The sequence below is a fragment of the Takifugu flavidus genome, chromosome 10 (genome assembly GCF_003711565.1).
Source record: "Takifugu flavidus isolate HTHZ2018 chromosome 10, ASM371156v2, whole genome shotgun sequence".
Lineage (NCBI taxonomy): Eukaryota > Metazoa > Chordata > Actinopteri > Tetraodontiformes > Tetraodontidae > Takifugu > Takifugu flavidus.
In genome coordinates, this window is record NC_079529.1 from 7,232,848 (window position 1) to 7,491,672 (window position 258,825).

The 258,825-nt window shown below is 48.3% G+C and overlaps 5 protein-coding genes across 8 annotated transcripts; 3 read left to right on the forward strand and 2 right to left on the reverse strand.

The window, feature by feature from the left end:
- The first annotated feature begins 36,247 nt into the window (after nucleotides 1-36,247).
- Nucleotides 36,248-56,386, forward strand: has2 (hyaluronan synthase 2). The gene is made up of 4 exons (XM_057045315.1): nucleotides 36,248-36,898; nucleotides 50,552-51,178; nucleotides 52,947-53,048; nucleotides 53,133-56,386. The coding sequence occupies exons 2-4, from the start codon at nucleotides 50,552-50,554 to the stop codon at nucleotides 54,060-54,062; spliced, it is 1,659 nt and encodes a 552-aa protein (XP_056901295.1). The 5' UTR covers nucleotides 36,248-36,898; the 3' UTR covers nucleotides 54,063-56,386.
- Nucleotides 39,377-43,325, reverse strand: LOC130532594 (uncharacterized). Its single transcript, XM_057045316.1, has 2 exons — nucleotides 40,075-43,325; nucleotides 39,377-39,945 (listed from the first exon to the last, which is right to left on the reverse strand). Exon 1 carries the CDS (start codon nucleotides 42,231-42,233, stop codon nucleotides 40,779-40,781), a length of 1,455 nt encoding a protein of 484 aa, XP_056901296.1. The 5' UTR covers nucleotides 42,234-43,325; the 3' UTR covers nucleotides 39,377-39,945; nucleotides 40,075-40,778.
- Nucleotides 56,387-76,073: 19,687 nt separating the features above from the next.
- On the forward strand, nucleotides 76,074-180,915 carry znf407 (zinc finger protein 407). Of its 2 annotated transcripts, XR_008952314.1 has the most exons (11): nucleotides 76,074-76,175; nucleotides 77,572-78,235; nucleotides 78,364-80,454; nucleotides 85,113-85,227; nucleotides 123,763-123,837; nucleotides 141,776-141,942; nucleotides 147,157-147,240; nucleotides 148,060-148,180; nucleotides 152,761-152,939; nucleotides 178,627-178,876; nucleotides 179,434-179,570. XR_008952314.1 is itself a non-coding variant. In XM_057044922.1 (10 exons), exons 2-10 carry the CDS (start codon nucleotides 77,632-77,634, stop codon nucleotides 180,297-180,299), a joined length of 4,302 nt encoding a protein of 1,433 aa, XP_056900902.1. In that variant the 5' UTR covers nucleotides 76,074-76,175; nucleotides 77,572-77,631; the 3' UTR covers nucleotides 180,300-180,915. The 2 variants fall into 2 exon arrangements, 1 of the variants encoding a protein (XP_056900902.1); XM_057044922.1 differs by lacking the exon at nucleotides 178,627-178,876 and having other exon boundaries at nucleotides 179,434-180,915.
- Nucleotides 180,916-208,776: 27,861 nt separating this feature from the next.
- LOC130532230 (prostaglandin reductase 3-like) lies at nucleotides 208,777-211,432 on the reverse strand. Its single transcript, XM_057044704.1, has 2 exons — nucleotides 211,149-211,432; nucleotides 208,777-209,809 (listed from the first exon to the last, which is right to left on the reverse strand). The coding sequence occupies exons 1-2, from the start codon at nucleotides 211,430-211,432 to the stop codon at nucleotides 208,879-208,881; spliced, it is 1,215 nt and encodes a 404-aa protein (XP_056900684.1). The 3' UTR covers nucleotides 208,777-208,878.
- On the forward strand, nucleotides 210,761-242,206 carry LOC130532229 (teashirt homolog 1-like). Of its 3 annotated transcripts, none has more exons than XM_057044702.1 (3): nucleotides 210,761-211,017; nucleotides 212,859-213,403; nucleotides 237,268-242,206. In XM_057044702.1, exons 2-3 carry the CDS (start codon nucleotides 213,364-213,366, stop codon nucleotides 240,780-240,782), a joined length of 3,555 nt encoding a protein of 1,184 aa, XP_056900682.1. In that variant the 5' UTR covers nucleotides 210,761-211,017; nucleotides 212,859-213,363; the 3' UTR covers nucleotides 240,783-242,206. The 3 variants fall into 3 exon arrangements, with proteins under 3 accessions (XP_056900682.1, XP_056900683.1, XP_056900681.1); XM_057044703.1 differs by lacking the exon at nucleotides 210,761-211,017 and adding an exon at nucleotides 211,623-211,762; XM_057044701.1 differs by lacking the exon at nucleotides 210,761-211,017 and adding an exon at nucleotides 212,276-212,624.
- Nucleotides 242,207-258,825: the final 16,619 nt, after the last annotated feature.

The following is a 258,825-nucleotide window of genomic DNA, read 5'->3' on the forward strand; positions in this document are numbered from 1 at the left end:
TATGAACTCCAGAGATACCTGCTTTAAGATGTTGGGACTTGTCAAAGCTGGGAGAGGAACAGAGAACCACAGCAGTTGTCCTACTGATATCCAGTTCTGATTATACAGCCCCCCTTTGTTCTTCCAGTCAATCATTGGTGCCTGCACATCCCCCTGTTCCTCCACCCTTTTTTTTCCATTTTCCCCCGTGTCACACGTTGTTTTCCAGCTGTGCTCCTGAAACTGATTTGACTGCATGTTATGTAAAACCGGAACAGTAGCTTGAGTTCCAAGAATCGCAACCTGCAACTCACTAAATTATGGCCACTGTCAAGCATTGGAATAAACCAAATTAGTTGGAGACTCAAAATACCCTTTCGTGGCGCACCCCCACCCCTCCCCCAGTGACTGCTGTGAGAGGCTGCCTCATCTGCTGTGGCTCTGATTAAGAAAACACGGTATCAAAAGGAATAATTAAACTTCTGCTGTCTGAAGTCTGAACCTGGACCAACTTTTCCCAACTTTCCCCTTTCCCTGTGAATATTTCAACATCCTTTCATTTCTTTTTCCTTTCATGGCCTCCCTCTGTCTCCATGAATTATATAAGCCAAGGTTAACACTATATGGTAACACAGGAGGTAGCTTGTGCCCCCTCAAGCAACGTAGCTTTTCGATGTCTCTAACTCAATACAGGCAGCCCCCAAGATCGACAGAGTGATAAGGCTGAATGAACTAGGTCATATTTAGGGTGTAGTGATGTTACATTATAGCTTCCACATACACGTTTTTTGTTATTCTTCGGGAAGGCTCTTGCGGATCTGCGTGGACAAACCATGATTTGACAGCTTGATATGAAGGAGAAAACTCAAAGAACAGATAGCCAGATGTAAAAGAGACATTTTATACTGTGTATCCAACAGCCAAGCCCGTCTGAGTAAGTTCCGCAACAGAAGGTCACCTGTGGATCGCTGGACCAAAAGAAAGGACAGATATTAGACTATAGACATCATAGGCCGTTGGGGATGTGTTGATTTGGGTATTTGTGGAGCACATTGGTCAGCTTTATTGGCAGTTTCCACATTCTTCTTTCTTTAATATGTTTACGGAGTCCCCATGTCTAGATTCATTCACAAAAACCACGCCCTCTGGCTAAGAACGGTTGTGACCACACAATGATGCTAGCGAAAGCTACTGATAATCTACTGTGATATAACAGCTGTTGCGAGGATTCGTATGAATCTGGTGGCAGCTAGTTATGACCAAAGGATGAAACGATTAATGGTTTTGAACAAATCCCCATTGCATGAAGTTGCAATTTAGGATGTGATTCGATCATTCAGTTTGACAGAAAAGGACCGATAGCATTTACATATATGTGGGTGTGTGTGCATGTGTGTGTAACCCGGTCTGTGGCAATGAATTTATTTTATTTTTTTGAGTTTTAGTACAAGCTGTAAAACATTACAAACGCCCTCTTTTCAAAACCCGGATGCTTTTGGATGAAAACGAGTAATGGCTGCAATTTGCAAACCACATTTAAACCTGTGTCGGCTTAACATTTTGGACTTTTCTGAAACCATAAACCAAACTAGGTCGATGGATCACCAGCGTTTCATTTTGCTCCCAGCAAATGTTTGAGGTATGAAGAATAAACCCGTTACGCACACATAGTAAAGCACACCCTGTGAACTGCTGACAGGATGATGGAAACACTCTCAGTAACAGCATTATCCATTATAAATGGTTTTGTCTGTAGTCTAACAATGACATAATTATAGTGATCCTGGCAATAATGACCACACTGCTGGCTCAACACTGTTGTGTCTACGTGTCTCATTGTAGCACATTTAAATTTTGTGCTACTCTCTCTGGCAATTGCCTCCCATTTGTCTCCTTCTCAGTTACCTCAATAGTGTCCAACTCACATTCAGATCCACTTGGATCTAAGATTCTGGTGGAGTTTGAGAGCAGTGTTGATTTGTACGAACGTGGTTCTTGTTACTGAGAAGTGTAGGGATAATCGATTTCACCACGGGCAGCAGGAGGTAATACATCCCAAATGGCATTGTGTTAAGCAAGGTTACACTTTTCAGGTGTAATTTTGATTAATAAAAGATGTGGAGATTAGGATTATTTTCCTTAATTAAACTTTTCATTTATCTTGTCTTTAGATGGAAATATGAGAAATGTGAAAAAAAATTCCATTTGAAATTTTCTGTGTACTATTAGATTAGAGCTGCTACATGCATAGATTCAGTAACATACACTATTTTAATTCTCTAACCTGGTTGAACAATCATATTAGGGAAGTATCTGTGACTGATTTCCATTTTTCATGGTTTCATTGGCGGCAAAGAACAACTAAGAGTGCCAGACATCATGCTAAGAAGTGCTTATAAAGCGAGTATTATGTAACATCACGTCAGCAGATTGTGGTCAGGCAGGGGGTCTCGTGTCCGGAGTCTTGAGAGGGTTAATGTGAGGGGCAGAGTTTGGAGAATTGGGTCATTTCATGGTGGAGACCAGGCTTGACTGCAGGATTTTTGGGGTTCTTGGAATTTACAACAGATGTACGCTTGATTTTGCTTAAAAAAAACTGCAGTGAGCTGTTGTTGAGAAGGATGATCCTTCAATAATTCCACTAACATTTTGACTTACACGTGAAACATCCCGACTAACTTTTACTGTGGAGCCGTCAGCTTCGTGTTTGTCAAAACATGAGTAAACTTTCTAAACTTGCAGGTTGTACGTATTTACTGCTGTTGCAAGGTTTGAGTACAGAGAACGTCATCAGGCAAACAGCAGTAAATACATATGACTTGCAAGTTTAGACGCTGTGTCGAAGTTTATGGGGGATTTTTAGACCATTTACACTTCTTCTATACACCCAGATATCTCAACCAAATAACCACATTGTAAGTAAAAAAAACCATGAGAAAAACCACATAAATGTAAATGTTAAAGCACTTGACATTTTTGCAGATGCAGAAAGGCCAGACTTGTCTTCTCTGGTCTAAGGAAACACGCAGTTCAAGGGTCCTGCCCTGGAATCACAGAAACATTGCATCCAAAGTGCCAAATTAAACCGACTACATCTGTTTCCTCGGTCCCAGACTTGTTTTATATCTCAGGCAGGTTCCTAATCTCCTATTCAGACTGTTATTTTAGGCCATTTGCCAGGCAGAGAGAACTATTATAAACTAGTTTCCAAACAAGAAGAGGGTGTGATCTCACTTACTGTTCTGAAGAGTTCTAAACATTCCTTGCAAACCCGGTAACAAGTGGATTTTTTTTTATATTTATAATACATTATGAGCGAGTGCTATTAGCCTCTGTGTTTAATCCTACATTGATTAACGAGCTGACTATGTTTCTGCAGAAGAAAAGAGATGATCATAAACCACAAGGATGCTCTTAGAGGTAGATTACTTTTCAAAGAAAGGTCTAAAAAAAACTGGGACTCTAAAGGGACTCTAAAGCAACAAAAGGCAATTAGATGCAAATGAAAAGAGATAAAGCCAACCCAAAACTGTGTCCCGGCATCTTTACGGCTACACCTTTATCCTCTGAGAGGCGGGTCGGCCCAGGCCAAACAGCTTAAAGCTCTTTATCATCAGCTACCCTTCCCATCAACGTTTGGCCGCTCGCTCTCACTGCTCGCCTCACAGCTGGCCCCAATGATGACACTGTTTATCCTTCAGGCCACCCTTCCTCTACAACCACAGTTGTTTTATCATAACTTTGTTTGACAAACCATTTGTGTTTTTCTAGGGTCTGCACGGTCGTTCTCCCGAGGGGACATGAACTGCACCAGATCATGAGGGCAATGCATCAGACATGTGATGAGAATACACTCCAAACTGAAGCACGGTAACAATAGCAACTCGCTAACATCCGTCAAAATGACACTATCATCCGCAAATATGACAAGTCATTAAGCAGGATTTAAAGCCATCCCTTTGTCATGAGCCAGGATTTCCAGATGGGAGCGCTGATTTTTTTTTTTCCTGGCAAAGGTAAAAGTAGACACACTCTGCGAGTCTTTAACCCCTGGATGACCTCCTTAAACCATCTTGTCTGCTGCTGCTGCCACCCTGCCCTACATCTCCAGAAGGAGGTCAACAGAGACTGTCCACTGTTCATCTGACTCTGCACACACCCTAAAGTCTGTGTGTTCACTGTCTTCAGGAGAAAAGCACCTCATCTTGTCTACTCTTTTAATCACATAAAAAAAATAATATATTATTATTATGTTTCAGAAGAATGACCAGTTCTTTAAGTGAGTCTGGCACATTCTTTGACAACTTGGTTGTCTTGCAGGGCGTGGCGCTACTGCTTCCACGACCTAGCCCAAATGCATGTGTGTGTGTTGGTGTGTGTGTGTGTTGCTGTCTGGCCAGCATATGTCGAGGTCTGGCGGAGATATCCTCTTCCTGCTGGACAACTGTGAGAAAGTGTAGAGGGCTGGAGGAGAGAACGTAGTTCTCAAGCTGAGGGCCAAGTTTGTCCAGCTTGTGTGTCATGCTGGCGTTGATGGATGGCGGTGAAGGACAGGAGGTTTTGGACCTCGGTTAGATAACTCCCCTCAAATAAAGGAAGGAAGGGAAGCTGGTGGTGAGACCTGATGGTTCTTGATTATTTTGAGGTGTGGTTAAAAATGGACAAGTCTCCTGAGAACCACAGCATTTCAAGCTAGGAAGAAAACATGTCTCTTATGTTTCGAAGGTCTGGCGTGTAAGACCTTTCATAAGTAAAATTAGGAAATTTTTGCCTATCATAGCATTTGCAGGATTTGCAGTATTGTGGCCTGGAAACACACGTCAATGTGTGGAAATCTGTTTATGATCTGTACTTTACAAGATTCTTTTAAACTATGCAAATATTTGATATTTCAAACATGATATATTGCACCTTGTTGGGATTATGGAAGCAAGTGAGCTTTAAATAATGGGATGTCGCACAAATGTGCTTGTGCATGTGGCTGCATGGCACGTTGAGGACGCCAAGTGAAACTGGAACCTTAAATGAATTGCAGCTAGTTGCAAATTGATATCACCATGGAGACACGGGCTGATTGATGATGGTGTGGATATTCAACCAAAAAAAGGTGGCTATCATAAATAAAAGGATTTTTTTCCTTAAGTTTTACCAGGAATATAATATCCTTTTGGGAATATGTGCTGCTGTTACTACCGATGATGTGAAGGATGAGTTATGGACATAAGCATTACCTGAAATGATTGTCACCCCTTTTCCATGAGAATGACTCTGCTGGAAATGGTATCATTTCCCCCTTTTCATCTCATTTCTGAATACATTGTTTTGTAAATCGTTTACACAGGAACAAGATTCCTGTAGTTTCCATGCCGAGCCACTAGTTGGTAATGTGTTTGGTCAGATCTTCCCCCGAGGCTGAGGACTTTGGAGAAAACCCTATTTCAGTGTAAAGGAACAGCCCAAACATGAAGGAAGTTTAGGATTATAACCTGAAAATCGTTTATAAAACTCATATATCTCATATTTATTGTCAGTTCTATTAGCTAACTGCTAAAAAAGCTAACACTAAATGTATTTGCAAATCAGACTTACTTTGAGTAGTGTTTATTTGATGCATATGTGAAGTACGTTTATATGCCCCCACGACCTTCTGTCCTTGGTTCAAGTAAAGAGACACAAAACAGCGATTAACAGACTCGGTTGGTTGAATTCGGGGAGGCTTTTCTCTGCCTCCATGAGGCTGTCTCTAAGCATCCTCAGTGATGAAAGGATGCGGTGTGAGTCAGGATACTGTGGATATAATCACGCCAGGGACGCTTCTACAACAACACACAGCACACCGCTCAAGGTCAATCAGATCAGGCTCCCACAGGGGGCCTCTCCTCCTCACAGTCCGGGCCAGGAGAGATGGAAGCATATTGAGTTGGATTGTTACGGGATGAAGCCGGCTGCATTATAAAGTGAATTAACTCCGACAGGGACAGCTGGTACCAGATAAAACAGCTTTCTGGAATTCTCTGTGCTGTTCCAGATGATGAACACTTTAAACAAAGTTTTCCTCCTTCCAACGCCGATCGTCAGTTCAGACAGATTCTTGAACGCATCATGATTGACATGAAGTTCTTATGAAAATGCTGGTAAAGCAAAAATGGAGCGCTGAATCATGCGTCACATTTCACAGGTGCTTTCTCTTTGTCTTTCTCATTTTTGACACAAATAATGATGGATCTTCTGCTGCATTTTCCTCCCAATGGGGGAAAGAACCCACAAAATGTGTCCATCATACGGTGTCTGCAGTGTGGAGAAACAGACACAGTGTGGACTCTCCTGCAAAATCGATCAAGTCAATCCCCAGAATGCAAACATATCTACGTGGACACGTGTGTTTCAGAAGCAAGGTAGCAGTGAGGCTGTTTTAGATGCATGTTGGGCCCTTTATCATGTCTTGTCATAAGTAATATGCAATATTCCAATGATACAGCATGTGATCATTTGACAGGCTGTGAATAAATCTATCTAATATGGATGAACGCATCATTTCTGCAATATTGCCTTCAATCAGTGACCTCGAAAGGTCTTTATGGGTTAATGTATAGAACTGTTTCTATAGTCCTTAATGGAAGAAACTCTGCGAAAAACTGAGGGTGATGAAAAGATATGTTCAAACCTGAGGATTTAGCCAGAATTGTGAGCTCAGAACGTCAAAGGTTACTGGACTTGAAAGAAGCAAACGCCCATAAATCACCTCTTTGTCCTTGGAAACACACACACACACACACACACACACACACACACACACACACACACACACACAAAGAGCTGTTGTGATCTTCGGGGATTGTCCCAAGGTAACTTGACCAACCAATCAACAGAACGAGGTATCAATCTGTAAACTACACAACCACATTTGCCAGCCATCCCCACACACAAAGAACTGTGTGTGTGTGTGTGTGTGTGTGTGTGCGCGCGTGTATGTGTGATACTGTTTTCCATATTTGTTGGCAAACCCGAGCACATGTGGACCTCACAAATCTTTGTTTTTATTGTTTATGATAACGTGTTTCTCATTGTGGAAATGGCTGTAAATAAATCAGTTCGATGTTTGTGTGTGTGTGTTTATACCGGAGGGCCCGTATGTGTGTCATACCCCACCCGGAGGAGAAGGAATCCACTTTTTCCATGAATGAAACATGACAGCTGACAGTGACAGCATGCATGCACACAAATTCAATACTTCCTATAAGAAATTCACACACACACACACACGCACACACACACATGCTCGTACTTCAATATTTGTGAGGACTTTAACTGACATAATCCTTTCCTAAGCCCCTGACCTAACCTCAACTCCACCCAATTCTAACCTTAAAACGAGGTCTAAAACCTCAAACAGCCTTTGAAGTTGTGAGGACCCGCCAAAGTGTCCTCATTATGCAGGTAAAATATGGATTTTGGTTCCGAACATACAAACACAGAGATTATTGCACAGCTGTTTTTGATTGTTGTTTTGGAACCATAGCAAACAGGCAACACACCCACCCAGAGAGACAAACCTGACCTTTGGCCTTTGCCTCACAGCTTCAGCTGGTGCTTCACTCTGGGTTTCGCGTTGTTCTTCAACGTGGCGCGGATGTGTCCGAAAACCGCATTTCTTTAATGCTGTGACGCAGAAGCATGTAAAACAACGGGCCGCATTCTAAAGTTCCCCAAGTTCCCCTCAAGTGTTTGTTGGGTTCCGGTGCTTTCATGGGTCCCCTTAAATGAACAGAGATGTATGGATGTAACTGGGCGACCTCGCGGCGCCATATGGGCTAACACAACCAGTCTGATGTCGCTGCGGTGAAACAGCACTCCCAGTTTATCAAAGAAGTTGGGTTTTATGGATATCTGTACAGATAAATAATATTCAAGATGCATAAAATGAATTGGAATAAAAATGACGGTTGTGTTTGTTCTTTGCTTTGTCTTCTTTAATCCTTGTTTTGTTCTCTGTGGGTATTTCCAAATGTTTTCACATGATCTTGTTGACAACTGTAGATGGTTTCCATTAATGCCATGACTAATGTTTTTTTTTTTAGCGCAGAAAACAGCGAACTGCAATTTAAATGTCCATAATGGCGTAATCGGAAGGCAGCCTAACAGCTACGAGCTGCGGGTGAACGTCGCTAATCTGCAGCAGCTCCCACACTCGCGTTTATATGCGTCATATAAGCAAAGCGGCATCTGGCAGGACCCTACGCACCGTATGAGGGTGCGAATGTGACTTAGTGGGTTAATTTGTATTTTGTGGCTTCAAATGCCACATGGACTTTTAAGATATCACCATCCTGTCGACGATTATCACCATGTTGGAATGTTTAACACGCCCCACAGCCACATGCTATACATTTGTGTAGCATATGTTTGGATAAATTTAACCCACAAACAGAAGAGCTCCGTTGGTGCAAGACAAACCCCCCCACACTGTTCTTTCATAACCTGAATTTAATTTTACATCACACGTAAATCAAACAATTAATCCTGCCATAAATCAACTGACAGATGATTTACTGTCACTCGGAGACAATAAACGCAGTCAGAGTGATTGTTGCTGAGCCCCACATTTCACAGGTTTTCTATTTGAGCACTTAGGCTGTCAAAACTAACATTTTTATTAAAATGAGCTTCACATTTCCATCACCAAAACTAAAATCGACTGCACGTCTGCAGCTGGCTGCAGCGATTCAAGACAGTGTGTCCAAAGTTGAGGTGAAATTCAATCCTAAAAGGATTTTGTAGCAGCTACAGGACATTCTACTTTAAATCTGCTGAACAGATGGCATCACATGCTCATATTTTAAGGTTGGATGGTGCAGCGCTTAATTCCTTCCTTCTTTTTGTCGACTCTATCGCCGTTAGCGTCCATCGCGGTGCAGCAGAGACTGCCGACAGGCTCGCTGATGATTTATGGCTCAAGTGTGGACAAACAGCTCCAACATAAAAGCTGAGAGAGACAGTAACAGTTATCGTCCCGCTGTGGGTGAACAAGGCTCCGAGGCCCTAAGCTGAGGCTGTAAACCAGGTGAGTAAAGGTCACGACTGTGAAAAGCGCGGGCCAGATAACGTGACGTGGCAGACGAGCTGGGCGAGGAGCGCTTTATGCAGCCGGGCGTCGTGGAACAGGCAGCATTTTCACTTTAATATTATTAAATTATACTGACAACCTTCGAAAATCCCCCAAGCAACTGGTGATGGCCACCAGGTGTGGACAGATTTATCCAGCTCTCACAGAGAGCTCTGTTTATTCACCAAGAACACGGAAAAAAAGCTGTTTACATTTAATATTTAACATTTAATAATTAGCTGGGCGATTCAGTCATGATAGGAAAAAGATGCTGTAGATGGAGTGTTACTGATGGATGACATATAGGTGTGTTTGCGTTGGTTTTAGAGAAACGACGGAGCCTTTCAGGTTTCCTGTCTCCCCTCCTGACGTCTCAAGGACAGTGTGACATCCATGCGACTCTGCATGTGTGGTATAATTACGTAAGACTGGTCTTTACGTCATGTCTGCAGTCGGAGCGCTCCACTGAGAAGCTTTGGCTTAGATTTGCATTTCGCTTTGAAGCCGCCATTTGACCGTCTCTTCCCACAAGTGTCGTTGTTTGTGTGTCCAGGTGTTGTGGGAGGAGAAGACAGTGACAGGAAATACTTCCTGATAGCAAGAACCAAAAGGTGTTGACTGACTGACCCACCTCGTCTTGGGCTGCCTCTGAAGCTTGACCACTGACCTGTTTGTTGCCCCGGAGAGCATACGATCGCCCAGCCGGGTGGACGTCCTGGACGGCCACTGGCAGGCCGACGGATGACGTTTGCAGACTGTCAATCAGGGGAGAGGGTATTTGGATGATGTGGGGGCAGGGGAGGTTGCAGGGGGGCAGGGTGGGAGAGGAAGGCTGTCAACAAGGCTGAAATAACATGATCACCCACTTAGTTTCCTCCTGATATCTGATACCCACCACGCCTCACAGCTTAAGGAAGCACGCAGGAGACTTTATCTACAAGATTACCAATCAGGTCGCGCTAAAAATGGTTAACTATGGAAAACCCGTATTGTTGGATTGTACTCTCTTTCCTAAAAAAATCAGGGTAATCCTGATTAGTCCTTATCATCTTTTGTGGATTATTTCTCTTGTGCCTTCTCAGGCTATGAGGCTCGTGTCAACCGCACCGTTTAGGCAAAATTGCAGAACACTCGACCAAACCTTTACGAATTAACAAATAAATGGAGCCCTGACGAGGCTAAATAAAGGCCCTGTCTTTCCTGTGATGGATTATGGAGCTCAGTAGTCTATAATCCATCATCTCCGTGGGAGACGTTTTCCTTCAGGGCCAAGATGAAGTCGCAACAACAGGCCTCCCAAAGCAAGAAAACAAACCCTGATATCAGTCCTGCAAAAGCAATTTGTATGAAATTAGTTCGAATTAGTTCATATTAAAAGTAGCTCCAGCTAAAGAGTTGCCATTATAGCATAATTAGCCTGATAGTTTATGTAATCTAGCAGGATAATCAGGGGTGAGACATGAGAATCTGGGACGTTTCGTGGTTTGTTAATCTGTCACATTTGTAAATTGCGTGTGTGCGGTGGAGAGGAAGAAAAAAGGAGGAGAAAAGTGTAATTAAAGGGTGCCGAGCTCAGCAAATGAAAACAAAAGGAGACAGATGCTATTATTCCTGAAGCAAACCCCTTGTTTGATCTAACGTAAGCGCTGCTAGCTTGAATTACACTGTTATCCTTTCATTTTAAGTGAAGCTGCTTTAATTCGATTTAGGAAACGTCCTCCATGTCCAAATACAACCGCAAACGTCACGGCGAGTGAAAAGCAGCTCGCAAACAAAACAACTATCAGTGGCGGAGGACTCTCGCCCCGAATCATAACAATCCCGCCGAGCCGATATGTTGAAATCGCCTCAAATCGATTTGGCAGCGCGCTCTTCCTTCTGAACAGCAGCCAGTAGTTTTACAGGCTGGATTGGCTTCCGTCTCGTCTGCAGAGTGAAGACACAAATTGAACAGCTTGAATTTTCTCACCGCCGCTTTCGCCCGAACGAGAAAAGATCCCATTCCCCCACGCAGGAGAGTCCCGCTTCGATTGGTCGGTGTCTGCGCGCCTCCAGGCCGCCGCCAATGACAACAGCTCCTGGTGAAAAGCAGAGGAGGCGCTGGGCGGCTCTGTGGTCTGCGGTTTCATTGTGAAATCAAGATAGCGGACTCTGATCCAGAGAGCTCCTCAGAGTGATCGCAGCATTATTCAGTTTCTGATTTTTATCAGACCTGTTGATAAGTGCGGCTACTCCTCTTTTGCTCCTTTCTCTCAAGCCCTTTTCCCCTCTATAAAAAAGGCGCTTTGTTGCCTTCTCTCTTGCATAGATACATGCTATCTTTTCTGAAGCTGACACGCGTAGAGCCCTCTGTCTCCGTCCTCTGTGATAGACCAAGGTGTGACGGGAGGCTGAGCAGCGCTCCGCTTCAGTCCCCGCTGATAAGATTGCGCAGCGTCGCGGTTGAGCTTGGCGCTCTCAGGGCCATTTGCATCCCCACGTGCGGATTTCCTTTATCAGTTGTCAGAAATTAAGAGCGACACAGGCTCCTTTCATTTTCCCAGACTGTGTGAGGAGCGCGGGAGGTTAAATTCGGGCATCTGAATGCGTTTAGAGCAGGGGTGGGCAAATCCAGTCATCGAGGGATCCTAGCCAGACTCTCTGTCCTACAGGTAAACACGTTCACCTGAGGTTCCATTTACCTGGTGAAAGCGGTTTCTCCCTGGTAGGATGCAAAACCTGGCTGGATTCCAGTCTTCATGGATTGGACTTGCCCATCAGAGGAGGTCAAATCCATTCCTCGAGGGTTGAATTCAAGCCTGGATTTGCATCCTACCAGGCAGGAAATGCTTTCACCAAGGTAAATGGAACCCCAGGTGAAAGTGTTTACCTGTAGGACAGAAAGTCTGGCTTGGATACGGCCCTCGAGGACTGGATTTGCCCACCCCTGGTTTAGAGTCATGAGAGCGTTTGTGTGCGCACTCCTGTGGAGGCTCGCCGACCTTATGTGACTTCTTGCTTTGCTTTGAGGCTAACGGCCTAATGAACGGACCATTGTGCACCAAGCTCTCGCCGATGAAATCAAATGTCGATTTTTCGAATAGACTGAAACCCAGATTCACTTACTGTGAGTCGTGCAGATGCTAATAAGGAAAATCAATTGTGTGAGAGACTTTTTGATCACGGTGAGAAAGCAGCCAGTTGGTGACAGGTTAGGCTCGACTTGGACATGTGCTGCCAACACATTGCAAGGTTGGGATCTCAGGGTGGGTTTCCATAGTTCCTGTTCCACCAACATTTCCAGGAATTTATTTACCTGGATTTCTTTAATTGCTTCCAAAGATCAAAACGCAAAACGATGGAATAACGGCTGCAAAGGCTGCGTTCGTCAGCACAAAGCCAAGCCCTCCCGATAATTCCCATAAGCTCTACCCCTCTTCCAGCTTTTATTTTTTTTGGGTTTTTATTCTCTGGGTAACTTTTATTACACATGTTGCCGTGGGAAAGAGGTGAGGATTTTTGGCATTTTCAGAAGTATTTCCTTGTGTTTTTGATGACACGTATCGCATATCAGAGGTTAGAACCCACTCTTTCTTCTAACTGGACATGTGTTGGACATGGTTCTTTAACACCCCATAAAACCTCCTTCACTGCACCCTTTGACCGTTAACACTGAGCATTTTCAGCATTGTGGTCGGTGGCGATGCTACAAAATGGACCACAACTTTCCTGTAGATCCCTGATCGTTCGGGACGCCGTCTGCGCCGTTCTTGCCGACAGACCGACACATTTGCATCGAGACCAAATGTCTCATTAGGCAAGCCTGTTTATGCAGTTCTCCTTTGGAAGAACGCCACCAGCCAAAGCCTGGCGTGACGGTTTAATCAGCATCGTCGTGCACGGAGCCGTGCGGATCCACAGCTCCCCGAAGGCGACTGAAGAGACGGGACTGAAGACCACGGTGATAAAACATTGTCAAGAAATTGCGGTGAATAACACTCTCGATTTGGCTGATCAGTCTGGCTCTGAGCAGCCAACTGGGTGGTTAATGGCTCAGAAATTACACGCAGGAGCGTCGCCACATCTTTCTTCCAGGATGAGAGCGGGATGCCAGAACTTTGTCAGAGAATGATAAAATATTAGCTACTGTAGCTGCTACCGTCTCAGCCGTTGTCTGTACTTACTGTACATCCATTTAAGGAAGCAGCCATGTGGAGGTCGGAGGAAAAAGCTCAGCTTGGAAGCTGGTTTTCGAGCCAAAATCACCACACAGTCAGATTCATTATTCAAACGTTGCGATCCTGATCTGACATCATCGCCCATCTTTTTAGTTCAATATGGATTCTATAAAAGAAGATACATTCATCGTGGAATTTGAACTCTAGTCGTTTTTATCCCGCTAACGGGGAAATACCCTCACGTCATAATCTTAAAAACACATCACATGTATCACAGGGGAACATGTGAGAAGCTGGAGCCAAGAAAGAAAGCAAGATGTGTTTTTTATAGGAGGAATCAATTCATCTCTCTGCTTCTCCTCAGCTGAAGCCTTTAGGCCCTGGACAGCTTCTAGATGTCTGCAGATGCATTTTGTGGAATTCAATCAAGTTCCTCCTTGTCGACTCTAATCCACAGTGTCTCCGTGGAAACCGGTGCGCGAACGTCGACCTCTGCCTCACCCGCCCCGATGGGAATCGCGTATTTGACCCTGTTCACACGTCCGTGTATTACAGCACTTATCATTACTGAAATATGTGCTCAGCGTCACGGCCGAGGACTTCTGTCTTCTCTCTGCGGTCTGCTAATGACGCTTTTCCGAAAGGTGGCGTGAAACAAAGATGATGTCCAGACGGAAGATGGATGCACCACAGACTTGCTGAAAAGGTGTTTTTAAACTTCCACACTGTCTCCTCTTGTCTCACCCGTCTGATTACCCTGATGTCTATCACCTGCATCTGGTCCCTCACCTGTGTTGCATTGTCTCTCACCCCCCCTCGGAAACATTGTGCTCATATATACGCCTTCTGGCTCGCCGCCATCTTCCCAGTCATTGTCGATATTGTTGTCTGTTCTGGAAACTTGAGATCTGTTTCCTGAGGCCAAGCTCATGATGTTAGCATTAGCAACCTCAAAATATTCCAGAGATCCAAATATTTAGTCCATCTGTGCTGTCAGGTTTAAGGACAGCAAAATGATGGCCTGTATTTAAGCTAGTTTAGAATATTGTGTAAATTCATGAAACATTTGTCTGTCCGACATCAAAACCAATGAAAAATGCCCTCATTGCTCTTGGGTCACATACAGTGAAGACCTGAATGCTTCTGACATCTGACGAGATGATTTAAAATATTGATAATGAGCAGAAACAGCTGCAAACGTACCAACTGGAAAAGTAAATGTTATACGTATGATTGTTGGGGGGGTGCACACTCATGTTTTTACTCAATTTAGTAGCTTAAAGTCCCAGAGACACTTCAGCAATGGGTATAACCCCCCCCCCCCCCCAGGTGACGCTCCTGTTGGACATGGAAACGGTTTCAGCACTGCACAGAGTTTCTATTAATTCTTTTTTGATTTTGGAAATGAGATGTTTTGATTTCCTTCTGGCTGAGAGGAAATAAAATGGGTTCAATCAGCGGCTGTCAAGAGTGTTGAGGGCAAAGGAGGGGCAGCTATAGGCTTTATACAACGCGCTAAAGTTAACGCGTTTCCAGGAACACCAGGGCCGGACCAAAAGGATGGGGGGGGGGGGGGGGGGGGGGGGGGCGGCAAAGCGATGAAAGTGGATGGGAGAGGAGACGAGATGAAAGGGCAGAGGGATGGACAGAGGGACGTGTGGAGGTAGAGGGAAAGCAGGAACTGAGGCCGAGGGGGTGAAAAATAGTAAATTGAAAGGGGAAACCTTAAAACAGGAGATCACAGGAGAGGATGTGGCCTCAAATATGGGGCAAAAGTCACAAAGTAAAACCCAAAGTCTCACGTTTATTAGATGGTTAAACAGTTTTCCTGGAAAACCACATACAGCGTGTCATTATTGCATTACATCATATCTAATGTCAATTGTTTGTGTGCTTAGCCAAGTTTTGGTTAAAGTTTAGCCTTTGTAGATTTATAGGAAAAGTCTCAACCATCCTTCCCCCGAAACCTCGGCGCTCAATCAAATGTGGTTATAGGTTTTATAATATGTACATAATACAGTATACCAACATGTTCAGGAGCAGGATTCCCACAAACACGGTGATCTCTCTTAATATGTTCAAGAGTCTTATTTCAGTTAAGCTATGAGGATGCAGATACTCATAAAAGGTGTTTTAAGTGCAGAGGGGTCATGTTTAAAGCAACACTTCTAAGATCTATGGTGGCACACTGACCTGTGGAAGGTGATTTTATTGAATGATGGACCCATTAAAGACACATAAACCAGCAGGAAGATATACACCTGCGGGGGGGCTGAAAAAGCTCAAGAGGATTGAGTTTTAACGGTGATTTCTGTGCATTTAAACGGAGCTTTGCTCATTAATCATGTTACTGAGAAACAGATAAAACACAAGCTGACCAAGCTGACACTGAAAACCTGTGCTCATGTGTCGCGCATGTGAGTTCCATCAGAATCTTTCTAAGAACCACCGATCGAGGAACTCTCACCAACGCTCACGGCCGACGACCAAACAGTGGCTGCGCGCCAGAAATCCGCCCATTAAACTCTTCTTAACTGCATCCACTTAACCTCAGAACAGCTGAAACCCAGCTGATGTGCAGCTAAACTTCTTTCAGATGAAATCAGCCAGCTAGTTGGACCGGGCTGAGGACTTTCCCCCTCTGCTGATCACTCAAGCATTTCCCCCGTCATAATTGCACTTTACATTTACATTAATTGTGGCCCGTTTTGTTGCCAGTAATGACGTGGTGATATAAGTGACATTTAAAACATAACATCGGTTCTAACAGTTCATTAGCCCGGTAAGAGCAGCGGCCTCAGCATCACCCAGCTTTTCCATGACTTCATAAATAATTGGCGCGCACACGCACGTGGCCGACTTAAGGTAAAGCAAATGTTGGTGAGTGTGAGCTGTGGGGAAGCCCCGTTAGCCGAGGAGAGCAGGTTTCTTAGAGGGGGGTACTGGTCTTTGATTGATCCCCAGCACCCCCCAGAATGAAAGTGACCGTCACATGTCAACTCATCCAGGACGCAGCGGTCACGATGATTAAATGAGGCGCGGTTTTTCAACACACGGTCCAAGTGCGGCGTCTGGAGAGCGTCGGCAGAGAGGACCGGACACGACAGGCTGCATGATTGATGATGACGGGAGGGCGAAACCATCGTCTATTGTTCCTGTTCTCCACTCCCCCTTGGACATGAAACCTCGCAGCCCTTGTGTCTCCCGCCAGGACGCGGTCCTCCGGCGCGCACGCCTCATGCTGGTTTGATGGCTTGCATCTGTGCTCCCATCCATCTCGTTCTCGTGATCTGTAATCTCAGCTCCACTGCGTCCCTGTTGATGAAGCGATTTAAACACTTTCCTCAATTTCTGCCGCTGAGACGCTTCAGTCTCGAGCGTCTCGCTCACGAGTGACGGTTCAGCTGCTTCGGTTTGGACGGTTCGCGCTGCAGCGGTCTGTCATATCAACACATCACCAGGCTGCACGGCCCGTCTAACCCCTCAGCCGCTCCCGTACGCGCACACACTGGAAAATGTCTATTTCAACGCGCCCGCCTGCCAAACGCAGCTCCGCTGACTGGGAGCGTAAAATAAGGCAGATTAATGATGTGTGGGCTGTGATTCCAGCTCCTGCGGCTCTACCACCAGCTGCTGCACCCAGGCAGATGAGGCCTGCGTGGTTGCAGGTTAAACTCCAGTTTGGGAAAGAACCTGAATGCAGCGCCAATACAAATACAACAGGCGACGTGTGTGAAGCGGGCAGAGCGCTATAAAAAGAGGGATTTGCTTCCCTCTTTTGTCATGATTGAATCATATAGCAGCAGGGTTAAGAGAATGCTTTTGAAAAAAACTTTTGAGGACTAACGAGAACCATGGCTCCAAGTGGTCCAAACCTGGGCCTGAGCCTCTCTCCATCCACCACTAAATCAAATCCATCTCCAGCTTTAGCTGCTGGCTTTGCCTAATAAGCGAGTTCTGGTCCCAGTTGTCCCAGATCTAAAAAGCCTAATCCTCAGGTTTGGTAGTCTCAGGTTTTCTTGCTCCACATTCTCCACTTAGCAGAACCTACGTAGAATCGATCCAAATTTACCGCTCCGTCCAATCCAAACAAGGCCCGGGCCAGGGTGCACTTTATAAGCTGATGTCAGCTAGCAACGAGGACAGATGGGACTCTGTGGTTCGGGCATCTGAGTGCGCACGTGCCCGGGCGTGTAAATTTTGAACGCATGTGTCATTCGGAACGGATCTCTGTCGGTCGTCAGTTTCTGGAGAGGAAGCTTTGATGCGGCCCCATGGGAAACATTAGCCGAAGCGGCGGCGGCGCTAGCAGAATGGCATCATGGAGCGAGGCGACAGCAGGACAAAAGCACCTTTCTGGCTGGCCGACGCGCTCAGTGACAGGTTTTTCCATCAATGTCCTGATGTTTAAGTATCGACTTAATGGAAAATCTGCTTAAACTGTCAGTGATTAGCTCCCAGAGATTATCGCTGGAGCTCCGGTAGCTTTCCGGTCAGGTTCTCTGGTCAGCAGCACGGAGCCTTGTGTCATATTTGGCCACGGCCAGCAGCTGCTTTAAGCTTGCTGTGCACGAACTGGTGAGAGGCAGGGAGCTGGCACATGGTTCCAAGCATCTGGACCTCTGCAGAGGACAAAGATGACACCAGATATAGGGCAACAGAGTGTATTTACCAAGTGATTAATTCACCAAAAATGTGGACAAACAAAACACGGTCCCGCAGCGGAGAGAGAGGCAGGGCGGGGCGACGTTTATAGATCCAGCCCGCCGTCACACAGCTGCCTTCGGTTTGTCCTCAGACCTGAACGCAGAAAGAAAACCACATCTGCTCGCGGTAGAAATGTGAACAATGAACAGCAAAGACACGTTTAAAGAAAAGAACTGCCTCAATCCAGCGTGCACACGCCCACATCTCATGACTTTAACACATTTTCTGTCTGCAGACTCAATACCAGAAGCACTCTCTTCATCTACTTTCAGTTTTTTTTCCTTCTTGTCTCTCCTTTTCCTGTAAACTCTCATTTTACAACCATCCTCTCATCCCCTCCATCCAATTCCCATTTCCCAGTCATCTTTCACTGATTGGGACACACACATGCATGCAGTTAGAGACATTTTCACAGAAATTAAAGGGCCACACCCCGGTGGAGTCATGCCTTGATGAATTGTGAGGTTTACGCCCTTATTTTCTCTGGCTTGTGTTCAAATTGGACACAGTGGGCAACCAGCAATTTTCCCTTTAACTGATATTGATGAGGGTGATTTGACACTTGCAGCCACGCACACAAACACAAAACAGAGACTGACACACACAGAAACAATGAGATTTACAGTCAGATGGATTATTTAATTCACCACATTACTCTCAGACTCATTGGTACATGTTTTTCTTTCTGTTTTAGTGCGTATAAACCATCTTTTCCACCCTGCTTGAACAACAAAATGTGTAAAAAAACAGTACAGAACCCCATTTTTCATTTCAAGCAGGTTCAAATTACACATATTACACATATTGCAAGTAAGTAACTAATCTAAAACGAAAGTGATGCACACGCCCCCAATTTTTTTTTTAGTTTGTATCGATATTTATAAAAGAAAATCGATACCAAATGAGTAGCTTGTGAGTATCGATATATCGATACCACGGGATCGATCCGCCCATCCTTATTACAAAGCCCTGTCTAACATCAGGAGCCTGCGTCATTTGAGCAAGTGTGCGGGCAGGTTCCACCAACCCCCCTGAAAGTGTTGCCTTAAAGGTTAGGGAGCTGATCCGAACCTGCTGCTCTGCTGCTTGTTTGCTTTGAGAGCCGGGGATTTTCCCCAGCAAGTTAATTAGACCAAGCAATGATGTCATAAGTGAAATTTGGGTCAGCTTCGTCAAGACGGCTGGTACTGGAGTGAGCAATTTCCACAAAGTTTAGCTAAGTAATTGCAGCATTTGACTGGTTTGGTGGACGGTCCTGCTTCAAGGCGCCCGGTAACAACCTATAATTCAGAGCGTTTAAGTTCACCTGCTCCCTCCCCTCACGCCTAATGTACATTTTAAGTCAGCACGTTGACATAAGTGCTATTTACAATAAGTCATTAGCTGAACTGAACTTCCCTCTCCCCCTAAACAGCCCCATGCACCAGTGCGTTGCTGCAGCAACACAGACACGGGATGTCTTAATGTAATGTATTTATACCTAAATCACAATGCCGGCTTTCTTTCTGAAGGAAGACACACATGCACACACACTCACACACACATACACGTGCACATGCTACCCCAATATGTTCCTCATTGCAACAGGAAAAGTGACACATCACAGACCTTCTATCTCCACGCACAGCAGAATCTCCTCTCAAACCGGACTTCTTTTGAGTTTCCACACATGGGCACGCACATGAGACGAATCCCGTCCCCGATCCTGTTCCCATGTGCGCTGCGGCTTCATAAGATTCTGCTCTAACAATGCAAAACTACAAAGCAGCATATTCTGGCTTGATGATAAGCGTGTGTGGCAGATTCGGGCTTTTCCCACTACCCTCTTATGGAAACGGGAACCTACGAACCCCACCAGGGAGAGAAAAATGTATACATTACCCCCAAAGGAGAGACCCTCAGGAGTAATTAATAATTCATTGGGTGTGCAGCAGAAAAGGATGCGGGGAGGAAAGAAGATGTGACGTTGCTGTTTTTTGCCCTGGCTATCAAACTGGAAACAGCCTGGTTGTGATTTCACAACACAAAAGGTAGCCTGTCCGTTGCTCCGCCGTAAAGCAACGCTGCACCGTGGAGACGCGTCGATGACATAATGGCACTGCTGGAGCAGTGGGAGAGAGGCACTCCGGGATTAGGATGGGAAAATGGAAGCAAACCAGCGATAAATTTGAAAATAATACCCCCCTTTTAACCGGACAAGGCGCAATAAAGCCACCAGCATCTGGCTTTCGTCTGCAGTGGGAAAGGGTACAGACGTACCTCATACTTGGTCACGTGACCAAACAAGCAGTCACGGTTCATCGCGCTTAGCAGCTGGGACGTGACAACCAGGTGAAATGTGCAAATCTGAGCAAGAGGAGGTAGCTTTTGGGTCAATGTGGAGGTGCTGCAAGGGGAGGAAATATAATTCTTTTTGATGTGGACGTTATTTTAATGCCTCTTAATGTAACGCAATGTACAGCAGTCAATTAACGACCCATATAAACGACAACTCATCAGTTTTTGTGCCTGTCTAGAGTCTTTTAGCCTCATAGCTGCAGTGAAAAGCTGTGTGAGACCTTCTGCAGGTTCTTCCATAAATGAAAGTGCTGTTGCTTTCAGAATAAGGTGCACGTGACTCTGCTTCTTTGTAATGACTATTGGTCCAGAATATAAACAGGACACCTTATCCCATCACTTTATCCAATGCTCGTGTAAATACTTTGGTGGTCGTCATCAATTATATCTGGACAGAATACAGCGTGTAACCACAACAACTTCTGACTCGTTTCAACCTCTGAAGCCAAAGTGAATAAGCTCAGGGTGTCCTGGGACTCCGGGGCCATTAACACTTGCTGGAACCCCCCTCGCATGCTTGGCCAAAACGCAACCACGTGCAAACCGATCATTACTCTCCCAGTGTCTGACAATGAACTCATACGCATGCTACACTTTTCGGTAGCGTTAGCACCAAAGCAGCTAAAAAGGTTGGTGTTGGTGGTCGTCTCTCGTTAGCGGAGCCGTGCATTAGGTGCAGATATGGGAGTGAGCGACATCTCCGCCATCGCCGCAAAGACAAATGAGGCGTTAAAAACACAAAAAGCCCGTCATGTTTCTAGGACTTCTGCTGTCCTTGAGCTGAGCATCGCCAGATTTAGCCAGAGGAAGAAGCTGCTTACTTTCACTGCTGACCTCCAGCATGTCTGACATGGGAAAATGCATCATCGACGCCAACGCACCATTTCTGTTTTGGCAACCGTGTCTGCTGCGGGAAGATGCTCATGCGATTGGTTTGCTAATAGAGTCGCGTGTCCCAAATTAGCAGAACGAGTTCCTCGATTACACCCCGAAAGGGGAAACGGGGGAGTTTTAATGGCGAAATGGCTTGAAAGATACTCTGCGGTGGTCAGGTCTTCCTTTGAAAAATAAACACAGGCTGGGCCGTTTATTTTCACTACGCCAGAGGAGAAGGGACGGAGAGAGTGAGAGAGGAAGAGAGAGAGAAAAGGAGAAGAGAAAGTGGCTTATTTATACCGTGGAAAAATAGGTTTGTTTTAACTCTGCTGTGTTAGCCCGTGGGGGGGTGCAGGAGAAAAAGGAAGGTGGACAGAACCATGAGAAGGAGTAACACAAGAAGGCAGATGTGAAACTTAAAGAAAACTCAGGGAGGAGAGAGAAAAAGAGGCTTGCGAGGAGCATATGTTCATGCTTAGCGTTGGGAAATCGGAGGATGAAACGTCAAATCCCACGAGGACCACCCCTGTGTCGCAGCCAAGCCTCTTATCCTCAGCACCCCCCTAGTTTCTGTCTGTTACAACACACACCCCCAGGGGTGAGTTACTATTACTATGAGGACAATCAATGCATTCGCGTTACCGACGCCACTGGCCAGAGCGTCCCCGCCTCAGTGTGGGGAATATTAACGATACCGGTGCTGGGAGACGTGAAGGTAACGGTCAGGCTTAGATTTGACCCCCGACCTGCGATCGGGAGCAGACGGTGCTGACCGAAAGAACGCGCTCACAAGTGGCTGAAATGTGTTTCCTCAGCCTTCACGGAGGGAAACTCCGACAAGATCCGCCTCCGTGTCAGGAGGCTACCGTGAAATCAAACAAGACAACAACTGTTGCTGTTTACCTCCCGTCATCCGTATCGCAGCGACTCAATATAAAATCCCTGTGGGCGCTGGGGAGCATATGGAGGCCATACATGGACGGTGGGTGAATACTGGACATGGGTTTTGTTAGGAGGGAAACTCTTCGCTGTCGGGTCAGCTTTCTGTTCAAGCTTCTGGATTTGCTTTTCTTGATCCTTTGATATCTACGGTAACAGAGAGAGAGGTGGATGGAAGAGTTGAAGAGAAAATCGTATAGCGGTATCTCAAACACATGCAAGCTTTAGGAATGCAAGCATGTGCGCTCTCATCTTTTCATTGGTCTCAGATATGAAGCTACGATCTACGTCCAGGATAGCGGACAAGTTGGAGACATCATGGTAACCTCTAAGTTTATGCTAATCCTTGAAGAACGCTGCTGCTAACGTGGGGAATTTTGCTGTATCTCGTGCCAATGATTCCACTTTATCAGCTCAACTCAGCAGCGACCGCCTGCATTATCACCTCCAAGTCTTCAAAACAGCTTGTTGCATAGTAGCCAACTTCCATTCTGATAAAGTTAGCATCATCTTAGCTCGCATCAGCCAGCACCGACACAACACAATGCCATTTACTGAAGTGCAGCAGCTGATAAGGCACTATAAGGAGCAAAGCGCATAGGTATCAGCCAATCACATTCAGATATATCAATACGCATGTTCAGCAGATGATAATTCCCCAAGCTGCGGCTCCAATGATTTACCGAGCCGTTTTACAGGCTGCGAAGGCCCGAAGTTAAATTTTATGCACTGAACGCCAAGTTAAATCAAGGTAGGACAAGTGTCAGCCGGTGCTCCAACCAGGCTGTGACCTTGTCTGGAGGCTGCTACAAGATATATGGCGTGTGGTTGAGATGTTGCCTGCGCAGTACTTGAACTGGTACTTCGCTTGAAAGTATTCCTCTGGGTTTCGTAAAATAAAGCAGAAGTTAAATAAAGTTGTGGAACTGTAAAAAGTTGATTTCTTACGGCCCCAGAGTGTGATTTGTTCATTTTCATGCGCTCTCGTTACAAGACCCAGATATCCAGGCACCTCCGAGCCAAATTACCCTGACATATGCATGTATGTAATGTACTGCAAAACGCTGCCTCGGATTTAATCAGCGTGCACGGCGCTGCAAGTGACAGTGTCCAGGATCATTGACTTAAACTGCTGTCATCTTAAATAGGACCGATAGGTTGCTAATGTACAGCTTAGTGAGATGATCCAGAGGCCCTCAGGAGATGCAAGGAGCAGATCTTTAATCTCAATCAAGCTGAGAAGTGAACAACAGCGCACGGCTCCTTTAGCACAATGCTGTTCACGTGCACTTTTGTGTGTTTTTAAGTCTCTCTTTCAGTGAGAAATTGATTTCCACTCTTAACTAATCTTCACAGTCTTTTTATGAATAATGTCTATTAGCTCAAAGAAAATGAAACTGTGACGTGGTGGAGACAAAGTCAAATTTGGGAACTGTCAAAAACAAAGCCATCAACCTTGCAGCCCAGTGCGGCCTGTTCACGCCCAGTAGGCGTTTGAACCATTTTGCTCTCGTTGCTGTTGCATGATGGGAAACTAGATGTGACTCGGGTCAGCTGACTCAGATGAGCTCCGGTTTTTAGAAGATCTATGCCGCTAATCAGCGGATATAAAGCCCAAGCATTCTGTCTGAATTACACTGAATCAAACCATTTACAATTTTAATTCAAGGCACTTCTCTTTGTGCACGTGTGCTGTGCCCGATTTCATGCATTGTTGCTGCTCACGTGTCAGGAGGTCACATGATCCCCGATGATTGGATAATTTCTGTCAAAGCTATTAAAATGTAGGACCAGATTTCCTCCATGTTTTTGTTTGACTTGACCAGTTCCTAGCACCAGTTCGCTTACACTGGTGTTGCTCTTGGAATGTCCGGTTCAATCATTCCGTCAAATGATGCCAGATTCCACTGAGCCGCGCCAAAAATCTTTGTAAGTCTGGATCAAACCTCAATTGGAGCTTGTTTAATTTAACCAAATCCGGCTTGTGGGTGATCGCCTGCAGGGCAGGTTGATGTCCATCTTTATTATGATGAAGCATCAGCTGGTGCCTTAAATACTTTAATGTCCAAATTTAATCTCATTAAATGCCGCAATACAATAACCAGATTTGGTAAGTCCCCTCCATTTTAATCCCTTTTGAAATGAAATGGGCAGCGCATCAATTATCACCTGAAAAGAGACAAATATAATTACCAGGTCTTCTCCTGATTTCATTTTGGAGCCCCACGTTCCGCAGCCCCGCCAGCACCAGCCGCAGGCGCGTCCCTGCTGATGTAATTAGCTATGCAAAGTTTGTTTGTGGGAGTCCCGCTGTTATTCAGCAAAAGGACAAAGCTTTCAGAAACACCACCCAGCTCGTTGCAATGGTTTCAAGAGATCTCTGGGTGGCTCCTGTAAACTCATCTCCAAAGATTGCAACTGGCCCTGGGTTACGCTATGCTAATCAAGGCCGCGGTGAGAATGCAGCTGGTAGCAGTTAGCAGCTAACTCAAGAAGGAGCCACAACTGTAAACTTAAACCCTGAAGAAACAACTCTCGTTCAGGATTCAAGCAGAAAGTAAAGGGCAACGGAAGATGTAGAAAACAGCAAACTCAAGTCAGACGCAGGAAGAAAAGTCAGGATGGAGACAAACAGGTCAGGAAGAAGTGGTGTGAAAGATCAGATAACTGGGAAGGAAAATATCTGGGAGACAGAAGTTAAAGATCAGCAGGTTAGCGTCTGGGTTAGGGGGGAGGGGCTGGTCAAAGAAGCCCCGGGGTTATTTATCACTTCAAGCAGCCGTCCATCTCTCTCCGGACAGCTGTGGCTCTTCCAGGCTGACCTCTGGATGAAATAAACCTGCACTTCAGTAGTGTGGAACAGAGACTCGGCGCTTTATCTCCACCAGACCTGCTGGGAAGGAACGAGAAAAGACTGACAGGCCTTCTCTTTAATGGCTGTGACAGGACCGTAAAGCCTTTCAACTTGAAAGGTGAGAAACTGCAATTTAAACACCATCCCCATTAGCAGATATGCATTCTTGTGTGCACGACTCTGGCCGCAACACGGTGGCTCCTCTTTGAGCTTATCACCAACTTGGCAGGTATCCTGACGAACACCTGGTCAGAATGACAGCACTAAATGTTCCCTTTGTTGTGGGAAGTGACGCATGTGGAAGATGAGCTGATAGGCCTCTCTGCGGGTGTGCTGTGCCCCCTGTGGTCGGGTATGGGAGGGCTGGAGCTCACAGGAGAGCAACCTCTTGAAGATAAATGAATTTCGGTGACAGTCCTGCTCAGAATACCTGTAGAAGTCATCTTATTACACCGTCCACATTGACAGATCTGGCGAGGCTCTTATCCCTTTACTGGGAGGGAGCTCAACCAACGGAAGCCAGAGAAACCAAAATGGATGGCTGGGAAACGCAATACTGATGGCTGGTTCCTAATAAAACGGAGGAACCTGATTGCCAAAAAGAGAACTAAAACGCCCGTGAAGTCCCCGTGGATGGAGAAATGGTTCCAAAACAGTGTCCAAAGGACAATAATTGCCAGTAATTCAATGTGTAATGCGGTCCAAATATAAATGTGTTATAGGAACTGAAATCACATTCGAAATGAGAGCCCAGAGACAACGAACAGCCCTTTCAGATTCTTTTTCCTCCGTTTTGCTGGAGGGTCAGAGCTGAACGGCGCCCTTTCATTTTCGCAGCTCTTTCATATTTTCCTTTCCAGCTGGTTTTGCAAACAGAGAGCAATAGTCAAAGGTCAAGTGTGACCATCAAACCTTTTGAGCTCAAGTTTATGTGATAGGCTGGATCCCATAAGTTACCCTGGTGACATTGTAACAACCCGGCCAACATATCAAGTTTAGGGTGAAATGACCTGCAAATGAAGAATAAAATGTCCATAATCCCCAATAAAACCGAACCCTTTTGCAATTCAAATCAGCAAGATAATTAACTGTTTTCTTGCTTTCATCTCACGTTAATTTATGGTGTTGTGTTCGATGACGCCACGCTAGAATAAATATAGCCAGAAAATAGTATAATGGCTCCAACAACCTCTTATCATAGAGAACATGGCTGTCATCGTAGCATCGCCTGTGTTTCTGGGACGCTAACATCAGCTAATGAAGGCTGATTCATTGGGGCAGATTTCAGCCTCCACACCTCACGCTCAGTGGATTAAGGGAGTAACCAAACATATCGAGCTGGAGAAGCTCAGATGCTCCCTGACTGGCTCCATGGGGAGATCCTACAGAGCCTGAGAAACGTTAATGAGCGGTGTAGCTCGTCTCTCAGGTCTGGAATCAAAACCACATCATTATTATGGTCTGTCCTGATGTTGGTCTTTTTGCTCAGGTGTCCTGTGGCTGTGAAACATGCACACACTGACATGTGTGTGTTGAGGTCGTCCACATGGCCACACGGTCATTTTTCTGGCAGCATTAGCAGCGCCGGTGCGACCCTCGAGGTGACATGTGCTCCCCTGAGAGCTACTTGACATCTCATGAAGGCAAAGTATTGGATGTTATTAATGTTTCCTAATAAATACACAAAGAAGCTACTAAGGGGAGGTCCACAGCAGAGGTGCAGGTTGTCTACAGGCTCTGAATTCACCAGCCGAACACAAAGATCTTACCTTGTACCCTGTAGCCTGTGTTGCCTGGGCGACAAAGTCAGTCCTATCTGTTTCAGTTCCATTTAAAAGATTCACACCTGGGTAATAGCTGGTGTACAAAGGCCTTAGATTCAGTTTATTCTCATTCATCCCTTATCTAAAATGTTAATTGCCTGCAACTTTGTTACACACTCACACACCTACTGAGTGCTGATATAAATCAGTTAATCAAGCAGCAGGAATTTGTCACATGCAAATGCTGTAAAAAATCTGTGCACATTATCTGTCGTATTCAGCAGGCAGTTATCAGGTAGGACAATTATGTAAATGTCATCGTCATTTAAATGGCAATTGCTTTTTCCTGCACGGGGCAATTAAAGCCCACGTGCAGCATCTGCCCTGCGCTAACAGCAATAAGCGACTGGTAATGGGGCAAACAGACAGGAAGCAAGTCTGCTTCCTGTGGTATGAGAGGTTTGTTCAGTCAGCACAGAGATTTATGTCTTCTGCTGGTCTCATCTGAGGTGAGTGCAGCCCCTTAATGAGGCTGAGCTACAGTTCAGTCAGCTCCGTTATCAGTCGCCCACCACCCACCAGCCCGACTGTCAAAGAGCCCCACTTCAATCTTCACCTCCAGCAGTTGAACTTTTATTACACTGTATTTGACTTATTTCTTGCTTTGTTGTCTGGAACATCAACAATGAAGCCTCCAGGTTGTGCCTGATGAAAACAAACTCAAATGGGGGACGAAGGAAAAAAAATCTAGACAGAGAAATGAGTCAGCAGGTAGGAGGTTTTGACCTTCCTGTAATCCAATTATGAAGGTAACAAGCAGCCATTTTAACTCAGATGGAAGCACATGAAAGGCCATCGTGTCTTCTGACACTCACAGTCATCATTTTAAGTCATAATTCTAATGGAGTTCTTGCAGTATATGTTACAGGAAGCAGCAGAGGTCAGTGCCTGGTTCTCTTTAACATCCCCTCTGTTGTGCTCATTTAAGATTGGGATTTCAGGGCAGTGTCTGGAAGTGCTTTCCTCTAACCTTTAAGCCTCCGATGCAACACTGGACTCAAAGCCCAGCGAGCATTTGCGCCTGCAGAGGCGCGACGGACCTATCTGCTGCGACCTGAGGGCCGTTTCAGTGAGTGTTTGCAGATTTCCTGAACGGTTGAGGCTGGATCCAAAGATCTATGAAAAGGAATCACAACTGCTTTCCCCCAAAGAGTCGGAGGTATTTACGTAATCAGCCGCACAACATTTTCCCATGTTAGAGTTGGACAACGTGGTAACAGAAACAAGGCTGCGCAGAAACACAAATTGAGCAATAGCTGGTGCTGAAGCCGCAGGATTTGTTATGATTCTGATCGTGGCTCCATCAATCAGGGTTCTGCAGCCGCGCTAACTCGGAGCTGTCATTTAGCGCGCAGATAAAAGTGACATGCACCCCTTGAGTGGGACCATTAATATGATAATGGCAGCTCTTTGAAGCAGAGGAGGGTCGAGCAGAAGCAGTAAAGAACTCCCGACCCACTTCCTCCTTCACACATGTCCAGCAGACGGACCGACTGACAGTCGAGGGCCTTTAACACTGAATTTACCTTTCATCTCCTTTAACGTCACTCAGTTGTTCTACTTTATTCTTCCTATTTAAAATGTTTTGCTGTTTTCATACATTATATACTGTATTTTCGTGACCATAAGGCGCACCGTATTAAATGGTGCAGTCTCAGTTATGGGTGCTATTTCTGTATTTAACACATCCATAAGGCGCACGGGATTATAGGGCACGGGCATGATACATGAATTATCAGCACACCCTCATTTCTTGAAAGACATGTAGGAGTTAATAACATTGGGTGCAATCAATGACTCCATGTGCCTCTCAAACCTCAGAAATGCTTTGGTCTGATTAAAACTGGACTTCAAAAAGGGCAGGTCGACATGTTAAGTCAACTGAAATCCCACCGTGTTTGGATGAGCTCATCTGCGTCAGACCAAACACAACCAAGCTGAAAGGGCGCGGAGGTCGGTTGGTCGTTAAAGCCCCATCCCCAACTGTGGAGATGACGACGTGCTGTTAAAACAGGAGTTGGCTCCATGCCTCTATAAATGTGACTTTACAACAACCGTTGTGGGCAAATACATACACTCGGCATCATGCAACCGTTCACATCCAACACCACCTATTCATCATGGCTTTGCTACCAGGAACCAAGGCCTCGTTGTTTAAAAGGCATCATTTTACATATCTATAAAGTCGAGAGCATCTCCTTATGGGCCTCCATGATGCATTCACTGACATATGGACCCTGGGACTTTGCAGTGGCCTTTGAACGGGCTAACCTACATTGTTAGTCCATCTGAAATTCTTGGTGTGTCGGACCCGAGAAATCGTCTCTCGGTGGACATTAAGGTGGGACCCTCATCACAAAGCCATCAATCAGCCTGATGCTTCAATTCCCCTGTTGCCGTGGATGCGCTCAATATTATTACTCATCCCACCAGCTTGCATTTGGGTGGAATTTACAAAATATCACATCACCACAGCAACGGGGGAACACACATTTTTTAAAATCCCATTGAAAGTTGTTATTGAAGGGTTTGACTGATGGAATCAGGTGAGTTGTGTTATCGCCTGAATTCCATTTTGTACACGTGTGTGACCATGTGTGTATAAGAGACCCCCCCACACACGCACCTTTTCTTTTCTAAATCTGTCTCTCAGTCAATAGATTGAGGCAAAAAGGCTTAAATTTAATCAGACCAGGTTAAAGGAACGCTTAAAAGTAATTACAGCTTGGACCCTGCCGGTAAAAACAAAGGACGGGGTCGCGGGTGGTGGGGGCTAAAGTTTAATGGGTCAGGTGAGGGTCAGGGAAAAGGTTGAGATGCCTGAAGGGCGCATTGCTGCCATTGTTGTGCTTCTGAAAGAGCGGCTTAAGTCTGTTTCATTGCAAATGTGTCACAACTTGCATGTGTAGTCAACGTGTCAGGCTAATGAGAGACAACCGAAAGATGTTTCTCTGGATGGACCAGAATTTAGCGCTTCCTCCACATATCATTTTCCCTGTCAAGATCAAGGAGAACCATTTTTGAGGATTCGCCTGGAGGAGATTAATCAACGGTGGAAGCAAAGGGATCCAGCGCAAACATCCCTTGACAGTGAGAACCTCGGGCAGCATCTCTGGGAGAGTCCACCTTACCTGTCAATCATATCTGACGCACATGGACGATTGAGAATTTCTTGGCTGATAATCCTGTAATCTGTCTGTGCTGCCATGTTGCAAACATATGGATGTGATGTCTGCTCATTGTTCTGTCGGGGAGGGGGGGCACTGATGATTGAGTGCATGAGAACTGTAATTCTCAGGGGCTGCGGCCTGAAGTCTGCCCGACCTCAAAAACCAGCCATGGAGAGTCTGGGATGTCAGGGTGAGTTGGGGGGGTGTGTGCACTTAAGTATTACGGTGGGGTTTTATTTCACCGTGCAGCAACGGTGTGGGGAAATAAGGCGAGAGGGAAATCGAAGGAAGGTTGTGAGTGGAAAGACAAAGAATTTAGAAACCTAACCTAGCCTGGTGGTCTCCTTTTCCTAATCACCATGGTAACAGTGCCATGAGAGGGGGGTGCTCGCACTCAGGCCTGCGTGCACACTCACCACTGAGCTAATTAAGACAAGTATCTTGCCCCCCTCCACATGAAACAGTCTCCCCTGCTTGGCCTGGTGGAAACTCTGAGCCTGTGTGAGGAAGGTGGGAAGAGGAAGAGGAGGAGGGAGCTTTCCTTTTCAGGTTCAAAGGTTATTTCTGTCCTCCGACCAGTCCACCTCAAGAGAAGGAAGAGATGAAGGGTCGCAAGTGTGCCGTTTCTCAGCAGTCCAGCAGGAAAGTAGGCCATCGTTAGTTGTTCAACCATTAAAATGGTCTTTCCCTCAGCAGCACCAGGAGTTTCAGCTCTTATTCCTATTTATTCCCAGAGGAAAATCAACCCATGTCTACACTCACGAAAGCCTTTTGTTTAGTGTTTTATGACTTTGGTTGATTTGTATCAAGACTATATTCCGAATGTACAGGACCTTCCAGAATGCTTTTATTCTCAGAGTCATTTTTTCCTCCATTTGACATAATGGTGTGGGGGTTTGTCAGCTCACTGCTGAAGAAAGTGCAGCAGTAAATCCATCCTGCACTCTCATTGACAGTTTAATCCTAATCTTTTGAAACTGATTTTACGACTGTTTTCACAGCGTCTGTAGCGGCGGGAATGATCGTCAATATTTCCTTCAAAAGGTTCTGTTGGAGCTGAGAAATTGCTTTTTTTCCCCACATGGGGCTGAATAATTAATGCCTATGCATACAGTCTGACAATTCCCTCTGCAGGGGGGCATGGGTTAAGCCCTCAGAGGCAGGAGCTCGGACATCTGGAGGGGGTTTGAATTAGAACCGCTGCTCCTACACGTCTAAAAACGGTTCAGGCATCTGATTTGGACGCCTCCCCTTGGAAGTCTTCCAGGCACATCCAATTGGGAGGGGACCCCGGGGTAGACCCAGGACGTGATGGAGGGATTATGCATCCCATCTGGTATGGGAAAGCCTTGGGATCCCCTTGGAAGCTCTGGAAAATGTTGGTGGAGGAGAGGGAGGTCTGGAAATCTGGGCTTAGCCTGCTGCCACCATTACCTGCCCTCAGAAAAGCTGATGGATGAATGGATGGATGGATGGATGGATGGATGGATGGATGGATGGATGGATGGTGGGTGGGTGGGTGGATGGATGGATGGATGGATGATGGATGGATGGATGGATGGATGGGTGGATGGATGGATGGATGGATGGATGATGGGTGGGTGGGTGGGTGGGTGGATGGATGGATGGATGGATGGATGGATGGATGGCTGGATGGATGGATGGATGGGTGGTGGGTGGATGGATGGATGGTGGGTGGGTGGGTGGGTGGATGGATGGATGGATGGCTGGCTGGATGGATGGCTGGGTGGGTGGGTGGGTGGGTGGGTGGTGGCTGGCTGGCTGGATGGATGGCTGGATGGGTGGGTGGGTGGGTGGCTGGCTGGCTGGGTGGGTGGGTGGGTGGGTGGGTGGCTGGATGGATGGGTGGATGGATGGGTGGGTGGGTGGCTGGCTGGCTGGCTGGATGGCTGGATGGATGGATGGATGGCTGGATGGCTGGGTGGGTGGGTGGCTGGATGGCTGGCTGGCTGGCTGGATGGCTGGATGGATGGCTGGATGGATGGATGGGTGGGTGGGTGGATGGCTGGATGGATGGATGGATGATGGATGGATGGATGGCTGGCTGGATGGATGGCTGGATGGCTGGATGGATGGCTGGGTGGGTGGGTGGCTGGCTGGATGGATGGATGATGGATGGATGGATGGATGGATGGATGGATGATGGATGGATGGAAGTCCTTCTAAATATGTTGGTTGAGGAAGGATGCTGGACTCAGCAGAGCCATGTTTACATGGGAGAAAGTTGCTGCTTGACCTTTGCCCTCACAGAACTCTCCCTTACAAACGAGTGATTATATTTAGTGTAAGCAACTTTTCTCCCATTTACAGGGGGAGCCCCCCCCAGAGAGATGTGAGGAAATCATGGACTAGAGGTTGCAACATAGTTAAGAACAGGAACACGTGGTACCAATTTTACCTAAACTCCTGGAGTAGCACTGTTTATGTCAGGAGAGAGGATGGAAACCACACCAACACAGACTCCTCTGTCCTTTTTTCCTTAAGCGTGTGTGTTTGTGTTGCACACACATGACTGCGTCACGCCCAATTCATTTTACGCGCCCGTGCCTATGACATAATCGCTCATAAAACGTGATGTCATCGTCCAATCAGCGCGCTGCTTTCCGTGGTTTCGGACGGAGCTGCCTGGAGAGTCCCTTTCACGCCCTGGAACCCTAAAGCGCTCTTGACGGGTGACTGCGGTTAGATGACGTGGCTCTCGTGGACCAAAATAACCAAAACGAGCCAACATTTAGCTTTCTTGACACAAAACGCCACCGCAACACTGCACAACAACAATAACCTGGCTTAAAGTCCAGTTTTAAGAGGTTTGATTTTTATAGTACTTGTAATTTCTTGTTGTACTTGTACCAGATTAAAAGATTTGTCGGATGGCTGGACTGAAAAACATGAGCTGTGTTTGGATGATACGTGCGGTCTTGTAACCTGAGGGGAACTGACGTGCATGTACGCACCATCTGAGGCGAGGAGACAGCCAGTGACAGGCTTTTCAGCACCGTCACACACCTGCAGCCCCTGTTCTGCACAATAAAGTGACGAAGGAGCCAGCACATATCTGAACAGGTGATCGACGACTCTCCCTGTTATTCCATTTTAATGTCCACTGTGTAAACAGGACAGTGGAGTGTTTACACAGCAGGGATGTCATAGGGGGAAACCACAGGGGGTCCCTGCCGTTGAGCCGCTTCATTACGGGAGTTTACATGCGCATCTAAATCCGACTACACTTCTCACTCGATGCATAATTTATGCAGCTGGACTGGCTGTCTCCGAAGCAGTTTGCAGTGGTCAGATTATGGGGGGAGTGAAGCCCCCCCCCCACCCCCACCCCCCACCAGGAGGCGATTTGCACTGTTTTACTTTGTTCTGTGTGACTCGGTTGGCTTTGTTGTTCTTGGGCCACACCGGTTGACCTTTGATGTCACACCCCAACGGGCCAGCGAAGTAGCAGCCACAGCTAAATCAACAGCAGCGATGGATGAGGTGAGGCGTCAGTAAACCCACCCGTGATTCGATGGCGCGGCGTTCCATAATGCTGCACCACGTTTCGCCAGCGTCCTACCTGTTGCTACCACACACGGCACACACGCAGGTCGCGGAGGCCGGCTTGGCGTCCACATGCTGTCGCAAATTTGGAGCATTTAGGAGAAAAGAGATCAAGAGATAATCTTGTAAAAAAAACATTAGCATGTATGCTTGTTTTAAGGTAACATCCAGGACAAACAATGCTAAAAATGAAGCCAGTTGAGGGTTGGAGCAGAAAGCCTGGAGATGTTTAAAGACTCTCCTTCACCCCTCAGCTGTCAGCCTAGTTCTGCATCTTCAGCCAGCCTTCTCTGATCCCCTGTCTTCAGGTCCAACTTCACCACCAACCACTGTCTAGACCAGGGGTGGGCAAACATTTTGATTCGTGGGCCACAATGGGTTCTAACATTTGACAAAGGGGCCGGACCAGGAGCAGATGGATGGATGGAGTGCTTTGGTAACCTCACCTCATTGGAGAAAAAATACACATCTTGGGATATGGAGAAAACATGTGCTTTAATTTCAAATGAAAATGAAGAGAAGCATTACAACAAAATATCTGACTTTGGAATGAGTCTTAAAACACTTAAAATCAAATGAATAAAATGTGCCTTTTAAAAAAAATTAATAACCATTTCTATTTTAAAGCACTGAAAGTTCTGTTATCCTTCAGGATATCACCATCACTCTCCTCCTGACTGTCTTTTTTCTAGTGGGAAAACACCAGAATTGCAGTGAAAATTTAACATTAACAAGGTTTATTCATTTAATTTTTCAAGTTTGGCGGGCCGGATTAAAACGTTTAATGGGCCGCGTGTGGCCCCCGGGCCTTAGTTTGCCCATGCCTGGTCTAGACTCTGGGGGTCAGAGGTTTCCTGGGTTTCCCTCTTAGTGCAAAGACTCATGCTGGGGGCCTGATTCTGTTCTAATAAAATCATCCTTTCGGTGTTTCATGGTAGCGGTCTGGGAGGACTGTCTGAAGAAGACTGTTCTTGAGAGTTTTAGATGTTGCTAATCACAGTAATTAGACTTTTTCCCTAGTCCAGAATGTCAACGTCAAACGAACGTCAGACGGCCTGACGTTTATCGTGAACTTGCCCCCGTCGACCCAAACAGCGTGTTCCCTGATTAGTTGCTGTTATTTCCTGCATGTGTGATTGTGTGTATTTCCACATGTGTAACATCTCTATCATCTATGCACGTGGGGAAGGTGCTCCTTTCCCGTGCGTTTCTTTTTGAACTCGTGCTGATTGACTGCTTATCTTGAAATAACATCACTTTCTGGTAATGAGAAAAAGAATCAGGATCTAACGGTGTTGACAAAGTCAGAGCCTGCAGGGTGACCTTTGCCCGCCTCTTTAAAATGATCAGATTCCTCGTGTTCAAACTTTCCCATGATGCCAGGCTCTCCTGAGCTGCATTAACTCTACGCCTTCATCCAGGAAGCCTTTGACTGTGCACGTGATTGTGCGTTTCCCTCTTTAAATAAATACCAGGCTGAATGAGCGTTTTACAACAGTTAAAAGGCAGAGGGTCGAGGTCTAATTTGGCCCCAAACACTGGACAATGGCCTCTGTGACAATGATGCGGTTCTCTGAGTGGTACCGATAGGTTCACCGGAGCTTGGGAACTGCGTGTTTTTACAACAGCCTGTGTAAACAACACAGTTCTAAAGGGGGGTTGTGCCACAGGTTCCATTTCCTTATTTAATACGCGCTCACGCTAAGGAAATAAGGACTTATTTTATTAGGATTAACACAAAAGCTGCAGTTCACATTAGTTTAGATCACTGGAATAAACCCAAAGAGTAGATTGAAAGTTATCATCTCCTCAAGTAATTATTCTCAGTTACAACCTTCATAATCCAACGTTTTAGGATGACCTGTGGCAGAAGCTAACGCTCTTTATATGGACATGGATGTTAGCCACACCGGCTTCCCAGAAACCCAAGAAACACGCTCTTTGACAACATAATTTGCAAAATCTTTGAATATTTTCCTGCCCCACAAAAATGCAACTGGTCCCTTAGGTTGAGATTAGCGGAATGATTCAAAATGAATCAACATTTCTCTTCCTAGAAGAGTTCCGGACGGCTGTGCATCACGCTTTGACTCATCCGCGGAAGGAGCAACAGGAGTCCTGATTCTGCTTGAATATTCCCTCCTGATTACCTTCCGGAGGAGCTACTGTACTCCATCAGCCCCCCTCCACACACAGCCTCTCCGTTCTGCGACGCACAGCACTACCTGCTGGCCAGAGTTGGGAACTGCACCCTTCTGAATCAATGAAATGACTGAAATTCCATAACATCCAGCAACCACGTGCATATGTGCGCGGCTAATACAGATGTTTGGACCCAGCCTTCCCTGTCAGAACGTCTCGGTTAATAATGTAATGTAATTACGCGCGTCACTGTCATATAACATTAGCTGACAGCTCTAATGATTCATTTCAGATTCTGTGAAAACATTTCGACTTGGAAGCTATCACACTGCGCAGGGATGCGATCGAGACGAGATTTGTAGCTCTTGAGCCTGCTCTTAATTTCAGACGAGCACGCACACACACACACACACACACACACACACGCACACACGCACACGCACACACACACACACACACACACTTTCTCGCTCTCTCTCTGCCTCTTTCTCTCTCTCTCCCTCAGGAGTTTGATGGAGTTTGGATGAGTCACCCCCTCCCCTCCTTTCCGTCGCTCCTCCTCATGTCCCCCAAACCATCCCCTCTTATTAAAACAACACGCCAATATGTTGCCCGGTAAAAGGGGTTTGGGAGCCGCAGCAGCCGTAAAGGAGGCTCCACGCACACTCGTCTGGAAGGCATTAGGTTTTTGGCCACTTCTCTGCTCTATGCAACCTGGATGCTTGAGAGAACTAATGCTTCTGCCCACACGCCCCTCAAGACAGCAAATTCTGAAGATCAGTCATGATCAGATTTCTATTTTTATTGCTGGCAACTTTTGAGGTTGTAACGACTGACGGTGCCACAGCTGATGGCTTTTTTGGTAACTAAATTTCAGTTAAGCCGCCCAAAGTAAATGAGGAGAATATTTATCTTTTTTCCAACACATCTTAATTTATTCTTTTTGTATAAGAATACCAGCAGCGCTGACTGACACGGTCTAGTTCCGAGCTTCTAATAACTAATAAACTGAACTGAGGATTTTTTTTTTCATCGTCCAGCAAACAGAGGAACCTGCGCCGGTCTGATTTCATTTTCCTAATGACGATCGACTCCAGCGGATTCATGAAACACATCACTACAAAAGCATCCCCAGAAGCTGCTTTCTCGACACTCTTTCCCCCTGTGGAGCAGCTCCAGAGCCGCCGGAGCTGACCGCATCCTTTCCCAAGGACGAACGAGAGGAGGGCAACAGCTGCTTCAAGGTAGGCGGTCGGTGACCATTTGGTCCGGCGAGCGCGCAGCCGGCTGACAGGCAGCAATAAATGCAACCTTCGACCTGATTAAATTAACTCCTAACGTTGATACGCTGCTGCTCGCAGTCATTCTCTGCACGAATAATTAATTGCTATATCATTCACGCCATTTCTGAGGAAAAGGGTTGAAGTTTGTCTCTTTACACACTTTAACCAGCGGTGCGTAAAGCGCGCAGATCCATGAGAGGCAGCCGGATGGTGGAGGGCAACAAATCTGAGCGCAGGTTTAGAAGTTTTGCGACATCCATCTACTGTAAAAAACTACTGGCTCACGAAAATAAGCCCAGCTGATGACGTCGCTCGTCCCGACGTCATCAGCTGGGCTTCGGGGGCCAATGGGGGCGCTGCCTTTGGACACGTTAGAATCGCCTCGTGGTGGAAGCGCGTAATTTGATTCCATTACTGGGATGAAGAGATTGCGTGGACGGTTTCCACGCAGATAGCTACGTTGTCACACAGGCCGCGCACATGCAAACGGCTGTGTTGAAATGCTCTGGTAATCCGCCCTGTCAGTTTTTGGCTGGCTCCAACCCACGCTAAACATTTGCAGATCTGTGAGTTTGGACATGCAGTGATTGCTGCCATTCCTCCATAAAAGTACAAACCAAAGGGAGAAAAAAAAAGAAAATCATTGCAAAAGTTGCAAAGAATGCTGTAATGCTGCCTCAAAGTGTCCGTGCCAACCTGAGTTTAAACACTCGTGTGCATATTTCATTAGTTTTACCATAAAAGAACAGAAAAGTGATTCTTTCTGCTGCTTTCGTTTGGTGACCCAGTGGTCTAGTTTACTGCAGACTCAGTGCTGCAGGATGTTCCTCCACTCAGTGGTTTACTGCATAACAGAGGAAGGGCATTCCAGACTGGTCTCCATTAGGGCTCGCAACCCTCACGTGCCGCCACTGCTCCCAGCATGAGCTCCTCAGCTTCTGAGCCTCCAGGCTGACACGGTGCAACCATTTAATCTTGGAGAGCGTTTTTCTGTCCGCCTGCATTTGTTAACTTGCAACGATCTGCTGCTTTCAGCCAGGAAAAATGGAAACTTGGATGTCAGTGAAGTCTTCACTTAGCTTCCAGCCACCTCTTAATGATGAGAACGTCTCACAGAGGTAGCGGGCAGAGCCATTTATGCCGTAAAGTAGCCCAGAAGCCGCTAACCTGATGTGCTTTAGCGACCTTCAGTCAGTGCGTCTGTCACTGAGGTTGGCTCTGGGTTTGGTCTCAGTTTATCTTTCAGCTGTTTTTGACAGAGATAAAACAGAGTGGCAACTATTTTAGAAAGCTGTAATCAGATAGGAGAACGTGCCGGACGGATGGGTGACAAGGTCAAGCCTTCACAATGACAACAACATCAACAACAACAGTTACAGTATCTCGGTGTCTTGAGAAACGTGATCCTGAGAAGCATTTGAAGGGAAGACGAAGGTCCGTGCAGCTGCAGTACCAGACAGGAGCAGAGCCGGCCACAGTGGCTCCAGTCCAGTGCCTCTGCTGGCAGACGGCCACCACCCCTCCACCCCTTTCCTCTTCACACTCCCTTCCGACCCACTTCTCTCCTCTCACTGATATTCCCCACCTGATTCTAAGAGTCCATAGATCAGAGAGCGGAGGATAGAGTGAAGGAACCCCCCCCCTCGTCCCGCTACATTGTCGGTTCCAGTCGTGCAGCAGCGCGTGGAACGGTGGGTGGCGCTGTTCCCGTGACCTCTCGGTGTGTTTAGAGCACATTTTTTGTCCTAGGCGAGCGAGCCCACAGCGTGAATTTAAATACAGACATGAAACATGTGCGCAGGACAGATGCTTCGTATCTGTTCCTCAAACGTCTGATGTTTCTGGTCGACACAGAAATAGTGGTTGGGGGAAGTTGGCAGTTGGTTCTGCAGCCTTCTGGAATCATCTTCGGCTTCAATGCTTTTAAGATGCATCCTACACATGCGTGTGCTGCATGTGCATTTCCCACCCAAGGGTGCACGTCTCCTTTTTCGCATGTCTGCTCTCATACCTTTGAGACCTGAGGTGAACATGACTTCAGCACATCTGGTTTTACATGAACGTCTCATCGGTGACCTGTAGCTCAGTATTGATCCCGTTCGGCACGGTTATCTCTTGTGTGCTGCTCTTCCTGTTCTATTCACCACTTGTTCTTCTGAGCAGCATACCGGGTTGATGTGGGAGAGAGTTTCTGTGACTGATGTAGTGCTTTCTGAATTTAATGGCCACTGCTTGTGCAGCGTGCACAAACTATGCAATGTTCACATGTGCCTTGTTTTATTTTAATAGCCCAACACAATACTGTCCTGCGAGTTGCGTGGAGGAATATCTGCAGCAGACACACATACTTGCATGTAGGCTTGTAAGTGTGAGGATGAAGTTTTGATCACCCGCGCTGTTCGTTCACTAGACTCAGAGTAACCACGCAAACAACTGGAGTCCTTTGCAAAGGGGGAGCCGAGCAGCAGTTCAAGCTTCCTCTGTCAACTCCGTCCGTCTGCTGCTCGCTCACCTCTTTTATTGGTGCAAACAGAATGGGTGTCTAAACAGGATCTCATAATTCATTGTCTTCTGACATCTTTACAAACTTCTCTAATCCTGACCAACAGGATACGTCTGAGTGCTGAGCTTGATAGTAAGCAGCTTCAGCACTTTTACGACACTCTCATGTTCTTCCTTTCCTATCAACATTCCTCAAACACTCAAAGTCTACATACATTAGCATTTAAAGATAATACTAATAACAACAATAACAATAATCCTTCTCACATTTCCCTCCTGTTTATCGTTAAATGCGTCTAGATTTTCATCATCAGTATTACATCTTTACATTTTCATGAAATTTCAATGCATTACGTCATTTTCCTAGAAACACATTTCTTACACTCAGAATTCAACATGTGTACAGCTTAAGACATCTTGAACATTTCTTTTACATCTTGTATTACATTGATCCATTCTTCTTCCGATTCCTCTTCATCGTCGTCCAGTAGAGATTGTTCTTCCACCTGCAGCAAAGTACTAGTAACAACTGATCCCACGAGCCGGCCAATGCAACCCCGGACAAGAGGTACTCCTCCCTCCTGTCGGAAGTTCCAAAGGCCAAAACTCACGAGTCCTGCCGTCACAGCACTCACCACAATTAGGAAGAACAACTTCATTTCCTTTTAGAGCCTCTTCACAGGTTCCGACGGGGTTCAGCCGTTGCTGGACCTATACAGGCCGTCAGCCGTTTACGGACAGTCCGCCACTGCTCCCTCGCCTTCACCTGGAAGAATTTTCTGTCTCTTACAATGGGAAAGGTGTATCCACGACAGTTTCCCGTCCACTCGAACTGCAGTCTTTGTGGTCAGCTGTACTTGATAAGGACCTTCCCATCTAGGCGTGTTCCACCTCTTCCGCACAAACTTCTTCACCCACACGTAGTCGCCCGGTTGAATGGGTTCCTGGGGGGTGGAATCTGTGGAAGACACAGGACTAGGCAGAACATTTACTGTATTCACACATCGGTTAAGTAACACTTTTTTCAGATAATCTGCTATTGTTTCCTCAACATGTTCTAACTCATTTGTTGTTGCAAAGTATGGTAGGCAATAAGGCCGCCCATATAATGCTTCAAAGGGTGTGATGCCTGTTTTCTTGTGTGGTGTTATGTGCATCCATAATTTCACCAGGTCGAGACAAAACATCCAGTTCTTTCCTGTCTCGTCCATACATTTCTTCAGTCTGTTCTTAATAGTACCATTGACTCTTTCAACCAACCCTGCACTCTGAGGGTGGTATGCGCAGTGATTCTTCAAATCAATGCCCAAAGTTACTCCTACAGTTTTCACTATCTCATTTACAAAATGGCTTCCATTGTCGCTCCAGATGACCTTCGGAATGCCAAACCTGGGAATGATCTTCTACATAAAACTTTTGCTACTGTCAGTGCATCTGCTTTTGCCGTGGGGAAAATTTCCACCCACCTAGTAAATCCATCTAACACTACTAGACAATATTGTTTACCTTCACATGGTGTTAGCTGAATAAAATCTAGAAAAACTGTGTGAAATGGATGATTTGGCAATGGTGTAGTGCCTGCAGGGGCCTTAAGGGCTCCCTGTGGGCTGTGTTTTACACAAATAACACATTGTGAACAAAAATTTTTTAAGTAGGTATGAAATCCTATAGTGTAATAATGTTCATTAACCATCTGTACCATCCCTCCTGTTGAGACATGGCATGGCCCATGGCTCACTAATGCTGCCCATTTATGCATATTCCGGGGAAGGATTGGCTTGTTTCCTATGGTTAATAGTCCTTTATCATCCAGTTTGGCTCCTCGCTTCTTCCACGTGGCCTTTTCTTTTCCTGGAGCACTTTGTTGCATTTCTTTTAGAATATCATTATCTGCAGGTTCTAAGGTAAATGATTCCTCACTATCAAGAAGTGTGTTGTTATTTGCTGCAGCCTTTGCGGCTCTGTCAGCAAAGGCATTGCCTTGTGAGACTGCGTCTGTGTTGTTAGTATGTGCAGTGCATTTACATACAGCTATTTTACGTGGCTGCTGTACTGCTGCCAATAACTTTTTTAACAGTTCTGCATGCATGACCGGTTTGCCGGTCGACGTTTTCATCCCTCTCAAATTCCATTGTTGAGCAAACACAAACAACGTGGAAAATGCATATTGACTATCTGTATATATGGTAACATCTTGTCCTTTGCTTAGTTCACAGGCACGTGTGAGTGCGACGAGTTCTGCAGCTTGAGCAGAATAGGAGGAGGGAAGTGATTTCGCCTCCACCACCTCGGTTGCTGTGACTACTGCATAGGCAGTTCTAGTGCGTCCACAGTCATCCTTTCTCGATGATCCATCCACAAAGAGTATCCGTCCTGTAGTCAACGCGACATCACTAAGATCTGGTCGCGGCAGGACCGTAATGGAGACCTCATCCAGGCAGTTGTGCTGGTGTCCCTCTTCTGCGGTGGGTAGCAGCGTCGCTGGGTTTAAGGTCGTGCAGCGACGAATCGTCAGATTCGGCTGAGACAGCAACACTGCCATGCAGGAAAGATGACGTGCGGGCGACAGGAATGCTATCTTACTTTGTAGCAGCAGTATTGACACTGCATGTGGAACTAGCAAAGTTAGCTCATGATATAGCACCACTCCTGCGGAGGCTTTTACTGCCTCAGATGCTGCCACCACTGCTTTAACGCATGGTGGGAGTGCACAAGCTACGGGATCTAGCTTGTGGGAGTAGTAGGCCACTGGCTGCCTCTTATCTCCGTGCTTCTGCAATAAAACTGAAGTCATAAAGTCACCCTTGCAATCCACGACCTGCTCAAAAGGCTTCTGATAGTCTGGCAGCTTTAACACTCCAGCACTTACAAGGGCCTGCTTTATGTACACAAATGCTTCTTCAGCTTCAGGGGTCCATGTTAACACATCAGTGTTTACACATCATTGCTAAGGGATTATCATACATCAATGCTTGTAAAGGGGCAGTTATTTTCGCATAATCTAAGATCCATGATCTGCAAAAATTCACTAGTCCTAAGAATGACATCATCTGCTTCTTTGTTTTTGGTTTTGGGGCTTCAAGTACTGCTGTTTTCCTCGACTCAAGAATAGCTCTTCCATTATGTGTCAAAACATGACCCAGATAAACCACTTCCTGCTTCACCAGTTGCAGTTTGCTTTTGCTTAATTTATGGCCCTGAGAGGCTAGCCAGTGTAGCAATGCTAGCGTGTCTGACCAACAATCTGCCTCTGTTTTTGACGCCATGAGGATGTCATCCACGTAGACGAGGATTTGACTTCCACACGCAGGTTTAAACTTAGCTAATGATGACATCATTACCTGAGAAAAGATTGTGGGACTCTCACAGTAGCCCTGAGGTAACCTTGTCCAGGTATACCTCCGCCCTTGAAACGTAAATGCAAACCAAAACTGGCTGTCTGGATGTACTGGTACAGAGAAAAATGCATTGGATACATCTATCACCGTGTACCACTGATGTTCAGGGTTTAAGTCATTCAGCAGGGTGTATGGATCTGCGACTAAGGGAGACCTAGGGACCACTGCAGCGTTTACAGCTTGCAGGTCCTGCACCATCCGCCAGCCGGTAGATGGTGGTGACTTCCTTACTGGAAATAGGGGTGTATTTACAGGGACTCAGGACACTCTCTGATGACTCCTGCTTTAAGCAGTGAGTTAAATATCGGAACAATACCCTCCTGTGCATCAGTCTTAAGGGGATATTGTCTCTGAAATGGTCTATAATCTGATTTAGGGATTATTTTTACAGGTTCTGATCCTTTTATAAGACCTACATCTGCAGGTCCTTCCGACCATAATTCAGGGGGAAGCTCTTTCAGCTTCTCCTCTTCCTCCTGCGTGAGGAAGATGTTTCTTCTCATGAACTCTGGTCTGTGAGGTGCGTTGCTGGATGAGTCAGCAACCATGTTTTAAGGGGAATACGCCACACCTGGAACTGATCATTAAAATCAACCTCACCCTTAGGCCTATAGGGCAGGCTACTCCAGTGTTTTACGTCACATCCCAAGTCTTGCCATCTTTTCTTAAGCGGTTTAGCAATAGAAACATGTGGTACAGAACCTGACACTTTGAATAGCGCTGCTGCTTCGGCGGAAAGGCTTCCTGCCGTGCAGACAGCTGTTTGACCACACACATATAGGTGCATAATTACAATCATTTGTGGATCTTTGAGTTTAGCAAACTGCTCTGCATAGCTTGATGTGCCGTGTGAGTCTGATTTACAGATCTCACCAATGCGCTCCACATGCATGGTTACATGCAGGTCAGTTTGATTGTGGAGCTGGGCTTCAGGCTGTAAGTATGACAGAGCTTTACCATATAACATAGTGATTGGGTCAGAAAATGGAGGGGGCTGTTTTTCAGGAATGTTGAGTGACCAGTATTTACTGCACGTCTCTCCTTCTCTTACCCACAAATCAACCATTCTATCTACAGACCACATCCCTTCAGCTGTGGTACGAATCATCAACTGAAGCTGAGAGATAAGATCTCTTCCTAATAGATTTACGGGACATGTGGTGGAGATCACGAAAGGGGCTTTAAGTGTGATTCCACTTACAGGGTCACAACATCTACAGGAACTGACATTCTTTCTTTAGTTACGAGACCATTTGCTGATCTCACAAAAATCTGTGTAGAAGTTGGCTTTAGAGCTATTGGATCTCTAATTACTGATTTACCTGCACCCGTGTCTACTAAAAATGTTAAAGAATTGCCTAACACGGTCAGTTGTATTTCTGGTTTGCCTTCAGCAAACAGGAAGATGGTTTCTAAGTCTAAAACATCTTCTAGGTCTTCTTTTTCAAATTGGTCAAATTTTGTGCCCTGATTTGTTTTAATTTTTGTGACATCTTTTTCCAGTTCTAGTCATTGTTGAGGTGGATTAGAACCTTGCTGCTGTCCTCTGTTATATCTCTGGTCACGTTGTTTCTTTCTGCAATCACGTTCCCAGTGTCCAAAATTTTTACAATAATGACACTGATCTTTTTCACTGAAATTGCCTCCTCCTCCCCTTCCGCCTCGGCCTCGCCCACGCCCTCGGCCTCGGCTTGGGAGAGGTTGGCATTGAAAAACATGCCTGTTGATTGATTCTTACTCTTTTGGCATTGTCTTTCAGCATGCATAGCATGTTGTTCATAGCGGCCTAGGTTACAAATTCCGAAATCAACTAATTGTCTCTCTACCCAGGTTTTTATCTCTGATTTTGATCCCCCATGTATAGCTTGCTTTAACTGCTGTTGGTAGGGACCTTCTGGATCTTCCGCATACGGAATTCCACTATTTTTTCGGAACACATCTTTCATTCTCATGCTATAGTCTTCAAAACTTTCGTCAGTCTTTTGTCTTGTGGCCGTAATGGCGCTGTAGTCAGCTCGTCTGGTAAAAGTAGTTCGCATGCGCTCGTACAGTCTGTCAAGTCTGTCATTTAGTTCTTGGCTGTCAGGCTGCCATGGTTGTTGAGTGGCTGGATCCACTGGGATCCAATCTCCTCTAACAGTGCCCCATTTCTTGCCATTAACGCACATGAGGACTTGCTGGGTTTCAGTACCGTTAGTATGATAACTTCTTAGTAACTGTCTTATGTCTTGGATGCACAACTCTACGTCCATTTGGGGCAAGGTTATGTCATCACAAGCTTTTTTACAGTCTTCTGGAGTCCAGGTTCTATACACCAAGATAGTAGGATCTTGACCCTGCACACCGGCTTGTGGATTTGCAACCTGGATCAATGGGTACATCTGCACAGTGTTGTCCTGCATGTGGTAATTTCTGTACTGGGCTCCCGATAGAGAGGGGCCCAAAAAAAGGATTAGTGTTTGAAGCAAGGGGGGCTACAGCTCCGGGCGGGTCCAATGGGACCGCCTGAGGGGGAGCTAGTGGAACAGGAGGTGGAGGAACATACGGGGGAGGCACATTTATCAATTGACTCCTGCATCCTGTTTCGTTGTCCTCCGCCCTCACGTACGCACTCAGCAATGGGTATAAGAAGTTCTCATTTTTCTCTTCTTTCTCTCTTTTCCGTTTCTCTTTTTCTTGATTTTGTTTTTCTCTCTCTATATTTTGATTCAGTGAGCCAGAGGTGACATTGTGTCAACCCCACATTTACTTTTGGATGTTTCTTTCCATATTCTATTAAATCTTCTTTTAATTTTATAATATTGCCTGGCCTGTCTAAGTTACCATCCCAGTTGAACTTAGTCATCCACAGCTGCACATATGAGCATGAACCTGGATATTTGTCTTCCATGTGTTTACATGATGCTGGGATTTCGAATTCAGCACCTTTTGTGGAATGTTGGTTGCCCATGTTTGCACTTTATTTATCAGTTTTTATGTATTTGAATGGAGACGCCTGATCTCCCGACTGAACAACCCTCAATCCCTACAGGATATCTAGTTCAGTCCCTCCGCCGTGGCCTTATAACCCCTCTTTTTTAATCAGGAGAGTATACACCAAGCTTCTACCTGAGAGGCGGGTGTATCTTGCCTCTGCTTCTCTCCTGATGGCCAGGCAGGCAATACCGCGGTATATTCCGTGTAGCGCTTTTCGTGTCTTATACTCACTCCGTTGCCTCTATGGTTTCTCTCTGAGTTGTTTTGGTGCCTTCTTCCCGTCACTGGAGATGGTCGCCCTGGGAGGGACGAAGACCGGCCTTCCGTCAACTCGTGATGAAAGGTCTTTCGATTCGGACGTCTTTTTGACTCCGGCTGCGCAGACTTCGGCGTTCGGTCGTCCCACGGCGCTCCTCTCCAGGTCTTGGGATCCGGCTCGAAGGACCAAATTTTGTGAGGATGAAGTTTTGATCACCCGCGCTGTTCGTTCACTAGACTCAGAGTAACCACGCAAACAACTGGAGTCCTTTGCAAAGGGGGAGCCGAGCAGCAGTTCAAGCTTCCTCTGTCAACTCCGTCCGTCTGCTGCTCGCTCACCTCTTTTATTGGTGCAAACAGAATGGGTGTCTAAACAGGATCTCATAATTCATTGTCTTCTGACATCTTTACAAACTTCTCTAATCCTGACCAACAGGATACGTCTGAGTGCTGAGCTTGATAGTAAGCAGCTTCAGCACTTTTACGACACTCTCATGTTCTTCCTTTCCTATCAACATTCCTCAAACACTCAAAGTCTACATACAATAGCATTTAAAGATAATACTAATAACAACAATAACAATAATCCTTCTCACATAAGCATGCTGGCAAAGCTCCAACATGTTTAGCGCTCCCACATGGCTAGCATTAAGGCGCAAAATCAGGACGTCACCAAAATAAAAACAACATGACAGCTACAGTGTCTGGTACCGCACTAGCTAACCGCCTTTACAGCAACAAAACCCTCGCGTGAGACCACACCACCTGTCAGGGGAAAGCACTGACGCTTTCTGCCGGGCATGGCGATGGCACAAAAACTTTTAACATCAAGAGGTTTTGGTTTAACAAAAAAAAAAGCTCTTGGGTCTTGGATGTTCGGCGCGTTCGAGGTGTAAATTGTGACGTTTGATTTGCTTCAGTTCCACGACTGAAACTGTCCAGATGTGCAGCGTAATTAGAGGTCTTTTAGCCATCATGCTAAGTTTGACTGTGAGAAAAAAGGCACTTCAGCATGGTTACTTGACCCCAATGACCTTTTACAAATCCACTCAGCACACTTTGGATAAAAAACACTCTCAGTGGGATTCGTTCCACGTTCCACTTTCATTGCTGGATCTCAGAAATGTAAAAATGCTAACACGCAGCCACCCTATAGAGTTAACAGAATGTTGCTAAATCATTTGTGAGATAAAAGCTGCTTCATTATAATCGGCAATTTGTGTAACTGCACCTCAGGTCTTTTATTGCTTCAGTGGATTTAGGGAAATGGAAGCACATGATTGAATATTAAATTGAACTTTTCAACTGTCTTTGCAGCCGGTGTTGGGGGAAAAAAAGCATCGTAACATACTTAAGTCATTTAAAACACAACTAAATCTTATTTTGTGGTGTTTTCTGCATCAGAATTACAAGCAGTCTGTTTTCCCCAGAGCGTCTGATTGTCCCGGTCTGGCCCGTCCATTAGTCTTCTGTTCACAGCTGCTTGTTCCTGGTCAGGGTCAGTGAGTTGCTGGATCTTATCACAGGAGACATCCGGTGAGAGGCGGGAATACAACCGGGACAGAGTACCAGTCCATCACAGCCACACACGGACTGCAGAGAGGCTCCAGACGGCATAATGAGCTTGTCTTTTGACAGGCGGATGCGGAGACCCCACATTTAGAGGTCCTGGCCGTGCCTCCTCTGGTGTGGTCTGAAATCATCACTTCTCCTTCTGCCTCTGACAGGATGTTAGCATTGTTCATAGCAAACCTGCATTTTGAGCACCTTTGTCTGAGCAATTTGGTGACCTAATCACATCCCCACGCCACCCATCACCGCTGTAATGTGACGGGGTTAAAGTTTGTCTTTAACACCTTATTTTATCTCTGCATTTATTCCAGTTCATCACAGCATCCCTGAGATGCAGCATGCGGGAATTTCACTCAAGAGACTCCTCCTGATGTCATAGGGAGCCCGATAACGCAATGAGGTCACTGCAGGGTTTCTCTCTGTCCCACACCCATATGCGCAGACACACACACACACACACAAAGTAAACCGAATGGCGGGTGATAGTGGTGGGGCTCCATCGCATTTCCCAAGAAAATAAACAGAAAACTCGGCCGATAACATCTGCATGTTGCAGTGACGCCACCAGCTTGCTCTTGTGATGACATACTATCCACATACCTGCTTCTCCAAGGGACACACACCAGCTTGTGCGTCATAGGTCGTCTTCGTTATCTCGAGCGTGATGAGTCCTAGTAATTAATTCTGGGTCCGTCGCGCTCGATCTCGCTCCCACCCATGACACCACGTCTGAGCTGTATCTTTTAGCACTTAATTCCCAACGATGACAGCGTCTGAAACGGCCCAGACGGCCCAGAAGGAGAAAGCGAAGGGCTCTTCATGTCTGCAGACCTGCTGTCTGGGGTTGTATTTTTAAAAACAAAGAATTAAACCAATAAAGGTACTTAAGTCCAGACTCAAACAAGCTAAGCAAATACAGCAGAGGCTCTGAGCGTTCCTCTGCAGGGTAGGAACGGTAAAGCCCACATGGGTATCAGCGGTGTCAGCCCGCACTGTGGCCTGTTGTGGAGGTGCATTCAAAGATTTATGACAACTTCCTGTCCTGATTGCGAGGCGGGTCTCCGCAGCAAACATACACAGAGCTTCAACTATTACGATGGCACCGTTGTGGTGGAACACCTCCTTTTCTCCTTTGCGGGAGAAAAATTTGCTCTACACTACCTTATATAGCTGTGAGACGTGCACGTTGATACATACAAATGGGTGGAATGTGAAACTCTTGGCCCAATAAAAATGTGCGTTTTTACAGACTCGATCCCTCTTCCTCCCTCTCATTCTCATAATGAGCTTTTATATGCTGCATATGAGCGTCTGTGCGCTGGTGTATCGGGGGTCTTGTAAATGGGCGGCTGACGTTAAAAGCTTCGACACGTGCCAGAAGAGGTTTGCTGCACTGGTCCGCAAGCCTCAAATGAATGAGACCTTCAGCCAGAGTCAAGGGGCGTCTTGTTCGGAGCGCTGCCCGTGACCCCTGGCTCACCGCGTCAACGCTCGCCTGTCCTCCAGAAGCCGTCGTATCTCCGTCCTCTGATTTGACCCGCTTTTCCCCTTCTGCTGTCTGTTGCACCTCTTTCTCTTTAATCCCCCCTCTCTGCATCACCACCTCCCTCCCACCATTTGTCATGCATTTAGGTGTGGCGTGAAAAACACTTGCCAGATGACAAACACTGCTGGACTCTGTCTGCGCCATTTGCTCGTCTTTTGGCAAAAGTTCGGCCCCGAATGGACTCGCTGAGCCTGAACGTACACGTTAAAAGTGTGTCAACAGGTGGCAGCCCCCTGACTCAGTGCCCTGAGGGGTGCCCTTTGACCTCCCGTATGCCACGCTCCCTCTGCCATAATTCCTTGACTTTATTTAATTCAGTAAATTGTTTTCTTGTCGTATTTTGCATGGGCTGTAACCGGGGGGAAGAGGCACACGTGCAGCTTTAGAGAATCTGAGAAGCTCTTGTATTCCTCTTCCCACGGAGATGCAAACAGATGACATCACAGGGTGGTCCGCTCCGCGTTGAGCCGAGCTGAGCCACGCTGAGTGGGTCCCTGATGGTCTGCCAAACAGATGGCGGTAGCAAAGTAATGAGGACTGGATCTTTAGTGAAAGTTTTTTCTCCCCCCCCCTTGTTTTATAAAAGAGTGCCACTCACAGTTTAAGCTCAAAAGCACGGGCCGTGTTTTCATGTAGAAATGCCTCCGTCAGAGGCCCAGATATTGGATACACGCCTGATTATATTTTTTAAAATCCTTTGCAATCGAGAGAAAAATACAAGTCCCCCCTGCACAGGTATTAAGAGGGCTTGGATGGCCGGTATAAGCAGCATTTGTTGGTTAATTAGGTCAAGAAATCTTGTAACGTGCGCCCACCCACACTAATGGAGGGCTGGAACAATCGGCTTCTCAGATCTGTCTGACATTTAGACAGATTTTGGGGAGGTTGGAGAGAGTAGCAGGGGGGGACAGGAAGACGGAAAAAAAGTGGGGTGAGAAACTTTACTGCCGTCTCTACCTCGGCTTGATGTAATTAGGCATGATTGTCGAACAGCCCCAAACTCGTGAATAAGCACTTTGATGCTTTTGTGCTGCCGTTTTTGAGGTTTTCTTTCAGCCCCTCTAAGGATTTCATAGACTTGCAGATTCTTTGGTATTGTCCCCTGTCAACGTGGAGCTGGAGGGCAATTTGTTGCAATGCATTTGTGGGAAAATGTGCAACTTTGTACTTTGAAGTAAACATCCAAATGTTCCCGGAACCCAAAATCACAGTCAATCAAAACATTTAGAATCACTATAAATAGTTGCTTTATGATGACTCCTTGTGTCATTCCTACATTTTATATACAACCTCCTGCAGCATTTTGATGCATTTATAGCTATGATGTGTACTTGAATTGTTTTATGCTTATTCTCCCCATAGATGAGGTATCAGAGGATTCTCACCTACCTGAGGATATTTGGGACCACTATGTTTGGCATCTCTCTCCTGGTGGGCATCTCCACCGCCTACATCATGGGCTACCAGTTCTTCACCACCGCTGGCCATCACCTCTCCTTCGGCCTTTATGGCGCCATCCTGGTCATCCACCTCCTCATCCAGAGCCTCTTTGCACTCCTAGAACACAGAAACATGCGGCGGTCTTTAGAGACACCGATCAAACTGAACAAATCCCTGGCGCTGTGCATCGCGGCGTATCAGGAGGACCCAAACTACCTGAGGAAGTGCCTGGTGTCAGTAAAGAGGCTGACGTACCCGGGCATCAAGGTCATCATGGTGATCGATGGCAACACAGAGGACGACAACTACATGATGGATATCTTTAAAGAGGTGATGGGGCGCGACAAAGTAGCGTCGTACGTGTGGCGGAGCAACTTTCACCACCGCGCCCCCGAGGAGACGGATGAGAGCTACGCCGAGAGCATCCAGCACATCTACAAGCTGGTGCTGAACAACAAGTGTATGTGCATCATGCAGAAGTGGGGAGGCAAGAGGGAGGTCATGTACACACCCTTTAAGGCACTGGGGAAGAGCGTGGACTACGTGCAGGTCAGTCAAAACCTTAGTTCAGCACTTTAAGACCACTTTAAATCCAAACGCAGAATCACAGTCGAGCCGTCAGAGAGGTTCAGGTCATTTGGACAGACAGGAACTGGCAAACATTTCTCCATGGCTACCACAAAGGTTGCTCGACAAACACTGGCAGCTGTGGCTAACTAAATACCCAGTCCATGTCTTAAATACAATATATGTGGAAAAAACACATGCAATATTAAAAAAAAGGTCATTTTCTGCACAGATTTTAATGCATCTTTTACCCTACCCTGTAACTGCAGCACTAAATAAAACGGTAACATGACAGGCATCAAACGCAGGCAGTAAAACTGTGAAAATGGAGAGAATTATTAAAGCCAGAAGTGGGACTAATTACTGAGCTCAGCCAGATTTCCCATCGCCACTAGTCTGAATGCAAACTGGAATAAAAGAAAGACATGAAAAGAGGCAGCGTTGGATAATGGCTAATATATTCAGTGCTATACACCCGCGTGAACACACATAGTAAGACACTGCTGACAAGGATTTGAGTGAAGATAGAGGGGAAAGGGAAGAGAAAAAGAGACGGAGATGGCCAAAGTGGGGTGGGCAGTGGGGGTTCTGCCAAGCCAAACATGGGGTCCACAAAGAGCCTTTTGTGTTTCTTTGAGATGGACGGTGGCTGTATGCAGTTTGGAAGCGTAGCGTGAAGACAGGCGGCAGTAGCTGATGTCTAATTGTAAAAACAGATCTGTTTCACAGAGCTGAGCGTTACATCATCGACATGCGTTCAAGATCCAGCACACTGAAAGGCTGCCTGACTCTGGCTCCGCTCTGAATGTGTCCCTATGTGAAAAATACTTAAATTGTATCTTTAGACAAGCCAGCTTCTGAGGGGCTTTGGCTGGCTCCTACGCCCCAATAATGCTAACATTGTGTGGTGGTTTATCTAGCAGTATAAATGGGAACACAGAGACACCTGTTTTTACCCTGCAGTCAGGAAATGTTGCTTGAAAAAAAGGTCAACCCAAAATCATAATTCTTTCCTGCAAGTGCAAATGATCTCATGCGGAAGAATAATGGACCGTGCACACAGATGATCTCTGCAGTTGGAGACGTATTCTGCCTTCTTCAGTATTTCAGCTTTTAAAGACCTTTTTTTTGTTAGGGTTACAGACTTGTATTGAGCATGCTAATCAATAAAGTACCGGTACCTCATTCCTTACGTGGCATATCAAACCATCAGCAGGCGTCAGCAGGTGGAATGAAAGAACGAACTCTGTCAGCACTCCAGGACCTCCACTGTGTGGGGGAAGCAGCAACTGTGATGCATATTTTCACCATTAACAGATGTGCTTTGATCTGTTTCTATTTCTATTGTTTCTTTGAGATCCTGCTGATTCGAAACCTGCTCTTTTGATAAGGGACTGTCCACTAAATTGAATGCTTATGTATTCTTAAATAGTTGAAACATTCTCTTTCATTCAAGCTCTTTGTATTTACTGCCAAAAACTACTTCAAAACAAGATGAAAGACGGTAAAGGTGCTGAAGTGATTACACCACAGGTGATCCGTGACACAAACTTGGAAATATACTCTAAAATCGATTTAATCCATAAGTGCTACATTCTGTTTTCCAGTTGTGCCTGATGTCGTGGCCTTATTCTAGACTAAGGCCACCATCTATGCGATGGTTCCTCACCTCAACCCCCCCCCATACCAAATTTCTAAACTTTTGTTCACACGTTCTGGACTATTAATAATATTTGATGCTTTTACTCAGGTGTGTGACTCTGACACCATGTTGGACCCGGCATCTTCAGTGGAGATGGTGAAGGTTCTGGAAGAAGACCACATGGTCGGGGGTGTTGGTGGAGATGTTCAGGTTAGTTTCAATTCAAACACGATGTCACCCAACTGCTCATCATGGATGCTTCATTAGGCGCTTCTTCTTGCTCGTGCTCTGCAGATCTTAAACAAATACGAGTCGTGGATCTCCTTCCTGAGCAGCGTCCGCTACTGGATGGCCTTCAACATAGAACGGGCCTGCCAGTCCTACTTTGGCTGTGTGCAGTGCATCAGTGGGCCGTTGGGAATGTACCGGAACTCTCTCCTGAATGAGTTCCTCGAAGACTGGTATAATCAGACATTTATGGGATCCCACTGTAGTTTTGGGGACGACCGCCATCTCACAAACAGAGTCCTCAGTCTTGGGTACGCAACTAAATACACGGCACGATCCAAGTGCCTCACCGAGACGCCGATCACGTACCTGCGCTGGCTCAACCAACAGACTCGGTGGAGTAAGTCGTACTTCAGAGAGTGGCTCTACAACTCCATGTGGTTCCACAAACACCATCTGTGGATGACTTATGAGGCCGTGATCACGGGCTTCTTCCCATTTTTCCTCATTGCTACTGCAATCCAACTCTTCTACCAAGGAAGGCTCTGGAATATTTTGTTGTTTCTACTCATTGTGCAGGCGGTCGCACTGATCAAGTCGTCATTTGCCAGCTGCCTCAGAGGTAACATAGTCATGATATTCATGTCCTTTTACTCAGTACTGTACATGTCAAGCCTGTTGCCGGCCAAAATGTTTGCAATAGCAACCATCAACAAGTCTGGATGGGGAACATCTGGGAGAAAAACAATTGTGGTGAACTTCATCGGTCTGATTCCTATCTCAGTTTGGTTCACCATCCTCTTTTTTGGGATTATCTACACAATAGTCCAGCAGACTAGAAAACCCTTTCCCGAAACAGAAAAGATCGTTCTTATCGTGGGGGCAGTTGTCTATGCCAGTTACTGGGTCATCCTGTTGACGTTGTACACAGTGCTCATCAACAAGTGTGGAAAGAGAAAGAAGGAATCACACTATGACATGGTGCTGGACGTGTAACTCAGGCTGCGGTCATCACATACCACTGAAGTCATTTTTGGTCGTTTTCACTCTCAGAATGTCGTTGAGATGCTCTGGAGGGAGAATGGTTCAACTTAAACAGCTAGCTAGTTGGCTAAGGTAGATTACTTTTTATATTCATGTAAAGGTCAACTACTGTAAGCTAATAATCCAAAAAGAAATGTGCATTTGGTAGCAAAAGTGCAATTACATCTATGCAGTCAGAGCTACCTCTTCTCCCTATCTTTTTCACTGGGTGTCAGCATTTGAGCCGAGTATAAAACCTCCATCCATCGGCATTTAACTTGACAAGGAAGCCTATTTTCCCTCCAGGGCATCATGGTGTCTGCAGAAACTTACCACTGCCACAGCCAAAGAAAACCATCTCTGCATTGCCCAGATTTCAAATGAAATCACGCCTGCCCCACCATCTCAGCTGTTGACGGCTTTAGATCCTTTCAAATGACATTACAGAAAAAACAATTAAATCCATCACTGACACGAGAACCTGCGTCAAGGTCAGTGTTCAGATGTTGGGGGTTGGAGGGTAAAGGTTCTTGGGGCAATGCGCTGATGTAATGACGATGTCCACAGCCACAGTATTGCTTTACCAAGAGTGAAATGTCACGAAATGGACTTTAAAATGGAAAGCTGCTCTCTTTCTTTTGCTGCATGCGCGTCTAATGGGAGGGATCCGAAAAGTTTGAAGACTTCTTTGTCTGGGAAACACAATTGTTTTTAGCATAAAAATATCTTCTGTTAATCCTGCAGATGGACATTTTAGTGCTATTTCTGTTGAAAATGAAAATACGTTTAGTAACAAATACTACAGATGCATCATATCCAAATGTTTCGGTCTCTCCCATACGACATGGATGCATTATTTTTTTCTTTCAATGTTTACAAAGTGAAGAATCTCAAACTGATCACTGATTGGTCCGTTTAGCTCCACCGGAACAGGTGACCAGGTGAACATGTGACCAGAAGAGAGCCGGTGTATCATTGCTGCTGTGATATTTTATTCTGACAGACAATGCCTTTAAAAAAAAAAAGTGTGTGTTTCATAAACGATGCGAATGTTGTTTCCTCCAAGATGAATGATAATCCCTCGGCAGACATGGCTGGGTGTGTTCTGATCCAAAGACCTGCCCTCCATGCGCCTTTGCTCTCCGCCTCTCTTCACATACTGTACTGAGGGCACTGCGGCAACAGCTCTCAGCTCCCCTGCACAGGCTCAAACAGCCTGCAGCGGGAGGCATAAATGTGAGAACAGACTTTAGTGTACAAAAGTACTATCTGATAACAGGAATGTGAAAAAAAAGTGTTCTTATTGGAAAGGAGAAGCATTTTGCGATAGAACGAGTTCTGTGTTTGTTATAGATGACCGGGAAGAGACATGAGTTTAATTCTTATGCACTTTTATGTCTCTCCTGTTGTCCGGCATGATGCTTGACCTGATCAAGATGAAATACCTCAGTGGTTCCCTTTGAATTGCAACGAGGCGTCAGGATTCTGGTTACAGACTGATGCATTTGTAAGGCCTCTGTTAATTTATCATGTTATCTCTGATTATAAAAGTGTTCTTTTTATATGCAGTTCCATATTCAGTCAAAGCTGGAGCTCCCTGCCTTGTTGTCCTTTTGCTGTAGCCGTTTACTTATTGTCTACTTTGTATTTCAGTGCATTTTATATATAGACATTTTTATTCTATTTTTGCTTACAGTTACCAAAGATTCTTTATTTTCACTAAAGTTTTTTTTAATAAGAAAAATGGGAAAATGTCTTTGTTGTGCTTAAACTGTTCTGACAACGACTTTTGTATCTGACCAAACAATGTGAAAATATGAGCTAGGTTTTTTTTAATTATTATTTGCAATAACAACAATAAAAATGCAATTTGTAGAGGTAAGTTATTGATTTCAAGAGATGAACCTGTGTTTTTATACTTTGAGCAGAGATGAGGAACCAGCATATTTATATTCAGTCTGTGCTTAGTAACATGTCGTCCGGAGTGTCGTCTGGTATTTAAAATCCCACGTGTACGTTTACGCTACAAAATCAACCAACAGAGTGTCCATATGTTCCCAGAATTGCTAAATCACGGATTACTTTGCAGCACCGATGTGTAGTCGGACTTCCTAGTTTCAGTTTTTCAAACATTTAAAAACAATTTGCACAAGAAAAAAATGGAATCATCTGCATACGTTGAAGCTTTGATCCTTTGATGCCACCAATAGTTGTACCATGAGTTTGTTTTCATGTCAAAAACAGTGTTATTATAAAGCACTTTTGTCTTTGTGCCAAATAAAAAACAATTGTTTTCATTTGCTGGTGTTGTCTTTGGGTCATTTGATCAGAACGTTACTTTGCCGTGGAACCCGCGTGAGATATCCCACCATCCTTCCCGTGGCCTCCCGATCTGAGGGACAGTTGTCAGGCACAAGTGTTGCAACCTAGCTCAGGCAGCATCAGGAACCAGAGAGGACAATTTGTGCTAATGTTGAACTCTTGTTAAACTCTGGCATTAAATCTTTGATAACGATCTGAATTACACTGTCAGAAATCTGTCAGTGTCCCTCATATGGCCCTGTTATTGAAAACAGACTCCTGCAGTTAGCATTCTGCAACTGGTCAAACACCCAAAAAATGTCCTGGTTTTCATTTGTGTCGATTATTGCATGGATTAGTAGGTCTGGAGACAAGCTCTATATGCCAATATAAACAGCAACCTGCCGGTAAGCAGCCTTGCTGCTGCGGTTTCACTCTGTTGTGCTCTGGAGCTCCAGGTTTTTTTTAAAAATATTGACAACAATGAGTCACACTGTTGCACTGGAAACATACACACAATCCATCCAATGCAAAACAAAAGGGACAAATTATAATTAGAACATTCTATTCAAATTTTATCAGGCTACGAAGTATATTGGTTGCATTATCTATCGCACAACCCAAGAGCAACAAATACACATAAGACCGGAAAAAAGGAAGTGTGGGGGTTTTGGACAAGAAGCAGATTTTTTTGGTGGGGAAGTCTTTGCCAGTAAGTACTTTTTGACCATTCAGAAAGACCAGCTGGACCACACTGCAAGGACAGGAAATAGGTGCAGGATGGGAGCCAACATAGCCCAAAGAGAACTCAAGACTGCTTATTTAAACGTTTCATTTTACATCTGAGTCACCTGTGCCCACCAGCAGAAAATTCTCCCAAATGTGCTGCCACCAGCACGCTGTCCCTCACTGGTGTGTCCAAACGGCACCCAGCAGATGACTATAATCCAGTAGTTACATTCATGTTAAGTTGCACTTGGAAGCACCATCAGGAGCTGCAGGAGCAGTTGCTTTGCATATGTGGCGGCAGGGCGGGGGCTCAAAGCGGTTCTTGGTACACATGAACAATGCTTTACTATACTGTGCAATAGTAAACCTTTACAGCTATTGTAATGTTTACAGGAAAATCTTAGAGGGCTATCTTGTGTTCAAGAAGCAGGCTTGTCTTGCAATAAAGTGGATGTTTTGTTGAGTGTTTACAGGCACTTTAAGGCAGAGAAAATCTCAAGAGCCCTGCATTAAATTAATTGTTTCCATAATTACAGCCTAAATATGGAGAAACACTCCAACTGTAGCTACCAGAGGAGACTCAAATGTTTCAATATTGATAAGAACATAATTCACATTAAGGTGAAAGAAAATGTAATGGAATCAATGTGCCATTATTGTAGAATGTTTTTATATCATACTATTAAATTAACACTACAAACTTTAAAGTCTAAATCTGTGACACAATAATATGCTTCATTAGGACAGACTCCGCTCCAAAGCCTTCATATTTGCCCATCTTGGCTGAGTTAAAGATCTAAAGTTTACGACTGCCTTGTGGTCATACTCTGCATAATGGGTGTTTTATTAGTTGGATCACAAGCCCCGGACAGTTGCAATGTTGCATCTGAAGGATTTAATAGGTACTTTTTGCAATAACCATGTGATCTAGTCAAACTCTGAGGCTTTACAGGCGACGCTAAAGTTTGCGACTCTTAAGTTTGCGACTCTTGTGCAAATCAGTCCATGGCACAGAAACGAGCCTGGAAGAAAAATCTGCTAGTTAGGATGCAAATTCGTGAGGTCATTTTTCTTCCAGGACAAAATATTAAACAAAAACACTGTCTGCTCTTGGCTTGTAGCAGCACTTTTTTTCATATAATTGTTCCATTGCATCTGTGTGCTTCTTTGTTCCACTACAATAACGGCATCAGCTTTTGATTACTGGCATACGTGGTCCTCTGTAACAACCTAGTAACTCAGAGACTGCCAGTGCAGGAACAAACCTGTAAAACACAAGGTCCAATTAAGATTTGCGATGAAATAATTGAGTAAATTTGTCTGCACAGCGTGTTTTCGGTATGTTTGCATTGCTTAGGAAAGGAACACAGTGGTCAACAACATGTAGGCTAAATCCTGCACTGAACACGAGTAATGGAGCCTTTAAATGAAGAAAGGTGCCGATAGATGAAAAATGTGCCGCGGCGTCCAGCGCCGTGCGTGTGCGCGCTCTCGTCTGACGGAAAACCCAAAAGCCACGGCACAAATTCTCTGATGTTGAATCTGTACACACAGATCTCTCATGAGTCTACTGGATGGCTTAAATTAAGATCAGGGTCGGTTTCTCCATCAGAGCTGGGCCACATGTTTGCAAGGGAATGAAGGGACCGAACCCTGGCCAGCAACTGATCCTTCAAAGTCAGAACCGCTGTTTCTTGTTTTCCTTACTGATAAACATTTGTTCATACTTCTCTTCTGCTCAAACTACAGCTGCTCAGAATATAGATATAGTTATAGTTCGGACGGGCGGGCGGACGGACGGACGGACAGACAGACAGACAGACAGACAGACAGACAGACGTGAAAATAGGATATGAACTTGGTCCAGGGCTGATAAATAAAGATGTCAGGGTGGGGCCATTTTACTACCTGATATATCCCACACCCCAGAGCCTTGGGGAGTTTGTCGTCAAGACTCTATTTTTTTATTTTTTTTCAAAAGGAGAAAAAAAGTGAGAATAATTCAAAGCATCCTCCCCCCTCCCCTCTTAAACTCTTGCTTCCTTTCGCACAAGGGTTACGCCTCATCCCGCCAGTTTTTCGGCTCTTGCCTCTCGTTTTGTTCCTCCCTCGTCCTTCACCTCATTCCCTAGAATCCTTCCTTGCTCCTCCTCCTAGTCTTTCTTTTTTTTTCCTTACCTTTCTCTTCCCTTTCCTCTCCTCTGAGCCCTCTAACTACATAATGAGGCTCATTTAGGCGGGTTAATTGTTTTAAAAACTCCCATGTGTTCCCAGAGAGGGGGGTTAAAAACAGTCATTGATGGTGGTCAAACGTTCCTCTTTTTCCACGACACATTTAGCACGTAAGATAAGATATTGCTTTAAAGGTATTAAAGGACTTCCAACAAGCTGTGGGGAATTTTATTTTAAGGTAGGTTAAGAGTGATGTCTGTAGCCCCACAAACAACCACCCACTGCACATCGGACACCATCTTACAGAGAGTTACTGTCTTCCTATACATCTGAAGCATCTATAAATAACTTACTGCAGAATCTGCATCCCTGGAATCTTGTGGCGGTGTTGCAGATAAGCTGATGTAACTGGCATTCTAACATATGACAATCATTAATGATAGTAATGATCAGAGGAGCTCCTGCTTGTCACAACTGGTCTTCCACCTCAGAGACGTGGATAATACCCAGCTGTTGTGCATGTTTTTAAAATGTCTGTGGACTGTTTTGATGGGCCGTCAGTGAGATTCGAGCCAGGTGTTCTCTGAGGACAATTGGGGGTTCCATGTTTTATCTGAGGAGCTGTGATTTATCTTCACATTTGTGAAAGGAGGGCAACGTGAAATCCAAGACAGGAAAGTTTTTCATGCTCTTCAGACTTCAGAAGGTTCAGAAACAATCTGCAAAGTTTAAAAGAAAATTCAAAATCCTTGGTTTCTTACTGGGATGGATCTGGAAGTGTGTTGGAAGGACCGGATGAGAGGGGTGAACTTGAGGAACCCCAAAAACATCCCTGAACCGAACGGACAAAGATGCCATTGAGGCAAAGCTGGACGGATCAGAGCAACACGGGACTTTTACACAGGAGACAAAGGCCGGTTTCTCATATGTTGATTGCTTGGAGGAAGTGGCTTTTTTAGACCTTAACCACAGTCATGAATCTAATTTGGTGCCCTAATGGAAACATGACATTAGCACAAATGTCTCAAAAGAGGGTTTCATTTTGAGAGCCAAACAAGTGTATTGTATTGTGTGTGTATATATATATATATAATATTGTGTATTGTATTGTATGATATATTATTATATTGAAGTCCCAGTTCTCACCCCCAGCAGAGTGATATATCTGCTGTACTGGCACAGGTAGCAACAAGCAACCTGGTGCCAGACTGAGATGCAGGATGTTTCATTTTAGTTTTGCAGTAATCCCTGTAACACTCTTGTAGACCTATTTTTAAGGTGGTATTGTTTAAGATCAGGAGATAACTGGTACAGTAGTTGTGGTGAGTGGCCACCATGCCTGTGCTAATGGGGAGGCTCTAAGTGAGGACTCAGATAATGGCAATATGTTCTCTCTGAATGATGGTTATTCTGGTTATTCTGGGTTTGGCGCTCATCTGAAGGCAACATGAACCTGGGGGGTCATGAGATGAGTGTTTGGGATTGCCTCTAATTTGATGTCAAGGTGTCAGCAGATAGTTAAACAATTTGAAGTGAAATATCGAGATAAAATAATAAGTGAAAGCCGAAGCATCCCCAATTAAAATGTTTGTGTACGCCGTTGGTGCAAATATTACTGTTAAGCAAAGACCAGACTGGAACATTAACTAATTACCTCATCCGACATCATGTTCTAGAGTGTTCTCTGTGTCATCCTGCGAAAATGTGAAGAGAGGATGAGATTCCCAAAGGGATGGGAGTAAGGGAGGGGGGGTGATGGGAAGACAGGGAGATGATGTGTTACTGCCGGAGAGGAGTTTGCAGCTGTGTCTGTGTGTGTGTCTGTGTGTGTGTCTGTGTGTGTGTTCAAATGTAATGGTTGCAACTGAAAACTAGAGTTTTATGGAACCCGTTGCCACTTTCTGTGACAATAAATGTTGGTGATGGTGCAGGTGAGCTGTGGTGGGAGATTCCTGGTGGTGAGCGATGGTGTGCGGGTGTCTGATGAGCACTTTTTGATGTTCTTACCATGTGAAGATGGTTCTCACCCAGGCCCACGTGCATTTTTACATGAACGAGAGAAAGTGAAATAAGATTGGCATCAACCTCCTGAAGGTTTGGTCCATAGCTGCTCTTTAGCAACATATGGGTTGGGCATGTTTGACATGCAATGTTGTGGCGTTCAGAAATAACAAAAGCAGCATTTCCTTCCATCTTGAAGGAGATTTGATGTATTTCTGTTCCACTGAGGCTCAAACTGCTGAGACGGACAAGTTCAAACAGTGTTTTATGTCATTTGCAGGAGTCTGTGTCTGTTTATTGAGGATTATGCAAGAACTCTATGACTGGTTTTCTAAGAAATTGATGGACACTGATGGAAAATAAAGCCAGGGAAGAAATTAAGATAGTCCTTGTCCAAAGATCTCCCATTAAATGTATTAAATCTAAAAGTGTTTCCCGCCTATTCCCATTTCTGTAGCAGAAAATATGTGGGCTTATGCTGTAGAAGGTCCAGGTTCTCCTTATGGGCACTTGTTTATTCATTGTGTTGTTCTTGACAACAGTTTAGAGACTTTACAAACACGCAGGCCTAGAAAATAAATCTTTAGCCACATGGAGCGGTGGGTGGTGATGGGAATATTTGTTGTTCGACAATAATAAAAGTAATGTGTTTTCACTTTCTTTTCTCGAGGACGGTTCTGGTGGTAATTCAATAATTGGACTTTCTCTGCAAACACAACCATGAGGTAGAAAGCAGTGACAGAGAGAAACGGGGGTGGGCTCTTTTGTATGTCTGAGCATCAGAACTCCCTCAGGAATAAACAACAAAACCATTATTATGGCAATAACCAACGCGGAGTGCCTGGAAAGCCATGAGAAGAAGGGAGCACATGTTGACAACAGACAGTTCCAATAAAACTACAAGGAACAGATTCTGCTTTATTTACAGGAGAGACAGGAGGCACTGGCCCAAGCTGAGCTTCCCTTTACAAAGACACGCAAGTTCCCGGTTGTTTCAGGCAATCACCAGCAAATTGATGAGGTATAAAAATTTAAGATCTTTAGATAAAGCAGAAGTTACCAACAGATGTCACGTGAACCATCGCGTGGCGTCCGTCAGGATCAAAGACAGGTGAGTGACTTTGACCGGCAGCTGGACTTCAACAGTCAGGAGGTCACAGACGTGGTGAAGAGGCAACGCCAGCTGCGTCTTGTGAGCAGAATTTATGCCCAACACGTCAGCGCACGTGAACCTTAACCTAAATGCCATTGAAGTATTTAATCTAATTGTGACTTGTTAGCTGTTCTTTGATATACAGTAGATCAGAACTGTACAGTCTAAATGTTCCTCTTAGCATAAATCCTGGAATTATACGGACGGATAGGGTGTGGCTAGCGTCACAAATGGTCATATCCTAAAGGTTGGGGTATTTTCTTCCAATGTGAACACCCATGTTGGGCCCTCCAGAGCTATCTCTCAACCCTCTCTGGGCCGGAGGACTTTTCATCTCACAAATCAAATTTCGTCATTTTTTCCCCCGTCACAGCGAACAGCTGGTTTTAATATTCGCACAAATAGAAGTCACAAGGATCAACATTGAAACGATGCATTCCAAACGGAAGCCCCCCATTCGCCAGGCGCGGATCAAACCGAGGTTATCCGAGCAGGAGGACGTGACGAAAGCCTGATTGTCACATGAGCGTCAATCTGAAGGTTTCGAACTTTGGGCTGGATTCGGACAAATGAGTCAGAGTAATCAGAAAGCTGTGCAGCTTTGGTGGTGCGACAGAACATCACCGATGACTCAGCCTGTCTCTGCCTCTATCTCCCTCAATGTTGTTTAGTTCTGCACAGACGTTGCAGGTTAGCATAATTTTCTCCCCTCAAACTGAATCCAATTTTACCCCAACACAGCAGCAGGGGCTTATTTACAAACTTGGCACGTCAATAGATGCATTTTTATTTTCATTTCTGCCAAGAGTGATAGTGAAGTTACAGCCAGGAGTTGACAGGATTACCTCAGACACCAGGGAAACAGGTAGCCAAAATCAACCGCCAACCACAACTACAACAACATTTAACACAGCACATATTTGGGGTTTCTTTGAGGACATAAGTCTGAGTCCATCAACCATGGTAGAAAGATAAACTGATAACTGAGCTGATAAACTCCTGTTATTAGATCAGATATGCCATGATGGGAAATTCCCAAGAATAACAGACTGCTTTTGGAACACGGCGGTGAGTACAAGAGCATCCGTGCAAATCCATTACCGACCGCTATCAGCGGATTGTCTGACGGCATCACTTCATCAGGTAATAAAACATGTTTACAGGAAGTGGCAGAAGGGGTTTTTTCATTCCATAAACTGCTAGAAATCATTTCAGATGAAAATGTGGTTTCTTTTTTTGCACAGGGAATGCATGCACACTCGTCCTCCATCTGAAAGCATGGATAATGTGAGTTAGCTGATGCTCCGCTTTGGTTTTGGTGGATTTGCACCTACATCAGAGCCCAGAGTTGCAGCAGAGCACATGAAAAGAGACAAAAGAGGTGAAGCTGTTTCGGTTAAGCCCTTCTGCTGCGAGCGTCCCTGAAAACAGCCGCAAATGCTCCAGCTGTGGATGAGGTAATTGTGCCCCGGTGACAGGCTGGAATGAGGGCGTCTTTTGCAGGTGGAAGAGCGGAGAAGTCAAAGGCGATGGGGTGAAATTCCAAATTGTGTCAGGAAAGAAAAATTCAACTTACAGTATATTTTATGGGAGGTAAAGTACCGCTGGTTCTTTTCTCTTTTAAGGTAAAGAGCTCTTTCTGAGGAGATTAATAACCATTTTATTAAGATCTGAATGGGACAAGCGGTACGTCAGCATCCAGAATAAAAAAGAGAAATCAGGCAAATGTGTCTTTGAATGCTGAAACTGCACTATTTTGCATCACATCTGTCTCACATCTGAAGAATTAGGTTAACCAAATGGCTCCTACAGATGGCAAAATCTAATTTCATTTCATGCTTCTCATAAACATCAACCCAAAAACAACAAGGGCTCGAACCCTCGTTGTCATGGCACTCATGGGTGAGAATGTGGACCCTGTCATGGCTCAGGTTGGGATGAAGGGAGCGACATATTCATTCGCATCTCCTAGCATTTAGCGTTGGGCCCTACCACTACTATGACGAGGTTTGGCCAAAACACCAACACCCTCACAGAACCCACAGGTGCATCACAGCAGGCTCCTGTCACGCTACACACAGTGGTCCATGGGGCGTGGTACATCACCTGTGACACAATGTGTATGTTTGCCTGGCTCAATTCATGACAGATTCCTTGTGATCTATAATTAATTAGCGACAGACCGACTCTGACTGACAACATTGCTGCTCCCTTCCAAGAAAAGCTTTGCCTGATTAATGTGATTTGGCCTCATTTTGGTGGAAATAGACATGCTGCAACGGCTGAAATAGCTAATCTGCTCATACTTTCCCATCGTCCGGTCCCTCCGTATCGCACATGTGCCGCACCTGCCTCCATACTCATTAACGCTATCCTCACTTTGGGCCAGGAAAGCGAGTCATTATTGGTTCTGAAAGCCTGTTTGACGACAGAATGATGGTGGGAGCGCAATTTCCGACAAACATTGCAAATGCTTTATCTTTTTTAATTATCAGGAGGTAGCGATCGCAGTCATATAGTAGAAGAAGAAGAATGTGTCATTGTAGCGAGTTTTTTTAATCTGCATGGATAAAATCCAGCTCGGGATTAGCTTAAAACAAAGGCTGCATGCTGGAGTCTGTAAAGCTGACGTTCGCACCGCAACACGCCCAGTCTTTGTTCTCGGCCTATTGGTTTTAATTCTCTCAGAAATCAGATGAGCTCACATGAATCATGGGGTCATGTCACTGGGAGTCATGTCGAGTTTTCTCAACCTGGCAACCGACGGCATTTTCATTCACGGTTAATTGTGGGGTTGTAGCGACTCTCCTCTGCCTTAGCTGACTCTGTGGTGCGCCGTGTCGTCTTGGCTCCCCTTTTGAATGGGGTTTAAGGAAATGAGTCAGAAACACATGGCCGGCAGAATAAAGAAGTAGATCGTTGACTCTTCAGTCAAAAAAAAAAAAAGCTAATTCCAAATAGACATGTTGGAAAAGATGTTTATTCAGATACTCCCAAAATGTAAGAAAGAAGTAACAACATGAAATAAGGTTTGACCAACAGATGTGTCTCTTTATTTCTTGACGGGAAGATTAAGAGGAAATTCTCAGGGCCAAAGTACAGGGAAAAGACCTCATTCCCATGGACGGCCAAGCCTCGTTTGGTTTCCCACTGCACACTGGGGGCTCGTGGAGGCTCGTCAATAAACGCATGTGCGCCTGAGAGCGCGTGTGTGTCGTTTCAAAACTGAAACTGAGGAAAAAAAGTCATGTAAGCACTTACGCAGTGTACAGAAGTGGAGCCGGGCCGCCTGAGAACGCACTTTCCAGCTGTTTGCTGCATCACACAGCCAAGTTGCGAAGTGCTGCAGGATCCTGCGTCTGTATTGATTAAACCGAACGTTTAATATACGCACGCAGGCGTGCACACATGTGCACACACCTAGGGCGGGCAGTCAGCTGGATGTTCATGTAGTGTTGCCAGGGGAACAGCGGCTGCATTCTGCAATCCAGATGTTTCATGGACGCTGGGGGAAGCTCCTAGTTCCTAAAGGACAGGAGAATTACGCTCAAGTGCATGCACATGGGTGTGTGTGTGTGCGCGCGTGTGTGTGTGTGTGCATTTATCTGAAACTGCCTGTGCCATTTAAACAACTCTGGGTGGAGCTCGACAGACTTTATCATCTGTGTTTCTTAGAAGTTTGAAAAGTTTGTCAGCTGTAGCTCCACCAACGTGTGTGACATCAGAAAATACATTTTTCGACCCACCCCGCCCAGTTCGGGACATTTTCTTCTCTCTCTGGACAACCAGGATGATACAAATGGCGACCCACCCACCCACACACACACACACACACACACACACACATACTGGAAAACTATAATATTTGTCAAGAGTCCAGCAAAGGGTGAACTTGTCTCAGTGATATTTATTGCCTGGAAATCTCTGTGCTCACTTCAGCCTCTTCATCCGTCAGTCACGTACTGATGATGGCCGCCGGTGCTCGGAGGTTACCGTAAAGAACAGCGTCATTTGGATGTTGGGACCATAATCGGTGTCATGACTTTACTGTTCCCTGTAAAACTATTGTCTGGTCTTCATCTGTCCCGCTCTTACGGCTCACCAGAGATCTCCCACATCTCTGCGAAGGCTACTGAACCGAGCTTTACACACACACACACACACAACACACACACACACACACACACACACACACACACACACACACACACACACACTGAAACAGATCCTGCCTAGCGCGTTTATATCTGTCATAAAATTCTATGCCAAGTCAGTGTGTTGGGGTCAGAGAGCTGGCCTGTCAAATTATCCTCTTTATGACACTTCTAGTTTATCAGACGCGGTGGACAAAAATTGGAAATGACTGCAGTCATTCTGTGGAGATTATTCCGTTTTGGAGGCTGGAGCGCAACAGGAAAGACTGCAATGTGCAAATGTGTTCGGCAGATATAATGGTGAATGCTATCTGTCTTTGCAGTTGGTAGAGGAAATGGGAGGACTGGGCAGGTCCAGTCGGACAATTTAACCCAAACGATACGGAACGAGGGATCAACTGATGAGATTGACTCAAAATGGAAAAACTAAATAAACACGCAACTTCTCACCCTGGTTCGTCTCTAGTTCGACGGGGATTTGCAGACCAAAGTAGCTGCAATCGTGCAACTAATAGCCCACCAGATGACAGAGCTGCATCATCCGACATCTGCTGAGCTGCATCTGACCTTTCTCCGTATGTTCGACCTCTCGGCTTCTTAAAAATTTCATTACAGAGTTCAAATTTTCTTGAAATTTTCAAATGTATCATGTGCATGATGATTCACGCTCTATGAACAATCCTTTAAGTTCACTATATATTAGTATGTACTGAGACTCCCCCTCCCCTCACACACACACACACACACACATTCCTGAAAAGATGAGCTCATTCTAGAGGGAAGGAGTCTTTTCTTTTTGGCCTATTCTCAGGTCCTCTGAGGTAAACTGATAGTGGGAGAACTGGGACTAGAACAGTTGAAGAAAGAGCTCCCATCAGTGGAACTGATGACATTTAAGATTTCTGGGGATGAATTCAGTATTTCCGGACACTGGCCAGCAGCTGATGTTGGGTTGGCCGTTTCTCACTGTATATCTCTTCTACTCCACAAAACATGTAAATTAATAAAAGTATATCTTAATCCCGGCGCTCTGGTGCACCTCCTGGTGCATCAGAAGCCTCAATTTGTGCTCACGGATCCCCTGAAAACGATCCCGACGACAGATGGCCACCCAAGCGTCTAATAAACGAGATAAGGACCGAAAAAAGACTTGCAGGACGGGACTAATTTTACAGTTTGTGATATAATCTTGGTCAGTTCTTCTGGGACAGCAGCTGTCAGTGGAGATGTCTGGTTCTCCTCCGTCTGATGGCTCCGGCTCCTCCATCTGTGCCAAAAGCCCCAGTTTAACAGTAGTTTCGTGCTCTTGCTTCCTCCGCTACCTTTAGGTTGAAAAGCTCGTTATTTATTGCGAGACACGGAGTTTGGGACATTTATTAGTGGAATGTTACATGAAAAGAACGTTTATAGAAGGAGCGCCTGATGATTTGGGAGCGCCGTTTGTCTTTTGAGCGTTTTAAACGTTGCGTGACGGTGGAGAAGTGCAGCGATATTTAAGATCTCGGCGGCACCCCGCTGGGAAACCGACACAGATAAAGCTGCCTTTTGATCACGCCGCCAGCGTTCGAAACATAACTTCAGCTCAGCTCTCTGACTTTGAGGAACTTTGCTTCTCATCTCTCTTTTTTTTTTTTGTATTTCGCATGTTCATTTAAATGCAGGCTGACAACAAAGGCAAAACATTTAAGAGCATAAGAACAGCGGCGTCTGCGGGGGAGTGGATACACATCACCCTCCTGCCTCTGGATTTAAGTGTGAGAGGTGGGAAATAGTGATCCGTGAGCCTTCTGGGGGTTTGAGAAACATACTGAAACCTCTTCCAGTCGATCTCTGGGCAAAACTTCAAATAGTTGAGACTTATTCTGTCAGGGCTGGGAGTCTAAGTCCTGACAGATCCTTATCTATCACTGTGGATAAACCCACAGCGGAAAAAAGGCCCAGATCTCTCCAATCATTCCGTAAAACGTCTTTCCATCCATTTTGGATTAATTACAGCTGAAACAGAAAACTACAGGTTGGTGCACTGTAATTCTAGTTGTAGCGAGCTTAATCTATGTTTTATAAATAATATACCACAAATTAAAGTGGATTCAGTGGGATCGGCTGTGTTTCCCTCTTCTTTTGTCTTGCCCACATACAAATGTTGGAGTAAGCTCGAGTGCAGGAGCCAACTTTCCCAAAAGCTCCATATCCTTAGTCGTCTCTCCGCAGAACAAAAGCCTGAAAGAGATCAAGGAATTAAATCTGTTTGGGAAAATCACCCCTGCTCTCTCTCACCCTACTGGGCTCCAAAATGGTGCCTATTCAAGTGTTCCACTGTTAGAAATCATTCATTACTTCTTCCGTATTTACATTCTTGATGTTTGCAGTCCTTTTGGGTGGTGACATTTAGAGGTTTGCAACTCCCGGCCAGCTTTGGGGCTATTTTAGACTGAGAGCTCTGAACTTGAGCTGATACAAACACTTTCAAAGACTCAAACTCTAACAATATATCCCATCCTGTAGACATAAAGGCCTCTGGGAAGGTTTTTATTTCATTCAGTCATTTTAAATCTGGACTTGGACCTCATTTTGCCTTCAATAATTCCTGTTGGCATAATAACAGTAATACAGTTGTTGTCTGGACATCCACAACCCACAAGTAATCCCAGCCCATCCCAGGAACGCTCTGATGGATTGAGCTCTGGTGAGAACGTTTGAGTACACAGAACTCATTGTCACACTGGAGAAACCAGTTGGAGACACACCAGTGAATTAGTGATGGACAGTGTAGCTGGAGCCTCCTGTGTTTAACTGACAGCAGCCGTACCTGGAGCTTGGGGGAGTCATCAGGCCCTCTACGTCAGCTCAAAGCCCTCTGGACACTCTCCTCTGACCTCTGCCATCAAGGAAACAATTTCATCCAGAGAAATGCCAATCAAGTGATATTTAATCTTTTAATCTATTTTCTGTAATACCTTCAAGAAAGCTACGCCTGCAGATTCCAGAAGATCATCAGCACCAAAAGTGCCACGTCCAGAGTCTCTCAAACTACTTTTCTTCCCCATTCTGCTGCCCAAATTTATCTTCAGCTGGTTATTTTGATGTTAGATATTGTGAAGGTCAGCAGGTGTGTCTAGTTAGATTGCTTTGATGTTCAGTAAGATGAATACCAGCTCTCTGTCTGTTTGCTAACAGTAATGCTACTGCAGCAATCAGTTCCTTCAGCTTTGGGACAAATCAGGAAACAATTAGCCTGTCCTGCTCAGCCCAAAGAAAACATTTTGTACATCTGTAAGTCCTATATGTCATGTCCTCTTGTATACTCTTGTTTTAAACTGAGGTGTAAGAACAACAACGCATTGTTTAACAGACACCGACTGCTAAATATCTCTTGGCTAATTACCACAACAACTGATCCAGGCCAAGAAACGCTGCACATTAAACCTATGCATGTGCTGCAAAGTGGATTTAAATACGCGGTGTCTGTTTCTTTTCGATGTGTAAAGCACTAAGCTAAGCTAAGCTATCCAAATAGGTCATCGAAGGAGGTATCGGGTTTCTCATCAGAAAGTGAAAACTGGTGTGAAGTGTGTGTGCACAAATTTATGACAGTCTACAGCAAGGCCATAAAGCTTGTTTAGAGACTTCAGGATCATTCCCATATAAGATGTTTACACACACACATACACACACACACACACACACACACACACACACACACACACACACACACACACAAATGCATATACAGTGACTCACAGTCTCTCGGTTTGATGTAGCTGTTTCTGGCACAAAGCTCTCCAAACATCAGCTGGTGAGGGTCCCCCTGAACACACACCCTCTCTGAGAGCCAACTATTAATGTTAATCACGTGTGTGTTTGTGTGTGTGAACGTGCATGTCAGGGGTGAGTCCCGTTCTACAGTGTGTTTTTTACTCTGCGAAATGCGTGTGTCAGGGCAGGGCCTCTGTGGGTTCAGCCCTAACACCAAGCAGACGTCATGACCATAATCGCCTTCGCACACGTGCACGCGTGCACACACACACCTTCATGCAATGACGTGAACCTGCACAAAGCATCACTGTCCAGACACCAGAGACTCCAAGGCTGTGAATTTCTTGTGGATCCTCCATGTTGTTGTCGGTTGATCGCTTCTCAGCCAGGTTTCATCCCTTTCTAGGGACAGTGCAGCACACGTTCTGTGGAGGGAAGTGAGGAAAGACCAAGATCAGGGATACAAGGAATGACTTTCCTCCTCAGGAGGGGTTCAGAGTAGAGCCGCTGTTACTGCGCATCAGGAGGATCCAGATGAGGTGGCTTGGACATCTGATTAGGATGCCCTCTGGACACCTCCCTGGTGAGGTTTAGTGGGCTATGTCTCACCAAAAGGAGATCCCAAGGAAGAATCCGGACTCGAGAGGCTGTGTCTCCCAGCTAGGATGAGAGCTCCTCTGGATCCTCCCTGAAGGGCTGGACAAAGTGTAGAGCAAGAGGACAATCTGCTTAGGATACTGGATGGATGGATGGATGGATGGATGATGGATGGATGGATGGATGGATGGATGGATGGATGGATGGATGGATGGATGGATGGATGGACGGACGGACGGACGGACGGACAGACGGACACGTTATGTCAACAGTCAGTTAATGTGCATGATTTGAACATGCAGACCATGAAGTTACATTCAAAGTCCACCTATTAGGACCCGAGCTGGAATCAAATCCAGAGCCTCCTCATTATGAGTTGTGAGGGAACGTGCACACACCCACACCCCTTCGTGCAATGATGTAAACCTACACAATAAAAATGGAGCCTGGCGACTGTATCCAGGCTCATCATGAGAGTTCTTGTGCAATGCTGAAGGTCTGCAGCCACTAAAGGCTGCTCCTGCTCACTCACTACTCACACAGCACGACAGGTGACAACAGCTTGTTATGCATGTTAAGTATTAGTATTCTGTCAAGTGGCTCCTTATTGCTATAAAAAAACACATTTGTGTTGTGGCTGGAAGGTTATCTGAGGTCCAACAGGGAGAGATTTCATAGAAACCACTCTTGGGGTAATTCAGACTCTTTGGGTGGGCGGACAGGCTTGTAAATCACGGCTGTTTGACTGGTGTTGTACACAGCCCCTCTCATAAGTCTCAACCTCAAACATGTTTATTTGAGCGGCAGCAGTCATAACGCGCTGACTTATGCTCACTGTACATCCGGATTTTGCCAACAGCAGCCTCTTCTGTGCAAACTATTTACTTCAAGTATGAGAATTCTGGCCCGCAAGGACACATTTTTGGCCTTTAAAAGTCTACTGAATGATCCACAAATGTTCCATTATTACACAAATGTGGGAATAGAACTAAAGTGGAATAACAATTAATTTATGTTTTCTACCTCTGTGACAGCGTCGGGCTTTATTTACCTGCCACAAGACGAGGGTAAAGTAGGAATATATAGCGTGTGTTTTGTTTAAGTGCCACCTGTCCAGTTTATGCCAGAAGAAACAGACACCAGATTAAATCAGACTACAGAAAGGCAGCAGGAGATGTTTAGACAATAAAGGACAATAAAGACCGTCGAGCTCCACCCAAAGTTGTTTCAATGGCACAGGCAGTTTCAGATAAATGCAGACACACACACACACACACACACACACACACACACACACACACACACACACACACAAACATGTACGCACAACTAAACTCCCAAGGTGATGCCTCCGATTCTGCCTATTGCAGTGAGGTCACAATTCTAGGAAAGGAGGGAGGGATGTGGTTGTCTGGTGTGTGTGTGTGTGTGTGTGTGTGTGGTGTGTGTGTGTGTGGGGGGGGGGGGGGTTGTGTGTGTGTGTCAGAGAGAGACAGAGCAGAGAGAAAGTTTGTCCCGCAGCTGTGCGTCTTGCGTTGTGTTGTGGTGCTTGCTGCCAGAAAACCAAGGAGATCCCACAATGAACTTATCATCTGACTGTTTCAACTCGGACACTCCCAGAGAATAACGAGCCCCGAGAAGCCAGACGCTGGCCCCTCTGGTGGCGGTGGCAGCAGGCGCTGCAGTTTGATCCCACACACTTCTTAACACACTTACCTGGGAGCCTGAGAAAGCAGGCAGCTTCCTTTATAGTACAGAAAACCTGATCCGTGCACTGGTTCCAGGTCTGCAGAGGGAAACATCAGAACCTGAGTGTTGGGGATTAAGAAAGCTAGTTTGAAGGAATGCTACCACACATACCATCCACCTGGGATGCAGGTTGGCTAGAATGAACAGGGCAAGATCATAAATGAGCAGAGGACAGGATAAAACAGAGCACTTCAAGATGCTATCCCAATGTTGCATGTAAATCACACTGCTCAGCTCCTTTAAAGGCTCTTCGTGGTGGATCTAATGTAAAACGATGCAGGTCACTGAAACGTGATCCAAAGCTCCTTTGATGCATGAATCTGTGTTTTAAACCTGTCAAGCTAAACCCACTAAACTCCAATCAGACCTTCATTCGCCATCTAAATGGTCTGTGTATTTACTCGGTGATGCATTTGTGGCTGCTGGGAAATTGTGCCGTTTTGATAGCAGCCGGTACAACAAGGGATTTCATCCCAGTTTGTGCACAGGCACACCTCACGACCAGAACCGCCACAACAATCAACTGTGGTCGGGAGGCGGGGCTGCATTCGCTGTCGTGTTGGCAGGATTTTTCCAAGGCAATTCAATGGTTGCCTAAAAATGGCTCAGTAAGTCTACTGTAAAGGCTGTCTGTGCCTATTTAAGTCCCATTTATGGCTGCGTCTGTAAATTCAGATAAAACAGGTCCTTACTTGGTAACACTGTCTCTGTAATTGTGATTGTGTATTTTTTTCCTCCTTTTTTTCTTTCTTCCTTCATTTCTATTCCCCGAAACACAATAAACACCATTGCAGCATTATCACTTTCTGGCAGGACTGAGCTTCTGGCAAAGTGTTGCTTTTTTGTGCGTGTGTGTGCGTGTGTCACGCCATAGCAACGTCACACACACACACACACACACACACACCACACACACACACACACACACACACACACACACACACACACACACACACACCAGCTGTAGTGGAAGAGTGCCATATCGGAATATAGATTTAATAAATGTGAGAACTGCCCCCTCTCGCGGTTAACTGCGTGACTACATCAAGTTTTGCAGGATGTGTGTGCGCCAGTTGTGCTTTGAAGCTCTTCTCCCTCATTTTATTTCCACTTTACTCATTGTGTTTGAAGCTGTCCAACCTGGATGGCAGTGTTTAATTGATTCAGACACATTCATTGCTGCAAATGTCTGCAATTTCTCCGGCTTTTCATGCCCTTAGTCAAGCAGGATAAAGCAACGCGGTGCCTTATTTCGGACAAGGCTTCATCCGGTGCTGTGAAAGAATTCACATTTGGCATGTCGCTGTAGCTCTAACAAACATTGTCCAGTTCAGAAAAGCGATAAGCACCGCCTGCCTGCAAGGAGACCAGAACAACATTTGGCTCTTTGCTACCTTTAAAGAAAGAAAGTTTTGATATGGTCAGATTGTGCTTCCCAGTCATCTGTTTTGCGGTATCGGTAGGGGGTGACTCAATATTGGTAGCTTTGATGATAGTTACTATTGTGAATGGAATTCAGGTGGAGTTTTGGCTGATGCTACTGGGTTATATTTTTAAGCAGGAGTCTTACTTGTCTGCCTGCCATGGGTCTAAAATTATACTTGGTCCATTTCAGGATCAAGGGTATAGAAATAGTGTGGATCAGTGATGGATCCGGTGTGTATTCCCAACCTCCTGCCCAGGCGTCTGCTGGGATAGGTGTCCAGAGCACCTTTGTAGTGTTGATGGATGAACCATTCCGTTTTCAGCCCAGTATGCTCCGTTCAGCTCGGTTCTGAATCTCAGTAAGTCACCAACCATCCATTCTACAGAGTACTGTCTGATAAGGGAAGGCCTGTGCTGCAAATGTTCAGTCTAGGTACATTCCTGAAACCACATACTGTATATCATGGTCTTCTGTTGCAGCTTTGTAGATTCGACACATCTGGGTTAATCTGGGATGCAGGTTTTATTCATTTGCATGTTACCGGAGTTTAACGAAAGGCTGATTAGGGGGAGTTGTGCCCTACTGCCCAGAAGAAACAAATTCTGTTCAAGATTTCTGTTGGAGCTAAATCTGAAAGTCCTTCTCTTCCTCATTGCTCAGGCTTTAGTCACCTGTGTGATAGCAGGATGCAGATGTTCTGCATTATCCCCACTGATTAACTTTAAATCATCCAATCTCCAGAAATGCCTTAAACTTTAGGGCATTTCTTTCCACTCTGACACTTTAAGGCTAAAAAGGTCCAAGTGAAAATAATGCTGGCGTCACTTATGGCTTTTCTTTTCAATTTTGTCTCTTCAGTATTTTGCTTTGAATTTTGTGCATAATGCTCCATTGTCCTACGACATTAGGCAATAATATTAATATTATAAAATCAAAATTTGTTGATCTAATTGGTAACATCTGTGAATTCAACAAACTTGTGGATGCATTTTTTAATGAAAAGCCCCTTCAAACGCTGCCAAACACAGAGAAATGACTTATCAGGAAAAAAACTGAAAACATCTGTGTGGATTTTTTTTTATTATGGCAGCCGTAGAGGGTTTTTTTTTTCTTTTTTACAATGAGTGTGTGTGTGTGTGTGTGTGTGTGTGTGTGTAAGAGGGCGCCATCAATTTAACTGGGCATACCTGTAGTTCTTTTCTTGGTTATGGACATGTTTTCTGACATTCATTTATTATGTTGAAATACAAATGAAGAAGGCTGTATAAATTATCAGTGCAGAAATTAATAGAAAAAAAAACATACTGGGTAAAAAAACGTATTCTGAACAAGATGGGGGTGGAAGCAGAGTCAAACAAAGGCAGAATTTTAATAGACAAGAAATGGAAAAATGAATAATGATTCTAATGAAAAATTGGGGAAAGTGGAGGTGTGTGTCCGTGTGTCATACTTTTGACTGTGATAAATTAAAGAAAATAATTGCAAAGTACACTGTGTGTTCATTGCAGGCGGTATCATTTATCACCTCCTGACCCGTCGCACCACTTAATCAATTAATGACCATGCCTTAATCCATCTTCAGTCTTGCTACAAAGCAAACAGTCTAGGTACATGTCAAATGGAAACGGTCATTCATCACAGACTGGGATTTTAACACTAAAATATCGTCTCGATCTAGACTTAATACTGATGCCTCAGATTGCGGCATTATTAAACATTTCTTATCCTCATATAGAAAAAGTCACGTGGATTTACGTTAAAATTCAAGTCATTCTAACCATTTTCGTGCCCCTTCCTTAACTTTTCCATTGAAATACATTTTCGACCACATCCCGTAGAATAACGGACCCAAATGGACCCAAAATTTCGTTTTTCCCACCGACCACAGCATGTCACGTGACCAAATCAGCTGATGCAGAGGGAAGTAGAGTCGGCGCGCGGGCAGCAATCGTTCCGCCTTCTGCTATGACGCATGGCTCGCGCTACGGTACGCCATTTGTGTCCAGCAGCAAAAAGCGCGGATAGTGGGAATTATCGTTTAACAAAAGGTAAGAACAACTTTGGCGATCCTTAAACGCCTTAGTATTGCCTCGATTATCTCTGGGGATATAACATATTAGTATTTGGATTGATTTCAAGTACATATCAGGCATTTTGCAATACAATGTCAACGGTCGGTGTTAGCCTCCTTTTTGGGCCTCTGTGCCGCCGTCGTTTTCCTTGTCACGGAGCCTTCCTAGGCCCGCCCACGTCGCGATTTGATTGGTGGACGCCGCTGATGTGGTGTTTTAATTGGACACGCGTTCAGTAGTTTAAAGTTAGAAAACATGTTAGCATGTTAGCATGGGAGACAGCAACATTAGCTATAACTTAATACGTGCCAGCAGTTGTTAAACAACGTGGAATAAAGGAAGTGATTTGCTTTGGTTTCTACACAGCACTTGTAATTTTTATCGAGCTAACTTATCGCTACTCTGAAGCTCGATTTGGATGAATATTTATAGTTACAGCTAATCGAAACCGATTGAGAAGCCTATTTGAGCAGCCTGTTATCTAAAGTTACCAAAACTAAAGCATTAGGGAAGACGTTTTGCGTAATTTAACCTTTTATTAATCCAAGGCACATATTGATTAGCAAGCAACAGACATGCACAAGATTCTATCAAACTTGTAACACTAAGATCAATGTGTCAGCATATGAATTAAACAAGCACAGTGCAGGCAAATACTTCATATTTGCCCAATCGAATCACTGGCACAGTGGATCAAAACTTTAAATGTGCCGGGCCTGCAAAGAAAAACCTAAACCATCATGAAAAGAGGGGACATGACAGGAAAATAAATTATATTTACACAGTAATAAATACATTAATAGTGATATCGTACGTTGCAAAACAAAGGTGAATTCATATGAAAAGTAAACTGTAAACTAATGCATATTGTGCGTGGAGAGAGGACAAAATCCAAGCAAAAATTCAAAACATCACACGTGTATATAAACTACACTAAAATACGTGTTATTTAAAGATTTATTTTTTTTTTTTTTAAATTTGATTACAAACTTCTCTCATATTGTCGGCAAATTGTTAATCACACCTGTGCACCTCAACAGCCCTGAAACGGTTTATTCCTCTGACATGTTTTCTGAACAATATTCCAGGTTTGCATCGCCTTAAGACTACTTTTCAAACATAATTCTGCAGCTACCTACATACAAACTCTAATTAAACATATTATACTGTAGTAAGAACTACATCGCATCTTACTGCCCACTAGATGGCGACATTTACCTTTTTAAAATATATAACTTTGTTGTTTTCTTTTTTCTTTCGAACATGTATGACTTTAAAGAAACTTTATAATGACTCTAGTGCAGCATATTTATCACTGAGTTTTCTTTTAGGCAAATAATAAAAATTCCCTTTCTTTTTTTAATCCTCCCAGGGAGTTTGAGCCAGCAACAACAACCAATTACACTGTTAAAGAAATAAAACGGTCCTTGGTATGGACAAAACTCTGAGGTCAGGTAAGGTTGCTCTTGAGGACCAGAAGCAGGAAGTTGACACCATTAATAACCAACAGCCACGCGATGTGGAAATGGAGCAGTCGGCAACTGACTCACCGAGCCGGACCGCCAAACCTGACAGAACAGACGTAGAACTCACGGTGAGCTTGGAACCAGACTCTGTCGCCGAAACTGTCTGTACAGTTTGTGGCTTCTCTGCCAAATGTCCAAGGTCACTAAAGATTCACTTTGCAAGAAGGCACGGGAACAGATCAAAGAATGCCCCCAACAATGCAAAAGCCAGTGTAAAATTGACTGAGACGAGTTCTGTTGATGTCAACCAAGAAGCAGGTGTCGAGACAGCGAGTGAAAGTAAACAAAGCCAGAATTCTGATGAACTGAGGGGGTCATCCGATGAGAGTGGCAACGCAAAGAGTCTAGAAAAAAATCAAGAAGAAACAACTCAAGCGAGGAGAGTGAGCAAGCGAACCCCTAAACCAAAGATAATCTATTCCTGCAACTACTGCGGCCAAGAGTTTTGGGGCAAGTCCCATCTAGATTTGCATGTCCAGAGATCACATGCCAAAGACACGCCATATACATGTGAGTATATGTTCATTGTTTTTCATATGTGACATCAGAATACTGATCAATCATTTTTTCAAGCTGCACATTTTGTCTTCTGCTGGGAAGCAGAACTGAGAACATTTGTCTTAAATATTTTCTTCCAGTTGACAAAGATGAAGACATGGACTCAGAGGACCCGAAGGATTCTGGCACGACGGCGAAGACCACTCCGACCCGAGTTGTGACCAAGCATGAACCGTCCAGGCCCCAGCTGAAGTGCCCACACTGCGATTTTACAGTGGGTGCAGTCGCTCTGCTGGAGAACCACGCTCGGGCCAAACACTTGGACCAGCAGTGGTTCCGCTGCAAACTGTGCAATTTCTTCTCGGCAACATCGACCTGGATGGAGGCTCACCTGTCTTCAGGCTGCCATAAGCAGCAAGAGAAAGGGGAAAGGAGCCCGGAGTTATCGGCCTTCGAGTTCTATGTCGAGAGCACAACACAAGAAAACCGTAAGCAAGCTGCTGACGTGGTGGAGGTGGAGGTGGAGGGAGACATGGCGGCCTCACTGAAGAGAGACCTGGACACGGATGAGACGGCGGACGCTCCGCTTGATGAGGATCAAGAGCTTGAACCTCCCAAAAAGAAAAGAGGAAGACCAAAGCTCGGATCCACCACTACTTGTGGTTACTGTGGCCTGGTGGTGTCTAACGCCACCAACCTCAGTGTCCACGTCCGCCGCAAACACAGTAAAGAGTACGGCTACAGCTGCACGCTGTGCAACTACAGCTGCGTGACCAAAGGAGACATGGATCGCCACTGTATCACCAAGAAGCACGTGACGCGCATGCAAGAGTGCGCAAACAAGACCCTCGTTAGCAATCACACGAGCGGATCCAAGGAGGAGGCCGCGGAGACGCAGCTCCAGGAACCCCAAATGGATCAGGAGTCTGATGTGGCCACGCCCGCTGAATGCAGCGAGGACGAGCTGGCTCAGGTGGACGCCAACCAGAGCCAAAGCAACGTCAACGCCTGCAGCCACTGCGATTTTGTGGCTCAGTCACTCCCGTCGCTCCAACTCCACGTCAAGAGGAAACACACCAGAGACTTTGAGTACGTCTGCCTGGCCTGTAGCTACTACGCCGTCACGGCCAGGGAGATGTCTCGCCACGTCAACACCGAAAAGCACAAACAGAAGGGCCACAAATACCTGGAGCAGTTTGGAAGTGAGGGGCAGAGGCCCACGGCGCCTCCATCAAAGATGAAAGAGGCAGAATCGGGAGCCCCGGGAGCCGCGGACGAGCCCCAACCTGGTCCTGACGCCCAAGCGGCAGAAAGCGAAGCTACGTCTGACATCGTGGTTCTGTTGGGCGGCGCGGACGAGACGCAGGCCGAGAATCTCGCCTCGGCGAGCGCCGCGGATCCGGATCCGCCGATCTCCGAACCCCGACGGACCCCGGCCGAGTCGCCGGCGGAGAGTTCTGCGGAGCACGCCGAGGAAGACGCCGAGGAAGACGCCGATCAGGACGATGCTGATGAAGATGGGATGAATTCAGAGGCTAAAGGTGGCGGCCCGCACCCGGACGCACAGCTGTGCAGAGCGCCGCCCTTTGACGGCTGCATCGTGCCCATGAAGTCCTTCGCCGTGCAGGAGAAGATGCTGCAGGAAGGTCTGGCGTTGGAGGGGGAGGCTGCTGTGATCTGCCTGACTGGCGGAGCCCCAGTCCCCACCAGCTCTCCGTACGTCCGAAAACTCAAGCAGCCTAAAGCAAAGGTGAGGGAGGAGGCTAAAACGGGCAGCTCTCACATACGCTGCGAGGACTGCGGCTTCATGGCCGACGGCATCAGCGGCCTCAACGTCCACATTTCGATGAAGCACCCTTCAAAGGAGAAGCACTTCCACTGCCTGGTGTGCGGAAAGTCCTTCTACACCGAGAGCAACCTGCACCAGCACCTGGCCAGCGCCGCACACCTCCGGAACGAGCAGAACAGCGTGGAGGAGCTGCCCGAGGGGGGCGCCACTTTCAAGTGCGTGAAGTGCACGGACCGCTTCGAGACGGAGCAGGACCTGTTCGTCCACATCAAGGAGAAGCACGAGGAGCTTCTGAGGGAGGTGAACAAGTACGTGCTGGAGGACACGGAGCAGATCAACCGGGAGCGGGAGGAGAACCAGGGCAGCGTCTGCAAATACTGCGGCAAAGTGTGCAAGAGCAGCAACTCCATGGCCTTTCTGGCGCACATTCGCACGCACACGGGTACGTGTTTCACAAGCGGCTCGTCACATTTTGAGAAAATAGCACTCATACAGCGAATAAGGTGCCACATTTACAATATTCACTGTGTTGTGGACCAACATGAGCCCCGTTTCTATCCCCCGTCAGCAGATTCCCAGCTTAATCCTCACGTTAATGATCAGTAGCAGGCCCAGGATTTGGCGCCCTCCTTTGAGCTTAAGCTAATGTTTAGGCTGCTATCTACTGCAGCCAGGTAGTAGCTGTTTCAGTGGATGTGAAGGTAAAGACTGATTGAGCTTCAGACCAGCAGGAGAGACGCTAATGGACCACAGATTGGGATTCCCTGAACAGCGCTTGGTCAGAGACATGTGCGACTCATAATTGATGTGTCCATTACCAGGACTCACTTGTAATTATAGTCAATAAGTCTCTGTAAATGTGTTAAAGCTTCGGCTAAAAGCATTGGAAGTCCAAAGAGAGGTGGGCTAATAATTTAAAATAATCAATGCAGACGTATTCAAAGCCTTTAATTTCCCTTGTGTCCGCGTCTCCATGTTTGTGTATATGTGTGTGAGCGCCGGTGTGGCTGCTGAACGCGTGTACATGTCAGCCTTCATGGGCTGCTGATTACGCTCAATCCATTAAGATTTATCTTGTCATTTATAATGCAAAGCAGGGCGGCGCTGGCCAGGGCTGCAGCGCCCAGCAGGTTAGGACGCAGGGCGCTCCATTATTCTCCCCTGACCGCACCTATTAATTGCTTTTAAAATCAACTTAATGCAGGAAGGAGATGCGAGAGCGCCATCGATAACTGCCCTTCTCTGTCTCCTCTGGTTCAGCCCACTTTCTGCCTAAACTTTAATGGCTCTTAAACTGAAGTCTAAGCTGTGTGTTTACCGGATACGTACACAGTGGTGTGTGTGTGTGTGTAAGTGTGTGAGTGAGTGAGAGAGGTTTCCCTTCAGATTTAGGGAGCGTGGAGGATCTAGCCTGCTGTCTAACTGCATAAAGATACCTGCAATAAGTGGAAAGGTACTGAAGTGTCCCAGATAACAGATTGGTCTGAAAAGCAGAGCGATAAATTGTTCCTATTTGTTAAGTTGCAGAGGCTGATAAATCAATTTAGTTGTCCTTATTTTTAGTATGCCACTCACCTTGGGTGATGGAAGTCAAATTGGAGGTTAAATTCCTGATGATTAACGTTGAGCCAGCACTTTATTAATAACGATTAGTATATATGTATTCATAATTCTATCCTGCGACATAATTCTGGAGTTTTGAGGCCACTTACTTAATGTTACTTAAGGAAATGAAAGCTGTGACACTGAGGTCCCAACAGATAGCTTTAAGTCAAGGGCACATTCTGAGGTTTCCGATGATGAATCCTTTTTCAGGTTTTCCGGCTGTTTTGAGTTATGTTCTTGTTTATGAGTCTACCTCCGTGCCTTCACTTACGCTCTTCTTATTTGTGGAAAGTCCATATTTTTCATCATTTTGACAACATATGCCAGTTGTTATCATCGCTACCTTCCCTCATTACGCTGGATTATTTACCTTTTACACGGCGGTCGTTTATTCTGGGAGTTTGTTTGTGGGGCCGCGGGGCTGCGCGGTGGGTCAGTTTCTGGGCCGGGAGCACGTCCGGATCCTTTTAATTAAGACCTAGATTTTATTGCTTGATTAATCAGTGAAATCAGCAGATGTAGTGGGGAGGCTGCACACAGATTTGTCACTTTGTCTCTTAAAGGAACGTGCTTGTGTTTAGCCAAATGAGGCTACAGCTGGAATTTGCATTTGGAGGTAAATGGTTCACTTTTTCATGGCTGTCTGACCTCAGACAGAACCGCCGGAAAACGGAGCCACATGCCGTGCATACGTGCACCTTTAAACACGCATTGTGTTTTTGTAAAGATAAATCGCGGTCCTCGCGTTCTCGTGAAAATGTCACGAATCTCTGCCAAAGTGCCGTCCCAATCCCCAGTTCACGACCTGCCACGCACGCTCCGAGTTTCCCGGTAGTGCTCCCGCTCTGCCCATTTTTATCAAGAATGCATCAGGACGTCACTCGTGTGGACTGGGGACTGCCAGGCATCCCATGATGCATTTCACCACAGCCAGCAGGAGCAGCAATGGTGGAAAGTTTGTACTTAAATGTATGACTGTCCAAGTCTGGACTGCAGAAGTTCAGCAGAACGAGCCTGCGTTCTGTGGAGTCTTTGGAACAGGCCCCGAGATGGCGAGAGTGTCTGCACCTGGCTGTGGGCGGCACCAGCTGTGCAGCCCACCTCCCACCATCTGCAGCCGCCACGCCCCTGCATTCACCACCGCTCTGCACCTCTGCATGGAGGAAGTTTAGCCCCAATTGATCCAAAATGCACAACAGCGTCGCCATGCCGACAACAGATTGTAAAAATGGAGAATATCAGGATTAAAAATCATTTAAAGTATTTCAGTAAGAGGTGGTGCCTTGTTCTTTTTCTGTGTGTGACCATTAATGGCAGGACCAGCACAGCGCTGCGGAGCTTATTCGAGGCTTGAGACATCGCACGTGCACGGGCGGGCGCGCGCGCGCACGCACGGGGGAAACGTTGCACGAGGTTGACGTCTCCTCTCAGGAAATGAATTAGTCATTCCCCGTCACATCTGAAACGTGCGGGAGCCACGTCGCCCCTGTGTGGATGGCAATATTAATTTAACATGACACCACATTGATGGTCAATTTCAGTTTCACGGCGGCTGTTTAAGTGGAGTGGTGGAGTATTAATGTGATAAGATGGGAGAACTGAGGGACGTTACATCTCTCTCTTCTCTGCCATGTCTCGTACTCAGCCAGCCATCTGGACAAATCGACTCCACGCACACACGCTCGCTTCTCACCTTAACTTCCGCTGGTGTGTGTGTGCGTGCGCGCGTGTGTGTGAGACGGAGCGATGGCATCTCCTTGTGTTTGTCCGCGGGGTGATTATGTCTCGTGAATGGAATGCAGGTGTCTGCATACGCGCGCAGGTGCTGCCAGGTGGGTTTTCTGTCGAGACGCAGGTGTGACTCTTGCAGCGAGTGGATGTCGGTCTTCTCGGGTGTTGATTGTCCCGCGTGATTTCTGTGCGCGTGAAAGAGTCTGCACATTTTGGTGTGAAGTGTCTAAGTACATATAGGGGTTTTTATCTATTTTGTTTCTTCTTTGCCTTGTGTGTGTATGTGGGGGGGTGTGTATACTGTAGGGAAATGAACAGGCCCTCTCCTCCGTTGCCCGTGCTCAGATCCCCCCCCCCCACACCCCCCACCCCCCGTGCCCCCTGTGTTTACAGGCCTTGTTAGCGCCGGCTTGCCTTTCAATCTTCGTTACCAGCTTAAAATTCGATGTGTCGTTCTTCCTGCTCACAGCAAGTGAACCGTGGATGAACGAATTAGTAATCTACACAAAGTGCTTAATCAAATCAGCAGCTGTCCCTGGAATAAATATTGTAGAGCGTCTTGGGATATTTGCTGCGAGAGAGGCCAGGCTTTGCTCAAAAAGGCGTATGTGCCTGAGATATCAGATTATATCCAGCAGTCACTTAGTTTGCAGTGTGGAAGCCTGAGACTCCGGCTCAGCCTGACAATCACAATATGCATTTTGTTTGTGCGTTTGTTCATTTAAAAATAGTCTGCGTGAGTGGTTAACTGGAAAAACAGCAGCGAAATAAGGGAAGTGAAATTATTTTCCTTAAAGATGCACTTATCCACTTTATTAAAGCCAGTGACTCGAATGAATCAATATTCTGCTGAGGAGCTTTGACAGGAATCTCCAATTTTTTCCCAAGCAAAGCATCAAGCTGCTCTCCTTCCTGCTTTGAAGTCAGTACTTTAAAGTCTATACTTCGCCACCGCTGGCTGTGGTGAAATGCACTGAGAGATACTTGGCCATCCCGAGACCAAACAAGTCACGTCTGATGCAATAGCGGGAAGCGAGTACACACCCAGAAAGTTGGCGGCCTGCCTACTTGGAACTGGAGCAGCACTTGGGGAGCAACTGATGACTTTACACAAGTATGTGAGCAGTATAGACAAGCACGCCGCGGTTTTCAGCTGATATCCGCTGCAAAGTAACTGAATCAAAGCGTCTGTGTTACTCCTGTGTGTGTGTGTGTGTGTGTGTGTACAGTTCTGTTGGAATCAGCCATCTCCTGCTCTGAAACGACTGATCGCAATAAGAAGCTCTGACACTCTCACAAGCCACCTCAGCCTCCGGACTTATTAATGACGATAATTAGGGAGAAGCCTCCCCATGACGCCCGCCAGAGTGATTAGAGCTTTAATGATGGAATGGGAGGGAGTGAGCACACACAGAATTGATTTACGTAGTTGCCCTGACCTTTGGAATCCAATTTACGCATCCACAGGCAAAGAAGGAGCAGGTAGGAGACGAGGGAGAGTGACAAGGATGGATAGAGAGCGAACGCAGGAGTGTGACTGTAGTTTTTATGGGGATGAAGTAAAGGCCTCTTGTTTTTTATAACACTGAAGTGGGCCGACGTCCTCGCCCAGAACTAATAACGCAGCGCATGGGCGACAGTGAGAAACGACGTGTGACGTAAAATCCCATTTCTGCTCAGCATTTATTCACTCATGTTTTATTAAGAGTGCCACACATTTCCTTCAGAGGTAATATTGAGTCTCCGTGCTTGATTTTGCTCCAGGATCCAAGCCCTTCATGTGCAAGATCTGCAACTTCGCCACAGCTCAGCTGGGAGACGCCAGGAACCACGTGAAGCGGCACCTCGGGATGAGAGAGTATAAATGTGACATCTGCGGGTAAGTTTGGCCTTTAGCAACATAAAAGTAAAGCAGGATTTCTGCACATTTGCACCAATCTGCAAATGAAAAAAAAAAGCTTTGCGCATCTTTTGTCTCCTGAATCGTTCAGTTTTGCGGGGAAAAGCAAACCCAGGCGGCAGCCAGTGGTGCAGGCTTACAGTTGTTTTCCGACTACCCCCTACACGTCAGCCCATATGTCGTGTTGGGCTTGCTGCGTTCCCGCGGCACCCCCGTCTCAGCGCCTTGCCATGTTCAAATGGACGCGTTAAGCTGTTCAACACGCGGCCCGGGAATCGAATAAATTGTGGGATTTCCAGCTTTGTGCCATCGAGCTTCTGCGGCTACGCGCCTGCTAAGATGAAGACATATGCGGGGTTATTAGTCGCTCCCTCTGTGTAATACCGCACAAAGTGTTTCATTTAGTTCATTCCTGGGCCCGTCCAGGGCTTCCGACGCCGACCTTGGCGGACGTGTTTATTTGCTCCAGCTGATGTGAGCAAACAAGTGTTGGTTTAAACACAGCTTCTTCTGAGGAAAGCCTCATGATTCAAAGCCACCCCCCCAGCTGAAAAGCCCCCCCCCCCAACGCGCCATTTGACCAAGCACCTCGCTTTACTTCCACGCACCCGCATGCATATGTATACATAAGGAGTATCCTCTGATGATCTGTTTAAACGGGAGCGCTAAATACAGCCCCTGGTTTCACAAATCATCCAGATAGAGGAGCCGTGTGCTGCCAGTGCCAGCCGCTGGTGACAAATCGACCCGGCGTGCAGTCCAGACTGATCACCGGGCCATCCATCCTCTTGACTAAAGACAGGCAAACACAAAGAAAGCCCCAGAAATATCTTCATTAGGACCACACTCACACATACATGCACGTAACTTCCCCATCCTCAGCCAACAGATTTTTATTATCTGATGCTTCTCTAAAGAAAGCCGCACGGTGGCAACAGTTTACAAGTAATCTGAGATTATCATCTAAAGACGGACGGGACCGCCCGACGGCGTGTCCTGCTGCACCCCCGCTGTCATCGGCTGTAGCGTTTCCCTCACCTCGGCTCTGACACCGAACAAATGGACGCGCTGCACCTTGGCTGTCCGCCTCACTTTAGCTTTAGCTCACCGCTCCCGTCGTCCACTCGGGGAGCCGATGGGGGCTTGTTGATTGTTAAAGATCATATTGTTGTGGCATTTAATTAAGAAATGCAAATGCAAGGCCGGGACAGATTGGAACCCTTGACCACACTGCCAGTCAAAGAGGAGAGGGCTGGTTAGCACCCCGCTCATCATCGCTAGCATTTTATAGGCTTTCTGTCTGGGCTCCACCACATCTTCCTGCTACGTCCGGCCATCTGCTTGTCGACGCCGGTCTTTCTGCCTCTGCCTATGTTTCTTTGCCGAAGTGAGATGATCTGTCTTAATTTGCCTATAAAAACCGGGACAGCGCATCAAGAAAAACACCAGTTGGTTTCTGACATCCAACATAATATTTCTCAGATTTAATTGGTTAAAAAAAAAAAAAACACCAGCATGTAAGATGGCTTGTATTTCCTCCTGGCATGTTTTGTCCACGGTGAGGCTCGGCCACTTAATGAGCCTCCTCCTCCTCTCCTTCATCATCTCGCAGAAAGGCCGTGGATTCAGCACTTCCACCCTCCCGCTTTCGTCCTCCCCAAAGATGCGGTGGACATCTATTGCTGTTGTAGGTGTTAAATTATGCATAAACAGTGTAAATGCTTTGAGGCATTGGTTTAATATCTCAAACGCAGGCCTTAGAAGTATTAACACCATCATGGACATTGTCCTCATGTGGACCACTGCTTTATGATTATGGGTCATAAGATGCCCAGCCTCACTTCAGGAATTTGAACAAAACAAAACCAAAAACTGTTTCTTCCACGCGAAGCAAAAAGTTTCCAGTGTGCTGAGGCTGCTTTGTGCTCTCGCTTCCTTCCTCCTTCCCGATGTTTCTTGATTTATTGGAGTATATATAGTCGTGATTCCACATGGCGTGTTGTGCGCGTGTGATTTGACTGTTAACAGGATGGGGCTGGCTCATGTCAGGGTTTTTATGCCCCCCTCTCTTGTGAGATTGTCTGGTCTTTTCCCAGAATAGCCCATCAGTTCCGCCCTGCGTGGCTCATCCGCTGTAATGTGCCTTAATGCCCGGGCCTGTATGAGCAGTGTGAGGGTTGGCAGTGACAGTGGTGGAGCATCTTAACTTGCTGCTTATCCAGAGAAAGCCGTCACTTAACTCAGCCCCTCCATTGTCTGTCCACACCCCTCTTCTTCTCCCCCCGATGTGATTCTCTATAATCCTCAAGCAGATCCTGGTTAGAACTCCCTGAGAACTATTTTTATGTTTTTTTTCTTTTTTCTCTCCCATTTAAACATTAATGGTTGTAGCAGATGAAGAGAGGGATCCCTGTGAGGATGATTATAATGTCACTCCACTGATCTTCCGCCGCCCGGAAAATAATTGTACATCATTGCTTCATAACGTGTCAGAAGGACACGTTGGTGGCGTGCAATTAAAACCGCAGAATATAATACACCAAATTACTGCCTGTCAGCTCCCCGAACAACACACTCGGTATTTGAGTTACACTTAATCATCATGTACATTAGCGATTTCGCTAAGATCCTTCCAACCCGCCCCGCGCCACCCCCCTCGGCTCCTCTGGAAAGGGTGTGAAACAGGCTGGGAGAGACAACCGCTCCGGGGGAAGCTCCACGTTTACGTTAGACCTTTCCAATGCTCGTAATGTCTCAAATCATTTAGCCGTCCACGAGCACCATGTGTTGGCAAGCACTGAAGGCTGGAATTCTGAATTCATTAGCACACAACAGATGTAAACACTGCATATTTTCCCTTAGAAGATTCTGACCCAATCAGCCCCGTTTGCATATTTCATTAGTGCTTTTATCCGAAGCCCGCATGTGTGCATTTGCTGACATGTAAAACTACTGTGAAATAGAGCAAAATGTCAAACGGAATCATCCCAAATGGCTCCTCTGTCTTTCTCTGGAGTTGGTTTGAGTTTTGCCATCCATACAATTGCTAACCTTTACGGGAATCCTTCGCCCTCGCCGCTCCGGACACCTCGCAGTTTGCGCCCGGGAACACGCTCCCCGTCAGTCAGCTCTGTCCCCCCCACCCCCTCCGCCAAAATAAACACATATTGCTCTGACGAGTTTAACTGAATTTAGTGCGCCATTATCGGAAATGAAATAAGTAACGCTAAAGGTCATTTGGAAAATAATGCAGAAAGGCTGGTCTGGAAAGGTTAAGTATGGGAGTGAGACGCCCTGACGATAACGAGGGCTGCCTATTGCTCGGAGAGCCGGGCATCCCGCTTTGACTCGGCACTCTGCGATCGCTCTTTATGACCGAGACAGCTTTACAGCCCGTTACCCCCCATAACACGATAAAGCGCAGCATAATGGATTGGATGTGTTTAGTAGCCTTGGGCTGATGTTTGTAAAATTAATGTTTTTCGCAATAGAAATACGCTTGTGCGCTCGCACACAGGCACACACAGAAAAAAAGGCAAGAGCTGCAAAAGAGAGGAGAGAGAAATCAATTTTCGACAGCGTCCATGTATCAGTATAAATCCAGCAGTGTACACTTTTACACTTTTTATACTTGTTTCTGAGCTGGGCCGCCCAACTTTATTTGCTCATAACGGACGTGTCCTTGCAGATGTCTCCACGCTGAAAAGTTGACGGCAAACGTTCGGCTTCAGCGGACGAGTTTGGACTGTAGACCAGACCTGTACACAGGCCATAAATGATACTGGGACAGATGTACTCAGCACAATTACTTGATGCAGCCATCGTTAGCTTCCTGGGTTCATCTGGAACCTTTTGCGAAGAGGACTTTGCACGGGACCCCACTCAGCAGCTCAGGGAGGCCTTGGTCAGCAGACCAGTCTGGGGTTTATTAACAGTCTCATATTCTTTAGTGAGCCGTGGGGGCCTTGGAATCAGGAGGACAGGCGCAAACAAAACAAAGATTCGGACCAAATGCTAAATGGCAGCATCGGTGGCTAAGCTAGGGAGCAAGCACAGCACATACTCTCACGGCGGTTAGTCGTTCTGTGGCAGTTTTCCTAAAACCTCGACCTCCGTCTCAGCACTTCTCAGCAGGCATCGTGATTTTATTAAATTGCCCCTTGCAGGACGAACACGAGGGGTCGTGATTTGATTTAAGTAGCACCTCCCCGCTACATTTACAAGATCAACATCAGCCAACACACAGGTATAGGTGTGCACTCATAAACAGAAACCAGAATTACACACTCCACATTACAAAGTGTTTTATTAAAAAAAAGGAGGCAGAGTTGCTGAACAATCTACTTTTTAAAGCTAATTGTGTCATGGGTAGATTGTAAGAGCAAAAAAACAGGGGGAGGTTAATAAGTGATTAACAACAGCAATTAAAAGATGAAGATAAAGTCAGATGAGGGGAAAAAAGTCTGGATGGGTTGTAATTAAAATATCGGTCCTGTCAGTGTCATCCATTGTGCACTTTTTTTTAGAGCGGGGCGGAGGCATGAATGGCGTGTAATTCTCCGTGCCCAAAGTGTCTGATTAATCTACCCGTGGATGGAGCTGGGGGAGGGGGGGGGGGGGGGGGGGGTGTGAGGGCTGTAACTCAAGTTAAAGTGTTGGGCCTGTGTCATTGCAGGTTCACAGTCATGCATCTCTGTGTTGACACCCATCAGGGCAGGGGATATTTGGCAGTCAGGAGTAATTTAGCTTAATTAATGGCGTGCATATTTGATGGAGGAATAAAATATCCAGGCTCAGCAAAGTGGAAAAGGGGAGAGATTTAGTGGGAGTTAAAGGTGGAGGGGAGAGTAATTTGTGCGTACAGTTAGTGGCTCCTCCAGAGAGAGAGGGAGAGTTGTTGGAGGGCGATCAGAGGGGTGAGGGGGGGGGGTTGGGAGGATGAGAGATGGATGGTTGACACAGAGCTTTACTGATGTGCGGAGGGGAATGACCGTCCCTCCATTGAGAGGGCCATCAGGATGACAAGACTTTATTTAATTGATATCTCCACTCGGAGTCCTTCCGCAGCACAAACACACATTACGCCGCTTCGTGAACTTGTAGCGGCGCCGCCGGCTGCCAGAGGCCATCTTAATATTCATGAGGGGGCTTTTAAGGATGTTCTGCAACACCGTCCCTGCGCCCGAAAGCGCCCCCGCCGCCGACTTCACCTTCCACGCACGGGGCCCCTCCCAGACGATCCCGCGGCCTGACGAGAAGCTGTCACGCTGCTCTTGATCTCCCCTGGCACTTTTTAATTGACTTCCCGTTGGTATAGATTATTTTCATGGCGAGTCTGCCACGGAGATGTTTGATACCGTCCCGGAGACTGGCACCTGGGAGCGCGCCACTCACGGAGGATGACGCCGCTGTCCTCCCCCCCCCCCCCCAGTGATGGCCAGACTTATCGGGGAAACAGGAGAGGTAAAATGCAATCAGTCAATGCCATCATTGTAATTGAGCTGACGTACCTGCTGTGAGTGCCGGGGAAATGTTGGCTGGCTGGGGGGGGGTGGGGGGGTTCTTTTTCGTCTGACTGAAGCTGTTAGTGGCATTAGACTGATATACTGGGCAGCTGTTGGCCGCCTGGTGAAACCTCGGACGTCAACCGGTGCGAAATGATGGATTTTCTGGAGTTTGTGATTTTGAAGACTGTTTATTGTCGTATTAATCACAAGATGGCCGTCCAGAGTCCACCTGCTTCCTGAGAAGAAGAAGCAGACAGTTTCTGTATTGTGATCATAATCTGAGGTGTGTTAAGAAGCTACATTTGGAGACAGACCTCATACATTAGCATCCTCATACCCACCAAATGTACGGTGTGTTTACTCTTTCGAGCAGCGGGATCTCTAATCTCATATGTGCTGAGCAGAGGAACTCCTTCCTTCATGAGCGGCCACCTTTCCCTCTGTAGCTGTAGATTTTGCGGTACATTCCACTCTTGGGTGGGTTTAATTTTCGTCTCATTCTCTCTACTCCATCATTTCGTGGCCTCCTTCAGGCTTAATATCACAAGATCAAGATGATTCCCAGATTTATGAAGTGATATTGACCGTTGTCTACGTGGAACAGATAATAAGCCGTGATGAATGGGCGGCATTAGTGATGAAATTACATCAACCTTAACAGGCCATTGTATTAACACACCTAGCCCATCTCCACCCCCCCCACTGCCCGTTTAATTGATTAATTGCTGACGTGGATGGATGAGGGGTTGTGGGTCCTGAATCGGTGGCTGATTGCTAGTCAACCATAAACAGGAGCCGGCACAGTGGGCCCTCAAGGGCAATATTCATGCTCCCCAACCTTCTGGTGATTCCTTATACAGCTCTGACAACAGGAAAAATATTCAGCCATAAAAAGGCTGCTATCACCGGGCTGACATATAAAGCCCTCTGTCACTCTCTCTCCGCCCCCCCCAACCCTCCGTTCCTCAGCACACCCATCGGACTCTGAAATCAGCCCTCCTCCTCTGCATGTATGGCTGCAGTCCCCCAGGTAGCCCCGGCTTTAAATATGAGCGAATAATGGCGGAGTGAGTGATGCCGACTGTGTCCTTGACTGGGATCCTGTGTGCACTATATCCACATCTCACTGTCCCCCGACCCCCGCGGGACGAATAAACCACCCCTGCAGGAAAAAAAGTTCCAACGCTTGTTGACGGCATCCTCTGGATGGATGCGAGCGAGGCAATAAGGTCTTTGTGTGTGTACGCCGGCGCGGAGGGGGGGCAGAGGATGTTTACACCGCTGTGCGTTTAATGAGAGGGGCCGTGTCCACTTTCATGTGTTTGCGTTTCAGATGTGCTGCAGCGGAGTTATTAAATTGTTGGATGGCGCCTCGCATTTGTGTCTCGCTGTTGTTTTGCGCCGCTGTTTAGCTTTACTTATGAAAGAGGTTGGGATTCAGCTCTGGCTGCAGCTGAAGTCATTATCGGTGCAGTCCTCGCACGGCCGCGCTAATGCGCCCGACAGGGGCAGATGGGGTAATTTTTTAAAGATGGCGGGTGGTGGTGGTGGTGGTGGTGGTGGTGGGGAGTGTCTGGCAGCCCGTGAGCGTCGGACCTGCAGGATAGAGGAGTGGATGGGTGCCCGGGAAAATGAAAGACCCCGCTGTCCGCCCTGTTTTTTGCGGCCCTCCCCGACGCTGCGCCACGTTAACCCCCGCGCTGCTGAGGCGCTCCAGACTGAGGTGCAGGTCCGAACCCCAGCAGCCGGCCATGAAAACGCTGACACATCGATTACCCCGCAGGGAGTGGTGGGGGGGAGCAAACATGTTGAACTTGATGAGGAAGAGCGTGCCATGTGAAGAGGAAACATTTATTCATGTATTCTGTTTATTCAGCAAAACAAACAGGGGTCGGTATTATGCGGCAACTCTGATAACTCTGTTGTCATTTACAGTTAAATTTCAAATTAGGGGGTTCAGTTTGCTCACTTTTATGGTCATTTCAAAGCCTGCCTGCTGCCTACCAAGCCCCCCCTCCAGCAAAATGCGATTACTTGGACTTTTACACAAGCTTCAAATAGGAGGAAACGAAATAATTTCGTGGAGCCCAGAGCTCAAAATCTCGCGGGTGGTCCTGAGCTGCGGTGCTTCTATGGGCCGTTAGATGGCGCCATTCAACTTGCTAGAAAGCCAGACACGCAGACTGTTCTGGCTCTCATGCAGTGCGTGAGGCTCTCTTGCGTGAATGAAATGCAATTAATATTGTATTCATTCTGGTTAACGGATTTTGATCAGTTCTTTGACTTTTGAACATTTATCTCAATTGATATTTGTTACGCAACCACAACATGCACTAGGCATAATTATGTACTGCAGGTTCATGGCCGGGCTGGAACAGATAATGAAATGAAACTTTGTTTATGGTTTATATCATATTATCCACCCCCTTCCCCACCACCACCACCACCACCAAAAAAAAGTTCAGTTAATTACATATTTGGCAGACTGGAATGGTTCATTTAAATGTACAGTTGTGGATGGAACGGTTCTGTCTTTGGTGAGGTGGTAGAGTAACAAAGTGGATGTGAGCGTAGCTGTAAATGAGCGGAGCTGGGGTAGATGTAGCGTTGAGACAGTCGTCCCTGCCGGTGCTGCTTTAACTAGGACGAGTCTCTCTATACAGGTGTACCTCAGGGCCCGATCAGCAGGTCTCAGGAGAGGACCCCGTACACCGCCGTCTAACCAGGCCTGTTACGAGGGGGCTGGTTCTGGCCTGGCTGGATGGGTGTGAGGCTGCTGTCACGTTGGGAGGTGGGTAGCGGAGAGGTGGAGGGGGGCTGACATGCCGAGAGGGCAATTACAGCAAGGACAAAGACTACACACTGATAAGTCCCCACAGCAGCCTAATGAAGAGAGCAGGTTAGCCTGTTAAGTGGACTGGGGAAAGGAGTGCACTCTCATGGCGTGTTTGTTTGCGTGCGAGCGTGTTTGTGTGTGTTTAACCTACCCGAGGAGGATACATTTTCCGAGGTCATGTTGCTACCACGCTCGCTAACCCCTCTGACTGATGCCTTCCTAAGCTGCAGCTCTTTCCCCCACCGCAGAGCAAAAGCAAACAGCGACATGAAACTGGAAACCAGCACATCTTGGGGGAATACTATTCCTGTATTTGTGCACAGCGAGAAAGAAAATCCCAATGCACACTATTAATAAAATGAAACCTTTAAAATATCATGCCTGAGGTGGGTAATTGTTGCACATTAGTAGATCTACAATTTGTTTTTACTGCGCCATTTAATGATTTTTTTTTTCTTTTTTAATAATATCCCGATTAAAAATTCAGCACATTCTAACCTGCATTTTCTGTCTTCCGTGAAATGAATTGATGAGCCTGTAGGTCAGCTGTGGAAAACACATTTGGCCCAAGATACAGTTTAAAAAAAATAAAAAAATACAGCGGGAAATGAAAAACCAAGCATTTCCGTTAAAGGATTTGCGGCTTCGCTCGTTTACATTTTGGGGCTACAGTAAATGTGATTAAAGCTCCATTCTGTTATCAGGCTCCAAATCCTGGATATAGCAACAACTCTTTTCTTCCCCCTCTTCTTTCCTTCCAAACTTTGCCTCCTTTTTTTATTTGAGGTGGTAAAGGAGCTGTTTTTGACCTGATACTGCTGTGTTGGCACATGTCGGCGATCTGATAAGAGAAGCTCTGGAGCAGCGCTTATTCAAATCAGCGCATGTTCACAGCGAATGGGAGCAGGTAAAGGCAGCCGGATACAAGGCGATAACCTTTCTGTGGAGCTAAAGAGGAGACTTTTACACACTCCTCTGCACTCCTTGAGAGGTGTTTCTGCAGAATTGGCTTCATTCGCGTTTTAACTTCATAACCAAACACAAAATAATTGAAGATGAGACTGTTCAGGTTCCTATTTTTTAAGGAAAAGATTGAATTACATTGGCTGCCATTGCATTGGTGTTGGTCACCCGTTGCATTTGTATGAAAGTGATTTTTTTTTAGCGTTTCTTACATGTGACAAATTAAAGAGAGGGAAAAAGTGACTCCTGAAGGGTTTTGGAAAATCTAACCGTGCTCTCAGACGCGAGCACCTTCGTGAGCGTTTGTCAGATCCGTGTCGATGGCACAGCTCTAAACGGTGCCTCAATTTCACTCAATAACCCTCATCTGCGGGGATCAGCGGTGCAGGGATGTAAAAGAAAGCTCCTGCTCGTCGAGGGTGGCGCGCCTCAGTCTCGGGGGGATGGGGAGGGTCGCAGCATATGTTCCGTGCACTCAGTGCAGAACTCAGTGGTGGTGAAAGAGTGCGGTGAGATGCATCCTGCAAGGGCAAGTGTGTTAATGCGTTTGACTCTGACTGAGCTCAGCCCGCCTCTCCGCTAAAAAGCGTCGCCCACATTGATCGTGTTTTGATGAAACATATTAGCAACAAAAACTGAGAAGGGCCGGGGTAATTGCTGCAGCCGCCGGCGCCGCGTGGAAACGCAGAAATGCTTGGCTTTAATTTATCACTTTAGGTTTTAACTACAGGTTTAATGCATCCTCTTTTTTTAATGTTTATTTAAATGAAGAGAGGAAAAAGTGTGTCTGTGTGTGTCTGTGTGTGTGTGTGTGTGTGTGTGTGTGTGTGTGTGTGTGTGTGTGTGTTCTACAGAGAAGGATTTTTGATGCAGCCCTTGTTCCAGAATGTATAAAAAAAGAATTGAAAATAAATGAAGACTTAGAATTTTATCTGCCAAAATAATTTTGTCAGTCACTTCATCTTTTTTTCTGTTGATATGACTCAATACACTACACACACACACACACACACACACACACACACACACACACACACACACACGATTCTGCTGTAATTTGTCGTGCAACAGACTATTGTGAATCCTCTTATGGTCGGGGGTCTCACGTGCCGCCCCCTCCCTAAATGATCTCCCCTCTGTCTCCCACTAACACGCCGCACCGAGCGAACGCGACTGCCAAACGCCACCTCTCACCCTCAGCAACCAAAGGCCACTAATGTAATATATTAGTCACACATGGTCGTGTGTGGGTGAACAATTATTCTAAAAAGTTTGCGCGGCGTGCCGAGGTGACAAAGGGAATATGGCCACGGATTACTGCGGACACGTCTGACGGCTGCTCCGTGACGCTGATAGGCCAAACGGTGGTGGGAACCCGCCACGTTTAATCACGCACACGCCGCCTGCTTTCATGAGAGCACGCGGCCATTGTGACACTTCTAATAAGGGGAGGTGACAGGGAAAGTTTTTGCGTTCGCGGCAAAAATGGGGGGAAGGATGTCTTGTATTTTTTCTCCTTTTTTATTTTTTGCAGCTTGTGTGTGTTTTGTTTTTGCTGGGATATAAGGGACGAATTTCACTATCTGAGACTGGATCTGTGGTGAAAGAATGTCAGCATTAATAAAAGGCTCTGGGGACAAGGTCACACAGGTCTCTGTACTGCAGAGCACCCCGAGTCCGTTTGTGGTTTTTGAGAGAGGCGAAACACGCTGAGACGTCTGGCCGTGCATAAGGTAGCCGACTGGGGCTTTTACCCATCAATGTCTCATCTCCCAAATCTAATTTATGATTCTTCAGCCCTTTTTTATTCAAAGACAATCCTGGCGCTGGAAAAAAAAAAGGCGTGATGCTTTGAGGATATAATTAAAGATATCGTTCAAAGAACAACTTTTTGCATATTTGAATTATTACCGTCGTTAAAAACCACACAAAATATGGAAATATGATTGCCGGAAGCACATAAATCAATGATCAGCAAGGCCTCAGAGCCCAATAAATACGGGGAGTTAAATACTTTAAAATGCAAATCACATCTTAACATTTGCATATGGGTGAATTTAAAGGAAGTGTGCCTCCTTAAGACCCTCTGAGGTAGAAATGGTTGGAGCTGGAGGAGGGGGGGGTTGTTTTTTTTCCCCTCCACATTGTCATTGGTCAAGATGTTGGATGGCTCTAAATGATAGCAGCTGAAGTGGCTGACAGACACGGCTGCATCTCTTTTGCGGATCCAGAAAGTGCCTTAAGTGATCTGAATAATTAGGAGTTAATTATTCTTCATCCATCTAAATCAGAAAGGGACAGATATGGGGATGGAATTTATAATTTTAGCCCGGCGTCCTATCTTGTTCTAATGTGGTAAACTAAAGTGACTGTGAATAATACCTACTGACCTTCGAATAATTACGCCACGTCTGGCAATTTGCTTGCTGTTGCTAATTGAGGGTATTGATTCAGTAAGATTCATATTAAAAATACATATGTTTTATGGCTGCTTTTTTTTTTTTTTACCCTGGTTCTCTTTTAATGTATTATTAATTCTGATTTTATTTTTTTTTAACAATAATTAGCAGACAGGATGTGCCTCACCTCGGGGTTGGAGCGCTTTCTTTGTCGTCCTCCCAGCCTCTGTTGCAGGTACTTTGCTGAAGTTTTGCTGAATCTAAATGAGTTTTATTGTCGATTATCAGCTTTTGTTCCCAAAGTTCCCCCCAAACTGCCAGTATAGCTAAAAAAAAGCTACAATGCTTTATTATTAATATAATTTTATCAGACAGCGAGTAAATGCCTGTTAGCATCACCGCTACCCTTTTTAAAGACCCCCTCGACTGTGTTGGATCAGCAGACAGGCAGGGTTTTAGTCTTTTAACGCTCCTGCTGAGGCTAAAAAGGAGAGGACGGAAAGAGAAAAATCAATTGCCCCTGCAGAATTGGGGATTTTCCCTTGGTCCTGTAGCGTGTGTTTTGTACCGCAGACGGTGGCATTCACACATGGTGGCGTGTGTGAATGCAGGTGCCGACTACCTCAGAGGACAGAACTCTCTCCAGCCTTCCTGCCTGTGATAATTTAAGCCCCTTTTTGCCCAACAGAGCTTCACTGGCAGCCTCGTAATAACCCCAGATAGGGATCGATGGCCCCGGATTTAGGCACTTACCCCTGCTAAAACTGGTAAACCCGTTTGTCTGTCCTGACCAGCGTGGCGTCCCTTGTTTAAGCAGACACTTAAGAGCAGAATCCCCTGAATTAAGATAATGTGACTGCCAGTGTGTGATGATCAGGCTCAGATGAAACGACGAGCAGCTTTAGCTCTTTTATTAGCTCTCTGTTTAAGGGGCCATACATGTTTTGACGGAGTCCAACTCCCTTTACTTTATTTCTGTCATGCCGATTAGTGTGGCAGGGAACGCTCCGCTCTGCCGCCACCCTCCCCACTGTGGTGTGTCCATGTGTGTGTGAGAGGGAGAGTGTGTGTTAAACATGCCAGCGCTAAACGAGATGGACCAAAGTGTGATGGCCCTGCTGCTCCTCGTACTCAAGCCTACATGAATGCCTCAACATAAATTCTTGGTGAAGGACTCAATGGATGCTGTGAAATCATATTTGCTGTACAGCTAATGGCATGGGACTGGTTCTGCTACAGTGTTCCTCAGAGCAAGAAAACACATCATTTGGCTTTAATGCACACTGACCATTTACACATTACCATGCACAGACGCAAATCTGAGGCTCTCCTGATTTGAATTCTTCTTGTTGTTTTTTTTTTTGGGGGGAGGGGGGATCCTGATCTGAAATGTGTCCAAAACTGGGATTTTTCTTCATATGTTATATCAGTATTTTCAGTTTTCTACTACTGATTGGGTTATGGTGTTTTCCCTTTCGAGTCAGAAGCAATTTGAGCCACCCACAGAGCTGCACGGGAGCCAGCATGCAGCACACGAGCAGGAGAGGACGACGGAGCGGGGATGAGGGAACACAAAGGAATGGCGAGAGAAAAGAGGCATTTTCAGTCAGAAAATTGACCTATTAATAGAGCTCAAACTCTCCCGTCATGTTTAACATTAGCTCCTGCTCTCATGCATCATATAGGCATCCCCGTCTCTCTCTTCTTGCATCTGCGTGTTAAACCACAAAGGGCCGTCCGTCCGGGCGAGCCACTCTGCCATGGGTGCCGCGGGCGGCTGCTGCTGCTGGTAATTAGGCGTCACAACACTTAGGCCGGGTGTCTCGCACGGCGCTGAATTCCTCCTGACGTGACAGAGGGATGGAAGAGTTATTCAGTTCTGCGGTTTCTTCTGCTCTGCTGGTCATCTGTCCTCTTCGGGGCCCATCAGACTAAACAGCTCACCCGTTGCTCACACGCCCACCCACACAAAAAGGCACACATGCACACACACCCGCTGACCCACCTCCCCTACCAACCCATCCAAGCACCCCGAGGCAGAAGTGAGAGGCAGTGCGTTAGGAAAGAGAGCTATCAGAGCCCTTAAGGGGTTAGCAGAGGGTAAAGTGTGTGGCTGTGTGTGTGTGTTTGTGTGTGTGTGGTCCAAGTAAATCCCCTGCATCACTAACCATACAGACAATATAGATCAATGTGAGGTGAAGGCACATATATTTTACTAATTACTGCAATAATTAAAAGGGTCTGTAGTGATTAAAATAAAATCAGTAGGCGGTCAATTTTTGGCTAAATGGATATGGACACAGTGGACTAATCCTGTTTCTGCTTTGTTGCTCCCTTGTCATGAAATCATTTGCGAGAACGGCATCAGGGTGGCGGAGTTATGTGCTGTCTGGATCGGTCAGCGCAGGGCGACGGAAGCGTTGACCGTCTGAAGCGCGCCTGTTGGCTGGAAACCCACAGTGGGCTTCACTTGCACTCGCAAACGCCGCGATTGAACAATGATTCACAGGGGACTGAGATGGAGGCAGAGATAAAGCAGGAGAGGTGGTGGTGGTGTGGGCCGGGGGGGTGGGGGTGGGGGTGGGGGTGGGGGTGGGGGTGGGGTGGTTGCCAAGACTGGAAGAAATGTGCTGTGGCAGTAAATTCGGAGTTTGTGTGGCGTGCTGAGCATAACGCAGGACTACAGGAGGGAGAGACGTGCTGCTTTCATGTCCCTAAGCCATGTTCACGTTCACTGAAGACTTCTGTTTTTACACAGGTAGGCAGTTTGGGGACTATCTCAGTAAGGAAGAAGAGGGGGATAAAAAAGTAGACATGGGAGAAATCAAAGGATGTTCCCCGCTTTTAATAATGTAGCAAATATTCTAAATTCTAAAAATAAAACCTCCTCTACATCCTTCCTGCTAATCTGAGCAGTAATTTATTCCAACCCAAGGCCATATTAGTATGCTAGCCAAGGGCAAAACGGTTACGACAGGACCAAGTTCCCTCGCAAAACTTAGACACATAAAATGAGAGTGAAAAGATCAGACGGCAACATGCAGACCTCCGGAGTTCAGGCTCGACTGGAGCTGGACGGCAACAATGGATTTTAATTCAACTTGAGAAACAACCTGGCTTAATTTTGGGTATTTATTAGCATGGGAGCTACAGTAATACACCCAATATTAGCACAACAGCACGAGTCGAAGTAGCTGAACCAAAAAAATCTCATTAATCAAAGGAGAAACAAATAGTAAATCAATGGTTGGTTCCTTTTTTAAAGTTATCCAATAGCCTGTGAGGCTTCACTCCTGTGTGTTTGTCTCCGCCCGGTTATATCGAGGCCATTTTATGACACGCCGTTGAGCAATGGGACGTTGTACCAACCATCAACCAGACACTTCATTATGGGCGCAGTGAGAACAAATACATTGTGTAGGATAATGATGGCAGCGGTTCATATTGTTCATTATACGTCTGGGTGTCACACGGCGTTTAGAATTTATGCCTGCGCGCGTGTGTCTTTGTTTATGTCATTTTACATCATGTTTCAACAAATTAACGTCTGAACCGCCGGGAAGAAAAAATACCGTCATTTGCCACCGGTGACAAACGATAAATTTTGGATAATGATTGCCTCTATTGGCTCCTGCTTTTATAAATGTGAGGTAATGAATTTTCTTTGCGAGCAAAGAAAGTAAACAGAGATATTATGTCAGGCTGCTTGAATGGGCCGACTGGATGCATGACCGACCGTCACCTGATGATAAATTCAGGGGGAAAACGCTTCATTTTTTTCCCTCCCTTTTCCCGCAGATAAATGCAGGAAAGCTCCGTGTGCTTCTCATTTATTCCCGGGACTCTGTTGGAGGTGGAACTGGTGGGAGACGGGCGGTGTGTGTTGAGTGAGTCAGACGGGTCGAGGCCTCGGGCGGGTTGGCTGGGTTTGACCCGCGGGCCTGTCGGAGGATTTGAGGCATTGGACTGAGTCGACGGCTGCCACACACACGTCATGCCTCCCCTCCCTGATGAGCCCTGCGGTTACGCAATCAACACCATTATCGCTGGGAAATGTATATATTTAATTTGTGAAACGGAGACAGTTTTGCTTGATTTATGGTGCAAGGCAGGGTTTAATTAACTGAAAAATGCATTTTACCCTGTGACTTAATTATTAGCTAATTAATGGCTGGGTGTTCACGCTTTCCTCTGCTGAGGCATGTTTCTGAGTTCGCCTGACACTGGAATTTGTTCTGGGATTCATTTGTGTGAGGTCGTGCTGCTCCTGAGTGTGTGGCCTCTGAGATGGAGAACCGTGAACGGCCTTTGGAAAAGAACCACGCAGGGCAGGGGGGCCGCGAGCGTCAAATATTGGTGTAAATGTCTGTTGCTGTACGATTAACAGCGCTTTAGATTATTTTATTATAACTGGTCCAAAGTTGGTCTGAAGAGCTGATGGTTTTAAACTAAATGGATTCATGTTTTTATATTCTATCTGTTTACAATCGTTCACTTATGTCACAAAGTTAAGTGCAACCAGTGTGAAGTCGGTCTGGAGCCCTCGGTGTTAAATGATGTGTCTTTAACCTTGGAGACATAACTGCGGCTTTTTAATGTGGCAAACCTGAGAACTCACAGATGTAGAGCCGCACGCGCGTTAATACTCACTCACCCAGCGACACGTGCGCTCACAAATTACTGCCTTCACTTTAGGCTCTTCCCCGAGAAAAAAGGACAACAGCTGGCTTGTTTCGCACACAGAACGTATTCATATCTTCTCAGGTAGCCTTGGGAAGCACAATTTGCCGACGGTGTAAGCCAACCAACGCTTGGGTCGCGGTCAGAGATGGCGAATAAACGTTTCAATGTTGCAGCTGTCTGTGTTTTAACCCTCGCCGTCGGAGGCTCGGAATAGGAGCGTTTACGTCCGTTTTTGGTTAAAATGTTGCCCGAGCTGATCAAAAAAGCTGGTGTTTAATGTTGCGGACAGCCGCCGTTAGGAAATGATTGGGAATGTATGAGATTTGAACGCATAAGACAGAGAGGGGAGGTATGGCTGCGGCTGGAGAGCGAACAGCTCAACTTCCAGCTCCCATTCTTTCAGTCTGCCTGGCTGCCACCCCCCCCCCCGCCCCGAGTGTCTGCGTCTGGTAACGGTAAGCGTTTTAAACTATTAGGGCTGCTGCGAAAAAGGCCCGTTTGAGTGCTGAGCTGTCAGTCTGCAACGAGGCAATTGGGGGTGGTGGGGGCTGTCATGGCTGTCACTCAATGGGAGGATGAGAACTGTTTGGCCCTAATGGATTCCTCCAGGCGGACGGCTTACATGGCGGCTGGAAGTAAAATCGATGCCTTGTCATGAGCGAGTGAGGCATCATCAAACGGCCAGGTGGACGGGGAGGAAAGGAAGGGGAGGCCTGGCTGGGTAGTTACATCTATATCTCAGCCTGTGTACACCGTGTGCACGCCGTTTGGAAAAGGAAAGAAGAGATAGACAGATGCTTGGCTCAGCTTTACACGCCCATTGGGGCCTCCGCTATGATTGTGAGCATGAAAGGGGGCTCTGACCTCCATCATCTCTGTTGCTTTTATTTTCCGGTTCTCTTGGAATCAGACACAGATACTCGCGGGCAACATCCACACACACACACACACACACACACAGATAAACCTGATGCTGCGAAGACAGGGGTGCGTGGCCTTGACAAAAGTCAAACATCATCTCATTGACAAAATCGCTTTTTATAGAAGAGTTTTCTGTTCAGCGATTCCAGGTTTTGACCAGAACCTGCAGAGAAGCCGGCGGGAAGATCGCAGAAGAAGACAGAAACGGTTTAACGGTTGAAGGCAGGATTTCAAGAGCGTTTTTCCTGAAATATTTATGGTGGCAAGCGCGGCTGGGAAAATGTTGACAGTGGGAGAGGAATGTGAGCAGACTGCAGGACAGACGAGACCACGATCTGCTGCTTCCAGATCCGAAACGTGCTCTACAGATCTGAGCCCACCTGATTAACAAAGCCTGCATCAATCATACAAACAACACAACCTCTGCATGTGACTTCCAAGAAGTTGCTCTTTCAACCAAACTGAGACTCAAAGGCAGCGCTTGATGGTAAATCTAACTTTTTAAAATACAGTGTTTCGTCTTTTACCCCCCTCAGGCCTCTGGGGACATGGTGGGTCCCCCCCAGCCCAGCCCGGGTCCCTGGGGAAAGGTCCCACTCCTTTGATTGGCATGTAGCGCTGGTGCAGATTGTTCCAAGCTGACTGTGGTGCAGCTGCTGATCCTGAGCAGGGATGTTCAGCACAGGCCAGCCAGCCTCGCCGGCACTGCCCACAAATTTGACTTTGAGTTTAAAGTATAAATCTGTCCCGGGGCATTATTTGACTTTATCTTCAAATCCTACCAAAACACCAAAACAAAGACAGCACTCGAGCGTTTACTGCATAAGCCTGTGAATAGTCTGAGAGCTGTTATTGTCCAGAATGATCAAAAACACATTAGAGAGGCAGACTGATGCGCTGGATCACAACAAACATGGCTTAAGCAAAAGTCCTCTTATGTAACTCAAACCCAAATCTTCTAACTGCATCATTTACTCCTCTTAACAGCATCTGCTAAAACAGAACCACGTTGTTTTGGGAGCAACTTCTTAAAGACTAGCTGAGGAAGATGGACCCATTTTTCTGCCTGGCTATAGAAAAACAACTAAATTTGATGCTCTTGTTTCCTGTGTTTGATATCTTTCTATTTGTGCTGAACTTTTCTTGAGATTTGCTATTTTTGTTTGCGCCGTGCCGCCGGTCTCGGGTTTGGAAATGGAGCGGAGACACTCTGAATACTCCCCTTGTTAGCCTTTGGAAACAGGGATTTCTTCTCTTTATTGCTGAACACATGAAAGAGCTGGTGTTGATTAAGGAGGCCTTTTAAGCTGTGAAAACCCTAAATGTGCTGTGTCCTTAGTAAGATGAAAAGAGTCCAAGTTAGCCTGAGTTGTTTCGTACCTTAACTCCTTCAGTGGGAGAACCTTTGGGAGGATGCCTGAGAGAGAAAAAGACAAACTAGAAGCCCTTATTCTCTATGCTAATTTCTCCACATTTTACTTGTAATTATGCCCCAGCATCCTCCTTTCTTTCTCTTTCCTCTCCCCGCACCCTCCGCGCTTGTCTCTTATTGCTGATGAAACATTTTCCTTCGTGCTCAGTTTTCATCATTTTCAAACGGTAGCCGCAGCTTTTGGACCTTACCCTTCTGTTCGTCAAAGCCTATTTGATTATTTCCATCCTCACAGGAGTAGTTCCTCCCAGATGAAACAAAATACTTCTACACGTTTCTTACTCTTACTGCGTTTATGGAGCGTCTCGGCTTGCTAGCGACGTGCTACAAATTTGATTCAAAGCCCTCAGGCTTTTTTTTTTTTTTTTTTTTTGAGGGAACGTGTCCCTTTTCTCCTTCAAATGTGTCTCAACGCTGCAGCTGCCCGTATTTATTTTATCTCAGCAGAGTGGGTCACCCCTGCACGGCGGCCGTCAGCGCAGCACAGTCAAATAGCTGTGTCTCAAGCCTACCTTTGGCATGATTTATGGGTTGGTGTGACGCCTGACTCTCAGAAGGACCGCCATTGTCCTGCTACAGCTCTCAACTCCTGTCGTATAGGCGCTTTGTCTGCTCTGAGGCAAACCAGACCCCCGCCTTTAAAAAGAATCAAATTATTTCATCATGTTGGAAATGAAAAGGCTGTAATTACTCCTAATTAGACCCTGACTTTTTTCTCCTTTTTTCTATACCTCCTCTCTTTCCTCACTTCAGAGTTTTGGAGGTGGGTTTTTTTTTTTCCCGGGGGGTTGGCGATTGCTCTGAATCAGAGCTGTTAGAGTGGAAAGTAGGAAACAATTTTCTGTTCAGTTTGAAATTGATTAATTTGGGCTTTTGACAGCTTTCCTGGCTTTGATATTCAGTGAGAGGGGAGGTCTGAAGTGGTGTGATGACACTGTAATGTTTGCTTTAAAGCCCTACCTTAATGGGGCCGGCTCCACAATGTCATGATATTTCACAAACCGGAGGAAAAATGAGAAGTAAAACACACCATTTGTGGACTGTTAAAGCATGTGTCTGTGTTTTGTGGAGGCGTGAGTGTCTACATGTGGGGAGCCTTGGTGGACCATCCACCTCATTGTGTGGGTTAGAGAGGATGTCTGTTCAGCCGTGTAGGGTTTCCCTTCCAATAACACCTCTCCACCCTGGAGAGCACCAACCTAATGGTCGGCTATCACGGAAAATCGTTTTCTACCTGTCAACTATTTACATGTATCTTTACCGCACAAGTCTCGCCGTTTTAGCGACAATTTGCTAAGCAAATCCACATGCCAATTTATCTATCAGGAGGGGAGGCCGTTGGTGTGGGTCTGGAGAAAGTCGGGGGGCCGGGGGAGCATTGAGAGAAGCAAATATTTTCTCTGGCTCGGGACGGCACTGTAAAAACACACTCCCGATGCTGATGTGTATTAGAAGTGAGCCAGGCAAATATTAGCACTGCTTTACAGTGGCAGAGTGGTGGTGCAGCTCTGAAATGATGAGAGGCTTTACTGTGCATCTGCGCCCTCTATGTCTGTTATACTACTTTCTTAACTCAAGCATACCATAATAAGGACCTCCGAAATAACACTTCTGCCACTGGGGATTGTTTACACGAGTAAAAAAAGCCTTAGATCCGCCTATTTTCCTATACTGTGTGGCCTACGTGACGTCCACGGTCCTTTTCGTGTGTAACAAACACTGGAATTTGCAAATCTTTGCACACACTCTTTCTGTATTTCACACACACACACACACACACACAACACACACACACACACACACACACACACACACACACACACACACACCACACACAAGTTACCCATCAGCCCACCTACCGCTCTCAGACCAATCCTAGCATTTACTCAGCCGGACATTAGCTTGTTCAGGTTGGCATGAGTGCTCAAGGGCACAACAACAACAGCGGCGGCAGCGGCGGCAGCGCTTAACTCCGCCCACATTTTTCTGCACAAGTCAAACACTTGTGAGACGGAGCATAAAGGAAAGGACCACAAAAGGGTGGGGGCGGTCCAACGGAACCACGATGTGTTTTGTTTGTCAGTGGCGGAGTGCAAGGGAATGTGACAGAGTGCTGGAGGAGGTTTCCAAATCCATTTCCTGCTCTTGTCCTTCCACATCAGCCACTGATGACGGATCTGCTGGTTCTTATTGTGCTGCTCCACGGAGGGGCAGAGGATGTTGACGGGGGAGAGGGGCGGGCTTTAGATGGTGCACACATGCCCAAAATGATGCGTCTCCTTTGATCTGCTCCAGTGTGAGCCACATGAACAGCTTCGCCACCAGGCACTCGCGCTCACACACACACACACACACACTGACAGCCCTGCAGTTCGGCCCTGTGCACTTATAGAGCCCCGCTCACCCTACGTGTGTTTGCGTGCGTGTGTGTGTGTGTGTGTGTGTGCGTGTGTGTGTGTGTGTGTGTGCGCGTGTGTTTGACTTATTCGGACATCTTGCCTTTTCTGTCCATGTGTTTTTTTATTTTCCAGTTACATTTGTGGACTCAGTGTGATAGGAACCAGTGTTGGAGGTACCGTGCTTATTAGGTTTCTTATCTCAGCTAATTATCCATTAAATTAACCACATGCACACATTTACACCAACACATGGACCCACACTCTCATTACTGGATCATTAGCAACTGGCCCATTATGAATTAGCATTTCCACACTGCCTAACACAAATACATCTGAATATATCCATTCTAATTTCCTCAATTGATTGGTTTTGCTTTTCATGGTGCTGCGTCTGTCATGTGTATCTTCACCTGCTTTGAAGGCAGCCGTGTTCCTCGTCTTCTGATTGGGTATCGCTCACTGTCTCTGTCCATTTAAAATGTTTATTTTTAGTTTGGTTTGGGGAATTTCGGCATTTCATTGTTATCCTTTTAGCGCGTTTTGCTGCTTTCACTCCGCCCTCTTGCCTGGCGTGCGCAGAGGACGCTCAGAGCGCTGCGTGTCACATCAGGTGCATCAGGATGCCCATTGGCTAGCAGCCGCCGACCAGGGCCGTCCTGGCCAATAGGCTGTCGGCAGGCTGACCTTTTTGCTGGCGCCCTGACCCTGATGGAAGGTGAAGTGTGTGGCTGGTAGCAGTCAGCACTGGCACAGCAGGACGAGGAGGAAGGAGAGGAGGAGGAGGCAGAAGGCAAACGAGCAGGCCAGGGGGGTAGAGATTGTCTTGGCCAGTGTCTCCTGTTCCCGTCCTCCTCTTTTCTTTCAGCTCTCCATCGGCTGAAGTCATGACAGCCTTTCTTTACCAGTTTGCAATGTGCTTCTCATGCAATGACTCTTTTCTAGAGTCAGAAGCGGAAGGGTGAAGCACATGAGCTCCTGCCCATGCGGATTTGTCACCTTCCTCATGTTTGTGTTTCTATTTTCCAAGTTTTCTTTTTTTTTTTCCTTAAAAAAGGCTATTTGCCTCGTTCCCCCATGGCCTACGCTGTCATTTCAGAGGTGTTTAGGAACAATCTCTCTTCCCGAACGAGAAAACAAAAATCAGAGGATGCTTGAAAATGCTGTGAAATGCTGTGAAATGCAGTAATGAATATTTTAGACATAAAGGACCACTCTTCCAGCCTGCATTTGCCTGGCTCAGTCCTCCAAACAGCCCTTTTAAAGTCAAGTGATGGGGGTTAAGTTAATTATGCACATTAGGAGCTCCCTCTCTCGCTTGCCCAAACACCGGCTGTGTTTTTGCACGAGTGTGTTTGTGCGCGGCGCTCACGGTGGACCGTGGCGGTGGCTTGGGATGCCGAAAGTCTTCCTTTAATTAAACACAGATGCATGGAAGGCAGAGACTGTCTGTCACACACACTTTAAACCGCAGCTGCATGCATACAGATATGTGTGCGCACGTACACACACACACACACGCACAATTGAAGAAGATGAAAGAGTATGAGACTTGGTGTGTGTCTGTATGAAAGGAGACAGCCTTCTAGCCTTCTTCTCTCTGTGCTCTGCAAAATGATAAATAACTTAATATAGACTAAGCCTTTCTTTAAAAGGTTATATATATACACACAAACAAATATATGTGTGTATAAAAACCTATATATATATGACAGTAGATTAATTTAAAAAAAATCTAAACTGACTGAATAAATGACTAAGATCCACAAAAAAGTCTGCCAAATATTTTCACATGCGTCATTTACATTTAAAGAAAAAGGAAAGTGCACCAAAAAATTAAAAATGTAATGCTTAAAAGCGGGATTGAAAATATTTATCAGCATCGATTGGAAACACGTGCGCGCTCACGCCTCCTCTCTGTGTCACGGCCACTGTTTTACAGCATCAAAGGCGGCTTTTATGAATTTAAATTTCCGCGACATCCCGTTGTTACTCTTGATCTGAAAAACGGCTCCTGTCAATTTCCATGATTTGCGGCGCGCTCATCTTCCCTTCCATCTAATTAATTAGCATGCACCTACCACTTTTTGCACATTTGATCGAGGCTTTTGCCATCCTCGAAAAGCCTTAAATCTAAAACGTTTTTTTTCCCTCTTTGTCTCTGAGTTGCTTTTGTGCTGCAGAAACAGCCTCATTTTTCATTAGCCGATTGCCCCATTATTTCATTTCTAGTGATAAAATGACAAGAGATTACTCACGAGAAATACTAAATACAGAGGCGGACCGATGGGATCTCAGCTCATATGTAATGCTGCTGCGCCGGGGCTGAAGGCTTCATATTTCCTATTTCTCTCTCTATTTTATATATATTGGGCAGAGTTGTAGATACAAAGTGTGTTTGTGTGTGTTTGTCTGGGTGTGGGTTCCAATCTGATCAGACACCACTGGTCACTAGACCCTGTTTCATTTTTCATTATTTTTCTTAACCACACTTATTTTTTACAGGGGAAAATCTTGAAAAAAAAATGACAGAAATGTCAGAATTGGAGGAAAAATAACTTATTCCACACTCAAGGAATACATGAACCCAAGGCTGTAATGGCAAACTGGAAATATATAGGACGTAATATAACAATAACCATGCCATATCTTTATCTAAGATGATTCATATTTTATTTCAAAAGGGTTCCTACGTTGGTCACATTTTTCAGTGGTGGATAATAGAAAATGTAAAGATACGGGGGGTGAAATATGAGTTGGTTTGGGGAGGTAAGAATGAGAAAAGATTAGCTTGAGATTAGAATAAGAAAGATGGAAAAGGGAGGAAGAGGAGGGCAAAGAGTCGCGCGTGTGTGTCTGAGCCCGAGAGTGTGTGAAAGAGAAAGGAGAAGAGGGATGACTGCACACACTCCAACCTTATTTTGCTTCCCACCTCCTGACACGCCGGCCGAGCTTGGACGTTCCTGACCGACCTGCTCGGTTCCCCTCACACCTGCCCACACGGATCTCTCCACTTTCTGACCCATCACATCCCGCCCAGACCCCACCTCTGCACAGGCGCTTCCTCTTTCCTCCAAATGTTCCCAACGGAGACAGAAGGCGGAGCGGCGCCGCGCGCTGAGTTCCGTGCTTTGCAAATGCAAACGCATGTTTGCTTTGAGATACGGACGTGCTTGTTTTTGCATGTTGATTTGCCTGCGTGTATCAGATCGTCCACCTTGAGTCAGACTGTTTATTCATCCACTCAGTTGGTTGTCTCGGATTTCACAGTCGCTTCAAGCGTTTAGAGGCCGCCTTATTGCCCCCCAGGTCTTTTAATTAAGCAAGTTACCCACAAAGGAAGGTTGTTTTGGCTGTTGCCCCTGTCCTGAGACAGATCCTAGGGGTCACCCAGGCCTTACCATCCCCACATGGATGGATGAAGGGGCCTTCAGACCTTTTCCTTTGGTGCAAGACGGATATTTGAATTCAGGTATTTGAATGCAGCGAATTTCGTTTAATAGGACACGTCTACGTTTACAGTGTCCTTAAAAGGAAAGCAGCTTTTACCTAATTCACCTCATCAGAGTTCTGGCTTCAGAAGTCAGTGGAAAAGTTGCCCCAGTTGCACTTCTGCTCCACTCGACACTAATTTGGATCAGCCATCTTTAAAAATAAGCTAAAACCCAGAGTCGTGTGTTGGTAGAAAAGCCCTGTGTTGTTTCTATCATCCCTTCATGACGCGGCCTCTCACAGTCGCCGTTTTGATGGCATCTGCTTTGCTTTAGAGCAGAGCCGAGCGATTCGCCCTGACGGACGTGGTCCACCCATCACGCAGGGCTAATTTACTTTGAGTCCTCACCCGTTGCAGGATGGCCCTGACGCACTGCTGTTGTTTTGTTTGGGCCGACTCAGAAGGCACCAGAATAAGGTATGACGAATAACGGTCAGACAGAGCCGTCGTTGGTGGAGACATCTGGCGGCTGCTGCGACCGTGTCTGCGACTGTGAATCACCACAACTGAAATGAGCAGTTTTTCCGAGAGTTCACTCTGAACGCTTCTGTCATGTGAGCCACGTCCCTGTTGGGAAAGGGCGGAATTGTGGAAAGCTTTAAAAACACAGGAGACATCTTCAGCAGATGTTTGGTTTTACTGGACACTCATTCTGAATATCTACTGGTGCAGTTTCTGTTTCTCTATGGGTTTTTATGGTCTTCAGACTGAGATTTTAGTCCTTTTTCAGTCATTTGAATCTAAATACTGTTGTGTAATCTAACTGCACAGTAAAAGTCTTAGAGTTTGTTCAATTTTTAAACATTACCCTGCCCCAAAATGATAATAGTTCTTTTTTTTTGTTGAATTAAATACAATTAGAATATAGCTCTATCCTTGTAACTCAGTTTTTTTTTCATTTTTATTCATTCACAGAATCATTTTGTCTTTTTTCCCCACAGTGAATATATTTTCTTTTGATCATTTCTGTTGATTCTGGCGTAATGAACATTTGTTCTGTTTTAATCTCAGTTTTAATTAAGGTGAACCAAAGGCCGGAGCCCTCCGTACCCCTGTCTCCTGTAAGAACCTCTTTCAGCTTCAGAAATGAAGACTCTGAAGCTGCTGGCCCACTTTGACTCACAGGCAGAACTGTAGCTTCCTGTAAACTCTGTACAGATGTTCAATTGTTGGTCTCGTTAACATCTGTCAGTCCACGCTCAGGAAGCCCTCCGTCTAATTAGATCCCCGCGTCTGTCATCTGCTTCATAACGAAGAATAATGATTTCTTCTCATTTCTGTGCGGTGCCATTTGATTTCTGCGCCACACAAATCTTCATATTTTAACCAGGGCTGTCAAATGTGTTCTTTTTTGTTTGTTTGTCTTACATGCACAGCCAATTACAGCAGTGGCAGCAGACCTGCAGATGCGCTGGGTGGCTGGCTGGCCGTGTGAGCGTCCGTCTCCGCCGCTCTCTCGGCGCCTGACTGGCTCGCCTCTCTGAAACTTGCGAAATCTGATTTCCATTGAGAGCATGTTGTAGCAGACCCCAGCCCACGGTATGCATATCGCCCCATTGTTTGTGACAGTTGGTCGTACCTGCGCCGGAGGGAGGGAGCGCCGAGCCGACATCCGACTTTGCATTGGAGCGGGTGAGCTCGGGGTCAGGAGCACATCTGGCTCCCTGGGAGGTTGGCGCGCCGCGTGTCATCGCCGAGTTTCAGGTTCCACCCGGACACACACCCACCTCCACGCTCACAGCTCACTTGTTGCTGCGCAGCGATCGTCAGCGTGTGCAAAGCAGCAGCCGACACGCCGGTGCACTCCTACACAAACAAACAAACACACCTGCTGCTCCTGACAATCGGCAGAAGGAGGGAAGACGAGAAAAACAAACAGTTTAATTTACATGACAGTCGCCTGCTTTACATTAGCAGGCCGCAGCAGTGATGGAGCGCAGCTCTGCTGGAAGCAGCAGGTAATGAAAAGCGATCGTCCTGTTTGCTGTTTGGAGTCGGTACAGGAAGGGGAAGCTCGTATAGCTGGAACTCATCCCATGCAGCGTCTTCCACGTCTCACAGGCGGAGCTGTGCTGTGTGGCGTCCTTCTCTGACTCTTATTGCAGAGCAGACATAAGTGCATTTTCCGGTATCTTCTGCTTTGTTTCCCTAAAACTACAGAACGGGAGGCGCATTTGCATTTTTATGCAAAAGACACCAGGTGGACTTGAACCGATGTGTAAATTGTACTGTTGAGCGTTTATGCTGAGGGATTTCTGGATGCGGGCGACACAAGATGAGGCGTGTGTTGTGTGTACGTGTGTCAGATTGCCAGTTTAGGTTTGTGAAAACATTGTGTGTGTGTGTGTGTATGGGTGCGTGCATGTGCTGGCTCCAGCGGTCTGCTCCTCATGTAAGACGAGAGCATTTTCCCACAACAGATCAATAGGTGAATAGACCATAGCTAAGATTTCTGTTTCTGATCTCTCGCTGCCTCCTCCTCCTCCTCCCTTTTCTTCAACCAAGCGTCATTCTTGACGCAGTTCCCCATAAAGTGGCAGACTTGCTTCTGTGAGTAGAGCGGTGGTGATAGAGAAGGGGCCAAGGAAGAACTCATTCCATTATGCTCCTGATCCGGTTTAAAGGGCAGATGTAGGAGCTTTAATTTAAGAGGAGTCCTGGGCCTAACTCCAACACGCATCACCTCCAAACATGGCGTGTAACAGCCACCTCCATTACATCCTCTACTCCATACCGACACCACTTCCCTTCAAACCACTGTCCTGTTTCTGTCAGATCCCCGGTCCGTCCCTCGTCCACTAAATGTCTCATGTCAGGTCCTGCAGTGGCTTTCTTTGGTTCTGGAGTGTGCCTGGACCAAAAGTAATCACAAATGGCAGCATCACCTGCTTTTCCGCCAGCACAAATGAGCTCCGTTCATCCTGTTGGTGTTTAAGCCGCTCATACATCATCTGGATTCTTGAACGCACTTCTTCCGCTGGTATAAAACGTTGTCACACGTGGATACACTCCCCCCACTCCCCCACTCCTCACCCAGTTCATGTTTACTTGCTGCAAATTATCCTAAAGGGACGCAGCCACAGATGATTTATGGTGCCAGATATGATTAGCCCCCATGTATTTTTACACAGTGGACATTTTTGTGCGCGTGTGTTGGGGGGCGTGTGTGCATGTTAAAGCATTCATTAGCGGGTACGAGCAGCACACTCCTTGCTCGACAAAACGATAGCGTTGTGTTTAATCCCTGTGTGTGTGTGGTGGCAGCAGCATTTTGGCAGGAGGATCCAACCTTCTCTGAGCGAAAGTGAAAATATTATGTGAGTGGTCTGACATTTTCTGGTAAATTAAAGTGGACTGACTGGCTGACAGCCAGACTCGGCGTTTCTACTCCAGCGTGTTTGGCTGTTTAGGCCGTTCTGTTGTGTTGTGGATCGTTAGCAGTTCATTGACATTGTTGTAATGGGAAATAAGTAGAGGAAGTAGCCTTTGTTTACAGGACGGGCCCCGTAAGTCTTGTCTGTCTGTAATGGTGGGCGGTAATTTGAGTCAGATGACAGGCGCGTGCATGATATTCTTAAAATGATGCGCACAGATAGAAATGTTTGGTTCCGTGCGTGTCTTGAGCACGAGCTGCTGGTGTGTTCGGGGGCTGCTGGTACGTCCGCACACCTTTATGCCTCGGGGAGGTCGAACACGCACGGCTCAAGGTTAGCCAGCTCAGACCGGCTGGCAAATAATTGTCAATAAAATTGATCTTCTCTTCTATTTTGCCACCCGTCCCTCCTCCCCTGGACACTGTCTTCGCTCTCTCACTCTTCTCTCCTTTGACTCTGTCCTTTTCTTTTCATCTTGAGCCAGATAAGTCTGCCTCTACTGCCAAGAGCAGCGAGTATCACTGTCCCCAGCACCACCCCCCCCCCCCAGCCCGCCGCCTCCTCCTCCCTCCTCTTCGTATGTTCTTCTCACAGTGCACCGAAGCCACGTCGCAATTTCTCAGGGAGTTTTGATGCCTGGATGTCTCCTGTCCGGGCCCATCTCGTCTCCGCCGCAGCGCGGCTCTATGCGAGCTGAACTTCGCTGCCTCGCTGCAGGTCAGCCTTCACGGCCGATTAGTGTCGAAGCGCCACTTTGGTCACAAGTTGTCGGGAGTGCTTATCGTGAAGATCAACAGCGATCAGTCTCGCTGCCGCGCTCCCTCTCTCTACATCTACTCCCTCCTTCTCTCTCCTTTCTGTTTTCTGCCCTATCCCCTTTTGGCATTACCCCCCCCCCCATGTTTTCTGCTCAAATCAGCATAGTTCCATCTACATCTTATCATTGTCATTCTTCTTTTCTCCCCACCTTCACCCCCTCCGTGCTGTGTCTCATGCACGACATAACAGCCTAAAAATATTTTCCTTGTGAACTCCTCATTTGCATTAACAGCACACGAGGTCATCCGGGATGGGAAATTATGGGATTATGAGAACGTTCTGGATCTGACTCAGTCACATGTGACCTGACCTGAGCAACGTTTTCATGTTGAGTCCGTCAGAGGGTGAAGAGTTATTGTTGTTGTTGTCTGCTACATATGGAGACGGAGATCTCGGCCATTCCAAGAGAACGGAGCGATGAAGGAATGATGGAGGACGACACACCTCCAAACATCTCTTATTTGTTCTCTTCGCAGCGCCGAGGCGTGTTTGTCCAGGTCAGGAGGTGCAGATCCACTCACCGCGTTCCCCATCATCCCCTGCTTGGCTCGGCGTCGCCGCGCCGTCAGGCCTTGTCTGAACGCGGCGGCGAGTCATGTTCGGCCTGTCAGTGTGGCTGCCAGTGTCAGTGTCTGGAGCTGCCGGTTCCTCTGACAGTGCTGGGGGGGGCGCTGGTCCTAGCAGAGTGCAGCCGTCACCCTGTGACACGCTCAGTGTCACCGATCCCCCTCCGCGTGGTGACACGGCACCCGCCCCCCTCGCCACTCTAACGCGCCGTCTCCCCCCCAGCCAATGGCCTTTTCGCTGCCACTCTGCAGTCACTCAGTGAGTGACTGAGTGCCTCACTGAGGGGCTTTTAGTAAGAGCTGACCTACATGTGTTTTTGAAAGCAGACACGAGTATTTCGGAGCGAGAACGATGCTAGTCAGCGCCTTTACTTTGCTGTAAATTACAGACAGGGAGACAAACTCAAATGCAAATAAATATGTGTGTGATTTAATCTGGCCTTGGCGAGCGCGCAGCAGTGACAAATGGAGGCTCACTGTGAAACCCCCTCATCCAAGAGACAGTATTAGTTTTTGCTTTAATTACCAGCAGCCGTAATGTTTCCTATCCATAACTGTCGGCCCGCTAGAATGCCGCCTGGCAGAGGGGTGAGGGCCTTGTCTCTTCTCTCAGTGGGCCTCCTGTCCTCCCCCAACCCCCAATTCATCTCCCCCCTCTCCCTCCCTGCCTGCATCTTTCATTTCAATATTTCAATATTTATGCCTCATCTAAAAAGTTCAAAGTCACGGAGCAGCACCAACTTTCTCCAACCTACCTTCTAACTATGCACGACCCTGCCTAGTAGACAGCAGAGGAGCCACATCTGATGGCCCCTCACGGCAGCATTGGCAGAGGGAGATTAGATTAGATTAGTCTAATTTAAAATTTTCTTCAGATTAATTTGATTTTGTCGAAAAATGATTAGTTTCTTGAGAAAGCACACCCGGCCTAATTGGACATATTTAATATTCAGGATGAATCCGACGTGTCCATCTGACCGACACCATCGGCTAACATTAGGTTACAAGCCGTGTAGCACCTCTGGGACGATGCTAACTCCAACGAGTTCGCGCTGCCCACGTGTAAACCCACGTCACTAAAGTTCTCTGTCTGGCTCTGACCGTCTCATTAGGACATTTTGAGCCGGTTTTAATTAATAATATTGCCTGACAAGTCCGTCCTTTGCCGTAAAGATCTTTGACAGCTGCCGTCTGGTAACAGATTAGCCTAATTACAGCCTCTCTGAGTTTAGATCACAACGTCACGTACTCAGCCTGTCGCTCTAATAGCCATTACAGCCGCTACTCGCCTCTCCCCTACTGTTAATGTACAGTTGTAAAGAAAGGGGAAAAAAAGCCAAAAGGAAAAGGTCGCCCTCATTTACATGCAAGCCTTCGTTACAATATGCGAATATGCTAAGGACGGGAGCTGGTGCTGTGCATGTGTAGGTGATGAATGGCCGGCGTGCCGCAGAATGGGCCGAGATGGAACACCGTCACCCTCATCTGCATACCCGTGCCTTATTTACTTATTTATTTCTTTATTCCTACATTTACTTTGGAGTGCTCCCTTTCCGTCATGCGTGTCGCATCCACAGTGGACCTTTGCAGCCTTCAGCCTCCTCCCACAAGCACGCGCAGGCTTCAGCGAGATAAGGAGCATCTAACAACGCATCAGCGGGAGCTTTTATGGGATGATGAGAAGCGTGTTGCTAGTTTGTTTGCCACGACATACGTTTCGTTTTGGAGTCAAAGCACGAGTAAAGGTAGAAATTGGCTATTTATTAAGCAGCGTTTCAACCTGTGGAGCAGCAGAGAGCATCAGCAGTAGGAGGGAGGCCAGCTCCCGTTTGAGTGAAACCTAGCAGGGAGCGTTTTCTTTTTTTTTTCTGTCCCTTTTGCAATGGGAGGGTGCACTCGGCAGGGTGGAGGGCGAGGATCCTCAGAGAAACTCTACTCTTCACTCTTCTGCGTGGCTGGGGCGGCAGATGGTGCACGTCAAGACAACGGCAGCGATCGCCGAACAAAGACATCCTCTGTGTGTGCGCGCCCGCGTGCCAGAGCGCACTCTCAGAGAGGTGCAGGAGAGTGCTAGCTTTGAGTAGGAGGCAACGGCGTCTACATCATAAAACCGCTGAACGGTAAATTGTGTAAATTCTGCCTCAGTGTTGTGTTTAGTTTTCGCACAGTTGACACCTCGGCGCTCAGAAACTTCTGTGACACTTGCAGCTCAACTTTCCACACCTTCTCGTGCCAGCTTCGCCACCCTCCATTAGCGGTTATCGTTATTTGAGGCTAATAAACCATCTTTGGTCGAATCGCTGAATATTAGATTAGTATCACAGCGGTTTCTCCTGCTCCTGCGGAGTGTGACCTTAGCCGCCCTTCACACAGGCGCGAGGATAATGAGAGTGGTAGCTGGCCGACAGACAGGCCTGACACCCCAGCTACGCCCTTCACTCAGCTCGCTGAGGGAAAAACGTCAATACGGAGGCCTTATGTTTTATGGATTCTCTTCTTTTGCAAACCTATAGTGGGAGAAACGCAACTACTGGCTGTCATGTTTCCTCAACTCGTCTTAATGTGCGAGACGGACTGCTCACCAAAACAACGGTGGGAATTAAAGGCTCTTGTTGCTCTTTTTTTCACTCCTCTACATCTGAACCTTTGGCTCTGCACATTCTGACCACTCAGGGCTGAGTTCTGTGACCTGGAGATCCCTGATATACTGGAACTGAAAAGCTCTGGACGTATGTTCCATTTTCTAAATTATATTTTAGAACATCGGACACTTTGACTTTCATTCCGGGCGTGAGGTCTATTCACAAACATACTATCCAAATTAAACACTTCCTTATTTTTGTCTCTGCCTTGAACCATCCTCATCTTTTTGACTCTTAAAAAAAGGAAATACATTTAATTTGTTCTCAGAGGACAGTCGGAGTGTAATCAAACTGAATTAATCATCTTTGTTTTTTGAGGGAGGTGGGAGTCTCGGGGATACTGTTAGTTTTAATCCCCAGGAGTTCCGGGGGGATGGGGGGGGCTCACTGTTGTAAACTAACAGCCCGAGCGGAGCCCTGTTTAATCTGCCCAGTGGGGGCCGGAGAGAGAGGTCGAATGGGTGGGGTTTTGGCACAGTTCGGCGTCCCTGATGGGACGGAGGAGCGATGGCTGCAGTCTTTCCCCTCAATTACCTCCAGACTCCTGAACCGAGGACGCGGCCCAGCTGGTTTCTTTGTAAAATAAAGTCTGAGTTGATGCCAGTGGTCAGCCCAAAGAAATTAGCTACCTAAGATTAACTGCCTGATTGGAAATTAAGTGCCCAGCTTTCTTTTTTTCATCTTTAATACCTGAAGCAGACTTTTTTTTTGTTCCAGGCTAGCGATGAGCTTTATTTAACAGCGTTAATATCAACGTGCTCGTGCTGAAAGCAGCTTTATTTTGTTCCTAATTAGCCTTTTGCTTCCTGCTCCATACAGCGTGTTTTCTAGCTGCATTGGGCCATTTCGAAAGTGTTTCTGACCTGCCAAAAAGGCAATTCTGCCTGAAGTAAATGTTTAAACTGTAAATGTTTAACGCTAATGATATGTATTAATCACTAAAAATGAAAGCTATCAGCGGTGTGCTAATAAAACATTTCAGCTGCACTCTTGACCCCGAGTGAAGCGCTATATCGGCTTTAAACATTACCACATGGGTAATGGTCATGTTTCACTCTCTTGTAATATTAACTTAAATATCAGCTTTATGTTATGGGATATATAATTTGTTCAAGGCTAGATTTAGTGCCAAACAAGCTCTATTATATTAAAAGCATAAAGAAAAGAGGCCCTTTTTCTTGAGGTTTTACCTTGACACCCTTCACCTCTTCGCTTAACAGTCTTCTCCTCCACATACACACACCTGAGGAGACCTTATAAACATAAGGAAACCTGCATTACAAATTACCGCACATCACAGAAATTGTGCAGCAAGCTTTTTAAAATACCAGCGCTGCCAGCGAGGCGCTTTGTAATTTATCCCTTCACGGCTGTTAGCGGCGCGGCGCAACGCTTGATTTATTTGGTTTAAGAGAAGTTTTGTTTAGAGAGATAATGAGCAGGACTTCTCTTTAATGATTTAACACGGCGCAGTGGAAAGGAGAAGGGGGGAAGAAAGCACATATATTTTTCATATCTTTAACTGCACTGCAGAGAGGAAACGGAGGAATGAGAAACAGATACATTAGCAAGAGGAGCTAACAGTCTCTAACAACCCACACTTTTGATGCATTTTGTTTTCTTGTGCAGAATCAGACTTTTTGCCTCCCTCGTAACACAACTGCATTTCAGTATTTTATGTATTTCATTTAAAGGCTGTCTCAGGATGTGTGCTGTCCTTGTAGCATATCGCGGACAGCCCCCCCCCCCCCCCCCCCTTATTTTTTTAAACGTATAAAAATGATTAATTCCACCGCTGATTCCTTGTCCTTACTTTTTCCACGCGTCTCTTTTCATCTCTCCACCCGCCACAATATTATTCTTTCCTGTTCAGCATTTTCTACTCTTCTCTCCCCTCACTTAGAATTTAAATCCCAAATTAAAACAGTTAATTAGAAAATATAATGATGCTGAGTAGCATAATTTGCAAACAGGGCAATGACGCTCAGAGCTGGGGGCTCTGTAACACCCAAACTGCCATCAGCGCATAACGATGATGATATCAATAATAGATTACTTCATCAATCTCCGTTCGCTTGAAGATGGAAACGCGCTGTTGGGATGGGACTGAATTTTTAGTTTTCATTATTCTAATTCTTTCCTTTCCCTTCTCCCTCCCGTTCTGCTAGCATGAAAATGCCTGTTTCATCTCACATTAGGGTGTGCTCTGCATAAGTGCAGGTGGAACTTGCTCTCCCTCTAAATGATCCTTTAATGGAACGGTGTGCACTGGAGCTGGGAACTCTATGGGGCGCTGCCACCATCGATGAGAACTTTGCCTCAATCAATCCGTCAAGCCCCATCACCTGCCTCAGCAGATGATCCAAAAACCCCTTTGGAGAAGCAAAGTGGGCTTTTTATGTACCTCCTGGAAGACTAAAGGAGGTAGACACGCGTGCATGCGCCCAGAAGAGGAAGCCTCCTAAGTGAGAGGTGTCTGTTCCGTTGAGGGGCCTGATGTTGATGGTTGACAGCGACGCGCTCGGCCTCTCTTATTTTTATCAAGATCATCTCAGAATAGATCAAGTGCCTCCTTCGCTCTGGCGCTGGCATGAAAACAAAATCAATTCGCATTTATTTCTTTATTTTTTTGTCTGATATCTGTTACATTACGGGGTGATTCCACAAAACCCCTCCTGGTTCCGTCCATCCAGCAGGGCCCGGATCCCCCACGCTTCCCTCCGGGGCTCAGATTCACTCCTCACCCTGATTTTTTTCCTACCCTTTTATTTCCATTCTTTTCCTTCCCCGGCTGCCATTGAATCAGTCAGTTTGACCCTGTGTTTTGCCCCGTCTTTATTTTGTGACGCTTCCGTAGCGGCTGCAGCATCGGCACCATCCCTCCTGCCTCGCTCCCTCTTCCTGATGGCTGCCTGTCTGTCTCCCTGTCTGGAGAAGCAGCCGCTGCATCTGTCAATAAACGTCTTATCTTTCCACGTCTTGTTCCTGTCTGTTTATCTGTCTGTCTGACATGTCGGCAGCTGTCTCGGCGCTCCGGGGTTGCTGTCAGCCAAGTCTTGGTTTCTCTTCTTCTGTCAGTTCACCTGGCTGTCAGAGACTCTCAGATTAGACGTGTCAACTTACCTCCTGGTTTTCCTGTTCTCCGGAAGAGCGTTATAAAAGTCAACAAGCAGAAAATGTGCTGTTTTCTCTGTAGGGTAAATTAATTATGGCACCATCATGTGTTCTTTTGTATGTTTATATATAGAACACGTGCAAACGTGTCTCCTATCAATAGATTTGTGACTAATGAGCTGATGTCTTTCAATAAATAAGATGCCAGAAACACTAGTTGATAGTTTAATCCTGTTGTTTTTGCGAGATTATGATGGTGCAAAACCCCCCTGAAGGAAGCCAACTAAAGGGATGGTTGCAGAAGAGGGAGAAAAGTGGAAGGTGATTCGTGAGAGAGGCAAAAGATGGATGACGGGCGGCGATATCGACACGAGAAGCAGAAGATGGCAGCGGAGGGGGGGGGGGGGGCGGGGGGCGCCGAGACGGCAGCGGAGACGGAGGGAGGAGGGCGAAGAGGGGAGCTACCTGCTGCTGATGGCAGTCAGAGTCAGTGAGGGATGGAGGGCGATCCAGCTGTGACATTAAAGCAGCAGGTGGAGGCCATCATTAGTAGAGGCACGGCAGCCTGGATGAGCGCACACACGCTCATTTCTTCCAGGCCCAGTGGACCACCGGAGAGCGCATGTGTGCACTCCTCCTCAGAAGAGCTGAGGTGCGGTGTCAAACTTTTTAACTCGTCCCCCGCCTCCCTCCTGCGTGTCTGGCGGGGTCCTTTTTGTTCCACAGGCCTCTGCAGCACAGCGAGCTGTTACCCGCGTTTCTCTCCTAACGGGCCTTCGTTTACCTCCAACCAGAACTTTTATCAGCATTCAGCAGAATTGCTCTCCTCTGATGTTGCGTTCGTGTTCTGGGGCTTCTCAAGGTTAAGAGTACTTTCAAGCAAAAGTTTGTAATGTCTGACCCTGCTGTATCCCAGCATGCCTCGTGCACAGCTCTGGGGAACGGGCGTGCCGGTTTTGGTGGGTGCTGAGCCTCACCGCGTCTAAGCCGAGCGTTGCTCTGGGCCTTTTCTTAGATCTTTCTTCCCTTCTGAACCTGTAGACGGGCCTATCCAGGAACACCATCAGGCAAATGAAGTTGTTTGTATCAAATATTGACATGTTATCTCTTCATCATCAGGCGGAGGGAGGGAGGGGAGAGAGGAAGATTGTAACTGTGGGTAATTGAGCCGTGTCTCCCCTGCTTATCGGTAAAGCTCCGGCACGTCACGGACCTAACGAGCTGTGGCGCGCCGATTAGTTTGAAGGGAAAGTCGAACGCGAAACACCAGAGCCTCCCTCTTTCTCTTTCCTTTTTTCATATCTGCAATGGATATTATGAGCCTCCCTGGAGGGCAGAGGCACAGCCTTATTAGTTCAATTCATGGGGGGAAGAGAATTGATATGGATGAATGGCATATTAAAGTATCCCTTTGTTACAATAACCATCAAGGCTGATGGTTCGGGCTGATGATGCAGCCCAAGGCAGCAGGACGACAAGCTGAGGCCTTGACCTGGATAGCAAAGGATGCACACACACCAAGGGCAGGGGGCTGATTACACACCGTCTTAAACAAATGGATTTGCCCCTGTAACATTTAGATATGGGACGTTCTGTGCGTCGGTATGTGTGCATACGTTGGAGAGATTAGATCCTCGCCCGTGCACGTGTGCGCGCGCGTGCCTTTTATCTCGGCGTGATCGGCCAGTTTTGGCCGTGCTGGAACCTCAAAGTGCGAATAGCTGATTGCGGACGTGCTGTCATCACCATTTGTGTGCATAATGGTTGTTCACATTTCTCCATTTCACGGCTATTTGTGGCTGCTGCCGCGCACGCGTCCAAATTGCAAAAACAAAAGCGCGCGTGCGTGCACGCGCATCCTGTGCCAGGTGTTTCCGCAGGGCATTACCCATCTTGCACCCCTGCCACTCTGAGAATAACCCAGTGAAAACGGACGAGATGAGAATCTCACAACATGCCATTTTGATTTGTACCCCTCGCTATCAAAGAATGCTAATTAAAATCATATTTTGCATATGTCTTGTCTTTCATGCGCATATGCAAATTGCCTCTGTTGCCTTTCAGCACTCTGTAATTAGGTTTATGAAGGACAGCTGTAATACATAATTAACAGGAATGTTTGCAAGCTCTTTTTCTCCACACGTCTAAACACTGCGACTTAAACAGGCGCGTGTGAAGTGCTCCAAAGCCACCCTACATTTGACTAAAATAAATTATTTCTCTTTCACTTAATTATGCCATTTATTTATAGATGATGCCATCCGTCCGCTGCTTTCAGGGGGCAGGATTTCGATCTTGCCAGAGTGGCGTGGCGGCGCCAGCTCGTCTAGTTTAAGGCGGCGTCGTGATGGATGGAGTTTGGGATGATTGAGAAAATGTGAATTGATAATAGCGAGGCAAAGCTGTGGAGCACGTTTGAATATTTATACGGTGGTCTTAGTCAGCCTCGGCCCCGGGGGCCTCGGTGACAGACGGGACTCTGGGGGCCGTGATGGAGGATGGAGGACATGTAGTATGTGCTTGTGTGTGCGCATCCAGATGGCTGACAAAGTGATATAAATGGTGAAATAACAATGCTTTCACTTAATGAAAGACCCACTCTTTAAGCCAGGGTGGAATGTGCCAACAGAAAGCTGGAGAGCAAACAAAATAATAACGTCCGCAAAAAAGGAAAGAAGCGGAGACACGACCGACCGCACGAGCGTTGGTTCGCGTCCCTCAGTCCCCTTTCATGTAGCTCCATCCTCGACTCTCAGATGTGGTCATTGTCTCTGAGATGCACAATAATGGGAAGTGATGGGTGCTAAATGAAAAGGCCAGGGGATGAAACCACTGGTGAAGCCGCCTGGATGTCAGACTAGTTAGTTCTGTCATCCCTTCATTATGTTTTCACATGCTGTTTAGGAGACGCGGTAAACCCGCAGCCCGGGACACGATCGGGACGCCGTGGTCGCCTCGGAGTCACAGCAGCCTGATGCACTTTGAGCGTGCCTGCAACGGCGCGTGTGTCTCGCATTCATGATGATATTTTTAATCCGGTATTCTCCTATAAATTCTAGGTTTCTCATTTTACCGCTAAAAGTTTTTGCTGCCCTTTAGTTGCAAAGTTTCCTTATGAATTGGTCTGTTTTCACAGAAACCCTTTGAACTGTGGGCATAAATTCTGAAAGGGTAGGACCTTAGGTGTAAAAAGAAAAAAAACACACCTAAAAGGCATGAATAAACCAAACTCGCTCTCCCTCACCTTCATCCTGTAGCATTTAAGGGCACGGCTACTTAAAATAAACCCAATGCTAATAAAACTTGCAGCTCTCGTGGCGGTCTGACATCACTCTCTGATTAACCCGGATCCTTTTGTCTGTTTCATAGATGGGCGTTTGTGATGAAGAAGCACCTCAGCACCCACCTGCTGGGAAAACACGGGATTGGACAGCGCAAGGAGAGGTAAGTCGTGAGTTTTTATGTGCTATCTGGGCTGAATTCAAGCGCATTTTTGAAAAGCACAATTAGAACAAGTCTCCTGTCGTGGACAAATAGAGCAATTAATTTCCAGATTTCATAGAAGGACTTGGACAACCCCCGCGGAGGCCTGCAAGCCTTTCAGCAAAAAAAAACCTCCTCGCTAATTACTGTAAATTTAAGTGAGTTAAATATAACTCGCTATCCCTCCGTTCCCTAATGAGTTAAATGGCTTTCACTCACTCCATCTGTCTGTCTCGTGCTCACGTCTCTTTTGTCTGTCAAACTTTATCTGGCTCCCTCCCTCATCTTACTTTTGGCTCTCCCTCTCGAATTAAGGATGAATGATGTTTCTTTTACCATTTTTTTTTGTCAGCGTATGGGAGTGTGTGTTTTCTGTGTATGTGTAATGTCTCCCGCTTGGCCCTGTCTATCAGAGGCAGAGCCCTGCTGTCAGAGAGTGTGTGTGTGTGTGTGTGTGTGTGTGTGTGTGTGTGTGTGTGAGAAACAGAAAGATGAGGAGATGAAGTTGTGAAGCCCCCTCTGCCTCTACCCTGACAAGCCAAAACGAGACGTTAAACACCTCTCAATCTGTCAACCGAGCTGCTAAAATAGAAACAGACCCGCTTTTTCATTACTACACAACCAAATTGATACTTTTGACAACGCGCCGTATTAGATATGACAAGTGGCTTCAGAGATGGAAGCAGGCAGCCCGAGCTGACGACTCTCCATCAGTCAGACGTCATGGGCTAAATTCTGACTGTCAGCTGTTCATCTGGGTTAGATGGAAACGAATCCTCGTATCCTCAACTGCATCAGGTTTCTGTTTGGCCTCCATTGGAGACAGCGACCTGACAGCGACCTGCCCGGCCCATTCGTGACCTGTCAGTTTAGCCAACAGAGTTTCATGATTGGTGATACATTTTTGATGTCCTCTCCCGAGGCCAACACCCAGCGGTAGCTCTAATCTAAACATAGGCTAGATGTCCTATACTTCTGGAATATAGAAGCTGCTTTTTGTAGCAGAAAACAGTTGGAAAAAGAAATGGCGATCAAGGCCGCAGCAGGATTAAACCCAAAGAATGTGTTATTTACTACTGAAGCCCATTTGGAATGAAATTCTTACATGTTCTGAATATAAACTCAAAATCCTCCCATTTGTCATATCATCATTACACCTTTGTTCTGTCTCATGATGAGTTTTTTCTTTTCCTTTAAATGATGAGCAGCTAGCATCCATCTGTCAGAGAAGCCAATCACAGACCGAGATCAAACCCAACTCTTTCTGCTTTTATTGCCTGTCACGTGTTCCTCCCTGTTACTTTAGCACCTTTACTCCTCTCCAAAGTCTTCTGAAGGCGTTGATATAAATCTGAAATGCAAAGGGGGGGTTCGGCAAAGCTGACGACAAAATTAACTCCCTTTTTTCCCATTTTTTTAAATGAATTGAACACTTGGCAAAACATTCCTGTGTTTTACTGCTTCTCAAAGATCTTTTAAGCCAAGTAGGTTTGTAATAGAACTCCAAGGTGACACCATGGGCAGAGTCACTCGTGCACAGTCATACCGGCCCCAGATGAGTGTGTGTTGTGGACAGAAGGAACTGTCGTGCACAGGAAGCACATTGTCGTTGTCGGTTTCTCTGCAAAAAATTCAAGATGCCGTTTGAATGAAGTAAGCGGACTACGCTTGCCTACTGCAGTCTTTGCACACGCGTGCACGCTGGCGCACGCACGGATGCGTGGAGGAAGGACGGCCACAAGGTTTGTTCTATTTAAACCTGTAAAACACGGCGTCATCATTTTTCTGACAGTCCTGCAGACAGAATTTATCTCATCATTAATTAACCATCATATTTCCAACACAGTGCAGCTTAATTAGCACAAGGTCATTGGGGAAGGCTTATTAAGTGGAACAAATTTGGGAAAGTGTAAGAAAGGAGGCAGAGGACAGAGGAGATGGAGGAGGAAGAAAGAAGAGAGGGGGAGATGACAAAGAGATAGACAGATAAAAGAAAAGAAAGAGCCGGTGTATGTGTGTGTGTGTGTGTGTGTGTGTGTGTGTGTGATGTGAAAACGCTGGCTCAAAGATTGATAACTGCATCGTTTCAAAGCCCAAAACTGGCGACCAGGATGGAAGAAAGGATGAAGAGAGACAGGAAAGCGATGAGGAAGAGTGTACATGTGTGTTGGGGTGGGTGGGTCTGAAGCTGCAACTGGGGACCGGGGGTGGGGGGGTTCAGCAGTAGGGGTTGTCAGGGGGAGCCAATTGCAAACATATGTTGGCTGGCAGCGAGTGGAGAGATGGATTGCAGTGGGACACTGTCAGAGAGGCAGTTTTATCACCATCTCTGCGGCCCTGTTCACCTGGTATTTTTAGAACACTGGGGAGATCTGTTAGTCAAAGGAGGGGGAGGTGGAACCGGGGGGGTGGAAGAGACCCGAGTAGCCGTCGGTAATGCCAGGCTTCACTTTTGCCAAATCTATCTGGGGGCCTCAAACAGGTGATTGTCTGTGAGGAGAGTCGAGTCCCAGTAGTTTATGGTTTCAGAAGGCTGATGGTTGTGCTGACTCGGGACCAGTTTTCTATTTGGTTCAGCCGTCCAAAACTTGATCCAAATGGGGAGGGGGGCCCGTTTGCTTTTTTCTAAGTGGAATGAATCAATGAGCAGCATTGGCTTAGCACTCAGCAGCAAATCCCTTAAAGAATAACACATTTGAAAACAAAATCATCGGCTATTTAGCTAAAAAACAAGGGGTTGGATAGTGAGTCTGTGCACACTGCACCAGTCACAGGAGATGAAGCGCCTCCTTTTAGATTCAGATGTGCAAATTTTCACGTCACATGGAGTTTACATCCAGCTTACCATGCACATATTCATGATTGGAGGAAAAAGACAGACAAATAAAGGAGGTTTAGCACAAACAATCAGTTTATGTAAGTTCATTTTATACATGGAGGAAATCAGACATGTTTCATCTGTGTTTTGATGTCACTGAGCACTGGGACGGTGTGGTAGGCAGTGATAGTCAGACTCTAAATGAGACTAATTCAGCCACGTATGCAGTTTTAAACCCAGTGGGTTCCATAAAGAATGAAAGTGTGAGGGAGCGATGGGTGAGACAACAGAGTCCAACAGTGTGACAGGTTGTGTGTGGGTGAGAGAGCGCGAGAGAGAGAGAGCTGAACTATTATAAACTGACACAACTGGGTCTTCTCCTCAGTCACACCACCACTCCTCACTGCAGGCACTCTGCGAAGATGAGGGCTTTTTGTCCTTTTGTTTGCCCAGCAGCGCACACTTTTACGTAGAAGGGTATATATAGTCTGAGGGGTGGGGTGACAGCCGTGTGTGTTTTCCTCTAAAGGTTACTCTTTGCTGAATCTCCTAATAAAAAAACAAACATGCAATTTCCTGTATTTAATGGACGAATAAGTGGGAATCAACCTGTGGAAAACAGTTGCATAGTCTCCAGAATCCATACGGATGTTCCCAGGATCAGTAAGGAAGCTTTTTGTGCCATTGCTCGAAACATATTACAACCATTAATCATTTCCTGTATATTATTCCACTAATTGCAACGCGTAACTAAAGGCAAACCTCTTGGCTGTGATGTTATTGCGCAGACATAACAACCATTTTCACCTGGTTAGATTTTTATTTCACTTCTTTACACTTGAGTGGGAGGGGCTTGAGAGCATGATTGACAGCAATGACCTCGCTGTAATTTCTTGTAATGAGTTCTTTGAAAGCAGGGCTCCAAAAGACAACCGTCCCGTCTGGCATACCTGTTTTCATAGGTAATTGTTAAAACACGTGCCATTTTTCTTGCTTGTAATAATAAACTCTTCCTGCTAATACACTCTTCACTCTTGAAAGCAGAGTGCTGACAAGCCAGAAGAAAGATATATTTGTTTAAGTCAAGCGGGTGGTGGAGGAGCGAAAAAAAGCACGATACAAGCAGCTTTAGCGAGCGTTTTCAGTCTTTTGGAGATGCCTAATTGCTAAAGCCTGCACACAATTGTGCAGCGCAGTTGCTCTGTAGGATTAGTTGAAGTCTCAGCCAAGCTAAATACATCAGAATGAAACAAAACAGGTGAAAAGGCACCATCACAGATCCAGAAATAGCGAGCACGATGCTTAAAGAGGAGGCGTGATGACTCACAGAATGCAGACAAGCGTCCCTTATTGTGAGGCTGCAGAGGAGAATGTTTGTTTTCTTAAATCAAGCTTCCACTTCTGTCAGAAATACATGAGTGTTTTGGGAGCATCGGTTTTGGGTGCGTTGTGGTCGTGCACATCAAATCAGACCTGATGTCACACGTTGATTTGGTGAATGCGTTCACACGCCTCACATCGCCACGGTCGGACACGTCGCCGTGCTGGGGGCTGAGCGTGGCTGAGCAGTCATCTGGCTCCGCAGCGCTGGACGCTGGGCTCGCCGCCGCTTCCCAGCACGCTGCACGCTGCGGCCATATTGCCCCGGAACAGAGGAGCGGGACTGTCCGCGCTTGGCGGGTGGAGCAGGGGCGGAAGAGCCCTGCCTGGAGCCAGCGTGATGGCAATATGGAGCACATGGAGCAGGCAGGGGTCAAGTCACAGACAAACCACGAGTGTGTGTGTGTGTGTGTGGGGGGGGGGGGGGGGGGAAGAGAGAGAGAGAAAAGCAAGCAGTTGATATAGGGAGATGGGAGAGATAAAGACAACCCCTAATTCATTAGAATAAATCCTTTCCCTTAATTATTGATAATGAATCTGCTCTTTAATCTTTCTCTTTCTTCCTCCCCTTATCTGCCTATGTCAGCACTTTGTCTCTGGTTTGGTGTTGGGTGGTATGAGGCCTAGTTTTCAGCCACCCAAGGGCAGCAGTCAATAACATCCCACTCTGCTGCGGCGGCGAGGAGCGATGCGTTGAGCAGCGCAGAAAAAGCAGTTGGAAAATATTCCCTGCGTGAGGTGCACTCTTCTTTTCACCTCACATCAAAGAGCAAAATCAAAGCGTTGCTTGATTACATTGTAAAGGCTGAATTAATGTCGAGTGAAGCCACGGCAACGGCAAAAGTAAGCGTTTGCTTGTTAAAAGCGGGATATAGCAGTGATCAATGCCGCACAGCAGCAATAACAACAGGCCAATTTGTGTTGGCGCTCTTCACCTCCCAGCGGTCCGTGCGCTGTCCTGGTGGGGTTCTGCTAATGTCTCAGCTTGCTCACGTTTGTATTTCCCGAATGCTTATTTGAGCAGGAGCCGGCGGACATCGGCCCCTGTTTACCCTGCTCAATATTTCATGGCGAATGAACACTCGCCGAATGAGGGATCGCGTTAATATTGCTGTTAAAATTAAGCGATAATTAAAATTTGTTAGTTTAAAAGCCATCGCAGTCTATAAAAGTTTGATTACTGGAAAATTAGCTGCATTAAGTTTTTATGGGTTGGCCCGTGCTATCACTTGGGAGCAATTTTTATGTACTTGTCATGGGCATATGGTGCAGCATTGTGAGTGTGTTTGTGTTTGGGGGAAGGGGGGGGGGGGTGGTGTGTGTTGTAAGGGTAAGCATGTTGGTTCGTGGAAAAGCTGACGTGCGTTAAGGCTTAACACCCTTGTGGTCGAACCCGTATTCAGTTAAAGTGCTTTGGCAACGGTGACAGAAAATTGGCGCTTGCGTCTAGAGTCTAGAGTTCAGAGGTCACGCGTAAGCTGACCCAATCTGTGGCCGCTCCACGGTCCTGCCTCTTGATACTGGGTGTAGCAGGGACCTCTTCTCGCTAATGATAGCGGTAGTTGCCATTTAATAGCTCATCCCATCATTGGAAGCCAGTCGGTGTGTGAGAGCACCACGACCTTGACCCGTGCAATAAGGCTTTGTCTTCTAGCAGCAAAGCGCCGGCGGTCCCCCCGTCTGCTGAAGTTATTCTCTCCCCGGCGATGATGTCACCCACCCAGAGAGACCCAACTGGCATTACTCAGTTGGAAAAGAAGGAGAAATGCTAACAGTTCACCTCCGTATTCATTTCACATCCCATGGCACCAACCCAGGCAGCTACACGGCGACACAATTGTGCGGCAAACTGTTGACAGTGGTTGGACATTATGCACAGTGGGACTGTGGAAAAAACTGGGCTGTTGCCAGCCTGTTTTTCTTTTCTATTGAAACATCAGACTGTCATGGCAGAAATGGATGTTGCCAGGCATCACTAATGAGCCAATTAATCAATGAATTAGCTCAGCAGCGATTAAATTAATGCGGGCTGGACGGGCAAGCAGCAGTCGTGGATATATCCTGGGGAAGGTGATTAACACACAGAACAGGCAGCAATCAACAAGACTACTATTAAGTTGGACAATTCTTCCTGAACTTTTCCTCTTTTGCGCTAAATATGGAGCCGTTTTAATTCATTTTATTTTATGCGGAGTCAAGGAACATTATTATCTTTTCCCGCGTGGCTGCTCTGCATCGCCAACACGCTGTGAAGCTTGAGAGGTTGAGGACTTTATTTTCTTCAGCAATAACTTCTGCCAGTCATTAAGGACCGTCTCCTGAAACAAATAGCACACAGGGGCAATAACTTTGCACTCTAACACCACAGTTTTGCTCCATATGTAAGGAGAATGATAGCGTCGCCTTGGCCCACTCACCTAGCAAGTTAAATATTAAAATAAGCATTACCCAGACAAAACACCTCTGCTGAGATCGAGCGCATGAGCGAAGAGGTTACTTATTCTTTATTCCTGTACTCGACCAGTGGTGTATGAATCATTCATCGGGATTTTTGGGAGTTTGGAAACTTGACTGCTGAGATAGAGGTTTATGTATTAAGGTTTCGGGCCGCGCTGTCCTAAAAGATGTCCGGCCTCCTCGGTGGAGAGTCCACTTAGTGGCTGCGTGTGCTGTGTGTAGTTCATGTGTGTGTAGTTCATGTGTATAGTTCATCTGTGTTTAGTTCATGTGTGTAGTTCATGTGTATAGTTCATGTGTGTGTAGTTCATGTGTGTGTAGTTCATGTGTGTAGTTCATGTGTGTAGTTCATGTGTGTGTAGTTCATGTGTATAGTTTATCTGTGTTTAGTTCATGTGTGTGTAGTTCATGATGACGTCTGCCAGTTTTAGCCAGTGTGGTGTGTCCGTCCATCTCCGCTGCCCATTATCACCGTATGTCAGGGTCCATGCATCCTCAAAGTGGTGGGTGGGGGTGGGGGTGGGCGGCCGGTGAATGCTGGGGAGGCTCCCTTGATTATGTGACATCCTCCGGAAGACCTCTGGAGTTGTTTCCTCCATTACTTAGAGAGCGAGAGAGAAAAAAGAGGCCTTTTCACTATTGAGACTGTCACTCTCAATTTGGACTAATGGTAAGCATGCACAAGGCCTCCTGGATATTTCCCCCCACTTGCACTCAGTCTCCCCCCACCGCCATCACCATCACCATCACCACGCTGCCTGCCCTCCCCTCCCCTCCCCTCCCCTCCCCCCGCAGCAGCACATCGCCGCGGTGACAGTTTGATTAGATCATCAATCGTGGCCGTTAACAGCGGTTTTCCTGAGCACCTGGACCGGCAGGTCACAGCTGGCTCTGAGCTACCGCTGTCCTCCTGACCCAGAGCTGTGTACGACCCAGTCCACGTGCGCGTACACACAATTACACGTGCAGTCCCATCGCTTCGGTGGCCCGTCCCTGCCGGTTGTGCAGAATTAATTAAACAGGTGCTCCCGCTTCTGTGCTACAGCAAAGTCCCATTTTTGTCTCTGGGTTCATTTTGTTATTTTTTTTACCAAATATTTTGTTATTTTTTCCGTTCTGTGTTCCCTCTTCTTCAGGATGCGTCTGAAGGCCTTTAGACCCACCTTGTTATTCTCTTTCCAACACAGGACGCTGCTGATGAATGTTTTGTTCCTCCTATTGTATGTGACAAGCCATTTTCTAGATCGTGAAGCCAATGACAAGCGGAAGCACGGCGGTTTGTGCACGTAACATGACTGCTAAATGACATGAAACAGGCAGCAGTTGTGTATCTATATCTGCGCCCTTTTCTATCGGCTCCTCTGCGCTCTGCAGATAGTCGTGTGTAGCACTTATGGCTCTTCATCTGTTACGCCACACACACGCTTTTTATGGCGGATTTGAGACAGTGCACAAACACACACGCGCACGCACGTACCGGTAAATTCAGCCGCGTCCACGCTTTGTCTTCGGCGGCTGTATCCTTCTGGTAAAGCAGTTAAATTTATGTGCTAACAATAATGGGACAAAGTGTGTGTCTCATTGTGATTCCTCAGGTATTCCATGATTAAATAAATGTCCCTGGTCTTTTCATAAAGCTTGTTTATGGCAGCGTGGCACCATATGCTGCATCCACCCAAACCACCCACCCACCTACCCATTTCTCTCTCTCCCTCTTCAGTTCCCCCTCTTTCTCTTTGTCTCTCTCCCGCCGTCTCTCTCCCCGCTCCTCTACGACCAGACGCGGTCTTTAAAGTGTGGCGGAGCACCTAAAGTTGGGGATTATCGTGTGGAGGCCATTACAGAGTGATGATGATTTCTATCTGCACCGTTCAGGTTCTACTTAGTAAATTGCGTGTTCCGTAATGGCGCCACAATAAGAATGATTCTGTGTTATCCGTGGCTGCGCCGCCGCTTCCTTTCTCCTGCTAAGTAGATGTTTAGGTGTGACTTATTTGCTGTATTCTGTGGAGCGTTTAAGTGTCTTCCTGCTCTGGTTTTACCCTTAAAGGGAGTGAGACTTTAAGATATTTACTTGAAACATCTGGGCTCTAAAGTGCAGCTATCAACCAGCTGAAAAAGCAGAATCGCCCACGTACGAAAACACGTCTTTGTCTCGCTAATGTGAGGAACGACGCTGCGTTCCTCCGCGGCTGGACACGTTGACTGGGCGAATATAGCGGGATAACTGCAGGAGTTGAAACTGGTAATTAATTCTCTAAAGCAGTGTCCTCCTGTCTTTGTTTGTGTGTGTGAGAGAGAGGACATAGAGGAACAAAAAAAAAAAATACATGGACGGTTCCTGCAAAGCAAGTTAGAAAAGCAATTAACTTCTCCAGCCAGGACACGGCGGTTCACACACGATAGTTCATTATATTATCTTGTTTGCTTGTTTCCTGGATTTGTATCTTGGTCGAGGGCCAGAGACGTCCAGACTTTATGTGCTCCAGACTTTTGTTGTTATTATTAATAGCCGTTTTGCGCTGACCCCCCAATGCTAATATGCTCAACAATGGCCCAAATTACCTGAGTGATGAGGACAGAGGAGGCGGTCCTGTCCCCCCTGTCCAGCCCATGCTACAGAATAGCTGGTACTCACCCCCCCCCCCACCACCACCACCACCGCTACCACCCAATGACCAAGATTAATGAAACCTCCGCCGTTTTTAATTAGCATGGCTGCAGTCATCAATTACATCTGCCCCACCCCAAATACAAATATTGTTATATTTGGAGGGGTGGGGGGTTCTTGATTTATTTCGTTGTGGTGGTCCAAGGAATGAGATGAATGGCCTCTCATCATGGTCATTTGCAGGGGATCGGGAGGAGGGTACAGGAGAGGGGAGGACATGGACAGGGCCAGCTCTGGAGAGCCGGGTCTACAGGGAAACACCAGTCTGGGTCTCAGCGGGCCAGAGCAGGGTTCTGAGTCCAGCTGTCAGGAACCTTAATTAGACTCCTGTAGAACCAAAGCTACACGGATATCAGTTTTCCTCCAACCGTAATGGCGAAACACGGGGCGTTCGACACCAGCCATCGCCCTTGAACACCCACTAAAATATACACAATGTGTCATGAAACTCTCGGCTCACTAAATTCTCATCTAAGGGCCCAAATTGATGATTTTTTTAACCTCAGAGTCTGTTTTTCATGGTTTCTTGAAAGTGTTTTAGAGCGTAATAGGAGAAAGAGGCCTGGTTTGTAAATACAGGCGAACTGTCGGACTCGTATCCTCAAGATAACACTTTTCTACCAAAAAAGGTGAGAGAAAAGTCTGAAATTAGTTATTTTTTGCTAAAACTGGGCCATTATTCAGTATAACCTCATAAGTATAATACGGCATTCTTCGCTTCAAACAGCATGGAGACAACCGTGTTAATATCGCTTTGAAATGCGGCGCATTTCTCCATCTAAGATATGCAAATGAGCTGGAATTTTTGGCACAGTGGAGAAAACTCATGACGGCTGTAATGGCTGGTCATCCATTGAGTACTTTTTTTCCCTCCTGGATTACGAGCGCTGCCTCTTTGCTGTCAACAGAAGCCTTTTCACACATCCCCCAGCTCCTTCCACTCTTCTTATTTGTTGTTCTTGTGCCGACAAATTTGCATGATGCTTCTGTTAAGTTCTGTTGCCGAGTCGTCCTTTTGAAGCGCTCACGCCGCACTCGAACGTTTCGCCAAATCCCAGAACGGCGCCTCTTGATAGTTCCAGAAACACGGGAAATTAGCACGCTAAACATAAGGCCAACATTTTATTCTTGTCAGATTTGACGTGAGCGAGCATTGTGGCAGCTCGTGCACTGTGCGAGGGCGCTTAATCCACAAAGCTAGCTGTTGAAAATGAGACAGCATTAGCAAAATACTGAGCTACGACTTAATGCATTTGTCCTTGTGAGGAGGAGGAGTGGAACCAGTGCCAGATCCTCGCCTTTGTGCTGCTCTGCATCTCAGTTTAGTGTCAGACTGGACTGCAGCTCCTTCTGATACCACACAGCATGTAAAGTTGGAGGCAAGCTGCAAACTCTCTCGCCCGCTCCCATCTCCCTGCTGAGCTTCGCTTAAAGGAAGTGTTTACATTTTTCACACGAGTGGTCTCGTTTGAGTTTAATTATGAGGACAAATAAATTCTGCACCTCAACTTAAAATGAAACAGAAGCAAAAATATCAAATGTGCTCGTGAGGCGCAGCTCCTGCCTCCACTTCCTTACAAGGATTTGTCCTGATAATAACACACAGACTGGAAGATGTGCAGATCATTTCTATGCTATACTGCAACAGTGAGCTAACGGTGCACACGCACACACACACACACACACACACGAACACATACCACAGATTTTATATCGTTACTGCCGTGGCTATTGCCTGCCCACTGACTCCAGAGAGATGGGTGGGAAACATCTTGAATATTTTATGAAGCTCTGGAACCCCACCTCTGTCTTCCCCACCCAGCGATCTACTGGACACACACACACACACACACACACACACACACACAACACACACACACACACATGGAAAGAGAGAGGGAAGAAACAGAAAATAATGTTTTAAATGCAATCATTGTCAGGCCCAAACAATGTCATTTATCAAGGGAGCATTTGGGACTGTATAATAAGTTTCACATTATTAATACAATTTTTCATCCTCTGTCAAGCCTATCTGATTTATGGCACACATGTGATCTAAGGTGATCATTGAATTACAATTTCAGTAATAAGAGGAAGAGAGTGGACCAGGTCTTTTACTTCTGCCCAATGGAGCACGCCGTCTCACACACCCACACGGACACGCGCACATGCACGGGATTCTGGATAAACACCCTCCAGTTGGAGTAAATAGCAATTACACACACACACACACATGCTAAAATCTTCCCTGGTCTGTCTGAGCTGGAACTTTAGGCGGCCGCGCTGCCCAGCAAATGTGCTAAATATCTGCGCGCTACACTTGTAAACCAGTTTCCTAATTTCACTGAGAAAAGCAGGAGATGGGAGAAAAACAAATGAACCCAGGGCCCCCGTTAATTAGATAAGGGACAAAGCTCATTATTCTAAAATGATATTGGGGCCCAGAGAGTAAATATGAGTGGCCTGTTAGAGGCTCGGTAATGGGACGGAGATGCACGTCGTTAAAGGGCCGGATGATTTACAGCCAGAGCCGCTCTGATGTATAGACTGTACCTTTTATTAAGTGGCTGTTGTTACAGCCCCCGACTCAGTCATTTCCCTCAGCGTGTAATCAAAATCCATATCCAGACACCCCACCGCTCCGAACACGGATTACTCCAGATGGGAAACAAATTACAAGAACGGCGGCATTCCCTACTCGCAGCAGCCGTCTCGGCTCACATCCAGCAGTGGTGTTCAGAGATGTTCGAGATTTTCAAAAAAGCTAAAAGAAAAGACAACAAATAAACAAATGACGGTATGAAATAATTTTGAGGTAATTAAATAACAGTCACACCCCAATCACGCATCCAGCTCGCACTTTTAGCAATCTGGCTCCACTTGATGGGATTAGCCTGTTGTTGAGGGCCCCGTGATCGGCATCATACATCATCCTGTTTGATTTCTCTTTAGAGTGAATTTAGGGGAGCGGCTAATTGGATTGGGGGAGTCTAGCCCCAGTTAAAGATGGTAAACAGCAGCGCAGACTTGTCCCCCCTGCGTTCTCAGCCCCACGGGCTCCGAAAGAAAACACCACCCCTCCTCGGAACCGCCGCAATTTATGACACATTTTCTCTGTATTCTTAAAAGATAATTAGGTTTATCACCCATTTTCCCCCTCCCTCCTCTGCCAAATCTCTTCCCTTCTCTTTTGTGTACCTGAGAGCGCACGGCTACAACATGAAAACATAAATATTTCTGCAGCACAGCGGCGCTGGCAGGTGAGCCTAATGAAATTCTAGGAGTGTAATTTGATTTACGAGGTGCTAATGCGGCCTGATATTAGAGAGAAAAAGCACTGATATGGCCGCCTTGTGCTGTATTTAAGGCCTATCAGGAGCCTGATAAAGAGCATCCTGTCCTCAGCACCACTGCTGAGTTATTGTTGCTGATATTCATATTGATAGTAATTTTTCCCGACGCAATTTAGAGCCGGTCATATATAAATACGGAGATAATCGTTAATTTTCTCGCCGGCTCAAATTTCCGCGCTTTTAATTTAGGAATTGCAGGAGACGGTTTGGCCTGCGGATGGATATCGGGGTGTGTCCGAAGGAGAGGCCACGCGGGGTCGCACGCTCGAGTGTGTGTTCGCCGCTTTTTCTTCAAGATGTTTTTATTTATCTTGAATAACCTTTGGAATGAAGTGAACCTGGAATCAGACGTGTGTGTGGGTCCGGATATCGGCATCCAAGTGTTTGTGCCCGCACCTCTCAAAGTGTGTTTGGGACTGTTGAGCTATGGCCCATAATAAAAGCAGGCAATAACGGGGCCATCACAGAGGGACCTGGCCTCTGTGCCCGGCTGCTCCCCCTCCTCCCAGCCACCTCCCCCTCCCCGTGGCCTCCCTCCACCCCCCTAAGTTATGAGCTGAATAACAAGGCAACAATATTAAGATAACATTTCCTGATTGTTTGTCAGGCAGGAGGCTTCTTCACCCCGCTTTCATCACGTCCACCGTCTTCATTAAATTGACAATTTGTATTTGCCCTACAGCAGGATAAACAGGAGCTTATCTGATGGGCCTGCTCTTTTATTATTTATTTCATTATCTTCTTCTTCTTTGCTTCTCCTCCCCCTCTTTCTCCCGGGATTCAAGGTAAACATAAATCATCAGCATCTCTGTTGTGTGCTCTTGTTTATGTTACAGTCGTATGTGGCGGCGGCGGCGGCGGCCGTCTCAGAGGAGGCACATGTACCCTCCTCTGCACACACATGTGGCCTCTTCCTGGAGGTTTTAGTTGTTCTTCTGTGTGATGTGCCCGGGCTCTCCTGCGGGCCTCGCCGTGATAGAGCTCGATGGATGTTTCGCTTCAAAATGCCCCGCTGCTGGGATCTGCTCCTCTGAGATGCCGCTCCTCTCGCCGCGGCAGAGTCCGCTTCCGCGTTCCGCCTTCGGGAAACCGATCGGAGCGCCTGCGGGCTGCATCGACTGCGGCGCTCTTTAAATAGTTTCTCCTAAAGTGGGTGAGTGATGATGTTGCCCGCATCGATATCTTCACCCGGGCAGCGGCCTGTCGTCAGCTGACATTGTGCCGGCAAACGAAAAATAACGAAGCCAGTGTCCTTACTTAGGAAGCGCTTGTCCCAGAAATTGAATCTTTTCACAATTTTTTACCCAGAACCCCTGCTGCCCCCCCACCCCCCCTTCTAATCAGGTTTCAATTGACTGCCACTAAAGGAAGAGCCTCTCCTCAGACACATGTATAGGTCCGAACCCAGTCAGCAGCCATTTAGGGCTTACTCAGTCTTCCTCCCAATATGTTGGAGAGCTCAAGGCCAAATGATTTAATCTTCATTCAGCTAATTTAGTCTGGATTTAAGCTGCCGGGTTGTCGAAGTGCAGAGTGATGGAGTCTGAAAACAGGATGAGAACGAAAGAGAGAGGGAGGGGGCAATCGGAAGGATTGAGGGAGGGAAACAAAGAGCAAAGAGAGATGGAGCGATAGAGAGAGAAAGGCAACGGCGAGGGAGGGTTGGGGGCTGAAGATGATGATCCATCCTGACCCTAGTGAATGCTGTCATGTTCCTCCCTCTAGGTAATCTCTCTCACTCACTCGCTATTTTGCATGTGAAAATGCTCTCCTGACAGTTGCATATCAGATAAATTTTTCTCTCTTTTCTCCCCCACCCCTTTTTTCCCTTCACCAAATAAACAACAGTCTTCACTTTGAAGTTGTCTGTTTGTGTCAGTTTGGCTCGAGGCGAGAGTCGGCCTCTCTCTCTCTCTCTCTCTCTCAGTCTCTCCCTCCCTCTCTCTATCGCTCTTTGTGTTGCTGCGCGCTGGTGGATTATTTCCTCTCACTGACCAACTGAAATCCTGGTTTCCCCAAAAGCCCAAAAGATGTGTTATATCAAACAAAGAAAATCTCCTTATATACATTTAATGAGTGTGAAGTTTCAGAGCAACCCCCCCCCCCAAAAAAAAAAACATGTCTGAGAATAAATATTACATCTAGTAAACTGTGAAAATGGCACATTTAAATCTATTTTCATACATGCACAAACTATGCCAATAACATAATTAAAGTCTGCAACCGCCAGGCAACAAGCACGTCATCGCCACTTGGGGGCGATAGTGAGTGCGTTTGGTCAGGACTCGGGTCTTCTTTCATACACACTCCAACCCTAGTTAGAGGTACAGTAAGTCTCTCCTCAGGGATTTATATCACAATTAAGGCCAGTGTGGCCTGTGATGTTCTGACAGTAGCCCTATATGCCTGAACTGATGACAGGATCACACCACAGTATAGATATGGTAATGAGTGACAGTATAGACACGGCGCCATGGCGCTTTCTGAGCAGACAGGCAAGAGGCCCACCTGAGTCTTTGAATAATTCTGCACGGGGTGTCAATCATGCCGCCCCGCTCGGTGATCAGAGGGAGCGGAAAGAGGGAGGAGGAAGTGGCGAGGGAGGAGATGAAGAGGTGCAGCGGAAGGAGAAGTGGTGATGTAATGACGGCAAGGAGAACCTGCTCACAATTAGAGTTTTATCCCCACTGTGGTGTCAGCTAAGCAGGGCAGCCACCGAGAAATGAGTGTGACTTTAAGAGTTGGGGTGAGGGAGGGAGTCCCTGGCGTACAGTTCCAATATATACGCTCACAGATTGGGAAATCAAATGAGAAATGAGGTAAAACAATCACAGCCTCATCGCTCAGTTATTTTGCCTCCTTTTTAAGTGTCAGTAAATAATCTTGTTTGGATGGATGAATCACTGCTGTGATCCTTTATATCCCCTTGTTATATGTCACTCTCTTTAGGCACCGCTTAGTTTAGCCTAGCCTAGCTTAGCTTAGCACATCATTGATGGGCTGTCGTAGCTGCACAGCGGCAGTGCTGAGCCACCATCTTTGCTAACATCAGCGAGAATAAAAATACTTGACATTTGGCATTACAGTTGAGCCAATTCAAAGCAGTATGTTATATAAAGGTTGTTCTCTGTGTACTCATGAGAGAAGTTCATTTTTTACTAACAGGATTCCTCCACCCTCTATTGTGGCTGTAGTCTTCTGCTCCTGCCATCATAAATGCTCAGAATTCTCCTCTTTGCATGTCATATTTAAAAATGTTTGGCAGCATTCATGAATTAGTTGTTTTCTACATTGCTAGTCTTTCCTTCCCGTCCTCCATCTCATGCACACACATCTCTCCCCAGCTCTTCTCTCTCCAGCCTAGCTTGGTGGGTTTTGCATGGTGCCTGGCTGTTTAGAGGCAGTATGCATATGTATGGGTGAGGCGGTGGATCGTGACGGGATCTGACATGCGGGGACAAGATCAAAGCGCTCCATCTGATCCCATAAAAACAGACGCAAACCCTCCTCTCATCCTTACAAAACCCCTACTGGTAGTCAACTCTGCCAGCCAGAACTCCTCCATCTTCTTTCCTTCTCTCCTCGTTTTTCCTCCATCGCTGCACGCCGCGTGCCCACGTCAAGGCCTGCCTGACTTTGCGATTACGCCTCATGACAAACAACGGCCCGTTTAGTTCATAAAGCAGGAGTGTTGTGCATAATGCTTACAATAAAAGATAGCATCTCTTCACTCATCTTGTTTAGCTCTCCCGCAGTGGCTCAGGCGACGGGCTGTTCTATAAATACCGTCGGGAGGGTGGAGGGAAAATGCAGATGCATACGTACATCTGCTGGTCAAATAAGTCCCAAATCTCTTCCAAGTCGTTTCCCGAGCACGGGACGCAAAGAAAAGCCGTTTAAATTTGCATTTTAAGCTCACAGCCAGGTGATAAAGGCACCATTTTCAAGCTGCTTCATCCGCTCTGATAAGTGAACATAAAATGTCCTCTCAGTGCGGCCTGACATCCGTATCACATTCAGATTCATCTCCATGGAACATATAGATTGATATGGTAGCCAAGACATGCTTTCCTTTCCCTCTCCCCCTCTTTAATTCCCTCCTTTTTCTCTTTTTGACTCCCTCCCTTCCCACCGCTCTTCCAGTAAGGAAGATGTACGAGTTTGAATTATTGATTCAGACACATGCTACATGCTGCTTGGAGTCATTATTTGTTCAGGTGAGTGTCATGCTGCACACTAGGAAACTGATACCGTGGGGATTAAGCGACACAATCAGAATTTAAAGACAGCCACCCTGCCTAAAATAACACGGCCCTCACTGCAAGACAAATGCCTCCCAAAACCTGACTTCATTTGTTTATGACTCGCGCATTCGTCATCCTGCGCCTAAATTACAGCACAGGGCTAAAGATTAATTCCAGCACAGACTTTCTCCATTGTTTTCACGTGAAGCCCCACGACGCTGCCGATGAATAAAGGTGTAGACATCCTACACGTTGATTTAAAAAAGAGCACAACGCTGCTCTTACTGAGCCGTAGGCGTCATCTCGCTGAACAGACAGATGTCTAAAGTATATACGGAGAAGCCTTTTGCTAACAACCAACATCACATGTGTTAAATCATCCTTTCAGCTGGATTGATGCTGACTGTCTGCCACGTGTTAATTACTCTGTGCGAGCAGAAATTAGAGCACCGCGTTTGCGGAGGGAGTAAAAAGGAGCCTGGCTCTGAGGAGAGCAGCAGCTAAGCTGTTGCTAACTGTTCATTTACCCCGGCTAAGTGGTCAGGGAAGCCGGACAGGTGAACTCTATTCTCTTTACCGGCCCTGGGGTGGCTGTGTGTGTCTGTGTGCGTCTGTCTGTGTCTGTGTGTGTGTTGTAAAGCAGCGTAACAGAATTTCTGTAGTCCTCTGGGCCCTGGTGCAAAGCAGAGAATAAATGGTGGAGGTGGCAGGCCAGGACAGAAAAATCAATGCCTGCTTATACAGACATGACACACCAGCAGCAAACTGCAGTGTGTGTGTGTGTGTGTGTGTGTGTGTGTGTGTGTGTGTATTTGGGGCAGATGTACAGCGGGCAGTCATGTGTCTCAGTGTAAGAACCCACCAGCCTCTATTTTCCTTCTCACGCCGTTGATTTGTCTTGTGTTTTACGTCAGCTTTGGGATCTGTAAATAACTCTGGGCCCCCCCCCAACACCTCTCTTCTTCTCTTCCTCCAGGAAGTACGAGTGTGACTTGTGCGAGCGCACCTTCAGTGAAAAATGGGCTCTGAACAACCACAAGAAACTGCACAACGGGGAGAAACCGTACAAGTGTGCCTGGCCGTCCTGCCACTACTCCTTCCTCAACCTGTCCGCCATGAAGGACCACTACAGGACCCATACTGGTGAGACCCCCCACGGCCGCCCCATTACCGTCGCACCCCTCTGCAAGCACTCGACAGCAGCTCCAAACAGAAGTTCATGAGATTTGCCACGAAAAACACAGGCAGACATTGTTTTCACGAGTGAAAGACAGAAGGTCATTTATCAGGGAACGCTATAATTGGATCAGACAAAATGTACTTTTCCATTCCGTCATGGCCGTAAACAGTTTAACAAATAAAGTTTGTGTTAGCTGTGAAAATCTCACATTAATTATGAAGCCTCACAGCTTTGTTTGGGAGGGAAAATACACACACGTTCCGGGCCAATAATCACCAGGACTTGTCCATCTGCACAGATTTTCAACATCCAGAGAAAGTTGAGAACTAAATCTTGGCACCCTCGCAGGCACACATTGCATTAAAGCCTTACGTCCTGATCCCGATAGAACTGTCGCAAGAGTAGGCACTTTGTTTTTTTAATTTATTGGAATTACAGACAAACGAAGCCAAAGAAACAGCAGGAAATAAAAAAAAAAAGCTGTTTGGATTTCATTTTTTCTAGACAGAACTAGCTGCTGCGTGTTTCCCTAAACTCCATCTGTGGTTTGCAGACCCAGCTGGTCAACAAGTGAGTGTTCGTCAAATCCATCTGATGCTCAGATGGGATTTTTCCACATTAGAGGAACATAATCAAAGGCTGGAGACATCAGGTCTAGGCTACGCGCTCGGCCGTCCACCTTTAATCTGTCCGTCAACAACCCGGGCCGAGCCGAACACGAAGCTTGGCTTCCAGGAGAATTTGTTGTCCGCTCTCTCTTCCGCGGTGGAAACCAGCAGCAGCTTGTTCCGATTCTATTCTTCCATTTCTGTACGTTGAGCTCAGCAGCATGTGGGACTGCGCTGACTCATTCTTTACTTTTTTAAAAACTTTGGACAGACAGATGGCGGGGTGGGCGGTGGGAGGATACTGCCTTGAATAATAGCCCCTCCATAAGAGCTGGACTCAGCCGCTCTGGAAGCATCTTTATGCCGCCGTTGCTCCTCAGCCTCGGTAATGTCCCACACGCCGCTTCTTGATGCCCTTTTAAGTCAATGACAGAAGCGGCAGCCAGGGGCCTGACACTCTGACTGAACGCTTGCAGGAGAGCCCTCCATCCGTCAAGGCTGCCCGCCGCGCACGGAGGTGCGCGCGCGTGCGCTGGGGGAGAGCGCGGGGCTTGCTGGATGTTATTTTAAAGGTGTTTTAACAGTGATGTAACATCAAGGCGCCTGTGACATAATTAGACCTTTTATTTTCATTTGTTTGCAGCACCTCATCATTTCCCGTCAGGTGACTGCCATCAGAGTGTCACCCCCGTCAACCTGGCGTGGGGCGGGGCGGGGTGGGGTGCGAGTGTGTGTGTCTCTCGTTTCGCAGGTTTGGCAAGAAAAAGGAACAGAGTTGGAAGAGTGCGAGGGGAGCGATGGGGACGGATCCAAGCATGGAAATGAAACAGAGGGTGACGGAGTGTGAGCGCATGACTAGAGGAGGCTTTACATTAGACGTGAAGGAACCTCATTTTAGGAGCACCGAGACCTGACTTGATTAGCAACACCCAAAACAACTAACCTGATTTACTCCGCGTGACCCCCCCCCCCCCCCTCCCCCCGACGCTCCGTGCCCGTTGTAATTGGTGTTGGGTTCAACGTTTAGCTGCGACTATACAATCATTGCAATCACATTCCAGCGGCTAACCTGACACGCTGAAATATTATCTGCATGCGTGTGATCCGTTTAAAGGTTATAAATCGACCCCTTCACGGCACCAAGATGCTACGCTAATAAAATAAGTAGGCGATTTTAAAGTTGAACCAATCTGTTCTGGGAACAAAGCAGTTAGTAATGGGGATGTGAGCTGCAGTGTGTTTCTGTGTGTGTGTGAGTGTGTGTGTGTGTGTGTGTGTGTGTGTGTGGTATTACGGGCTCAGAGGACAATGACTAACAGAGGAGTGTGTTCTGGAACTGAGAGTAATGATAAACACATCTAGCTCATTTGTTGCAGCTTTCTGCAGTTCGCTTGCCGAATAAAACCTCAAAGCGCCATCCTGCCACAGAGAACTTCACCTAAAAGGCACGAAGAAGAATTTGAATAAGATGTTCTTTGTCGAGCCTTTTTTTTTTTTAAAAAAAAGGGCCCGATCTAAAAATAAAAGGGGGGAAAAAAGGAGTGAAACGTACTAATCCATCATAACACTGAGGCTGCTGTGATCTCATGCTGGAATAACGATGGCGACGCTCACACAGGTTGGGTGAAAGAAAGGGAAAAACACGTATTTAAAAAAGAATTTTTACCAGGTCCCTGCTTGAAACTGTTGAATTTCATCATACTGCAGACCCCGCCCCCCCCCCTCCCACACACACACACCGCTGCCAGTACGACTAAACACACACACACTCCAAAAGCAGCATCACCTCCACTCTCTGTCTCCTGGAGTCTTTGTTTGTCTCTGATTTGTGTGTTTTTTATGATAATCGCCCCCCCCTTCTCGGACCTGTCGTGCACTGGGGGGTGTTGAGGGGTGTTCAGTGGCCGTCAGCTGCCAGGGTCATTTGTACCAGCTGATGAATGAGCGGCTCAAATAAATAAATAAGTGCACTACATTTGACCCAGCCAGCTTTTCCCAGGCTCTCGGCTGTTTGGTTTGCTGGGGCGGGTGTGTGTTGTGGTGGGGGGGGGCAACACAGCGACAGGGCCGCAATTGATTCCTCATCGCTTCGGTTTGTCGCTTAATCTGGCGATATGCTGATAAATCTTCCCACTTTGTCAATTAATTTCCCTGAAAAATGAGAGCCAAAATGGCGAGCACATCAATACAGCAGCCGATTCCGTGTCAAAAAAATTAAGCGGTAAAATTAATTGCCCTCCTATTCGCTCCTGCTAAAACATAACTAATGAGGGAGGCAATTATAGCTGCATGCAGTCGCCTCCGGGGTTATTTAAAACACACACACACACACATATGCATGCACATATATTCACATGTGCATAAAAAGGTTGTATATTTTGACTTTAAAGTCGTATTGTCTCACAGGAAGTGTGGCAGAATGAAGTGCATCATGGGAACAATCGAGAAACAATCAGCTAAGATTCATGGAAAATGGATGCTTTCTTATGCAAGTTTGCACAGAAGTTTGCGACCTTTATCCAGATTTATATTTTTGTGAACGGGCGTGTCCCGCCCGCGGGGACTTTAACCTCCTGGGCCCTTTCTGAGACCAGGCTCCCCGTCTCCCCCCTGGTGGTTTTTGGGTTAGTGGTGCATAAAGATGAAATTTAAAGGAAGGCTTGAGGTGGCGTCCAGTAAAAGGCGGCGGTAGCTGGTGAAACGGTGGAAGGTTGTGTTGACAGCGTGTCACTCTTGCGTCCCCCCACCTCGCCGTCCCCGCCCCGGGGCCCTCGGAGGGCTCACCGCCACAGAGCTGCAGATGAAAAGCACACATGTAATTTATCGCCAATGTTTCCTCCTCAAGAATAATTGTGGCGACCGCGACTGGGCCCGGGGATCGATGGCTATGGATTTTCCTGCGGTGGGGTCTTGTATCGCCGGGCATAATGAGAGGTGGGAGGAGAGCGAAGGGGAGGAGTGGAACGTTTTTTTTTTTTCCTGACGCAAGGAAAATGTCTGACCGGAGTTTAGACACACGTGAATGAGGGATGGTTTGAGCTCACGCCTGGAGGTCGTCGGGTTGGAGTCAAGCGCCAAAGTTTAAACCAAAAAAAAAAAAAAAGAGCCATAAAATACTTTTAATCAAACGATGTAACACTGACATTTATTATTTCCTCTCAATTGACAGAAAAAGGCCACAAACACAGATTTGTGGTTTAGTGGCGTCTTTTGTGGTATATTAAAACCCCAAGCGATATAATCTTCTGCTATTTGACTCTCCCACTCGTAAACACGAGCACACAGGAGCAGATGAAACATCATACTGGCATGCTCACAGTGCGGCAATATACCAGCGTATATTGGATTGTAACCTCTATGTCCTCATACAGGCTCTATTAAATCAGCAGAATAAATCTTCAGTCGGCGGCAGGACATAAACTTTTGCGCAATGATGCAGAATTTCACAGTCACGTTGTGATCTCATCTTCCCCTTTTAATTTCACAGCTCCAGCCAGATTTTTCAGGTGACGGATTCGAGCTCTCTTCAACTAAAAAACGGCGTTCCTTTAAAGGCCGCTCGCACTGAACGCTGACCCGTGCGTGAAGGCCGTTCCTCTCCTCTCTAAGTGGCACTGCATTAAAACTCTTCTCACACTCGAGTGGCTCTAAACGGGTGGAACAGAAGAAACTCCGGGCAGCTTTGTCTCTGCGGACCCGGTGGAAGCTGCTCTCCGTGCGGGAGAAGAGCGCCGCCGCGTCCCAGCTGGGAGGGATCGGCCAAATGTGTGTTGTCAGTGTGTGGCGGGAGTCCAGCATCAGCATTTAGATGCCGCAAACGCGCGCGAGCGTCCGCTGCCAGCGTTGTGTGGCGGCTGCCTGCATCCGTACACGCTCATTTGCTCATTTGCGGGCACATCTGCGTCCGTCTTGCGCCCGTGTGTGCGTCTCCCCAAGCGAGCCTTATCGCAGACATTGATGCGCGCGTGTGTGTGCGTGTGTGTGGTTGCGTGCAAGTGGCAGAGAGACAGAGTGAAAAAGAGAGAGAGACCATCATGCTGTTAATGACAGAGCCAGATGCAGAGAGGAGGAGGAGGAGGAGTGTTAAAAAAAAAGCTCTCCATGTTCCCCATCTGGAAGGCATCGCCCCCAAATGAAGTTGTACAAAACCATCCCATTGATAATAAAGCTAATTTTTATGGCTCTGACAAGTATGTAATTATGTTCAGCGGTGCTTTTCAGATTTTATCACAGTCAATAAACCACACTGACAATTTCCCGTCCCCCATTTGACATATTTACACGGATCCATCTGATTGGAGGAATTAGTTAGCTGCGAGAGCACTGATGGATGTACGCTAGTGATCTGTGACTTCTGCTCGCCTCATCTGTTAGCCAACTAGACCCGCCGCTCATCTGCTCGCTCCGTCGTCGCCTTTTCTCGGTGTTCTGCCTTTTCCCATCCATCCCAGTGCAGCATTTCCCCCTCCCCAGTTCTTTGAATCCATATAAATGCTATAGGTTCCTTTTCTCCCCCTCACTAGTTCTATTTTTTCTTTGCTCTCATTCTGTTTTCTCTCTGTTTTCCAGGTGAAAAGTCTTACCTGTGTGACATGTGTGGATTTGCAGGAGGAACCAGACATGCCCTCACCAAGCACAGACGGCAACACACAGGTGAGATGCAGTCCCTGATGTAAACCAGTCACACACACACACACACACACACACACACACACACACACACAGGCTGACAGTGATTGGCACATGGTCGCATGGTGCAGCCACTCTTTTCTTCTTGTTCTTGGTAGTTTTAACAACTGATCCCTCTCTCTCTCTTTCACACACACACACACACACACACACACACACACCCCAGTGTGACATGCTGCTGTCGGTGATAGGCATGTGTACCATTATGCCCGACTGAATCTGAGATTTTTAATTTCGGTTATCATTTCACCATGTCATTCTGTCACTTAGGGAAATTGCATTTTTTTTTCAGATAGGCTGTCAATAACAAGTATTTTTTTCCTTCTTTCCGTCCTTTTTTCCTCCCTGAAATCGCGGCGCTGAGACAATTCTGTTCTTAACTGTTGCCTGGCAGGCGACCAAGGATCAAGTATCCTGTTATAAATATTCATCCAGCCTTTTCATTATACATTTTATTTGCTCTTCTGGGTTCTTTTTTGCCATTTTTTCCCTGAAAACCTTGCATTTCCCGCCTTTCCCATCTGTGTTGATGTGACACGATATGAGTACGAGTTTAAAAATGGAGCATGACACCGTATTTATATGAGGGAAAAAACGCACCGGAACACAGCGTGCAGGAATTAAAGTATTTCAACTTGGAGTCCGGTTTCCTGTTTATTCAGAGTAAAATGCTCCAATTGTTCAACATGGGATGTCCAATCTGTATGTAAACAAAGTGTAATACGTGATTGGGAGCATGTGTTTTATCTTTGGAGATGAATAAATTCTTTCTCTCTCACACAGGTGAGCGACCGTTCAAGTGTAAGTTCTGCAACTTCGCCTCCACCACGCAGTCCCACCTGTCCCGGCACAAGCGCGTCCACACCGGGGAGAAACCTTACCGCTGCCCCTGGTGCGACTACAGGTAACGGCCCGCCCATCTGGAGCCGCCGTGGTGGCACTGATTATCAGAGAGTTGATGGCTGGTGGGGGGGGGGGGTATAACTGCTTGAATGTGATTGTGAGATAGCAGGTGGCCTGTGTTGGGTGGTGTGGAGGGGGGGCGGTGGCGTTAATGCTTGGATGCATGGAGTGCTTGTGTGTGGGTGGGAGAGATGGAGGGCAGTCGAGTCTAATCTCCACAGCATGGCTCCATCTCATCACTCTGCCTTCATCAACAGGCCTGGCTAGATATCTCACCACACACACACACACCACACACACACACTCAATGTCACTGTCACTGGCAGGTCCCTGTCATTAAAACACCATCATACCACATCAGTAATTACACAGGAAATTGTCAGTGAAATTGAAAAAGTTTTGCCTGCCTGGCACTGCACAGCTCTCCCCACCCTCCCGCCCCCTCTCTCTTTCTCTCTCTCTCTCCATCTTTCTCTCTCGCCCGTCCTCTGCCTCCTCATCAGGTGGCGGCAGAAGGGTGTGAAAGAGAATGGTCTCGAACCCATCATTGATTTCAGACGTACTCTTCATTTGTTTTTTCCCCTCTGTGACAAAGTCATTTTGGCAGCTTGTTACACCTGCTCTGCTCCACACGTTTCAGCTCTTTTGTAGGCAGTTACACTTACAAAGCGTGAAAATCTGTAGTCAAGCTGTTATTTAGTAGATATTAAAGGATTATTGAACGTTGCGTGCAGTTTTCATGAAATATCTCTTATCTGCAGTGATTATTGGCTGTGGTTCTACACAGATGGAAAAAGAAAAGGGCCGTGGGAGCATTTCCACGTAATTTACGTTTTGTCTTGTTCTGCAAAATATTCTCCATTACGCAGTATTTTTGCTTTATGTTATTGCTAAAAAAGTGCATAAAGGCTAAACAAAAGCAAAAGTTAATGAACTTTTACTCTCACAGTAGAACGTTGCTCAAGCTGGAGCTTTTAATTTGCTTTTAAATGCTCAGTTTCCCAACGTTCCTTCATCGTGCAGCCAGGAATTGTTGGGTTTTTACCAGCAGGGGCCTAAAATGACCCTCAACAGAGCGAAACCTCAAAGGAAAAGAGGTGAAGCTCCCAATTTCAGTTTCTCACAATAAAAGTACTTTGAGGCGACTTCAGAAGTACTGGTGGAACATTCCCACATGTATGTCAGGAGCAGGTCTGCTGGAGCTCGCAGGTCTCTAAATCCCTCTAAAATGTTGCTGGGTCATTGAATATTCCAAAATTGGATAATTACACAAACTCCCACAATGGTTGGAGTTGCTATCAGAGTGATACTCTGCTCCAAATGAGCCAAACGCTCCTGCTCCCATTGTTCCAGTGCTGGTTCTCACTGATCTTTACAGATAGTAGCTAATGAAACAGCAAATTAGAAGTCCAATTAACATTTCGGTCACCCCAGAGATCCCAACAGGACCAGGGGGCAGGCAAAGGGGACGGGCAAGATGAAGGAGGAGAAGGGAGGTTGGGGAAATGCCACCCTGGCTCAATAATCTGAAGACGAGGATTTAAATAGCAGGACTTCACGAGGGGCCTCGCCGCCGGCCGGCTTTTACGCCCTGGATTCATATTTAAACCCCCGATGATAAAAGGCTGCCAGATGATTTAGCGCATTTGATCCATAAGACGGTCTCATTAAGTACATATAACGTAGTTGTAAAGATATATTTAGGTGTGAGGTGATTGGCAGCTGTTGCTCATGGAACATGTTTATATCTGGTTTACTGGCTGGTGATTTACCGGCTAAACCAGGCTTATTAAATGTTATAGATGGCATCTACGCTTCTCTTTGCACAATGAGATCACCATCAAGGCAGCTTCTTAAATGCATGTATGTAAATGAGCAGGGAGGGAATGATCTATCAAATGCCACTCATCTCCAATTCAGACAGAGATGGATAATAGAGAGGGGATAATTATAGACGGAGTTAAATATTATAATATAATATTGCTCTGGGAATCCAGGGTTGTCAGTTAATGATGTCTATTTCACTATTCTCCAGCTATTCATGGGAAACTTTAGTGTTTAAGGAATAATTTGTTCACAATGAGGTGCATTTTCTTCCCTCATTAAAGTCAAGAAGCCATTCTATAAGAGCTAATTGATACACAGCCTTTAACTCGGCTCATATTAGCTCTTCTCCGAGGCTGTTGTTGTTTATGGAACGCTCCGATATTCAAGTTTCTGCCTACCTGTTTGGGTGTGAGGCGGCACAGGCTTTGACGACAGCACGCTCGCCCTCGGTGTCGCCAAAGTTCACCATCTTGAAAAGTGAAGCCGGAGACGAGCGGGTGAGGTGGCCATTTAATGATGCTAACCGGGTCTCCTCGACGGAATCAGCCCCGAATGGCGGCCACCCTCCCAACTCTCAACGCACACAAAGGAACACATTTAAATCTCCTCTAATGAAGCACCTCTCAATTACACCTCTCCCATTACCATACACTTGTTTGGAAGGAGGAATATGGAAATGGCTAAAATGAAGGGGAGAGAGAGGGAGCACGAGGGAGTGAAGGGGTGAGGCATCCGCTGAGCATTAGCGCGGCTGATTCCCGTGGTGAGTGCACGGTTGGGGGAGGAAGTTGAAACATTGTCGGACTAATTAATACAGTGTATAGTAGGAGGGCTGGTGTGGGCTTTCACTAACTGTGACACCTGCTGACTCCTAAACGCACGTTGTGTTGTTTTAATATGACAATTACGGCATTACCATATCTGAGAGATAGCACGGGCCCCCTAGGAATCCACCCGCGCTCTCTTTACAGCCTTTTAGCTCCGCTTCAAATTTTATCTATTTATGCCGCGACTTTCGAATAAGAAATCAGTTCACTTTTAGCATTCTGCATTTTTTAGTGGCCCGATTTAGCTTGATTCGTTTGCATGTGACAATTAAAAGTCTCCCTTTTTTTTCCCATTCTACAGATGAACAGTCAACAGATGTGCTCCGTGAACCTGTTATATTTTTGCCAGTGATGGCTGATAAAGAAATCACAACCACGTGGGCCAATTAGCGAGATAAATGATTGATAATTTTTAGAACGTGTAAATATTCGGGGTTGTGTACATATCCACATGCGGTGAAGAAGAAATCTGCCTAATTTAGAAGGCACAGAACAGATAACACCTGCAAGACTGTAAACCTGCGGGTCTGGTGACAGAAAGCCGCGGCAGCTCGTTTGTTCGTAATTAGCGGTGAGGTTGTGGATTCTGAGCTCGGTGCCTTTTCGGTCTGGACTTTTCTCCTTCTTCCAGCTTGATTTCCCAGCAGCGCCCCTAACTGCGGCCCCCAGCTGCCGCGCTGCTCCTCAGGGGGTTCGGAGCAGAGGTCAGATTTCCCTGCTCGGCTGTATATATGTTTGTTGCCGTCTACTTTTTCAGATTAATCTGCTTTGCACAAAACAGCATTTTGTCTGTTTTGGGGAGGAGCCCTCATCGTTCTCCTACTCCTGTAGTCATACAGAATAAATACAACCCAGAGAGTGCCAGATCCTTTTTTATAGGAGCCCAGTGGAGCCGGACTGTGGCCCCATGATGGAGAGAGGTGTCCCTGCAAAAGTGAAAACAAATTCTCTCCTTGGCTGGTGTGAGCTATGGTACCGTGAGGCTTTATTGTCCTGGCCAAGGTGATAAGGGAGAGTAATTGCGTATTATACTGTCCGAGAATGTCAGGTCCAAACTGAGCATGAGTGCCCCATCCATCAACACATGATGGTGTGTTAATGTGTGTGTTTGAAACTGGGTTCTGCACTGCCCATTTCCCTCCGTGCTGCATTCTGTTTATGCTCCAGCCGTAACACAGAGGTGTTTGCTGATGTGTCTGTATATTCGCACCCCGACAATCACAGCAGAGATTTAAAAATAGTTGCTTTCCCAGCTGTTATGGCTACTGTGCATACGTACCGCGTGTGCATGTTTGTGTGTCTGCAGGCAGGTACAGATAGAGCCTGGAAGCAGGTCGGGCAACATCATTAATCAGTCCGGTGTGTGACATCATTACATGCTACACCCAGAGTAACTCCATCTCTGGACTGCCCTATCTGACCAATCGCACCCACTCGCACACACACACACACACACACACACACACACACACAGGACGTGGACCTTTCATACGGCTGCAGCAGATGCATAATTCATAACAGATGTCCTCAGACTTATCTCAGATGTTTTACATTGAGCATCATGCTCCTACTTCCAGAAACATTACACCACAAGCCCAACCATGGGAAGGAAAATATCTAATTATGCGTGTGAGCATGACAGACTATCAAAAATGTGGAGTGTGTAAATATTTGTTGTTTTGGTAAAAGCGGCCTTTAGCCGCTTGGTGGGTCTTGGCCTGTTTCGCAGAGGCGTATTTATGGAACAAACATTTTCCAACTCTGTCCAAACATGGCTGCTCCCTGAGCTCCAGAGAGCCCTGTGTGTGTGTGTGTGTGTGTGTGTGTGTGTGTTGTGTGTGTGTGTGTGTGTGCGTGTGCGTGCGTGCACGAGTGCATTGCTAGTCATTGCAAGATCTTCACGCCACTTTCTTTGCTTTTGTCACAGATCAAACTGTGCTGAGAACATCCGGAAGCACATCCTCCACACAGGCAAACACGAGGGTGTGAAGATGTACAACTGTCCGAAATGCACCTTTGGCACCAACTCTCCCATGGAGTTCCGCAACCACCTGAAGGAAAACCACGCGGATATTGAGAATCCAGATCTGGCCTACCTCCACGCAGGTAAAACGTGTCTTCAAGTCACACCGGCGCCACTCATGAACTTTGTCAAGAGTGTGGTGATGTAAAGAGAATATTTTATCTTCTGTGTCTGAGTAGAGCCCCGTGGCCTTAAAACAACTCCAGACTTGTCATTTTAACCTTGGCAGGGACAGAAATGAATGAAAATGTGCTTAAATCAAATGTTCTATTAGCATGAATATAGCTAAATGACAGCATGACTCCCAAGATCCCACTTCAGAGTTATCAATGAAGGTCTTTTCCTTTGAGTGAAGAGCCTGAACTCAACACCAGCACCTCTGTGGGTTTGTTCACTAACAGGCTAGCAAAACACTCCTGATTATGTTTCTAGGACACCGTCACTACCTTTTTTCTGTTTTGGTTTTAACGTTATTTTAAAATTCTTTTCTGCCTCACGGAGGCACTATAGAAAACCCTCCCAACTGCTTTGCCTGAGGGCACTTTGGTGGTAGTTGCGAGGATCACATTCCCTCTATTCCTCTGCTCTTTTGTGTAGTTTGGTCCAAATGACGCTCCGTTACTGCTTTAGATATGTCGTTTTTGTCCCTGGACCGAGACCTGCTATTCAGCACTGATGGGGGGCAGCCAGCCACAAAGAGGCAGAGCTCAGATTGTTGGTCCATCCATCCCCGCCAATCACTCAGGCCACAGAGACAGATGAAATCTTGTCCCTCCTCTATTGGTTCCTTTGTATCGCGGTGTTCTTCCTTTGTCCTTCAAGGCCACCAAATCCAATCGGCGGAGTGCTCGTCCTTCAGAGGAGCAGAGAAGATAGCCTTTATCCTGTTATGCCTTTGACCTTAAATAAAAGCAGCAGAGTTGTACGGAAAGGCTTCACGTGGAAAAGAGCAGCGGGGACATTACTGCGCAATGTTCTGGTGGCTCAGTGCTTTATTTCCTATTGAAAGTATCTTTGTGCTGACTCCAAGAAGTGTATTTCCCAAACAGATTTATTATTGAGTTAATTCTTATGTTTCATATCCAAGGACCAATCTCTGACCTCTGCAGCCACCCTTCCAGGCCTCTCCTCCCTGGAGCCTCTCACCTTAAGCCAGTGCAGGCACTTTTGCTTCTTCTTGCCCTTTAACCTCTTGATTTTCCTCACCTGTTTTTGTCCTCATGCACCGGCTGACCTTTGGCAAATAACAGCGTTACGGATTCATTTTCTTGCTTTATTTCCAGTAATGTGTTGAGACTGAAAACACAAGTTAAACTAAGTAGAGAAAGAAGTGTGTGATTGTGTGTGTGAGTCTGTGTTTAGTGTGTGCAGCCTCGATTGTGTGAATCGGTCACAAGTCCTCCTCTGTCAGGCCTGATTTTTTTTTTTAAAAGTCTGTTTTTAAGGTGTGTTGTGAACATAAAGTAGATTTTCTGTGCACTGCATCCGCTCTCATAGTTCTACTTTGCGGTTAGATTATATAAACATGCAACAGCGGGAACCCAGAAAAGTCTGCCGCCCTTTTGACGTAATTAAGACGGAAGCAATCAAATTATCGGTGGTTTGGAGAAGGCATTGAAAGTACACTTGTGATCTCTCTTTCTTTCAAAAGAGAAAGAGGAGAGGTTGGGGGCGGCGGTGGAAAGAGCAGTGTTTCATCTAAGTAGACAGAACGAGACCAAAAGGAGAGACAGGGGGAAAAAAGATTAGGAAGGTAGATGTTGAATTAACCTGCTTGTGATTGCTCTCTGTCAGAGTGGCACCGGGGCCAGCAGCGAGAGCAAAATCATCCGTGATGGGCCTTCCCGCAGTTCCCCCTTTGAAAGACACAGATCAAACGCACCCCAGTCACGGCCCCTTTGCAGCTGCTTGCGCCGCGATTGATTGACACCCGAACGTCTCCGCCGCAGCTCTCCGTATCACGCTCCTGCTCCCCCTGCTCGCTCCCCCCATCCTCCCTCTTTATTCAGCGTCGCGCTTGGAATTAAAGCCCTTCTCAAGGATGAAAGCAGAGGTCCTTTGCAAACGAAGAAAGAGAGGGAATTAGACCCGGCGAGTAATGGAGGAGAATGATGATTAGAGTTGGAGGCAGAAGTGGAGGAAGGCTGAGGGGAAAATATTGCTGATAGGACACATTTTAATAAAACGATAATGGCAATTGTCTTCCTCATGCGATCTGCAGCGAGATATGTCAGAAAGAGGCGGCGGCGCCTTCTGCGATCTAGGTATAGATAGCAGTGCTGCAGAGGTGGAGCCACAGGTACCGGGGAGCTGAGCAACTTTGCTAAATTATCCCACAACTACAACTTTTTTTGCAGTTAAAATGTTAGAAATGCTCCGTGACAGGAGAGGCCCGGGATAATCGCCTAATCTTTCTCTGTCTTTGCTGTTTCCCTAACAAAGAGTGAGCTGGAAAGTGCTTAGGAGGTGAGGAGAACACAGCGCACACACACACACACACGCACACACACATGCACACACATGCACACACACACACACGCGCGCACACACACATGCACACACATGCAGATGAGGTGATGTCGCCATCCGCTTTGTCTCAGCATCTTCACCCCACTATACTTAATTGTGAAATATTTCCTTAATTTTCAGGCGAGGTCATAATTGCACATCCTTGGGGCGAAGGGATCAAATGCTTTGTAATTAGCTAACTGGGCCAGAGTACTTGGATGTGCTGTTTAGTGCCTAAAAAGCTTTAAAAATAAAGAAATAAATTTCTTGGAGGCGTTGTTGCTGCTTAATGCAGATTCTATTTTCCTTAATAATGCATGATGGATGGCAGCCGTAGAGGGCTGGAGGAGATGTGGCCTTGTAAGTGATGATCTTAATACACACTTACAACCACGGGCAAATTCATTTGTTTGCATTTTTCTTACTTTATTAAAGAAATCTGTAAACAAATATGGCTTTGGATGGCTTTTACTTAAGTTATGCATCTCCGCGCCTCCCCTCCCTCCCGCTTTCACCTTCTGTTCTTCACATAATGAAACATTACTCTCCCGAGTTTCACTCGCGTGTTGCATTACAGTGGTGTGTTCTGATGAAGGGGGGGGGGGGGGGGGAGACAGGTGTGTATGTCATGCAAATGTGTCCTGGTATCCCAGCGCACATGACATTGTGTCGACGTTGTGAAAGAAGCCACAGACACCGGTGATAAAATCAACATCTGCTTCTAATAACAACGTGTTATATGTGACACTTGGTGGGGAAAATATGTGAGAAAAAAAAACAAAAGCACCACAGTTCTTTGAGGAGAAAAAACACCTATAGGACATCAAGTCGTCAGCGCCGCTGATGAACCCGCGTCTCTGTGTCGCCTCCCATATGTTGCCGTTACATGATGGGCCTTAATGAAAGGAAAAAAAGCCGTTCTGTTCAGTACGATGTGAAGTGTGATTAACGTGCTCTGATGGTGCCGTGAGCATCCTGCTGCTGACCCACTCCTCCTGGTCAGGTGCAGCTTTCAAACTAAGGCTTTGGCGTTGGACGGCGTGCTTTCGGCGCCCGTGTTGTTGTTGTTCCGACCTCTTCGTGTCTGTTTTTCTTCCCAGACCTGACAGAATAACTGGCAACCCTGCATGTACGGACTTGAAAACTGTCCCAGGCCGGCGTCAGGGTGTTAATTGGCGAATTCCCTCCTGAAGGACCTGTCGGGACAGCGGCTCACGTTGGGATCACATCTCTGGGTCTTTAGTAGTTACTGAGCGCTTCCCTCCTTTTTTCTATCCACGTGGATACAGTGAGTTTTTTAGTTAAAGTCGCATATTTGAGAAGCAGCTGTTCAATGCCAGCGTGTCCTTGGGGACGTGAAAATGGGGGGGGGGAGTGGGTGGTTAAGTGGTTTCGGTGAGCGAGACACTGTTGGTTGCATGTAAACCAAACGCGGGGCCGGTCGGAGCTGAGCAGGCAGCCGTTTCCGGAATAATGTCCTGCTCCGACGAGCGTGAAAGCTCCTCCAACTGGCTGCGTTCATCACACTTCTTCCTTCGTTCTCCCACCTAGAGGTGGGTTTCATCCCAAAAACCCAACAAAGAGGAAGGAAACGTGTCTGTTTACCCAGACGCGCAGAGGTCCCACACTGTTGACACCCCCTGTGAGTGATGCATGCTGGGGATGCACGCGGGCAGGCCCGTCCTTCCTGTACGGGACGGCGAATATGGGCCCAGACAGGCCGCCGGCTCCCATAAAGACTCATCCATTATTCAGCTCTGGTTGAGTCTTCCTGCAGCGGGGACATTTCCAGCATCAACCTGCAGGCTGTGCTGTTGAAAGAAGATTTTAAAGTTGAAAAGAATCCGGAGTGGACATGGCCAATGTGTTTCATCCCATTCTGTGCCCTCATTGGCTGCAGCACACTTCTGAGATCGCGCCTTGACCTTTGCTGCTGTTCCGGTTCCAAGGACACCTTTGTCTTTCTAGTGTCTGCGTGTTGTCTGATTTGTGACTCTACCAACGTCTCCGCATTGCTAATTACCAGCAGGCTCAACTTTCCCAACTAAACAACCAATTATCGGCGCTTAAGCCCAACCCAGTCCCATGTTTCCTGATACAGTGTCCTATTAGGGCCCCTTATTTCTCCCCAAGCATAATTGAATCCCCTGGCTGCTCATCAGTGGGCTAATTTAAGCCAATGTGCAGAGTTGGTAATCAGAGGGGCTGCCTATTAGACTATCAGACCCCAATTAAGTGCCCTCTTATTGCCAACATAACAAGCCACCATCACCGCTGCTGTTATTGTATTTCAGCCTGCATTGGCCGGTTTTGTTTGGGTAAATCTGCGTTTCCTTAAGAAAAAACAGAAATTTAAGAAAGAGGCAGAATAAACTCCAACTCCAGTTTGCAGAAGTTTATTTTGGGATTGATTAAATTCCTTTTCGCGCCAAAAGCATCTCATCAGTTTCCCATCTACCTCACGATGGAGGGGGATTTCCCTCCCTCCTGGAGCGCTCGTATCTCCGACATCTAGGTAGGAAATTCAGGGCCGAGGAAATTTCTCAAATTGAAAAACCCAAACATCTGTCTCATTGCTGCCAAAATGTGATGAGGCTTAGCGCCGCTTTAACTTGACAAATAGAGTTGAAACGGGGGGGTAGTTCAAAGATGAACGCCTTCACCGCCTGCGCCTCCTTCTGTCCCCGCATGTACAGAATCTTTCACTTTCTTCCTCTTTTTTCCCTCCTCGCTCCCTCTGTCCTGTCTGCTACAGCTGAGGGAACCAGAGTGGGAAGAGGCCCTACTTTAGTGTGTGTGTGTGTGTGTGTGTGTGTGTATGAGTGTTTGTGCATGTATGTACAGGAGGTGTGTGTCAGTATGGGGTAAGAAACAGGGCGGTGGCGGTGGAGGCGTGTGTGTCGGCCCAATTAAAGGGCGAGCAAAGCCACTCACGAGGAGATTAAACGTAAAACGGTAAATTAGCGCTCAAAAAGGGGGCGTGGCAAACGTGCACGTACGCACAGGCCATGAAATCTCTTCTGACACCTGCAGGGGGGAAACGCCAGAGTGAAAGGAGGATGGGGGGGGGGCACTTTTGTGTTTCTGAAACAGGGCTCTGCAGTATGGTTTTGATGAGACGAGGCTCTGGACAGGCCGCCTTAAAATTCCAGAACACCGTTTGGGAAGCTGCTGAGCTCCACGGGCTCCCACTGCATGAGGAGCTGCAGGATCTGTTTTATTTTGTTAATTTACCCACTTTGTTGTCCCCAGTCTCTGCCAGACACGTAGAATTTAGGAGCCAAAGGGCCCACTTTGGGATTGTGTGAATTCCAGTTTTCCACTGTAATGTCAGTGTGTCGGATTCAAATCACTCATTCGCTGTCCTGGATATAGATATTTTTGAAGTTGTCCCCTTTTTACCGAAAAGCTTTGATGTTTTCCTCAGATTTTTATGTCACATTAAGAAACCAGGAGCAGAAACAACAAAGAAGAAACCGTTTGCACATTTTTCAGCGAATTTCAGAGCCGGAAACAATCCCAATTATCCGTAATAAATTCCATAATTTCACTTTAATCACCCAAAGAGCTGATTTGCATTCCTCAGAGTAAGCTTTTGTTCTGTCATAGATCACAGAACACATCAATAATGGTGGTTTAAAAGCAGCGGCGCATCATTCCTGCCCTCTCTTTAAGTGAAAACCCCAGGATTGGCGAGGCTGCTCCTTCTCTTGTATCTGTCAGCGCGTCTTCCTGCCCGGCTCCTCTTTCTTCTGCTGCCATGTGTTTGTGTCTGTGCGTCTCATGTGCTGAGAGGGAGCGCTGTGACTCCGGGCCGGCGGCTCCCTCTGTCTCTCTGTCTGTTCGCCAGCCTGTCTGCTGTCTGTCTCCTGCTCTTGTTTGACTGCTATCAGACAAGCGTGTTGTTCAGGAGAGTGTGTGTACATGTCATCTGTCAGCGTCTCCGACTTCTAACGCAACAATCTCAGCCTGGCGCGCGCACACACACACACACACCCGCCGAACTTAATCTCCGATCGTATAGTTCCTGCCCCCCCCCCAGGACCGAGCGTATGCACCTATAAAAGAACTTCACAGGTATCGATGCCTGCACACGCACACGTGCACGCGTGTCTTTCTGTTTGCGGGTGGAAGAAAATAGATCTCAGCTCTGTCATAGCTGGGCCTGCAGGCAGAAGAGGTCTTAACAGATGTTTCTCTCACTACCGCGTGCACACACACACACACACACACACACACAGGTCTCTCTCTCTCGGACCCACAGTGGAATACAGATTCAGGCTCCTCTCCAGATAGGGATCAGCCTCGCCGCGGCTGCAGAAATGCTATCTTCACTGGGCGGCTGAATTGATAATCCCCCCCCCTCCGCATTTTCTTACAACAGCCCAGTTTGTAAAAAGGTAATCATTTACTGTTGCTACTATCTCTCCTGGGCCATACATCTTTGTGTCTTCACAGGACAAAGTTCTCCCGCTGCTACTGATGCAGTTTTTCCGTGTTTATTCCTCCTGTCGGGGGGGGGGGGGGGGGGGGGGGCTCCTTCTGCTTTATTCAAACGCTCGCGACCGACTCACCTGCGACCTTTTGCTCTCACCTTCCTGTCTTCGTCCCGTGTCGGGAGCATGTGCACGTTCCGTGCGTCCGTCCGTATGTGCGGCAGAGCGAAGGCTGAAAGTGACAGTGAATGAAGCACTAATCCCTTTGGGCACGTTGCAGAATCCAATACCAAGTACGGAAATCTCATCATTTCAATTATCATATTTATCATATTTATTCATTTTCTCCCAGCCTGGCTTAATGCCGCCCCCCCCCCTTTCTTCTCATTCCTCTCCCACTGCTACTTCCTCCGTACATTAATCTATTTTCTCCCTCTGTCGCTCTCTCCACTGGCGGCACGTGGACCTGTCAGTCACGGTGATTGACAGAACTCAAGTGGCCTACGGAAAAGCAGCTCGTCCCCCCCCCCCCTCTCTTTTTTGGTCAGACGTTGCGCTGGCGATACCGAGGTCTTATCAGGAAACCCAATTTATTGCTGTTTTTCTGGGGGGGGTGCCACTCAGGCTGACTGACAGCTCTCGCGCGTCCTCGTTGCAGTGTAGGGATTTCCTTTAAGTTGCCCCCCCCCTCCCTCGTATATATCGTCAGAGATTATTCCGCTTTGCACAAACACGCCTCCGAACCATTTTGTTTTGATCTGACCTCGCTGCTGATGGTGATTGACACGCGGCGCTCCCCAGGCCAGCTCGCCGCGCCGGGTCGAGCGCAGCTTTGTTTTTAGGTAATTGTTTTATCCTCCGAGGAGCCGCCGAAGGTAAAAGAAGGAAGCTGTTGTGTTCACGTGCCAGAGCGCGCGGAATTAATTCCACACGCCTCCGAAATGTCGTCTTTTCCGTCGATTTGCATTTGGGGCCGCGCTCACGTGTGCGCGCCCGTGTGACAAGTATGACCTCCTCATCCCCGGGCTTATCGTGGCGGTGTTCCACATTATTGATAGCAAGCAGAGATATCGACAGGCCGAGCGCCGGCGGCTCGCGGCGGCGCCGCCAGGCGGGATGGGACTTTGATATGACATATTGTGCATCTCAGCACAGGCCATAAATAATTCTGACACGTTTTTGTATGCATGGGAAAGTCCTTGATTCAGCCTCCCATAAAAATAAACTTCTATTATGGAAGGTATTTGTCAAGTGGGCGCGTGATGGATGGTCCGGCGTTTACCCCGTGGCAGGACGATGGGTTATGGATGCCCGCCGCCCCTTGCCGGGGGAGGAGTCACACCAAGCAACGCTGACACCAGAGTAATTACTGCCCTTCTCACCACGGCGACGGAGGGATGTAGGGAAGGGATGAGGGCAGGGAGGTGGGGGGAACACATGTACCTGCACCACACAGGTGGGAGCAATAAATGGAGGAATTAGAATATTGGATGGCTGATTCTGATGAACGATGAGCTCATCCATTTACCTGCTCCCACAGAGTTACACTTAGTGCTCAACCTCGGCTTTCATTCACACGCCTTTTAATAAATTAATTCATATTTGCCTCCGACTGCATCACTAAAACGAAAGAGCTATTTTGTCTTCTCTGTGTCACCGGGATGACACATTTAATTATGGACCGATAAACTGTCATTTATAGTCTGTAAAGTTAGCTAAACTACTGATATTTGTCAGGCAAAATGTTTAAAAAAATCAATAAAATGAACTGCTTAACGATATAATTACACAAAGATCATAGTGCAACATGTAATTATCTTGATATCAATCATCTTAACCAAACCAACCAACACTGACTTTCTGAGCTGCACGACTGTGCTGCTGCTTCAGTTGTTAGCATGAAGCGTGAAGCACAACCTGGAATAAACACAACCGGGAAAACACACAACCGGGAATAAACACAACCTGGAATAAACACAACCGGGAATAAACACAACCGGGAATAAACACAACCTGGAATAAACACAACCTGGAATAAACACAACGGGAATAAACACAACCGGGAATAAACACAACCTGGAGAGCTAAAGAGAAGCATTTCAAATGGCCTTCCATCCATCCCTCATCCATCCATCCCTCATCCATCCATCCCTCATCCATCCATCCATCCATCCATCCCTCATCCATCCATCCATCCATCCATCCTCATCCATCCATCCATCCATCCCTCATCCATCCATCCATCCATCCATCCATCCCCCATCCATCCACCCTCCATCCCACCCACCCACTCATCCATCCATCCATCCATCCACCCATCCATCCATCCATCCATCCCTCATCCATCATCCATCCATCCATCCATCCACCCACTCATCCATCCACCCACCCCCCCCCATCCATCCACCATCCATCCATCCCTCATCCATCCATCATCCATCCTCATCCATCCATCCATCCCTCATCCATCCATCCATCCATCGCTCCCTCATCCATCCATCCACCCATCCATCCATCCCTCATCCATCCATCCATCCACCCCTCATCCATCCATCCATCCATCCCTCTCCATCCATCCATCCATCCGTCATCCATCCATCCACCCATCCATCCATCCATCCCTCATCCATCCATCCATCCACCCTCCATCCACCCATCCTCCATCCATCCATCCATCCACCCACTCATCCATCCACTCACCCATCCATCCATCCCTCATCCATCCATCCATCCATCCCTCATCCATCCATCCATCCACCCAGCATCCCATCCACTCATCCATCCACCCACTCATCCATCCACCCATCCATCCATCCCTCATTCATCCCCCCCCACCCCTCATCCATCCATCCACCCACTCATCCATCCACCCACCCACTCATCCATCCATCCATCCATCCCTCATCCACCCATCCATCCATCCTCCATCCATCCATTAACCCATCCATCCATCATCCATCCATCCATCCACCCATCCATCCATCCATCCATCCACCCATCCATCCATCCATCCATCCACCATCCAGCCAGCCAGCACCACCCCCCAACCAGCCAGCCACCCACGAGCACCACTCACCCAGCCATCCAGCATCCAGCCAGCCATCCAGCCATCCCGCAGCCACCTAGCCATCCACCCAGCCATCCAGCCAGCCACCCACAGCCACCACCCACCCACTCACCCATCCAGCCAGCCAGCCATCCCTCATCCATCATCCATCCATCCATCCACCCATCCATCCCTCATCCATCCATCCATCCATCCACCCATCCATCCCTCATCCATCATCCATCCATCCATCCCTCATCCACCCATCCATCCATCCATCCATCCATTAACCCATCCATCCCTCATCCACCCATCATCTTCAGCATGATATGAGCCACTAGCTTCTTTCCGGAGCATCACAGTACTTCGAGCATGTGTTGACCTGCAGGACTACATACACAGATGCATTTTACATTATAACTTTAAAAATAAATTGCTAATGTTGGCCGTGGCAACAGTAATGAGAACAAATTACCACCTTCATATACAGTAGAATTTAAAAACAATAATAATTATCACATCTCTCTTTGCCTGTATTATTAAATTACAACATTTTTTATCTTCACAATAACAAATACGACAGTAAATATAGTAGGAAGAAGTATTTAATCGGAGCTTTTACATAAAATAATGTTTTGATTCCACTGTGTGTATTCCTTTATTATTATTACACATATAGTAGACACAGTATAGAACTTGTATTATCTTGCAAGTTGCTCTGAAGAACTTGTGTTACAAAATCAGAAGGCAACAACTTCTAATTAACCTTGTTGGTCAGACAAAAGTTCAGTTGTTATATCGTAGAAACGGTTGTAAAACTTGGTCCCATGGCAGCGCAGTAAAAGTGTTTTTGTGCATGTCTTTATGAATATTCACAGGCGTGTGTGTGTGTGTGTGTGTGTGTGTGTGTGTGTGTGTGTGTGTGTGTGTGTGTGTGTGTGTGTGTGATTGAGCTGTGGCTCTTGTGCCGCCGGAGCAGGAGGAGGGTGGTGGGAGTTGGGTTGGTAAAGGTGAGGGAGGGGTGCTCTTCTCACTACCTCCAGGACTCCTCCATTGCGTGGGTGGGGTGGGTGGTCAGGGCGGGGGCCACGCTGCCAGCCTGCCAGTCGGGGAGTGGGCGTGACACCTGTTTACCGCTGCCCACCCCTTCATCCGTACAGCTGCTTTGCTACCTCTGCCTTAACCTTCCCTTCCATCATTGTTGCCTTCCTCCTCCTCCTCCTCCTCCTCCTCCTCCTCTTCAGCGTGCAGGAGAAACTCATCACAGCAGGCTGGGGAGCAGCAAGTCGGACCGGTCCAGATGTTAGTACATGTGAGGGGGGATGGGGGGGGGTGGGTTGTCAGGACACAAACACCAGCTCAGACAATTACTGTAACATCAGCAGATTGTGTCTGTGCCACTAAGGCTGCTGTTAACTGAAATGATTGGTACAAGATGGTGTGTGAGTTGCCTGGCACAAGGCACGCACACACACACACACACACGCACATGAACACGCACACACATCTGCAAAGACACAACAGAATATTGAGCGAGAATGGGATTCGAAGCAGCTGTAGATTAACATAAAAATAAAGAAGTGCTTCAGGATTGATGCGCAGTGGTTAGCATTAGCACCCATGCTAAGCCACACGGCCGACAGCCCATCACACATGTTAGCCCCTCTACCACTACCCTCTGCATGTCGACGCTGCCCTGAGGCAGACAGTAGTAGCAAACGCTTGTTTGCTCAGATCAGGGCTCCTTTAACCCTCTAACCCCCCCTCAAGGTCCAGGTAGGTGGACTGGAGCGGCTGCTGGCTGCTACAGATGAGGGGTCAGGGAGAGGAGCGGGCGGCGCTCAATAGGCTTAGAAGACCATCAGGGACTATTGATTGTGGCGGACAGTGAGGCTAGCTCTGCACTAATTGTTTCTTTACTAGCCTGTGGCAAAGACAACAGTCACAGGCAGGGACTCATGAATCTTACATCTGTTTTGCTGCGAGAGAGCCGGGAGTTAATAGCCTCTGATTACCAAGGGGATTGTCGTGCGTGTTGGTGTGTGTGCGTGTGTTTGTGACATAGTAAGTACACATGCATCGTACATTTATAAACCATATTATGAATTCTGAAGATGAGAAATTCATGAATGTTTTTTAAATAGTTTTTTTTTCTTCTTCCCCGCCGATGACATCAGAGCCTTCGTCAGTGTGTGTGTGTGTGTGTGTGTGTGTGTGTGTGTGTTGTGTCACTGACATTACAAATATGCAAATCTTCCACCTCAGCACTTGCAGGATGTGTTTACTCACTGTTAACACTCCGCCCTCCCTGATCTCTGCCCTGCCAGTGTTAGTTTTTCTGCCGTCCTGCGTTGGCGGTTTCTTCCCTCGGCGGGCGTCTTCCTCCACGCCGCCGCGTCCGTCCGTTACCCCGAATTCGCCCGCACGCTGTTTGTTTATTGCAGAGAGCAGCAGAGTTTGTTTGTGGCCGGCTGTCAGAGCGGCCCGGACCGTCGTGATGAAAGACACTTGGCCCTTCCCATCCATTTCACATTTGCTCCAATCAATTATTCAACAGGACAGCCAATTAAAAATGAGGGAGAGCGGTCAGGGCCTCCCCCCCCCGAAGGCCGCCACCAGACAACTCTTTCTGTGAATAATTGGTGCAATTAATTTAGCATTGAGCAATAAAGGAGGTCTCACTCTCCCTCTCTCTCTCTTTTCCCTACATACTGCAACACTCATTACAGACACATCGCAACAACACGCAGTTAGCATTGTAGCATTGTAGCCTTACGGATGTAGCATGGAAGCTAGCCCGCTGCTGCCATCATTTATTCATCATTACAGAACTACATAATCTAGCGAGATCGTCATCTGACGTTGATTTGCATTTATTTTTAGGTTATATTACTGCATTTATACGCTAACGAGAACAGAGCTGTGCCCCCCCCCCCCCACACACACACACACACACACACATTGCGTAACACTGGGGTCAGACTATGAATGCCATACAAAAGAAATCATTCCATTTGCTTGATTCCATACATCCCCCTCTTTTTTTCCCTTATCTGCAATTATGGTTAATTTGCTGTTGCCCTCGCTAAATGGAGCCTGCGCCATGCAAAACAATCAACGACCCCTACACACACACACACACACACACACACACACACACAGGCACAGATAAGAACGTGCGGGAAGTGAACGTCGGTGGCTAAATTCCTCGTTTTATCTCTTAAAGCACATCTGAAGCATTAAGATGGACCTGGCATCCTCCCACTGATCCCCCCCCCCCAAGGCCCGCCCCCACCTTTGACGGCCAGATTGACAGTTGAGTAATTCCGCTGTCAGCGCTGACTGACGCCTGGTAATGGGAAGACGTTTCAGGGCAGCATTACAACGCAAAATAATTTCCAATTTACTGCTCATCAAAAAGCACGGTTACAAAATAAGGAGAGCAAGTGAGAGGGAGGAGGGGTGAGGATAGCGGGGGGGGGGGCACAACAGTGGATTTATGGCTTCAATTACTGATATTTCACATTTAGTTTAAAGCGACATGTTTTTGTAATATGACAGGCTTCACTGGATTTGAAAACCTCTTCAGACCTCTCCACTCTCCCCTCTTCCTGTGTTTTTTTCCTCACCCGTCTCTCCCCCCTCCCTCCACCGTGGAGATAATGAAAGCAGGAACAAATGGCAGGGGGGGGGGGGGTGTAAGAGTGATAGCTGTGATTCCTGAGCTTCCTCAGAGAGCCCAAGCAGGGAGGAAGAGGAGGCCCAGGGCTTTGATGTGGATGGATCTGACTGGATCTCAGCCCATCACTCAGCGCACGGCTTCAGTCTCACCTGTCACAGGTGGGATTTACAACTGCTCCTGACTCGTCACTGATGGACTTAACTACCCCATGATGATCATCGGCGCCCCCTCCCCAACTCTACCTTAGTCTGAGAGACAAAAGCAGCGCTATTGCCTCCGTCTCTGACAGTGATTGGCCTGTTTTGCTCGATATTATTCCTCTATATCGTCACCAAGAATCTCAATTTGGGGTGAGGATCCATCCTCCGCGTCTCCTTCAGTGTCACTATGAAATACATCATAACGCGTCTCACCTTCCGTCTCTTTAAAAAAAAAATCCTTTTAGTATTTTAAAGTGGCGCCGGATCGATCGTCGGTATTATCTGATGTCTAATTATCTCATTTGTGATTAATTATGCAGCGCGGCTTATCCATATGTCACTAAAGCACGTGAACAGAAACGATAAATCATCTCAGAAGCTGCTCCGTCCTCCACCTGCGCCTCCTCCACCTCACCTGTATCCCCGTGCACATAAACAGGGACCAGCCGCCTCTCGCCAGGCACGTGCACGTCCATGCACGGCTGTTTATGCCGTACCCTCCCCGCCCCGCCGCCCGCCCTCCGCCCAGCTGTTAGCTGTGTCGCAGCGGAGATTGATAAGTAGACGCTAAAAGCTCTTTGTTTGAGGAGCCTCCTGGAGTGAGAGGAAAAACACCACCTGCTCGCGGAGGCACGACAGCACACGGGGCCGTGCACACGTCGCTCCGGAAGCTGGAATCAGCAGAGCAACGTTCCTCAAACAGCGCTTGACTTGTTTAGAAGCTTCGCATCTCGTTCCTGTCTGAAGCCTTCAGAGCGCGATGATGAGCGCTCGCTCACCCCCCCGCTGGTCATCTTTGGTTCTGGTTTCCCCCGCTGGTCATCTTTGGTTCTGGTTTCCCCGCGCTCGTCATCTTTGGTTCTGGTTTCCCCGCTGGTCATCTTTGGTTCTGGTTTCCCCGCTGCTCATCTTTGGTTCTGGTTTCCCCCCGTGCTTGTCATCTTTGGTTCTGGTTTCCCCCCGCTGGTCATCTTTGGTTCTGGTTTCCCCCCGCTGGTCATCTTTGGTTCTGGTTTCCCCCCGCTGGTCATCTTTGGTTCTGGTTTCCCCGCTCGTCATCTTTGGTTCTGGTTTCCCCCCGCTGGTCATCTTTGGTTCTGGTTTCCCCCCGCTGGTCATCTTTGGTTCTGGTTTCCCCGCGCTGGTCATCTTTGGTTCTGGTTTCCCCGCGCTGGTCATCTCTGGTTCTGGTTCTGATTCAACAGTAATGCAGCAAGAACGCGTGACAACGGTGAGAAACCATGGACCCAGCCGCGATGCCTTCAGTGTCCCGCGGCAGCGTCGTCGTTCTGACGCACTGTTACTGTGGGTCCTGTCAGCGCCACATGGGTCGGGCCCACGACGGGTCCAGAAAGACCAACAGGACAAAACAAGACAGCAGGTGTGAAAACCCCAAACGACAGTGAGAAGGGTTTCATGCCTGCACGTGTGACTCCCATGTGGGTTTTGTAGTTCCGGACCGTGACACTTTATCCGTCCTCCATTAGAATCCCCCGATCCGGACTTGCGGTATTCAATCATTTTGATTAAAAGCCGCGCTCTCTAACAGAAGTGTCGGGAGTGGCGCTGCGCCACGTTTGAGAATTCATATATTTTCATAAACTTTTAACAATGTCAATGAGACACGTCTTCAATCTTTGGCCACGCGACGGCGGGGCGTTCAATCTTTCTTTAGCTTTTTCGACAGAAAATTTGAATACGGGCACAATGTTATTAATGTGACAGTTCATGTGGAGGGCTTGGGGGGGGGGACTGGTGGTGGTGGGGGGGGTTATTAGTTTTGGAGACACTTGAAGCAGAGAGGGAAGCGGGTGAGGAGATGCACTCGAACGCGTCCCTACATTGCTAGCTACCAGTGGCGTTAACATTTTAATTCTGCACGCCCAATTAACAGCACTAACAAACCAGGGACTTTAATTTCTGCTGCAGCCTCCGTATTAGAGAAGCAAATGTCATTTTCCCCCGTTGTGGATCTCTTATTTATTTACCGTTCCGTTTTGCCCCGCCCCTTTCCTGATTGAATTGCCCTCAAGTCAATATCGCTCTAATTCTGATTTATTCCGTGCTAAATCCTGCGGCGGCGTGAGAACTGTCCCTATACGGTCCACGTGGAAACCACGATCATTTCGACTGAGGTTGGGGTTTATTTTGCAGTCGCCCCGCCGTGACTTTGCGAGCGCCACGTTTGGATTGATGGGACGTTAAATTTAGCCCGATGCAGGCCGGCTCCTCTGATTGCCCTTGATGCTGTAAAGAGCAGAGCTGGGCTAATATGAAATGGTTCGTCAATGCCAGATCAATGTGCACGTCTTAAATGAATGCACGCCGGCTACATGATCCACAGCGGCAGCCTGGCGAGCGCGGCGCAGCACTGTATTGAGTGTCCGCTGCCTTTGACACATCTTTGGTGTCACGGGTGGTGCCACGGAGGCGCCGGAGAAACAGGCCGGTCCCCATACATATAGCTTTTATTACCGCTCTCTGGTTACACACCATAATAACGCAGGCGTTTTATCAGCATTAACTTCACCAGAGCAGATATCCATCTGTCAATAGGCTAACTTTACCTATTGACCGTTCTCATATTTATGGGATGCACATGCACGGTGAGCGGGAGGGCAGCTACGCGCACGGTGTGTGTGTGTGTGTGTGAGCTTTTGAACCGATGGATATATAGATGTCCTATTTTAGACTTCCCTGAGTGTATTTATTCATTCTTTTGGGCTAACTTGCGAGCCCTCCCCTGCTCTGAGTCCCCCCCACACCCCCATCCCATCCCATCCCACCCCTCCGCAGCCTGTTGTCAGGAGAATGGATGGAGTCCGTCCCCCCCAGTGAAAACCTGGCCAGACACCAAGCGCTAACCCACCGGATAACAGATAGACACAGACGCCCCGTATCCCTTTTGGGGATTTGAAAAGTGGGGGGAAACTCTGTCTTTGTGCGTTGCACCCACGTCTACCTGCATATTCGTGTGTGTGTGTGTGTGTGTGTGTGTGTGTGTGTGTTCTGAGCGGTCCCTTGGTCGTTTGTAACCCTGGCACTCTCATAGCACCTGCTGCCCAACCCAGGCAGCCTAGTAATGATGCAGACTGATGATGTTAATAAGAAGAACGCCCCCCTCGGCTACGGGGCTCCGGCAGGACACACGGAACGCCCCCCCCCCCCCCCCCCTCCCCAACACACGCTCTGACATACATGTGCACAAATATCCATACATCAGAAAGTTTCAGCACAACGACCGGCGCCACGTATAAGTGTCAGGGGTCGGTTACGACGTGCCGAAAGCTTTGGTTTGGTTTGAGGTGGGAGGCGAACCTCAGGTTCACCCTTCCTCCATCGATGCCCGGGCATCCTAAAGAACTGATGGAGTTACGTCGCCAGGTAAACTTGTTTCGCAGAGAAGCTGATGGAGGGCTTGTTTTAACAGCCTCAAGGTCAGCGAGTCAAAGCCCACAGTTGTCACGGCAGCGCGCCCGTGGCCTCGGTGTTTGTGCACGTGACCGCGTACGCGTCCGTGTGTGTTACAACAGTGCGGCACCGCTGTGGCAGATTTATACCCCAATGTGCACCTTCAATAATTCAATAAGTGGGCTTCTGTCTCCTCCCCAGCTCTCGGTGTCATTATGGAACAGAGCTAAATGCCACCAGGACGAGTCCATTTCTCTGCTGGTAGAGCCGCGCACACACACACACACACACACACACTCACACACACACACACACTCACACACACACACACACACACCGGTGCTCTGCTCCGCTGCCCCACTTTCACTCGAGCTCCCACAGCTTAGGAGGCTCTGTCCTGTTGCAAATGTTGCTAATAGCGCGCTACACTTGTTTTAGCTGCGAGCCTTTCCTTCCATCCCGACTTCTCCGACCATTTTCGATGCACCGAACCGCGACGAGCGTCGGAATTAGTCATTTCCTTTCTGTTTTTTTCCTCCCCTGCTCTTTTTATGGTCTGTCAGTGCCTCCTCCCTGCGGTGCGAGGCTGTTTTAACCCCCCTGACCTGCCTCCCAGCCCTGCTTAGCCGCGTTCTGGACATCCGTGACTCCGATATTACGGAGCTCCTTCAGTCTCCCCCATCGATCCACCCCCCCCACCCATCCCCACCCCCCCATCCGTTGCTATGCGCTTCAACCTCTTCCTGACCCATCCTCTCCTGCCTCATAGTCCTGTCGTGTAATGTGCCCCTATGCCGTGCCCTCCCTCTGGATGCGCGCAGTGTTTGCGTGCACGCACGTACGTGCACGCTCCCCGCTGACCTGAGTGATGAGCGGTGACCCTCTGGCTGGCGCCTGGCGTCCTCCTCACTCCTATTGATTAGATCTGAGGTTTCATACAGTAGCTACCTCACGTGACTGTCATTTACTGTCTCTCTTCTGTCTCCAACCTGTCTTGCACCCGCACGCGCGCACGCGCACACCAGCGCATTCGTTGAGCCCCTTTCCTAGCGCGCACGTGTGGCGAGAAATGAGCTCTTCATCTGCGATAATGAACACGGAGGAGGTCAGAGGGCCGGATTCCATATTGCACGTGTGAACGTACACAGCGGTGCAGGGGGATGAGTTTAATTGAGAGACAACAGATGCGGCGTGCTAACTGCCTGCCTCGTTTAGCTTCTCGTCAGAATGAGTCAGCAGCAGAGTGAAGTGTGAGGGGAGGATCAGAGGGAGAACCAGGATGCAGCTGTCGACGCTAATGCGCCGCTCCGCGTTTGATTTGATTTGATTTGATTTGAGTGCGATTCGCCCGTTCCTCGGTTCCTCCACATGCCGGGTCTTCCCCAACCCTCACACACTTTCACGGTAAACAATGGTCTTGGAAGCACTTGACCCGTGGCGCGCCTGTGTGTGTGTGCGTGCGCGTCTTCCACTCAGTCTTTGCCACAGTAATGCTCAGGTTAAGTGTAGTTGCAGGCTATTATACATCATTAGGGTAAGTAAGGCTCGGGCGGCGCAGCAAGAGAAATGGACTCTTTCAGACGCTTCATTCCTCACCGGCCAGGGTTGAAATAGGACCTGACATCACGCGTACACACTTACGTACACGCCCGGGCTCATATACAAGCCCAAAGTGCCGCACGGAGAAAGCAGCCAGGCACTTATCCAGTCAGTCAGTCACAAATCACTCTGTCAATCAGATGGTTTATGGAGCCTAACGTCTCCTGATTGCTGCTAGCCAGTCAATCTTGCCTTCCACTTTGGAAATTAAAGCATTCTTAATGGCTGGATGTGAGGGTTTTATTATGTTTTCACATTTTATGACACATGTTAACACTAGTCTGGCTGAGTATGGTGTGCTCTATTGTATATCACATCAGTCGGCTGTAGAGGTGCCTTATATTCTAATTAGAGAATTACCATCCACTGTGACGGATGGGTTCCGTTCTGTCCGCCTGAGGGGTGTGGTGTTGATTGCAATGTTTGACTTAAGACTCAATTTTCCCTTAAATAAAGATTTTCCTATCTTATTTCCTACCTTCTAAAGTGTGACGTGCTTGTGTGCAGCCATGGCGGGTTGGTTCTGGCTGCCACAAAATCCCCGTTTTTCAGAGAACAGGAAAATGCCAGGGATATTTAATGTTCCGTACGTTATGAGACGTAAATATTTACCTTTGAAGGTGGTGGACGGCTTTGCAAGATTATCCGGGAGATTACCTGAGCTAATCCACTGATGCTGAAGTGTTGAAGTGGAGCGTTTTAGCTCGGGTAGGACGGAGACACCGGTGTTTGTTCCAGCTCTGTTAAAGCCGGTGGTGTTCCCAGCCTGGAGGAAGGATCCTCTGCCGGCTTTAAAGAGGGCGGCAACTTAGAGGTGATAGATGAAAAGGAGAGGAGGGAAAAGACTAATTGTTCTCATTACTGCACATATAAAAATCAATAGCTCTCAAAGCCAGGTGGGGGTCTGGAAGGCCACTGTGGTTATTCCATAGGAGTGGATCCGGTCCGGATTGGGAGCAGCAGAGCCGATCACATTTGAATGCTAATTCCGATAAAGAACAGTTAGATTAATAGATGTGGCCGCCCGACGCCGGCCCCTCCCCCCCGCCAACCGGTGGGGGTGTTTGAGATTGAAGTTTTAAATGCAATTAAATGAGAAAACACAGCGGAGGAAAAAAAAAACGGGGGGATATATTTTCCCAATTTTTTCAAATTAAGGCAGGAAATTTCATTACAAGGGCAGCATATTTTACACAGGCAATTACAAGGTTAATGCATCTTCAGCGGCGCCTCGTGACGCTCTCGTACGTTCATCTGGGGGTTTACTTGCATTTTATCTTACACCAATGTTCAGAAGTTACACCAACACAGCAAACACACACACACACACAGAGTTCTGCCTCTGTGAGGACACTGGTCAACATATAGACTCTTCCTCTAACCTCATTGCTGCCCCCCCCCCTCGTCCTGTTTATCACAGTCACCGAAAACCTCTGGATGGCTGCGTGGTCCCTCAGTTAATCCGTCTGAGGCGTCAGAAGCGTCATGGAGATTACCCATTTAACGGGGCCCACTGATGATCACTTCTATATATGAATTATGGAACCGCACTGAAGCCTCCTCGGTCCTTGGACCGCATGCTAAATCAATTTGGGCTGTTTAATCGCCACACAGAGCGCAGGGGAACGTGCACCCACCTCTGGGGGCCCTGATGCTACACATCTCTGATGGTTTTATTGATCACCTGCCAATGCCGACAGGCCGCCAATCACCCTACAGTGAGTTTGATCTGCGCCACGCCGGCGCCACTATCCCCCCCTGGACTTTTCGCTCGCCACCACGTGGCCTGTCTCACAGCGTCGGCGCCGCCGCACCATTTGATAGAGATTCGTCAGTGAAGCAAATTGTCAGCCGGGGAGGGCGGCAAGAAGGCAAGCTGGGAAGGAGGCGGCGAGCAGAGGAGGCAGCGTGAAAGATAAAGCCAGAGCGAGATGGAGATGATGATGGAGAGAAAGAGAGAGGGAGGGAGAGGTGGCGCCGGTTTATGTAACATCTCCAGGATGGTGGTTGGCACATATCAGTGGGCTGAGCCATCAATCACTCCATCTGTGTAAAATCAGGAGCTGACTCCAATATTGCTAAATATTTATACTGTCACATCCACGCGGGCGTGCAGATGAAAAGAGCCGTTCATTAAGGCCTTCTCAGGCCTGTCAGCCTGGAGATGGAGATTAGAGAAGCAACCTCCCACCGCGTCTGCGTCTCCTCAGCCAGCTCCTCACGCCTATATATAGAGCCATCAGGACGATAAATATCTGCAGCACCTCTCGGTGAGGTAAACACTCGGCAAAGGTTGGGGGGGGGGGGGGGGGGGGGGCGGTCTCAGCTAAACAGAGCTGTGTGTCTACAAGTGTGTTGTGTGGAAGTTTGGAGCAATATCAGGATGGTGTTGGACGGGATCTCCTTGGATTTGATTTGACTCTAGTTCCTCCTTTTCCACCCTGATTTGGATTCAGCCTGCTCTTCATCCACGTTTATTTTAAAATGATGTCCTGATTGTCATGGCGGCGTGACGGACCTCCGATCCGCGCTCAGGTCAGGCCTTGGCTACGAAAAGACCGGAGTGACATCGTCGTCACGGGGAAATTAGGAGACCAGGGGCTTCAGTTTGATTGGAAAAAGGAAAAAAAAGCTTTTATTCACAAATTCACATCCATAATTAATCATTAATTCACAGGAAGGGGGAACAAACAGTGGGAGGAGGATGGAGGGATGGATGGAGGAGGGGAGAGGCTGTAATTATCTGCAGAAGTTTGACATCCTGAGTAAATCCACAGAGCCGTCTGACATGGCTAATTAAGGAAGCAATCAAAGGTCCACCTCCAGAGATTGGGAGGGAGACAAGCGGGAGAAGGACGGACACGGGCGAGAGGGATGAGAGAGGGCCTAATGGGGAGGATGATGGAAGGATGGGAAAGAGGGCGGGACGTGGCTGATATTGATGTGTGATGTGTCAGCCCTCGCCCTGTGACTGGCTCCTCCTCCTCCCTCCTCCTCGCCGAGGTCTCCTCCTGACCTGCGAGCGATTTCCGGCGTTTGGGAAAGCTCGCCGCGCTCCTGCGAGAGAGGAGTTATAAAAGGAATGCGTTAGTCAGAGGCGCTTCTTTGGGGCGCGTCGTCGGTGATGTAACCCGTAGTCATCAGGTGCGTCCCGCAGCGGACGCCCCCGGAGGTGAAGCACGTGGTGCAGCCGCCCACGCCTCGGTGTGCAGGTGGCCCACGCTGGTCCGCCTGCTCCGTGAGAGAGAGGCGAACCTTGATCTCACCACCGCCAGCCGATAATTCAGGCGCTGGGTTCGAGGGGCGCTGGGGATGATGCAACGATCCCGCCCAGACCCACCTTGATGTGGTCATCGTTCCGTGTGCTTCCCAGTCGAGTCCCTCACATTCCCATTTATCTACAGCTTCCTTAGGAAAACAGTTGTTCATCTGTCTCCCCGGGCTCAGGACGCACTGAGTCCCTGTCTGTGGGACGTGACTGGACACAGGGGTCCCCCTAAATGGCCCGATGCCTTGGCTACGCTGCATTCCTGCGTGCTGAGAACATGTGACGCAATGTTGTCCTGCGCTCGCCTGCATCACTGCGGAGTCCAGCTGAAACCCAGCGGCGCTCTGCTCCCCGATTAGTCTGCTACTCTGAGTCCTACGTGGATATTTGAAGTCACCTTTCAGGCCTCTTCCAGCCGCAGGAGAGAGAGCAGCCTCGGAGCGGGAGGTCTCGCTTTCTCTTCTCCCATCTCATTATTGGTTTAATAATTGGCGGTCACATGACCGACATTTACAGATTTTCCTGTCGGGCCCTCAGACGATTCTCTGGCAAGCTCGATAAACTCTAAAAGCCGTCCAAGTGTCACGCGAGGACAAGGGAGGAGTCAGAGCGTCCACGTGCTGCCGACTATTGAATTATAATCAGGAATGTGCTTCCAAACAGAGTAATGAATGTTTGACCCTCTAGAGCCACCGTACTGGAGCTGCAGCCCAGCAGGCCCTGTCCGGCGCCGCCCTCGTTCTTTTGCCGTTTATTCGTCCTTGGGGTGTGTCGGGTGTCTCCGTCTCCGTCCCTGCCGCGTCCACCCGCTGTCAGTCTGCCCAGCGTATAATTGGCTGGGCTGTGGTCAGCCGGCCCCTCCTCCCTGGCGTTTCCATTCATGGCGTTTGCTGACCTGCTATCTGTGTCACACACACGTGCGCCTTCACCAGAGGCCTCACGGGGGGGGGGGGGGGTTAAGAACTTGCCTTCATGGGTGATTATACTGTTTTTGGTATGCTACGAAATTCAAAGCAGCGTTGCCGGCTGCTCCCTCTGACCCACATCCTGTCCCACACTAGCAACATGCTGCTCCGCCTCACACCGGTTCACCCCCCTCCCCTCCCCCATCATTTGAAGGGGTGGGGGGGTACAGACAGTAGATACACACAGACACGCGGGCAGGTGACCTGGATACGCTCAGACGACACACTTTGTTTGGTGTCACCTTCAGAAGCGAGCACCGCGCATCGTTGGCGTGCGCTCTCCTCGCGCTCCCCCCTCAGGCGAGTGGAACCCAACGTGTTCCGCTGCTTTCCTGAGCGTTGATTGGGATCTTTCAAGGCTCCCTCGCTGGGATTGATTTATCGAGCAGGTTGGGGTTTGTTTTTTTTTTGAAACGTTGCACTCCGACTCAGGGTAATTGATATTTCACGTGTTTCTCAGCGGTGTGTTTCATTTGGAGGTATTTCCATTCACGAGAGGACCGGGACGATCACGTGAGCGTGCTCGCCGTGCAGAAGTCAGCTGCCCCTCGCGGCGAGCCGACCCGTGTTCCGGCCAGTATAATTGATCGTATGTGCGCCGGTGTCTCAGTGTTAAGGTTAATTTCTCTAACTGCTGGTAAGTGCTGTCTGACCGCTCCCCTGGTGGCCTCTCTGAGCTGAAGTGATGCCACTTAGAGGCCCCGCGTCCCCGTTACCAGCGAGCCCATTGATCCGCTGATCAATAAGTGCATCTGTGCTATACATTGAGCGGGCGGGGCCAATGCTACACCCCAACTGCTGTAGGAACGCAGCGACACCAGCGAGGTGGTTTCATCCGGAAATCAAATCACGCCGCGTCCTCCTCCTGGCGTTTTATTCCTTTCAGGGAGCCTCCATCTTGTTTCACATAACAGTCAATAAAGCAGCCTGTCCCTCTTCGTCTCATCCTCCTGTTAAAGGAACCGCTGAACCAGAACACTCAAAACACATATTAAACAGGCATCAGCCTCTCGCCGGGACCAAATCACGCTGTTCAAATGTTGTTCTTCCACCGGGAGCGCAGGACAACTGAAGAGATGGGCTCTGCAACATTAACTTGATTCACTGCTGCGGCGACTGAGTGACACTCCATAAACCTCAGCGGGCCTCTGTCGGGCCCCGCCAGCAGCACCCCACGGCTAATGTGAGGCACGCCAGCAGCCCCGCCACCCCCACAACTGCGCGCACACTATGACGCATATAAGCAAACACACGGAGGGAGCGGCGTGCGCGCCCAACACATACAGCAGCACGTGTGACGCGCCAGTAAAGCATGACCGTAATGTTCCGCCCACACGTGCTGACATATACATGAGGAACACACACTTGCATTAGCGCACATTTGGCTGGTAATGGCTGAGTTTCACCAGCCAGCCTGTAAACTGAAGAGTTCACCCACTAATGGCACTTTGTCTGGAGCACGCGTGCACGCGGGCTTCATGATAATGCAGCAGAGAAACGGCGCAGCAGTGAGTAATCGTCCTCCCCAGCCGACCTCTCCGCTCGCAGCGCTCCGCTCCGGCGTAGGCAGTTAGCATGGGGCCTGCAGCTCTGTGTAAATAGGTAACCTCTGCTGCTTCCTCTGGCTGCCTTCAACAGCGCGGCTCCCTCCGCTCGCTAACTGCTGTTCTTGTCACTTGAGATGCGAACCGAGTAGTCCGGGTTGATATTTACTCCACAATCTGAATTCTTTGTGTCCTGGCTGATAAAGTTGTTGTTTTGTTTTTTTTAAAATTTCAAGACAAAGTAGTAAATCTTAAGTGGAGATGCAAATGTGGTTGCTACAATATGCAAAATACTGCTGATTTCCTCCTAATTGAAGCCCCATTAAGCCATAAAGTGTAGATTTAAATTTAAAAAATCACCTTGTTTGCCACAATTGGACTATTTACATGTAATTTAGCACTCCTAACTCTGATTGATGTATTTTTAATCTATATCATGTGCGATAAACAGCTTAAAAGGACCCTTAAACAAGCTCCCTGGGACTTGTGCAGCTCCTGCACCAGGAGACCTTCGCCTTCAGAAGCCCCAGATCGCCCTGTTCTCTGGAATAACTAATGAAAAGTGTTCCAGAGACTCCAGGTGTAAAACATCCGATGAGAATATAACAGCTTCATTCATTCTTTCCTTGCCTTCCTGATTAGCAGATAACATTTGTCGTGATCTAACCTAGAAAACATGTTTCTACCAGTACCGGTACTCTAAATAAAATACCTGCAAATCATCGACATAGCGGCCGAGTCCACAGCATGTTTACCGCCTCCTTTTGTGATTATTTTCCTGTTTAATCAGAACAAAACTGGATTTCTGATTGTACATTAACTCCTTGGAGAGCCTTGCCTCATGACACATGACGCAGATGCCCTAGCTAGCATGTAGCTAGCATGTAGCTAGCATTTCCAGGTATGTGTCTGTAGCTCTGCATTCACTTCATGCAGTCGCAAACTGAGCAGGAGTGTTTCCCAACGCACATCAGCCCGCGGGAGCTGCGTGGGTCCTGACAGAAGTGCGACGTACGCCTGACACACAAGCAGAACTTGGCCTGAAAGCGCTGAGGTTAATAATCGCCTGTACCTGCTCGCTGCACCCTCTGACCCAGTTGTTCTCCTCCAGTGCGGTTTCAGACGCTGAGGCCAGCACACAGACGTCCCTGAGAGGTCAGGATGATCGCTGATTGATGAGTTAGTTCCTGTGGCTTCTGGGAGACCTGCGGCGTCCTGTGACCACCCTCAGGAAGAACCCTCGCACCTCCGCAGAGGCTTTAAAAGATTTGCGTGAAAAGCGATTTCCTGGAAGCACCCGGAATTTCAGAGGCACGGGTCGTCCTGCGGGGGCTGTAGAATCCGAAGCATCCGCGTCGCAGGTGAATCTCTAGGAATGAGGGCCGCTGCAGCCGTCTTGTGATGCGTTCGGGTTCCCGGTGTTTGTGCAGCGCGTGCTCAGAGTCACCCTTCGCTGTCTGCACTTGAACCAGGCGCCGCTGCAACAATGGCATTTCTGACACTGTTCCTATCACCTTGGAAACACCATGGCAACCTGCGAGCTGAGAGGGCAGAGTGTGGCTCAATTAGCAGCAGAGGGATCTGGCTGCACTCGTCTGGCAGCCCCATATCTCCATATCCTTTCTTCCTTTGGATAATGTGGCCCAAATATCGGAGGTGTGACATCACATTTTATCTCAGCGCGACCTTCCTTCCCGTTTCATTTTTTTTCTGAACACTTTTTGTCACATTAGCAGAGGCTCAAACATTGAAGATGGCCACATGTGGTAGCTGCACACTCTGGTTTTTTTCTTTTGTGGACCCGAACCTTCTAATAAATTATTCATATTTTGGGTTTGGACCTCATTTTAAGTGTCTTTTGCATTTTTGTTGAAAACATTCACATGACAACACAACATCCGTCTTTTCTTCTCTCCAGGGATCGTTTCCAAGTCCTTCGAGTGTCGTCTGAAGGGTCAGGGGGCGGCGTACGTTGAATCCGATGCCACAGACCCCCAAGTGGGGAATAAGGCCGAGGAAGGCGGCCACGACGAGCCTGTCCAGCAGGTCATCATCATCCAAGGCTACAGCGATGGGGAGGTGGCCATCGATCAGGCTCTGGAGGAGTCCGCCGCCGCCACCCTGCAGACGCTCGCCATGGCAGGCCAGGTGGCGGAGGTGCTCCACATCACTGAAGACGGGCAAGTCATCGCCTCGGGGAGAGAGGTGGCGTCCGCGGGCACCCACCTGGCCGGAGGCGGTGCCCAGTACGTGGTGCTGGAATCTGGGGAGGTGAGAGGAGGCCTGCAGGCGGTGAGAGACGGCGTCGTGGCCGCCGCCACCGGCCAGGGCCACGTCGTGGCGGAGTCGTCCACGGCCCTGGACGCTCTGCTCAACGCCGTCAGCGAAATGGGCCACCAGGAGGAGGTGCAGAGCGAGGCGACCGTCGTCCGCGAGGCGCTGACGGCGGAGCTGGTGGAAGCTGCTCAGAAGGAAGTGAAGGACGAGGAGGAGCAGACGGAGGTGCAGGTCATCCACCAGGGCAGCCAGCAGGAGATGCAGGAGGTGCTGCACCTGGCCGCCTCCCAGATGATGAAGGAAGGCCTCACCCAGGTCATCGTCAACGACGAGGGGACCCACTACATCGTGACGGAGCTGGACAACTGCACCCTGCAGGTGGAGGGCGAAGTCTACGCAGAGCCGGAGGCCAGGGAGGGGGAGGGGCAGCAGGTGGAGGCGCAGCCTGGAGGGGAGATGGTGGTCTACCTGGACGGAGCCAATCACAACATCGTTCTGGAGGGCTGAAGGAAAGAGGAGCGTTTGTCGCTCAGACTGAGTTTAATTCCTCTAAAGCTTCCACTCAGCCACTGAATCTCTGCCAGTTGTTCTCCCTTCTTGTCATCTCTCTTTTTATCCCCCTCTCCTCCATCTTTGGCTTCTCTGGGGCTTCGCTAAATACAGGCGAAGCATCATTTATTAATAAATACAGAGACTGAAAAAGCTTCTTTTTGTTCACTTCCATCCTTCCAGGTTGATGCATTTACACGAGCTGAAGACTGATGGTGGAGTTTTGTCTTTAGAAACGCTTGAAGAGGGGGATTATTAAAGAAAACGTGCATTCTGTTCCAGATTTCCTCATTAATGCTTCTATCACTCTGCTTCTGATTATTTGTTCTCGTATGCAAAACATGATTTCTCTTCAGGTTTAAGACCTGATTTAAGGTGATGCGTTCAGGACCTCCAGCCATGTGGTTTTGGTGCATTCATGTAATCCGGGACATTTCAGCTGCCTCACATCGGTACTTTAAAACAATCATGTGGTTCCTGTCTGTTTTAAAAGAAAACAAACAAACGAAACAGGTTTGAGATGAAGGTAATGTAAATCGATTTCGGTAATAAAGAGTTTTTACTGTCGTGTTCACCGCCGTGTTCTCTATCAATAACTGTATTTCCGGTGCCGCGGTAACATGTTCAATACGGCTGCAGCGTGCGCGCGCGCGCGTGGATGGATGGCTGCCATCATGCGGGCTGATCACCGACGCAGTCATTATCATCACCATCATCATTATCGCCATCGTGATCACTGTCAGCCCTAATCGTCAGCCCCTCTTCTCTACCCCATCAGCCTCATCCTGTTCATCGCACACAGCCCCCCCAGCAGCATTCAGCACTGGAGGGAGAATCAATATTCATTTAGGTCCTTACACAGGCCGACCATGAACGCGGCCCGCTCACATGCACGGGGGGGGGGTGTTGAGAGAGGCAACAGCCGACTGATGTCCGTCTGCAGCAGCACGATGCGTTCAAGAACCCTCGTTCCACTCAGGCTCCGGTCAACAGCCCGTAAACGCGACCAGAACCTCTGTGTCACTTCCTGAGGAAACGCACTAAAATCTGGGTTGTTTGGGAGTGAATCTGAGGGTTTGGGGTGTGTTAACCTGAGCTGTGGCGGCATTAACGTGGTGTGTGTGTGTGTGTGTCAGAGTCAGAGAGAGGGGCTGTTTGTTTGCTCTCAGTAGGAATGTCCATCTGCACATTTTTCCACACGTCTGTCCGGCCGCCTGTGTCCTGCCTCGTGCGCATCTCGCCCCCCCCCCCCCACCGAGCGTCTCCCTAATCTGGGGGCTGGAGGCTCGTTATTAACTGAGCGGGCCGCTCGCGTGACACGGAGGAGAGGGAAATTAGCAGCTGTCAGCCGGTGATGAGTTCATTTCCTGACAGGCCTCAACAGTCCTGCTGCAGACGACCGGACGGCTGATGGAAACCTGCTGCTGGGCCTTAATTGGTGAGCCGGAAAAAGGCCCGTGTGTGTGTGTGTGTGTGTGTGTGTGTGGAGGGGCACAGTACTAGAAGAGTGGGAGAGGTCTGTTAATGTTCTGCAACACTCACAATGTGGCCATTGTAAACGGATCTTTTCATTTGACTTCTAAGCGTTAATCAGAAGTGGTTCTGGTGGTTCGGCCCGCTGGGTGGTTCTTCAGTCACCGATCAATATTTAGAATCAAGATTGTTGCTAGGCGCTTTCCAGAATCCCAGGGCCTGGACCCCCAACAAGCAACAGTGGCAAGGAGAAACTCCCCTTTAACAGGACGGAACCTTGAGCAGGACCAGGCTCATGTAGGGGGACCCTCCTGCTGATGGGGGGTCTGGGAGAGAGGGGGGGTGGGGGGGGGGCAGGTAGAGGAGAGGATGGGCAGAGATCAGGGAAATGCATTAATTATAAGCTGTTAGTATAAGAGTTGAGTGGGTCAGTGGGGTCAGAGGTCAGCAGGTCATCACACAACTATGAAGTTGATTATACCTGTAGATAGATACATGGGGGGGGGGGGGGGGGGACTCATCCAGGGTGTCCCCTCCCCGAGAGGGATAAAGCGGTTAAACAGAGGAGACGACTTAATCAGAGGCCACTCTCTTGGTGCTACTTCCTGCGCCGCCTTCCGCAGGGGGCGGAGCCAGAAGCCCAACTACTCAGGTGCTGGGGGGGGGGGTCAGGAGGTCAAAGGTCTCAGTGCAGCCTGAAGAGGCCTTGAGTGAACCTCCTGTTTGAAACAATCAGCATTTTTATCATTTCTGTGTTTCACCTGTTCTGGGTGCTCGCATGAAACTGCTAATGATCCTGCTTCTGCTAACGAGTGTCCAGGTGGTCTCCTCTGATTGTGCCCATTGTTTCCACCTGTTCCTCCTCACCTGCCCCTGCTTGCCCCCCCCTTCCCCCCTGTTTAAGCTGTTCTCACTCCTCTCTCACTCTTCAGATCCTCACGTGTTACTCCTGTGTTCAGATCTCGTACCCTCGTGTCTTTCACGGTGAAACTTGTGTCAGTTCTTCAGTTCCTTTTAATTAAACTTCAGTTCTCGGGTTCTTTTGTTGCCTATTCTGTTTGTTCTGCCATGAACTAAAGAAAAAACAACCCTCGTGTGTGTTTGGGTCCTAACTCGGCCTCCGGTGCCGCCGGTGGCTCAGGCTCCGCGGAGAGCCGCCTTTTTTGCACGCCCGTGTTCCTCTTCATCTGTGGGAACGAGCGGAACAAAAGAAACACCAGTTTACTCAAGTTCCACACACACCTTTCATGTCAGGCTGTGTGATGGAGAGATACTGCGTGTTTTGGTCACACACACACACACACACACACGTGCTCACACCCACCCCTGGAACACTAACCCGCACCCTCTCCCCGGGGCAACTCTCATCACTCTCCTGGGGACAACTGAGAGGGGCAGCGTGGACGGGAGCCTCCCTCGCCCCCTCTGTTCCCTGAGTATGATAAATATGGCAATTCTGTTTAGTCGCCATCTATAGAAAACACATCAGCCGGGGGATCATTTCCTTAATGTCTCTGCTATTAGTTTTGCCTTCCCTTTGGCAGTATTAGCATGCGGCTTGATACGCTCTGCTAGCGTGCATGTGTGTGTCCTCGGGGCTCCAGGTACAATTCTATTAAACCCGACTTGTTTGTTTATTTCCTGTCTGCCTCTACGTGTCCGCCCCCCCCCACCCCCTTCCCCGGACCATGGGTCCTCCTCGTGCACGGACGCCAACGCTGACAGGCCACGTTTAGCCGCACGCTCGGTCGAAAACCGATGTTTCTGTCGCTGCGAATCGATAGCAGTTTGAGGTGGAGTGCCGGCGAAGCCGCGGTTCAGTTACGGTTCATCTCGTCCATGGGAGTTATTATGGGGGGGGCTGCGTGGCTCCTTTTCTTTTCTCTTACTTTTCCAATCTGGCTCTGCGTTTGTCTCTTTGATCACGTTAATCCCTGCCGAGCCCCCCCCACACACACACACACCCCAGCCTGCCAGCCACAGATTCATCTGCCACACACACCTCAGCGCCTGACAGAAATTGCCCCCCCCCCCAACAAGCTCTGGCCCCTTTTCTCAAAACAGATCAGATTAGCCTAGCACCATGAGGTACCGACGGTCTCAACCTTGTTTTGTATCGTTGGCCCTCGCAGCATCTGAAATGCGTGCACGGCCTCCTCGGCGCCGCTCCGCATTAGCGCGCCGCTCCGCATTAGCGCGCTGCTCTGTTTGAATAGCGGCTCTTCACTGTCAACCGGTGCTAACACCTTTCCGCGCGCAGCCATCTGCTTCGTGTCAGCACGGCTGCACACGGGTTAACTCTGTTGGTGCGCTCGCTTTAGCAAAACAAACAGCGCGGCGGTAGGGTGGGGGGTGGGGGGGGGCGGGATAGGTTTCCATGATGAAGAAAATATGTCAAAATAAGGCGAAGCTCGAATGTTTTACTTGGCAAAAAAAGTTGTGTCACTTCAGCGGTAAACTGAGCGCTGGCAGGATTGTGAGGACGCGGCGCCAGGTCCGAAAATAATGCAGAGAGCAAAACGTATATGGATCTGTTTATCCTCATTTGGGTTCACTTGACTCGCTCAGTTCACGGTTGCATCAGGTTTAGTCAACAGCAGGGAGCAACCAGCACAAGGCTAGCGCCATCGCTAACACCGTAGCCGCCAGGTTCTGTCCAGTCGTCCATTTCTCCCTATGACCGTGAAGCAGAAACGTATTCGATGGGAACATTTTGTCTTTAGTTTGACTGCTGTTTAAAAGCTTTAGCGCGCCGACCTGGCCGAGCTAATGAGCAGAAACTCTGCCCGATCATGCCAGCATCGCTAACAAATGTTGTGGGAGTCAGTCAAACAGCGGGAGACGTTTCCTCTGAGAGCAGCGTGGCGATTGTCTACCTCATCTACGTCGGCCACTCGTCTAATTTCGCTTCATTCCGATTCCAAAGATGCAGTAAAAACTGTATTTGTCACATGTTTGAGTGGAAAAAGCTGTTCGGTCCTTTAGCTGGTGGAGAAAAGCTCGTGTGGCTACAACAATGTGCTCAGTGATCCTGCGCTGCTAAAGATGGGATGCTTTTTGTAGTGGGCGGGGCCTGTCAGTGGAAAGGGCTCGTTTTATTGGCTAATCCCCTCGTTCCTGGGATGTGGTTGGTGGCTCAGCTAGCTTAAACAAGGAGCTGAGAGTTAGCCTTGGAGTACGAGGATTTACTCCTGATGCTAAACACCTCCGAGCCTGTTGTGATGTAGTGCGTTTTTTTCGAGGGGTTTTAGAGTTGGGTCGTAATTGCGCGGCGGTTCCTTGCGAGCCACCCCGGCCGTCTGCCTTTTAACCGTCTAGATGGCGAATTGAGCTCCGCATTTGTGAAGTGCAGCCCTGGGAGTCCCCTGGTGGCCCCGGCCTTGCTGTAACAAGCACGGGGGGCCCCTGTGGTAAGTGCTCTCTGGGGACCCCGGCTCTGATCCGGCCGTCCCCGGGGTCCTGTTAATTCCAGTTCTGCTCAAAGAGTCTCACCACTCTCCACTGCTCTCCTCCTCTCCTCCATCCCGTCCTGCCCCCCCCCCCTCCTTCCCATGTAGAGGGTGTCAACAGGAAACTCGGCCAGTCTCATTAAAGAGACGGTGGAGGTGGTGACGGTGACAGAGACACGGTGAGGTGCTTGGAGCCACAGTCGGTGAGCTAAACCTCGCTGACACACTGTTAGCATGAAAAGTGGAAACGGGACGGAATTCTGAGAGATTCCTGCAGGTTCTGGTCCCAGTCGGGTCCCAGTACTCTAAACATTACAACCACAGAGCCACAACGTGAAGAAGCGCCAAGAACCCAAATCAAGACTGAATATCCGTGGACGCTAAAGTGAAGTGGTTGTCCAGGAAGCCTCACCTTCATTCATCACAGAGCTCTTTGTTGGTACCACAGGTGGCTGATGGGTAAAAGCGAGGCCTTCTCCGGCGTCTGGCACTTCACGCAGCATGAAGGTTCTGATTTTCCCAGGTTTCAACGCTTGAGCCTCCATTAGTCCGGACAGGAGTGTCCTCCAAATGATCCATGAGACGTCCTCGCCATCATCTGGATCCTCCTGAAAGCTTTCCCTCCACCCTGCGCCCTCGCTGCCTCTCCACTCCCGGCCTTTGCCGGGGCTGGAGAGGGAGGAGGCGGGGGCTTGTGTGTGCAGTGGAGGGGGGGGACGGAGGGGGAAGAGGGGGTGCCCAGATCATGCCGGGCAACTCCGCAGGAGTGATAAGAGGGAATAAGCTGTCAGCGTGGGCGTGGGATGGGCCTTATTGTTCATATTTAGATGGGGAACAATGGAGGGGTGTCAGGCGCCTACAGCCCATAATCTGCTGATGCCGACCAAGTGTCAGTGTGATCCATGAGCGCCGACGCTCCGGAATCCTTAAGCAATCCCCCGTAGGAATGTCATGGGGGAGAGTACAAATGGGACAGCATCTGCCGGACTATAGATAGATAGGTGAGAGGATGGAAGGAGGGCAATGGAAAGAAGGAGGGAGGGGGAGGAGAGGAAGAGGAGGGGGGAGAGAGGAAGAGGAGGGGGGGGAAGGGGGGCAGAGGAGGAGTCCACATAAAAGGGACTTTAATGAAAGAAAGATGGAAGATATTATTTCCTTGCTAATTGTGCGGAGGGAAGCACCTGTGAGGAGAGATGGATGGCTGAGGGGTTTGGTGCTGCTGTTTGGTGTGGGTGTGTGTGTGTGGTGTGTGTGTGTGTGTGGGGGGGGGGGGGGTTGCCACCTGCAGGTGAGACAGGGAGGAGAATGGGCATCAGATTAGGAAGGAGCCCCCAGGAGCTTCTTCCCTCCACAATGGAGGCTTGGTTCCGGGCGAGGGGTTGCCCCCAAGGCGCCGCTCTCACCCTGGTGCCGTCAAAGCCGATCAGCCACTTTATCTACGGCCGTGGTCGTAACCCCCCCATGCCGGCACCAACGCCACCCCCCCCCCCCCATGCCACCACGACAGGTGACAATTACCGCGATTCTTTGATGAAGGCTCCGTGTTTGCGTTTGGTGACAGCTCTTTGAAATTTTGTGGATGGGGCGCGTGGATTGCGGAATGCACACGTGAACACGCTGAAGTCATGTGTCTTGCTCAGTGAATTGCCCCCCCCAGGGCATTCTTCATTTACTGTCACAACTATTAGACATGGACGGGGAGAAAAATAAGAGATGGTATCAGTAACGCATGAGCTACGGTAATTAGCCTCCCGATGCACGTGTGTGTGTGTGTGTGTGTGTATGTGTGTGTGTGTGTGTGTGTGTGTGTGTAAACTGCCACTCCTGCATCTGCTGCTCACCAGTAGCTCTGTAAACTGGAATCACTGTTTTTTAGCTTCTCTAAATGATCGTCTCCAGCAACTAACATAAGCTATGCTAATGCCTCCATTAGCCTAAGAGCTGACGTGTGATGTAACACGGGGGCTTGTCACACCCAGCCAATTCCCACCAAGGCCACAGATCTTCACCTTCTCCTCCTCGTGGTCCTTCTGGAATGTCCTGTGACTGATTGAACCAAGCTCGGCAGCAGCCGGTTAAATAACAGTGGATAATGATGATGTGTAATTCTTAATGCTAATGCTAACCCATGCTTGGCTGTAGCATGCTAGCACATATATGTTGAATCTCAGTTTTCTTTGGCCCAATCAGGAGATCCTGAATCTCTAGAACAAGGACCCAGAACTCTGAAGGTTGACGCTGTCGTCTCGTTTTGCTCCGGCTTCCTTCAGCGGGTCGAGATCAAAGCGTCTTTAATGGAATGAAATCACCTCAACTGCGTAAAACTCCGACCTCACATCCATTAATCCTGAAAGATTGTCGTGACCCAGCCCCGAGTCTCACCGGATCTCATTACCCGGCGTGCCACAGGTTCCTCCACCGTTCTGCGTCCGCCGTTCCGGCCCGGGTCCAGGGTCTGTTCTCCGTCAAGTTTTGCTCCCTGATTTCCAAGAGAAACACGTGGCGCTCCGACCCGGAGGAGAGAAACCCCGCTGACCTCATCGAGAGCTTAGCCAGTCCTTTATGGCGCCCCCAGAGGCTGTGGCCCGCCCTCGGTAATCAGCCGATCCGAACACACAAGACCGAGCCGGCTGAGGGGGAAAGAAACAACCAGCGGTGCATCCTCGGTGCTGAAGGCAGCAGTCTGGGAGTTAGATAACGGCCTCGGGGTGGCCTAAAGGGCTGTGACGCCCCCCCCCCATCAGGCCACATTTCATTTCCTCTCTCATAGTCGTAACCGGACAGAACCGACCCACACTCGGGGACCCGAAAACATTTGCATCAGGCCACAATTTTGCTGTTTGTGTGTTGCAGGGGCTCTTTAGGGAGGTCGGCTAGAACAAAAACACGCACGGGGGTGGGGGGGGGGGGGGGTTTGATGACTGTGGTCGGATCCCATGTCGGCTGCTTTTCACTGGTTTTATGCTGGTTTTCCTCTGTGGCAGCTGAGGGGATCACAAGAGCGAAAACTGGACTTTGCTAAGGCAGAACTTTCTTCAACGTGTGTGGTGTTAGCTCTGCCCAAATATAGTAAACAAAACAACCTTATCTGAACATTTTTGTAAACGTTTTACATGTTGATCTTGTTGACAACAATCATCTGAAGCTTCCCGTGAATCAATCTGGGCTAATTGAGCCGTAATCCGGAGGTGTGTGTTGCTAACGGGTCGTTGCTAACCTGAGGTGGAATAATTGGCCGCGAAGTTCAGTTGCGCTCTGTTTTCCCCCCCCTGCAGCCCCGAAGCAGCACGTCAACTCTGCCTCTATGTCCCCCCCCCCCCCCCTTGCAATTTAAATCGTCTTCGGCTGGTGTCAATTACGGATGTGCACTATTGGAACGCTCGTGCGATGGAGGGTAACAGCGGAGAACTTGTTTTATTACTTAATTGAGTGAAGTTCCAGCAGGCCTTGTAAATGAGGAGTGACAGTAGGCGTTATCGCGGAGTGCCCGGGGTAATTACGTTGGGCTAAGTCTGGTTCGGGGGAGGCGAGAGTCTCGCCGCGGTTCTAAACAGCAGAGCCGGGAGCGCGGACGCGCACCATGTCATTTCCTAGACTAGCAGCTCGACGTGCGAGCGGCGGGAGGAGCGTCATTTATTACAGCGACTGTTTACAAGCTTCCATCTTGGGGTTGATGCTCGCTAGCACATGTTTGCGCGATGCAATTAGCACAGTAACAACTTGGAGGTAAAAAACAAAAACAGGCACGTTGCAAGGGTTCAGTCCTGGTGAGAGGTGTAATCATGTTCGGGGCAATTACGCAGGTTTGCTGCGCTCTGCAGCCATGTTACGCACCTGTGGGATGCTGATTGACTCAACAAGCTAATTAGCTTTCGCTATGTAGGCTCAACAACGCAGCGGTGAGGAGGCGCGCTGCGCTTGGCTCGGCCATTTGAGGCTCCACCTTAAAACTGTGAACAATTAACCCTTCGAGACGAGACGGAGAGACAAAGACGAAATGTGGTGGCGAAACCGGGGGGAAAAACAAGATTTCCAGATTCCGGCCTAAACGTTGATTTGGATTCAGAGTTAAATAAATAAGTGTAACAAACGAGCCCGGCAAAGCTCCACGTCGTCTGCACGGCGGCGCTGAAAATTGCCCTTTCCCACGTGAAAAATATTTCAGGAATAAGATAAAGACCTGGAAGATGAATGGCGTATGATGGAGAATCGCAGATGTTACGGAACTGGGGGGTGGGGGAGGGATGGGGGGGTGCGAAGACCGTGTGACACGTTATCCATGAAAATGGATAAAGTGAGAGGAACAGAAGATCAACACAGTCAGGGCAAAATCTCTGTAGACTAATTATTCCTGTGACAAAGTGGAAACTCTGCCACTGTCGTCCTCGCTCCGCCCAATCACACGCAGCGAAAACCGCTAGCAGAGTCTCTGATATATATATTTAATATATAACTGTAGGTGAAAGCAAAGGCGAGCCTCTGATTAAGTGAGGAGGATGTACGGCGTCATCCACCTTTGGGGCCTTCCTTAAGTGGCCTTAAATAAGATAATAAGGGCGGTGGGCAGAAAAGAGAGGACTTTGTCTGCTGGCATTAGCGCGGCGGCCATGTTAGCGGTGATATCTTTGAGGGGGGATAGCGTGCCAGTAATGAGACAGGGTTGCCTTCCCTCGCCGGCCTAATTAATCCTACATTTTCATAGCGTATAATCGCTGCCCACAGTGCAGCCGTCTGCCGGCCGAAGACGGGAGATGTCGGAGCAACCGCTATCTGTTGCCCCCATCGCTTCCCTCTTCCTCCCACCCCAGTGCAATTTATTACACTGGTATCCAGAGTGAAGTGAAACCTCCCAGTATGGACCTATCTGTCATCGCTACGCTATCAGAACGCACCGGCAACCATATTGTGCCACGAGAGGCTGCAGCAAATGACTATTTTTATGGTGCACGATAAAGGAAATGCGGCCTTATGATCAAATTTACAATCTTGGTGAAAACAGGAAGAATTTAGGGTTTCGGAGCGGTTCTGATGGCTTTTGTACCTCCGTGGCTGATGAATATGTTAGCGGTCAGCTGAGAACATGCTAACAACGAGCCCGTTATCTAAATTGTGTGTAGGAACAGAAAGGGAAAAGGCTATTTTATTTCCCTGAACTGTTGAACACAGAAAGAAGAGGAATCATTTTACTAAACAGATGTGGAAAATGAAACTAGTAGCGATAAGTATAGCAGCTAGCAGGGTGCTATTTATGCTAGCTACTCAAATTATTCATCTAAGAACTGAGTAAATTGAGACGTTTAAGTCAAGTTTGTTGTTTCCAGCTCATTAATAGACATTAAGATCAGATTGTTACTCAGAATTGGAGCTGAAATTTAAATATTAATGTTCCAAACAGCTTAAACAGCATCTAACTCTGTGCTGGTGGAACGTTAGCCTTCGTCGCCGCAGCCTCAGACTGGAAATATACGGTCGGAACGCACCGCCGCGCAGCGCTTGGCGGGACGATCCCTGAGATGATAAAGAGAGGAAAGTGAAAAGCCGCGTCCTGTCACATTTCATGATCTCTCGGCTGAAAAGCGAGGCCTGCGGGGCCTCGAGGGCGACATCCTCGACGCGCTGTACCGACAAAACCGCCATGCGGCGAATGAAGGAGGTGGAGATACGAAGGGGGGGGACGAGGGTGGAGCATCTGGGGAGAAACAGAAAGGAAGATTTAATGGTAAATAAGCTCGTGTAGAAGCAACCGATCCTGTCGCTCCCTATCTCTGTGAAATCCTGCCTTCCCCTCGCTCTCTCCCTCTGCTCCTGTGTCTCTCTCCCTCGATCGCTGTCGGTGTGAGACAGATACCCCAGCCTCAAAGTGACAGGCCCTCAAACGACTTGGCGAGGAAACCAAGCATTAATTAAGTCATTGCCGGACTGTAATTTCCTTGAGAAGTGAAAAAATGCACAAGAAAAGGTTACTGAGACCTTTTCTGTGTCAAAATTACCATTCGTCATGAATATTAATGCGCCTAATGAAGACAACCTTTGCTTCATCAAGAATGTTCTGGAGCAGGGCGCCACACTGATAGACTCTCCCTGGCTGTGTTTCTCCTTCAGTCAGGACGGGAAACTGGCACACACACACACACACGCACACACACGTGCATCGTTTCCTTCATGAAGAGCAACAAACCCTTTCAAACATGAGCCGCCACGTTTGAGGGAGAAAATACGGTTCTGAAGAGGAAGCTAAACGGAGCCACTCCTCGGCTATGAAGGGGGGGGGGGGGGGGCGTGTAGCATTAGACCGCTTCAGGTTGACCTACGACCTCACCAGCCACAACTAATAGTCAATAGTGAGCTAGCAAGTAAACAGCACAGCGGGTAGCTAGTTAGCTGAGCAACATGCTAGTCAGTGTGGCTGCGTTTGTATCAGTCTTTTGTCGCACAACCTCAACCTCATCGTTAGCTAAATACATACGATAGTTACCATAACATCGGTACTTCACCAAACACGACTGCCAGACGTATCGTGTCCTTATGTGGAGATGATGTCTTGCTAGCTCGATGTTACCGTTTAAAATCCCGACGATTCGCTGAGCGTTTGAACTCTGTTAACGTTTGTCATTATTCTCCCGGAGATCGACCTCGTTACCTCGTCTCTGATCCGCGCTAATCTGGCATTTTTGGACCACTTTTGTTTTTTAGGTTTGTCCCAGACACTTTGCCCGTTCTTCCTCCCTCCTCTTCAGGCCCGGAGAGTTCTGAGCCCCAGCCGATGACACCTTTGTTGTCGGGAGCTTCTTGATGATAATCACATGGACACATTCCTGGGAGACACCCAACTTTTCTGGCAATGTAACGTTTTGTTATTCATCAACCCGTCGCTGCGATTTCACGGAGCGCGTCAGCGGTCCACTGTGTGGTGACAATGACCAGTCTTTCAGGAGGGGGTCATCTCCCCGTCCTCGCCATGCTTGAAGTGACCGGCCTGCGTTTTGGGAATGCTGGCGGAAGGGGCACCCTTTCCTGGCCTTGACAACTTGTTTTTCCAGGTTTACAATAATGAGGACACAAGTTGGGACGCAGAAATGTAACTGTAGGTTTCCATGTTCTCTTTTGATCTAAGGGAACTCTAGGGTGAAGACCTTCTGGTTATCTTAACTAGTCACTCCGGAATTCCCATAAGGGAACTGGAACCCCTGGTCCATGATTCTTAAACCCGATCAACAATATTGGGATTCCACCAGTGTGTCCTGGTCCTGCTCCGGGGGGGTCTCCTCCAAATAGGACCTGCCCTTAATCTACCCCCAGTGTTCTGGAAGCACCCCAGCCCGATGGATCCTATCCAGATTAAGGAGCGTCTGCTCTCCGAGAGGAAACATAATCGGGACGGCTGAGTTGTGAGGCGCTGCTCTTCCAGAATATCTTTATTGTCCGTCAAATTCGAGGAGACGTGTTCGCAAGACTTCCGTCATACCGCGAATGAGTTAATGCTAGTCAGCAGAGGCCGGCACGCAACAAGCAAGAATTCCCTGTTCTGACAAACACAATAACATGCTGGCTCGCATCTTTGGAAAACTTATGTAAAGATGGAATTCTGCTGGAGACAGTTGGCAGAAAGCATCATCGCTGTCAAAAAAGCCAGCTTTCATTTTAGAGAGGGAAATTACAGCTCCCAAAAATGAGCCACAATTAAAGAACATTTGGTATTCCATGTCCTTTTACTTTCTCTCCATCATCTGGAGAGAAAGAGTCGAGATCTCGCTCCGGAATAGCGGCTAAATTAACTTGATAAATCGTGTCTGTGTCTCGTTTAAAAGCTCGTTATTAAAAGGTTACCTGAGTTGTAGAGATTGTCAGGCTTCCCAGAGGGTCATCCAACTTCAGCAATTCCACTGGGAGTTGTTCCAGTTCCAGGAGGTTCAGAGTGGCACCGCTGCTCCTCTCTGGCTTATTCCGGTTTAGTCAGAAACACGTAGTTCCGGAAATGACCTCCGGATTCCTGGAACAACCAGGTGAGACTATCGAGCTCAACGATGTAGGAATGTCCTGATTCCGAATGTGAATAATATAACCTGGAACAATGAAATGAGACACACACCCACAAGCGCACGCACACACACACACACACACACACACAAACGCTGTAATCGCCAGCGCTCAGACCCCATCATCGCCCTCCTCGCTGAGCGGCGTCTCTCTCTCCCTTTGTGACTCTTATTAATTCAGATCTGTCACATGCACGCACACGTGCGCGGCGCCTCTGCGGGTGACGGCGCAGCGTTGAGTGACAGCAGCTCCGTCCGTCTGCGGCGGGAAGATCTCCGGTTTGTAAAGTGACCCGCCGCCGTCACCAGGAGAGAAGGGACGCCGTCACGCGTGAGGACGGTAGCGTCGCCCCTCATCCATTATCAGGACCTTCTGAATTAATGCCTCTCTTATTCCGATCGTACGGTTTTGACGTTCCAGATGAGGCCCGGTCCAGACTTTCTGTTCCCGACGTTTCCTTGGACCGACGGAGCTGCTAAACGGGTGGAGGATTTACGGCTGCACGTCAGGGGTGTGATATTATCTCTCCTGCTCCGAGCTGCCAGATGTGGAGGCCCTCAGCCAGAACCCAACATCTGCGTGTAAAACTTTCCCAGTCATGTCTGAGTGACACATCACATTGTCCTGCTGATATGTTCTGGAAGCTCCGGAGCGACCGGACCGCCTTTAAAGTTCCTGCTTGTTAGATCGAAGTCGCTCTGCAAGGTCCACATCTGACAGCCGGAGTCAATTCCCTGTGAACGGATCAAGGCGATACGTTTTCCGAAAATCTTCCTTTTGTTTTGAAGGCATGTTCCTGTCCCCATCCGGGAAGGCGGAGCTTCGGTCCACCTTCTCTAACACCCTCTTATGTAGAGACCCTTCGGAATCCTGCCAACAGTGGCAGAATTCATTTGACCTTTGACCCTTTCATGCATGAATTATGACTTTTGTTGGAATTTAATGGGCCTTTGTAAACACAAACATCTTCCGGAGTTCACGCTTCACTGCTTTTCTCGCTCTGGCGGCCATCTTGATTTTGAGATTTGATGGTATTTTTGTATTTTGTGACCCAGAGCAACCAGAGTTTTGGGAACTGTGACAACGGAACTCCACGCACGAAAGCGGAATTTTTGGTTTCTATTCCAACTCATGTCCAACAGCCTCAGGAAGGATCGCTTTACCCCGAACGGCCTTGGAGTCGCTCCCCCTCGGCACCACCACAGGTCCCATCATCGCCGGATCTTCCATCACCTTCCAGTTCATCTTATTATTCCCAATACTGACTCCGGATCATCCCGGTCTCACCAAGATTGATCAGCTGCTCTCACAGACTCAAACGTTTTAAATCCTAAAATCCAAACGTTGTCTAGTTTTTGTTATTCCTGTAGTTGCAAAATGAGCAGAGCAACATGTAATAAACCTGGACATGGCGAGCAATAGGGCGATATTAGCGATTAGCAAACAAGACGGAGCCCCCGTTCGCGTATTTAGCCACCACATCATATTTCCAGCATCACACTGTCAGTGGAGAGGATCAAAGAGGTCAAAGACAAAAAAGCAAACACCACCAAAGAAAACAAAGACACCAAACTTATGCCAATTATTTTCAGATGTTATTGGCTGGATTTGTTTCTTTGTATCTTGCGTTGATGATGTGGATTTGGACCCGGTTCAACTTTTACTCGTAGGGCCATGAAGGATTCCTGGCTTCCCCTAGGTGAGAGAATAAAACTGTGATTTCTAGTCAGAAGTTCTGCCAAGGAAGCCCGGAGCTGGAGGGCTCGGAGACGAAGACAGAGAAGAACAGAGTAAACGGGTCCGCCGAACGTCAGAAACACCGTTTTTTTTCCCTCCTTTTTTGCATCATTTGATCTGTTCTGCATCAGTCTTAGAGGGAGAAAAAAAAATAATTGGCCGTTTAAAGGCACAAAAAGAAAGTTTGCCTTTGTTCTGAATCTGCATAAGAGTCACACCATACATTATCATGAATAATACATCCATATCTCATCCATAGCCACGGGTGGTAGGGATTAAATAAAGCGCCGTAAATAAGCTTCAAAGCCCGCTGTATGCCATTTTGTTACACCTCGCCATAGAGGCCTTTCCTTTAATCACAAACGTAGCCCGAGCTGGTGGGGCCCTTTGGTGGCGATGGCACGGGTGTTGTTATTAGTGCGGGGTGGCCCCGTCTGTACACACATATTCATTTACCCAATTAACACAGAACTCACACTGCGAGTCAAATGAAAGCTACCGTAGGGAAGTTGCAGAGAACAAAGAGTGGCGACGAAGCCCGCGACCGGAATCACTGGGAAAGAAAAGCAAAGCTGCCCAAAAGAGAGTTTAGCTAACTGTTGAGGTTTAGACACCGATGTTTACTTCTACATTTATTAGACATCATATGTTATGTTTTTGTTGGTCATGTTTCATTATTTGCCAGGTGGGAAGTTTAATTTTACAGATTAATGAGCTAGCAGGGATTGAGTACGTGCACAATGACGTGTCAGGCAGTTAGCCTGAGCCTAGATGTAGCCAACATGTGGGGACATTGTCACTTTAATGATGAGAATCGATATTTACGTGTTCAAAGGTGCCTCAGCACCTGCACAGCTCGTTGTTTCAAATCTGGACCTTTAGCTTGTTTGCTGACGACACTTTGTTTTATCTTCGAATCCAGGAAATAGCATTTCTTTTATCTCTGGCCCAGAAAAGTGACGATGTTTTGATAGTAAAGCAACTTAAGGAAGATCTCCAATTTAAAAAAGAAAGAGGAACGTTCTTGAAAGGTTAGGAGACAGTCACACACCTGAGAAACTGACAGGTGGAGCAGCGGATGGACTCTTTGTGCTTCGTGGAAAAGCGATAACGTTTGAAGAATTAAGAGCACGATGTTCTGAGACGAAACCTCGCTGACACTCATCGTCTCCGCGGCTGCTTCAGCCTCACGTAATTAACATTTCAGGTTCGGTGACATCTCAGAAAGTTTGTGAGGCCGTTGGTGACGCTGGGATGGAAGCAGCTTCTGTCTGAAACTGTGTTTACGCCTCTCTTGTTTGTCTTTTTTCCCCTCTGAGGTGCAGAACTCAGCTCTTAATTTAAAGAGCTGAGTGTCTTTAAGGACTCGTTATCTTTAATTAATGCAGTACGATAGATGTTCATCTTATCTGCCTCTTATCGCTGTCAGGTTATTCTCACGACTTATCGCCGACTCTACTATAAAAACACGGAAAACCTGATTTGTGTGAGGTGAAGATTGCGGCTTTTTCTTTTCCAAAAATAAATTCTCATTAAGTCTGCCGACTTTCCTTTGCAGTGATTTGACAATAAATTGTTTTCGTTTTCCATTTTTTTCCACACCGTTTGTCCACGACTCCAATTCGACCCTTATTTTTAATCCTCAACATGAGTTTGATGATGTGCGTGGAGGCTTTTATGCTTTGAAATGAAATGCTAACCATCACAAATTAGCATTATGCTAAAAAATAATTTAAACATGCTAATATTCTAAAAACAGAAGCTGAGGGGGAGAATTTGTTTTTAATACCCCCCAAAAAAGCCCTCTTCAGTGCTCTTTCATCTTATTTGCATTCCAGATATTGTGAGACTATGTTAATAAAGCTACACTCATTTTAACTGCATAACAACCAACAGGTGAATCTACATTTATGAGACAGAAAAGCTCTTTATGTTCTTTAACCATTCCATTAAAGGAGATTAAAACAAAAACAAGAAATCCAGAAAATTTCCATTGTTCTTTGATCTCCAGATTGCAACAAAATCCCTGACGATTCCGCTAAAATCCAAAGGTGTTATCTGCAACATCAAGACGTGATTAATTCCACGGGGTTAACGTGGAATCAGCAGCCAATTATCACCTGACAGCAACTGTTCCTCCTCACACCTCCTCCTGAAGCAGCTGTCAAACATCTGCCTCCAGCACGACTGTAGGAGGACGGGGACAAGAGGACGGATGGAGGGACGGACGGAGGGAGGGACAGAGTGACGGCTCCAACTGGTTTTACTGGCGATCGCTGCTGAGGCGTAGCTGATCCCAGCAAAGGTGACGACGATTTCGCCGGGCGCACACTCGCCGCTCATCAGCACTGACCTGCCATGATCCCTGTTGTCATGGAGACTGGCAAAAACAAGTGTGACGCCTTTCCGCCCCTTCCTCCCTTATTTTTTTATTTTTTTTGCCTTCGGAGGGACGAAAACGGACGCGGCCTCCGGATCAGCGCGCAGCCATATTGGCAAAAAATCAATAGGTTTTCCCTCAGCCTCGCAGCGGTCCAGCAAGCTGCAACATATCAATCCACACGTGCACGCCCGCGCATGTGAGGGGGGGGGGGGCTGATGCCCTGGAACAAAAGCTGGCCTGTGTGTTTGAACTGCTCCATTAAAACAATCTTTGTTTTTGATAGCGGGGAGGGGAAAGAGCGAAAGAGCGAGCTGAAGGCAGACGGCGCGTCAGTCTGAGGCGGAGAGGGTTTGTTGTTCTGTTTTGATTTTCTTTAAATTCTGCTTCTCATTACTGCTGCAGAGCCTCAAGCAGTGTGTGTGTGTGTGTGTGTGTGTGTGGGGGGGGGGGGGTACATGAACCAGAGCAACTGTGCCTGAGCCCAGGGTCCCCCAGGAGCCGGGGGAGTCCCCACTTTGATGGAGGCCTGAGCATCATTAGAGCAGATAGCAGGATGGGGTCAGAAACACGCTGCGCACGACTGCAGCGCGTCTGCAAAACTCCCAGCAGCCCCGGCGTGGGACCGGTCGCTGCTTCTGAAGACGCTGCTCGGCCATTCAGCTGTTTATCAAAGAGCTGGAATACGGAGCGGGCGACGGCTGATGGATGGATTTCAGATTTACGACGGTGGGTTAACAGACGGCAGAGATTAACCCTCGTCTCTTTATCTCCGAAGGTTCGCTCGGCGTGGAGAAGCCAACGTGCACGAGCGCCTCCTTTATGAGCGTCGTAAAAAATTATACTGTTGTGCTTAATTTCTTTTTAATAAAGTGAGTGAGAACGTTTAGCCGGAGCGGCGGATGTTAATGGAAGTGAGAGGAACGGGCCGTCTCCACGCCGCTGTCCAGGAACAAACCCGCTCCGGGCCCCAAAGGTCAACCGTATTTTTGTAATAAAGACCCTGCAGCCGGACCTAAATCTGTCCGGCGCGAAGCAGCGGCAGATAAAACCTGATTCTGCCACCAGATGTTACGACGATCTCTTTACGGGGGAGCGATGGGACCTGTTTTATACGGCGGAAAGTAAATTTCAGTGAAGTGTGAAGCTGGAGTCGGTCTCAGAAGCGTCCCGAAGGGTCAGGCGTGCACGGCAACAGAGGGAATGGAACAGTTCCTCACTGGAACGGTTCCTCACTGGAATGGTTCCTGACTGGAATGGTTCCTGGGGTGCTTTAATGCTTATTTTTTTAGTGTGGATGTTTAGTTAATACGTATAATATTCCCTTATTCTTCTAATCACAGGCTAATATGTGAGCAGACAGACAGACGGGCTGGCAGGCAGACAGACAGACGGGCAGGCAGACAGAAGGGCTGGCAGACAGATGGCAGGCAGACAGACAGACGGGCAGGCAGACAGACGGGCAGGCAGACAGACAGACGGGTGGGCAGACAGACGGGCAGACAGACAGACGGGCTGGCAGACAGATGGGCAGGCAGACAGACAGACGGGCGGGCAGACAGACGGGCAGTCAGGCAGACAGACAGACGGGTGGGCAGACAGACGGGCAGGCAGGCAGACGGGCAGGCAGGCAGACGGGCAGGCAGGCAGAGTTAACATTTTAGCCGCTGCCTGGTACATTTTCATATATGTGTGTTTCTGTGCGTGTCAAGTTTTGATGTTAGAGATCTCTCTGTTTCTGTGTGTGTGTGTGTGTGTGTGTGTGGTGTGTGTGTGTGTGTGTGTGTGTGTGTGTGTGTGATGAGACCCTGCCGCTGACACGATGCTGCTCTGTTAAGGTCAAGCCCTACAGAATGTCAGGGATGATGACACGCACTGAAAGGTTTCATCTAATCCCTCCATTTCTCTTCCTGCCCCTCCGTCCCTCCCATCTGTCTCCCCCGCCTCCGTCTCCAGCCCGCTCACTCCCCAGACAGGACAGACATATACCAGCCTTCACCTAAAGTCTGCGTCAAGGGTCCGTGTGGGTGTGTCGGCCCGTGTGTGTGTGTGTGTGTGTGTGTAAACACTGTCAAGCCATGCCAGCTCACTACTGAGGCCAGTTCAGAAATGCCTGAGGCCCGCATGTGTGTGTGTGTGTGTGTGAATGTGTGTGTGTGTGTGTGTGTGTGTGTGTGTGTGTGTCTGGGTGCTTGGTCTGGTCTTTGCAACCTGCTGTCAAACATCTTTGCTTCATCGTCCGCTGGCTGCACATTTACTGGTTCTTGTCTGATTTGATGTAGTGGGACCTCCAGTGACTGGAACCATTAGCTGAACAAACCCCAACAACTCAGATATTATATTTAAGTACAAATATGAGCCGTTCTGCTCTGTTTGGGCGTGTTGTAAAAATGTAGACTAAGTATTAAACAGTGTGCACAGCGGAATGTGACACGCTGTTTTCAAAGCTGGTTATGGTTTGTTTGTGTCCAGGTTTTTATTTTAAAATGAGGAAGATTTAACCCCCCAAGTTTTACAGTCAAAACTGTGGTTTTTCCTTTAATAAACATAATTTTCCTTTAATAAACACGAAGACAGTCATAGAAAGGCTCCAACAGTGAGCCAAGCTGACATCTGTGCCTCACTGTAGAAACTGTCATTTGTAATGAGTGAAGTCAAACAGAGGGGATTGTGGGATATGTAGTTCTCCAGCAGGAAGGAGGAAGGAAAACATCTCCGGACCATTTTTTCCCCTCTTTTGGTCTCTTTGGTGCGAAATCAAGGATGGAATAAGGCTGAATAAACAATTAAATAAATATTGTGATCACAAATTAATACATAATATTAAGGCAACAGTAATACAAGGTATAAATATGTTTTACACATAAATTGATCAGAGTGTGATGATAATTATTTTAATCTTTGTGGACCTTATATGTTTATTTTTACATACAATAGCTCCACTCCATGTTGTGGCTATATTTCTGACTTTCAGTCACAACAGCAGCGCAGATATTCGGACCCTCCCAGTCTGCTTTCTAAACAGCTCCAAGTGAATTCAATTAAGCTGCCATGAGAAAGAATGTTATTTACTCTGTGTGAGATTACCTGGACTTAATTTCCTGGGGTTTTGAATAATTGACAAACAGCATGCGCGTACTTTACTAAGCCATGTATTATGCGCACAGTTGAACATGTCATCAGTTAATCTTAAAGCTTTTTACTCCTACGTTTTCCCCTCCTTTCTTCCCTCTCTCCCTCGCTTGGCTGCTCCGTAGTTAGCACTTATTAAATTAGCAGTCATCTTCGTGATCAAACAACAACTCTTTTCCGTCGAGCCTCCTGAAAGACGGCAGAGGTCCCCTCGGCATCTGCTGCGACGCCTAGCTTGGTGCAGATGGGTGCCGCGGCCATGCTAATTACCATTTTCACAGATCTGGGAAACCCTGCTGCATTTTTCATCCGTTTTGCGGAGCAACGCCGAATCCAAGATGTCTGGTTTCGCCGCCACCTTCTGCGGCTGTCATTTATCCTCTCACCTCTGTGGATTGGGCCTGGATCGGTGGAGGGATGGTGGAGATGGAGGGACAGGAAGAGGGGGGAAATGAAGGAATATATAAAGAAGAAGCAGCACTTGACGGTAACTGGTTGAGATTAGCGCCTTAGGGGTACAGCGATGGCTGTGATTTGGATTCTGCGCCCCCAGCTAAACGCTGAAGGCCGCCTCGCCTGGAGGAGTCTGCCTTCACCCACAGGCAGTCAGAGATTGTTTTCTTACCGGTCTCATCTCCTCCTCCTCCTCCTCCTGCTCCTCCTCCTCCTCCACAGACACCTGTCATCTCCAATGTCAAAACTCACAGAAAGGAAAAAAGCAACGCAAAGAATAAACAAAAGAAACATGCTTTTTTCCCTCTCTTAGAAGCGCGCTCTGCATACAGATCTGCGGGGGTGAGGCCTGGGCTTCACCTGCAGCCGCCTGAGCCGCAACGCTGCAGCACACCAACAAATGGGGCTCTGCTGGCATCTTAGCGATACCAGACATACAAAAAGCCTGGCAAGACCGTCCCCGCGGGGCTCAAACTGGATTTGCCCCACGCCTAAACGCAACGATTGTGGTCCTGTTTTAAATCACCTCAATAGCAACGACCTTCGTCACCTCCAGGACCGGCCGGAGCGCCCGTCGTCCAGCCGAGGCATGAGGTGACGTGACACTGGCAGACCTGCCAGGCGGTGTTGTTGCAGCCGATGGGGGGCAGAGGACAAGGCAGAGAGGAGCGGCCGCGACGCCCCGTCACACTCAGACGGGGGAAGAAAAAAAACACACAACGGCGTTTCAGCCGCGATGTTTTTCTCTGTTTTAATTTCTTCTGTTTGTTTGTTTGTCGACCTTCCCGTGTCAGCTGACCTTCCTCCGTCCAGGACCCTGAAGAAAGGAGAAACACACACACACACACATTAACTTAGGATGCTGACATTTCTGCACAGAGGGAGAACAACCCCCCATCACACACACATGCACGCACGCACACACCTCTCAGACAAATTTACTCAAAAATATGTGTGTGTCTTCAACGTCCCAGACTGTCCGAGCTCGCGGCCGCCGCTGCCAAGGAAGTGTCACCATGTTGTGACAACTTTAGCGACTGCGGCGCGATGGGTGACCCTCAGCCTGCGGAGGGGGAGTGGAGGGGGGGCGTTGAATCTGCCGCCCACCCTGGATCCTGACAGATGTCACATACCTCCTCCATGGGCACCTTCTGTTTCCTGTTCACCTTTCTCCATCCTGCAGCGTTTAGGGCTCCTGTCTCCACCTCATCAAAAACACAAACACACACAAACACACACACACAAAGAGGGAGAGAGAGAGAGGGAAAGAGAGAGAGACTTGCTTTTAGGGTTTTTTATTTTAGATCCCAAATTGTCAGCAAACATTCCCACCACAGAAAACACAATATGGCTTTAGTCAAAATACAAAGGACATCTGGAACACGTCCACGTTGTTTTGGAGAAGCTGCATTAGCATCATCAGAGGACAGCATCTTCTACCAGCAGGCGATAAAAACACGGAAAAAGTCGAGGCCGCGGACCTGAAACGCAGCAGAGGAAGCAGAAATCTGAAATCAAGTCGGAAAAAAAGGTCGAACACATACAACAGGACAGCGAGCGCCTGTCATCTCACCACGCGCGCGGCTATCTGGAGACGTTTGCTAGTTACAGAAAACTGGAAAGGCGCCATTGGCGGAGATCGCTGCCACGAGAGTTCAGCCTCTGCCTCCACCGAACGTATTCGGCGGATGCGCTGATCTGCTCACCGCATTAAGGTGGTTCTCCACTCTCAAAAACTTGAGCAAAGGTCACGAAACTAAATCCCACCACGTCTCTTTTCCATTTGCAACAACTGTGAGAGCAGGGAAACTTTATTAAGAGCTTCAAATGACGGGTTTGTGAAGCAACAGCACGGCTAAATGTCATCAGAAGCCTGAGAAGAGTTCAGGCCGGCGCTTGATGTGGTTCCATCGCTGGCGTTCAAAAGTTTAATTCCCATCTTTTTATACCGTTTTCTTTCAATATTGTCTTCTCATCCACTCCCCGGCGCTGGCGTCACCTCCACGGAGGCTGCTTCCTGTTATTTACCAAAGGCATCTCTCCGAGAACAGTTGGTATTTTAGTCTTAGCACACCCCACTCAAAACCTGTTTGCACAGATTTTCCCGATCATCCTTCAGAACGCCGTTTGACAGAAACACTTCAACAAAATGAGATTCTGCCTCGTTACATTGTCTCGTACTGTTACATCAAAAGTGTCACCAGCCCACTCCATGAATAACAAGTCCAACAAACCAAAAAGGCCGGGATATTAGATTTCCATGAGGCTTCCGCCGGCCGCCTGCTCGCAGGGACGGTGCATCAGCCGCTCGGAACGCCGTCCTAGATGGAAATGTGCGGGCTAAATCTGATCACGGGGGCCAGATAATGTTCGCTTCGCACTCCTGGAACGCAGACTTGGGCAGGAAACGGAGGGGATCCTGTGACTAACCCATCAATCACGCCGACGTTGCGCCCGAGTGATGGATATTCTAATTTCCCTTTTATATACAGGTGCAGAGGATGGATGGGTGACGATTAATGGACGGGCGAGGCGGTCCCTGGAAAACAAAGACAGACGCGGCGCGACCCGCGGCGGCGCTTCGGAGGGCGGGGGGGGGAGGGGGCGCGTTTCCAAGATGATGCCTCGCATTTGGGACCCGATTTTCCTGTAAACACGCGGAGGAGAACACGAACATCCTGAGGTGACAAAAGGTGTCGCTAACATAACAATTGCTTTGTCTCCGCGGGGACCGACAACAGGTCCACACACAGGTTCAGCCCTCCACACTCGCACCTCGCTTCATTTTCACCCTGCCCGGGTCTCAGGTTCCGTCCTCGCTGTCGCCTGCTTAATTATTCCTCAACTTTGACTCCTTGTAGCCGAAGCTGGGGAAAACATCAGCCAGTTCAGGCCGGCTGATCCAACATGGCCGACTGATCCGTCACAGTCGCCGTGCCAGACGTGTTTTTGATTAAATCCTCAAAATCCTGGGAACTTTATAATGAGCTAATTAGTCTCTGCAATCTCTGCAACGTCTCCTACTACTGCACGTTTTCTGACATTCCTGCTGTGTTTTGTCCCATTTTAAGCTGTTTTCCCTGAGATTTCCAGCTCTTTCCTCCAGCGCTGACATTGAACTTGAACGTTCATAAACCATCCAGGACTTTTTCATCTGCCTGAGATCTCTCTCTCACCTCCGTCCTTCTCCGTCTCTCTCTATCTCACTCCATCTCTGCCCCTCCACCCCCCCCAACCTTGTCCGAAGCTGTCCTCCCAACCATCTGTCATGTGATGTTTATGGGCCCTTTTGCTTTTGTGTCCTGATGACCACTGTCACGAGGAGCTCACCATTACCGATGCGGCCTGATGAACGATGCTGCCTGGACGCGTCGCTGACACCCCCGTGTCCTTGGCCGCAGAGACGCTGCCACGCCAGCCAGCTCGGGCCGATAAAGAATGAGACCGTGGACCTGGGGGGAGCCCAGCTGAAGACCTGTCCGTCATCCCGCGGCAGGACGCTCGCAGCCCCCCCCCCCCCCGTCTCCTCTTTATCCGGCCAGTGGAGATGCGGGCGCGGTCAGCTGGCAGCGCCGATGACGTCGTCATTAATCCTGAGGTGGCGAAGGCGCCCTTGCCTTTCACCTGAATATATATCCACATCTTAGCAGACACAGCAAAAGCCCCCCCCCCCCCCAGGGGCCACAGGAGGTGCCCCGAGGGGTTCATGGAGGGATGATGAATGTTGCAATTTGTGATTTTATCTGTCAAATAGAAATGTCGGTGCTTGTTTTGATGTTTTATTCAATATGTTTGCGCTGAGCTGCCCCTCACACACTCGCCGTTTCATCACATTTTTAAAACTGTTGCGGAGCCCCGAAAACTTGAGCTCTTCCTCCGGAGTCCCCGGGGAGCCTTTGCTCCAGTGTGACGTCAGCATCTTCCAAATAAAGCCCGGCGTCGTGCCGACGAGCTACGAGCCCTTTCACGACTCTTTGGCGCAGGATTCCGAAAGATTGTGAAGACTTTATTCGACGGGGCAAAAGGTCCAGCTATGCAGCCAAACCCAGGTAACCGTGACGACGACCGACTTGCTGACGCCTCGGTTTCAACAATCAGAAATCACTTATTATGCTGCTGATTGTAAGAGAGCGAAACAAGCGTCAGGATCCTCCTCCCACAGCAGCGTAATGTGGACAATCTGCTGGACAAAATACAAATCTCATTTAATCAACGACCCCCCCACCCCCACCCCCACCCCCACCCCCCCTCCCTCTCTGGCCAGGCCGCAGATGAATTCTTAAGCAGATCACACTGATAATTGTATTTCATAACTGTCAGTTGGGCGAAGGCTGCCAGTGTGCCCAGAAGCTATTCGTGTGTCAGCGTGTGTGTCCCCCCCCACCCCCAATCACCAGAGATGTGCTTACTGTCTCTGGCCTGAATTACTCAATCAGGAGGACCCGTTTGCAGATGACACCTTTATTACAATTAATCAGGGGAACTTGATTAAGAAAGTTATTTCTGCCTCTTTATTGAGACTCGCACAAGTGGCTCAGTAGCGTATCTGCAGCTTTGTGTCCCACTGAGCCCCCGCGCCGCTGACGGACAGGTTGGCGTCCACGCTGTGACACGCCTGTGTGTGTGTGTGTGTGATTAAACACATGCACGGCCACAAACAAACGCCCCCCCCACCCCACCATCCTCATCGTCCTGTCGCACACAACTCAGGTTTCACCAAGAGTTTGGTAAATGACTTTAATTGGCTGCAGAGATGTGCTGGCTAACGCAGGCTGGAATATCTCGTCTCTCTTTCTTCTCACCTCTTTAACACACACACACACACACACACACACACACACACACACACACACACACACAACACACACACACACACACACACACACACACACACTTCAATAAAGCCATCTCTTTACCTTTACTCACAGTTCCCGGGTCTGCGGTGGCTAATTAGTCGAGTGGGGTTTTAGGTTTGGTAATTAGGCGGAGGTAGGAGTGACGGGGGCTCGGGGAGTTGGGGAGTTGAGGGGGTCTGACTGACTCGCAGAAAGAGGAACTGGACTGTCTGCATGCTGGCAGCACCAAGCAGCCAGCCAGTGTCCCTCAGGCACCTGGAGGTAGGCTACCATCTCAGGGTGATGTCTTTGTTAGGAGCCACATGTCTGGGCGAGGGGAACGGCGGGAAAGGAGGGCGGCAGCGGGTAAGAACACGACATCTTCGTCCGAGCGCTGACAGAACTGTGGAGAAGCTGGAACTTTTAGGATTTACCTGGCCATCCTGCAAAACGGGAAACACCAGTGTTTGGAAGGCCTGCAAAAAAAAAAAAAATCTTTTATTGGCAGCATCAGCATTTCCAATTCCTGCAAAAACAAGATGAAAACGTAGATGAAAATTCCTGCCTGTTTTGGAATCTTAAGGCCTTTAAAGTCACTTCCACAGAATCCTGCTGAAACAGAGACGAGCAGCCACATCAGACACTCCATCCTCTCACATTATCCAACAGAAACTAGTGCCAGCACTGCAGCGGCTGGTGCTGCGCTGGTGAAACTCACCTCAGGTCTCCTCTGATGAGCAGCGCTTCCTCTCAGACAATCACATCGTGTTGCCTTCACTTCCACTGAGGCATCGGCTGTAATTAGAAACTCCATCACAACACTCTGCTGTCGGTAAAAAGGTTAAAGTTGCCGTAGCTCCCTTATATACAGCACACAGCCACGGCGCGAGTGTAAGATATGCTAACTTTGACAAACATAATCCAGATAACATGATTCCGCAGAAGAAGAAACGTGGCAGGGGTTCAAACGGGGGTCTGCCGCTACTCCTCGAGTCCTTCTCCATCTTTAATGTCTTGTTTACTCTCTGTAGTTCTGGATTGTTTCAATGCGTTGCCAGTTAGCAGCCTCCGACTGACACAATCCAATTAAATAAAGAGTGTTGTCTCTCCAGGTTCCTGTGTTCTCTAATTGGGGCTGTGACTGCTCACTAATCAGTGGAGGCACAGGTAGGCCCCGGAGGACGCACAGACGAGGCCTCTCCCGCTAATTGAAGAGATGCTGAACCATCCTCCTCCTCCTCGCCGAGGATGCACGCGCTACTTCGCTGCACTAAATTCATCCGCGCTCATCACATCTGGATCTGTATGCTAGCCGCAGAGCTAACTGCACTTTACTTCTGATTTTACACGTGAATATGAGGGGAAGGCATCTATTTTTACGTTGTTTTAAAAAAAAAAAAACCAAAAAAGTTTGTAACTGTTGAGCTGCTGTAACAATAAATAAAGTTAATCAAAATAGAATCTAATAAATCCGAACTTTTTAAGTAGAAATAAAAAAGAGAAAATGCAATAAATTGACTCAGGAAAGTGAATATAAAACAATGATTTTACCAAGCAAATTTTCTAATTAAGAAGGAAAGCATAAATAAAGAAAACGTACTGGGTTTTAAGTAATTTTTAAAAATTACAGGTTCACTTCTGCCACCGTTACTTATGGCCAAACTGATGAAATATTTATTAATAACTACATTCAGTGATAATAAACTTCTAGATAATCTAGATTTTCTCCCATTTTTAACCTTTAGAGGACTTTTTTCCCAGATAAAGTCAGTTTAGAGCAGCTTCTCATTTCCAGTCATGACCTGGTCAGAGGCCCCATCCCAAGAAACACAAGGAAAACAGTCATTGATCAAGAGGCAACCGTCCGTTACAAGATCAATTTGACTACATTTGTTTCCGGTTGCAGCCCTGCAGGTGGGGGCCACACCCAGAACATGTTCTCATGCTCTCAGGCCAGCGGCGTTCCCACCCCATCCTTCCCGGTAGGCACAGGTGTTGGTTCTAAGCCCGGGAATCATCTCCATGACACCGTTCAGAATATGTGTTTTTCCGAAGGTATTAAATCTCAGCAGAGTCCGCAGATGTGCTCTCTGCTAATCTCAAACACGCCACGGACGTAAACAGGTGTGACACACGCTGGAGGAGGGTTTTTTTTTTAATATCAGCAGCAAAACAGGTGAACAGATGTGGACGAGGAACTGGTGGAACGCTGCCAGTTTCCCTTTGTTAAAGAGAGCTTTGAACTCCCAGCTTTGTTGTCAGGTCAGCCATCGTCACTGGGATGCATTGTTTACTGTTACTGGGCAACAGACGGTTGCTCTCTGCTGATTGGCCGGAAGCATTTCAAACTCCAACCTGTTGGGAATCATCCGAATTCTGCTTCCAACATCTTTAAAAACCCGTTATCCCTGTCAATAAGCTTCCAGACGTGCAGGGCAGATGTTTCTTGTTTCTCCCAAACACGGGGAAAAAGAGGCGGAAATGAAAAAAAAAAAAAAAAAAGAGTCAAACGATATTCCTCCACGCATTTACCAGCGGTGATTTATTCTCCCTTGCAGCAAGACCAGCTCCTGTTTCGCCGGACTAATTTATTTATTTATTTTTTTATTGCGTGCAGCTCGTGGGCATGTGAATGGAATGATTGATTGCGCGAACTGCCTTTCTGTCAGATACAAACAGGCGGTAAAGCAGCGAGCGCACCTGGAGCAGCACCCGCTGCCGACGACCACGTAAGCCGCCATTAGAAAAACAATGAAGTCTATCATAAAACATTTATGGGAGATAAAGTGCGTGCGAGAGCTGTGAGCGGGCAGCGTTATGGTTACGGATCTGAAGTCGTTTCAGGCCGGAACCAGAAGGCGGAATTGGAAGAAGAAAAAAAAAGAATAAAAAAAAAAAGACTTGTGACTGAGTGAAAATACTGAGTCATCACATCCACATTCACGAAATATAGCATTTATTCATCATGTGTTGATTAAACCTTCAAAAATGAACATTTTTAGTTCTACAATCACTGATTGGGGTTAACGGTTTCACAGCTTTCAGAGTTTACTGGTGCTAATAGGGGGCGGAGCCACGTCCACCACCACCTTGCCCAGGTTTTTCCCGGCGTACATGTAGTCCACGGCCCTGAAGACTGACTCCAGACCCGTGAACCTGCCCTCGGGGGCCAAATCTCCGCCGTCTACCTCACACACCAGCTGCCCCTTGGAGAACATGTGCATCATGCTGCTCAGGGCGTCCCGGTAGTCGCCCAGGAAGTGCGGCAGGAAGAAGCCGCGAATGCTGGCCGACTTCTGGAGCAGCTTGACTGGCAGCGTTTCCCCTCGGAAGCGCGGGATCCCCGAGGCAGACCGGTAACCCGAGATGAAACCGATCACGATCAGTCGGCCCTTATTGGCCAGACTGTTGACGGCTACTTCTAAGACGCCGCCCCCCACCGACTCGTACACCACGTCGAGCCCTCGCGGGTACTCCGTGCGCAGAGTCTTGGCCAAGTCTTCTGTGGTGTAGTTGATCGCCCTGTCACAGCCGATGGACTTGAGGAATCCCGCCTTCTCATCGGACGAACAGGTCCCTATCACGTGACACCCAGCCCGCTTGGCAAGCTGCACAGCAAACTGTCCCGTTCCTCCTGCCGCCGCCGTCACCAGCACCGTCTCACCTTTGGCCAGGTCGCCCAGTCGTTTCAAGGCGATGAAGGCCGTGGCGCCGCTGACCAGCAGGGTGAGGAACTCCGGCCTCACGGCGGGCACGGGCACGCACTCTTTGGCCGGCACCAGCGTGTACTCTGCAAACGCTCCGCTGCCGAAGTAGGCCACGGCGTCCCCGACGGTATACGTGGAGCTGGCGCTGAGGCCCAGGCCGACGACCTCGCCGATCCCCTCAAAACCGGCGTCAAAGGGGGGCTTCACCGTGGGGTCGTAGCGGCCGGCGGAGTAATTAACATCAGAGGCGTTGATTCCCACAAACCTGAAACACAGAAGAAGGCGGAACAATATGACTCTGGAGCTGTGATTGGTCAACAACCGGAGCATGTGACCCTCTGAAGGCAACGCCTCCCTCTTAAAACTTTGCACCACGACTCTCGTTCCTCAGCACCGACAGGGCGGCATGATGTAACGTCTTCCGAGACGCCCACCACCAGCCTGAAACTCCCAGAGAGCTGCGGGCCGCCTCGACGCCAGCGCGGACATTTCATCTCGCTCCGGTAGCGTTTTAGAAACAAACGTGCGAGAAGAGAACGCATAAATAAATCATTTACCCTCGTTACAGAGGGCGTCGCATGTGCACTTTGAGCCCGCACACGACGTTTCTGAGGATTACAGACGGTCGCTGTGACGCGTTACAAATCCCTCCATTTACCTGGTTTGTGTTTTTAAATCTAAAGTAACTAAAACCTCAAAGTTCCCCTCCAAAAGACGCCTCTTCAGGTGTAACATTTACTCCTCATGAACAAGAATTGACTCTTTTATTTCTAGGTTGAGTGTTTAATGCCCTGAGGTTCCTCGTCTCGCACGTTCACGCCGGATTAGGATTAAACGCCGATGCTGAAAAAGCAAAAGTGCTTCTCCAGTTACGCCAGAGTCCCACACAGACCAAAACATTTACCCTCCGTGATCCTGCTGTGCCGACACCGGAATAACACCAGCGCCTCCGTGGTCAAAGGTCTCAAGCAACTGGTGCTTTTGCTCAATCTGGTTTCTAAGCGATAATAAGGCGCAGATGTTTACATGTTCATTCCTGTCAGATGAAAACTCCACATTGTGGTGGGAATTCTTATTTAAACCAGTCAAAAGGACCCCCCCACACACACACACACATTTTTCCTGCTGACTTCAGGTACTTTAATCTCTCCCTGCACCGTGAATGACTCAAACGATCCCACAATCTCTGCTCCGCATCTCCTTCTCCATCATCTCTGGATGTCTGTCACAGCCCCCCCTTCATGACTTTCTGTTTGCAGTTTGGTGACGTAAAGACAGGAGGACATAGAGAAAGAGAGAGCGAGAGAGAGGGGGATGAGGGAGGGAGAGAGAGGGAGATGCTGAGATGGATTGATAGACAAATGCAGAAGAGGGCGGAACTTGGAATTACGGTCCAGCGTTTTTTTCCCTCGCCTATTTTGCCATCTCGTGATGATGACGGTGGTCGCAGGTGCGGGACATGAGTGATCCGAGGTAAGAGAAGCCCTTTTATTCAACTCCTCAACATTTCCTGTTCGATCGACGTCGATCCGCAAATAGACTTTGACCCAACCTGCCGCTATCGCGAACGCGCAGAACACAAAAGCTTTCCAGAGTCAACTTACCGATTCCTGACCAGCAGCTCCGCGTCTCCCGGCGTCGGAACCGGCGCGCTGCGCAGGGACACGGCCTCCCTGAAATCCGAGCTGAGCTTGTTCACCACCAGCTTCTTCATGGTGCTCGGTATGGAGGAGCCTTTGAAATCCATGAAGTGCGCAGAGTAGGACATGTCTATGATGGAGCGCCGCGCGGGCGAGTCAACTCCTGGGAGCGCGTCGGTGCCTCTGCGACCCCCGCCGATCACCGACAGCAATCTGCCGCCGCTCCTCTTCAGCAGGAGGCTGGCCATCGATCCGAAATGTGACAAAGTTCACGGGCAACTCAGCGTGCGCTTGTAGCCGGACCTGATATTAGCCTGCGCGCTAAGCTCCCCCCTCGCCGCTGCAGGCCGGGCCGAGCCGGAACCGAACATAAACGCGCACGACCGCAGATAAACGCGAAGCCGCGTCGCTTTTAGCGCGCCTGTCGGACGTGAATGTAAATAAAACGCCGAGGTGTGAGGCGAGGATTTGGGATTAGAACGTCGCACTGGCGCAGGCTCGTCAGCGGCACAGCAGCGCCCCAGTGGTGTCGTCGGAGTCCCTCCCCTTCCCGGACGCAGCGCTCACTTCCTAGTAAGGTGAAACAAATCAATCCTGCTATCATAATCTGCTCTATGCTGGCTTGTTTTATCCCCGGGAGAATGACACGGACCGGGACCGTTCATGCGCGCCCCGTAAATCTGTCCGTCTTTGAAACTGCGCGTTTATTTCAGAGGAATTTGTGGTCACGTGTGACACCTCGGGAAGGTTTCTGGGCTCTTCACCTGTCGTTTACTGGAAGTTTCGCAGGGAGAATCATTCACCGAGGCGCCGTTGAACTTGTCCCACCCCCGCGGGAGTCGAACCCCCGACTCCCGGCGCGCAAAGACTCGCGGATCCAGCCCAAGGTGTCCAAGTTAAACTTGTTGGGGAATCTCGTTCCGGTTACTGCGAGGTTTTATGTCTCCTCTTAAGTTAAAAAAGCTTTCGCGAATTTGTCCGAGATTTTGGAGAGACGGGAGGGACAGAGGGAGAGAGGGAGGGAGGGAGGGAGAGAGCGGGGAAAACAAGACAATTAAAAAGATTGACAGGTAGGCTCCTCTGTCAGGGGTGACGCTTGCGGAGAGGGGAGGAGTAAAATGTAGCAGGAAAAGCCACTCGATGCGTCTGTCTATCAGTTGAGACTGTCTGAAACAGCTTCTGGATCCACCGCGTTTCCATTTTTTTCCCCCTTTTGAGAGACCTCGGATCAGTCCCAGGAGTTTTCCTCCCTCTTTTCTCCCGTTTAGAGCGACAAATATCAGACTCCACGCCGAGACGAGCTGGGTTTTCTGTTCTTTTTCTGTCGGATGCGCCTGTTTTGTTTGTTTCTCTCCGGTGAGCTCGCTCCTCTCCGCCGCATCAGCCGCCGCTGCCCGCGATGCGATGAGACCGACGGCGTGAATTATTCCCACTTTAAACGTGAGTAACAGAGCCGAGCTTTTCGGGCTGATTTTCTTGTGCGGGAGAGAGAGGAGAGGAGAGGAGAGGAAAGGAGAGGAGAGGAGAGGAGAGGAGGGGAGGGAGGAAGAAGAAGTCCCCGCCGGACTGGCGAGGCTGGATCCGGGCTGAGGTGGCGCGGTGGTGACGGGACTGACATTAACCCATCTAATGCCTGCCTGTCTGTTCTTTTCCTCTCCCCTGTGTCTGTTTTAGGTCTCCGGCAAGAGAAGAGAAGCAAACCCAAGGATATTTAACCAGAGCGGTGCGCAGAGCTCACATTGGACTTATTTGTTTGGTCACCGCCAGAGTTTATTCATTTTTGTAGCTTTTGTGTGCGTAAAAGACGCAGCAAAGTCTCCCTCCAAAGAGGGCAGGAGACCAGGGGCATTTTTCTCTTCCTGGGGGGAGTCAACTGCAAACTTGGTGCTTCTTTTTTTCACCCTGCCATTGAGGGGGGAAAATGAAGGAAGATGATCTTTGATGGGCACGGAGGTGTCGGGAACCGGCCGAGTCTCTTCCTAAATTTCGTCCCTGCTGTCGAAGCCGATCGGGTCAAGACCGAAGAAGAGCAGGAGGTCTGAAGACAAGACGTCTCCGGGTCCCAGATAGAGAAGAGAGAACGCCATCGCAGCGTCGAGCGGGATGCATTTTCACAACTGAGAGACTCCAGACGCCTGTAATTCCTGCATGAGAAGCACCGAGGAAAGTGACGCTCACTATGCCGAGGAGAAAGCAGCAAGAGCCGCGGCGTTCAGCAGGTACAGCCCGAGCCTCCACAGCCGCCAGTCTGCACACACCAGCACAGGAAAACACACCTCTCCATTCCACGCGTTCGTGTTGCATGCCCACATCAACGGCACGACTGTGTGTTTCACGCACGTTGGCGATTTTACACGCACACCCGCAAAATTGTTAAAATCAAATCAAATGAAAACAACAAAAACGAGCGCCCACCTCGCCCCTGAACGCCTCTCTGGGGTTGCAATTTCTCCCTCGTTTCCCGGGAAAGTTCTCCAAAGAATGACGAGATAAACTAAACGGCATCTTATTGGGGATAAAAGGGAGCTTTTGAGGTTCAAGAGTGAGCAATGATGAATAATTGACTGGAGAAAGAAGGGGGAGAGGAGTGGCAGAGGCGTTCTTCTCCTTTTTCTTTCCGTTTTATTAGAGGATTGCCATCCTTGATTTGATGTGTGATTGATCGCCTGTCATGTGGCACCCTTTGATCTATTCATCCCTGATAAACATCAATAAATCCTCCCATGGAGCCAGTCCTGCCTCTGGTAGGTTTAGCTCTCTCTCACACACACGCACGCACGCACACACGGAAGGAATAGCCTAAAAAAGTTGGAATTATCGTTAAAAAACCGCCTCTTTGTCTCTTAAAGGAATGCCTTAAAAGCAGATGAAAGGGTGGCGTCTGTCTTTAATATAGCGGCGTTGAATCGGCCCCTCAGAAATCAGGTGTTTGATTCCTTGGTTCTGGACAGAAATGTGGATATTTCCACACGTGTTCCATCGAAAATTCAGCCCACATCCGCTGCGAGAATCGGCCAGTAATTAAATCAATATCCACTGCTGGAGGGGAGTATTTCTTTTTTTATTATTTGCAGCGTGACCGGCTGATAAAACCGGGATTTGGTGGAGGACCGGCGAGGTTGACTTCTAGTGGTTTGGATCGGGACCCCCTCCGCCCCCTCGTTCCCCCTCCTCTCGTCTCTCTGCAGCCTTTAAACAAATGTAAATGAGTGACAGGGGTTTCTACCTCTGTGCTAATGAGGCCGGGCCTTTGAAGTTAGGCATTAACAACTGCAGCGAACAAAAGACAGTTACAGAATTTTAAAGAGATCCTGAAATATGAGGTGCAAAGCGGGTCGAACGCCAGGGCCGGCCGACGGGGACTTTGAACTCAGCAGGCTTGATGGTTTAGAGCAGCGAGCTGCTGCTGGCGGAGAGGCGGAGGAGGACGGAGGCCCTCCAGCCGCCGCGCCTCTCCACCTTTTTCCCGTCCGTCAGAGCGACGTTGACGCCGTTCGCGGGGCCACGGCATCACAATAGGGGTGTCGTGGTGGAAATGGCCACCGTGGCGGGAGCAGAACGACTCCCGCTCGCTGTCGAGCACGAGAACATGACACGGCCGTGACCCCCCCTCCCCCACACATTGATCTAAAGCGCCGTCCACCCAGCGCCACAGGCGCCGCGGTTTGTGACGGTCAATCGGAACTTGGCAAAGGGGCGCGGTGCGTTCACGTATGTGACAGTCGGGGATGGCGCTCTTCTCTGATCTCCCGTTGATAGTAGATCCCCCCCCCCCCCCACACACACACACACACACACACACACACACTTGGAGTTAGCGTGCTGCTCTGCTGCTCCGCTGGTCCTGACCTTTGACTTCTGCTCGGGGAAATCAAAACTCGGGCAATAAAACCAGCGACATTGTTTTTATCCTTCTGTGTTTTCCAGGTCTAAGATGTTCCACAACAGCAGAACCCATGTGAGATTTTAGGTTTTGGGAATTTTGGACGGCTGTAATTATTCTCCTCACTTTTGCGGCTCCGGCGACGCACTTGGTAAAATTTGCTAAATTAAAAAAAAAAAAAAACCTGCTCCCGAGCACAAAACACATTTGAATCTTTTCTTTTAATTCCCTCCCCGCGTCGTCCTGATTGGCGTTAAAATTTCCCAGAAGCAAACAGAGGCGTCAGAAGAAGTTTCCCTCCGCCGTATTTATTTTATTACACACAGCTGAGCGTCGCCGCCGCTGTTATTACACGTGTGCCTGTGAACCCGTAGCCCCTCGTCATCCTCCCTCTGAAGGTGAGGGGAGAAAAGTCGGGCCGGACTGACGGCGTCTTTCATCCCGGGCGGCCTTAGAGGAGGAGGATGAAGAGGGAGAGCAGATAAGATAGTGGCTCCTGCTTCTGTACAGCCTGGTGGCTAATTATAAGGACGTGAGTGCGCGCGCGTGTGTGTGTGAGTGTGTGTGTGTGTGTGTGTGTGTGTGAGTGTGTGAGAGCGTTGGCGGGAGTGAGGTTGCTTCTCGTTGGCTTCATTAGAGAGGGGGCCTAATTATCCGCGGAGCTGATGGATTTGTGACAGGCCCTAACGATTAATGCTGACAAATTCAGTAAGGTGTCAAGTCCGCAGCTGCCTTGATGTAATCAAGTTGATATTATACAGTCCCTGCAGCCCCCAGTGCAGCACCAACTCAATTTGCCCGCGCAGGTGACAAATGGACTTTGCTACCTGACTAATCGCATCGGGAGACAATGCCAGTTAATGACCTCTGCCCCTCCCCCCACATCAGCACCGCTGCTCTTTTAACCTTGACAGGAAATTTCCCTCCTTCCATCTCTGCTTCTTTTTAAATTCACTTCTGCACCTTTCCCCCCCCCTCCTTTTTTTTTTTTTTTTCTTCTGGTTTTGCTTTGTTTTTATTTCAAACCCTTTTCGCTTTTATTAAAATGGAGTTTCCTGGAATGCGGGGCTGGAAATTCTTTAGGAGTCTTTATATTAATGACCCGGCTCGTGCCGGTTCTGGACACTCGAAAAATAAAGGAAACGAGCGCGGACGGCGGCGGAATACCTCCGCATGTGTTGCAGCCACGCCAGTAAATCAGCAGCACATCATAACACCTTCTCCGTGTCCTTTTCCGTTCTGCTGAAGGCCTGTAGTTTATTCCAAGCGGGAGAATCACAGCGGTCCGGATTAATGAGGGCGCGGGCCTACGGAGGCTACCATTACCGCGACCTTAACGCCACGCCGCCGTTACACGATAGGCTCCCCTTGAAATAATCGGCATGCTGAGATTTATGTGCCCCCTAACCTTCTGTCTTTGCTGGCGTCCTGAGGAGCACCCCCCCCCCCCTTCCGATGGAAAGCCATGATTTTGTTTGCTGAAAAGCACAATTTAAAGTTTGGAGCCGGTTGGAACTTCAGCTGCCTCAAAGGCTCGAAGTTTATGTTGGAATTAAGGGGAGAAAGTGTGTTTGTGCGTGTGTGTGACAGAGAGAGGGAGGGTCGGAGTGTGTGTGTGTAGCTTAGCATGGACCGGTGTTAGTTTCCCTGGAATGAATAACCAGTATAGCAGTCACCACGCCATGTTAGTCATCCTCCTTAGCAGATCCTGCCTTCAGCCCCCGCCAACACCCCCCCTCTAGCAGCAGTTAAACCTTTTTCCCACCTCCGACTGTCATCTCGCTCGCCCTTTTCCAACAAAACCAGGCGGTGTCAGAGGGAAGGGGAGAGCGAATCGATCCGTGGCGTCCTCCTTCTGCAACTGCGTTCTGTCGTCGTTGCTTTCCGGGATTTACCTCCGGTGTGAGTGTGTGTGTGTGTGTGTGTGTGTGTGTGTGTGTTATTCCCGGTCGAGCTCGGGTAGAGGTTACGCTAATTGGAGCGCTGGTGTCGTTAGCAGGTGGCATCGATCGACCTCGTCGATAGCTACTTTTGCTCCCGCGTCGCCCTCCCGAACCATTAGTTAAATTTACATCTGGGATTTGAGGCAGTCAAAGGTCAAACGTGCTCTGTTCGCTCCCCTAATGCCTAAGATCACCGAGCGCCACCGCGCTAGTGAGCGTGGTATCGAGTTACGCGCTGGGAGTTGATCTTTACACTCCTGATCCATGCTGATTATTGGCAATGGAATTGATAAAATCCCAGGATTTCTTTTCTTTTCATCTGTTTTTCCTTCCTGTCGGAGTCTTTCTGGGGCAAACATTCTGCCCCCGGGGCCCGCTGTTACCTCCGCTCGCAGTGTGTTGCCCTCGCTGCACTTTAGACACACACCATCAAACATAAACACAGGCTTACATACATGCGCGCGCACACACACACACACACACACACACCTACAGTACACCTAATGCTTAAGTGCAGCCAGCATGTCTCTGTGGGAGGTCATAATGGAGGTGGCTTAGCATGATGGGAAATCATATCATTAAAGCAGCCAGATGTGCTTTGTTGCCTGCCCTGCAGCACATAAAAACAGCAGCCAGTCATGGGATCCAAAAAAGAAAGAAAGAAAGAAAGAAAGGAAGAAAGAAAAAGGGGAGGAAAAAAGAATCCAGTCTGAGAAAACCGAGTCTGAAACAGATAGAAAGCAGCCCGGTGGGACGGGGCTGACAGGCCTGACTCCTGACTGCCATAGAACCCCCCCCCACCCAAATAAAGGATATTTGTCCTCACTCCAGCGCTGCAGCGGCAGAACCAGCTGTTTTAACTCGGGCTCCAGATTGGACTCGCTGCTTTGATGAATGGCACGCCGCCGCCGTTATCAGCTCGTGTTAAGTGTGTTTAATTACTATGTAATATTTGTGTTGTGCTGAGTAATTAATTTAGCTAAGGCTCAACGGTGGGGGTGTGAGGCCTGTGCAGAAACACCCCCACACACACACACACTTTTCTCCTCTTCTTCTCCTGCACCTAATCAGAGATGTGAGAACGATAGGAGGGGAAGCGTTCCAGAGGAGTCGTCGTGCAACATTCCAGGCGCCAAAATTGACATGTGAAATTTTCTTAAGTAAAGCGTTACATTTGCTGGGGGTAAATTTGCGCTCTTGATCCGCGCGGCGCCTCCTCGAGAGGCGGCGGCTGCTGGAGACAAATTCAACATGTTACTTCCATCAATAAAAGATGAGCAATTACAGAATATTTTGTCTAATAAGTATTTGAATTCCTCAGCGCGAAGTCGGGGGGTTGCGGGTGGGGGGGGGCAAACACGCAGCTTACCCACTCGTTACATCAGTTAGCGAGGGGGGGGGGGGGTGAGAGGCAGCGCTTTGATGCTAACAAACAAACAAGACAAACGAGATGGGCCCGCTACAGAAGCCCTATCCAGGGACACCCAACCCCTGCACGCTCCGTCTCTTCTCTTCACGCTCCTCTCATCTCCCCTCTCATTTCGCCCCGGTTCCCTTTAATTTTCGGACCCCCCCCCCACTTCACATCGCTGTGCTGGGTAAACGCTCACTTATTTGCTAACTTAAAGCAGGAAAACGAGCAACGTGTTGGTGGGAGAAGTCAGAACAAAGTTGCCAGCTAACAGAGGCTAGCCCGTGACCTGCGTGGAGGTTGCCAAATGCTGCAGAAGAGCACCCGAGTGGGCCGGGCCTGGGTTTAGTAGCTGGCAGGTGGGGGAGCTTCGAGGACAGGTATTAATGCTGACAGATGAACGCAGCGGCGGGCGAGCGCTCCCTCAACAGCTGCGACTGGCGTGATTATCCTGACAGGTGTCAATTAAGAATTACGGCCCGGTCTGTCCAAACGTGCAGATGAGCTCCTCCAGCCCTCCAGCTGTCCCCGCGCGAGCGCAATGCCGGCGTTAGCGTAGCCGCCGCAGATGCCGTGATGTCAGCGGCGCGTCCGCGTGGATCCGGTTTGGTCAGACGTGTAAATAAGCATTAGAAGCAGTGACACAGGCGTCGATTTACCTCCAGAATGAGCCCCTTCCACCCGATTGTTAGCGGGAGTTAGCTTCAGCCCAGGTCGCGGCCTGGTGTTTAAGCGGGTCCTGCAGCCGTCTCATTACCCGCCCGCTCTGTGTTTGTGTACGTCTGCGTTTGTAGACGGTCTGCGGCGCGATCGCCTTCGCACAAAGCAGCAGGTGCAGACACACACGGATCCCGGCCCCTTTGATCGCCCCCTCGGTCGCTCTTGTTCTTCAGTGTTTAGCGGGACGCTGAGGTCAACGAGTGAGGAAATGAATAGCTGCCATCGCCCATCTCCAGCGCTCTCTTCCCGTAAACCCGCTGGCTGACTCCCGCGCTCTGGGCTGAGTGGGTTTCTGGGAAATTCAGCATGTTCCGAATTTCCCATATTTTTTCCAGGGTTTAAATTTGCAGCTTAATGACCCAAATGTGTATTTTTGCGTAGCAAAAAGTCAAGTCCCCCCCCCCCCAAACAGGCGGCGTACGACTTTTTAAACCACCCGTTTGCACTCCGCCGCGCTCGACGCGGGATAAACACGAGCGGCTTCAATCGTCGGCGAGCGGAAGCGAAAAACAGCAACTGGGAAAAAAGCAACATGAGAGCGAGCGCAGGAGTCTCCCCAGGAACCCACAGAGGGATCCGCTTGTTCACTTGGGAGTTGCAGTTTTGGATTTCCTTCCTCAAAATCGTTTGCTGCAGAAAATAAGCGGTGGGGGAGGGGGGAGGGAGGGGGGATGATATCAGCCTTATTTGCTGCTCTGACAGTATTTGCATATCTCTTGTTTTAAATACGGAAACCCCCTCGGAGCCAAATCCAGCTTCTCCCGGAGCTTCGTTCGGCGTCACCTCTTCTCTTTCCTATTCAGCCTCTTTTCCCTCTACTCCCTCTCCTTATTCGCTCCTCTCTTCCGGCCTGCCTCCGCTCACGCCGGCCGCCGCCGCCGCCGCCGATTATCGGCCCTGTGACTGTTTTCCATCCTCATGCAAATGGCCCACCGCGCTCTCTTATCGCGCCTGCTTTGCCCCCTTCCACCCCGAACCGCTGCGTGTAATCAAAGTAAGCGGCAGCTCGGGCTAAAAGGCGAGCGCCGGTGGAGATGGATGGCGGGATTAAATATTAACTGGATGCGGCTGACTTAAGGCAAGTGTTTCACATAGCTGCTCCCGCCACGGTTGCCGTGCATTGATCCCCTCGCCCCGGCGCCTCCGCTTGTTTGGCTGCCTGCCGTTAATTTTTCACCATCATCCCGACGACTTTGCCTTTGAAACGCGGAGGGAGACCGCGGTTACCCCCCAGCCGCCCCCCCCGCCCCGCCCCCTCGCACTTAGAGCGAGGGGGGCAGGTGAGATGGATGATAGCAATTTGAAATTTTGTTTGTGCGTGTGATCATGGAGATTGTTTTCCAGCCACACAGCGATGTTACAATCGCTGTGATTAATTGCGGCAGGTCGCCCAGCTGGGATTGGACGGGCGGAAACGGGAGGTTGCGGGTTCCCCTCCGTCCGCTCTCGACTCGCGGATATGGCGCTCGTCAGGCGACCTTGAAGCCGGCGCGTCGCGTCGCTCTGTCTCTTCCTCCCATTTGAATCTGATGAACATCAAAGCAAATTTCGGGGCACGAATGAAAGCCGAAACCTGGCTACATGAAAGCAGCGCTAGCGCGGAGGGCTGGAAGGCGCGGCGTGCTGGCTGTCTGCCTGTGCATAGCTATATCCTGTGGGTCAGGGAGGCAGCTTGTTAACAGGTAGGGGGGCTCATACCAGTGGTGTTTAACCCCCCCGCTCCCTGTAACCACACACACACACACACACACACACACCACACACACACACCACACACACACACACACACACACACATAAACAGTGGCTGCTGCTGCTGATAGCATTGTGAAGCCCTTCTGGCATTTAAAGCGTGGAGATCTGCCCTCGTCAGTCAGCCCAACCCACCCCCCCCTCCTCACCGGAGTGTACATCTGCCATCTGTAGGGGGTCACGAGCAGGTCGTGACCCCCCCGTGGGCACTCCCTGGACAATTATCGCCGCGCCGCTCCGTTTTGGCGTGTGTTTTTGCGCGTTGACTCCAGCGCAGATGAAAGCGGCAGCAGCAGACACCAGCGTGTCGCCGCTGGAAGGTGCACGTAGCTGGTATTTATAATTCCGCACGGAATGAATTTGAATAATTTTCATGGCGGCAGATATTCCGGATATTTCGCTACGAGTCAGAATTACACCATCCGTGAAGTGTTTCCAGCCAGTGATAATAATAGCAGCGATAATATTAATGCGCCACTAAAAATATTGTTTGCTTGTTTAATCCCATTAAGATGCTGCGTTCCCAGTTAATGGCTGCTGTTAAGATCTTTTCCTAGAATGGGAGGCAGCGATACAGTCACGGCTCTTTTCTAACTTGGTAAACTTGGAAAAAAAGTACATTATAGTTGTAAGTATAGGAAATATCTCCAGATTAACATCCCACTATCAGCCCAGTAATGATACCAGCATCAGCTTGAGCCTCTCCTAGATGCTCTTTTCTCTCTTCCCCTCGCCTCACACACTTTTTGCTCGCCTTTAGTCAAACCAGGCCTCGTCCCCATAGCAACACACAGTGAGCTCATGCTCGTTAGTGTGTATGTGGCCCGAGCGATCGGCTCCGATCCTGTTCCTCATTCCTGGGATTTCATCCCCACGCATCCACCACCTCATCATGGGTTTCCCGGACCGGGCTGAGTAACTGTCAGTGATGATGTTTGGACGTCTGTGCGGTTTCCTGGTCAGCGTTTCCTTCACCGGGGAGGGGGTGCTTGTGTCGGTGTGTGTGTGTGTGTTTTATGTGAAATCACATGAAGATTGAGAGGCCACGCTGGGAAATGTCCCTCAGTCACGCCTGACTCTTGTTTTTCCTCCCCTGTGCTGTTAAATCTCCAGAGTTCTGATAACAGGTCAGCCATTCAGGAATATAAAAAGGTACGTGTGTGTGTGTGTGTGGGGGGGGGGGTGTAAGGAAGTGAAAGAACCAAAGAACCAGAACATGATTAGAGAGAATTAGAGTGTGTACTGTATGCAGAAGAGGGAAAAAAAGGTGTTCTTTATGCTGGCTCAACCATTGCGTGGGTGGCGCCTGGAGTGGAGAGGTCAATGGGATGCTGTGATAGGCTAATCTGCGTGGAGGGGGGGTTAGGGCAGGCCTGTTGGGAGCAGCTCATTGGCTAGACTCCCTCTCCCCGAGAAATTAAACTTCATTCTTTTTGTCCGGCATGTGAAGATTTAGAGTGTCCTGAAACCTAAAGTGAGACGCCCGCATCTGTGCCAGCGTCTGCGCACGTGTGTGTTGCATTCTTTTCCTCGTTCATCCCAGTTCCTGTGTGTGTGTGTGTGTGTGTGTGTGTGTGTGTGTGTGTGTGTGAATGTAATGCCCGCTGTGTCCAGACCCGTGTGCGCTCGTCCTCCACTCAGACACATGGATGACAGATGACCCAGTGGGAGACACCAGCCATCCTGCCCCCCCCCCCCCACCCCCCCCGCCGCCCCACCACCCACCCTGCTGCGAAAAAGTGCATACTTTGTTTACTTCCTCGGCATTTTGCCATAAATCCTGGACCCACCTCCGACGCGGCGCTGCCCCCTTTTCCTCGGGTTACGGGTTTGTGCGCGATCATAATAGCTGCGTCACCGTGAGTGTGTGTCTGTGTGAGTGTGTGTGGCCGAACAAACCAGCCGCAACCTGGCTGCACGTCTATCGTTGGGGGGGGTGACTCGCTGGGCCAGAAGAAACCTAAATCCTCACATAAAAAAAAAGAGGCTGTGCACCGGGCCTGGGCCGGGGAGAGGGAGGGAGGGAGGGAGGGAGAAAGACGGGAAGAGAGAGGGGAAAAAAGTTGATTTCCTTTTCCAGCACAGCCATACATCACAGGGCCTCCCAGCTGCAGTGTCACAAGCTGACAGAATGACATGTGTCATTTATCAAAGGGGCCAGGCGGGGGCCTTGGGAAACGTGCACCACAAAGCCTGAGAGAGTTCATTCCAACACTCAACCCTCACTCCTTCCCTTCCTCCCTCCCTCCCTCCCTCATCTCTCACTCTCACTCAGCCCGCCCCCGCTGTTCACTCTGCTCCTCGTTCTCTCTCCTCTCTGCACCCCCCCCCCCCACCCCCCACCCAGCCACCGCCACCCTCCCTGCTCGCTCTGCCTGGTGCCAAAAAAGGGCCCTGTAATGTTTTCTGTCTTCGGCGTGCTCACACACAGCCTGCGTGTGTCCGTGTGTGTGTGTGTGGTGTGTGTGTGTGTGTTACCCCACAGAGCGCAGGAGCTCCAGTCTTTCGGCCACACTTGTTGCTGTGCATAACTTGTGTTGCAACAAGCTGGAATATTCTAATCCCACTTCATTGCTCCGGCACACTGGAAACGACGCTCGCCTTATCGGGAACAGCCCAATTCCAGCCTCCATTAGTGGGATTTGTGGAGCGCCGCGCCGCTGCCATAGTTATTTTCTCATTTCCGGGTCTGAGCTCCTCGACTTGTTTTCGCTGTCGTTAAGAAAATCCGCGGCCTCTGCGTGTGAGAAGGACCTGGTTGATGGAGAGGTTGCAGCCTTCCCGGCTTGTTGGGGGTCAGGACGGGGAGCGCGCAGCCTGTGCACGCCCGCCGTAGAGGCGCGCCCACTTCCGCGACTTTCCTGACATCACCGTCTGCAGCCTCCTCTCATCCATCATCGGATCACCTTTCATCCCCACCCCCATCATCAGCCCTTCGACTCCATCCCAGCTACTTCCAGAATCAATAAACTCTCTCACCTGGGCGCCGCCGCAGGGTGACATCTCCTTTAAGAGAAGCTCGAGCGTCGTGTTTTCTCACCGCCGCCGCCGCCGCCGCCACACGTCTCATTGCCTTGTTCCTCTGCAAATTCTTTTTTTATGACTTTCCCACTGAAAAAGCGCGTCCGTATAATTCATTTCATGTAGTCCGGACCAATATATTACCATTTAGCCGCCATATTTTATCGCAGCGAATTGAATAAAACTTTTATGTCTTCTGAAAGGAACACATGCAAGGACGTTTCCATAGATTAGGGGCCCATTTTGAAAGTTATGGACGCGGGTCATTTTTTTTCCCTTGGAGCCCACCAAAGATTGGAAACGCGTGCGCTCCGGGATACATCTTGCGAGCATGTGTCGCCCTGAGAAAACTGGTTCTTTTTGCTCACCTTTTCCGCTCTCGTAGCAGACTAAACGGATTACGCTTCCACGCCGCCGCGCCGCGGCACCGAGCAGCCGGGTCCTGGCAGATCAGAGAGCTGCCGAACAGCCCAGCAACTTTGGGGGAAATTGCCTGATTAATTATTTAAAGTGAGACTCGGGGCAGCATAAGGTAGCGTGCAGACGCGGCAAGGGAGCGCGCGCGTATGTGACTGTGGGGGGGTGGGGGGGGAGTGGTGTGTGTGTGTGGGGGGGGTGTCGGGGGGGGGCTACTGAAAGTGTTATGTTTCCCTGCTTTGTCTGAGGGGGTTAAAAGACGCAGCCTGTCACTGAGGGGAATATTCAATGGTGACCCTTCCAACAGGTCGTGGACAGTTCATTCTGCCCCCCCACCACCCCCACCCCACCCCCAACCTCATAAATACTTCCCAGCCCCCACCATTGCCTTTTAAACTCAGAAACAGGTACAAAGTTGGGAGTTTTTTCCATCCTTTTAATAAGTGTTAAATAAGACAACCTCCTCTTTCGCTCCTCACTTCCCTGTCTGTGTCTGTGTCTGTGTCTGTGTCTGTGTCTGTGTCTGTGTGTCTGTGTCTGTGTCTGTGTCTGTGTGCATGTGCGTGTGTGTGTGTGTGTGTGTCCTGCCTCTTTTCATCTGTCTTCATAAGCCTCATTTACTTTTGCAACCAGATGTGAGCTGACAGCCATCACTCAAAGCCCCCCCAAACACGCACACACACACACACACACACACACACACACACACACACACACACACAGACTGGTCACTGTTGCATGAGCGGGCTTCCAAACCGGGGTTTTACTGTGTACATCAGAATAACAGTGGCATTCTTCATGTCTGACATTAATCAGGCAGACTAGATTGAACAGGGAGGAGGGACTCTTGAACCCCCCGGTGGGGTCATGTGTTGGGGGGAAATTTAATATTTTAAAGATGAAGGCGTGTCACACTTGGTGTGTGCAAACAGTCGTTCATTCTCCTGTACTTTCATAAGTCCCTCTCACTTGGGAATTCTGGCATGTGTTGAGTGTTTCTCCCCTTTATTCTTTGTGTGTGTGTGTGCGTGTGTGTGTGTGTGTCCGGCTTCATTGATCTCCAGTGATGTGATCCTCCTTGAGCGTTCGTTCTCATCGGACTCTGATTTACGGCTTCATTAGGATCCTTGCTCTACCTCCTCTTCTTTTTCTTTTGTCTCTGTTTCTGGATCACATGCACACACACCCTCACACACAGGCGTGCACTGAAGGACTTCTGGGCCCAACACTTTGTATAGTTTGTTTCTGTTCTGTTTGCCATCTTCATGAGTAATCTTTTATTATTCGCCGAGGCTCAGCACCGTCATTGTGCCCCCGAGGGCTGGAGTGCTGTGGCGGTTTTGGAGGTGCTCCTCCACCCCCCGGGCAGCCCCGCTTGCTTGAAAAGAGGCCTCATTGTGCACGTCGTCTTTTATGGCGCTGCCTGAAAGAGAGAGGGATGCACTCCAGTCGGCATTCAAATGCACGTGGTGAGGCAGCCAGCAGAGCAGGACAACCACCACAGGTTGTAAACGCTTTGAAAGGGACGGAGAGTGTGTGTGTGTGTGTGTGTGTGTCGGTGTGTGTGTGTGTGTGAAAGGTTTTTCACTCCTTGCTTCCACCATCACGTTGTAACTCTTTTTACTCCCACATCCAGTTGTCCTCTGCATCCTGACTCTGCTGTGGCTCAGCTGAGGAAAGAACCTTAAAGTTTGGGCTGGTGGTGCTTTTAAACCCCCCCCTCCCCATCAGCCACCACCACCACCCACCAGCAGCAGCAGCGCCATTATCAAGAGTCAAGTCATGCAGAAATGTAGAAAAAATAAGAAGGTAATCACACTTTGTGCTGGCGCTTTTGTCGTCAGCCGGTGATGGAAATGGGTCTAAATATGAGATTAGAACCTGCCGGTGACTGATGCTATTAGTCAGATATGGCGTAGACTTTACTATCTCCCATGAAGGATTAGTGCAAATTATACTGGGAGACAGGCTTGATTTCTCCTCTGCCTGGCTGGATGTGGGCATTTGAAGCACTCTAAGTTGACAGCGTCTGTCTGCGCTTAGTTCTTGGAGACAGGTTGTGTGACAGCTGATGCCAGGCGAGGGCTTAAAAAGTGTGTGCGGGCGTCTATTTGTGTGTCGGACCGACGTGTGGTCGGTGTGTGTGAGCGGGAGAGTTATAAACTGACAGGCGGGTGTGTTTGAATGTGATTGCACGTCAATGACTTCCTTTTTTGGGGGGGAAACAGGTTCTCTTTGAGCCGGCTGACAATTGGGAAAGGCTAATTTTAAGCTCCCTCTTTAATTCTACACCTTCTTATCTGGTGTTATTTTAAATAATTATGCCATCTGGGAGGGTGTCCAGGTGAAGCTGGTTTGAGGAGGGAGAAAAGACGGACAGATGCTGGAGTTTAGTGTTAAAATCCACCTCTCGGCACGTCAGATAGGTGGTCCATGACAGCGGGCTGATGGCGGTGCGTAATCTCCTGACTGAGGTTGATACAGCTGGAGGAACGCTGTCGAGTAGTTTGTTCACCTCTCAGGAATGCTGAGAACATGCAAATGCTCCCTGTTTTAGCCCCACTGTCTCCCCCCGGCCTGCTGATTTAAGAGGGTGACATGTCCCTTAATGTTGGGTAATAAACTGAAGGGCTGGATTTATCGGCACAGGCCTTGTTTTCCCCCCGCTGTTTCTGTCCGCCGGTCCCTATGACGACAGCACAAGCCCCTCCCCTGCTGCTCTTTAGGTGTTTTTCTCCTCAAGCTACAATATTAGCTTGCTAGCCTCACAAAACCCAGAGTCCCTCTAGTTTAGACCAGACTCAGAGGGGTGGAATCACCCTCACTGAAGTCATAAAGTCTTAAACACAAAATAGTCCCCAGATTTCTCCCCTATCTCTCTCCTCGTTTCCTCCTCCTGCACAGCGCAGCGTTGCTACATCAGCAGGGTTGAGGCTGGTCAAAGTGTAGCGCCGCTCAGACGGGATCGACACTCGCCGTGCGGCGGGTTACGCTCGCTGATATCGGCCTCTCGCTGGAATTCTGCCAGTTGACCTCTGGTGTGCGGATCCCTGGCCCAGCGAAGCGGGTCAGTGCGGACGCCATAATAACGCTTTTGTTCCAGGTGGGTGCCCGGGAAAAACCTCTCGGTGTGGGAGGATTCACGTTCCCGTATAAACAGTCAGCCACGATGTGGAGCCCCGACGCTGATGTCGAAAAAAATAGCTTGGGAACATGCTGCAAAGGTTAGGGCGGAATTGTTGATAGTGCAGCGAGGAGCTCAAGGAGCTTCTCTCCGTTCCCATGGAGTCGTGTCCCAGATTTGGAAGCAATGAGTAACTGAGCCAACAGGGCAGAAAACATATGACGTCAGACGGTAAAGATCCCAAAATCAGCACCTAAAGAAACCCCTTCCTGGCGGGACGCTCCAGATGGATCTCCTCGACCGAGGCCTCCTTGGCTGCTGCCAGCGAGGGACTGGATGTTCGTTTCTCTATTTATTTCCATGGCTCATGCGTTTTTCCCCATATAAAGACAGTCTATGTCCGACTGTGTCACCGCGTGATGGATTGCACAGTCCTCTCAGGAAGGGAGGAGAGGGGGGAGGAAGGGAAGGAAGAGGGAGGGAATGAGTGAGCGAGGGAGGGAGGGAGGGAGGGAGGGAGGAAGTAGAGTGGTGCGCTGCAGCAGTGAAGGACATGGCAGCTTAGTACCGGCCAAAAAGACTGTGCCGAACACCTGCTCCTGTCTCCAACGCCCCTTCAACCTCCTCATTACCTGTCAATCTATCAGAAGGCAGCCAGATCAAATGTCTGCGGCAGCCAGGCCTCGCATGGAAACGGAGAGGAGGGGGGGGCAGGGAAGGAAGGGGACAGATTGCATGTCTGGGAAGGCAGAGAATGAAGGGGAAGTAAACCGAGCAGCTGCATGTGCATATCAAAGATGTGCTGATAATTTGGAGCAAACTGCCCAGAGTGTAATTATTGAAGGCTTCTTCGGCGACTGTGTCCTCCAGCTAATTTCAGAGCGCCTTAAATTCAGATACGACTTGGAAAAGGGATGCACGCCGTCGTAAAAGTTGAGAGCGCGGGGGGGAAATTCTCAGGCGTGGCCGCTTTGACACCTCCAGAGTCGAGGACGCGACCGAAAACCTCGTAACATTCCGGCAGTTTTGTCTCCAGCGTCGTTAATGGACGGCATAAAGACAGCCTGAACCTGCCTTCAGCAGCCATTAGCCTCTCTGTTCCCAGGTGTTCGGTGTAAAAGAGGTGAATCTGGGACAGATAAGCGGCTCCGCGGGGAGGCGGAGCCTGCAGCTTCAGGTTTCAGTGACAAAGCTGCGGCTAGCGTGTAGTCTAACGGTGTGTGTGTGTGTGTGTGTGTGTGTGTGTGTGTGTGTGTGTGTGTGTGTGTGTGTGTGTGTGTGTGTTGGGATCCATTCATGCAAACACATGTGTGAAAGCCTGTGAATTCTAATATGAAGTGTGTGTTGATGCACACGTGTTTTATGAAAGGCGGATGATTTTCAGCTCTTCCAGGTGCATTAGAGCGCAAGCGACCTGTCCAGGCGCTCGTCTTCTGGAGCCTTTCAGTCTCTGCCGGCTCCCTCTCTGCCTCTTTCCTCAGTCTTCCCCGAGCTCTCTCGCCCCGCTCTCTGCTTTAGTGTGTGAGCTGTGGTGATTTACGGTAATTATCCATCGTTGGGTCATCTATCAGCCCCGCCGTTGCTAGGAGATGAAAGCAGCTGCTGCTTGCTGTTGTCTTGTTGGGGGCAGCGAGATTGTGTGGGCTTGTGTGTGTGTGTTTGTGTGGGCTTGTGTGTGTGTGTGTGTGTGTGTGAGAGAGAGAGAGAGGAGAGAGAGAGAGAGAGAGAGAGAGAGAGAAGTGGTCCATCCTGATGTGGGGATTAAAAGCGCAGGTGGTGCAGAAGAAAGAGGGACGCAAATGAGGGATGGATGGGTGGACAGACGGACGGATGGATGGATTAGAGGAGGGACGCTTGGGTGAGGGTGGGGTCAGATGTTGAAGGAGGCCAGGTGAAACCGGAGCTCGTGGGTGTGGTTTGGAGTGTCGGGCAGCTTAAGGAGGCACAGGTGTGTGTGTTTGTGATGGAAGAATGGAATGATAAATTCATCTGGGCAGATGGAAATTGGAAGAAGTTGGGCCTTGGGGTGTCATTTGAGTGGCTGTGAAAATTGTGTGTGTGTGTGTGTGTGTGTGTGTGTGTGTGTGTGTAGTTCAGGGCCCAGCAAAGAGGGTCTGCAGTTCTTTGTTTTGTAATCAGCCTTTTGTACTGTTTCTGTTCTCATGGTCCTTTCCTGTCTCTCAGAAACAGTAAACGGTCGTCTGCAAACACTTGAATGTTCTGAGGAGAAGCGCGTGGCGCTGCTAACAGGGCTAACCTGGAGCTCAGACGTGAGGGCTGCTGTTCACCCGCGATGTCAGAGCCCAGCCTGAAGGGAAGCATAATTACTGATTATTATAGAAGAAGTGAACGCAGAGGTGAAGGTAAACACAAATGACAGCAAGTAAAGCTAATTAAGACTAGAATACATGAAAACTCTAGTCTAGGTCGCTGGTGTCAGAACCCAGGCTTTGAAGGCCGCAATCCATCCTCGAGGCCGGGGTTCCGACATCCCTGGTCTGGTTGTTAATGGCGTGTTGAGGCTTTAAAATACCACCGATAAGATGTTTGGATTTTTATTTTCCTTGCACGTCTGCGAAAGGCAGCTGATGTTAGTCACGTCCGTACGAGCCGGTGCTAACTGTAAATACAACTACAGCTCTCCATACCAGCCTAATTAGCGCCAGTTAGCATTTGTCATTGCATTTAGGGGTGAAGATTAGGAACACCTCTCAATTAATCTGCAATCAGCCTGTTTGTTAATTAGCTAACCTGTTCTAAGTGGCCTTCGGGGCTCTTGTGTAATTAGCTAAGCTGCCGGGAAACAGGTCTGTGTGTTGACATTGACCTAAAGCACGCACACGCACACACACATATGGTACACTGTAGTGTGTGAGACATACAACTCAGCAAATGTCTTGAGTCATGGTCAAGAGGGACAAGAACCTCTGACTCTGGGTAATTTGCGTATAAAAGCAAAGGCGCCTCCTGTGCCGCCTGTTTGTTCTGGAAAAACAAGCGCTCGCACGCACACTTCCTCATGCACTTTGTTAGCTGTTGCATGTGTGTCACAGTTAGCCATCGCTAATTATGTATATATAGGCCTGAAAATACAGGAATAATTTGCACATTGTCATGCTTGCAGATTGTTCCCGCCCGCTCCCGACGTGCATCCCTCAAAAGCGTTCTCGGGGAAAAGTCGGGAGGGGAGAGAACGTGTACTGTACTCCCCGTGCACACGCTCCCTTTTGAACACTTCATCCTTTTCAAGTGCAACAACATCACCGCCAAAATGAGCAGCCCCTCCGTCGCCGCGCCGCAGCATTTTTTCCCTCTTGCTCACTTCAAAGCCATTTGTTTACTCTGCCGACTCCTGACATTGTCTGTGGTAATTAAAGGAGCGCGCTGAAATTTATGGTTTAATTATACAGCCCTTGTTATGCAGAGAAGACCAGGATAGCTTGATATGCTCAATAAAAATAAATTCCACGCGGGTTTATTGAACCCACGGTGTAATCGTTCCAGCCACTCAGGTGTGTGTGTGTGTGTGTGTGTGTTTGTGTGTGTACTCGCATGCATACATATACATGTGCATGTTTGTGTTTATTTATGTAGCGCCTCACAAGTCAGCCGCAGCAGCTCAATGTGGAGTGCGAGTGGGTGCGAATGAAATTGAAAAACAACCCCCCCCCCCTTCAAAAAAAAAGCGAGATGAATTGCAATCGATTGGTGCTGGTTCACCGTATTGATCCCCCAGCATGTTCAGGCCCGTTGTTCTCCACCAAGAACATTCAGTCATTCTTCCATGCCCTCGCCAGCTAACACGCAGCTGGACGCACTCTGAACATTTCCCAGTGTTCTCGCTGCGTTGCATGCATGCATTTAGAGGAAAAACAGAGAGTGGGAAGGATGGTTCAGATACAGGATGAGTGTGTGTGTGTGTGTGTGTGTGTGTGTGTGTGTGTGTGCTACTTCTGTAAATGGAGTGCGATCTTGGCTTTGGCCCACAAGCTGCTTCTCTGAACTGATCTTTGAGTTGGGTATAAATAGCACTTGCTCTATATATAAAACAGCAGCACCTTTCACACTCACTCTCCCTATCACACACACACACACACACACACACACACACACACACACACACGCACGCTGGGACCAGCCCACGTATCTCTGCTTATGTACGCATTATCCCCGAGCAGGCCACATATCAATCCATACCTCGTGCTCTGGAGGTGAGCTGGAAGGATACCTGTGGGACATATTGGCATATTTACACGGGAGCGTGACCCGGCGCCGGCTTAGCCACGTCGGCCCGCGCTGACCTGCGGAACAATAACCTAGCCAGCTGTGTGCCGCTCATCAATCTGCAGGGCACAGATTGTAGCTTGAGAGGGCAGATAACGTCTTCCCTAAAATGCTGATAAGGACGCCAATCCCGAACCACCTTCTGTAGCTCTGACTAGATCAATATATCAATCAATGTCAACACCGGACACCTGGGTTGTATGCTAATTTTAGACTTGTTCCATTCTTTTTTTTTTCATCTTAATTGATTAGTTCTTGCATGCCCACCTGCTCCTCTCCTTTGGAACTATTTTTCCACGTCACGATTATGTCACTATCTTAATTTCTCTCATTTTCCCGATTAATAAGTTGGATGTTTGTTGTAGAAAACGGTGAAAAGTGTTCATCAGGGCCCCAAAAGACACCGCGAACGACAGCTAACATCCACCGAAGCCACGAATTATTCACACTGAAAAGTAAATCCGATCAGAATCACCGAATACCAAAAATGATCACCCGATTAACGTGGACTCGTCCGCCTTTATGGAGACGTTTGTGGAGTTTGGGATCAGACGCCACTGTTTCCTCATGGAGGACGCGAGGCCCGTTCGGGGGGGGGGGCAGCAGACGTCGGGCTGCTGCTGAGGCAGAAACGCACCATCTGAAGCTGCCTCCTCAGAGATCAGCGCATCGACTCCACACCAGATTACCGGCCGCCTGTAAATCAACATGACGTGAAACGTTTGGACCCTCCGGCGCCGGCGCTCGCTGAACACCCGCCAATAACGCAAAATTTCCCCACTAATGCTGTTTACGCAGCACTTATTCACATCTCGACCCCTCCCCCATCGGTGAGGTACACGGCGTCCCGTCCGCGGGCTCCAACTCCGGCCAGGGGTGTTTAGAACGGGGGGGGTTAATTGGTACAGCGAGCTGGAACGCTGCAGCAGTCATTTAAGGCCCTGTAGGTGCTGGCTGGGCCATATGTTCCCATTATTCCACTTGGGAGGGGCCCATGTGGTGGGAAGAGGAGGGGGAGGACATGGAGGAGGCTGGGAAAGAAAGGGGGGGGTTGATGGAGGAAAGGTAAATGCGGAAGTATTTTTGAAGAGACCCCGTTTGAAATATAGGATTTGAAAGAACGGGATACCAGGAGGAGCCTGAGACGGGACCAGAAGGAATGAGCTCCGGAGTAAATGATCACCTTCGCCCTCAATATCCGGCTCTTTGGCTGCCATCTTTGCATAATTCATCTCGCCAAATTTTGAGTCATAATTCACCAACTCCTGAACTTCCTGGGTCAATAAGGTCTCTCCTGGTGATGGCGTCTCCGTCGTTAGCGTCTCGCTCAGCTGATCTCGTTAACGCGCCGCCTCCTGGGGGCTAGCGTTGTCGCTCCTTGATTTTAGCCATTGTAAAAAAATAAAGAAATAAAGATTTGGACGAGAGTGAAACTGCAGGAATAAATCTCCCACTTCGGATCCCCTGACTGCATTTTGTCAGCTGTAATAAGCCGAGTTTTCCTGCTTTTTTTTGTTTTTTTCAGCCTTTTCTCCTGCAGATAGCTCAATATTTATCTGCGGCGGCGTCTCTCGCCTCTCCCTCCGTCTCTCCTCCCTCTCCGTACTGTCTCCTGTCAAAGCCAGGCCCGTGTTCCTGATCAGGGCATTGCTCTCATGTTAGCCGCTTCACGGGAAGCACATCCCAGCATTCCCTCCGACACGCCGGCAGCAGCATTACCATAATTGGCTTTTCTACATGACGGGACAGAGGAAATAATAATGTCATTTTATTTACAGCCCTCTCGTCCTGGTCCAAGAGCTATCACCCCCCCACACACACACACACACACATGCACCTCCTCTCAGCACACACACTCCCCTCCTCCCATCTCCTCTGCTACCCCTCCACCCCCCCGTCCAGGGTGCGAGTCTGGTTCTGCCACAGCGTGTAGGTCAAGCGATGGCTTTTTGATCAGCTCCTGTCTGAAGCCATCAGGGCTGAGAGGCACGTAATGGAGAACAGGGTGACAAACAGAATCTGGGGAAGGAATAAGACTGCCAGTTTCCTATTAGGGGCTGCGCCTAAACGGCCTCTGCCCCCGCCGCCCGCCGCCTCCACCCTCCCCGGCTCTCTCCCCCGCACTGCCTAAATCACATGAGTGAAGGGGCCTGTGATTGGACATTAGTGCTGCAAACGACTGCTGTGATTGCCCCCTCGTCCCAAACCCGCATCAAATAAATAAAGAAATGCGTGTAAATAAAGAGAAAGAGGGGTGTCGGAGAAATGGAGCCGGCGGCGGCGGCAAAGGGAGGCTGACTGGTTTCATCCCCTTCTTTTTCCCCTCTTCCTCGCTCTCTCTCCTTCTTCATTGCCTTTCTGCCCTTCTTATCTGGTTTGTTTGGCTTTGACAGCGGCCAAATGGTGAAGCTCTGTGAGGCTGACAGAGAGTTTTATTGATTTAACAACCAGCCGACTCTGAGGGGGGAAAAGAGGAGACAAAAAACAGAGGAGGAGGAAGATGGTAAAGTTTTGTAGAGGCGTGATGTGTTCCTGCTCCACTCCAGACTGAACCGCCGACACGGCCGCCCGTCGTTAATTCGGGATCGTTTTACAAAAGTCATAGACGCGGTCAGGGGGTTTGTTTTGGAAATGGTCTTGACTCATAGTGATCAGGGTCCCAACGTGGGGCCCGACGGTGGGTTTAGGCGGGATCCAAGGGCGTTCCTCACGGCGCTGTCATCAGGAAAACATAGCAAACATTAAGATTAGCTCAGAGTTTCTACACATTAGGTCCTGATAAGAAGCTAAACTGTGCTGTTACTGTGTGTGTGTGTGTGTGTGTGTGTGTGTGTGTGTGTGTGTGTGTGTGTGTGTGTGTGATTGAGTCCATTTTTAAACGCCCACTTCACCATCTAAAAAGAACACTTCCTTTGTATTTACGGGTTTTGAGCGTGTGTGTAGGTACTGGGAGCGGTGAGCTCCGCCGCCGATGATCCCTCCCTCCTCGCCGCGTCTTGTCGGTGATCTGGTCTGGCTGGTGGCGGGCTTGATCGCTGCCGCTCCTGACAGCGAGTCTGCCGCGCTATCCTGCCGCCTGTCTCCTTGATGGCGGCACGTCCCCGAGCAAAAGTGACAGGCGCTTTGGCGCCTGTGCAGATGGCCCTGCTCACAGCGATCACCCAATCGGCGAACCAAACCGTCGGGGACGGCTCAGCCCCCCCGCCAGACCCGCCCTCTGCTGCTGGTGCCGTGTAGCATATGTGTATCCAGGACAGGGAGTCGATCTCCAGAAGATGCTAACATTTTGTTTTTTGCATCCTGTCAGAACAGCCGAGGAGAAAAGATCGTTTATTAATTCACACTCGCGTTTAATCACCCCAACGGCGCGTTTATGGTCTGCGAAACTGTCCACTTCCTGCCTGTGATTTTTACAGATGCCTGTCCCTGCCAGTCTTTTGTCTGACTGCGTTTGATATCTCCCTCTTTGTTGTTTCCATGACAACGTTGCAGGACAGGCATTGATTGACAGGGATCGTCAAAGGGTTCCCTGGCGACCCGCTCATTGTTCCCAGCCCCTCCCTGCCGCAGCCTGTGTTTTGTCACTCACCCAAGGATATTTCTGATGTGCTGCTTCTCATTCCTGCCGTCTGTCTGTCACCGAGGACGCATTAAGCTCTGACAATTATTGAGCTTTAGCTTTTTTCCCTCCTCTCGCTGACTCACGTGGGTAATTTCTGCTCGGTTTGCACTTGTTTCCGTGGGCTCGTGGAGAATAAATATCCCTCCTCCCGATGCTGCGTACACTAAATGGCTGATATGTAGTTGATAGCCTCCGCTCTTGGAGACAGGTTAGCATGGGGGAAGGAGCGGCAACACGAGACACTGCAGACGTGTTGTAGAGAGTATGGCGCATAATGCTAATCTGCTGTGTTAGGGATTTTCAGGAGTTTTAGAAACTGTCTCGGTCTCAGACTGTCAGTGGGATTGAAGCGCAGCCAGGTTCTCCTGTAGTGCTCTCATTTCCCTGAAATCCTGTCAGGCGCCGGGGAGATTGGGGGGGTGTTGCTCATTTGGAGAAGGGTGCATCGGTGGTGCGCGTAAACTCGGAACAGGCAGTATCACGGTCTGCGGCTTCAGGTCTGCGCCAGAGGAGCTAAACGCGCGAGCCGCAGAGCACGTGAAGCACGCGCGCCTCCCTGCACGGGAAGGTGAGCACGCGGGCCGGCGTGCATCCGTGAGCAGGCACTTAGCGAGGCGCCGCTCACACGCACACGCATGCACATCATCGCACAGTCGCAGCCGACGGTGCAGCTGCTCGCCGCTCCCCCCACCCCCAACCCAGCTCCGCTCAGGCAGCAGTAAATGGTGCCAGTGTATATATATCAGGTATTATGTCCACTTAGATTATGATATGACAGGTTAGCGTGCCGCTCGAAGCTGACAGCACATCTGTTTCATCAGGAGAGACTGATACTGGCATCTAGGACACACATCTCACCATGCAGGAAGGAGATAAAGGAAGAAGCTAGGGGGCCGTCTTTCCTGTCTCCCTCGCCCTCTCTCCCGTGCACCCGCCCCTCCCCACCCGGCATCCCCACCACCTCCTGTTCATTTCATTTTCTTTGCTTTCCCTCCATGTCGTCTCTTCACTCACTCGTTCTCCTCTTCATCGCTCCCACTTACCAACGGGCACGGGCACGTGCACGCAGGCGTACATAATAATGGTCCAGCCTTCCTGCGTTTAAGGGCCAGACCCGCAACATCTGTCTTTCCTGTTTGTTTCTCCAATTTGATCCTTTTTTTTTTGCTTTCTTCTTGTAATGCTCGCCACCAAGAACTGCTTGTGCCATTTTGAGTCACCCGGGCGTCGTGTATTACTTTAAATGCATAAACCGCCTGGCCCACACTTTCATCATTCGCTGTGGCGCGTTCAATCCAGCGACCGCTGCTTTGCTAGTTCCCACTCATTAGCCGGAATGAAAGTGACCTTCAGCCCGTCGAAACGAGTTGGGAACAGCTGCTGCGTCTCCAAGTGATTGTTTTGTTTCTGTCCCTCTCTGATCAGTTGCATAACTGAACATGTGAGGAGCCGGACTTGACACACTGGATGACTGAGAAGCAACAAAGCTCGGGGAAGACGGAAAGGCAGAGAAAGGGCAAATGGAACATGCAAACATGCAGCTGGCTAACAAGGCCGAGCAGCCAGTCATTTCTTTGGGAATATGAGGCGTGTGTGGCGGAATAGGGAGCTGGGAAGGGAAAGGACAACTGTCAGAAACTCACTGACTTATTTTTCCCTCGGAGGCTTTTTTTCTCGACTGGCTTTCAGAGCCACATGTGTGTAAAATACACAAAAATGTGTTCACTCACGCATGCACACAGACACAGCATAAAAGCCCACATTTCCCATCATTGAATATTCCCTCCCTGTTATTTTGATAGTGGTTTCTGTCGGCGCGCTGTAAATGTTTAATTTCAGCGAGCTGACCTCTTTTTTCTACTTTGTCCTCTTTTTTTGTTTCCCTCTCCTGCTCTCCTTCTCTCCAGCTTACATGCCCGAGGATGAGCTCAAGGCAGCCACTCAAGATGAAGAGGAGCACCTGCAGGACGACGGCCTGTCACTAGACGGCCAGGACAACGAGTTCCTGTGCAACGAGGAGGAGGAAGACGCGGACGGAGGCCAGCCGACCAGTTACAGAGACTCCCCACTCAGCAATGGCACGAACCACGACGCTGGGTACGGGTCCCCGCTCAGCGACGCCAGCGACCGGCTGCCAGACTTCAAGAGCAACTCTTCGAGAGAGGGTCAGGATAGGGAAGGCGCCGCTTTGCCTTTCCGCCCCAATAACGGCCTCTCGTTCCAGGACAGTCTGGCACAGATGAAAGCCGTCTATGCAAACCTCCTGTCTGATGCCTCTTGGTCCAGTATTACAATGGACATAATGAAGTCGAAGTCCGATCCAGCTAGCAGTGTCAACAGTGCCCTTACCCCTCCACAGTCTGCCTCTACTGCTGCTGCCTCCACAACAGCCACCCCGAGCAAGAACAGCGGGGCCAGCATAGCTACCAGTCACCATAACGGCCGGAGCTCCAGCAACGCCGTCAACCACACGAGCAGTGCAAGTGGGAACATTAACGGCACAGCGGCGTCCTCTGTTAGCAGCCAAAGTACAAACAGTGGGAGCAGCAGCGTCGGAGCGAGCAATGGTGGGGGCGTGGCCTATGACTGGCACCAGGCCGCACTTGCCAAAACTCTTCAACAGACCCCTTACCACCTTTTACCAGAGCCTAGCCTTTTCAGCACCGTGCAGCTGTATCGCCAGAACAACAAGCTCTACGGCTCCGTTTTCACCGGCGCCAGCAAGTTTCGCTGCAAAGATTGCAGCGCCGCCTACGACACGCTGGTGGGCCTGACGGTCCACATGAACGAAACGGGCCACTATCGAGACGACAACAAGGAAAAAGAGGAGGAGCAGGGGAAGCGCTGGTCCAAACCCCGCAAGCGCTCGCTGATGGAGATGGAGGGGAAGGAAGATGCCCAGAAGGTGTTGAAGTGCATGTACTGTGGCCACTCCTTCGAGTCTTTGCAAGATCTCAGTGTTCATATGATAAAGACCAAGCATTACCAGAAAGTGCCTCTTAAAGAACCAGTGCCGGCCTTGGCCACTAAACTGGTGCCCAGTTCAGCTAAAAAACGAGCTCTTCAGGATGCCGTAGTCTCCCCGTGCTCCCCAGACTCTGTTCACACCGGCGGCGTTGGCGGCAGCGTGTCGCTCGGCGACATCGGCAAAGATGCTAAATCTGCGGCTAATCCGTACGTGACTCCCAACAATCGCTATGGTTACCAAAACGGAGCCAGCTACACCTGGCAGTTTGAAGCCCGTAAAGCGCAGATCCTCAAGTGCATGGAGTGCGGCAGTTCCCACGACACGCTCCAGCAGCTGACCGCCCATATGATGGTGACGGGGCATTTTCTGAAGGTCACAAATTCTGCTTCCAAAAAGGGCAAGCAGCTGGTTTTCGATCCGGTGCTGGAAGAGAAAATTCAGTCTATTCCACTGCCGCCGACCACCACTAGACTACCTGTTCCCGCTAGCGTGAAGTCCCAGCCGGTGTCCCCTGCCTTGTCCTCTGGCTCGGAGGACAGGAGGGAAGCGGGTGAGGAGGAAAAGTCAGAAAGTGGTGAGCCCCTGGAGAAGAAAATCAAGGAAGAGAAAGAGGAGCCAGGTGAGAAATCTGAGACAGATGCTACATCATATAAATATCTTAGAGAGGAGGATCTGGAGGAGACACCAAAGGAGGGTTTAGATATTCTTAAGTCCCTTGAGAACACTGTATCCAGTGCCATCAGCAAGGCTCAGACGGGTACACCCACGTGGGGTGGATACCCCAGCATCCACGCGGCGTATCAGCTGCAGGGTTCCATTAAGAATTCTGCTACTGCTCTGCCCCCGATGGTCCAGAGTGTCCAGATGCAGCCGGTCTTTAACAGTGGGCTGCGAGGCCTGGTAAACGACCCAAACTCCGTCATACAGTCGCCTCAGAGCCCCTCCTCCCCTACTCCGCTCAGGAGCAACGTCAGTGCCATGGAAGAGCTGGTGGAGAAAGTGACGGGGAAAGCTAGCGCTGTAAAGAAAGAGAAGGAGGAAAAGATGGTAACTGCGGAACGATGTCGGCTTCCTTCTTTAGTGAAGTCCCCCTCTCCTGCACTGAGAGAGCAACGAGAACTCTTAGCGTCCCCGAATGACCTTTCTGTAGGTAAACACAAATCTGGCCTGAGAAGTAGCAGCCCTGGAAGTGTAGATTCAGAGGTCATCTGCAAGAAAGAGCCCAAAGAGAGCCTCGTCGACGGCCACAGTAACAATTCAAAGAACAGCTCTGAGCCTTGTCAGTCCCCGGTAATGAACGGCAGCAGTCTAGGCATCATCACCGATCACTCGCCGGAAAGTCCTTTCATCAGCCCCCTCAGTGCACTCCAGTCAATCATGAACACTCACCTCGGTAAGGCTTCCAAACCCGTAAGCCCGGCCGCAGACCCGCTATCTATGCTTTATAAAATCAGCAACAGCATGATGGAGAAGCCGTCGTTCACCCCAACTCCTCAGGGCAAACCCGCTGAGCCCATCAACCACTATCAGTTATATGAAAATAATGACCAACCTATAGACCTGAGTAAAAATAAGAGCAACAGCAGCAGTGGCGGTCGCGCGCTGCTCACCAACAGTAGTCTAAATGGGAATAAGCCCCTGGTCTCCCTCCCTGACCCGGTCTCCTCCCCTCTGCGAGAGAACGCGCTGATGGACATTTCCGATATGGTGAAAAACCTCACTGGGCGGCTGACGCCTAAGTCTTCTACCCCCTCCTCCATCTCCGAGAAGTCGGACGCCGATGGCAGCACGTTCGAGGACGCCCTCGAGGACCTCTCCCCCGTGCAGAAGAGGAAGGGGAGGCAGTCCAACTGGAACCCCCAGCACCTCCTCATCCTCCAGGCGCAGTTTGCCTCCAGCCTGCGGGAAACCTCGGAGGGCCGCTATGCCATGACTGATCTGGGACCCCAGGAAAGGGTCCACATCTGTAAGTTCACCGGCCTTTCCATGACCACCATTTCCCACTGGCTGGCTAACGTCAAGTATCAGCTGAGGAGAACTGGAGGCACCAAGTTTCTCAAGAACATGGACTCGTGCCAGCCCGTGTTCCTCTGTAGCGACTGTGCCTCCCAGTTCAGGACTCCCTCCTCCTACATCAGCCACCTGGAGTCTCACCTGGGCTTCAGCTTGAAGGACCTGTCCAAGCTGTCAGCCGAACACCTACGGGAGCAGCAGGCTGCCTCAAAGGTGATCACAGACAAAATGACATTCGGCAGCCCGCTGTCGGCCCTCGCCACGCCGGAGGACGACACGGGCTCGGTGTACCAGTGCAGACTCTGCAATCGGACATTCGTCAGCAAGCACGCAATCAAACTGCACCTCAGCAAGACCCACGGCAAGTCACCGGAGGACCATCTGGTGTTTGTGACTGCTCTGGAGAAGCTGGAGAAGCTTGACAAGATGGAGAAGGTTTAAGCGGGGGTCTCGAGTGGAGGGTCGAGACTGACAGCTGTGGAACCCAGTAGAATCTCATTGCACTAAAATGACATTGTTCAGTTACTGCACTGGGCCGAACTGAGCCGTCAGGAGGAGAGAAAAAAACAAGAGGTCTTCTTAATTTGTTTTGTTGTGATAACTGCCTGACTGGACCATGTCTTTTCATGTTGGTTTCTTTTTTTTCCCCCCTTGGCCAAGCTTTTTTACACTTATTTTGTAATATATTTATATTCTATTTGTCCGACCTGTGCATGTATTTTAGTGAATCAAGGTTGAAACGTGACATTTTAACCTTTTCATGGCGAAAATACAACTACTGCTTCAATGGTGTGGAAGGCCGGCGGGTGGGAAGTGATGGAAGATGAAACTGTACAATACTTGACATGAAGAAGGTGGAAATTAAATGTATACACCAAAAGAATGGAAGAACTTTCAGAGAGACTGAAGTAGCACCTTAGACAGTTTTGTTTCTAATTGTAAAGAGATGTTTTGGAGTATCTCGAGATTGATAATAAAAGCCCCTCCCCCCTTTTTCGGGTTGCTCTGGCGACAGCGTTTCGTGATGATGTATGGCTCGTTCGTACTGTCGGTGTCTTCGAAAAAGAGAACTTTTTTGGGGGGTAGAAAAAAAAAAAAGAAATGCTGCTTCTGGTGACGAGTCAGTGAACGGCTGTCCGTATGCAAGTTTGCTCAAAAAATAAGAAGCTGTTCTTCGTTGTGAAGTTCCACCTCATAGCAGTTTTCCAGCCGTTTGGTTTGTTACAACCTCCTCTTTCTAAATATGTGGCTTTATTGGACTGTAAAGAGATCCCTTACCTGTAAAATAACGAGCAGTGAGCACTCCATGAGACATATCCCACCAACGCCTCCACATTCTTTGTATCTTAAGGTGTGTGCATTCTCTAACTTTTATATTGTCATTTTATATACAAAAAGTGTCAAAAATGGAAGAAAAAAACCCCAACAGATGGTGTACATAGATATATGCTGTAGAGCTACGAAATGTCATTTTTTAAAGAAAATACAAATTTAGCTTCTTTGGCTCGGTTTACAGAAATGATTTTAATTATACTTGCATCCGATTTGATGCATGAAATGGTGTGGAAAATAAATAAGCGATGCACAATGACTATACATTTCAATGTTTTATCGATGATATTGTAAAAAAAAAAAAGAAACTTTGTTTTGTTTTGGTTTTTTTGTTGTTTTTTTTTTAGCTGCGATTAGTTTGTTCGGTTACTTTATCAATTGTAAAATAAACCTCGGCGCAGTTGTTAACAGTCTGATATTTGTAGTTGTGTGTTCCTTCATGGTGGTGCACCAGACTTGATGTGTATAAAACTTAATTCTGTAGCATTTGCATTGCGAAAATTAAAGCGGTCACACACATAACAAATCCTAAACCGGTGTAAGAGGAGTCATTTGTTTGCTTATGCTTTAAGAAATCTGCTTTTTTTAAAAACAAAAAAACATCTTGGCAACAGGTCTATTTTTATGCTGACGACGTTTGAAAGAAGAGTTACTTGTGTCATACTCATAACTGATGACTAAGCCGAATCACACTGCCGAAGATTTCTAATGATGAAGATGACGGGAACGATAAGCCTGTGAGGGTGCCTATTGTGCTGCGAGGAACCCATGCTAGGCTTGTGACTGGCCTTTGGAGGGCCCGCTCTGAAAGAATCAGTGTTATATTTATGACAGCGGTGTACTTTTGTCTGTCTTCCTAGAACTAAATCAGATGGGTGTCTGTTCCAGACTCCTGACTGGCCGCAACGAGCGAACCAATAATAATAACCATTCAGATGGCGCGCCAGTAACAATCTGTCCTTTTCTGGTCCGTCACTTGAGATTCCGCTAACGAGGAAATGTCAGACATGTCATGCTTGAATCGCATGAACATAAAATATCTCTTATCCGAAGCCACATGTCAGTACGCTTAGCCGCCGCTAATTAGCTGGTGCTGCTAAGTTGCTGCACAGATTGAACCCCGACATGCAGCAAATCAATACTGAGCAGGTTTACCTGGAGAGAGACGTCAGCCAGCGCGTGTACGGCCGGTGCACAAATGCACCTTAATTATGGGATGGATCCTTTATCTGTGACGCAACAGCTGGGCAGGACTGGAGAGGTAGGCCCGCTATGCTATCGCTTGTTTGCAATTACTGGTCAATGCAACACCAACAAGTTAAAGTGTTCAATGTTTCTTGGAAAATTGGCCACTTCTCGTGCATTTCTCTTTCATAATATCCACACCCTCTGTTTTTTCTTAGTGGTATTTTCTATTCATTCTATGCCACGACCTCCGCGTCACCCTTGCTCGACAGTATGGCGCCAGCAGCAGGCGCTCCTCCTCGGGCAGCCCTTCAGGTAAAGTGCGTGCATCAGGAATTTGATCCCATCTCGCCCCAATGTTTCAAGTTTCGGATGGAGTCCTTACAGTAGCAGCCTTTGTGCGGCTGACGCCACGCTCGGGCGTTGTGGATTCCGCAGCCCGCGCCCGCAGCGTGCTCCGCGTCGCCCGAGTCAGCCGCACAAACACCAACTCTCTGCTGGGTTTTTGCCTTCCCTTCCTCCTCTTTGTGCAATTACACACCTCCTCGATCTGACTGCTCCTCGCTGCATTGATACACGCGCTCCCTGACAAAGGAAACACATGCGGAGGTGCAGATTAGCTCAGCTGAAGGTGCAGCTTCCACAGAAAAAAGAGAGAGGGGGGGGGGACTGCAGGAGTTGGGCTGTAAAACAAACAAGACAGATAAACAAGCTACATTTGGAGGAGATAGTGTTCCCCGCACACCAGAAATATAAAAAAGCACCTTGTAGGTTTAATACCCCACAGCTAAACCTGTAATTTTTGCTGCGCCGTCAGATAGCTGCTGAGCCGATAGAGACTCTTCCCCGCTTTGTTAGAGATCACCGCACTGTTTCCTGCGCGGATTCTATGTAAATTACATGCGATAATCGCCACGCGCGGCACAATGCTGGTTCCCGCGGTGCAAACGGAAACCGAGGGTAGATAAATGCAGGCTGGGCAGATTTGCATAGCCTTTGTGTTTTGGGCGCCGCTGAACGTGAGCCCTGAGGATTGCTGGGGATTTCCTCAAGGTTTTGTGTAAGTAAATGCCTGCTTCCTCTCAGGGCTGGGGCCATTATGTACAGCAGACAGAGGTGGGTGTAAACAGAGGGCACAAATGGAATAACAAAATTACCTGGGTCGGCGCGAACAAGAGAGAGTGTTTACCTGAATAACTCACGTCTGCCCGTGTTTGCACGGGGAGAACTGGATCCGTGCATTACATCACGTGCGTTCTAAATATTAATGCCATCTGTTCGAGGCAATCAAGGAATCTCTCCTCTCTTTGGAGGAGAGATGCGAACTTTGAGGTGTTTTATTAATTCACACATCCTACGTCTTTTGTTAGTCACCCTGCCTTCGTGGCTGCTGGAAGATAGTGGGACGGAGACTGTCGTCAGCTGTGAAACAAAGACAACGCTCCCGCTGAGGCGCGTGTCTGCCTCCCATAAGCCCCGCAACTCCGCACGCAACTCCAATGTGTGCTTTAATACCCTTCCGAAGTGCTTCAAACTAAACAAATAATGTCTTGACAGAGAGTCGGCAAACAAAGCGGCGGTGGCGTCGAGTCTTCGCACGGGATCACAGAGTGAAGCAATCTGCTTGGATCCTGATAAAAGGCCTTTTTGTTGAAGGAGTGATCAGTATTCAGGGTTTTGTTGCAAGACACCTACGTCGCTCTGCTTTTGAGTTTGTGGACTTGATCGAGTCACGTAGCTTAGTCTCAGGCTAGGCAAGTGTTGAATCCAAGACCACGGCTCATGGGAACAGTAATATTGAGGTCCTTGAAAATCCTGGAACCTTAATACCTGTGTTCCATTGATTCGAAAGGTTCTGCTACAGGGACGTGACCTTTAACCAAACCTCTGGTTTCTGGTTTGGGTTGTTTTTGCCACCCAAGAAAAGTATATAATCCAAGACCTGTTCTTCTAACAGACAAATAGATGGACAAAAAAGTCACCTGAAATAACACTTATGCTAGCACATTATCAATCAATCAATCTTTATTTATATAGCGTCTTTTACAATCAGAATTGTTTCAAGGCGCTTTCCAGAATCCCAGGGCCTGACCCCAGACAAGCAACAGTGGCAAGGAAAAACTCCCCTTTAACAGGAAGAAACCTTGAGCAGGACCAGGCTCATGTAGGGGGACCCTCCTGCTGATGGCCATTAGGCAAGGCTAGTTGAGCTAAACGTAAAATTAATTATTTACCAAGGTACGGGAACTTTTAATTCGCAACTATCAGATCAAATATGTCATTTATTGCTTATTTGAGGGCAAAAATGGCAACTTCTACTTTCAGAAATGTGTAAGTAGCAACTCCAAACAAAATAAATCTTTGCTTTTGCTCATCACCTTCCATCATCTCAGATGCTACATTGAGGGTTCCCCACCGGGGGCCACATGCGCGTGTTTGTTTCCCCCCTGTGATGGACACGCGGCCCGTTTCCAGTGGGGTGAGTTCGTTCTGCAGCGGGCGGGTTGATGCGCCCGAGCCGTCGCAGAGAGACTGATGGGGTCTGACAGTGGCGGGCCGGCAGGATCCCGGAGATCATCTCAGCCCGCCGAGCCTTTAGTTATGATGAGGTGGGAGGAAACTGCAGGTGTGTGTCAGCGGGCCCCTTCATCCATCACGTACCCGGACGAAGCACACACGGGATGAAATGTTTCCTCCATCTTGGCGGATGAGGGATGTGTTGGAGCACAACAAGATGCATGGCCCAACTCTTCTGTCCCCCCACTGGGGGAACGTGTTGGTTTGATCTGTGGGTTTGTTCGCTTCTCCTTTACTTCACATTGTTAATCTGGGAACTAAATAGTATTTGTTTTCTTTCTTTTTTTTTTGGTTTGCTGTGGTTGCACCTTAAAGATTAGCGTTGAACCCCTCAGTCTACGTATGTTTGAGTCGCTGACCTCTGGTGTGTTTGTTTGTGTGTTTGTTTTAAATCTCAGAACAACCATGTTGCTGTCATTTCCTATTTGGTATCAAAGAGGTCAATACAGAGAATGTCTCAAAACCAATTTGTGTTTCAAACAGACCCTTGAGAAATAGCGCCTGCTTTTTGTGTTTGATATGCACAAAGACACTTATCCCTTATCTATCATTTCACAGAGCAAGATAGAGGGTGAAGTGCTCCAGGAATCGCTGCTGTCTCCCTGAGATATGATGCGGCCTGATTTTGATCATTGACATTTGCTTTTTCATGCATCCTGAAAAACAAGGCCTCCCTTCCATTAAGGAATTATTCAAATGACCTTCAACAGTGCATGTTTTCCTACAGTTTTGTTGTGGGAATATGAGAACACATACTGACATCTCAATTACTTATGCAAGGCTCAGAGTAGGCCCAGTGGATGCAATCACCGTGTGTGCAATCCTCAGTCACTCCGAATCACTGAGGCTCCCGGACAGACACACATAATTCAGACAAGTCAGACAGGATTTGCATACAAAGACAGCAAAAGAGAAAAAAAAGAAGGCATAAATAAAAAATGGGCCATCTTGCGCAGGAAAGGAAGGTGGAGGGCGAGCAGGGAGAGAGTGGTAAATTATTTTAAAAAGGTCTCGCATGTCACAAGGGGCTGGAACGGGTGCGGAGGCTCCGCCCACTGACCGCTGACATTTGCTCCGCTGTGGCGGTCGGTGCCGGCGACGTTTTATGGTGATTACCGTTGTTATTGAAATGTTCTGTGGATTAATAATGCAGCAGGTTCCTCTGTTGTCCATCTTTACCCCCCCATCCGCCCCCCCCCCAAAAAAGCTGCCTTTTTATTTGCTTCCGCCCTTCTGGAAGTGACACACTGTCTCATCACCGCAGCATCAGCGGGTGAAGGGGTAAGAGGGTGGCTGAGGGCAGACAGGGGAGGTGTTGGTGGCGGGGGTGGGGGTGGGGTGCAGGGGAGGCTAACCCGGCGTCACGTCATTATGGTTGTACGGCGGAGACGCGGGGGCACCCTGACACATGTCACGGACAGCCAGCCGAGGCCCCACGTATGAAGCTGACACGCCGCGCATAATTTATCTCCTGACACAATCTGCATGCTGGGTTGTTGATCTGTTGTGTTTGGTTTGGACACGGGCGCCCTGGCAGGCGAGGTGGGTGGTGGTGGTGGTGGTGGTGGTGGGGAGGGGGCGGGGTTTCTGGGTGGGTAGGGGTGAATGGGGAGCAGGGTGTGTGTTCCAGCATCCTCGCTGCAGCAGACACAATGAGGGGCGTTCGTCACGTCCACCCGTGAACGTGCATAAGGTGCATTTGGGTCCGATAATGCAGAAACAAGCAGGCTCTGGCGCGCTTACGTGCACGTGTGCGGTTTGCAGAGACGAGCGCGGAGTCACGGAGGAGTCCTCAGACATCTGCTCGCGCTGAAATGACCCTCTGCTCCTTCTGCTGGATGCCATTGCTGCGCCGCCACGCAGCTGACACCACCTTTCATCGGCTCCACTTCGTCCCTCCTCCACCGGAAAACGAAATCAAACCGGACAAATGCGACAAATAATAAAGATAAACGGAATGGTTGGAATTCGCTCGCTGACAGACAGTGCTAATCAAGCATCGACCGGCCTGATCTCTGTCTGGCTCGTTTACATGAATTATGCACATGACCAGTCCTGTTAGAGGGGATCCTCCATCATCTCTACCCTCGCGCAGTAACCAGACTCAGACGTGACTGGGAGAACGGACAGAACGGACCCTCGGGGCCTTTTTCCGGACGGGCCTCCTTCAACGCGGGCAGAGCTGGAGATCCAGTGGGCCCGTAGGTCAGTTGTCCGTTGGTATTACTGAGACTGTGCTGATGTCGGAGCGTGTTTCTCTCCACGCTGGTTTTAATGCCACGGAGGCTCTGTAGTTATCTGAGCTGATGGCTTGTCGCTCAGCGTCTCGCTCCGAGATGATCCGCAGCTTGAGTTCCGATCAGATCGGCGTGGGTTCAGTTTCGCTCGCACGCGATCGACCCGGGTAAGAAATGCCGGAGGCGTAATTATTCCGAAAGCTTGTTGTCAGCGTGCGTGGTTCATCTGTTCGGGTCTTCCTCAGGTTTCCACCCACACTCCAGGTCAGGTTAATTGGTTACTGTAAAGTGCCTGCAGGTGGGACTTTAGAGTTCCAGGACATCCTTGAAAAACAGATGTGTCATCTCCCTGGAGTTTTTCCTGGATTCACAACACTCTGAGAAGTTTGCGTCAGGCTGCTGAAGTGCACGGAGCAGGAAGCATTCGGTCTGACCACCCTGCAGGTCTGTAAACCATTTAAAAGGGCGCACTGGCGTTTTTTCTCGCTGCCCTGCGGTGAACTCAACAGTTGGCAGGGCGATGAACCAAGAACTGAGGAGGAATTGTTTCAGTCATTAATCCCATGGGAATAACTGTCCGCTCCCAGTATAAATCTTCAGCTTTTGAAAGCCTTGATTTTATTATCCTGCTAAAGTTTCAAAAATAAATGGCTGATGAGGAATTAGAGGCGGTGACATTTATGGCGTCAATCAGCGTATTGTTCCGTCAGACTGTTTGAAATTTCAAAAATTAGCTGTAGGCTTCCCAGCTAAAAATGAGCTCCTGTTCACAAAGATGCACTTGTGTTTGAGAGCCGGCCCAGCAGAAGGCCGGTCTGCTCACAGCGGAGATTAAAATAAGAAGTGGCAGCGCGCTGTCTGTTCCCTGCCAGATGAGTTTTGCAACGGACGAGACCTGATCTGGCTCTGCAGCGTGTGGTCTGACCTCCGGGGGCCTGATGGTGGTTTCTCCCTGACCACAACCAGTCAATACACCCCCGTTAATGCTCCTGCAGGATCACGGGGGGGGAGGTGTCCTGAGCGACTTTTTGAAGAGTCTGGAGAAGCGGCAGCTTGTTTGAATTTTAATGGCGAGTTTTAGTGGCCCGTAAAGCTCTAAACGCTGCTGCTGCTGCTAGCTGCTGCTAGCTGCTGCTGGCGTGTCTGAAATGATTCTGTCCCGCAGGATCGGGACCACAGGGGCCTGTATTGTGCCCTTATTCTCTGAAGGCCTCAGATGTTTTTGTTTGGAAGCGTTTTCCATGTTCCAGCCGGCTCAATCGCCGCTCCCCGGTGCCCCCCCCCAATTAACATTATTGGTTTTTGGTCGTCAGAGGGTGCTGGTAGGGTTTCTCAGGCTGCAGACTCTCCAGGGAGGACTTTCTGTTGCCAAGATATATAAATGCTCAGCACACGCGAGGTTTGCGAGTCATTAACAATGTTTTACTTCACCATAAAATTTAGTTTACAGTTGTTTGAATCTCCCAAATGAACAGCGTTGGCTTGGACACCATTTACAGGTCCTGCGCATTGGTATATTCCATTAAGTCGAATCCAGCCATAGAATAAGTGCTCGGTGTGTTTGACGTGGTGAGGACCTGGACGTTGTGACAGCAGCAACAGTAAAACTCCCGAGGTGAACATGAGCAGAAGGCCGTGGGTGGAGAGTCCAGCTGATGGCCGTCTCTCGTTAGGACGGAGGAAAGCGGCACGTCTCCAGAGTCACTTCCTCGTTGCAGCTTCGGGAAAGTTTACCTTGAGCCGCTGCGATTGTCAGAACTCACCGCTACCAGCAAATTCCACCCTGTTTCCTTGTTTTGGAGAAAAAACTTTTTTCTCACAGTTTCTGCAGCACCAGACAATGACGCCCTTCTCACACACGGCTTTGAATTTGCTCGGTATGTCTTTAAAACCACTGACTGAAGGCAGCCTTGTTCCCGGGATGGAAGTGATCCAGTTTCCGGATTCTCGAAAGTGCCAAATTAACCAGACAAACCTGCCACAGATCAAACGAATAGCTGAACAAACAATTATTTTAGCCTCAGGTAAACAGTGACAAAGATGAGTTAAGGTTGGCCTAGACGGCCTCTGGTTCTGCTTCCTCTTCCTGTTCTGTTTTTAGCCCCGCCCTCCCAGCGCCAACACCCAGACCAGCTCCTCCCACCTCGCGTCCCCGGTTCTCCTTTGTTAAACCGGGCTCAGAGCGCCGCAGACGAAGGCGTGGAGAAAACACACGCCAAAAAAAAAAACCCTGCCACTCTCGCTCCAGCACCGCGACAATGATAGGCTGTCATCACACAGCGATCAGCACTGTCACCCACAACACACACACACACACACAAGCAGGACCCACGGCTGTGAAAATCCGCACCAGCCTCGACAACACTGACAACCAAGTCACTGCTGTCACTTCAGTTATTTTTACACTGGGACCTGACAACACATCAAAAATCCTTCTCGCTATGGGAACAACATGAGACCACCGCATCAAGCCCATTAGACGCCACGTGTCACATCAAATATCTAATTATCTGCTGTTCAATATTCCCAATTAAGTTGGAGACATCCACTTCGCACATTCACGCGGTAATTTAGCAGCGTCGCGCGTGCAGCCGGAGATGATGAAGCTGGCCCTTCTGCGGTGGGAGACGGAGGAAACGCAGCTGCCTCGCCGTCCCCGTGACAGGGAGGCTGAGGTGGCTTCCTGGAGAGAGTGATCGCTCGCTGAGGGAAAGTCCAGAAACAAGAACGATCCGCACTAACAGGCCGGTATATTTCCATCCACTCCGGCGGAGCAGGAGTTAACTTTCTTGGCCCTCAGCGTTGTCAGCAAACAGACGGCAGCTACGTGATGAGCCTGATTGGCGGCCGATGGCGGCGAGATCAGTGGCGGGGCTGTGCGATGGATGCCATCTTGGCCGGCTTCTGATGTGCAGTTTGTCGCCCAGGCCTCACTAGGAAGGGAAGCCTTGAAAATACTGCTGGCTGTCACTCAGAGAGAAATGTGGTGCAGTTCCAACAAAAGCCCTTCAACAAAAAGCTTTTTTGTTGTGTCTCTTCTCCTCACAGCCTCCAGCCGCACCGCTCCAGCTATAGGTGAGGGAGGCCATTTAATGTACGCCACAGACAGCTGCACTGTTAGCTAAAAGTCATTCAGTGCTGATCCTGGGTGGCTGATAAATATCCCTTCCCTCCTTTTCCTTTATTTAATCTTATAAATAATGGCTATAGGAATCAAATTCAAGTTTGGGTACAATGTGCACAAACTAAAGTCTATCATTAGGTGGTGACATCCATACATCATTAAATCTATACATTGTCTTGAGGTCCAGCCTCAGGATCTGAGGTCTGAGTTATTCTGAGCCGTGTTATGTGTTCGCGGCTCATCTTCATGACGCTCTCCCACACCTGGGGGAAGTCAACTGAGGCTGGACGCTTCCCTCAGAATCTTCCGATATTTCTCCGTTTTTGCATTTAGGGAATATTTCTCATACTCCAAAACTCGGTTCTGTCCTCTGTGATCGACTTTTTGGGGGCTTGCAGGAGAGAACAGTTCCCACACTCTCTTTATTATTTGTTTTTGCTCGTTATTTCCTTGCAGTGTCCCGCGGGCCGGCGTTTGCTTGTCTTGTTTGAGAAATGTGTCACAAATGGGTGCAGATCTCCAGAGAATGTAAATAACCATTAATACCACCACTTAAATGCCCCCCCGCACACTTCAGGTGCCACCCCCTGACTCTCCTGAACCATTTTTCCCTATTAGCCCCCTCGTTTGCCGTGACAGAGTGGGATTACTTGCTCTTTGTAGCACTTTCCTTCCTGCATTTAACAACAAAACAACCAAATTAAGACTTTGCCCCTCCCGCTGCCTCTCCCACCCCTGCCTGCTGTGGCTGTTGCCTGTAGCGAGGATTGCTGCTGATAGTCAGGGGATGACGGCAGGGTCAGCTCTGCCTCCAAGCACATGAGGGGGGGGGGGGGGGGGGGGGCTCAGCCGTTCACCTCAACCATTAACCAGCATCCCTGGCTGTTATCTGCTGACCAGGAAGTAGCAGTAACATCAAACCAGAGGGACCAACGACCCCCATCGGCGGCTGTTTTACCCTCATCCGAGATCACACCGCCTGCTATCCATTGTCCTATAAACCCTTCTGTTAGAAAAAACCCTCAAATGTGGCACCCAAATGTAAAAATTCACTTGAAAGCAACAACACTGCCCACTGGACAACGAGGTTAGCGTCTTACATGAGGAAGGAATTCAGCTAAACTGTTGGTTGGTGACTCTCAATGAGTCTATGGAAGCATAGCCAATGAGCTAGCCCAGCTAAACCTGGGACACATGCTATTAGAAACATCATTCTTAAAGGAACAACAATTCTAAGATTATAAGATGCTTTTCCACCGGAAAATATATCGATTATTGAGAGGTTTTTCCCTTTACCCACGAAGATAAAGCCCTGGCTCCTGGGAATGTTGGTGAAGGGTTTGAATCAGGGCTCTTCACAGAGTGCTGAAGGCCTGGCAAATAGGGTCGGATGCAAAGATGTTGTATGGAATGATTTTTAGCAGGCAAATATTTTTACATACAACATATGGCATTGATAATTAGTCAAAAACAGCTAGCGATCAACATTTTCTGCTCACAAAAATAGCTTTCTAAGAATATTTTGCCCTTACAAATCCTCCATCTGCCGGCTGAATCGTTCCCAGTCCGACTGTTCCGATTGTTTTCTCGTCGCCGGCTGTAGAAAGCAGACAAAAGGGCATTTCTGAGTGACTTTGGTCCTTAATGAGGCCTGTTCTGTTTTTTTTTTAAATAAAAAGACGATGTCCTTATCAGACGTTTTCTCCCCTGGGATTGTCACCCGGCGCGGAGTACGTTTCCACGTAAGAGATTTCCCTGACACAAAGGCATCTCTCGTCTATCTGCAAAGCTTCTTGAAGTGTTTATCCACCAGAACTGACAGAGAGCTGACTTTAATTAGCACTCTCTCCCTTTTTACCCCTCACCCCGCCCCCTCCGCTCCCCACCACACACACACACACACACACACACACACAACACACACACACACACACACACACACTCCCTCGTCAAATTGCATAACTCGGTACTGAACTGTATATTAGGAGTTTTTTTGGTTGACATATTTGAAGGAGCAGTTCACAGGGAGAGGACGAGCAAGCCGGCTGCTCTCCTCATTTATGGCACATAATTAAAACTAAATGACAATTCCACTCTTCTATTTAATTAACCACTTCAGATAAAGAAACTCTCTCTCTCTCTCTTTCACACACACACACACACACACACACACACACCATCACCCAGTTGCAGGTCACGTCCCCAAAGTCTTGTTAAACCTCATAATATTTCAATCCTGGACTTCACCACCTTAGACTGTGCTCGAAAAGTAAAGCCACCTCTCCTGCGATGGCGTTTTCTCGGAGGGGTGGGACGGGGGGGCGTCAGTCATCATGACATGCTGTAAATACACTCCAAGGCTCCCCGTTCCAGCCCCCCCCGCGTCCGTCCCGTCATCTGTGAGTTTTTCTCAGTGTTAATGATGAAGGGTTTAATTCATCATAACAGCATTCGCACAACCTCTAATTAGCTGCAACACTCGTACAACAATGCCAACGTTATCTCCTCATGCAAATGAGCTCTCAGTCTGTTGCGTTTGCTAATTTTATGAAACGGCGGGGCGATAACTACACAGCCCGTGCTAATCTTCCCCACGTTTAACCCTGGTTTTCTTTTTAATCCGCCATCCATAACAAACAAACAAACAACAAACAATAATCCTATTATCGGCTTGATGATTCGCCTTCTTTTTGACTTATTTTATTCTGTTTTAATCTCAATTATGTGCGGCGAGGTACACCGATCGCTGATCTTATCCCCACACGGATGAAGGCCTGGCGGATCCTCCGTGCTGGTAGCAGGCTGTTGTTTCCCGTGCGCTCGGTTTTCCCCGCATGCATTTGCAGGATGGCATCCCGACACGGTCCTGAGATCACAAACCTCCTCCGTATTGACAGCTCATGCTATCACTGTGAGGGATCCCTGTGGTTGTTAGTGAAGGATGAAGCTTTTTCCTGCGTCTGAAATGGCCAACGCGCAGCCACAGCCTTTATTTTTACACCACTGAAGTAAAATGTCAGCGATAAAAACAAAACCTCAGGTCCAGTCAGAGCAATTACGGCTAAATGTGCACAATGAGGCGAGACTGAGCCAGACAGCTGTCACTTACAGGTGTGGCAGGAGTAACTGGGACGGACGGGACAATCACCAGGCTGATGTAAAAGGTTAGATGTTAAACAGGGAAGGGGAGTCACTCTGTGTGAGTGTGTGCATGTGTGAGTGTGCATGTGTGAGTGTGCGATGTGGGGTGGATGGAGGGTACGTTGATACGTCTCCTCTCTGAAACCACCAGCTAGTCCCTTAAAGATGTAATGACATCTCATAATTAGCATAATGCGCCAACTTGTCAGCTGCTTTCAGTTGTCACACTGCATTTGTCAGAGTCCAGCCAATTATAGCGGGCCTGCAGGGGGGTGGGGGGGGGGGGGGGGGGGGGGGGGGGTGTAACAATAGGACCAAATAAAAGCCCAAATGATTGGTCGTCATATTCTCTTTACCTGTGATTTCCAGAAAAGTGCTGGTAAAATGTAGTAGAATGTGTTTTGGGGCGTCTTTGAGCTTAATGAAATCTTCAAAGCTACGTACTAACATACATAGTATTGAACCTTCATTCACAGAAGCTTCCAATTCACCTGGAACTTGCACCTTTATCGGAACATTCTTCACCAGATTTTAGAGATGTGAGGTATGTCTTACCACTCCAGCACTGTAGGTGGCGCTGTGAGCCAGCACAGGCTTTTTTCTGTGGGGGAACTGAACAACATCCAGAAAATATCGCAAGTTTTAATCTCACTAATCTTGTAAAACACCTGAAAGCTCATCACCACAACAACGTATGGAAGGGACAGGAAGCAGCGGTCCAATAAAGATTAAAAATGATCCAAAACGATTCTTGATGAAGATAATTGTCGCTTCTCGTCTCTTAAACTCGTCAGGTCGCCTCCCTGCTGTTTTAAATAGCGCCATTGTTATTGCAAGGCTGGGATTCCTCTGTTCCGAATGAGACCACCAGCTCGCATGCACCGTGTCGCTCGCTAACACCACCATTCATCAGTCTTGTTTTAATCCATCTCCATACCACCCCCCCCCCCCCCCCATCACACAGTCATGTCTCAGCAGACGTATATATAATGTATCTGAGCAGAAAAAGAAATGGAGGTGACAGAGTCAGTAGTTACTATGATCAAATATCATAGCTGGAGGCTAACTGGGCTTCAGGGCCCACTGACAGACACAATCCACGGGGAACGGAGGGGGGGGGGGGGGGAGGATGCGAGGTAAAAGATGGCCCCGCATCGGTATAAATCACCGTTGCGGAGGCTAATCTCTCAGGGTCTCTGGCAGGATAAATACTTTGCTTATAGATCCAACACGCCTCGGTCTCCGCCACTCATCGGGCACGCTCAGTAGGCACAAGGCCTCCCTGGGCACGGAGCCCCCCCCACCCCACCCCCCCCTTACATCATCGCTCACTCTCATCTGTTTTTTCGCTCTTTCAACAGGGAAGGCTGGCTGGCTGACTGCAAGAGCGATGGGAGGGATATCGTTCCCATTTCTCTTAATTTCCTCACCCCTCCCTTCACTTCCAGAGGGAAAAAAACACCTCCATCCAGTCAACAAGCCACATTTGATCCTCGTGTGTCTTATTTCTCCACGAAAGTTTCTCTTGGATTTCCCGTCAGGGGATTTTTTTTTTTTTTTGACGGCGCGAGGGCAGAATATAGATTTTTTTCCCCCACTCCATCTAAAAAGTGAGCTCCATCAAGGCCGTTGACAGATTCCGTCCATCCTCTAACAAAGCCTTTACTGCTCACAACCTTCCCTTTCACCTTCCCCTCGTTGATTAAAGCCTTAAACACTCGGGTTTGTTCCCAAACGCGGCGCTCGCAGGTCCGACCAGGCTCCACCTCATTGGTGGACGGCTCTCCGGTCCTTTCACAACGGTTTCTGTCTCACCTATCTCCTCTTCCACGCCGTTTTCCATGTTTTGGATGAGCATGTCCCCTGCTTCACCCCTTCCATCTCCACAATGGCGAGGCGAAGACACCCCCCCCTTCCCCCCACCTCCCGGTAATCTGGCCCTGTCTGTAACAGTGGAGGTGCTGCCTGATTGAAACAAACGGCCGCTGATTGCTGATCAGCCAGCTGTAAAGCCGGGCAAGGATATGAGCTAATGAAAAAATGGACCTGATTTGAGAGGCGCGGCGCGTCGCTCACCCCGCGAGCCCCTCTGTCCCCTGCTGTTACACTCTTTCCCTCCGCCCCCCCGCCCCCACCTGCCCGTCATTGTCAGCATTCCTGAGGTTTACAGGCGCCGAGAAATGGCCACGGAAGGTGCTAAAAGAGCACAAAAACGACAACATCTTGAAGCCTTTTTAGCCGCACGAGTGCAACACAGGGATGCTGTTTAGAATATGTAGCAATTACCAAGTAGAAAACAGGCTAAAAAAATGCATAAATAACTAATTCTGAATATCATTTGCTTTAATATCCAACAAATATTTCCGTAATGAAAATGAAGGATCACTCTAATAGCATACAAAGGGATATTTTGTGCACATAATGGACCACTTAGGCCACAATGAACATCTTGTGTTTGAGTTTGCACATTTTGATATTCTACCCTTCCCATTTTGATGCATACAAAGGCACAAAGTAGCACACTCTGACCCCCCCATCTTGTAGGGTCAGTGCTAAAGTGGGCAATAATTGCCAGTGGCGACTCATTAGAATTGGTGATTTGGTGAAAGTAAAGTGGAAATGTGCAGAGAAAAAAACAAATAACTGCACGGGTGATGCGCACACACACACACGCACACACACACACACACTGAAGCTAGCGCGCATGCACAACGAAGCCCAGGCGATGAATTAAAATCTCCGTGACCCTGTGTACACAAAATTAGCCACAGGGCCAACAGATCTGCATTAGAGCAGCGCATAGTAACAGAGAAGACCTCTAATTGGGGGTCATTATTTAAGCTGAGAGAGGGAAAAGGCTGAAGACTCTCATTTTCACTCCTCTTTCGCCTCCTTTTCTTATTTGACAGGCGCAGTAAATTAAGAAAGTGGTGATATTTAATACCTTTTAACCTCTCCAAGACAGTTTTCTGATCAATTACTAGAGCAGGCTGTAATTGTTGGCCGGGATAATGATTCGGCGTGCGAGAGAGCGCCGCTCAGATGAAGACCTGAGTGCAATTACCTTAAACCCCTCAAGTGTGCTGATGTCTGGGGAAGAGCTTCAGTGAGGCGGGCGGGGAGACAACCTGCAGGGGAACTGCCACAAGAGGAGACGTAAGATCATCTGGACTAAACCCGGCTGGCGTGGGATATAACTTCTGTTGCGTGGGACTGATCATCAGGCTCCTAATCTGGGATCAGACTCTCCCACAGCCTTCAGGGTTCTGGATCATCCAGACCCAGAACTGCTGTGGCATCACTGAGATAGTTGGGCTAGCCCTCCGGCTAAACCATCCATGTTTATTGTTGGACAGAGAAAAAGGAAAATGGCTAAAATTCATTGTATCAGTTGATTACAGCCCCCCAGTCTTGCATTCAGCTAACGGTCAGTAGCGGCTAAAAAACAATCCCGAGTGATTGTAAAGTTAGCGATAAAAAAAAACCTGCCTAGCTTTAGCGCTGCTGTCACAACATGTTGCACGTTACTGTGTTGGTATGTGTGACTGTTACCTGCTCTTGATTTGTTAGTTTGTGTTAAGTAGCAGCTGATTTTGTTTATGTCATGCGCAGGAACTCCACCCACCTACTTCCTGTCATTACTACGTTTTCCCGCCACTTTGTCAACACACCTGATTTTCATTTGTGTTGATGGGGGGGTATTTAAGCCAGTCAGCCTTCCTGCCTGGGCCAGATCGGGCCAGTAAAGTTCCTACGTCTCGCCAGAACTTTTGTAAGTGTGCAGCCTTTGTTTTCTATCAAAGGAGGTTTGAGTTTTGCTTTTGTCAATAATAATAAGTTATCATCCATGAATAAGTCATTGGATGTTTTGATGATCACGGTGAACATCAGGGGGGTCAAAGGTTGAGGTCAACTTTCAATGTGGAGTTTACGGCTCCTGGTTTCCTGTTTGTGGGCTGTTCCTTCCTCTCGCCCAGTGACAAACGGGGGACGAGTTGTTTCTGAAAACCGGAGTTTTCCATGAATGAAAGGAGGTAAAGACCAGGATGAGGGACTTCCTGGGATCCATCCCAGCTATGAGCAGCCTGAGCTTGTGCATCCCACAGCAGACGGGTCGAGACAATCGGCTGGTTTCAAGTGGAAGCGCAGCTTTAGTTCGTTAGCCTCCAACTGCTCCGCTGTTCAGCATAAGAGCAGCGTTTGTCAGGGGAGGTGAAAGCAACACGATTTCAAACAAAACAAACATTTTCTGCTTTTTTTTTTTTTGATTTCCTCAAGTATCGAACAGTTGGTGGTGTTATCTGGCTCGGTGACCCGGCGCTCGCAGCAGGCGGGGCGGAGTGGCGTGGCCTGACCTCCTGTCTGCGGCGAGGCTGGCTGCAGGCTGAGGAGGGGAGGGGAGATGGGCAGCGAAGGACGAGGGCGAGCGAGAACACCACACGCGTGCACGGGAACACACTGGCACGAACCTGCTGCCGCCCTCCCATCCCCCATCATCAAATATGTCCAGGCCATCTGCTTTTTTTGCACAAGTAAACAACAACGAGCCGTCAGCGGCACCGAGTGAGCATTTAATATTTAATACCGATAAGTCGCCGTGGCGACGGCAGCAAGAGGACTCGTGTTTGTGATGTGCTACTGAGTGGTGGGCTAGCGCTAATGCTAACGCCGGTGGAGCTACATTCCATCCATTTTATCCACTAACGACATCCTGTTTCGCGTTAGCCGGGGACGCTGTTGTGGAAATATTTTCCTATCAGCCTCCACTTCCTCCACCATCTGGCGTCATCAGCGAGTCGCGGCGCAGGCGGGAAACGGCGCCGGTTTCCGGTTCCGCGCGTGAGTCGGCTCTGAAAGTTTCCGTAGACTTGGCAACACGGACGCGGCC

Bases quoted from the DNA above. Each gene is read 5' to 3' on its own strand.
- has2 (XM_057045315.1), top strand. From the start codon at position 50,552: ATGAGGTATCAGAGGATTCTCACCTACCTGAGGATATTTGGGACCACT. The intron at 51,179-52,946 runs GTCAGTCAAAAC...GCTTTTACTCAG, and splicing joins AGAGCGTGGACTACGTGCAG to GTGTGTGACTCTGACACCAT. The intron at 53,049-53,132 runs GTTAGTTTCAAT...CGTGCTCTGCAG, and splicing joins GTGTTGGTGGAGATGTTCAG to ATCTTAAACAAATACGAGTC.
- znf407 (XM_057044922.1), top strand. From the start codon at position 77,632: ATGGACAAAACTCTGAGGTCAGGTAAGGTTGCTCTTGAGGACCAGAAG. The intron at 80,455-85,112 runs GTACGTGTTTCA...ATTTTGCTCCAG, and splicing joins GCACATTCGCACGCACACGG to GATCCAAGCCCTTCATGTGC. The intron at 148,181-152,760 runs GTAACGGCCCGC...CTTTTGTCACAG, and splicing joins TGCCCCTGGTGCGACTACAG to ATCAAACTGTGCTGAGAACA.
- LOC130532594 (XM_057045316.1), bottom strand. From the start codon at position 42,233: ATGACTTCAGTTTTATTGCAGAAGCACGGAGATAAGAGGCAGCCAGTG.
- LOC130532229 (XM_057044702.1), top strand. From the start codon at position 213,364: ATGCCGAGGAGAAAGCAGCAAGAGCCGCGGCGTTCAGCAG. The intron at 213,404-237,267 runs GTACAGCCCGAG...CCTTCTCTCCAG, and splicing joins AGAGCCGCGGCGTTCAGCAG to CTTACATGCCCGAGGATGAG.
- LOC130532230 (XM_057044704.1), bottom strand. From the start codon at position 211,432: ATGGCCAGCCTCCTGCTGAAGAGGAGCGGCGGCAGATTGCTGTCGGTG. The intron at 209,810-211,148 runs GTAAGTTGACTC...TCTGTGTTTCAG, and splicing joins GAGCTGCTGGTCAGGAATCG to GTTTGTGGGAATCAACGCCT.